The 288,358-nt window shown below is 44.9% G+C and overlaps 1 protein-coding gene across 1 annotated transcript; it reads right to left on the bottom strand.

The window, feature by feature from the left end:
* Positions 1–50,477: 50,477 nt before the first annotated feature.
* Positions 50,478–196,406, bottom strand: MGAT5B (alpha-1,6-mannosylglycoprotein 6-beta-N-acetylglucosaminyltransferase B). The gene is made up of 19 exons (XM_073683975.1): positions 196,227–196,406; positions 157,781–157,908; positions 148,020–148,132; positions 131,500–131,647; positions 127,753–127,862; positions 116,484–116,557; positions 115,397–115,564; positions 114,585–114,749; positions 114,298–114,467; positions 113,986–114,117; positions 113,503–113,636; positions 109,501–109,631; positions 108,520–108,525; positions 107,752–107,907; positions 73,275–73,421; positions 70,375–70,491; positions 59,747–59,821; positions 58,997–59,259; positions 50,478–51,810 (listed from the first exon to the last, which is right to left on the bottom strand). The coding sequence occupies exons 2-19, from the start codon at positions 157,846–157,848 to the stop codon at positions 51,612–51,614; spliced, it is 2,376 nt and encodes a 791-aa protein (XP_073540076.1). The 5' UTR covers positions 157,849–157,908; positions 196,227–196,406; the 3' UTR covers positions 50,478–51,611.
* Positions 196,407–288,358: the final 91,952 nt, after the last annotated feature.

Here is a 288,358-nt window from a genome sequence, read left to right as displayed (position 1 = left end):
TACCCGCTAGTGAGATCCAAGGTAGAGAAGAAGTTAGCAGATCTTAAAGCAGCCAATGACTCCTCTATCCTTGGTAAGGGGTACGCATCCTTGTGTGTGATACGGTTGATTTTCCGGTAATCTACACACATCCTCATGGTGTTGTCTTTCTTTTTGACTAAAACTAGTGGGGCTGCCCAGGGGCTACAGCTATCCCGGATTACCCCAGCCTCCTTCATGTCTCTAAGCATCCCCTTGGCGTGTTGGTAATGTGCAGGGGGTACGGGTCGATACCTCTCTTTTATGGGAGGATGATCTCCCGTGGGGATGCGGTGTTCTACCCCCTTGACTCGCCCGAAGTCTAACGGGTGTTTACTAAACACTCTCTCATACTCTTGAACCACCCGATAGACTCCTTGTTTCTGATGTGAGGGAGTGGAGTCAGTACCCAGATGTAGTTGCTGACACCAGTCCTCCATGTATTTCTTAGAGCCGTTACCTTCCTCCGGGTGAGATGGAGGCAAGGGTTCCACAGATTGTATAGAATTTTGATTAGTGGTATATAATTTGGCTAGCGTGGCATACCGGGGCAGGTACACTTCCCTCTCCCCGATATTTATTATGCGAACGGGCACCCTCCCATGGCGTACATTGACCACCCCCCGTGCTGTCAAAATGGTGGGCCTACTGTCTGAGTAAACTGGTTCTACCATTGCCTGGTAATCTCTACCTCTCAGACCAATAGCTGCCCGGCACCAAATCATCATTTCACTTTTTGGGGGCATGGCAATAGGAAAAGGGTCACACATTCTTACGCTACCAATCTCACCGCCGGAGAGTTCCACTTGTTGCCGTTGCATCAGTGCCCGGATCTCTTTCTGGAGCACCCGCTGCTCGCCGGAGCTGGCGTTCTTGGCAACCTGCTGTAAAAGGAAAATCACCTCTGCAAGACAATTTTCAATTACGTTAGTTCCTAGAGTTATTTTTGGGTGACTCTCATGTTTATCAATATCTACAATGATCAGTCCCTGTGCGGCCAGTTCGACTCTACCGATTTTGAGGGTCACCTCTTTAAATCCGATCTGTGGCACGGGCTGGCCATTGCTGGCGATGATACTCAAGTCGTCGTCAGGGTAGCGGGTAATATCCGAGTCATTCCAGTACTGCTTGAAGAGCACGTACGGGATGGTGGTGACCTGTGACCCGGTATCCAGTAGGGCACTCATGGGAATGCCATCCAGTACCACAGGCAAGACTGGACGTCCTCCCACATATCTGTCGCGCCAGTTCGATGGGCCTGGTGATCTTTTTCCTGGGGGTTGGCCCTCTACCCCAGGTTGTGCCCGTTTAAAGAACAGTACCTTGCCATATGTCCGGGTTGATTGCAGCGGCGGCAGATGGGTCGTCCGTCCTCACTGTATCGGTCACTGGGTCTTCCTCTGGCCGGTGGGGTCCTCCTTGGTCGACGCCACGGGATGTCCTCCGGTCCGGATGCCAGCTGGATCTTCCCTGGGGTGGAAACCTGTAAAGACTGCACAGTTCGGGTTAGCGCAGCAACGCTCTTAGCTAGCTCTTGGACCTGATGGTGTAGGTCTGGAGCCGGGTCATTGTCCAAAGCCTGCGCATCAGCTCCCACAGGCCCTGCTGACAAGGGCGCCGCCTCCTGGTAGTAAGTGGTAGTGGGGCGTCTGTGGGTCACAACGCCACCTGGTGCCGGTTCTCGGAGCACCCGGATGGCTCTGTCCTTGAACTGTGCAAAGTCCAGATGGGGATCCTGTAAGGCCATTGCCCGCAACTGGGTTCGGTGGGCATTGCAATATAAACCCTCTATAAATTGTTCAGTCAACAGCCTGTCCTCGTTTCCCACCCCATCAGGGTCGGTCTGCTTTATGGCCCTCAGGGCCTCTTGTAGGTTTAGTGCATAGTCCCTTATACTCTCATGCGCTCGCTGCTTGCACCCGTAGAATCTAAGCTTAATCTCGGCTGAGGTGCGGGTATCAAAGGTGTCCTTCAGCCGGGTTAGTATCCCTGCGACAGTCTTCCTCCCAGGTGGCCAGGATTTTACTTCCCTTTTGGCTGCCCCGGTTAGTTGGGCCACCAGGATGCTCACTTTTTGCTCTTCTGTGAGGGGGTACACCTGGAAGAGGCTATCCAGCTTTTCTCTAAAGTCATGCAGGGTATGTGACTCCCCTGAGTACTGGGGTAGCCAAGCTGCTCCCGGGATATAGGGCATGGTGAAGGGCATAACTGCAGCAGCGGTAGCGCTGGCGGGGGTTGAGGCAGTGAAGCTCTCCTCCGTATCCGACATCTTCCTCCCCCCTAGTGGACCGTGGCCTACCTTGCGATGATCCTCTTCCGTAGGCCGCGGCTCCGCAGTGAATCGTCAGGGTTGAGGACCTTCCGTCGCGCTCCTGTGACGTCGGCGTCTGCTGGGCTCCTTCCAGGACCTTACGCAACGTCCGGACGTGAGGCGGGGCTTCAGTTCTCGCGCGCTTTCGGAGTCCACGCCCCTCTTCTTCCCGCGCGGCGTCCTCAAGATGGCGTCCAATGGCGGGAAAACTCCACGGATGGCGGGAAGAAGGTCGAAGATGGCGCCGGATGGCGGGAAACTTCACCGATGGCGGGAAGAAGGCTGAAGATGGCGCCGGATGGCGGGAATCTTCACCACTGGTAAGTTTGAAAAGTCTCTTTTTCAGGCACGCAGTACCCGGTGGTTGCGGGCACGAAATCCTGCCGACTACGCCAAAGTTGACGCGCCCCTGGGCCTGTGTCGCGCTGCGTGAGCTTACCCGGAGCCGGATCTGTTGAGGGTTGTAGTCTCGTGGCGGTGACCCGGTCCGTGCCCAGGGAGTCAAACTGGACGGCAGTCTGTTAGCGGTAAATGGTTGATGACTACGCCACCCGTTGAGTGCAGCCAGGGGGCTGCTGCTGCAGGGCAGACCGCTGAGGCCGATGGTGGGATTGTGCAGCGTGATAGTATAACCCCCAACGGGAGGGGTATGGCCTCAGGGCAGCCGACGTGGATGATGGGGGTAGCAGGAACCACTCAGAGACGGTACGGTGTAGTTCAGGGTCTTTACTGGTAACAACGACAGACCCTCCCGGAGTACTTGCTAGCAAACGGGGCCTGGTCAGTCTTTGAGCAGATGGGATCTCCCCTGGCCAGGCGTAGTTGTAGGCCTCCCAAACTGACTGTACTCTTCTGGCTACCTTGCTAGAAGCTGATGTAAGTAGCCCACGTCCCTGAGTGTACCGTGTGGTGCTCACCCGTATGGCCGGTGACTCGGGGCCTTCTAATGGCTTCCGCTCCACGATGGCGGTGCTGGTCCCACGCGTGTGACCGTGCCTTCGGGCTTCTGGGCCAGAGGACCTGAAATCCCCTGCCCGACGGATTCTGCTGCTGGGTAGGAGTTAGTCCCCACAGCCTCGGACTCCGGGTCCGGTAAAGAATCTTCTTAGTCAGGGCGAGCTCTGTAGCTGCCAGCCCCTGACTCCTTGTAACTCTGCTGTTTCCTATGCTGCTTCTCTTCTCCACTTTCCTTGTCTCTCTCTCCCTGCCTCAGCCCCGGGTTTATACAGGGGAAGTTCTTCCCCACCCAAGACTGGGCAGGAGGTGTGGCATGCACAGGATCCCTGACCAAAGGACCTCCCACCTGCTCTCAGACATAATATCTCTATCACTGTGGCAACCAGACCCCTGGGGTGTCACATGTGCGCTATACCTTGTTAATTTCAAGCCAATTTTCGCACAAATATACAGATAGCTTGGGAGTAGGGAATAGTTGTGATTGCAGTCCTTTTAAGGACTAGGTTACAGCATTTCCTACGACTTTTATCAGGGAGGTCTGTGCTCTTAAATAGATAGGTTGTGGGAGTAAAGACTAATTGTAATTGGAGTCCTTTTCACGACTAGGTTACATGAGTTCCTATCAGTTTTTGCCAGGCAGGTCTGTGCCAGTGCTGTGCAAGTTTTTTTCACAGCATTTGGCTGAATCTAGCAAAGCTAATCCTTTTTGGCCTATTGCAGAGTGTGTTAGTCAGTGGAGTAGCCTATCTGTGTTGCAAGATATAACACCTGTGTATAGAATACCAATTTTTTTACTGCACCTATTAGTCCATCTATACTGACCTCCATCAGGTTGCAAACTGAATATAATTTTTTTCTGCATCTAGCTCTGAAAAAATATTTGGGCTTCTAGCAGTGTGTGGGACTTGGTCTATTAGTCCATCTATACTGACCTCCATCAGGTTGCAAATTAAAAATAATTTTTTTCTTCATTTAGCTCTGAAAAAATATTTGGGCTTCTAGCAATGTGTGGGACTTGTTCTATTAGTCCTTCTATACTGACCTCCAGCAGGTTGCAAATTGAATATAATTTTTTTCTGCATCTAGCTCTGAAAAAATAGTTGGGCTTCTAGCGGTGTGTGGGACTTGGTCTATTAGTCCATCTATACTGACCTCCATCAGGTTGCAAATTAAAAATAATTTTTTTCTGCATCTAGCTCTGAAAAAATATTTGGGCTTCTAGCAGTGTGTGGGACTTGGTCTATTAGTCCATCTATACTGACTTCCATCAGGTTGCAAATTAAAAATAATTTTTTTCTGCATCTAGCTCTGAAAAAATATTTGGGCTTCTAGCGGTGTGTGGGACTTGGTCTATTAGTCCATCTATACTGACCTCCATCAGGTTGCAAATTAAAAATAATTTTTTTCTGCATCTAGCTCTGAAAAAATATTTGGGCTTCTAGCAGTGTGTGGGACTTGGTCTATTAGTCCATCTATACTGACCTCCATCAGGTTGCAAATTAAAAATAATTTTTTTCTTCATTTAGCTCTGAAAAAATATTTGGGCTTCTAGCAGTGTGTGGGACTTGTTCTATTAGTCCTTCTATACTGACCTCCAGCAGGTTGCAAATTGAATATAATTTTTTTCTGCATCTAGCTCTGAAAAAATAGTTGGGCTTCTAGCGGTGTGTGGGACTTGGTCTATTAGTCCATCTATACTGACCTCCATCAGGTTGCAAATTAAAAATAATTTTTTTCTGCATCTAGCTCTGAAAAAATATTTGGGCTTCTAGCAGTGTGTGGGACTTGGTCTATTAGTCCATCTATACTGACCTCCATCAGGTTGCAAATTAAAAATTATTTTTATCTGCATCTACAGTACCTCTGAAAAAATATTTGGGCTTCTAGCTGTGTGTGGGACTATTTGTATTAGTCCATCTATACTGACCTCCATCAGGTTGCAAACTGAATATATTTTTTTCTGCATCTACCTCTGAAAAAATATTTGGCCTTCTAGTAGTGTGTCGGACTTTCTCTATTAGTCCATCTATACTGACCTCCATCAGGTTGCAAATTAAAACTAATTTTTATCTGCATCTACAGTACCTCTGAAAAAATATTTGGGCTTCTAGCTGTGTGTGGGACTATTTGTATTAGTCCATCTATACTGACCTCCATCAGGTTGCAAATTCAAAATAATTTTTTTCTGCATCTAACCCAGCCAATAGTTTTGGCCTAATACCACAGTTTGGCCACTCAGCTCTGCTCGGTTACCATCCATTGTTTTTTTGTGCAAACAACTCCAGAGTTGTGAATTAGTTAACCACCAAAATGAGTGGAAAAAGGCCTGCTGCTGGTGGAAAGGGGAATAGGCGTGTTGGGAAGGGGAAAAAAGGTTGTGTCCGTGGGGTAGGTGTTAAAGCAACAGTAACATCTGCAGAAGAAAGACCATCTTCCAGCCAAACTAAAATGTCTACTTCTTTTAGCGGACAATGTGATAAGATCCCTTTCTTACGGCCACGCCAATCGCTACAAATTCCAGATGAGGCACAAAAACAGCAGGTGCTTCAACGGATATCAAGTGCTCCTTTAAGTGGGCTCTCCTCCACATCAACTTCAACATCACAAATACTCCAGTCCTCAAAGGTGTCACCCAAATCGCACTTGCTTCCTCACAGCTCCCAAATCTCCAGCTGCCCGTCTGAGTATGAGGTAGAACAGATGGTTGAGTCTGCAGAGCTGTTTACTCATACTATAGCCTGGGAATCAGAGGTCGACTCCAGCGCTTCTGTGAATCCAGACGAGGAAATGATCTGCACTGATGCTCAGAATCTTTATGAGTCGGATCCAGGACCAGACGCAGAAGGTTCTGACCATAATGTAGACCCTCATTCCCAAACTGTAACTCCTGTTGGTGGAGACAATGAGGAAGACGATGATAAGACTCAAATACCTGATTGGAGCGACAACTTTAGTTTTTTGTCAGGGCAGGAACAGGTTGGCTCTGAGGACGACGGGTGTGATAACGCACAGGGTGATGATGATGAGGTCGGAGATCCCACTTACTGTCAACCCACAGTCAGCCAAGAGATGAGGTCAGCAGAGGAGGTGGAGGAAGATGCTAGTGACGACGAGGTCAGGTTGCGCCTTCCTGGACAGAGACGTAGTACTGGAAGCACGTCAACAACTGCATCCTCAAACACAACTCTGCCTCTCACCACAAGTCGTGGTGGCTCTTCAGGTCGCATGGGTGCTAAGCCTTGCATAGCCTGGGCATTTTTTCAGATCGATAAAGATGACCCAACTCGTGTTATCTGTAGCATTTGTCAGCAAAAGCTAAGTAGAGGCCAAAAAATACATAGTTTGAGTACTTCATGCATGAACCGGCACATGGACATGAAGCATAAGTTGCAGTGGGAAGCTCAGTGTGCTACAATGCGGCCTAGCCGGCCGGGCCAATCACCGTCTGCCATATCTTGTTCATCCGCGGCCTCTTCATCCTCTGTGACTGGGGGGACAGCAGTCACACCTGTTTTGGGGCGCAGACCTGCCACCTCTTTACCCGCAACAGCCAGCGTGATTGGCAGGTCATCATTTTCTTTGGAGGTGGTAACACCAGCTGGTGTTGAGCGCTGTCCAACATCGATAGCACCACCTTTGGATCAAGGCAACCTAACATGTCCGCCTGCATCTTCCTCACAGACCGGCAGTTTGCCTGGGACACCCTTATCAACCCCGTCTAAGCACAATAGCCAGCCCTCGGTCCCTCAGATGTAGACAAGTAAAAGACCATTTCCTCCTAGCCATGAGAAAGCTAAGAGGTTGAATTTCACCATCTGCAAGCTCTTGGCTACAGAAATGCTGCCTTTCCGCCTGGTGGACACAGAGGATTTTCGAGACCTTATGTCCGTCGCAGTGCCCCAGTACCAGATGCCCAGTCGGCACTACTTCTCAAAGAAAGGTGTGCCTGCGCTCCACCAGTATGTCGCACACAACATCACCGCTTCTTTGAGAAACTCTGTGTGTGACAGGGTGCATTTCACCACAGACACTTGGACGAGTAGGCATGGACAGGGGCGTTACATGTCGCTGACTGGGCACTGGGTAACTATGGTGACAGCAGGACAAGGGGCTGCTGTCCAAGTCTTGCCGTCCCCACGAGTTGTGCGTCAATCCTCTTTATGTCAAAGTTCCTCCACTGCTTCTGCCTCCTCAACCTCCTCTCGGTCTTCCACCTGCACCCAAAGCCTGTCTGGTCATGCCACAAGCTTTCTAACTGCGCAGAAGGGATCCTGCACACCTCCTTACTATGCTGGCAGTAGGGCTCAACGTCATCAGGCGGTTTTTACATTGAAATGTCTGGGAAATGTGAGTCACACAGCTGAGGAGTTGTGGTCAGCTCTGGAGAACCAATTTCATGAATGGTTGTCTCCACTGGACCTGAAACCAGGGAAGGCCGTGTGCGACAATGCTGCAAACCTGGGTGCGGCCCTTCGCCGGGGCAATGTCACACACGTGCCTTGTATGGCTCACGTGTTGAACCTGGTTGTCCAGCAATTTTTAGCCCACTATCCCAGACTAGATGGCCTTCTGCAGAGGGCACGGTCGCTGTGTGCTCACTTCCGCCGTTCGCATCCCGCAGCTCAGCGACTTACATCTCTACAGAAGTCGTTGGGCCTGCCACTTCACCGGCTAAAATGCGATGTGCCTACCCGGTGGAATTCAACTCTGCACATGTTGCAGCGACTGTGGTAGCACCGACAAGCCCTGGTGCAATACGTTCTGACGTATAGCCTGGGCCAACGAGATTCAGAGGTGGGGCAAATCACGCTGGAGGAGTGGTCTCAGATCAGGGACCTATGCACCCTTCTGCACAGTTTTGAAATGGCGACGAAGATGTTTAGTGCTGACGATGCCATTATCAGCATGACTATTCCAGTGATTTACATGCTGGAGCACATGTTAAACAGAATTCGGAGTCAGGTGGTGGCACAAGAGGAGGTGGAGGAAGTAGAGGAGGAGGAGTTGTATGCGGAAGGGCTAACATCTGCAAGGTCCAGACGGTCGGCAGCACCAAGGCGGCAGGCATGTGAGGGTGGGGGAGATGGTTTTACCAGGGCGCATGGTAGCAGCCAAACTAGTGAGGAAGGTGCAGGAGCCCAGGAAGAAGTGGAGGACGAACTGATGGAAGACTCATCAGATGAGGGAGACCTTGATCACATTTCTGTTGTGCGAGGTTGGGGGGAGAGGACAGAGGAAGGAAGCATGATTGTTACCTCGCCACCAACACAACAGGGACTTGGTGCTCCTGGATGCGCAACACACATGAGTGCCTTCTTGCTGCACTACCTGCAACATGACCCTCGAATTGTGAGAATTAGAAATAATCCTGACTACTGGGTTGCCACACTGTTAGATCCCCGGTACAAAAGTAAATTTGCAGAAATTATTCCTGCCATAGAAAGGGATGCACGCATGCAGGAGTATCAGCAGAGACTGTTGCAGAATCTTACATGTGCTTTTCCACAAAATACCAGTGGTGCACGTAGTGAATCTCACAGTTCCAACTTGCCAACCGTGGGACCGTCAAGTGTTCAGCACTCAAACCGTAACAGAACCACAGTATCTGCTGGTAACATCAATTTTGCGGAATCATTTCACCACTTTTTTAGCCCATCCTTTGCAAGGCCACAGGAGACAAGAAGTCTGACACATAGTCAACGCCTAGAGACGATGGTACAGGAGTATCTCCAAGTAAACATTGAAGCCACGACTGTGTCACTGGACCCTTGCTCTTTTTGGGCTTCCAATCTGGATAAATGGCCGGAGCTAGCCACTTACGCCTTGGAGATCTTGTCATGCCCCGCAGCCAGCGTTCTGTCTGAACGTGTGTTCAGCGCTGCTGGTGGTGTGCTGACAGATAAGCGCACGCGGCTCTCCACTGATAATGTAGACAGACTCACGTTCATAAAGATGAACAAATCATGGATCCGAAACGACTTTTCTACCCCTGTGTCATCCTGGGGAGAGTAAAAGCTTGATGATTGGTTAAAATCACCCTACCAACCGTTTTAAGCTTTCAAATTACTAATCATGTTTATCTGTATCTTGACTGGAAAATAATTTGGGCTTTGTAGCAGTGTGCAGCACTGATCCTATTAGGCCATCTATACTAAAGCTTCACCAGATTTAAAATTAAAAATAATTTTTAGCTGCATCTAGCCCGGAAAATAATTTTGGGGCTCCGAGATGCGCAAGACACATAAGTGCCTTCTTGCTGCACTACCTGCAGCATGACCCTCATATTGTCAGAATTCGAAGTAATCATGACTACTGGGTTGCCACACTCTTAGATCCCCCAAACTTTTCGATCAACCTTTTCATTTTAATAAAGACCAAAAAAATGGTCATTTTTGAAATTATAAGCATTAGCAGGTTGTTAGAAACTGAAATCAAACAGTTTTCAACTCAAAACTTTATTCTAGGTGATGTTACATTTTCACATAGGACCCCTTGTTCGAAAGGAGCTTCTGAACTCTCTCGTCCATTGAATTTGTCAGGTTTTGGATGGTTTCTGCTTCAATTGTTTTGCATGAGGACAGAATACCCTCCCAGAGCTGTTGCTTAGATGTGACCTGCCTCCCGCCATCATAGACACTCCTTTTAATGATGCTCCAAAGGTTCTGAATGGGGTAGAGGTCAGGGGAGCATGGGGGTCACACCATAAGTTTGTCCCCTTTTATGCCCATATCAGCCAGAGATGCAGATGTTTTATGTGCAGCATGAGATGGTGCATTATCATGCAGAAAAATGATCTTGCTGTGAAATACACGGTTCTTCTTCTTGAACCATGGCAGGAAGTGCTGTTTGAGAAAATCCACATACATTATGGAGTTCATCTTTAGCGCCTTCAGGGATCCTAAAGGGGCCGACAATCTCTCTCCCCATGATTCCAGCCCAAAACATTACTCCACCTCCTCCTTGTTGGCGCTGTAGCCGTGTTTGCGTGGGGTGTCCATCAACCAGCCATCCTCCACTCCATCCATCTGGACCATCGAGCGCTGCACGGCACTCATCCGTGAACAAAACTGTTTTGAAATCAGTCTTCATGTAATGTTTGGCCCACTGGAGCCGTTTCTGCTTGTGTGAAGTGGATAGAGGAGGTCGACAGGATGGCGTATGCACAGCTGCAAACCTCTGAAGGACCCTGCATCTTGTTGTTCGGGGGACGTTGGAGGCACAAGCAGCTTCAAAAACTTGTCTGCTGCTATGACAAGGCTTTTTGGCCGCTGCTCTTTCAACCTGACGTAATTGCCTGTAGGAAAGAGTCCTCAATTTTCCCTTATCAGCACGTACACGTGTGTACTGTGAATCAGCTACATACTTCTTGATTGCCAAGACACTTCATCCTGATCATCGCACAATGTTGATTGTAGTCATGCCTTGACCTAAACACTCCACAATTTGTTGCTTCTCAGCAGCCGACACATCCTTTTTCTTTCCCATTTTGGCAGAAAATGTAGGCTGCTTAATAATGTGAGAGAGCCTTCTTAAGTAGTCTTGCCTTTCATTGGACACACCTGCCAAACTAATTAGCACAGGTGTCTGCAATTGCTTACAGTGATATAAAGAGCCCTGACACACATCACCATCAATGAGTTTAACTGACAAACAAACAAATTCTTCCCTTATCACTCCTAAACACTTTTTGCATAATAATTTGGAACGCAGTGTACATGTGCTTTTCCACAAAACACCAGCGGTTCACGTAGTGAATCTTACAGTTCTAACTTGCCAACCGTGGTCTGTATGGAGTTGTTCAATAAAGGGCCCAAAATTAAGATAACATAGATGGGAGAGGTCTCTATGAATAGGAATTCCTAAGTATTTGATACCCTGTGAGGGACAGGCAAAGGGAAAGTTGGACTGGATGGAATCCTATATGGATTTGGGGAGGGAGACATCGAGGGCCTCAGACTTCGCTGCATTGATTTTAAAATTTGACCATGTAACAAAGTGATCTATTTCAGCCATAACAGCAGGGATGGATATATGTGATTGAGTGATATATACTAGGACATCATCAGCAAATAGAGAGCACTTGTACTCGGTGCCTCCCACCTCAATCCACCTAATATTGGGGTTATGGCGAATTGATGAGAGCAGGTGCTCCGTCACTAGGATGTATAAGAGAGGGGACAGAGGACATCCCTGCCTTGTCCCATTGGTGATTGTGAAAGGTGATGAAAATGTTCTGACACACCCCCTGGGCCTTGGGACACCCGGAGCCGGACCCTTTTTGGTGGATGCTGGTGGTTGTAGTCTTCGTGGCGGCGACCCGGTTCCGTGGCTCAGGGCGGTCAAACCAGTGGCGGAACTATTTATGTGGTTTTGATGTTTAAATGTCCGACTACGCCACCCGTGGATTGCGGTCAGAGTGAACCGCTGCTACAGGGCAGACCGCTGAGGCTGGTGTTGTGGGTGCAGCAGAGCGTAGCATAACTCCCCACGGGAGGAGTATAGCCTCAGGGCAGTGTATGCGGAGGATGGGGGTGATGGTGCAGGGCAGCAGTAGTAACGACACGGAGTCAGTGATGCAGTCCAGGGCCTTTACTCACAGTTCTTATTATCCAGACCACGTCTGCAGGTAACGGCTGCCCACGTCGTACTGTTCTCACCAGGTGAGGGGCTCAGACAACTCCCAGATAACTTTGGAGCACTTCACAGGACCCCCTTTGTGTGTCCTTTGTCTGGCCTTTCTTACCAACACTTCTGTCCGGCTGCCTCGGGCCTCCTCTTGGTAAACTTGCGCCAGTTTCCCTGACCCTATGTGGTGCCTTCCTAGCGGGTGTAGCGAGGGGCTGCGCCACATAAAATGTCAGAGCCTCCGGTTTCTAGCTTAGGGTCGTTTCCTGCCTCCACTAGTTCGGGGACCGGTCTCCCCCTTTGGCCTGACCCCTCCACGCAGGTGGATTCGGGCGTGCGGTGGCGACTCGCCCGTCCGCACCCCTGGGATCCCTTCATTCCTCGTTCCTGGAGCCTTCTCCGCTCCTCTTCCTTCCTTCTCCCTCTTCCAGGCCTGGGCCTCTGTTACTAGGCCCGCCTCCGGAGCAGAGCTCATGCAGAGCCCCTGCTCCCTGCCACTTCTGCTCAGACTTCTCTGCACTGAACTAAGATGGTGCCCACCTTTTATACTCCCTTCTCAATGCACCCAGGAACTGCTTCCTCCCTGCTCCTGCACTACAGGGTTCCCCTTCCTCAGTGTTCCCTCCCCCCACTCCAGCCAGGGACAGGGACTGTCATGCCCATCTCAGGGGCATATTGGTCACCCTGCCCCACGGCAATGTGGTGTAATGCATGCAGGTGTCGGGTCCTGATCCACACTCCATCCTTACCTGAGAGTGAGATATCACACCTCTGGGTGAGGTGCAATACGTCTGTAGCAACCGAGCCCTCAGGGTGCTACAGTTCCATTTATCTTCAGCCTAGGTGACGTATTGCGATACAGGGCCGTGATTTTGGCTATAAAAGGGTCCCCTAGACCCCTACCTCAAGCTTTTTAAGAGAATCATATATGGCGTGCCAGGAGACTCTATGGAATGCTTTCTCAGCATCCAACGAGAGTATCTAATTACAAATTTTTAACTGCATCTAGCCCAGGAAATACTTTGTGCCTAGTAGCAGTGTCTGCTAGTGAGCGGATTATCCCGGCTGTTAAGCAAGCTGCACCACCTGTAGTTTAGACACTTAATTTTTTCAAAGGAAATGCTTCGGGACCATGGGATACTTAGTGAAGAGCATCAGGAGGCACCCCAAGGCATAGGGGCTGGGACTGGCAGTAGGATGCCTTGCGGTGGACAGCCGAGCTCGATCCTTATAAAAGCTTTTTAACTGCAGCAGCTTTAGTGGACGCTACTGGAGCTGGAATTACCGCGGCTGCTGGCATGAGACTTGCCCTCCAATAGATCCTTGTAAATGGATTTAAAGTGTATTCATTCAAATTAGAGAGACAATTTAAATTAAAAAGCTTAGAGCTGCCTCCACCACAGGGGGGCTCGCTCGACCCACCAGCGGACAGGCACCAGTATTGGGAGAGGGGGGCTGGCCGTCAGGGTTCACCGCGGCTCTGGCACAAACCCGGCGACACGGAGGTGGCACGGGCAGGAGCGGACTGGCCGTGTCGGCTTCTCACTTTTTGGATTTTAGAAGGGCATGACATGCCTATATCTGTGTCTCCCCCTCCTTTTACTCCTCCACCTCTTTTATTTTCGCATGACTATATGTACTTGTCACTTTTCCATGTGTTAGTTATGTCTTCTGAGCAGTTTGTCAGCTTTTGGACACCTTTGAAGGTGTTTTCTATGTGTTTCTATGTGTTTTTGTTTGCCTGCCATTGGTTTTAACGGTGTTCGAAGGTGTTCGACGAACAGTTCGACGAACAGTTCGGCGAACACACGGGTGTTCGACGAACCGAACCGAACTCGAACACTACGGGGGTGGCTCAACACTAGTTTCTACCACTACCACTGATGACAGAAAGCCACAAATCTCTTGCAAGTCCAATGTCTTCTATAGCTATACTGTACTGCTGCTGCCAAGGCTGTCAGTGCTGGCTCTACACAGCCAGACATCTTCTTACTTGTCCCATTACATTATATACTGTTTCTGCCACTTAGACTGCCACTGCTGATAGAAAGCCATACACATCTCCTGCTTGTCCATTGAGCTATACTGTACTGCTGCTGGGAACCCTACCTTGCACAGAGTAAATGAACCTGAAACTACTTCAAAATAAATATTTTTGTGCGCTTTTGTAAGAAGCCATTGCTTCTTCATTTTCAAAACAATACAACTGTTTGTTCTTCCATAAAAAGAGATGCTTTCTACACCTTTTTAAAAAGCCATTACTTTTTTATTTCCCAAGCAGCAAATCTTTTGCTGATCCTAAATTATAGATCTTTTTGAACAGCTTGTTAAAAAAGCCATTACTTCATCTTTTTCCAAAAGGCAAACCTGTTGCTGCTCTCAAAAAAGGGATAATTTTTGAAAGGCTTGTTAGAAAGTTATAGCTTAATTTATTAAGCAATAAACCTGTTGCTACTCCCCAAACAAGTATACATTTTGGACAACAGTTTTCTAAAAATCTTAAAGCTATGGCTTCTTCCATATACAGCGCCTTTGTATAAACACTGGCCTGGCAGTTATCTGCCCCAAAAATACATAATTTTTTAACCATTTACATTTTAAGAAGCATAACAAGTCTGGCAGTATAGTTTATTATTAATTAGCCTTTTGGTTACCATCAGTTATCATTCATTTAACCACAGTCATGCAGTATTTGTTGAGGTCACTTTGACATCACTAATGCTGTGTTTGCGTTAAAGAGCTTGAAAGGGGTTCAATATAGTCCTAGGAGACCTTTGCAGTATTGCAATTTGTGGAGAATTGTTTTGCTGGGAATCAAATTTTTGGGAAAAATTCAACGAAGCTGGCAAATTTCAATTTTAAAAGAATTGCTCATCTCTACTGATGTGTAATGGTACAATGAATGCTAACATGCTTATTAAAATGCTCATAACTTATCATAGCTTGTACAGTAAAGTCCTCTTGGTGCACATATAAACAAACTTTGGCCCATAGCTTCTTAAGATGGCGGTAGTTGAATGCTCTACTGCACAGATGCTGAAAATGTACAGACATTGGACTGGGCAGTTTATTATATCTATGAGCTAATGTGTTAAGGCTGAAAGAATTTATGAACATTGTTAAGGCTCACCTGGGAGATTCTGTAAGCTGTAGGTCATGGTGAGTAACACAGATCAGAAGAGATAGTGAAGTGAAGGTAGTCTTGCTGGGCGTCATGTGGATCATTGAGAGCTAGCACAATGAGGTATTCTGGACAAAGGGAGAAGGTAGCAGCAGATAAAGCTGAATCAGGTGAGCTGATATCCATGGAAACAGTAGATGTATAGGCAATCTGGTAACTTGCTTGCAGAGATCCAGTTATACACAGAAATAGTAAATGTAAAGGCAATCTGGTAACTTGCTTGCCAAGATATGGTTACTTGTAGGTATAGTAGTTATATAGACAATCAGAAAACGTATGACTGTGATGCAGTTACTTACAGGAACAGAAAAGCTGAGGCAGTGGTGTAGAAGGACAGTGAATTAGCCTTTTGCATTCCAATAATATGTCTGTGACAGAGCTGCTTGCTGCACTGGAAGTGGGCCCCCTTTCATCATGGGCCCCTGTACAGCTGCATAGATTGCACCAATGATATGTCCGCACATGGCTGAGAATATGAGCAGCGTAGGAACAGTATAGATGAATAATAATTAGATACCCTGCATGGCGTGACAAAGCTTTTAACAGCATCAGTAAAAGTAGAGATGAGTTCGTTACCAGGTACCTACTTGAGTTGAGAGTGCAATAGCATCAGGATTCATAGGACTGCTAGGAAATAGTTGCAGATCTTGGAAACAGACAGAATTTGCTGGGGAGAGAATTACATACCTGACAAGAGCTGAGTGAAGTCAATAATGTGGCAAACTCCTGTGAAGCACAGGGCAGCTGAAAAATATATGTTTCCTGAATTCTCAGGTAGCAGCCATCTGCCATAGTCAGCCTTAAAAGGCATAGGGGGATCATATTAGAGGTGTTTGATGATTCACTAAAGTAAACTGGCTCTGGCTAGTATAGAGGGAGCCCGCCATAGGAGAACAGAGCAAGGCTCAGTGTTGGAGCAACAACACACATCATTTAGAGGTGCCCATCAAGGAACATTAAAGAAGATTATTTGACATCTACCGTATTTTTAAGACCATAAGACGCACTTTTTTTCCCCAAAATTTGGAAGTAAAATGGGGGGTGCGTCTTATGGTCCGAACGGTACTTTACCGGTGATGGTGGAGCGGGGATCGCAGGCTCCTCCGGCGGCTGCAGAGGTGAGATGCGGCTGGAGCCGGGGCCTGTACCTGTGCTGGTGTCAGGCGGTGAGGCAGAGGAGCCGGGGCCTGTGCCGGGCGGTGAGGCAGAGGAGCCGGGGCCTGTGCTGGGCGGTGAGACAGAGTTGCCGGGGACTCTGCTGTGCAGTGAGTGGTTTCCGGCGATGCGGCAGAGCAGCGTGTGTGGCTTCCGGTGGCCGTGGCCATCCTCCAGAGGTCGAGATCCAGCGACCATTTTCCTGTAGATCACAGCCTCAGGAAGATGGCCACGGCCAACGGAAGCTGCACACGCTACTCTGCCGCATCGCCGGAAACCACTCATAACCCGACAGAGGCCCCGGCTCCTCTGCCTCACTGCCGGATGCCACTCACAGCCTGGCACAGGTCCCGGCCCGGCTCCTCTGCTTCACTGCCGGACGCCGCTCACAGGTCCAGGCCCCAGGCAAGTCCACAGGTCAGTCCACAGGCCCCAGACCCCAGGTCAGTCCACAGGCCCCAGACCCCAGGTCAGTCCACAGGCCCCAGACCCCAGGTCAGTCCACAGGCCCCAGACCCCAGGCCAGTCCACAGGCCCCAACTAGACACCGGCATCTCACCTCTTCTGCTGCCGCTGGGTTCCTCAGGCAGGGAACGGAGGGACCTGCGATCCTGCTCCACCATCACCGCAACTCACAGCTGCTGGAGCACCGGCTTCATGTATCCAGGGTCCGCAGCATTCCTCCACTTCCGCCGGGCCGGTTTCCTGAAGGACCCTGCCTCCTGCTCCACCACCCCTCAGGTAAGATACCTAATCAGACTATAAGACGGACTCCATCTTATAAAAAATATTTTTTTCCAATTTTCCACCCCAAAATTTGGGGTGCGTCTTATGGTACGGTGCGTCTTATAGTCCGAAAAATACGGTAAATATTTTTCAGGTAAATAAAGATTTCCCTCATAGAGATTCCTTATGCCATGGGTACCCTACTTATCACTGAGCATATGTAGTATAGCATCAAACAAAATGATCTATAAGATTAATTGAGAACTGGAGCACTGCTGATATTGTAGAGTATGAAAAACTTGATGCCCTGATGAGTCAAGAAGTGATATTAACAAACAAGAGCCTAGCAGTTATCCAAGCCCTGCCACCTAATGTGAGATTTCACACAACTCATCATAAAAAAAAATCAGCAAGATTTAGACAAATTTGCGAAGAGACAAATTTGCAGCGCCAGAGACAAGTTAATTTTACCTTGTTATATTGATCTCTTAGAAAATCAGTGTAGTCAACACCATGAACATAACATGACAGAAGAAAATATAATGTAACAAGAAACAACCCAACCTAATAGAGACAAAATGATTATATGGCAAAAATACACGTTTCCAGATTATTTAACCAATAAATTAAATTGGGGCAAATTCACAAAAATGATGTTCATGGTTTGCATAAATTCATGTATTTTTACTCATTCATAGGCAGATTTGAAAAAGCGTTGTGCAAAGACTAGAGGTGATTGAATCTGCCAAGATTGAAATTTGACAAATCTCATGGATTTTACCAGGAAATTCCATACACAGCTAAATTATTCTCCATGAATTGAATGTTCCTTATTATGGCCTGGCGCCTTTCAAGAACTCATAACATAATAATTGTAAAACTAAAAAAAAAAAATATTCATCTCACAGCTTATCTCTCGTGTCACCCATGAAGCTTACTGTCTTTAGCATCTTCTTTCAAAACTGCCGGGCGCTGAAACTCTGGACCTCTTCACGTTAGGCCGTTAGGCCAGGACGTCTGGCTACAACCAGGCCCGTGACTTCCTTGCGCATGTGTGTTGTAAGGTCGTGATGTCAAGTCCTGCGCCGTGACCTTACATAGCATATGCGTTGGGACGTCCTGGGCCTGGTCACATCGTAAGGTCACGACATTGTGACTTTACAACGCCCCTGTGCAGGTATGTCCTGTGCCATGTCAAGGCTGGAGGTCACAGCCTGGTGTTAAGAGGCCCGGGGGTTTCAGCAAGAAGAGGCAATGAGGACCGGAAGAGGGACAGTGACCATTGGGGGTGTCTGGAGAGATGAGCAGTGTGGTATTAATTTTAGTTTTTTTTAACATTTTGCTGACCCTTTGTAGTTCAGCAAAATGGCTGGGAAATGGCAGTTATATTGCTGAATTTGCGCAGAGTGAATTACAAAAAATCCAAATTCTTTAGAATATGGATTTTTGTAAAATTGGAGTAGAATTCAATCCCATTCAAATAAATTTGCCCATCTCTAGGAAAGACTCAATAAGGACATTGAATTTATTAACGTTTGGCCCTAAAGAATTTGTGTAAAGGAATGACAGATATTAGCATAACAAAATTGTCCAAAAATGTATCATGCTACCTCTGCAATATTGCTAAATTTGACCTAATATGTGTTATTTTTACAGGCTATATGGCTACTTGGGGCTCCATGAAGGGGGAAGGAATGGTCCTGGATTGTATCATAATATAGTAAGTGACCATTTTCCTTGGTATGAGGTTCCTACTGTAGGGATGGTACTCACTCAGGTGCGTTGAGAGGCAAACAGAAGGCAGGTTCCTTTAAATGTCCACAGTGGTTTATTAACTTCATAAACCGGCAAAAGTAAAAAGTGCAAATAAACAGCCTTTAGGCAAAACAAAGGAGAACAGTACTTTGTACAAAGTCTCTGGTACACTGAACCTGTGGTCACACAGGCTGGTGAGCATACAGGACACAGCTCAATCTGGAAACAGCACACTGGAGGCCTTCTCCCTCTAAACACAGACCATGTGCCAAAAAACAGCCTCCATTTTATAGGCTGTTAACCACACCCAGAGGCGAGGTATGTGGGTTGCTAGACCCATCCATCTCTCCTAGCAACCCATACCCCGGCTCCCAGCTGCACCAATTAATCCTCTTAGTGCATGCGTGTACTAGAGAAAATACACTGGGTTACATGGCAGAGACCAGCCATATCTGGGATACATACCTCCCATCGATTACAAGACCATTAGCCACCTTACATACCTCCCCCCTCTGCCTAAAGCTGTGGGGCTTGGCACCTTCTACCACTAGACAGGGGATTCTGGAGAGGGCATCAGCATTACCTTGTAGCTTACCTGCTCTATGTTCTACATGAATGTTGAAATCATGTAGGGCTAAAAACCAGCGGGTGACCCTGGCATTTTTCCCCTTTGTTTCACTCATCCATCTGAGTGGGGCATGGTCGAACACCAATCTAAATTTTCGACCTAGCAGATAGTACCGCAACGTGTCCACCACCCACTTTATGGCCAAGCACTCCTCTATGACCGCATAATTTTTCTCGCAGGAGGACAGCTTCCTACTCAGGTAGAGGACAGGGTGCTCCTCCCCATGTATCTCCTGGGAAAGGACTGCTCCCAAACAGACATCTGAAGTATTTGTCTGGAGTATAAACTCTTTCTTGAAGTCAGGGGCAACCAGGACCAGTTGCCTACACAGAGCCACTTTCATCTCTTGAAAGGCCGTCTCCGCCTCTGCAGTCCACTTGGCCATGGCAGATTTTTTCCCCTTAACAAGGTCAGTCAGGGGTGCGGCCATCATGGCGAAGTTTGGGATGAACCTCCTGTAGTATCCCATGATCCACAGGAAGGCTCTAACATGTTTTTTTGACAGGGGTCTCGGCCAGGTTTGGATTGCCTCAACTTTACTGATTTGGGGTTTGATCTCGCCTCTATCAACCACAAACTGAGGTATCTGGCCTCTTCTTTACCCATGGCACATTTCTTCGGGTTTATTGAAAACCCCGCCTTCCTTAGTGCATCAAACACCGCCTGGATCTTTTCCAGATGACTCTCCCAGTCTGGGCTGAATATAACAATATCGTCCAGGTGTGCTGCAGGGTATTTCTTATGGAGCGCCAGGATTCGATACATGGCTCTCTGGAAGGTGGCAGGGGCCCCCTGCAGTCCAAACGACATTCGGCCATACTGGAATCATCCGTCCGTGTAGAAAACACAGTCTTCTCCTTGGCTCCCTGTGCCATAGGGATCTGGCAGTAACCCTCCGTTAAATCTAAAGTGGTTATGTACTTTGCTGACCCAAGTCACTTTATCAGCTCATCGACACGTGGCATGGGATATGCATCAAACTTGAAGACTTCATTCAACTTCCGATAGTGGTTGCAGAATCTCCATTCACCATCGGGCTTTGGGACCAAGACAATCGGTCTCAACCAACCGCTCTTGGATTCTTCAATGACACCAAATTTCAGCATACGAGCCACCTCTTTGGAGATTACCTCTCGTCGGGCCTCAGGTATCCTATAGGGCTTCATGTTCACCCGCACATGTGGCTCCGTCAGAACCTTGTATGACAGTTGTGCAGCCCGGCAATTCCGAGAACAAATCCCTGTTCTTGTGCAGCAACTCCAGACACTGCTGCTTTTGGTCCTTTGTGAGCGTTTCCGCTATTGCGACTCCTCCAATGTCACCTTCTGGCTTGCCCAGCAAGCATGGAGCTTCCACAGCCTCTCTGTCTTACCATGGCTTGATGAGGTTGATGTTGTATATCTGGTACGGCTTACATCATCCAGGTTGATGAGTCTTGTAGTTCACCTCCCCAACTTTTTCCACCACCTCATACGGCTCTTGCCATTTGGCCAAGGACTTACTCTCCACTGTAGGTATTGGTACGAGGACTCGGTCTCCCGGAATTAATTGCCTCACCCTGGCTGCCTGGCTGTAGACCCTGGCCTGAGCTTCTTGTGCCTGGAGGAGATGTTCCTTTATGATGGGCATCTGTAGCACCCTGAGGACTCGGCTGCTACAGGGGTATTGCACCTCGACCCAGAGGTGTGGTATTCCACTCCCGGGTAAGGATGGAGTGTGGGACTGAGCTCAGTAGGCTGCATGCACTACATACATCCCATTTCCGGGGGACAGAACTACGGTACTCCCACCAAGTAAATGTGCAGGTACGACAGCGTCTGTCCCTGGCTGGAGTGGGAGGGGGGTGGAACATCCCAGTAGTGTAGGGGCAGATAGGGGGAGTACTCTGGTTAAAGCTAGGAGCTCATTGGGTGCTGGTCACCTGGGCTCACACATAGAGGGAGTATATATGGTGGGCACCATCTTAGGACAGAGAGAGCTGAGAGAGTCTTTAGGAAGAGTTCAGCCAGGAGGGCTGACAGGGAGCTGTGGCTCCGGCTGGGCCCAGCTCCAGAGCCAAGTCTGCAGAGGAGAGAGGAGAAAGAAAGGCCCAGAGTGGAAGACCAGAGGGAACCCTAAGAACCCAGAATCAGACCAAAAAGGGGTGAAGGGTTGGCGGACACGGGTACCGGAACCCGAACTGGTGGAGGCCACTTATTCTCAGCCAGGAACCGGAGGTCGTGGTCAAGATTTGCCACGACCCTCACCAAATCCACCAGAAAGGCACACCAAGTATAGGGTCAGGGAACCCAGAGGAGGTTTGACCACCAAGAGACCCGAGGGAGCCGGCCAAAGGTGGATCCCTGGTGGGAACGGCCAGAGACAGAGAGAGAGAAGGGAGCTCAGGACCACGCTCCGGAACTGCCTGGGGGTTAGCCGAGTCCAGGACCTGGTGGACGCAGCACGGCTCGGGTGGTCACTCAAGGCCAGAGTGACTGAGAGAACACCCGTGAGTAAAAACCCTGAAACTGCATCTCCTGACTCTGACTCTTCTTACTGCACCGTCACAACCCCCATCATCATCACCTGCTGCCTTGAGGCCATACCCCTCCCGTTGGGGGTTATAACATCATCGCTGCACCCATACCACCGGCCTCAGCGGACTGTTCTGCAGCGGCGGCTGCAAAGCCGCACTCAACGGGTGGCGTAGTCGACATCCAAGTTAACATCTACTGCCATAGACTGCCACTTAGTTTGACACCCTGGGCACGGACCGGGTCACCGCCACGAGACTACAACCCTCAACAGATCCGGCTCCGGGTAAGCTCCCGCGTGCGCAACGCAGCGCGACACAGGCCCAGGGGCGCGTCAGCTTTTGGCGTAGTCGGCAGGATAACGTGCCCGCAACCACCGGGTACTGCGTGCCTGAAGAAAAGTTCATATTTACCGTAAAAAGAAGTCTCCCGCCAATTCCGGAGGGTCCCCACCATCGGACGCCATCTCGGATCATTTCCCGCCGTTTGCCCGCCATCTGCAGTCTTTTCCCGCCATCCACAGAGTTTCCCGCCATTGGGAAGCGGTTCCCGCCATCTGAGAAGATTTCCCGCCCTGGCAGAGCGGACGCCATTATGGGCGTGCCAGAGGGTGGCAAGAGGCCACCTCCCATCGTGGGCCAGGACCAAGAATGGCGCCAAAAACGAAGACCGCCCCCACCAGCAGAGACTGCAATGATTGAGATGTCCATCAGCGTGGGGGGTCTGCCCCTGGAACTGACAATCACCAAGTTGCCCCAGGACCGCCCTCAATGGGGGCGGATACAGAACAAAACAGAGAAGATGGGTGCAGCCTGGAGGAGTCTGGAGAAGCCGTACCCGGAGATGGAGGGAGAGTCAGGCAGCACCGACCCTGTGGTCAGGAGCCTGTTGCAAGCTACCACTCCACAAGACCTGGTGGAGATCCTGGCACAGCTCCCCCAAGACCGGGAGCGTGCACAGACCGCGCTGGAGGGCCTCGCACGGAGGATGGCCCAGGTGCAGCGAGAAACGCTGACGGAGTGGAGCAGGGAGATGGCCCAGCAGGCTGGAACCCGCCAGCGAAGCACACCACCCTCAACGAGGAGCACGCCTGCCCCTGAAGAGGATGCAGAAGGGACGGAGGCCGGAGACGACGACGCAGAGGGAGCTGAAGAGACGGAGGCAAGTAAAGGGGACGTCACTACCCTAAGCCCGTCCACCGTAAGCCTACCCCTGCTCCCCGTCGCAGAGCCCGAAATCCCACCGATCGTGCCCGTTGCCGCACCGCTACCGCTCCAGACTAGGCCTCAAGCAGGAGCCGCGGCCACGCCTCTTGTGACGTCACGCGCCTCAACCCTGAGCGCGGCCAAGCAGGAGACGCCACCGGCCTGGTCGCAGGGCCGAGTACCCCCGGGCGCCGCAGTACCAACAGCGCCCTCTGCCTGGCCACCGGCCTGGTCGCAAAGTCAAGTACACCCGGGCGCCGCCGTCTTCACGGTGCCCTTCACCTTCAGGGTGCCCCAGGCCTGGTCGCAAGGCCTGGTGAACCCGGGCGCCGCTACCACCACCGCGCCCTCAACCTCCACAGTGCCGCACCTGGGTGAAGACTTGTTAGCCCAGCATATTTGCCCGGATGGGCAGCCCTTTGAGTGGTCACCGGAGTACTACCATCCCCGACTCCGGAAAGAAAGACCCCTGGATGAGCCCCTGATCCCGGCTCCAGCGCCCACCAAGATCACCCCACTCTCGTTGGAGGAAGCGCGGTTTGCGTGGGACCCCACTGGAGGAGACCTCATCGGGTTCACTCAAGAGACCCGGGCGGCCGCAGCCCAGCGAGCAGAGTGCTGCCGGCAGCAATTAGAGGTTTTCGACCGGGAACGACGAGAGAGGCGGGTCCGCGAGGAGCAGCTGCAAGTGCAAAGTGCAGAACAGAAGAGCCGGACCCGACGGAACCCCCGTGCAGCCCACGGTCCCCGTGCCACCGGGACTGTAATTAAATTTCAACTGCAGCATGGTTGGGGCTTCATCCGGGATCACCGCACCCCCGGCGACGTCTTCGTGACCCGCAGGGATGTCGAGTCCCACCTGCCGGAGGGACACAGAGGTCGTGACCTATACCTGGGTGATGAGGTCACCTTTACCCGGCACCAATGTGCCAAAGGACCCTATGCCCTTCATGTACACCGGTTGACGGAGGAAGAGCTGAGGTGTCAGGAGGAGCAAGAGGACCCGGACGGGTCTAAAGAATACAGGGAGGAAGCATCAGGAGGACGCCGTTATTAGAGTACGGTAAAAAAGAACTGTACATAGTTACCCGTAAGGGTATAAGAACTGCTGCTAATTTAAATATGTTCCCCGTTGGGACAAGTGTGAACTTAAACCCGTGTGTCCCCTATCCCTTAACAGGCTGAGGACTGTGAACAGCCATTCCTTTTCCCCACTGGCCGAGGACTGAGAGCGGCCACCTCCCCTTGTATATAGTTGCGCTTTCTAAGGCGCCCCCTACTGGTTTTATAGGAAACTGTTGTTCTTGAACTAACTGTTGCACTTCTACCTGGTCACAAGCGCACAGTGGCCAGTAACTCAAAGAACATTATTATGAAAGAGTTTTATATGAAAGAAAAAGTTTATCTTGTTTAAATCTGATAATGTTTAATGTTTGATATGTTCTTGTATGTTTTGAAAAAAAAAAAAAAAAATTGTATGTTTTTGGATATTTTATTCTTTTACAGCCCGAGGACGTGCTGTGATTTACCAGGGGGGAATGTAGCACCCTGAGGACTCGGCTGCTACAGGGGTATTGCACCTCGACCCAGAGGTGTGGTATTCCACTCCCGGGTAAGGATGGAGTGTGGGACTGAGCTCAGTAGGCTGCATGCACTACATACATCCCATTTCCGGGGGACAGAACTACGGTACTCCCACCAAGTAAATGTGCAGGTACGACAGCGTCTGTCCCTGGCTGGAGTGGGAGGGGGGTGGAACATCCCAGTAGTGTAGGGGCAGATAGGGGGAGTACTCTGGGTAAAGCTAGGAGCTCATTGGGTGCTGGTCACCTGGGCTCACACATAGAGGGAGTATATATGGTGGGCACCATCTTAGGACAGAGAGAGCTGAGAGAGTCTTTAGGAAGAGTTCAGCCAGGAGGGCTGACAGGGAGCTGTGGCTCCGGCTGGGCCCAGCTCCAGAGCCAAGTCTGCAGAGGAGAGAGGAGAAAGAAAGGCCCAGAGTGGAAGACCAGAGGGAACCCTAAGAACCCAGAATCAGACCAAAAAGGGGTGAAGGGTTGGCGGACACGGGTACCGGAACCCGAACTGGTGGAGGCCACTTATCCTCAGCCAGGAACCGGAGGTCGTGGTCAAGATTTGCCACGACCCTCACCAAATCCACCAGAAAGGCACACCAAGTATAGGGTCAGGGAACCCAGAGGAGGTTTGACCACCAAGAGACCCGAGGGAGCCGGCCAAAGGTGGATCCCTGGTGGGAACGGCCAGAGACAGAGAGAGAGAAGGGAGCTCAGGACCACGCTCCGGAACTGCCTGGGGGTTAGCCGAGTCCAGGACCTGGTGGACGCAGCACGGCTCGGGTGGTCACTCAAGGCCAGAGTGACTGAGAGAACACCCATGAGTAAAAACCCTGAAACTGCATCTCCTGACTCTGACTCTTCTTACTGCACCGTCACAACCCCCATCATCATCACCTGCTGCCTTGAGGCCATACCCCTCCCGTTGGGGGTTATAACATCATCGCTGCACCCATACCACCGGCCTCAGCGGACTGTTCTGCAGCGGCGGCTGCAAAGCCGCACTCAACGGGTGGCGTAGTCGACATCCAAGTTAACATCTACTGCCATAGACTGCCACTTAGTTTGACACCCTGGGCACGGACCGGGTCACCGCCACGAGACTACAACCCTCAACAGATCCGGCTCCGGGTAAGCTCCCGCGTGCGCAACGCAGCGCGACACAGGCCCAGGGGCGCGTCACATCACCTTCGCAATCCTCTCCTGCATCAGAGTGATGTGCTCGATAACGCTCCTGTAGGGCATGACCTCAGCTTCCCAGGTTTCCTTGGCTATATCCAGGAGACCTTGCGGATGTCGGCCATAGAGCAGTTTGAATGGCGAGAGCCCCATAGATGACTGTGGAACCTCTCGGATGGAGAACAACAGATACGGTAGGAGACAGTCCCAGTCTCTACCATCCTGTTCTATGGCCTTCCTCAGCATACTCTTCAACATTTTATTAAATCTCTCCACCAGGCCATCTGTCTGAGGATGGTACACTGAAGTTCTCAGTTGGGAGATTTGCAGGACCTTGCATAACTCCCTCATCACCTTACTCATAAAAGGTGTTCTCTGGTCGGTAAGGATCTCCTTTGGTAAACCTGTCCGGGAGAAAACATGGACCAATTTGCGGGCTATACTCTTTGCGAATGAGTTTCTCAGGGGAATTGCTTCCGGATAACGTGTGACATAGTCCGGGATGACCAAGATATATTGATGCCCATGAGCAGATTTAACCAGGGAAACGACCAAGTCCATAGCAATTCTCTCGAACGGCACTTTAATAATGGGCAGTGGCACGAGGGGACTTTGAAAGTGAGAGGTGGGGGCGGTTAGCTGACATGTAGGGCAGGACCTGCAATACTTTAGTATTTCCAGGTGACACCCAGGGCAGTAGAACCTTTGCATAATCCGTTCCTACGTTTTTTTCAACCCTAGATGTCCCCCCAAGATATGCGAATGGGCCATGTCCAACATCTTCTGTCTATAGGGGCCTGGCACTATTAACTGCTTCACACACTCCTCCCTCACTTTCGTGACGTGGTACAATAACTCTCCACTCATCATAAAATGGGGAAACCTTGTGACAGCCCCCGGCTCCTGAGCAACCCCATTTATGACAGTGACATTATTAAAAGTTTCCTTCAGAGTTAGATCCCTATATTGTGCAGACCCAAAATTTTCACTGGTCACCCCTAACTCTGGAATGTCAGGCTCAGGGGACACTACCTCTTCATCCCCCACAAGAACACAATAAGGAAACCCGTCTGACTCTGCGTGTGGTGCTACCTCTTCAGGGTTACCTGGCTTCTCAACCACGCCAGCGAACCCTGAACCCTTCCCCCACAGATCCCAAAAATAAACAAAAGTCTCGGCCTATAATGATAGGGTGCAACAAGTCCTGAACGACGCCGACCTCGTGGGACTCGGTACCGTGGGCTGTTTCAATGTCCACTCTAGCCATCCGGATAGTCTTTTGCATCACCATGAATGCACCATACACCGACTTTTTTCCCCGGGATCAGTTGGAGGGGAAGAGTGGCCCTCACAACAGTCACCAGACTCCCGGAGTCTAGCAGTGCTGTTACCTGCCACCCGTTCACTTTCACAGGACAGGCTTGTGGACCCTCGCTGGGTGGACAGTTCACACTGCAGGCCATCTACGCATAATAAGAACAACGGCGTCCTATGCTGCAGTCCATCTGTTCGGGGGTCAGGGCACAACGGGCAGCTATATGACCTGGCCGTGGCACCTCCAGCAAAAAACATCACTCGTAGGGACCTTGGGCACCACCTCCCCCGCCCCTTTGGACTTTGGACGTCCCACCCCTTTTTGGGCCTCAGCCTCCTGCTGGGACCCCCAGTATGGAGTGGGCTGGCTTCCCAAAGAACCTTTGACCCCCTGGTATCTCTCTACCAGTCCAATCAGTTCATCTGCATTCCGGGGATCACTCTGGGCAACCCAAGTTTGTATGGGCCTCGGTAGAGAGTGCACAAACCGGTCCATCACCACCCGCTCTACCATGTGCGCAGGCATGGAGGACTCCGGCTACAGCAACTTCTGGACCACGGTCAAACATTTGGGAGCGAGGTGGTTTGTCCCGTTGATACGCCCAGCGGTGAACCTGCTGCGCCCTGATAGTCATTGTCACCCCCAAGCGTGTGAGGATCTCAGACTTTAGCTTGACATACTCTTTGGCGTCCTGGAAGGTTAAGTCATAGTACGCCTTCTGGGGCTCTCCCATCAAGTATGGCACCAGTACCTCTGCCCACTGGTCTGGTGGGAGTTTCTCCCTCTCGGCGACCCTTTCAAACACGGTCAGGAAGGCCTCAACATTATCCACCGGGGTCATTTTCTGCAAAGCCCGTCTTACCACCTTCTGGACGTGGGAGTCATCAGCCAGACTTGGGGTTGGGGCGCTCGTCCTGCCCTGGATGGCGATTGCCAAAAGCTGCATCTGCTGCCGTTGTTCCTGCTGGTGCTGCTGGATCTGCTGTAACAACAACCTGTTGGTCTCCTGCTGCTGCAAGTGGACCAAGTGTTACAGCAGGTCCTCCATCTTGTCTGGCGATGCTTGCTGGCTTGCGACAGACTTGACTCAGGACATGCAGTCCTCCCTGTATCAGTCACACGTCTCTGCTGGGAACGCTGCTCGCACGTCTAACACCAATTGTAGGGATGGTACTTACTCAGGTGTGTTGAGAGGCAAAAAGAAATCAGGTTCCTTTAAAAGTCCACAGCGGTTTATTAACTTCATAAACCGGCAAAAGTAAAAAGTGCAAATAACCAGCCTTTAGAGCAGGCAAAACAAAGGAGAACAGTACTTTGTACAAAGTCTCTAGTGCACCGAACCTCTGGTCACACAGCTCAGTCTGGAAACAACACACTGGAGGCCTTCTCCCTCCAAACACAGACCATGTGCCAAACAACAGCCTCTATTTTACAACAGGCTCCCAGCTGCACCAATTAATCCTCTTAGTGCATGCCTGCACTAGAGAAAATACATCGGGTTGCATTCCAGAGACCAGCTATCTCTGGGATACATACAGTGGGGAAAAAAGTATTTAGTCAGCCACCAATTGTGCAAGTTCTCCCACTTAAAAAGATGAGAGAGGTCTGTAATTGACATCATAGGTAGACCTCAACTATGAGAGACAAAATGAGAAAACAAATCCTGAAAATCACATTGTCTGATTTGGGAAGAATTTTTTTTCAAATTTTGGTGGAAAACAAGTATTTGGTCAATTACAAACAAGCAAGAGTTCTGGCTCTCACAGACCTGTAACTTCTTCTTTAAGAGGCTCCTCTGTCCTCCACTCATTATCTGTAGTACTGGCACCTGTTTGAACTTGTTATCAGTATAAAAGACACGTGTCCGCAACCTCAAACGCTCACACTCCAAACTCCACTATGGTGAAGACCAAAAAGCTGTCGAAGGACACCAGAAACAAAATTGCAGCCCTGCACCAGGCTGGGAAGACTGAATGTGTAATAGGCCAGCAGCTTGATGTGAAGAAATCAACTGTGGGAGCAATAATTAGAAAATGGAAGACATACAAGACCATTGATAATCTCCCTCAATCTGGGGTTCCACACAAGATCTCTCCCTATGGGGTCAAAATGATCTCAAGAACGGTGAGAAAAAATCCCAGAACCACACAGGGGGACCTAGTGAATAACCTGCAAAGAGCTGGGACCAACGTTACACAGGCTACTATCAGTAACACACTACGCCGCCAGGGACTCAGATCCTGCAGTGCCAGACGTGTCCCCCTGCTTAAGCTATTACATGTCCGGGCTCATCTGAAGTTTGCTAGAGAACATTTGTATGATCCAGAAGAGTATTTGGAGAATGTCATATGGTCAGATGAAACCAAAGTAGAACTGTTTGGTAGAAACTCAACTCGTCGTGTTTGGAGGAGAAAGAATGCTGAGTTGCATCAAAAGAACACCATGCCTACTGTGAAGCATGGGGGTGGCAACATCATCCTTTGGGGCTGTTTCTCTGACAAGGGACCAGGACGACTGATCTGTGTACATGAAAGAATTAATGGGGCCATGTATTGTGAGATTTTGAGTGCAAACCTCCTTCCATCAGCAAGGGCATTGAAGATGAAATGTGGCTGGGTCTTTCAGCATGACAATAATCCCAAGCACACCGCCAGGGCAACGAAGGAGTGGCTTCGTAAGAAGCATTTCAAGGCCCTGGAGTGGTCTAGCCAGTCTCCAGATATAAACCCTATAGAAAACCTTTGGAGGCAGTTGAAAGTCTGTAGTGCCCAGCGACAGCCCCAAAACATCACTGCTCTAGAGGAGATCTGCATGGAGGAATGGGCCAACATACCAACAACAGTGTGTGCCAACCTTGTGAAGACTTACAGAAAACGTTTGACCTCTGTCATTGCTAACAAAGGATATATAACAAAGTATCGAGATGAATTTTTGGAATTGACCAAATACTTATTTTAGACCAAAACTTGAAAAAAAATTCTTTCCAAATCAGACAATGTGATTTTCAGGATTTGTTTTCACATTTTGTCTCTCATAGTTGAGGTCTACCTATGATTTCAGTTACAGGCCTCTCTCATCTTTTTAAGTGGGAGAACTTGTACAATTGGTGGCTGACTAAATACTTTTTTCCCCAAAAATGCATTATACCAATGATCAGAGTAATATAAATTTAAGTCCCATGGAGGGACTAAGTAAAAAAGATTAAAAAAAAGTAAAAAAAAAATGTAAAAATATCTGATGATTTAAAAAAAATCATAAAATAAATAAACAAAAAAAATCAAAAAATATTAAACCATTAAATAGGTATAGTTATGTAAAAAAATGAAACAAAAAAAATACACATATTTGGTATTGCCGTGTCAGGAACGACCTGACTTATAAAACTGTCACACTATTTAACCCCTTCAGTGAACCCCGTAAAATAAAAAAATGTGGCAAAAAAACAATGCTTTTTCATCATGCCACAAAAAAGAGTGGATTAAAACGTGATCAAAAAGTCGAATGTAAGTAAACTTGGTATCACTGAAAATGTCATCTTGTCCCGCAAAATAGAAGCGGAAAAATAAAAAAAGTATAGGTCTCAGAATATAGCGATGAATGTATAAAAAAATAATAAATCGTACTGATCCAAAGAATAAAGCTGCCTTGTCAATTTTACCATGTGGTGAATGACATAAAAAAAACACCAACAAGCAATTTCTGAATTGCTATCTTTTGTTCATTCTGCCTCCTAAAAATAAGAATAGAAAGTGATCAAAAAATGTTATGTGATTGAAAATTATACCATTAAAATGTCAACTTGTCCCGCAAAAAACAAGCCCTCACATTACTCTGTCGGCTGAAATATGGAAAAATTATTGCTCTCAAATATGGTGATGCAAAAAAATGTTTTTGAAAAAAAAGCGTCTTTTAGTGTGTGATAGCAGCCAAACACAAAAAATCTATATAAATCTGGTATCACTGTAATCAAACTGACACAAAGAATAAAGTCGTCTAATCAATTATACCGCATGAGGAACGGCGTAAAAAAAATAAATAAATAAAAGCAATTCATGGCCTGCTGTTGATTTGTTTTTTTCTGCCTCCTAAAGATCACAGTAAGGCTCGGCTCACATTTATCCTGTGCTCTACAATGAGCGCTTATACCCGCGTTTCCTTGTAAATCTCTGAAATACGTGATTCAGATAGAACCCTCGGAGGAAGATTCCCTATAATGAGGCAGATGGAGACACTGTGGATGCTGTCTGCCCTATGATCCGGCAGTGTCCGTCTTTTTTTTTCTAACTGACCCCTCTACCATCTATCTTTTAACTCCACTACTCCACCTAGGATCCCTCCTCAATAAACAGACAGTCCACCTTTTGGATTAATTTGGTGAAATCGGCCTTTATTATAGCAAATATTACAATACTAAATAACTGAAGGTAAGGAGGTTCTTGGAGCTCCCGCAAAATGATATAAATATTCGTCATGGTGATCAGGAGCAGTTCTCTCACTTATAGGGGTGGGTTCTGCTGTTCCGGCACCTCAAGGGCTCTTCCAGCGGGTCATGGTGCTCGCAAACCATAACAAAAAATCTGCACTACAATATGGCGCTCCTTCCCTTCATAGCTTTCCACTGTGTATGAAAGGTATTTTCCAATTACATGTAGGGTATTGGCGCACTCAGGAGAAATTGCACAAAAAACTGTAAGGTCCATTTTATTGGTAAAAATGTAATTATTCGTTCTTCACCGCCCAATGGTATACAATGCTGTGTGGCACATATGGTATCAACATGCTCACTGCATCCCTAGATGAATTCATTTGGGGATGTAGTTTGTAAAATAGGGTCACTTATGGAGGGGTTCTGCTTTTCTGGCACAATAAGGGCTCTGCCAATGAGACATGGCACCCTTAAACCATTCCAGCAAAATCTGAACTCCAATATGGCGCTTCTTCTATTCTGAGTTTTGTACTGTACCTCAAAAGTAGTTTTTGACCATTTATGGGGTATTGGCGTACTCAGGAGGAATTGCGTAACAAATTGTGTGGTCCATTTTCTATTATCCCTTTTGAAAATTGAAAAATTGGGGCCAAAGCAACAATTTAGTGGGAAAAATGGTAATTTTTTTGGCATGTCAGGGGCTCTTCAAATGTGATACGGCATCCGCAATCTATTCCAGCCAAAATTGAGCTCCAGAATTCATTTGGCGCTCATTTCCTTTCGAGCCCTGACGTGCACCCAAACACTAGTTTTCCGCCACATGTGGGGTATTGGAGAAATTTCACAACAAATTGTACTGTCCATTTTCTCCTATTACACTTCTGAAAATGAAAATATTAGGGCAAAACCAATATTTTTGGGGGTAAAATAAATTTTTTAATTTTCATGGCTCAATGTTATAAAATTCTGTGAAGTTGAGTGAGTTCAAGGTGCTCACCACACCTCTAGATAAGTTTCTTTTGGGGAGTAGTTTCCAAAATGGGAACATTTGTAGGGGTTTTCCACTGTTTTGGCTCATCAGGGGTTGTGCAAATGCAACATAGCGTCTGTTATCTTTCCAGTCAATTTTGCACTCCAAAAGTCAATTGGTGCTCCTTCCCTTCCAAGCCCTGCTGTGTGCCCAAACAGTAGTTTTCCACCACATTGTTATGACTGGTAAATCACATTCACATGGGTAGCATACAAACCATGGGGACAAATACCTGAACCTGACAGATCCCTGTTCAGACTAGAAAAAGCCTTCCTCTGACCCTTGTCTGACCCTGCCTGACCACGGAAGTTGGCACTCTAAATTAAGGCAATGGCGCCCCCACTCGACGGCAACTTACCCTGAATGTCCTTAGCAGCTCCTAGGATGGAGAGTAGCAGTTCCCTAAGGAATAAAGGAAGCACACACGAAACAGCTTCAACCAACATAAACTACTGCAAAGTGAATGAATCCAACAAAGACTATCACCAGCAGGAAACACCAGCAGGGGAAGGTATATAAAGCTGCACATGAAAGGTGATAGGACAAACAGATAAAATGAAAAACACCTGTTACCCAAAACTGACAAAAACAAAGATAACAGAACTAAAACACACAAAGAAAAGGTGGATCTGCTGTGGCTCAGCAGAAAGAGATGCCGACCACAGGATCAAGGGTTTGGTATCCAGATGCACGACACACATATGGGGTACCGGTGTACTCAGGAAAAATTGCACAAATTATACTGTCTGTTTTCTCTGGTTACCCTTGTGAAAATTAAAAATTTGGGGCAAAATCAACAGTTTTGCAGGAAAAATGTATTTTTGCATTTTCACAGCTTAACATTATAAAATTCTGTGAAGCACCTGTGGGTTCAAAGTACTCACATACATCTAGCCCCTTAGTGACCAATAGACATCTTTTTACTGACCTGCGATATAAAAGGCTAGTGTTCCCCTACAGGTGACAATCCTGTAACTGTCACCTGTACACTATAGCTGACAACTTGCTGCATCAGCCAAGATCAGTGTTGGCACCGACCATGGACGTTTAACCCCTTAGATTCTGCTGTCAATAGTGACTACAGAATCTAAATATTTAACAGAGTGTGGGGGCTCCCTCTTTAACCTCATCGGCACCCTCAAATCTTGATTGTGTGGTCCTGATGTTTGCCATGCCAGGTAACGGCCAAATAACGGCCTTAGACTCTGCCGGGTATAGCGGCCTGCACAGAAGTTATCAAAATTTAGGTGGTAAAAATAAACTTTTACATTCTTGTCATGTCACTTTCCATTACTTCCTGAAAAGAACCAGAAGGGTTAATGAACTACCTGAAAGCAATTTTAAATACATTGAGGGATGCAGTATTTAAAATGGTATCACTTTTTTTGTGGTTTCCAGCATATAGGACCCCCAAATTCACTTCAAAACTGAACAGGTCCCTATAAAAAAAAATTTTTTTCCTTGAAAAAATGAAAAATTACTGCTACATTTTTAAACCTTCTACAATGCTAACATAATAAAACAACACTTTACAAATGGTGCTGCTGTAAAGCAGACATGAGGGAAATGTTATTTATTAATGTTTTTGTGTGGTATGACTATTAGGATTAAAGGGATAGTCATTCAAAGTTTGAAAATTGCAATTTTTAAAACATTTTTGTCAAATTTCAGATATTTTTATAAATAAACACAAAACATATCAACCTAAATTTACCATTATTATAAGGTATCATGTGTCACAAAAAAAGTCTCAAAATCAATGGGAGTTATTACTACATAAAGTGACGCTGGTCAGATTTAAAAAAATTGGTCTGGTCACTAAGGGGCTAGATAAGTTCCTTGAGAGGTGCAGTTTTCAAATGGGGTCAATTGTGGAGGGTTTCCACTGTTTAGGCACATCAGGGGCTCCGCACACATGACATAGTGTCCGCTATCAATTCCAGTCAATTTTGCCTTCCAAGAGTCAAATGATGTTCCTTCTCTTCAGAGCTCTGCCGTGGCCCCAAAAGTAGTTTTCTACCACATATGAGGTATAAGCGTACTCAGGAGAAATTTCACAACAAATTGTAGGGTTTATTTTCTCCTGTTAACCTTGTGAAAATGCAAAATTTGGAGCTAAATCAACATTTTTGTGGGAAAAAGTAAAATATTCATTTTTTCCTTCCACATTGCTTTATTTCCTGTGAAGCACCTGAAGGGTCAATAAACTTCTTGAATTTGGTTTTGAGCACCTTGAGGGGTGCAGTTTTGAAAATGGTGTCACTTTTGGGTATTTTCTATCATATAGGCCCATGGGGCAATGTCCCATCTTTTTAGGCATGCACAAAAGTGTGGTCCACCATACATATATTCATTTAGTCATAGATCATCTGAGAGGAGCTCAGAGGAAGGAATAAGTGCTATAAACTGAGAATGAGCCCACTGATGGATTCTCAGTTAACTCCTATGTAGCAATAGACAAAGCAGCACAGAGACTATAAAGTGATAACTGTACTACATTATTATACAACCCATCTGAAAAAAATATTTTAGCCAAAAATACATTCATTTATGTTACACAAAAATGCCCTTGAATGTGTCTGTGTCCTTTAATAACCCAATTGCTAAAATTATTTTAGCCAAAAATGCATACATTTAAATAAAAGTAAACTTTAAACCCCTTCCCAACATCTGCGGTATATGTACAGTGTAAGTCGGGATGCAGGAACATGGAGCAGGCTCATGAGCTGAGCCCACTCTGTACCCCGCAGCGGCTGGCTGTTATACCAGCATGTGCCTGTCATAGGAATGGAAACTGAGCTTTGATTGCTCCTGTTAACCTCATAGATGCTGCTATCAATCTCTGACAGCTGAACATATTGTGTACTGTCTGGGTGTGCACTGTTCCATGCGCTCATCACCCCCATCCCACCCAGAAGGACACAATTGCAGGGTGCTGATGGGTTGTCATGGTAGCTGTGAGTTAAAAAAAAGTACACATTTAAAAAATGTTTTTTAAAAATATAAAAGGTTTAAAGAAAAAACCCTGAAAATTCGAATCACCTCTCTTTTTATTATTTGATGAAAAAATTATGTGTCTCATAAAATGGCGATACAAATTTCAGATTTTCTTTTAGCCATTAAAATAATTTAAAAAAACCTTGGCAAGTTTGGTATTGCCATATACATATACAAAATCATGATGCAGGGTAATTTTTACCACAGAATGATTGCTGTATAAATAGAACCCACTTTTTTGGCAAATTCATGACACTTGAATTTTTTTTTCCCATTTTTCAATACATTGAATTGTAAAATGAATGGTGTCATTCAAAACTATTCCAGCAAAAAAGAGTAATCGTTCATGATCACTGTGAAGAATATGGGGGATATAATTGAATGCCAATCGAATGTATCATATCCGGTCTAGGATTATAGACCTTCTTCAAAAGTGTCATAGGTTACAGGTGGTCCAGCATCAAAAGCTCCAAGTGGAAAAACTCACACCCCCACAGCCTAACTGGGAACAAGGCCTTTCTGGTAGGATAAACCCCTGCTGGGAGCCCAAGCTGCTTAACTGCTTCGAAGAATCTCCTCAGATGGATGGGAGCCATCATTTCATAAGGAGTTATGGATTTATCGTATGTCCTAGCCGTATACCGGTTACATTTTCGAGATCTCGGGAACAGGACGAATGCACACCAGGGTCTCGACCCATTCTGGCACTCCGGGATGGGGAGATACGTAGAACAGCTAGTAGAAGCCAAGTAGAGAAGCCTTGATGGTCTCCAAGCACAACGGGGGCCTGGCAGGGTCCGATGGCACCAAAACCAATTCCCTATGACCTTCCATTGAGAAGTTATGATCCATCATAGGTTTTGGAGTTTCAGCTACCAGACCCAAGGGGAGGGAAGCTAGGACCGTCCCAGGGGTGGGAATTGGAGTGACCGACCATGGATTTAATTGCTCGTGTGAGACTGTGGAGCACTGTTTTCTTCTAAGGGAAGTCACGCCGTCATATCGTGTTGGAAGAAATCGAAAATGGCTTGCATCACACACCCCTCATGTGGCTGTGCAGCACCAAGTCCTAATATTCACCTGATAACTGACTTTTATATCATCTGCTTATACTTATAATACTACCACCTGTATTTGCATATCTGACTATTGTACATGTATATCCACTATGTATATAGTGTTTTGTCTAGTGTGCCCTTAAGATAATTAAATATCCAATTTCACCTTGGGCTGCTCTTTTACACATATCCCTGTTCTTGGTTTAACATTACATGCCACCAGGGCTGGTTTCTAGCACGATATAATCTTGTTAATGGACTGGGTGTATATCTAACAAGGAATTGGTGGCAGTCCTACTGAGCTGGCAAGGCTCTTTTTCACTGGTGCTAGTGAAAGGTGTCTCCAAGCCTGCCAGGGTTGTGAGCGAGTTTGCCATGCCAGCGATCGCGTAGGCCACCCTCTCTCACTCCCCATGCCTCCCTATGCCTGTGTGGACAAGGGGTGTCTGTGTAAAACTGTGCCAAGCTGACATTATGTATCCCCAGGGGGTGCAGAACGTCACGTCGGTAAAAGTGGGGAGACTGTACCTCTTGACCCCCGATGTATTGTGACATAAGGGGGGCTGTTAGGTGCAGTTCTTCACAATCACTGCTGCTCCATTCATCCTTATGGGAGTGACGAAGGCCAGCTGAGCACATCAGTTGACTATTTCCGGCAGTCCCGTTAAGAATGAATAGACCCCCAGTGCATATGATTAACCACCGCTCCATTCACATGGGACTCTATTCAAAGCACCTGTTTGGGATTGGTCAGGTACCCAGCGGTTGGACCCCAATGATCGCGAAGTAATCCCCTACCCCTTGAATAATGGATAACTTTCAATCCTGAGAATACACCTTTAAGCTTAGTTTATATAGAACAAAACCAAACAATTACGTTAACAGATTATAGACATATTTCATTACTTAATAACAAGCTTTGAAAAAAGAAATTAATAGTGTCACAGTTTTACTGAAAATCAATTTATCACTTGCGGGCATATATTATTAGACACTGTAATGTCTTACCTTACTTGGGGCTGTGGTAGACGCATATAATATTTATTGATGTTTCACCTGTCTTAAACCTCAAGGACAAGAATTTTTGTAATCCACAGAGTAGCAACATATATCAAACTCTGACTCATGCTGATGTTCTGTACCTTGATCATTATTTCATAAAGAGACAAGTTCTGCTTCGTTAAATAGAGGAACAGTAGACAGAGATCTGTAGGGACACAACTCATGTGTTCAGCTACTATGCAGAGTGATTCATTTAATACCAGATCCAAGTAATGCAAACAACTCATATTCTCCAAATTTTCACAATGTTTGACTATTTCATACTGGAGTATCAACTAGTGTTGAGCCACCCCCGTAGTGTTCGGGTTCGGTTCGGTTCGTCGAACACCGGGATGTTCGAGGAACTGTTCGTCGAACTGTTCGTCGAACACCTTAGAACACCGTCGAACACCGTTAAAACCAATGGCAGGCAAACAAAAACACATAGAAACACATAGAAAACACCTGCAAAGGTGTCCAAAAGCTGACAAACTGCTCAGAAGACACTCTCTTTAAAAAAGCCGGCCGGCAAATTCAGCAGCGGCATACACCGGTACCCGACAATTTAGACAAGAAGGAATAGAGCATCACACATAGATTAGATAGATAGAAACATGTCAGTCACACATATAAGAAGCACAGTGACAGTGTTGGTTACTGCACTTGTCATTTAGTGTAAAGGATTTATTAAAAAAAATATTAGTGTTTTCATGCACCGTCTCTTTAAAAAAGCCGGCCGGCAATTCAGCATCTGTACCCGACAATTTATAACAGACAGAATAGAGCTTCACACATAGATTAGATAGATAGAAACATGTCAGTCACATATATAATAAGTACAGTGATAGTGTTGCTTACTGTACTTGTCATTTAGTGTAAAGGATTTATTTAAAAAAATAATAGTGTTTTCATGCACTGTCTCTTTAAAAAAGCCGGCCGGCAATTCAGCAGCGGTACCCGACAATTTAGAACAGAAAGATAGAGCATCACACATAGATTAGATAGATAGAAACATGTCAGTCACATATATATGAAGTACAGTGATAGTGTTGGTTACTGTACTTGTCATTTAGTATTAAAATAAAGGATTTATTATTAAAAAAATTGGCGTGGGGTTCCCCTTAATTTTAGGCTCTAGCGGAGGTTAAGCAGACGGCTGGGGCAGATGTTTGAAGCCTGGGAAGGGGGTAATACCCACGGAGCTTCCCAGGCTACTAATATCAGCCCCCAGCTGAATACATAGCCTTTACTAGCTATTAAAATGGGGGACCCCCCCAAAAAAATGACGTGGGGTCCCCCCTAATTTAATAGCTAGCAAAGGCTAGGCAGACAGCTGGGGGCTGATATTAATAGCCCAGGAAGGGAGCCATGAATATTGGCCCCCTCCCAGGCTAGAAACACCAGCCGTCAGCCGCCCCAGAAATGGCGCATTCATAGGATGCGCCAATTCTGGCACTTAGCCTCGCTCTTCCACGCTGCCCTGGTGCGGTGGCAGGGGGTAATAGGGTTGGGGTTGATGTCAGCTTATAATGCCAGCTGACATCAAGCCCAGGTTAGTAATGGAGAGGCGTCTATAAGACACCCCCATTACTAACCCCATAGTCAAAGTTAAAAAAAACACAAACACCCAGAATAAAGTCCTTTAATTGAAATAAAGACACAATCCTTTATTGTTCTAAATTAAACCATACTTACCATCACGCCCATTCCAGCTGAAGCCAACGATCTCCTGCAATAAAAGAAAAATAATAAAGCAACCTCATCCTTACCTTTCCATGGTTCCCACGACAGCTTCAGCTCTGCTACATCGAGATGACAGGCTGGACCGCAGCAGAACGCTGCCATCCAGCCTGTCATCCCGCAGACACTGAGAAGCGCAGGCTTGCTTGCGCTGCTCAGCGTCTCTCTGTGACGGCATCCAGATGAGCCGAGTTCATGTCCAATGAACTCGGCTCACCTCATGCACGTCACTGACAGCGTGGGAAAATTCTCATGCTGAAGCGCTGATTGCAGGAGAATTTTCCCACGCTGTCAGTGACGTGCAGGAGGTGAGCTGAGTTCATTGGACATGAGCTCACCTCATGCACATCACTGACAGCGTGGGAGAATTCTCCTGCACTCAGCACTTCAGCGTGAGAATTTTCCCACGCTGTCAGTGACGTGCATGAGGTGAGCCGAGTTCATTGGACATGACCTCGGCTCATCTGGATGCCGTCACAGCGAGACAGTGAGGAGCGCAAGCATGCCTGCGCTTCTCAGTGTCTGCGGGATGACAGACTGGATGGCAGCGTTCTGCTGCGGTCCAGCCAGTCATCTCGATGTAGCAGAGCTGAAGCTGTCGTGGGAACCATGGAAAGGTAAGGATGAGGTTGGTTTATTATTTTTCTTTTATTGCAGGAGATCGTTGGCTTCAGCTGGAATGGGTGTGATGGTAAGTATGGTTTAATTTAGAACAATAAAGAATTGTGTCTTTATTTCAATTAAAGGACTTTATTCTGGGTGTTGTGTTTTTTTTAAATACTTTACTAGAAATTCATGGCGGTCATGTCTAATACTGGCGTGACCCCATGAATTTTGGGCTTGGGGCCAGCTGATAATACCAAGCTGGCCCTAACCCCTTTATTACCCAGTGAGCCACTGCACCAGGGCCCTGGATGAGTTGGGTACAGCGCCAGAAGATGGCGCTTCTATGAACGCGCCATTTTCCGGGGTGGCTGCGGACTGCAATTTGTAGCGGGGGGGGGCCCAGAAAGCTTGGGCCTCCCTGCGCTGCAGATTCCAGCCCCCAGCTGCCTAGTTGTACCTGGCTGGACACAAAAATAGGGCGAAGCCCCACGTACTTTTTTTTTAATTATTTCATGAAATTCATGAAATAATTAAGAAAAAAAGGCCTTCCCTATATTGTTGTGTCCGGCCAGGTACAAATAGGCAGCTGGTGGTTGGGGGCAGCCCGTTCCTGCCTGCTGTACCTGGCTGGACACAAATATAGTGCGAAGCCCCACTTCAATTTTTTTTAATTATTTCATGAAATTCATGAAATAATTAAGAAAAAAAGGGCTTCCCTATATTGTTGTGTCCGGCCAGGTACAAATAGGCAGCTGGTGGATGGGGGCAGCCCGTTCCTGCCTGCTGTACCTGGCTGGACACAAATATAGTGCGAAGCCCCACTTCAATTTTTTTAAATTATTTCAGGAAATTCATGAAATAATTTAAAAAAAATTGACGTGGGGCTTCGCACTATATTTGTGTCCAGCCAGGTACAGCAGGCAGGAACGGGCTGCCCCCAACCACCAGCTGCCTATTTGTACCTGGCCGGACACAACAATATAGGGAAGCCCTTTTTTTCTTAATTATTTCATGAAATAATTTAAAGAAAATTGACGTGGGGCTTCGCCCTGTTTTTGTGTCCAGCCAGGTACAACTAGGCAGCTGGGGGCTGGAATCCGCAGCGCAGGGAGGCCCAAGCTTTCTGGGCCACCCCCGCTGCAAATTGCAGTCCGCAGCCACCCCGGAAAATGGCGCGTTCATAGAAGCGCCATCTTCTGGCGCTGTACCCAACTCATCCAGGGCCCTGATGCGGTGGCTCACTGGGTAATAAAGGGGTTAGGGCCAGCTTGGCATTATCAGCTGGCCCTAAGCCCGAAATTCATGGGGTCACGCCAATATTAGACATGACCACCATGAATTTCTAGTAAAGTATTTAAAAAAAACACAACACCCAGAAAAAAGTCCTTTAATTGAAATAAACACACAATTCTTTATTGTTCTAAATTAAACCATACTTACCATCACGCCCATTCCAGCTGAAGCCAACGATCTCCTGAAATAAAAGAAAAATAATAAAGCAACATCATCCTTACCTTTCCATGGTTCCCATAACAGCTTCAGCTCTGCTACATCGAGATGACAGGCTGGACCGCTGCAGAACGCTGCCATCCAGCCTGTCATCCCGCAGACACTGAGAAGCGCAGGCTTGCTTGCGCTCCACAGTGTCTCTCTGTGAGGGCATCCAGATGAGCCGAGTTAATGTCCAATGAACTCGGCTCACCTCATGCACGTCACTGACAGCGTGGGAAAATTCTCCTGCACTCAGCGCTTCAGCGTGGGAGAATTCTCACACTGAAGCGCTGAGTGCAGGAGAATTCTCCCACGCTGTCAGTGACGTGAAGGAGGTGAGCTGAGTTCATTGGACATGAGCTCACCTTATGCACGTCACTGACAGCGTGGGAAAATTCTCCTGCACTCAGCGCTTCAGCGGGAGAATTCTCACGCTGAAGCGCTGAGTGCAGGAGAATTCTCCCACGCTGTCAGTGACGTGCAGGAGGTGAGCTGAGTTCATTGGACATGAGCTCACCTTATGCACGTCACTGACAGCGTGGGAGAATTCTCCTGCACTCACCGCTTCAGCTTGAGAATTTTCCCACGCTGTCAGTGACGTGCATGAGGTGAGCCGAGTTCATTGGACATGAACTCGGCTCATCTGGATGTCGTCACAGAGAGACGCTGAGCAGCGCAAGCAAGCCTGCGCTTCTCAGTGTCTGCGGGATGAGAGGCTGGATGGCAGCGTTCTGCTGCGGTCCAGCCTGTCATCTCGATGTAGCAGAGTTGAAGCTGTCGTGGGAACCATGGAAAGGTAAGGATGAGGTTGCTTTATTATTTTTCTTTTATTGCAGGAGATCGTTGGCTTCAGCTGGAATGGGCGTGACGGTAAGTATGGTTTAATTTAGAACAATAAAGGATTGTGTCTTTATTTCAATTAAAGGACTTTATTCTGGGTGTTTGTGCTTTTTTTAACTTTGACTATGGGGTTAGTAATGGGGGTGTCTTATAGACGCCTCTCCATTACTAACCTGGGCTTGATGTCAGCTGGCATTATAAGCTGACATCAACCCCAACCCTATTACCCCCTGCCACCGCACCAGGGCAGCGTGGAAGAGCGAGGCTAAGTGCCAGAATTGGCGCATCCTATGAATGCGCCATTTCTGGGGCGGCTGACGGCTGGTGTTTCTAGCCTGGGAGGGGGCCAATATTCATGGCTCCCTTCCTGGGCTATTAATATCAGCCCCCAGCTGTCTGCCTAGCCTTTGCTAGCTATTAAATTAGGGGGGACCCCACGTCATTTTTTTGGGGGGGTCCCCCATTTTAATAGCTAGTAAAGGCTATGTATTCAGCTGGGGGCTGATATTAGTAGCCTGGGAAGCTCCGTGGGTATTACCCCCTTCCCAGGCTTCAAACATCTGCCCCAGCCGTCTGCTTAACCTCCGCTAGAGCCTAAAATTAAGGGGAACCCCACGCCAATTTTTTTAATAATAAATCCTTTATTTTAATACTAAATGACAAGTACAGTAACCAACACTATCACTGTACTTCATATATATGTGACTGACATGTTTCTATCTATCTAATCTATGTGTGAAGCTCTATTCTGTCTGTTATAATTGTCGGGTACCGCTGCTGAATTGCCGGCCGGCTTTTTTAAAGAGACGGTGCATGAAAACACTATTATTTTTTTTGATAAATCCTTTACGCTAAATGACAAGTACAGTAAGCAACACTGTCACTGTACTTCGTATATATGTGGCTGACATGTTTCTATCTATCTAATCTATGTATGATGCTCTATTCTGTCTGTTATAAATTGTCGGGTACCGCTGCTGAATTGCCGGCCGGCTTTTTTAAAGAGACAGTGCATGAAAACACTATTATTTTTTTAAATAAATCCTTTACACTAAATGACAAGTACAGTAATCAACACTGTCACTGCACTTCTTATATATGTGAATGACATGTTTCTATCTATCTAATCTATGTGTGATTCTCTATTCCTTCTATTCTAAATTGTCGGTACCGCTGCTGAATTGCCGGCCGGCTTTTTTAAAGAGACGGTGCATGAAAACACTATTATTTTTTTTGATAAATCCTTTACGCTAAATGACAAGTACAGTAAGCAGCACTTTCACTGTACTTCGTATATATGTGGCTGACATGTTTATATCTATCTAATCTATGTGTGAAGCTCTATTCTTTCGGTTCTAAATTGTCGGGTACCGGTGTATGCCGCTGCTGAATTGCCGGCTTTTCATGTTTCACTGTTGGCACTGTTCCCATCGATTTGGGCAATCACTGTAATGCCACAACCACCATGGCTGTGGCATTACAGTGAGTGGCAGACAATCCCTGCATGATTGGTGCTCTAAATAGCGCCAGACATGCAGGACACGCTTTTGGTGCACGAACAGTTATCGAACATAACCTCGAACAGCCGAATTTTTTGCAAATCGTTCGGGTTCGTCGAACAACTCGAACACCGCCCAAAACAGCTCGAATTTGAGATTGGCGAACAGTTCTAGTCGAACACCGCTCATCTCTAGTATCAACCAGACAATCCAAAATTCTAAGTGGTTAAAATTGATCTATTAATGGGAACTTGACAGCTAATACATGCTGCTCGATCCACAGGCAGCATGTAGCAGACACTGGTTGTGTGATTACAGTCAGGTATGTTTGACGCTGAAATGCTGCAGTGTTTCAGTAAAACATAATTTAAAAGCCGCTGGGTCCCCGGCTGCTTCTCTGTGCCCGATGCCAATGACTGACAGCTCTCTCCTTATATATGCATGCAGAGAGACCTTGTCACTAGTGTTGCATGAACTTGCACGGATAAAGCGTTATCCAAGCAAACCCGAGTCCTAACCGAGTATCTTCGGCATGCTCGCAAAATATGTTCGCTGTCAAACAGTCATGAAACATGCAGCTACGGCGACGTGAACATATTTTATGAGCACGCTGAAGGTACTGGATTAAGACTTTAGCGTGCTCGGAATATCCAAGCACTTTCGCACAACACTATTTGTCACTCAAAGGGAGCAGGCGGAGAGAAGGCACTAGGTACCTGCCTTTCCGTCTAATCCACCAAGCGGCTTGGTGTTCAGTGGCTTTTAAACTATGTTTCACTCTGAAAAGCCTCAGTGTTTCTGAGTCAAACATACCTTGCTGAGTTCATACAGCCAGTGTCTGATACATGTTGCCTGTGGATTCAGTAGCATATATCAGCTGTTAGGTTCCCGTTACTAGGTCATTTTTACTACTTACAAATAATATTGTTACATCATAGAATCATAGAATGGTAGAGTTGGAAGGGACCTTCTGGGTCATCTGGTCCAACCCCCTGCTCAAAGCAGGATTCACTAAATCATCCCAGACAGATATCTGTCCAGCCTCTGTTTGAAGATGTCCATTGAAGGGGAACTCACCACCTCTCGGAGCAGCCTGTTCCACTCATTGATCGCCCTCACAACCTGGAATTTTACCGTTTTTTTTATAGGGGTTGCATCAGTTCATGTAAAGAACATACCTACAACTGTGAATATTTGGCTTTTTCTTGTGAAGCAAACAACAAATAGGACAAAATAACTGAAAACTTCAGTGTGCATAACTATTCACCCCCCTAAATCCAGTACTTTGTAGAGCAGAGCTCCTTTTGTGACAATCACAGCTGCAAATCGCTTTGGATAAGTCTCTATTAGCTTTCCATATCTTGCCACTGGGTTTTTTGCCCATGTCTCAAGGCAAAACTGCTCCAGCTCCTTCAAGTTAGATGGTTTCCTCTGGTGAACAGCAATCTTCAAGTCTGACCACAGATTTTCAATCTGATTAAGGTCTGGGCTTGCTTTGACTTGGCCACTCCAAAACATTTACACGTTGCCCCTTAAACCACTTGAGTGTTGCTTTAGCAGTATGCTTTGGGTCATTGTCTTGTGGGAAGGTGAACCTCTGTCCCAGTCTCAAATCACTGACAGACTGGAACAGGTTTTGCTCAAAAATATCCCTGTATTTCGCACCATCCATCTTCCCCTAGACTCCAACCATTTTCCCTGTCCCTGCTGTCGAAAAACATCCCAACAGCATGATGCTGCCACCACCATGTTTCACTGTAGGGATAGTGTTCTTGGGGTGATGAGCTGTGTTGGATTTCGCCAACACAGTATAAGTCGACCCGCGTATAAGCCGAGGTACCTAATTTTACAAAGAAAAACCTGGGAAAACTAATTGACTCGAGTATAAGCCTAGGGTGGGAAATGCAGCAGCCAGCTACTGGTAAATTTCCCCAACCTGGTACGCATTGCTCCCTCATTCCCAATCCTGTTATGCATGGCCCCCTCATCCCCAATACTCATATGTATAGCCCCCTCATCCCAATCCTGGCATGCATGGCCCCCTCATCCCCAATCCTGGTATGCATGGCACCCTCATCTCCAATCCTGATATGTAAGGCGCCTTCATCTCCAATGCTGGTATCCATGGCGCCCTCATCTCCAATTCTGGTATGTATGGCACCCCTCATCCCCAATCCTGGTATGCATGGCCTCCTCAACCCCCAATCCTGGTATGTATGGCCCCCTCATCCCCAATGCTGGTATGCATGGCCCCCTCATCCCCCAATTCTAGTATGCATGGCCTCTTCATCCCCCAATTCTTTTATGCATGGCCCCCTCATCCCCCAATTCTGGTATGCATGGCCCCCTCATCCCCAATCCTGGTATGCATGGCACCCTCATCTCCAATCCTGATATGTAAGGCGCCTTCATCTCCAATCCTGGTATGCATGGCACCCTCATCTCCAATCCTGGTATGTATGGCACCCCTCATTCCCAATCCTGGTATGCATGGCCTCCTCAACCCCCAATCCTGGTATGTATGGCCCCCTCATCCCCAATGCTGGTATGCATGGCCCCCTCATCCCCCAATTCTGGTATGCATGGCCTCCTCATCCCCCAATTCTGGTATGCATGGCCCCCTCTTCCCCCAATTCTGGTATGCATGGCCTCCTCATCCCCCAATTCTGGTATGCATGGCCCCCTCATCCCCCAATCCTGGAATGTATGGCCTCTTCATCCCCCAATTCTGGTATGCATGGTCCCCTCATCCCCCAATCCGAGTATGCATGGCCCTCTCATCCCCCAATCCTAGTATGCATGGTCCCCTCCTCCCCTAATCCTTGTATGTATGGCCCCCTCATCCCCCAGTCCTAGTATGCATGGCCCCCTCATCTCCAATCCTGGTATGTATGGCACCCCCTCATCCCCAATCCTGGTATGCATGGCCTCCTCAACCCCCAATCCTGGTATGTATGGCCCCCTCATCCCCAATGCTGGTATGTATGGCCCCCTCATCCCCCAATTCTGGTATGCATGGCCCCCTCATCCCCCAATTCTGGTATGCATGGCCTCCTCATCCCCCAATCCTGGTATGCATGGCACCCTCATCTCCAATCCTGATATGTATGGCGCCTTCATCTCCAATCCTGGTATGCATGGCACCCTCATCTCCAATCCTGGTATGTATGGCACCCCTCATCCCCAGTCCTGGTATGCATGGCCTCCTCATCCCCCAATCCTGGTATGTATGGCCCCCTCATCCCCAATGCTGGTATGCATGGCCCCCTCATCGCCCAATTCTGGTATGCATGGCCTCCTCATCCCCCAATTCTGGTATGCATGGCCCCCTCATCCCCCAATTCTGGTATGCATGGCCTCCTCATCCCCCAATTCTGGTATTCATGGCCCCCTCTTCCCCCAATTCTGGTATGCATGGCACCCTCATCCCCCAATTCTGGTATGCATGGCCCCCTCATCCCCCAATCCTGGAATGTATGGCCTCTTCATCCCCCAATTCTGGTATGCATGGTCCCCTCATCCCCCAATCCGAGTATGCATGGCCCTCTCATCCCCCAATCCTAGTATGCATGGTCCCCTCCTCCCCTAATCCTTGTAAGTATGGCCCCCTCATCCCCCAGTCCTAGTATGCATGGCCCCCTCATCTCCAATCCTGGTATGTATGGCACCCCCTCATCCCCAATCCTGGTATGCATGGCCTCCTCAACCCCCAATCCTGGTATGTATGGCCCCCTCATCCCCAATGCTGGTATGTATGGCCCCCTCATCCCCCAATTCTGGTATGCATGGCCCCCTCATCCCCCAATTCTGGTATGCATGGCCTCCTCATCCCCCAATCCTGGTATGCATGGCACCCTCATCTCCAATCCTGATATGTATGGCGCCTTCATCTCCAATCCTGGTATGCATGGCACCCTCATCTCCAATCCTGGTATGTATGGCACCCCTCATCCCCAGTCCTGGTATGCATGGCCTCCTCATCCCCCAATCCTGGTATGTATGGCCCCCTCATCCCCAATGCTGGTATGCATGGCCCCCTCATCGCCCAATTCTGGTATGCATGGCCTCCTCATCCCCCAATTCTGGTATGCATGGCCCCCTCATACCCCAATCCTGGTATGTATGGCCTCTTCATCCCCCAATCCTGGTATGCATGGTCCCCTCATCTCCCAATTGTTAGAACCCTCCTGTTAGTTTTTTCTATCTTGTATTTTGCGGTCACGTGACCATCTGCCTATATATTCCAGCTCCGCACTTCTGGCTTTGCTGGACTTCAGTGTTGTTTCACTGTTTTGCTAGCCTGGTGCTTCGGTGCCTTTCTCTGTCAGTTTGCTTGGTCCTCATGGACTTCTAGTACTTTTTGTCAGTTTGTCTTTTGTGTTCTACAACAATTTCTGTTTGGGAGGTGTCCCATTTTTGTCCCTGTCCTTGGTTCTTTTAGGGTCCCCTTCCTTGATTCTGTGGGTCTTCGTTCAGACTGGCCGAGGATGGAGGCAGCTCTGTTCGCTGGGAGCGGGCAGCCCTCTACATCGTAGGGATTCAGCTTAGTCTTACTGTAGGGACAGCTTTCCCCTATCTTTCCTTAGTTCTTGTTGCAGATCATAACACCAATCCTAGTATGCATGGCCCTCTCATCCCCCAATCCTAGTATGCATGGCCCCCTCCTCCCCTAATCCTTGTATGTATGGCCCCCTCATCCCCCAGTCCTAGTATGCATGGACCCCTCATCACCCAATCCTGGTATGTATGGCCTCCTCATCCCCCAATCCTGGTATGCATGGCCCCCTCATCCCCCAATTCTGGTATGCATGGCCCCCTCATCCCCCAATCCTGGTTTGTATGGCCTCCTTCATCCGCAATCCTGGCATGCATGACCTCCTCATCCCCCAATCCTGGTATGCATGGCCCCCTCATCCCCCAATTCTGGTATGCATGGCCCCATCATCCCCCAATCCTGGTATGCATGGTCCCCTCATCCCCAATCCTGGTATGCATGGCACCCTCATCTCCAATCCTGGTATGTATGGCACCCCTCATCCCCAATCCTGGTATGCATGTCCCCCTCATCCCCCAATTCTGGTATGCATAGCCCCCTCTTCCCCCAATTCTGGTATGCATGGCCTCCTCATCCCCCAATTCTGGTATGCATGGCCCCCTCATGCCCCAATCCTGGTATGTATAGCCTCTTCATCCCCCAATCCTGGTATGTATGGTCCCCACATCCCCCAATCCTAGTATGCATGGCCTCCTCATCCCCCAATCCTGATATGTATGGCCTCCTTATCCCCCAATCCTGGTATGTATGGCCCACTCATCCCCCAATCCTGGTATGCATGGCCCCCTCATCCCCCAATCCTAGTATGCATGGCCCTCTCATCCCCCAATCCTAGTATGCATGGCCCCCTCCTCCCCTAATCCTGGTATGTATGGCCCCCTCATCCACCAATCCTAGTATGCATGGCCCCCTCACCCCCCAATCCTGATATGTATGGCCCCCTCATCCCCCAATCCTGGTATACATGGCCCCCCCATCGCTGCACACAAAAAATAAACACTTATACTCACCTTCCTTCCTCACCTCTGCTCCAGCGCTGCATTTTGTTCTGCTGCAGCAGCTCATGTCAGCACCTGAGCAGCACATGGCGTCACAGGCATGCGCTCTCAGACGCTGATGTGAGCTGCCGGCATATTCACTCCTCTCCATGCCAAGACTATGGGCGTGGAGAGGAGTGAATATGTATTCTCTTTACTAGCTGGCACTGTCAGCAGGAGCCGCGGCTCAGCGCTCCTCTGTGCCCGCTACTAAAGAGAATGAATATTCCCTTTTCTCCATGCCCATGGGAGAGGAGAATAGGGAATATTCATTTCCCTTTAGCAGCAGGCATATGTGGTAGCTGCAGCAGCCGGCTACTGCGTCGCCGCAACCCCTGCTCCAACCCCCCCTCACTATCCACCAAAAGAATTTCTATATACTCGGGGCCTGTTCAAAAAATGTGCTGAAAAACTCGGCTTATACTCGAGTATATACGGTACTTTATAACACCAGCTTGAAAAATGTTTTTAAAATCCGAAATGTTGCCCTACTGAATTGTATGTTCAGTAAATGCACTCAATATTTGACTGGGGCTCCTTTTGTATCAATTACTGCACCAATGTGGCGTGGAATGGAGGCGATCAGCCTGTGGCACTGCTGAGGTGTTATGGAAGCCCAGGTTACTTTGATAGCAGCCTTCAGCTCGTCTGCATTGTTGGGTCTGGTGTCTCTTATCTTCCTCTTGACAAGGTCAGACGAGTTTGCTGACCAATCAAGCACAGTGATACTGTTGTTTTTAAACCAGGTATTGGTACTTTTGGCAGTGTGGTCTGGTGCCAAGTCCTGCTGGAGAATTAAATTTCCATCTCCAAAAAGCTTGTCGGCATAGGGAGGCATGAAATGACCTTTTGTGGCTTACCCTCCTTGTGGAGTGTGTCAATGACTGCCTTCTGGACATCTCTCAAGTCAGCAGTCTTCCCCATGATTGTAGAGCCTACTGAAACAGACTAAGGGACCTTTTTAAACGCTTAGAAAGCCTTTGCAGGTGGTTTTTATTAATTATTCTAATTTACTGAGATAAAGACTTTTGTGTTTTCATTGGCTGTAATCCATAATCAGCACATTAACAAAAATAAACACTTGAAATAGATCACTCTGTTTGTAATGACTCTATATAATATATGAGTTTCACTTTTTGTATTGAAGAACTGACATAAATAAAATTGTTGATGATATTTTAATTTTGTGAGAAGCACCTGTATGTTGTATTTTAAAAACAGGGTTTTATTAATTGTCTTTTTTTGTTGCATTCTTGGTGGGGGCGATGAACTATAAGATGGTAATGTGCAATGAGACCAAGTTTGATACATATGAGCCCCATTAAATAAGCTTCGCTTGTTGTCCATCTTTAATCTCCAATCAAGTAACATCAATTCTGTTTCACCAATTCAGTCTTTGTTAACATAAATATTTAAAATAGAGAAATCCTATTGCTCACGCGAATCCTTTTCACAAATTCCAGTTTAATTGGAAGTATCAGCTTTAGAAAAAAAGTGCATATATCTCTACCCCATTGCCCATTCCTGCCACTGTGGCTTAAAATACATTACTTTCATGAACTTCACATTTGTTCCAAATGATTTATTAATTTAAATCCCCAAACATTTGATAGTATTTTTGTTCTCTCTTTATCTTGTAAAAAAATCATATTGTCACATTGTTAATGTTCAGAAATGGAAGTGATGTCCCTTCTAGAAGTCATTGGGTTGGCACTGGCTGTACCATGCTACCTGGCACCGAGACCATATTAATTATGTGTAGTTCCAAAATATTGCAGTTCGAGCATGCCCTCTATGCTTGATCCTCTCTTGACACCTTTCATCTCAGTTCCAACTGGTTGGTCATTGTTGTTGTCTTGTTTTATCTTCATTGTGCTTTACTTATAAAAATGTAGTCAACTCTTGATCAAAAACCATAAGAGGACATGGAGATAATTACGTGGCTCCAAGAAGTATTACACTTGTTGTGTGAGTGTATATTATGCTCACTATTGCTTTATGCTGCAGCATAAAACTTTGGGCAGAGATTCCAGTCTGTATACTCAATTATAAAGGTACAGTAGGACCTCTACATGCAGCAGTCAGTATGATCAGTAGTTGGAAGTTTAATGGAGACAGTTATCACTTTAATGGACAACCAATGGAATCACGAGCAGTGCTTGCACAGAGCAATCTGTCCACGACGGTAGTCTCTACATGGGCACAGCCTCCGGAACTTTGTGCTTTGTCCTGAACAGCTAAAGAGTAGTGGCTCCCTCTGAAGATAGCATTCCCGGACAGAAGGTGACACGGCTGGGTACAAGTGGCTCATAACAGATTCTGTGCTCTCACACTGGGCTCCAAGCCTTTGATGACAAGATGACATGAGATTATACATATGATATGCACACATAGTATATCAAACAAAAGTATCTGTGAATCTACCAATGGCATCTAATCTGCCACACACATTACATAGAAATAAGCCAAAATGATTGCCTGAAAAGTTTACAAAATGTGATATGTATCACATTCCAAGTGATTAGATTGTTTCCATTGTAAGAGAAAGTGGTCATTTAGTACATTAAAATGGAGTGTTCAACCTGACATGTCTTTGGGGAGATTGGTTGTAAAAACAATCTGTTGTAGTCCAATATGGCAAACAATCACATAATAAATCTGGACTATCTGGGGGCAGATATGTAAATATAGATATTTTAAAGAACACCTTTCACATCACCACCCATGAAATCACAGTTTTGGGTATCAGAAAAAAAAGATAAATCTTAGTACTGTGTTAGCCAGTAGATAGAAAAATATTAAGGTTTAAGAGTCCTCAGTGGTTGATACATTTTAATGGCTAACTGAAAAGATGGTAACAAACTGCAAGCTTTCGAGACTAATCAGGTCTATTCATCTATGCCTGATGAAAAGACTTGAGTAGTCTCGAAAGCTTGCAATTTGTTACCATCATTTCAATTAGCCATTAAAATGTATCAACCACTGAGGACTCTCAAATCTTAATATTTTTCAGTTCTGGGTATTAGCATTATTCTTTTCAATGGGGTGATTCCAACACAGTCTGATGCTGTCAGCACTGATTGGAGAGTACTAGACTGGCCGAATCATACTGTCCATACTGGCAGACCATGCATGGAGTTAAAGCCCAGATTCAAGTGCCATAAATTTATGGCGCTTGGTCATTAATGAGTTAAACATCCTCCACCCTCTTTGTGAGGCTACAATAAGTAGTGGAAGCAACACAATCTCATGTTACCACCTGGTCAATGAACAAGACTAACGAGACTAATTTTCCCAACTGCCCTTTGAAAAATTAAGACGCTCTTACACAACCATGGATACAAAAACGTGCATTAAATAATTCTATAACTGGACTAGTGGAATTGGGACATAATGTTACCATTGTACAAAGCATTATTACACCCTCATCAGAAATATGCATTTTGGTTCTGGGCACCAGTTCATAGAAAAGTAAAATCCCTAAGCCCTACTCTCAGGAGAAGAAAAAACAAAATATCCGAAAGAGATAAACCTTCTTTACATCAGAGCTGTGAATTTTTGGAACAGTCTACTTCAGGAGCTGGTAATAGCAGGAGCAGTTTATGGCTTCAAAAAAGGCTTAGATCATAAGAAAGAACAAAATAATATTTATACTTATGTAAATGTAGAGAATTTTTGTCAGAATGTTGATCCAATCTGATCGCCACTTGGGATCAGGAGTTTAGCTTTTCTTTTTTAAAGTCGATTTTTTTCATGCCTTATGGATTTTTTACTTTTTTTTGGATCAATATTGGGAAACAAATTTCTGCAGTTCTACCTACACCCCCTCTCTTCTAGCATGTCATCTTATATTCCGTGCTTGAACTTGATAAGCATGTACGGTATGTTTTTTCTACTAAGTAACAATGTACCAATTAGTTTTAGTAAAATGTCTCATGGCTTCTGTAGTTAATTTTGTTGATTCTTTGACCATTTTATACCATGACTTACAATTAAGTCTTTTAGTTGAGTATTTTCTATTTTTTCTTCTATTCACAAAAATAATCTGCTAAACAGACTTTATTGTCAATCATTATATGTTCCTAAGGTCTGCCAGTTGCAAAGTCTATTTTTCCTCTTTGTAATCTACTATAAGGGCTGAATGTTTTCACTATGAGTTCCCCAAGCACACAATATTTTCTGGGAACTGAGAGGCTCTAAGATGTTCTTCTTGTCCTTTTAAGATTGTTTCTGACATATTTTGAGCACACAAACACAGAGGTAATGTTTTGGGATTTAGCAGATATAGAGATTACATCTTCTTTCATAATTTCAGTGTTTTGTACCTGTCTAAGATCTATATTAAAAACAGTTTCTGAGAAAAGCGCAACATTTGACAGTAGATGAACTTTATTATAAGACTTTTCTTAAATAAATATCATTAGTGTTAAGAATACCTGCCATGGAGACAATCGTCCTCCGGTTTCCAGACTGCTCCGCTGGTCTGTCCGCGCTAGTGACGGAGCTTTCGCGCACTGGGTGGTGCGACTACACACAGTGGTGCCTCCTGTGTGGAAGTGGTGAGCCAGTGGTGGGAATGTGCGCACCCTGCTGTACAGGTGAGCATGGAGTGGCTCCCTGGACATGGCCGGGAGGAGTCCATCACCTGATTATTATCCGTTGATTGGGCTGGCTGCGTAAGGCCTGCTTCTAATTCAATTCAGTGCTATTTATTCAGTTCCCTTGCGTAGTGGTATGGTGAGTGCTTCCTGGTTGGGTTCTGGTTACTTCTCAATAGTTGCTAATGGATTTTATTGGTTATTCTTTATTAGCTTATGTCCCAGGGTTTCCCTTTGGTTTACAATTGGGTTTTATGCTGCTAGCTTTGGATTTACTCTTGTAGCTGACTCTACATCATCCGCGTCACCAGACGCCAGCTATACTACTACAGCAGTCTGGGAAGTGCTCTGTAAAGCCCCTCTCCCATTCGGCAGTGGATGAAAAATATCCCGGCACTTAAGGACTTGCCTAGCAGTGGTGGCTTGCGCAAAGTGCAACTGTGACTGCGCTGGTCCGATGAGAGTCGCTACAGAGTAGTTATTCCTGTGGATAACATAATAAACAGCCTTTAAAAAATATAAAAAATGGACCTGGTCAAGCAGCTTGCTGACCAATTGCAAGTTCTCGTGGAAATGTTCCAAGATCTGGCTAATAACGTGGGTCAGCCTAGTCAAACCATTGCTCATGGAGTCCTGACGGCGCAGCAGTTTTCTGATTCTATTTGTACCATAGCAGGCACCCCTGTAGAACCTAAAGTTCCCCTTCCTGATCTTTTTGGGGGGAATAGTAAGCAATTTACTAATTTTAAGAGGAGTTGTAAACTCTATTTTCTATTCCGTCCAGTATCCTCTGGGGATGAAAAAACTCAGGTTGGCCTCATAATTTCTCTCCTCAGAGGGGTCCCTCAGTCATGGGTCTTTTCATTACCACCAGACTCGCTCACTCCTTCATTGGTTAATGATTTTTTTGAGGCCATGGGGAAAATATATGATGAACCAGACCGTGCAGCTTTAGTCCAAACTCAGGGCTCCATACCAGGCAGACCTCACTGTGGAGGATTATTGCTCAACTTTCGGAGATGGTCTATAGAAACGGGGTGGAATGATGCCTCTCTCCACAGTACATTCCTGACTGGTTTGAATGATCACAGGTTAAAGTTATGCTGGTCCATCACTCTCCCCAGGGTCTCTTGAAGCTGCCATGGTTTTAGCGGTCCGTCTGGACAGGAGAAGACGAGAACGGCTTTGGGAAAAATTATCCTCTGGATGGGATCTACCCCCTCTCTCTGTATTCCCAGACTTGCCTAGTAGTGGTGGCTTGAGCAAAGTGCGACTTCGCTTTTGCTGGTCCAATGCGAGTTGCTACAGAGTGGTTATTCCTGTGCATAACAATTAGATAATTAGATGATTTCTCTCAGTATTATAGAAATGCATATTTTAGTTTTACTTTACCATAGAGAGCTCAAAATCGAATGAGATTCTCTTCTCTGGGAGGTTCCAACTGTGAAGGAGAGAGCTGAAGATATATAGCATCTGAATGGTAAATTGAGATTGGTGCTTAGATCTACAGGATTTAGGGTGGATTCAACAGTTCACCTGTTTGGTCATTTTGTCAAGTCGTTAGTTCATTGAACACAATGGGAGAATCAATTAACTTATTTTTCTCATTTTTTAGTCTAACCAAATACACAAATATAGTGAGTCAATTCACCAATGCATCACAATGTGCATTGAATCAGTGAAACATAAATCATGGAAAAAAGTACCTCACCTTTAAATAAGAGCCTAAGCTTTACTTCACACTGAATATTGTTATATAGCAGACAGGTAGTAAGATGTCTCTGTGTATTTTGCAGACCAACTAAAGGAAGAGGACAAAGCTGCTTATAAAGGGTAAATCTGTTAAAAGGATGGCACAGCTGCTTGTAAATGCTTAATGTGAGTCTCTTTCTACATACTATACTTACTTCTTCTATCATTCCACTCCTGCTGCTCCACAATACACAGAAATCCATCTTACATTGCAACATAAACTACATTCAGCATGAAGTAAGATACTCTCCCGTGTTTACATTCTGGACTTAATTATTCTTCCCACCACATAATGCCATTTCTCAACTCAGAAGCCGTCAAATTGTGAGACAAAGGAGAATCAGACTTGAGCTGCCTTTAGTCTCTTTCTCGTAAAAAGAATGTATCATCCTTAAATGAATTATTGTTTAAATCAGGTTTTTGTGCTTTTTATAAAAAATTGTGGCAATAGGTTTTTCTGTCATCTCTACCTGCATTAAAAAATAAGGAAGAATTACAATGACAGGTAACCTGTATAAACCAATGATAACACAGGATCCACCATTCACAATAGACAATGTTACAAATAACTCTGGCTTCCTCCCTTGACCTTTGCATATGCTCATCACATTTTTCAATACAAAAGATAGGGTCTGAGTTAGCCTATTGCTGCTCAAATACATGTGGATTTCCTAAAATAACAAGAAGTATGAGTCTAAAATAGCCTGGGTGGCAAATGTGAACATTGCACCAAATCACTATTTATATAAAAAAATATAGTGTGACAAAAGTCAAAAGTAAATACACAAAATAAAACTAGATTTAACACAAAAAAAGAATTTAAAACAATAAAACATTTTTTTGATGATACATTCCTTTTAAATGCCTAGGGTTTTTAAATGTGCTAGTTTATTAATGTACAATGGAAATATTTGAGAAAGATTAATATTTGGCCTTCTTTTACTTTATGAGGTTTCTTGGGAGGTGATAAGTCTTTAAAAGTGGTGTATTTTGCCCCAATTTAATTAAGGGAATTATTGTAAAACAGCACATCCCTGAATTAGTAACTGTTTTAAATTTTGGATTGTCCATTTGTTCCATAAAACAAAGTCAAAAGCAAACAATTCTTGATTAAAGATAATTGATATTTAAAAACAAAGAACAAAGACAAGATGGTTGATCATATTTCTTTTATAAAAGTAAATCTTTCACCAGGTTTTGCTCCCCTATTGTCTGATTTTCTTTAAGCAATAAGGCATATTATCAATACTGATTGCTATAGGAAACTACTCCAGATTAATTTTTCACCTGTTTTGATAAATCTTTCCAAACGTGTTTTTTTTCTATCAAGTCTATGAATTCTTAAGAATAACTTTTTATTCTAAAGAATGATGCACTTTTTTTTTGCTCACGTCATCTCTATTTACTCACTCTGTTGATGCCAATTCTACTGCCTTCACCTTGACTGAAGAAACATTTCCTATGACAGTGTGATCCACAATTAGTTCCTGCTTCTATGACCTAGATGTACAGATCTCAAATGGGCTGTTCCCTATGGGATACTTTGAGAATGCAAGAAAAATGAGGACTTTTTCTTTAAAGCCAATTGTTACATCCAAGTAAACTTCAAATAACATGTCTTCACATAAGAGTAGGTTTTCTTTCATCCTCCTCTTTGGAGATGTAAAAAAATAATGATAAAAAATCTTTTCCAGATCAGTAGAACCTACGTTCTGTATGAAACGTAACAATCGGCTTTGAGTCATACAGAGATCTTTCTGCAGTGCGGACGTCTTTGAGCTTTAGATGCCGCTGTGTCTAACCCGTTGTGCCATACTGTTCCATCTCTTCTATACAAACACTCTAACTTATGAGACATTAGTAGAATTGTGCACAGATCCAAAAACATCACAGTCAAGTTTTCTTTATGTACAAGAAACTCTTAACTCTCACTTTGGAAATATCTTGTTTCGAAACATTCCTAGAATATACCCAAAATTAGCTATAATTTCAGGGGGCACTTTTGTTCTCATCAGGCATATTAAAAAAGATTAGGTAGGTAGCATTAGACTTATATAGTCATGGAAACTTACTTCAAAGCTGAGTAGTAAGACTAATGTGAACTTTTCAGATAAAGACATAAATCATTTAGTAAGTGTCATATAGACATTAGGGAACAGTTATCTTCAAGAAAAGACGATTTATAGTATAAAGTTGGACAAATGCAAAATATATCGGTCATATACCAGAAAGGTTTCTTCCGCAACTCTGGAAAGTAAAAAAAAAAAAGTACTTTTTTTTTCAATAATGGGTGAGATTACCATCTTCCAGACACTGGTGCCATGAACAAAATGATCTGACTGGTCAAGATCCAGCCTTACCAGCCTAAAAGAAGACAATTATTTTCCACACATGAAATTGATGGCAGATTTCAAGGATTTTCCCAGAAACTGCCCACATTACACATCCCTTAATGTATGATAATTTTCTAGCAATGTAGAGGAAAGGTAGTTGCCCCATAATTCTTTTTTTTGTGATGATGTTGGTATGAAAAAAAGGTTCTAGAGGAATCAAGTATGTCAAATTGTAAGGTTAGAAGAGAAACAATAGGTGCGTTGTCTGTGCTCCTGAAGGAGATCCGAAAGAATGGTCCAGGATACAAAGTAGACTTGATTCGGTTTTATCATCAGCGCATTTCGAAGTCTCCAGACCTCTTCATCAAGATATAACTACATACAAAAGGGTAATTATATCCTGATGAAGAGGTCTGAAGACTTCAAAATGCGTTTATAGTAACAACACATCAAGTCTACTTTGTATCCTGGACCACTCTTTGGGATCTCCATCAGCAGCGCAGACAACCTAGCTATTGTTTCTCTTCTAGCATTTCAATGTTTTTTTAAACTGTGGGAATGTAGTAGCTGGCAAATTTAAGCTTGATCCTTGTGTGATACACAACTTTACCAGGTGCGCAATTCCCTTTTGTCCTTTATCATCGGATAAGACCCTACTGTGTTTTTGCTCCCCAGGTTTTTCCTAAATTGTAAGGCTAAATAATTCATTAGTGAAACTTGAAGGGGAATGGATTGAAGCAGAACAAAACATCCAGAATTTGATGGCAATTTAGGTGGAAAATGTAAGCTAAAACTCATTTATTCATGGTTAGTAGACGTGATATGACATAGGACTGTTGTATACTTACTGTTCCAGAACATTTTGTCTGTTGATGATGCTGAAGAACGTGGGCTCACATACCAAGTCATGATCCCAGCATGAGCTTGTGCAGGACTCTCCTTCTGCAGATAACCATACTTGCATAGCCGTGACAGGGGGCCACATGGATGGAGGAGGTTCGCTCGGTGACCAGACCAGGTGGGTATGATTGATGAGAACCAAGGAGGAGGGAAGATGAACCTGGGATGTATTAAGAAGAATAGGCAAGGGCAAAGGAGGAGAGCAAAACTCCTGGATGTGATTCATATTGGATATATAAAAATTAAAAAATAAGTGATTAAAAAAAAATAAAGGGAAAGCGGCAAAAATGTGAAAAAATAGAAGAAAAAAGTATTTAGAAGATATAGGATCACAGAATAACAGAATGTTATCATGAGGAAATGGAGGATAATGAAGGATGGAAAAGGAAACAGAGACAGAAAAGGAATTTAAAGCACATTCAGCTCCATTATGCTCTGATAGGCATTATCTGTAATGAACATTTCCAGCAAATTGGAGTATGCTAATACGTGTGGTCTGCAGACAGCCATCAAACTGTCGGATTTTCATTGATTTAACAATTTAGTGTTGTAGTATGGCGCACAGTTCACTGAGGGTCACCACTGGAGCAGAATACATTCACCAAGTATTTAATAGGAGTAAAGGAAGCTTTGCCTGTTTTCTGGATTGTTGAAGGGATGTAATAACAAGACCCTATATCTGCTGATTGGCAACTTACTTGGTGCTGGATGTAGGCATGGAGTCTCTGCAGCATCCCTTCGCTTGTAAACTCATAGGGTAGGTACGGTTCAATCTATGGAAAGGGCAATGAACAGATTTGTTATAGGTTATGCCTTGTAGACAAAGCTGACTACATCACACTCTCTGGCTATAAAATCCATTACTGTTTGTTAACAAGGGAGCATGACTCATAGGAGACTCACTGCATCTCTTAATAGCAGACATTTAACATCATGCTATGTGAGTTCTGACAAAATTGTGTACATGTATGTATGTCCTACAGCAGAAAACATATTCACCAAATATGCTAAAGGACCGAGTTGTTTCTACATAGCGACATTACTACAGCAACACAAGGCTAGCCCCCATTCACCAGGGGTAATAAACAGAGAATATTAGGGTTCTGCTTCCATGACTGCAGCTTTTCTCTCCTCATCACATTGTCTAATGAGTTCCCTTGGGCCTCGTCCCTGAGCTCAGTGATATACTATTATTCTTCTGCACAGAACCTTCCAGATAATGAGACCTCTTTCTCGGCTTCTCAGGAATATTGGCTGTTAAACCACTCGCAACTGACACCTCTACGGCTCAATGACCTCAAATTGAAGCATTAGCCAGACCTCAAACCCCCACCCCTCCGTCCCTTCTGTCCTCCCTCCAGCCAGTTACAGATCTATTTTTGCCAAAGGGAATGCATTAAAAATCTATCTAATCTGTCTATCTATCTGTCTATCTATCATTATCATGCTAAGAATATCAGAACCATGGGCCAGGCCACAGAAAGAGGAAAGGGAACCCAGCAGCTTGTTGTAGGAACGGGTTTGGTGAAATTCATGCACCAAGAGGAGCACCATTACTATGTGGGGCCTAAAGGAGGCACTATTAATGTTTGTTGGCACTGTTATGCTCTTGTATTGTGAAATATTGGTAGTAAAGGTCTTGGTATATTGTATTTTTGCATTAACTGCATTACTAATAATAAACTATTTGTTTCCTATATAGTAACGATTTAATTAACTAAATTATTTAGGGGTGTATATATAAAAGTTGTCTTATAGCTACATTGTCTTTGTTAACAAGCTGTTGGCGAAGGCTAAGGTGCTAAATTTGCCATAGGGGCAATGAACTTCAGCTACATCTATGTCTATTTCTATTATCAAGACATGTCATTTCAAGTCCAGTTTTAGATTATCAATAATGTATCTGTAGTGCCGGCGTCCCTGCCCTCTGCTAGGCAGGGACGCTGTTCCCCTCACCGCTCTGCTCCGTGCCCGGCGTCCCTCTCCCGCTCTGCTGGCAGCGCGCGCTCCTTCCCGGCCACTGTGCTTAGGGCGCGCGCGCGCGCCCTCCCTCTTAAAGGGGCCACGCGCGCCGTCCTAAGGAGTCCCCGGCCAATGGCCGGAGGACTTTACCATATATAAGGCACCTCCTCCAAAATGGAGGTGCCCGAGCAATGTTGTTGCACCGTTCTACTCTGCTTCAGCCCTCAGGTCCCGTTGCCAGTTACCTGCCAGTTACCTGCCAGATTCCTGCCAGCTTGCTGTCCTAATCCTGCCTGATTTCCTGTTACCTGCCTGCCTGCCTGAGGTCCGACGGTCTGCCTTACAACTCCGGTCAGTCTGTCTAAGGACCAACTTGCCCGCTCACCTGGGAGCGCACATCAGCTACCTGCCTGCTTGCCTGAGGTCCGACGGTCTGCCTTACAACTCCGGTCAGTCTGTCTATGGACCAGCTTGCCCGCTCACCTGGGAGCGCTTCTCCGCTACCTGCCTGCTTGCCTGCCCGGAGGCTCCGCTGTCACGTGCTGTGACCACCAGCTATTCCAGACTCTTGCCCGCTCACCTGGGAGCGCTTCTCCGCTACCTGCCTGCTTGCCTACCTGGAGGCTCCGCCGTCACGTGCTGTGACCACCTGCTATTCCAGAGACTCTCGCTTGCTCACCTGGGAGCACACATCCTCCATCTGCCTTGCTAGCCTACCTGGAGGTTCAGCCATCACAGGTCGTACCTACCCCTTACCTAGAGACTGCCCCGGTCACTTGCCGTGACCTCCAGCCCGTTCTTCCAGAGACTGCCCCGGTCACTTGCCGTGACCTCCAGCCCGTTCTTCCAGAGACTGCCCTGATCACTTGCCGTGACCTCCTGCCCGTACACCCAGAGACTGTCCCGGTCACCTGCTGTGACTGCCTGCCTGGTCGCCACCCGCTCCCTTACAAGGACCGCTCCCTTGTATAGTAGCCCAGAGGTTCCGCCTCCCAGACCCGTTACAGTTTGCTCGGGCCATGGAACCCGGTGGCACCCAAGCTCCCTCGCTCTCGGACCTGTGTCATGAACTGTCCCGTCAAAGGTCCCAACAGGAGTCCATCCTGGGTCACCTGCGGAATGTCAATACTCGCCTGGACACTCTGACTGTTCCACCAACAACCTCCGCCAGTGCCATGTCTCGCAATCCGGCAGCTCCGCTGTCCACTAACACCATGATATCCTACCCCGGACCTCGGCTTTCTGCACCTCCTCGCTTCGGAGGCGACTCAGCCCAGGCTCGGGGCTTCATAAATCAGTGCACCCTGCACTTTGAACTATTGTCCCACCAGTTTAACTCCGACCGAGCCAAAATTGCATTCATCATGTCCCATCTCACCGGGGAGGCCCTGGCCTGGCTAAATCCTCTATGGGAGAGAGGAGGCCCCCTGGTGTCCAACTTGCCTGCTTTTCTCACGGCTTTCCGGAAAGTCTTCGACGAACCCGGACGGAAGACCTCATCCGCATCATCGTTGCTACGCCTCCGTCAGGAAAGTCTCACCGTGGGCCAATATGCCATACGGTTCCGTACCCTTGCCTCGGAGCTGGCCTGGGATAACGACGCTCTGGTTTCCGTCTTCTGGGAGGGTCTGTCCGGCCGTATTAAAGATGAGCTTGCCGGTCGGGACATTCCTACCACTCTCGATGACTTAATAACTCTTGCCACCCGGATTGACCTACGGTTCCAGGAGCGTGCCAGAGAGGTCACCCGTGAGAGGTTACCACGTCTAGCTCCTACTTTTCAGAAACCCGTCACTCCTTCTGTCTCTAACCAGGTACACCCTCCTAAGCCTATGCAGGTCGACCAGACCAAGATGGTCAAGACCCGTCAGGACTTACGCCGTGCCGAGGGGACCTGCTTCTACTGTGGCAGTAAGGAGCACCGGATCCGTGCCTGCCCGGAGAGGTCGGGAAACGCCTGTGTCTAGGTTCGCTCAGAGAGGTCCACCTAGACAAGAATAAATCCTCTCCATCCCTGCTGTTGTCAGTTTCAATCGTCTACGGGGAGAACCGTTATTTCGAACTAGCCCAACTGGACTCTGGAGCAGCCGGGAATCTTATTTCACAGTCCCTGGTAGAGAAATACCGCATCCCCACCAAACCTCTGGCTGTACCCTTGTCTGTTGCTGCCGTGGATGGGGGGCTCTTACCACGCCCCATCCAACTCATCACCGAATCCATTACTCTGCAGGTGGGAATGCTGCATTCTGAAAGTATCTCCTTCCATGTTCTGCCTGGACTCTCTCACGCCCTCTTGCTAGGCCTACCTTGGCTCCAGAAACATGCACCCGTTCTTGACTGGCAGACCGGAGAAGTCCTTCGCTGGGGACAGGGCTGCCATAAGACCTGTCTGGTTCCCGTTCATCCCGTCCGTCCTTCTCCTACCCCAGCTAATCTACCTGGACTTCCGATTCCTTATTGGTCTTATGCTGATGTCTTTAATAAAAAGGAGGCAGAGACACTACCCCCTCATAGACCATACGACTGCCCTATCGACCTGTTACCTGGTACTTCTCCTCCCCGTGGGCGTATTTATCCATTATCCGCTGCTGAGACCTGGTCGATGTCCGAATATATTGAGGAGAATCTGGCCAGGGGATTCATCCGGAAATCTACCTCCCCGGTGGGAGCAGGCTTCTTTTTCGTCAAAAAGAAGGACGGCTCTCTCCGTCCCTGTATAGACTATAGAGGCCTTAACCAGATCACGGTGAAGAATAAGTACCCCCTTCCGCTCATTCCGGAGTTATTTCATCGTCTGAGGGGGGCTAGAATCTTCACCAAACTGGACCTCCGTGGGGCGTACAACCTGGTTCGTATCCGTCAGGGGGATGAATGGAAGACGGCATTCAACACCCGGGACGGCCACTATGAATATCTGGTAATGCCCTTTGGCCTCTGTAACGCTCCTGCCGTCTTTCAAGAGTTGGTCAATGACATCTTCCGGGACCTTCTCTACTCCTGCGTAGTGGTGTACCTGGACGACATCTTGCTCTTCTCTCCGGATCTCCAGACTCACCGGAGGGATGTTCGTCAGGTCCTGCTCAGGCTCAGGCAGAACCATCTCTACGCTAAATATGAGAAGTGCCTCTTTGAGCAGACCTCGCTTCCGTTTCTGGGCTACATTATCTCTCAGACCGGCCTACAAATGGATCCTGAGAAACTGTCTGCCATCGAGAAATGGCCCCGACCAGAGGGGTTGAAGGCTATTCAACGGTTCCTGGGCTTCGCCAACTATTACCGCCTCTTCATCCCGTACTTCTCTTCCCGGACTGCCCCAATTTCCGCGCTCACCCGTAAGGGTACTAATCCCAAAGAGTGGCCGCCCGAAGCAGAGGAGGCCTTTCTTTCCCTAAAACAGGCCTTCTCTTCCGCCCCGGTGCTGCATCGCCCGGACGGCAACAAGCAGTTCTTCCTGGAAGTTGACGCCTCCTCCTCTGGAGCCGGAGCGGTACTTACTCAAAAATCATCTTCCGGGAGAATGGTAACTTGTGGCTTCTTCTCCAAACTCTTCTCCTCTTCTGAGCGCAACTATTCCATAGGAGACCGAGAGTTATTGGCCATCAAGCTGGCGTTGGAGGAGTGGCGTTACCTACTCGAGGGGGCTCTTCATCCGGTAATAATTTACACTGACCACAAGAACTTGGCTTACCTCCAGCATGCCCAGAGACTTAACCCGCGCCAAGCCCGGTGGTCCTTGTTTTTTGCTCGCTTTGATTTTGTTCTTCATTTTCGCCCGGCTGACAAAAACGTCAAAGCAGACGCCTTGTCCCGATCCTTTCTGGTGTCCGATCTCGAGGAAGAACCTAAACATATCATCGATCCCGCCAGAGTAATGCAGGTGGCTCCCATGAGTCTAAATCGTCTCTCTCCCGGTAAGACGTTTGTTTCAGTACCTGATCGGGAGAAGATCCTACACTGGGGCCATTCGTCTAAACTAGCTGGCCACGCCGGTCAGAAAAAGACCCTCCAGCTTATTGCCCGGCACTATTGGTGGCCTACCTTGCACAAGGACATAATAGACTTTGTTTCTGCCTGTGTGTCCTGCGCCCGCAACAAAGTCCCGAGACATCTGCCAGCCGGACGCCTCCTTCCGCTTCCTGTACCTGCTGCCCCCTGGCAGCATATAGCAATGGACTTTATAACTGATCTCCCCGTCTCTGCCGGTTGTACGGTCATTTGGGTGGTCGCTGACCGCTTTTCCAAGATGGCTCACTTTATTCCCCTGCCAGGCCTTCCGTCTGCACCCGAGCTGGCTAAAGACTTTATCCGCCACATCTTCCGTCTTCATGGCCTGCCCCTCCACATCGTGTCGGATCGTGGGGTACAGTTCACCTCACGTTTCTGGAGAGCCACTTGTAAACTACTAGACGTCACCCTGGATTTCTCTTCCGCTTACCACCCACAGTCCAATGGTCAAGTGGAGCGGATCAATCAGAACCTGACCAGTTACCTCCGGCACTTCGTTAATGCCCACCATTCTGACTGGGTGGATCTCCTACCATGGGCCGAGTTCTCTTATAATAATCACGAGAGCGAATCCTCCTCCAAATCCCCGTTTTTTGTAGTCTTTGGTCAGCATCCTCGGATTCCTTTTCCTGTCTCCACCTCTGTGGACAACCCGGCTGCGGAATCTCTCGTTAGCAAATTTTCCTCCATATGGGAGAGTACCCGGTCCGCACTCCTTCTGTCATCCGAGCGTATGAAAAGACACGCTGACAAAAAACGCCTGGATCCTCCACAATTTCGTCCAGGAGATAAAGTCTGGCTCTCATCTAAATATGTTCGACTCAAGATACCTTCTTACAAGTTAGGGCCTCGGTTCATCGGTCCTCTGGAGGTCATCAGTCAGATCAACCCGGTGGCCTATAAATTGAAACTCCCGGCCAACTTACGGATCCCTAACTCCTTCCATGTATCTCTCCTCAAACCCGTGGTGCTTAACTCTTTTTCCAAGTCTACAGGTACGCCTCCTGCTCCGGTTTCTGCTGAGGACGAGTTTGAGGTAGAGAACATTCTTGCCACCAAAAGGGTAAGAGGAAAGACCTTTTTTCTGGTAGATTGGAAGGGGTTTGGTCCTGAGGAGAGAACGTGGGAGCCCCGGGAGAACATCCATGCCCCTTTCATCCTAGCTAAATTTCTATCTGGCCTAAAAAAGGGGGGGCCTAAAGGGGGGGGTACTGTAGTGCCGGCGTCCCTGCCCTCTGCTAGGCAGGGACGCTGTTCCCCTCACCGCTCTGCTCCGTGCCCGGCGTCCCTCTCCCGCTCTGCTGGCAGCGCGCGCTCCTTCCCGGCCACGGTGCTTAGGGCGCGCGCGCGCGCCCTCCCTCCCTCTTAAAGGGGCCGCGCGCGCCGTCCTAAGGAGTCCCCGGCCAATGGCCGGAGGACTTTACCATATATAAGGCACCTCCTCCAAAATGGAGGTGCCCGAGCAATGTTGTTGCACCGTTCTACTCTGCTTCAGCCCTCAGGTCCCGTTGCCAGTTACCTGCCAGTTACCTGCCAGATTCCTGCCAGCTTGCTGTCCTAATCCTGCCTGATTTCCTGTTACCTGCCTGCCTGCCTGAGGTCCGACGGTCTGCCTTACAACTCCGGTCAGTCTGTCTAAGGACCAACTTTCCCGCTCACCTGGGAGCGCACATCAGCTACCTGCCTGCTTGCCTGAGGTCCGACGGTCTGCCTTACAACTCCGGTCAGTCTGTCTATGGACCAGCTTGCCCGCTCACCTGGGAGCGCTTCTCCGCTACCTGCCTGCTTGCCTGCCCGGAGGCTCCGCTGTCACGTGCTGTGACCACCAGCTATTCCAGACTCTTGCCCGCTCACCTGGGAGCGCTTCTCCGCTACCTGCCTGCTTGCCTACCTGGAGGCTCCGCCGTCACGTGCTGTGACCACCTGCTATTCCAGAGACTCTCGCTTGCTCACCTGGGAGCACACATCCTCCATCTGCCTTGCTAGCCTACCTGGAGGTTCAGCCATCACAGGTCGTACCTACCCCTTACCTAGAGACTGCCCCAGTCACTTGCCGTGACCTCCAGCCCGTTCTTCCAGAGACTGCCCCGGTCACTTGCCGTGACCTCCAGCCCGTTCTTCCAGAGACTGCCCTGATCACTTGCCGTGACCTCCTGCCCGTACACCCAGAGACTGTCCCGGTCACCTGCTGTGATTGCCTGCCTGGTTGCCACCCGCTCCCTTACAAGGACCGCTCCCTTGTATAGTAGCCCAGAGGTTCCGCCTCCCAGACCCGTTACAGTATCATGTTACTGTCTGGTCAAAGCTTGAAGGGTTATTCCTATGTTCATAAATGGGTATTATTTGATAGTATGATGCGCCCCCTGGGCCGTGGGGTACTCGGTAGCCGGACCGGTCGGTGCTGGGGATGTCACGATGGCAGTGACGCGGTCCGTGACCCAGGGCAGTCAATTAAAGGGAAAGTAATAATAATAATAATAATAATCTTTATTTTTTATATAGTGCCAACATATTCCGCAGTGTTTTACATACATTATCAAAGTAAAAGGGGAATAAAGTTTTTAGAGATAATGTTCGTGACGCCACCTGTGGTATGCGGCTATATGGGGCCGCCGCTGCGGTGCAGATCCACTGAGCTGATGGTGACGCAGCAGAGTTGGTTCAGCTCTCCACAGGCAGAGCTAAGCACCGGGGCAGTGTCGTGCAGGGCTGAGGGCGCAGGTAATGAACAGACAACACATTAATGGCGGTTTCCTCTTAGCTTTACTTGCAGTTTGTCAGAGCAGACTGGGGCATGGGTACTAGCTGGTAGTGGAGGTCCGGGCGGCCTGGAAGCAAGTTGGGGGATCCACCTCGCCAGGTGGAGTTGTAGGCCTTCCCTCTAAGCTAATCTCTTTGGCCCTGCTGCTTGAAGCTATGCTGCGGCCCTCGTCCCTGAGTAAAAACATCTTTTTCCTCACCAGTATGGCAGGCAGCTCGGGCCTTCCTCAAGTGTCGCTCCCACGTGGTGGTGCTGGGCTCTATGGTGCTGCTGTGCCGTCGGGCGTCTGGTGGGGCCAGGAGACCTGCAGTCTCCTGCCCTCCGGATTTAGTTGCTGGGCCTTCAGTGCCCCACAACCACGGACTCCGGTGTCCGGTTCTTCTGCACTTCTCTCCTCTGGGGTGAGCTTGTACACAGCTTCCTTCCCCAGGACCTTCCTCGTCGCTGCCTGACTCCAACTCCCGTCAACTCACTCTTACTAACCCCGCCTCCAGATTCCAGTTGTTAAGGGGAGGAGCTCCCCTTTCTGGTCTGGAGCCAGGAAAGTGTTTTTTTTGGGTATACCTTTTTAGGGGACCCCTCCTTGCTTCCAGGCATGGCATCACCCCTTGTGAGGAAGGCAATGCCACTGTGGCAACCAGACTCCTGGGGTGCCACAATAGCACTTGTAAGTAAAAGAGATTTTGCAACTGTGGCGCCCCTGAGGGTTTAGTCACCACAGGGGTACTGCACCTCAGAACGAGGAGTGGTATCTCCTCTTCCAGATAAGGATGGAGTACCTCACAGGACCCCAACCACACACTCAACACTACACCACTCCAGTTCTATAGGGGGCCTAAAGCACCATAGTGCTGCCCCGGGCCTGAATGGAGGCGTTGGGGGGAACGAAAGTTAGGGGGAACCATGTAGTGAGTGAGGGTGGAGGAAGCACTTTACTTTAGCACCTAATTAGAATCATATATAACTGGAGGCCATTTTAAGAACCGGGTCTTTGGTCGTGAGTCTTTGGGACGGCAGGTCAGCACAAGGCTGCAGCCACCTCAGGGTCCACGGTTCCCGGTCTCAGGCCTCGAGACGGGGGATTGGGGCAGAGTTATAACCGGCTCTGTCCCCGGTCAGAGTCCAACCAAGAAGGCCCAGGAGGGGATCAGAGGAGATAGGCTCCACTGGCGAAAGGATCTCAGGGGGTGCGGACGGAGCGGAGTCACCACCTGCATACCTTAATTCTGGCCCAGCCAGAGAGACCCTGCCGCAAAAGGGGGTACCGGTCCCCAATTATCGGACTTTGCACTTCACGTCTCTGTCGAAAAGTCCGGAGATTTATGTGGATCCCAGGGGGATACGGACAGAGCGGAGTCGCCACCTGTATGCCCTAATCTGAGTTTATCCAGAGGGACCCGGCCTTACGCCACGTTCTCACCACAAGTCACCAAAAAGGGCACCCAGTCGGTCCGGGAACTACACGTTGCCCACAAGGGACATCGCAGTACCCGTACAGGACTCAGTGGGGGACACAAGGCGGGAGAAGTACAACAGGAGAGGAACACTTGAGAGCGGGGGTCCTGTCAAGCGCTCCTGAACTACCTGGAGTGTGCTGAACCCCACCCTGGCGGCCGCAGCTCGCCGTGTGACAGCAGAGAGAAGCTCTGAGCTGAGAAAACGATACCGTGAGTAAAGACTTGGATGACTTCAACTACTGCCTCTGTCTGTTCTTTCCTCCGCGGCTCTGCACCCGCCAGCGCTCTATTCTGCATCCCTCTCTACACTGCCCTGAGGCCCCGCTCCACCTGTGGGGAGCAGCAACAACTAAGCTGCCTGAACACCGGCCTCAGAGGACTATCGCAACGCTGGTGATCCTCCTCAGACACCACGGGTGGCGTCACGAACTTTCCCCTTTCCCATACACCTTTTCCCCCTTCCTTTGCTTTTAAGAGTGACCCCAGGGTACGGCCACCGCGACATCCCCAAAAACCAACAGCAAGGCCCGGGCGCCGAGTCGTTTCCCCATCCCCTGGGCGCGTCACAACTTACTGTCTATTAAAATTTTCAGCCATTCTACAGAAATGTTAACACTTTTCTTTTGTTTACAGCTTGTTGTCTTGGAGACTGACCACTGCTACTACACATCAGAACATGAACAGCACTTACAATTTCAAAATGAAAAAAGCTTGTAAGAACTGTTTTGAAATTGGCCAGGGTCTCTGGAGTTTTTTATTACCTCCTATTCTCGGACTGCTTCAGTGCAATTCTTACAACAGCAGCGGTGGTCAGTTTCCTAGACAATAAGTTGTACACACAAGAAAAGTATTAATATCTAAAATATAGCTGTAAAGTTTAAGAAGCAGTAAATTGCAAAAGTGCTTGTTTTTACTAGCAATATCCAATCATATCCATCTATGATGATAGGAGTAACCCTTTAAATTATCAACAAATGTATCATGTTATAAACATATCCAGTCTTAGATCACCTTAATGGAAAAGTTATTGCTGATAGCAACTAATCAGATTCTATCTTTGCCAGTGAAGGTAATTTTTGTGACTTGACCGGCTGCATGCATAGCTGCTCCATTTTGTGCCAGCTCTGTTTCCTTAAAATACCTTGCTCCTCATGATGGCTTTGATAGCTGCCTCAAACTCCTTTGTGTCATTGTAATCCACTGTTATGACATGAGGCCTCCCAATGGTCATCTCCATGTATGGGTGCTGAGATGAGACCTGCGGAGGAACATGAAGAAAGATTTTCAAAGAAACAAATGATGGTTGATCTGAAAGAACAGTGAGAGTACACATACAGCTTTTACTTAAAAGAAAGCCACATTCTGGCACAATGGATGGGTTACTAAAGACTGTAGTCAAATGACCTAAATAAGAGAAACAATAACATGGGAGTACTTACATTAACAAAAGAGGTTGCTACTAGGCCCATTGTCGTAAAGGGAATCTGACAGCAGGATTTTAACACCCCCCCAAACTGTTCATATGGGCATGTAGCTCTTGCAAAGACAAGCTCATCCATATCTCTAACTAACCAGTCTGTTCTTTCGATTCTGAGAAATCGGTATGCAAATGAGGTTGAAGTGCTTTTGGTGCGTGGAAGCACTTCCCAAGATTCTGCTCTCCCCAGCTGTATCTGTATTCCATGCCCAGCTTGACTGAAAGTTCCTTTGCTTTCTGTCACAAATTCACATACTGTATATACACATGCAGTAAATATACAGTGCTGGCCAAAAGTATTGGCACCCCTGCAATTCTGTCAGATAATACTCAGTTTCTTCCTGAAAATTATTGCAATCACAAATTCTTTGGTATTATTCTCTTCATTTAATTTGTCTTCAATGAAAAAACACAAAAAGAATTGTCCTAAAGCCAAATTGGATATAATTCCACACGAAACCTAAAAAAGGGGGTGGACAAAAGTATTGGCACCCTTTGAAAAATCATGTGATGCTTCTCTAATTCGTGTGATTAACAGCACCTGTAACTTACCTGTGACACCTAACAGGTGTTGGAAATAACTAAATCACACTTGCAGCCAGTTAACATGGATTAAAGTTGACTCAACCTCTGTCCTGTGTCCTTGTGTGTACCACATTGAGCATGGAGAAAAGAAAGAAGACCAAAGAACTGTCTGAGGACTTGAGAAACCAAACTGTGAGGAAGCATGAGCAATCTCAAGGCTACAAGTCCATCTCCAAAGACCTGAATGTTCCTGTGTCTTCCGTGCGCAGTGTCATCAAGAAGTTTAAAGCCCATGGCACTGTGGCTAACCTCCCTACATGTGGACGGAAAAGAAAAATTGACAAGAGATTTCAACGCAAGATTGTGCGGATGGTGGATAAAGAACCTCGACTAACATCCAAACAAGTTCAAGCTGCCCTGCAGTCCAAGGGTACAACAGTGTCAACCCGTACTATCCGTCGACGTCTGAATGAAAAGGGACTGTATGGTAGGATACCCAGGAAGACCCCACTTCTTACCCCGAGACATAAAAAAGCCAGGCTGGAGTTTGCCAAAACTTACTTGAGAAAGCCTAAAACGTTTTGGAAGAATGTTCTCTGGACAGATGAGACAAAAGTAGAGCTTTTTGGCAAAAAGCATCAACATAGAGTGTACAGGAAAAAAAAAGAGGCATTCAAAGAAAAGAACACGGTCCCTACAGTCAAACATGGCGGAGGTTCCCTGATGTTTTGGGGTTGCTTTGCTGCCTCTGGCACTGGACTGCTTGACCGTGTGCATGGCATTATGAAGTCTGAAGACTACCAACAAATTTTGCAGCATAATGTAGGGCCCAGTGTGAGAAAGCTGGGTCTCCCTCAGAGGTCATGGGTCTTCCAGCAGGACAATGACCCAAAACACACTTCCAAAAGCACTATAAAATGGTTTGAGAGAAAGCACTGGAGACTTCTAAGGTGGCCAGCAATGAGTCCAGACCTGAATCCCATAGAGCACCTGTGGAGAGATCTCAAAATGGCAGTTTGGAGAAGGCACCCTTCAAATATCAGGGACCTGGAGCAGTTTGCCAAAGAAGAATGGTCTACAATTCCAGCAGAGCATTGTAAGAAACTCATTGATGGTTACTGGAAGTGGTTGTTCGCAGTTCTTTTGGCTAAAGGTTGTGCAACCAAGTATTAGGCTAAGGGTGTCAATACTTTTGTCCGGCCCTTTTTTGGAGTTTTGTGTGAAATGATCAATGATTTGATTTTTGCTTCATTCTCTTGTGTTTTTTCCTTGCAAGCAAATTAAATGAAGAGAATAATACCAAAGAATTTGTGATTGCAATCATTTTCAGGAAGAAACTGAGTATTATCTGACAGAATTGCAGGGGTGCCAATACTTTTGGCCAGCACTGTACATGCTGTATATATACACATGGCGTACACACACAAAGATAATATATATTATATATATATATATATATATATATATGTATATATATATATATATGTATATATATATATATATATATATATATATATATATATATATATATATATATATATCCCAGCCAATTCTTGGCCATTTATTGGCTGTTGACAAGAGTTATGGTCATTGGGTGGAGAAACTAGAACACTGTACATTTTACTTCATGGGTTAATAATATGTTTCATGATTCCCCACATTCCTTCTTGACAACTTCAGCCTCTTTGGTTTTTCATTTTTCCCAACTCACTGACTCCAATATTAGTAAGTATACATCTGTGTGAATCCGGCTCATTCCCTGACAGTTACTGACTGACACCTCCATTCATCAGAACTCAGTGGGAAATCTTGTCTAATTAATGGAGGTAATTATAATTTTTGTCAGGTGGCTATGATTAATTCCCTAGGCCTGCTGTGCAAAACACAATTTTCAACTTGTGGTTAAATCAATACAAAATCTTCTACTGTATGCCATGGTAATCTTGTAAAATGCCCTATCAGATCACATGGACTGATTGCTGAAGTATTAGTCATTTTTAGATCATGACCAATCTTAATTAAATGTCACGGCCTCCTACCTCTCTGGATGTTGGTTTACCACGGAAAAACTCATGGTTCAGGGAACTGTGTGGTGGATTAAAACGAGGTTGCAGAAACACACAACCATTAGCAACTGCTTCCAAGGGAGCTGGACCTTCATAGGGGAAACCAAAACCTATAAACAACTGAAATACAAAAATACCCAAAAATAAGTCATTAGTGAGGAGATACAGAGTAATCATAAACTACATCTAATTATATAACGGACCCCAATGTGCTGTGCGTGTAGAGAGATACTTTGTGAGCTTGCCCCTTACTCATGTCAGAAATTCTCAACATTCTCCTAAAGTATTTAGAATAAGATCGTTCCTACAAGATTGTTTCCTCAAATGTGAGGAGATATAAGGAGACCATTCCAGAATAGGAACATGAACTGATATTTTACAAGTGCACAGTACTAGGAAGGCTAGTATCTTTTATTTGCCAACTGGTGAAGTTGACAAATCCTCATAGAAAGTTCTTGTGATTATATCTGTCAGTTTCGATTGGTCAGTTTTCCATCGCACACATACATGGGCCATTTTTATCAGAAATGTTTTTGGAATTTTGTAGAAAACGTATATATCTCTAGGAAACTAGGTTCAAAACCAGGTCCTCAGTGCTAGAAGGCAGCAGAAATAACCAGTGATATTCATACTGTGGAAAAAAGAAAAATAGAGGAGCCACATCAGGCTGTTGTCCTATCTTTTGTCCTCCACCCTAAACACTAATTGTTCATTCCGTGATATATCTTGTAGATTGTGAGCCCTAGCAGACAGGATCCTCTCTCCTCCTGTACCAGCCGGTGAACTTGTATTGTTCAAGATTTTTGTACTTGTTTTTTATTATGTATACCCCTTTCACATGTAAAGCGCCATGGAATAAATGGCGCTATAATAATAAATAATAATAATATCTCGCTACAGTACACTAACCAAATAAGATCTATTTTTCTTGTTTTGATTATTCAATATCCAGTGCTTACAGAAAACTATCAAAATATATCCCCTCCGGGAAGACCGATTGTGTCCGGGGGTTGGGAATTTTTTGGAAAGAGTTTGTAAGTACATTGACTCCGTCCTGAAGCCCTTGGTTGAAAATTTACCATCATATATTCGTGATACAGCTGACTTTTTGCAAAAGATTAATCTCCTACATATTGATGAGGGGACATGCTTGGTAACATGTGACATTGAGTTGCTGTGCACGAATATTCGCCACCAAGATGGACTACGGGAGGTGTCATACTACTTGACAATGACAAGGATGACCGTGGGGGAGATCGACTTTGTTTTCAAGCTTTTGGAATTTGCACTTAAGCATTATTTTTTCTTTTTTGGCAGGTCCTTCTACCTCCAGCTCCAGGGAACATCTATGGGGGCGCCATTTGTGCCATCCTATGCTAATCTGTTCTTGGGGCTGTGGGAGAGGGACCTGTTCCTGTCAGATCCTGACCCATCAATGGACTGCGTCCTTTTTTGGGCGCTATGCATCGATGATGTATTCATGATCTGGCAGGGTAATAATGATGAGTTGAAGCAATTCTTCATGAGATTGAATGAGAACGAACTCAATCTTCACCTGACATATAACACAGGAGGGGACACAGTGAGTTTTTTGGATGTGACGGTGAGGCGTGATCCATTGGATATGTTACAAACAGATTTGCTTCAGAAAGAGACTTCAGTGAACTACTTGCTTCACGCCTCATAGTCACACCCATACCATGTGATTAAGTCTGTTTAGATAGGGCAGTTTCTGTGGATTAATAGGGTCTGCTTATCGGACGACGACTTTGAAAAAAGAGCGGTGGAGCTGAAGGACCAGTTTTAGGACCACGGACCACGGTTATAGTAACTGGTCAATAAAACATGCCTATGATAGGGCAAAAAATTCTAAATGCCATGACTTGATGTACAAACCAAAAGGAACACCAATTGAAACAAAGGTCTGCATGATCACAGAATACCACTCACAGTGGAGCCGAATGATGGAATGTATGGATAAATATTGGCCAATTTTATTAAGACTTTGAGACAGTATCTCCCAGAGAGATCTAGTGCTACAGCGAGGCGGGGGAGTTGCTTACGCAATATTTGGGTACGCAGTCACCATGAGGTTAAAAATGAAAGGACATTGCCCTTTGGACAGGTGAGAAGAAATAAATGGGGATGTTCACCTTGTGGTGGCTGTGTGGCCTGTCCTAATATCGAACGGGCCACACAATTCCATTCCTCAGATGGCTCCAAAGAATATGTGATTACTAAGACAATCACATGTTCTACACAGGCAGTGGTGTACTGCGCCACCTGCCCCTGCCCCAAGATATACATGGGCTTGACCATTTGGGCTTTCAAAGTTAGGGTCCGTGAACATATATGGGATATCTTGGGAGCAGGAGAGGTGGAAGATGTAGAGAAATTGCGGACCATACCCAGACATTTTCAGGAAGTGCCACAATTGTGACCCTAAGGGTCTGAGAGTGAAAGGCATTGACTGTATCATGCGGGGTATTCATGGTGGCCCAGTGACTTGTATGCTCGCTCAATTAGAGAATAAGTGGATCGGGACCTTGCAATCCATGTGTCCCCAAGGGCTAAATGAAAACTTGAGTTTCGCTTCATTCCTCTAAACTGTCCTCATCTAATTTTTAACCACACTTATTTATCCTTGTTTTTTATACTGTTTTTTTATTTTTTTCAGTCCATATATTTGCCTACCTGTGTCTTGATCATGTCATCGTGGAGTGTTTGGTGTGGATAAGGATACGGATGGGATGGAGGAGGATGGTTCGCGCTACCCAACCTCATGCTCCGCTAGGACTTGTTGATCTTCCGTCGGGGGCAACCACACTAAGAATGGAATCATATCAGCCCCTATGTGTAAATTAGATCTATATTTTTGTGGTTGTCACAATTATATTTATATATATATATATATATATATATATAGATATAGATATAGATATAGATATAGATATATATACAGTACAGACCAAAAGTTTGGACACACCTTCTCATTTAAAGATTTTTCTGTATTTTCATGACTTGAAAATTGTACATTCACACTGAAGGCATCAAAACTATGAATTAACACATGTGGAATTATATACTGAACAAAAAAGTGTGAAACAACTGAAAATATGTCTTATATTCTAGGTTCTTCAAAGTAGCCACCTTTTGTTTTGATGACTGCTTTGTACACTCTTGGCATTCTCTTGATGAGCTTCAAGAGGTAGTCACCGGAAATGGTTTTCACTTCACAGGTGTGCCCTGTCAGGTTTAATAAGTGGGATTTATTGCCTTATAAATGGGGTTGGGACCATCAGTTGTGTTGTGCAGAAGTCTGGTGGATACACAGCTGATAGTCCTACTGAATAGACTGTTAGAATTTGTATTATGGCAAGAAAAAAGCAGCTAAGTAAAGAAAAACGAGTGGCCATCATTACTTTAAGAAATGAAGGTCAGTCAGTGCGAAAAATTGGGAAAACTTTGAAAGCGTCCCCAAGTGCAGTTGCAAAAACCATCAAGCGCTACAAAGAAACTGGCTTACATGAGGACTGCCCAGGGAAAGGAAGACCAAGAGTCGCCTCTGCTTCTGAGGATAAGTTTATCCGAGTCACCAGCCTCAGAAATCGCAGGTTAACAGCAGCTCAGATTAGAGACCAGGTCAATGCCACACAGACTTCTAGCAGCAGACACATCTCTTCAACAACTGTTAAGAGGAGACTTTGTGCAGCAGGCCTTAATGGTAAAATAGCTGCTAGGAAACCACTGCTAAGGACAGGCAACAAGCAGAAGAGACTTGTTTGGGCTAAAGAACACAAGGAATGGACATTAGACCAGTGGAAATCTGTGCTTTGGTCTGATGAGTCCAAATTTGAGATCTTTGGTTCCAACCACTGTGTCTTTGTACGACGCAGAAAAGGTGAACGGATTGGCTCTACATGCCTGCTTCCCACCGTGAAGCATGAAGGAGGAGGTGAGATGGTGTGGGGGTGCTTTGCTGGTGACACTGTTGGCGATTTATTCAAAATTGAAGGCATACTGAACCAGCATGGCTACCACAGCATCTTGCAGCGGCATGCTGTTCCATCCGGTTTGCGTTTAGTTGGACCATCATTTATTTTTCAACAGGACAATGACCCCAAACACACCTCCAGGCTGTGTGTAAGGGCTATTTGACCAAGAAGGAGAGTGATGGGGTGCTGCGCCAGATGACCTGACCTCCACAGTCACCAGACCTGAACCCAAATTGAGATGGTTTGGGGAGAGCTGGACCGCAGAGTGAAGGCAAAAGGGCCAACAAGTGCTAAGCATCTCTGGGAACTCTTTCAAGATTGTTGAAGACCATTTCTGGTGACTACCTCTTGAAGCTCATCAAGAGAATGCCAAGAGTGTGCAAAGCAGTCATCAAAGCAAAAGGTGGCTACTTTGAAGAACCTAGAATATAAGACATATTTTCAGTTGTTTCACACTTTTTTGTTAAGTATATAATTCCACATGTGTTAATTCATAGTTTTGATGCCTTCAGTGTGAATGTACAATTTTCATAGTCAGGAAAATACAGAAAAATCATTAAATGAGAAGGTGTGTCCAAACTTTTGGTCTGTACTGTATATGTGTATTGAACTTTTGCACTATCCATGTGGATTCCAGGCATTTGTGGTTAGTCCCGTATGTAGATTCAAATATGCTGTGTGAGTGGATGTGTTTAACAAAATATATCTCTATACAAAGGAATAGAGTTGGACTATTGTTTAAATCAGATTTTTGTGTTACGTGAATTTTTAGTTTCAAAAGATTTTACCATTATGTAAAGCATCAAAAAGAAGGCTTCGTTCAATTAACATTGTAAGATCTCCACATAGGGGGCGTAACCAGATGTACATTTAAAGAACAATAAAGAAATAAAAGTATCAACATATGAGGAGGGGGACAGAGATTACAATGATATGCATATGAGAAAACGGTTTTGCACACATTCTCTATAGAACTACCTTGATGTCCATTGAGCAGTAACTTTTTCAGTAGGAAGATATTAATGAAACTATGGAGAAAGGGAGATGGCTCGCCTAAGGTCTGTATCAATCTGAAACACTGGATCCCAAATATTATAAAACTGTATGAGTTTGTGTCATATGTATTTTTGAAAAAATATATAGATTTTTTCTTATCATGATTTTTATTAAAAAAAAATAATTAGTAATCTTTCAATTTTCACAGTGGCCACTGGGGTATTTTTCATTCACTCTTACTGTCCTTTTAAATAGAGTTTTCAGTAGGCTCCTAATCAGCAGAGAGAGGACTACAATGACAGTTAACACCTCTTTACACAGCTGATATCACAGGACCCTCCCATCACAATAGGCGATGTCACACCTGACCCTGCTCCCCCTCCCTTCACAATGATCTTTGCTCACCTTCATTAGATGATTCAGTACAATACATAGGGTCTGAGACTGTTAATTGTGGCCAAATGCACACATTGTTTCCTGAAACTAAAAGAAGGAAGAGGCTAAAAATGTCCCAGAGTGTAAATTATAAGTTTCTATTTTTTATTTTAACACAGATTGTGATATGGAATAAAATTGCAAAAATTAAAAAAAAATACATCTAACAGAAAACCTGATTTAAACAATAGGTCATTTTCTGATCATTGCTTTCCTTTAGGCCTCTTTCACATGTCCTGATATTTCCGGCCACTGGAAAAACCAGTACCGGAGATATCCGTGTCCGTGTGTCCTTGTGTGGCAACCATGTGCCGCATCAGAATCACACTTACCTGAGAATCAGCGGTACACTCTGCGCTGTTCCCCGGTATCGGGTGCTGAAGGAAACTCTCATGATTGTCCCCTGCTTGCGCTGATATCAGCGTGAGCAAGTGACAATGTAGAGAGTAGTATTCTGCTCCCGCTGTCTGCAACAAGTGTAAAAATAAGAATAAAATAAAAAACACATTATACTCACCTTTACATCTAATTCTCTGAAGCCATTGTCCCCTGTAAACAAACCAAAAATATTCCTCACCTGTCTGAAGTTGAAATAATCCAGTGTCCCATGCTGTTAACCATCTGTGCGACATTTTTTCATCAGCATGCGCGGTGGCTTGAGGCAACTGCACACACTGAGGAGCAGAGGAGAATAACTCAATGCAGCAAGCGGGCCCCTGAACTGTTAGGGTCGGTTTACACCATCCGACTGGCGGCTTGATACAACCGCAGATCGGTAAACTTTAACCAATCAACGGTTGTTTAAATGTCTTTTTACACAAACAGACCAAAGTAAAAGATGCACACTGAATGATCTTTACTAGATTGCACAGTGTGCATGGGCTACCATGGTTCTCGGCAACGAGTCCTGTTTACACAGGATGATGCGCTGCCGAGAAAGATGACCTTTTATTCTACATAAAAGATCATTTCACCCGATGAGCAAGTATTCTGCTCATTCATTAGATGATTGGCAATCTGTATTCACGGAAAGATAATCTGGAAAAATTTGATTTTAACAACAATTGTTTGCAGTGTAAATGCCCCCTTAGTGATTGAGTCATCCTTTATAAGCAGTGCAATATTCTGATGACATAGGTTTTTTTTCGTCCCTATTGGGAGTTTTACACAGGGATAGTGTTACAATAGTGTGTGTCATTACTCCTACACAGACCAACCGGCGACATTATACAACTGCCAATCAGAACACTTTTACTGATTGTCAGTCGTTTGAATGCCAGTTTACACAGGTAGACCAAAGTAAACCATGCACACTGAGCGATCTATACTAGATTGCTCACTGTGTATAGTCTGCCTTAGTTCTTGGCAGTGAAAGTCTTGTTTACACAGGATAAAAGATCACTTCACCCAATGATCGAGCATTTTGCTTGTATCGACAGATTGTTTACACAGCCAGATAATAGTGAAATGAGCATTTTTAAGAACTTGTTCGTGATAATCTTGTGCTGTAAGTGTCCATTTAGTTGCTGTTTGATTGTGATTTTATCACAGTATCCTACAGGTTTTATCATGATAATGTCACAATAGGCTTTGTATTCTTCCAAAGTAATGTTATGATACTTAGTGTCTTTATATCTAGGCTACTTTCCATTGATGTCACAGGGGCTTAGTCTGTGGTCTTTTGTAATGACGGCCTAATAGTGTTTATTTTTATCCCAAGTCTTAAATTCTATTGAAATTATGACATTATTATAACCAGTGTTCTCATTTTTAGGTGTGCTGACGTCCCAAAACCATGTGTCTAAATTTATTCTCTAGTAATGATGTCATAGGATCGGTTTTATTTCTAGCACATTAGTGTATATTTTTTTTTATCCGAGGCTACTATTATGATGTAAGATAGGCTTCATTTATATGCTGTGTTTCATTGTGATATTTTTTATTATTCCCGGGCTGTGTTCTGCTGTGACGATGTCACAACGGCCTGTGTCTGCATTTAGAATCTATAAGGTTGGGCACTAAGCTTCCAGCTAATGTGTAGGATTTCCAGATTTTTTAAGAATGATGATCATGACCCCTCTCCGATTCATTTATCCGGCCCTAGGCATCTTAATAAACTCGATAATGCTGATGCTACAGAAAATATATCAATTATTATATAATTACACATGGGTTATATGCATCCCATATGTTATACCACCAGATAAAGGCTCTTATGTTATGTATTTATATCATGGCAAAGCTCCAATTTCTTCCATATGATTTTAATACTGCTTAATCATGTAAACAAATGATCAATGTTCTTGTAAGAGAGAATCAGTTGCTTTGAGAGTTTTTTTACTGGATGAATATAGGGAAAGAGTCTCTCGACTTGTTATAAAAATAACCTCTTGGAATAATTCTGTCTGCATGTATTAATCCTGAAGAAAGATAAACCGCAGTCATCACATATTCAGTCAGTGGAAGGCGGCCAGCTGTTTTTATCGAGTAAATCTCACGTGTACATCCTTAGGAGTGTTATCTAAGAGACAAAGGGTTTTTTTCCCGCACTACCAAATGGCAGCTAAAAAAAAAAAATCAGCTTGTCTATGTCCATGTAACAAATTATCTATAAAGACTGGAATCTTGTTTTCATGCTCTACATCTGTAAAAGGATTTTCCACTGTATTTAAAGGGTCTGTACACTTTCGCATACAGTTTTTATTATTGCTTTAATTCATCTAAAATGAAAAAAGAAGCCGCTGTGCGCCAGTCTTAATTGAAAATCTCCTGCAGTTTTGGTTACGCAGCGTCCATGTAGGCCTATTTGTCTTCATAGTTACAGACTAGAAGCTGACCTTGGTCCTAGTCAGCATTTTATGGGGCAGATGGAAGCGAACAACATATGGGCACAGGGTTTGTTTCTAGGGTGTAATCATGTAAGGCAAATAGGTCTATATAGGATAGAAATTGTGTATTTAGCTCTGCATTTACTCCCATTATTGGTCATATTTATCCTAAATAGCTGTGTTATGTATACCTGGGCTATAGCATTTTACAGAAATTTAGATTTACACTATGTGTCCACATTTGTTGGTTACATAGCATTTATGCAATGCACTTTGCATTTACTCCCATTATTGGTCACATTTATCCTACATAGCTGTGTTATTTATACCTATGCTATAGCATTTTACATTATTTTGGATTTATGGGTCCATGTTTGTGGGTTACATAGCATTTATGCAATGCACTTTGCATTTACTCCCATTAGTGGTCACATTCATCCTGTATATCTGTGTTATTTATGCACGTACTATAGCAATTTACATTTTGGATTTATGGGTCTATGTTTGCTGGTTGCATAGCAATTATTACTTATTCATTATTTTGATGTTAATATTATTTTATAGTACATACATATATGGTGACTTGTTGGTTGATGGTTATATGTACACACTTTGTATACATTGACCAGATAACCTTTTTGTAGACACCAATCATATAATAGTTGAGATACACTCCATTGGTCCCCCATATCCTTACTAATTTTATATTATCCTCCTTGTTGTTGTATGGGTATTTTCTTGCCCTGAGTATTTTTCACCTTTTCTATATATGTTTTTTTGTGATGTATTATATTATAATAAGGCATTTTTGAATAGTTTACTTACATTTGCATTATTCTTTTGTTTTTGTAGGTTTTTGTATTTTTATTACCGTGCAATTGTTGTTTTGATTACGAGGATATGTTGCAGGTTGATATACTATATAATAAGCGTATACTATATAGAATCAAATAGGAAACTTTTATTAAAGTCTATTTGCATATTTGTTTCATTTTTTTCATTTCAGTCACACTGGTGCAAACCCCAAATCAGGCTGTGGAAGAAAAGGTAGTGAGCACTGTCGCACCCCAACCGATCAGACATTAATGACCTAAAGGTGCAATCTCACAAAATTAGAATATCATTCAAAAGTTAACTTCAGTTCTTTAATACAAAAAGTGAAACTCCAATATTATATAGAGTCATTACAAACAGAGTGATCTATTTCAAGTGTTTATTTCTGTTAATGTTGATGATTATGGTTTACAGTCAATGAAAACTCAAAAGTCATTATCTCAGTAAATTAAAATAATTAACAAAAAACACCTGCAAAGGCTTCCCAAGCATTTAAAAAGGTCCGTTAGTCTGTTTCAGTAGGCTCCACAATCATGGGGAAGACTGCTGACTTGATAGATGTCCAGAAGGCAGTCATTGACACACTCCACAAGGTCCCAGAGTTCCAATTTTCATTTGGAAATCAAGATCCCAGAGTCTGGAGGAAGAGTGGAGAGGCCACAATCCAAGCTGCTTGAGGTCTAGTGTGAAGTTTCCACAATCAGTGATGGTTTGAGGAGCCATGTCATCTGCTGGTGTAGGTCCACTGTGTTTTATCAAGACCAAAGTCAGCGCAGCCGTCTACCAGGAAATTTTAGAGCACTTCATGCTTCCCTCTGCTGACAAGCTTTTTGGAGATGGAAATTTCATTCTCCAGCAGGACTTGGCACCTGTCCACACTGCCAAAAGTACCAATACCTGGTTTAAAAACAACAGTATCACTGTGCTTGATTGGCCAGCAAACTCGCCTGACCTTAACCCCATAGAGAATCTATGGAGTATTGTCAAGAAGAAGATGAGACACCAGACCCAACAATGCAGACGATCTGAAGGCTGCTATCAAAGCAACCAAGGCTTCCATAAAACCTCAGCAGTGCCACAGGCTGATCGCCTTCATGCCACGCCGCATTGATGCAGTAATTGATGCAAAAGGAGCCCCGACCAAGTATTGAGTGCATTTACTGAACATACATTTCAGTAGGCCAACATTTTGGATTTTAAAAACATTTTTCAAGCTGTTGTTATGAAGTATTCTAATTTACTGAGATAATGACTTTTTAGTTTTCATTGGCTGTAAGCCATAATCATCAACATTAACAAAAATAAACACTTGAAATAGAACACTGTTTGTAATGACTCTATATAATATATGAGTTTCACTTTCTGTATTGAAGAACTGAAATAAATTAACTTTTTGATGATATTCTAATTTAGTGAGAGGCACATGTATCTTGAGGACAGCCCATCAATGTCACAGTCCTGGACAATCCCTGTAAAGGAGCGATGCAAAGCGCCAGAATTGGCGCATCTCATGTAATGCTCCACCTCTGGGGCGGCTGCAGGCTGGTATTTTTAGGCTGGGAAGGGCCCAATAACCAGGGACCTGCCCAGCTTGATAATATCAGCTCTCAGCTTTCTGCTTTACCTTGGCTGGTGTGAAAACACAGTTTTTCTTCTTAATTATGTCAGACATACATGCCATAGGTCAGGAACCATACACCTTTATTGTTATGTTGACTTTTGAACTTGTGTTCTTCTTTGGTTGTTCAACACAGACTATTGCTTGTATTAACCTGAATGCTTATCACTTGAGGTGATATTGGTAGTTGATGAATGGTTGCTATTCACATCTTATATCAGCTCCTACAACGTATCGTCTGCCAGTTTTGCAATACAGGGACTCTGATCAATGGATTGCTAGATAAGTTAAATACCATTGTAGGATGTTTGCCAGTCAATCTTGGGGAATGAGCTGTGGATACTCGAGCCCTATGGAATAATATCATCCCTAATCCTTGACGTGTGAATGTGTGCTTGAAAGGACAATTGTGAACTATTTAAGGGACAAGGCCTCTGTAGAAGGCAGACTTTACAAAGAGAATGAGAGCGACTCTTCAGTACAGTAGTTTGGTAGCATGGCTCCATCCAGAGAGACACATATTTCGATTCTACAGGATGGAAGGATACAGATCTGCTCCATTGATCATCATAGAAACCATGGAGACATTAAGAGAAAATCCAGGTTGGAACAATCAGGTCACCTGGCCACATATCTCTCTGCTCGATTCCCGGCGGGCCAGCGGAAGGGTGAGACTGTGTAATTTTGCACCATCTTGGATATTTGCCGGGAAGGACTGTTCTATATGTTTATTGTCTGGTGGTTCAACAGAATATTGCCACACTGTTTTACACTCACCCTGTTTGTCTAAGTAGTATTATGCCCATGTAAGACCCCGGGTCTTCACAGCTGGTTATCAAAAATAGGAGGGACGTCTTTTTCTTAATTATTTATTTATTAGGCTAAACCAGCCTAAACACCTTTTAGTGCCACATAAAAGGCACTAAAGAGTGCAAGTTTAATAATATGCAGGGGGCTTGTGAAATTATATATGTGCAGGATATCTATCTATTCTATCTATCTAATATCTATTTATTATCTATTATATATCGAATATCTTTCTTTCTATCTTTCTTTCATCTATCTACAGTGGTATGAAAAAGTGTTTGCTCCCTTTCTAATTTCTTATTCTTTTGCATGTTTGTCACACTTAAATGTTTCAGATCAGAAAACAAATTAAAATATTAGACAAACAGAACACAAGTAAACCCAAAATGTTGTTTTTAAATGAAGGTCTTTATTATTAAGGGAAAAAGAAATCCAAACCTACAGGGCCCTGTGTGAAAAAGTGATCCCCTTCTCCCTTAAAGCATAAATTAACTGTGCTTTATCACATCTTTAGGAAGCGGAGTTAATAATAATAATCTTTTTATTTATATAGCACCAACATATTCTGCAGTGCTTTACAATTCAGACAATTTACAGATATTATGGGCACTGTCCCCATTGGGCCTCACAATTTACATTCCCTATCAGTATGTCTTTGGAGTGTGGGAGGAAACAGGAGAACCCAGAGGAAACCCATGCAAACACGGGGAGAACATTAAAACTCCTTGCAGATTTTGTCTTTGGTGGGATTTGAACCCAGGACCCCAGGGCTGCAAGGCTGCAGTGCTAACCACTGATCCACCATGCTGCCCATTGAGGCACTGTGCTGCCCATTCAAGTTCCCTAGCCATACACAGGCCTAATTACTGCCACACCTGTTCTCAATAAAGAAATCACTTAAATAGGACATGCCTGACAAAGTGAAGTAGACCAAAAGATCCTCAAAAGCTAGACATCATGCTGTAATCCAAAGAAATTTAAGAACAATTGAGAAACAAAGTAATTGAGATCTATCAGTCTGGAAAAGGTTATAAAGCCATTTATAAAGCTTTGGGACTCCAGCGAACCACAGTGAGAGCCATTATCCACAAATGGCGAAAACATGGAACAGTGGTGAACCTTCCCAGGAGTGACTGGCCATCAAAATTACCCCAAGAGCTCAGCGACGACTCATCCAAGAGGTCACAAATGACCCCACAACAACATCCAAAGAGCTGCATTCTTCACTTGCTTCAGTTAAGGCAGTGTTCATGACTCACCATAAGAAAGAGACTTGGCATAAGAAAGAGACTTGGCAAAAATGGCATGCATGGCAGAGTTTCAGGATAAAAACCACTGCTGAGCACAAAAAACATAAAGGTTCATCTCAGTGTTGCCATAAAACATCTTGATGATCGCCAAGACTTTCACCAAGACTGACAAGACAAAAGTTGAACTTTTTGGAAGGTGTATGTCCCATTATATCTGGATTAGAAGTAACACAGCATTTTGGAAAAGTAACATCATACCAACAGTAAAATACGGTGGTGGTAGTGTGATGGTCTAGGGCTGTTTTGCTGCTTCAGAACCTGGAAGCTGTGGTAAATGGAACCATGAATTCTGCTGTCTACCAAAAAATCCTGAAGGAGAATGTCTGGCCATCTGTTCATAACCTCAAGCTAAAGTGCACTTGGGTTATGCAGCAGGACAATGATCCAAAAGACACCAGAAAGTCCACCTCTCAATGGCTTAATAAAAACAAAATTAAGACTTTGGAGAGGTCTAGTCAAATTCCTAACCCTAAACCGATTGAGATGTTGTGGCATGACCTTAAAAAGACGGTTCATGCTCGGAAACTCGGAAACCGTCCAATGTGGCATAATTACAACAATTTTGCATTTTTTGATGAGTGGGCCAAAATTCCTCCAAAGCATTGTGAAAGACTCATTGCCAGTTATCGCAAATGCTTGATTGCAGTTGTTGCTGCTAAGGGTGGCCCAACCACTTATTAGATTTAGGGGTAATCACTTTTTCACACAGGGCCCTGTAGGTTTGGATTTCTTTTTCCCTTAATAATAAAGACCTTCATTTAAAAACTGCATTTTGTGTTTACTTGTGTTATCTTTGCCTAACATTTACATTTTCTTTGTGATCTGAAAGATTTAAGTGTGACAAACATGCAAAATAAGAAATCTGGAAGGGGGCAAACACTTTTTTACACCACTATTTACATCTGTATAGAAGATTGCTTTATTCATTTTGTAAACTAGCTTTAAGTTACACAGAGCATTATAGTATGTAAAAGATGATGTTAAAACCGCATTGCATACGCATGTCATAAGGATGTCATATGGATGCTAGGCGAGAAAATAATCGCGCACTCGCGACAAAAGTTCAACCATTCCACTCGTTCAACTTTTCTGGAGCGCAGTCAGACCGATTTTTTATACGCGAATGTGAGCGAGGCCTTACATTTTGTTTAAGTCAGGATTCTCCTTTACAAATTCACAGTTAACTCATTCTGCAGTCTGGTACATACAGTGATACAAAGAGACTGTAAAAGGTAAACGGTTCCTAAAAAATATTATTATTAGCCAAACATGCATACATTTAAGTGAATAAAATTTACATCCACGGTGTCCATATCCTCGAAGTCAGCATTCTTCTACAGAACTGATATATTGCTGTGTATACACTACCTGCATTATTTAACAGTACCATGTAACAAATCAGATAATGATGCCTCATTACATCATGATAGGAAATCTGATAACTGATACCTAAACTATTCTCTATGTTAACTATTCTTGCAGACAAGTAGTGCACTCTTCACTGAACAATAGAAACCTGACGCTTTAAGTGTAATAGAAACCAGCCGATCACATAATAAAAACAAAATGAGATTTAATGATTATATTACTACATGCACAAGCCAGAAAAATGCTACCACTGTGGTTTAAACTATTACCAGTGTAAAACATAATATAATTTAAGTACATGTATATATATGTATATTTAGGCATTGTATCTCCCTAAATATGGGTTGATAAGAATATTCAGCAAATCTATAATCAATTTTGCTTTAGAGCCCATGTACCTTTCACATTGTAAATTATAGTTAGGCCACGACCCCACTATCAGTATTCGGTCAGTACTTTTTCTCAGGAGTGGGATCCAAAACCAGGAGTGGGTGATAAATGCAGAATTGGTGACTTGTTTCTATTATACCTTTTCTCTGATTGTTCCTCACCTGGTTTTGGCTCCTGCTCCTGAGAAAAAATACTGACCGAATACTAACCAAATACTGATAGTGGGGCCGTGGCCTTAAAGGGGTTGTCAAGGAGTAAATTTATCCCATAGGGTTTCAGCTATAGGAAATAAAAAAACAGAACTGAAATGTCACTGCAAAAGCGAGTCAAGAAAGACCGGGTGGTGGTGGTGAGACATCTCTAGACCTAGGGAGGGTGGTTATAGCTCTGTTTGTTATTTTCTACAACTGGAAACCGATTGGACAAAAAAATATAATCCCAAACATCTCCTTTAATAGTTAACAATCAGCATTTGCCATATGGCACTGCCTATGTTATGGTGAAGTACCCACCCTCCCAATGCCAACTCAGAGAGCTGAACTCATTTACTGGCCATCCCTATTCACCATTGCATTGCAGATATTAAACATACCAATACAATGCTAAATAATATAATTCTAACTTTCCTCTGCCGCTCTGTAAAAGTATAAAATATTAACATCATGGAACATAACCAGCCTGGCATAAAACTTAACATTTATGAAATAACTTCATACTTAATAGAACAAATCTAAAAGGAAAAAAGAAATTACAATCCAGACTTGCTAAATCAGCAGATACATGAGAGAAAAATTACCATAGCACAGTTTTGTTATCCCACATAAAATATTCAAATAGGAAAAAATATTTGCAATTTATGTTAAATTACAGTTCACAACTATGTATACCAGTATAACATAAAATATACACAATTACATTAAAACAAAATAATTCATGTTTTGTTCTCTGCATAGTCTTCCTAAATGTGATTTGCTATATTGTGTTTTATTTAGGTTAAAGTAATTTTGCAGATCTTTTTTATATTTTGTGCAGGATAAGGATTGATCAAAAGTTTGTGGTGGTACATTTTGTAGAGTTGGGTTGCAACTGACTACTCTAAGTTCCCCTCCCAGCACCCGCTTGGCAAACAGCCTACTTTGTTGGGTTGAGGCCTGCCAGGTATTTTAGCTGCAACAGCTGCAAGGGAAATATAGTACTGTATTACTTGCTGACCATTTACATGAATGGCAATCTATTTCATACAACCCAAATTACATTGTGTAAAATGTAAAGGAAACAAGAATACAATGACTTATAAATCTCTTATAAGCGTATTTTTTTCACAACAGAACATGGAACACAGATCATAAGGTGAATATTAGACATTTTTTAATTTCATTAAAAAAAAATGGATGGAAGCAACATCTCAAAAAAGTTGGGACCAGTTCCCTGTCTACAATTGTGTAGTATCTCCGCTTCTTTTGAACAGACCTGTACTGCACATCTCCTATCAATGTGTAGTGGCAGCTGCTGGGTACTGTAGATCTGCTCCTGTTATCTTGAATAGGAGCTGATCTACAGTACTCTACAGTGCCTGCTACATTGAATGGAGCTGTGCAGTGCAGCTACATTCAACATTTACATCTGGCTGCTGCTGGTGCTTCTAGCAGCTGATCTACGGGGGTGCTTGATTTTGGACTCCCAACCGTTTAATACAGATGACCTATGTCATGTTTTTTTGGCGCTTCCTACATCTGCAAGTTGCAACTGGTCCACCACTCTGAAAATATGCATAAGCCTATAAAATAATTGGCTTCATGACTTAATGGACATCTATAATGATGTGTCGGATTTGTCAGTCATCACACAGTGAACAACATAAAAAGCTTAAAGAGCAACTGTATAAAAAATAAATTTTATTTAAAAAATCAATAGTATATGTGAAAAGAAGAAGCTTTGTAATATATCTTGTCATAAAAATCTGCTTCTTTCTCCTCCAGGGCGATCATTTGTTTTCAAAATTCTCAATTTACAGGTAAAATCCGTATTCAGTGAAGACAGAGTTTTACATTATTGAGATAGAATCTTATCAGTAGTAGCTGTCATCTCCTATCTTGATGGAAGAGAGAAAGAAGAGAGAGAAGCTCTGCCTCTAGCTTCCCTATCCTCCCCTCCCCTGTACATAGAATCTCAGCAGTAGCAACTGCATCTATCATTCTAATGTAAAAATTTGTCTACACTGAATACAGATTTTACCCGGGAATTGAGAATTTTGAAAATTAATGATCAGTTCAAGGGGAGGAAGGAGCAAATTTCTCTGCTAAGATATATTAGAAAATTTCTTATTTTCATCTGTATTACTGATTTATGAAATAAAAATTAAAATGACAGTTACTCTTTAACCCCTTCCCGACATGCACCATATATACAAGGCACTGCGGGAGCTGCGTTCCTGCAAACTGCCATATATATACTGCAATCATGCGGGCGCCGACACGATCGAGTGTAGGTGTCAGCTCTATATGAGAGCTGAAACCCTGCAACAACGCCCACGATCGGTGCTAGTGTGGCACCCCAGGGGTCTGGTTTCCACAGTAATAGCAATATTACGTCTGAGAGCAGGTGGGAGGTCTCCTGGTCAGGAATCCTATGCATGCCACACCTCCTGCCCAGTCCTGGGAGGGGAAGAACTTCCCCTATATAAAACTAGGGCTGAGGCAGGGTTAGAGGAGAAGAAGAAGAGGAGTCCCAGATGTAGACATAGTCTAGTCTGGAGAGGAGCGGCTATAGGAAAGAAAGATCAGGAGCTCAGTGGGAGCAGTGCTAAAAGGAGTCAGGGGCTGGAAGCTGTAGAGCTCACCCTGATTGAAGAGTTCTGACCGGACCCGGAGTCCGAGGCTGTGGGGACTAATCCTTACCCAGCAGCAGAAACCGCCCGGCAGGGGATTTCAGGTCCTCTGGCCAAGAAACCCGAAGGCACGGTCACACGCAAGGGACCAGCACCGCCGTCGTGGAGCGGAAGCTACCAGAAGGCCCCGAGTCACCGGCCATACGGGTGAGCACCACACGGTACACTCAGGGACGTGGGCTACTTTTATCAGCCTCTAGCAAGGTAGCCAGAAGAGTACGATTAGTTGGGGAGGCCTACAACTCCACCTGGCCAGGGGAGATTCCATCTGCTCACGGACTGACCAGGCCCCGATCGCTAGCCAGTACTCCGGGAGGGTCTACCTTTGCCACCAGTAAAGACCCTGAACTACACCGCACCGTCTCTGAGTGTTTCATCATCCACATCCGCTGCCCTGAGGCCATACCCCTCCCGTTGGGGGTTATACCATCCCCGCTGCACAACCGTATCACCGGCCTCAGCGGTCTGTCCTGCAGCGGCGGTCTCATGACCGCATTCAACGGGTGGCGTAGTCGAACATTCTAACATCTACTGCTAAATACTGCCGCTCAGTTTGACTCCCTGGGCACGGACCGGGTCACCGCCACGAAACTACTACCCCTCTCAGATCCGGCTCCGGGTAGGCCCCCGCGTGCGCAACGCTACTCAGCACAGGCCCAGGGGCGCGTCAACTTTGGCGTAGTCGGCAGGATTTCGTGCCCGCAACCACCGGGTACTGCGTGCCTGAAAAAGAGACTTTTAAACTTACCTGTGGTGAAGATTCCCGCCATCCGACGCCATCTTCTACCTTCTTCCCGCCATCCGTGGAGTTTTCCCGCCGTTGGACGCCATCTTCTGCCTTCTTCCCGCCATCCGTGGAGTTTTCCCGCCGTTGGACGCCATCTTGAAGGCGCCGCGCGGGAAGAAGAGGGGCGTGGACTCCGAAAAGCCCGTGAGAACTGAAGCCCCGCCTCACGTCCGGACGTTGCGTAAGGTCCTGGAAGGAGCCCAGCAGACGCCGACGTCATAGGAGCGCGACGGAAGGTCCTCGACCCTGACGATCCACTGCGGAGCCGCGGCCTACGGAAGAGGATCATCGCAAGGTAGGCCACGGTCCACTAGGGGGGAGGAAGATGTCGGATACGGAGGAGAGCTTCACTGCCGCAGCCACCGCCAGCGCCACCGCTGCTGCGGTCATGCCTTTCACTATGCCCTATATCCCGGGGGCAGCCTGGCTACCCCAGTACTCAGGGGAGTCACATACCCTGAATGACTTTAGAGAAAAGCTGGATAGCCTCTTCCAGGTGTACCCCCTCACAGAAGAGCAAAAAGTGAGCATCCTGGTGGCCCAACTAACCGGGGCAGCCCAAAGGGAGGTAAAGTCCTGGCCACCTGGGAGGAGGACTGTCGAAGGGATATTAACCCGGCTGAAGGACACCTTTGATACCCGCACCTCAGCTGAGATTAAGCTTAGATTCTACGGGTGCAAACAGCGAGCACATGAGAATATAAGGAACTATGCACTAAACCTACAAGAGGCCCTGAGAGCCATTAAGCAGACCGACCCTGACGGCGTGGGAAACGAGGACAGGCTGTTGACCGAACAATTTATAGAGGGACTATATTGCAATGCCCACCGAACCCAGTTGCGGGCAATGGCCTTACAGGATCCTCATCTGGACTTTGCACAGTTCAAGGACAGAGCCATCCGGGTGCTCCGAGAACCGGCACCGGGTGGCGTTGTGACATACAGGCGCGCTACTACCGATTACCACCAGGAGGCGGCGCCCTTGTCGGCAGGGCCTGTGGGAGCTGATGCGCAGGCTTTGAACAATGACCCGGCTCCAGACCTGCACCATCAGGTCCAAGAGCTAGCTAAAAGCGTAGCTGCGCTAACCCGAACTGTGCAGTCTTTACAGGTTGCTGCTCCAGGGAAGATCCAGCTGGCATCCGGACCGGAGGACATCCCGTGGCGTCGACCAAGGAGGACCCCACCGGCCAGAGGAAGACCCAGCGACCGATACAACGAGGACGGACAACCCATCTGCCGCCGCTGCAATCAACCCGGACATATGGCAAGGTACTGTCCTTTAAACTGGCACAACCTGGGGTAGAGGGCCAACCCCCAGGCATAAGATCATCAGGCCCATCGAACTGGCGTGACAAATATGTGGGAGGACGTCCAGTCTTGCCTGTGGTACTGGATGGCATTCCTATGAGTGCCCTACTTGACACCGGGTCACAGGTCACCACCATCCCGTACGTGCTCTTCAAGCAGTACTGGAATGACTCGGATATAACCCGCTACCCTGACGACGACTTGAGTATCATCGCCAGCAATGGTCAACCCGTGCCACAGATCGGATTCAAAGAGATGACCATTAAAATCGGTAGAGTCGAACTGGCAGCACAGGGACTGATCATTGTAGACATTGACAAGCGCGAGAGTCACCCAAAGATAACGCTAGGAACTAATGTGATTGAAAATTGTCTTGCAGAGGTGATTTTCATTTTACAGCAGGTTGCCAAGAACGCCAGCTCCGGCCAGCAGCGAGTGCTCCAAAAAGAGATCCGGGCACTGATGCGACGGCAACAGGTGGAACTCTCCGGTGGTGAGATTGGAAGCGTGAGAATGTGTGACCCTTTCCCTATTGCCATGCCCCCAAAAAGTGAAATGATGATTTGGTGCCGGGCAGCTATTGGTCTAAGAGGTAGAGACTACCAAGCAATGGTAGAACCCGTCTACTCAGACAGTAGGCCCACGATTTTGACAGCACGGGGGGTGGTTGATGTACGCCATGGGAGGGTGCCCGTTCGCATAATAAACATCGGGAAAAGGGAAGTGTACCTGCCCCGGTATGCTACGCTAGCCAAATTGTATACCATCAATCAAAATTCTGTACAGTCCGTGGAACCCTTGCCTCCATCTCAACCAGAGGAAGGTAACGGCTCTAAGAAAACAATAGAGGACTGGTGTCAGCAACTACATTTGGGTACTGACTCCACTCCCTCACACCAGAAACAGGGAGTCTATCGGGTGGTTCAAGAGTACGAGAGAGTGTTTAGTAAACACCCGTTAGACTTCGGGCGAGTAAAGGGGGTAGAACACCACATCCCCACGGGAGACCATCCTCCCATAAAGGAGAGATACCGACCCGTACCCCCTGCACACTACCAACACGCCAAGAGGATGCTTAGAGACATGAAGGAGGCTGGGGTAATCAGGGATAGCTGTAGCCCCTGGGCAGCTCCACTAGTCTTGGTTAAAAAGAAAGACAACACCATGAGAATGTGTGTAGATTACCGGAAAATCAACCGTATCACACACAAAGATGCGTACCCCTTACCAAGGATAGAGGAGTCTTTGGCTGCTTTAAAATCTGCTAACTTCTTCTCTACTTTGGATCTCACTAGCGGGTACTGGCAGGTTCCTGTAGCAGAGGCGGACCGGGAGAAGACCGCATTCACCACCCCGATGGGACTTAGCGAGTTTACCTGCATGCCGTTCGGACTCTGCAACGCACCAGGAACCTTCCAACGGTTGATGGAATGCTGTCTGGGACACCGAAACTTCGAGACGGTCCTATTATACCTGGACGATGTCATCGTCTACTCCAAGACCTACGAGGACCACCTTAAACACCTGGCAGAAGTGTTCGAAGCCCTGGCAAACTACGGCCTAAAGGTGAAACCCTCCAAGTGTCACCTCCTGAAACCAAGGGTGCAGTACCTGGGACACGTGGTGAGTGCTGACGGAGTGGCTCCCGACCCTGATAAGATCACCGCAATTAAGGAATGGCCAAGCCCCTCCAGCGTAAAGGAAGTGCGGCAGTTCCTCGGGTTGGTAGGCTACTACCGAAGATTCATTCCCGGTTTCACCAAAAAGGCAGCTCCTATGCAGGACCTCCTGATAGGCCAGTCCAGGAAGGCCAAGAACCAGAAGCCGCCCTTCAGATGGGAGAAGCTGGAAGAAGAGTCCTTCCACCAGCTGAAGATGGCCCTCACGGGGGATGAAATCCTGGCGTACCCGGATTACAGCCAGCCCTTTATCCTCTACACCGACGCAAGTAACATCGGGCTAGGAGCCGTACTGTCCCAGATCCAGCAGGGGAAGGAACGGGTAATTGCTTACGCCAGCCGAAAACTGCGACCCACCGAAAGAAACCCTGAGAATTACAGCTCATTCAAGTTAGAATTCCTGGCAGTGGTGTGGGCAGTCACCGAACGCTTTAAGCACTACCTCGCCTCTTCCCGGTTCACCGTGTACACGGATAACAACCCGTTGACACACCTGGATACGGCAAGACTCGGTGCCCTGGAGCAGAGGTGGATGGCCCGCCTGTCCAACTATGAGTTCACGATCAAATACCGGGCAGGACGCTCCAATACCAACGCGGATGCCCTGTCCAGAATGCCAAACCTACCGGACGTAGGGGAAGATCCAGAGGAATTGGAAGAAGTTGAACTCCCCGCGTTCCACCGTCATGGGACTATCCAGTATTCCCACCGTGTAAGGAGTAAGCAATCCGCTACGTTCAATCCCTTACCTCATTACAACTGGGCGGAAACGCAAGACAGTGACCCCGCTGTCCGACTGGTGAAGGAGATGCTGACTCAGCCAGATGCCCGCCTTGACCAAGACGCTCCGGAGGAGGCCAAGCAACTGTGGATTGAGAAGAGTCGACTGTTCCTTTACAAGGGGAAGTTGTGCCGCAGAATGGTTAACTCCCGGACGCATGAACTGATCTGGCAAGTAGTGGTGCCAAGAAGAGACGCGGCTATGGTACTGGAGGCATACCACGACGGAGCTGGGCACTTCGGGTGGAAGAAGCTGGAGTTCCTGCTGCGCGGGCGGTTCCACTGGGTAGGCATGAGGGGAACCATCGAGAGGTGGTGCAGAGACTGTGGACCGTGCCACCTAAGAAGGAAGGACCGTGCCAGCCAGAAGACTCCCTTGCAGCCCATCATCACCCGACAGCCACTGGAACTGGTAGCCCTGGACCATGTGAAACTGGCTCCAAGCAGATCTGGGTATGTCTACGCCCTCACAATCGTAGATCATTACTCCCGGTTCCTGGTGGTGGTCCCGGTCAAGGATATAATGGCTCAAACAGCAGCTAGAGCCTTCCAGCAGCACTTCTGCCGTCCACACGGATACCCAGAGCAGGTGCTGACGGACCAAGGACCTGCCTTTGAAGCGGAAGTCTTCCAGGAGTTCTGCACTCTGTATGGCTGCCGGAAGATAAGAACAACACCCTATCATCCGCAAACCAATGGACTCTGTGAGAAAATGAACCAGGTGGTGATAGACCTTCTGAAAACATTGCCCCTGGAAGAACGCAATCTGTGGCCTGAGAAACTGCCTGATCTGGTGGACCTATACAACCACATCCCGGTAGGTTCTACCAACTGTACCCCGGCTTACCTAATGAGAGCAAGACCTGGTAAGCTGCCTGTTGACCTGGATATGGGAGTCCTGACATCCGAGGACACTTCACCAGAAGCAGACTGGGACACAGAGAGGCAGCAGCAGTACCGGAAAGTACAGGAGAGCGTGGAGCGAAGTCTCTGTCAAGCTAGAGAAAGACAGGAGAAGACTTACAACCAGTATGCTCCCGCTGTTCCCCTGGTACCTGGAGAGCAGGTCTTGAAGAGGAAGAGACGGCTCCACAAGTTGGACGACCAGTGGGAGAAGGACCCGTACACCGTACTGCCCTCAAGCCATGAGAACCCGAAAGTCTGCACAATCAGTAAGGATGGAGGAGAAACCACAGCCATTGTATCCCGAGATCACCTGAAGAAGTGTCCCGAACAGCTACGGAACCCTGAAGAAGAACAAGAAGACCCTCGACCCGCAGAGGAAAGGGAAGATATGGTCAGTACTGTGCTCGGAGACTTCCCTCGGTCTTGGACTCAAGTCAATGGCGCTGTTGTGGTACCCGTCCTCACCTTCCTCCAACCAGCATCCCAAGTGCCTACGGAGAAACAGGTAGAGCTGGAAGAGCAGCCGGTCCAGGAGGCAGAAGACCCCACACAAGCAGACCAGGAGGATCAACCCTCTGCTTATAGTGAGCCTGCCGTACCCCTAGTGAGCCAAAGAGCCCGTAGACAGCTGCCCAGTTTATCTTTGACAGCTCCTACACCCCGTAGCTCAGGACCAGTCAGTCAGCTCCGTAGGTCCACTAGAGCCACTAGAGGCCAGTTGCCCGTACGTTGGAGGATCTAAGTGTTTAGACTGTTTATTTGTATTTACCTGTTTATTGTTGCCTGTAAATAATTGTGTATTTTTAGTTATTTTATAGGTGTCGTTTAGGGATTATCCGGAATCCTTTGTACATATGTTTGGAGCGTAACCCAGGAATGGACTAAAGACTGTTAAGGACTCGGGGCAGGACAGACCCCTACCTGGTTACGGCTCCCTGTTCCTTGGTGAAATGGACACCCTTGTTTTCTTCAAAAACTGCACCCGGTTGCGGACACGCCGTGACCATCCTAATGTGTTTTTCTTTATTATGCTGTTTCTGTTTATACTTGTTATGTTTACAAAAATATGTTTAGTCCCGGAGTACTAAATTTTACTAGGGGGGAATGTGGTCTCCTGGTCAGGAATCCTATGCATGCCACACCTCCTGCCCAGTCCTGGGAGGGGAAGAACTTCCCCTATATAAAACTAGGGCTGAGGCAGGGTTAGAGGAGAAGAAGAAGAAGAGGAGTCCCAGATGTAGACATAGTCTAGTCTGGAGAGGAGCGGCTATAGGAAAGAAAGATCAGGAGCTCAGTGGGAGCAGTGCTAAAAGGAGTCAGGGGCTGGAAGCTGTAGAGCTCGCCCTGATTGAAGAGTTCTGACCGGACCCGGAGTCCGAGGCTGTGGGGACTAATCCTTACCCAGCAGCAGAAACCGCCCGGCAGGGGATTTCAGGTCCTCTGGCCAAGAAACCCGAAGGCACGGTCACACGCAAGGGACCAGCACCGCCGTCGTGGAGCGGAAGCTACCAGAAGGCCCCGAGTCACCGGCCATATGGGTGAGCACCACACGGTACACTCAGGGACGTGGGCTACTTTTATCAGCCTCTAGCAAGGTAGCCGGAAGAGTACGATTAGTTGGGGAGGCCTACAACTCCACCTGGCCAGGGGAGATTCCATCTGCTCACGGACTGACCAGGCCCCGATCGCTAGCCAGTACTCCGGGAGGGTCTACCTTTGCCACCAGTAAAGACCCTGAACTACACCGCACCGTCTCTGAGTGTTTCATCATCCACGTCCGCTGCCCTGAGGCCATACCCCTCCCGTTGGGGGTTATACCATCCCCGCTGCACAACCGTATCACCGGCCTCAGCGGTCTGTCCTGCAGCGGCGGTCTCATGACCGCATTCAACGGGTGGCGTAGTCGAACATTCTAACATCTACTGCTAAATACTGCCGCTCAGTTTGACTCCCTGGGCACGGACCGGGTCACCGCCACGAAACTACTACCCCTCTCAGATCCGGCTCCGGGTAGGCCCCCGCGTGCGCAACGCTACTCAGCACAGGCCCAGGGGCGCGTCACTAGCACCGATCGCAGGCGTTTAACCCCTCTGATGCCGCTGTCAATAGTGACAGCTACATAGAGGAGCATCGCAGAGGGAGTGAACTCCCTCTCTGCTCTCATCAGCACAACGTGATTGAGATCATGTTTTGCTGATGGTCTCCATGGTGACCTCGGGTCCCAAGATGGCCGCGGGGTCCTCTAGGGTCCTTCAGAGAAGGTGGCCTGTGAGCTCCTCCTCAGAGCAGGAGCTGACATGCCTCCTTCCTTCCAGTAAGATGCCGATTTAAGTATTAGATCAGTGATCAGGGCAGGGAAAGTTGATGTCCCATCCTGGGAAAAGGTAAAAAGTTAAAAACAAATTGAATAAAAATTACAAAAATATAAAACAAAAAAAAAAATCACAAAATAAAGAATAAAAAAATGAAAAAATATTAATCCAATAAATACATTTACTTGCGTAAAAAAAAAAAAAAAAAAAGTACACATATTTGGTATTACCATGTCTGTAATGATCCGACCTAGAAAACTGTCCCACTAATTAACCCCTTCAGTGAACACCGTAAAAAAATAAATGAAAAATAAGGCAAAAAACGATGCTTTATCATCATACCTCTGAACAAAAAGTGTAATAAACGCGATCAAAAAGACGAATGCAAATAAAAATGGTACCACTGAAAACGTCATCTTGTCCCGCAAAAAAACAAGCCACTATACAGCTCTGTCAGCGGAAAAATAAAAAAATTACAGCTCTCAGAATAAAGCGATGCAAAAATAATTATTTTTTCTATAAAATAGTTTTTATTGTGTAAAAGCGCCAAAACATAAAAAAACTATATAAATGTGGTATCACTGTAATCGTACTGACCTGAAGAATAAAGCTGCCTAATCACTTTTACCACATGTAGAAAGGCATAAAAAAAAAGAAAACAATTCCTGAATTGCTAGTTTTTGTTTATAATATGGAGATGCAAAAACTTGTTTTTACAATAAAAGTGTCTTTACATCCGCTTGTCCCTGGCAGGAAAACGCATGTACAATCCGCATGCGTTTTTTCTGCCATGGAGATGCAGAAACGCTTAGGAAAAATCCGGAGCATTTCTGCATTGTGGGCACATAGCCTTAGTGTTTTACTACACGCGGAATGGCATAAAGAAAAAAAAAAAACAATTCCTGAATTGCTGTTTTTTGTTCATTCTGTCTCCCAAAAATCGGAATAGAAAGCAATCAAAAAATGTAATATGCCCAAAAATGGTACCAATAAAAACGTCAACTCGTCCCGCACAAAACAAGCGCTCACATGACTCTGTTGGACAAAATATAGAAAAATTCTAGCTATCAAATTTGTTTTTACAATAAAAGGCGTTTTTCAGTGTGTTATAGCAGCTAAAAATAACAACTCAATATAAATCTGGTATCGCTGTAATCGCAACGACTCGAATAATAAAGTTGTCTAATCACTTAAACCGCACGAGGAACAGCATAAAAAATAAATAAAACCAATTCTTCACCTGCTGTTGATTTCTTCATTCAGCCTCCCAAAGATCGCAGTATGGTTCGGCGCACATTTAATCTGCGCTCTACGCTGAGCACTTACACCGGGGTTTCCGTGAAAATCTCTGAAATACGTGATTCAGATGGAACCCCCCGCGGAAGATTCCCTATAATGAGGCAAATAGAGGCACTGTGGACTCGTCTGGCCTATGGTCTGGCGGTGTCCGTCTTTTTAGGTGTGCATAAAAACGCAGTCCACCATAGTTTTGTAGACCTTTGAAAAGAAGGACACTGCTGAACAGAGGCCAGATAGAGTCCAGAGTAACTCTGCTGCCTCATTATAGTGAATGGATCCCTCAGGGGTTTCATCTGAAACATGACGTAACTCAGAGATTTAGATGGAAACCCCGATGTAAGGCTATGTGCCCACTATGCTGAAATGCTGCATATTTTTCCGCTTCTCCCTGGCAGGAAAAATGTATGCGGATTTTACATGCGTTTTTCCTGCCAGGTAGAAGCGTCTTTGCATGCATTTCTGCATGCGGGTTATCAAGCGCTTTTCCAAGCGATTTTAGCATCACTAGGAAAAGTGCTTGACAACTTGGTCACACTATATAAATCCATGCAACCAGCATGGATTTATATAGTGTGACCATGTAATAGTTAAAAAAAAAAGAATAAAAATGGTAAAAAAGAAAAAATAAAGATTATACTTACCTTCCCATGTTCCCCGGTATTTTCTCCGCTCCGTCTGGTCTGTTGTATGGGTCGTGGTGGTGTGAAAGGACCTGCAATGACGTCATTGAGTCATGTGACAGGTCACGCAACCGCCGACGTCGGTTCCAAAATGAGGTCACTTGAGAGGGGATTGCTATGGCAGTACTGTATAGCCACATAAGTGCTATTTCTACATTCAGCAGAAATTGTGGGACAAATGTTGGTGCCATTTTTACCCATTTCTCAGTGTGAAAATGAAAAATCTGGGGCTAAAACTAAATTTTGGTGGTAAAAATGTAATTATTTTTTATTCACTGCCCAATGGTATAAAATGCTGTGACACACCTGTGATGTCAATATGATCACGGCACCCCTAGATAAATTCATTGAAAGGTGTAGTTTGTAAAATGAGATCACTTATATGGGGTTCTGCTGTTCTCGCACCTCAGAGGCTCTCCTAGTGGGTCATGGCAACCTCAAACCAGTCCAGCAAAATCTGAACTCCAATATGACACTTCTTCCCTTCTGAGCCTTGCACTGTGCCTCAAAAGTAGTTTTTGACCACATATGGGGTATCGGCGTACTCAGGAGAAATTGTACAACAAATTTTGGGTTCCATTTTCTCCAGCTATCCTTGTGTAAATAAAAAAAAATTGGGGCTAAAACAACATTTTTGTGGAAAAAATGTATTTTTTTCATTTTCACAGATCAACATTGTAAAATTCAGTGAAACACCTTTTGGATTCAAGGTGCTCACTACACATCTAAATAAATTCCTCAAGGGGTCTACTTTACAAAATGGGGTCATTTTGTGGGGGTTTTCACTCTTTAGGCACATCTGGGGCTCTGATATTGCGTCCACTAAAGATTCCATAAAATTTTGCATTCAAAAAGTCAAATGGCGCTGCTTCCCTTTTAAGCCCTGCCGTGCGCCCAAACAGTAGTTTTGCTCCACATATTGGGTATGGGCGAACTCAGGAGAAATTGCTCAACAAATAGTATGGTGCATTTTCTCCTGTTACCCTTGTGAAAATAAAAAAATTGGGACTAAAAGAACATTTTTGTGAAAAAAGTTAAATGTTAATTTTTCTTTCCACATTCCAAAAATTCCTGTGAAGTACCTGAAGGGTTAATAAACTTCTTGAATGTGGTTTTGAGCGCACATTGAGGGGTGTAGTTTTTAGAATGGTGTCACTTTTGGGTATTTTCTGTCATATAGGCTCCTCAAAGTCACTTCAAATGTGATGTGGTCCCTAAAAAAAATAGTTTTGTAAATTTTGTTGTAAAAATGAGAAATCGCTGGTCAACTTTTAACCCTTCTAATTTCCTAACAAAAAAAAAATATGTTTCAAAAATTGAGCAGATGTAAAGTAGACATGTGGGAAATCTTATTTATTAACTATTTTGTGTGACATATCTCTCTGATTTAAGGGCAAAAAAATTAAAAGTTTGAAAATTGCAACATTTTCAACATTTTCGCCAAATTTCTGATTTTTTTCAACGCAAATCATATCAAAGAAATTATACCACTATTATAAAGCACAATGTCATGAGAACGTAATCTCATAGTCGTGGGATCCCTTGAAGCATTCCAGAGTTGTTACCTGACACTGGTCAGAAGTGAAAAAATTGGTCTGGTCAAGAAGGTGAAAACAGGTTGGGGGGTGATGGGGTTAAACAAAAAAAAGATAGCAAAGCATCTAATATCTATGGCTATGTATACCAGGTAGGACTAGGTACATAACTAATACCACAAATGGAGGTCATTATTAAATTATGTGGTGGCCCAGATATAGGAAAGGTCATTTCCAATTGGGATGGGCAGTAACAATGTTCACAAACACAATGACCTGAAGTTCATTCTGTATCAGAATGTGTACATTTACTATAAAGTGACCTGGCTCATTAATCAGAAGTAATGAGGCACTGATTTGTCAGAATAATGGAGAGTATAAGCATATAATTTAATTCTGAATACATCCTCCACAAACGAATCTATCAACATTAATGTCAATGTGTCATTAGGTCCAAGGAAATAATTGCTTGATTGTCCCTTGTGTACGTATTGTGTAAATGGCCTCTGTCTCTAAAAACCTATAGATCAGAGAAGCTCTTCCATCAATTTCTGTGGCTATGTTGATACACAGAATGCGCCAGCTTTCGTGCATGGCACTGGGGCATTTTAGCTTTAAAGCGAGTCTGTCGCCTGTCTGTTTTTAATACTTTCTTTTACTTCCCATTAAATAATAATTCTGTAGGACTTTAGCTAGCCAAAGACACGATGGGATCTGGCAGATCCTTAGACGAGGGGAAAACCTTGATCTTACAGGGTAGATTTTTATGAGTTCAATCTTTTTATTTTCCTCCTTTAAGGCTCATTCAGATGTCCGATTTTTGCATTCGAGTGATATCCGTATGCGAAATGGACCAGAATAGTACATGCTGTGACATAACAACCATACTGGCTATGAGTTAGTGTGCTCTCCATGTGCGATCTGGGGCACATACAGTACCACACAGATTGAATATATGTTCATCTGAACAATCCTTAGTTAATAACAGGCAGCGGTGTACTGTCTGTCTTTTTGTGGTCCCATTCACTTCACTTCACTTCACTTCGAGTTTGGTATTGAAATCAAACCAATAATCCACAAAAAAGTTGGACGTGTGAAAACTCCCATAGACTAAGATGGGTTTATGTTCTATCTGAAAAAATACACATTAGTCCTCCCAGGTTTATGTGTATATGTGTGCTTGCTGTCAGTAAATAGAGATATTTTTCTTTACATCCAAAGATCTAGTTTTGCTCACAGCTGAGTTTGTTACAATTGTATCTAATCTAGGCATTCATTTGCAAGCTAAACCGTCCAAACTGCAGCTTAATACACTCTACCTACATTTGGTGCATTTTATCAAACTATTAGGGCTGAACATATGTTATTATTGAGTTGTCCATCTCTTTGGCTGTCACCTGTACAGGCTTTGAGACTCCAAGTGCAAATAAGCATGTTTTCAGCCACTCTAAGCAAACAGAAATCTTAAATGAGTAAAGAAATGAAACACAGAGAAAATGAGAATGTTCCATAAATTCTTTCAAATAGAATAATGAATTTCTTTAAAGGTAATCTGTCACCAGATTTTTGCTACCCTTTATGAGAGGAGAACAATACAAGAGTATTGCTGTCATTTTGATAAAATCACTGTTTTATCTGAATGCTGAGTTCTGTATAACCCCTCCCCTACTACTGATTGACCACGTACAGGTTATACAGAAAGCTGCCAATCAGTGGTGGGGGCGGGGTAATACAGAGCCCATGAATATGATGGACTACTAGTCAGCAGGTCTACTAGTCCTCTAGTGATAATCTCCTGCTAATAAATCAGTGATTTTATCAAAACTAAGAAATAAGTATTAAACATGTCACCAATTTTCTGAGTAATTATATTTCTAAAGGTGCTATTTACATGAAATCCTCACCAGTTGTTGGTAACGACCAATCCAATCCACACAGGCAAAGAAATCAAACCATAGATGTCCATAAATTAAGTTATGTGTAATAATGAGAAATGACACAGGGAAAAAGTATTGAACACATGAAGAAAGAGAGGTGCAAAAAGGCATGGAAAATCACGACAACCAAATGAAATCTATTGGTAATTAGAAAGCAATCCTGCCACTTAGTGAAAAATAATATCAGCTGGTTCAACTGATGGCATATAAAAGGTGTCTCATTACCAAGGTGCCATACAAGAAACATCTCATGATGGGTAAAACCAATGAGCTGTCTCAAAACCTTTGCAACTTTATTGTTGCAAAACATGCTAATGGCATTGGTTACAGACGAATTTCTAAACAACTGAAGGTTCCAGTGAGCACTGTTGGGGTCATAATCCATAAATGGAAAGAACATAATTTCACCATAATCTGACCACGACAAGATGTTCCCTGCAGGGTTTCAGACAGAGGAGTGAAAAGACGTATCAATAGAGTTTTCCAAGAGCCGAGGACCACCTGAGGAGAGCTACAGAAAGACCTGGAATCAGCAAGTACAATTGTTTCAAAGAGCACTATAAGTAACTCACTCAACCTCATTTCCTGCATGCACGCTCATCACGCAAGACTTCATTGGAGAGCAAAAAGCATGTTCAAGGGCATTTAATGTTTGCTCAACAACAGTTAGAAAAGCCTGTAAAATACTGGGAGAATATTGTCTGGTCACATGAGAACAAAATTTAATTCTTTGGATAACATAATACATACCATGTTTGGAGGCCAAAAGTCACTGCATATCACCCCAAAAACACCATACCAACACTGAAGTATGGAAGTGTGAACGTCATGGTGTGGGGCTGTTTTTTAGCATAAATATTACACGCACGCTGCCTAAGTTCAGATAGGGGCGAGACCGGTTACATGAATTTGTTGGAATCCTGGGGGAACCGTTACTCAGGGCGACCATAGGCTGCAGCTTCTCTTAGGCACACGATAGATTGAGTTGCTGACCAGACACATCTGACAAGAGTCTTCATAAAAGGTAGAACAGTAACATTTAATGAGGCACGGCCAGTGCAATGCAAATGTCTCTTTCAGCAACAGGCTCCAGTAATAATAGTACAGTCTACTTTGCAGCACAGCAGTAAACAGTCTATTATCCGGTAGCACAGTACAGTTTTAATGCATATGTGGCAGCCCAGGGGTCCGGCTGCCACAGTGGCATTGCCTCCCTCACAAGGGGTGATGCTATGCCTGGAAGCAAGGAGGGGTCCCCTAATCAGGTTCACTAGCGTACAACACTTTCCTGGCTTCAGACCAGAAAGGGGAGCTCCTCCCATTGACAACTGGAATCTGGAGGCGGGGTTAGTAAGAGTTGGTAGAGAGGAGTTGAAGACAGGACAGCGACGATGAAGGATCAGGGGAGTGGAGCTGTGAGTCAGCTCACGCCAGAGGGAAGCGCAGAAGAACCGGACACCAGAGTCCGAGGTTGTGGGGCACTGAAGGCCCAGCAGCAGAAACCGGAGGGCCGGAGACTGCAAGTCTCCTGGCCCCATCAGACGCCAGGAGGCTCAGCAGCACCATAGGGCCCAGCACCGCCACATGGGAGCGACACTCCAAGAAGGCCCAAGCTGCCTGCCATACGGGTGAGGAACAGACGTTTTACTCAGGGACGAGGGCCCCAGCATAGCTACAAGCAGCAGGGCCAAAGAGATTAGCGCAGAGGGAAGGCCTACAACTTTACCTGGTGAGGTGGGTCTCCAACTTGCTTCCAGGCCGACCGGACCTCTACTACCAACTAGTACCCGTGCCCCGGTCTGCTTCACAACCGCAAGTAAAGATAAGAGGAAACCGCCATTAAGTTCTGGATTGTTCATTATCTGCGCCATCACCTCATTACACCGCACCAACCACATCTACCCTATAGTATCACTATATCCTGCCCTGGAGCTAAGCTCTGCCTGTGGAGAGCTGAACCAACTCTGCTGCGTCACCATCAGCTCCAGAGGAGCTGCACCGCAGCGGCGGCTCCATATAGCCGCATAACACAGGTGGCGTCACGAACAATATATATAAAAACTTTATTCTTCTTTTACTAATCCCCTTTTATTGACTGCCCTGGGTCACGTACCGGGTCACCGCGACCGTGACACCCCCAGCACCGACAGGCCCGGCTACTGAGTACCCCACGGCCCAAGTTGCGTGTCACATACACAACCACAGGCTTTTCCTTCACAAGGACTCAATAATACACAGCATTCTTTTTCATGCATGGAGATGGAGTGAGGAAAGGGTTTGATAAGGGAGATGATCTCTATGACAGGCTTCCTTACAGTCCTTATCTTCCTGGCCAATAATACTCCACACTGTTAGCTCAGGGAGTCTAACTGACCTTTGTTTAACTTCCCTCCTGACCTGAATTCTGTTCCCTTGCCTTCTGTGAGATACAGATCATAAGCCACCTTTCTCTTCGGCTCCGGCCAGACAGTAAACAACTTCCCCACAATCCCCCTGGGACTCTGCTAAAACACTCCCCCTCTCCTGTGACTGTGTTAACTCCTCTAGTTGCTGGATGCTTTTAAAGCAACAGCACTACTTCTGCATGTCACATAAGGCACTGGCAAACTTCATATAACTGAAGGAAGGATGAATGGAAAAATGTATCAAAACATTCTTGATAAAAATCTGCTGGCATCTCTCAGGACAATGAAGATGAAACAAGGGTGGAAATTTCAGCAAGACAATGATCCCAAATACACAGCCAAAGAAACTATCAATTGGTTTCAGAGAAAGAAAATAAAGCTGTTAAAATGGTCCAGCCAGTCACCTGACCTGAATCCAATAGAAAATTTATGGAAGGAATTAAAGCCCAGAGTTCATAGAAGGAGCCCACGGAACCTTCTGGATTTCAAGATTGTTTGTGTGGAAGAATGCACCAAAATATCACCTGAGCAATGCATGCGACTAGTTTCCCCATACAGGAGATGTCTTGAAGCTGTAATTACCAACAAAGGCTTTTGTGCGATGTATTAAATACATTTCAGTAAGCGTGTTCTTCAATACTTTTTCCCTGTGTGATTTCTCATTATTACACATAACTTAAGTTATGGACATCTATGGTTTGATTTCTTTGCCAGTGTGGATTGGATGGGTTGTTACCGACATCTGGTGAGAATTTCATGTCAACAGCACCTTTAGAAATATATTTACTTAGAAAAATACTTATTTAACCAGCTGTATTTATGGCTCCTGACAGATTTTGTTTACTGCTCTAATACAGTGTCAAGAAATAATGTTTGCCCTTTTCCTAGGTTAACTACGATCTAGTTGGTCATTGACAACTTTTTTACTTAACAGATAATCATTGATTGGCAAATTTTATACAAGCATTATAAGGACGTATATGTGCATCAATCCTACAGGTGCAAATCCCGACCCAACCGCAGGTCTGATGACTCCAACGGACAGAATCATAGATCCCTTCAATGCTAACAGATCTGGTCATTAGACCTATGGCCATGCAACAATGTGTCCATATCACAACTGAGTGAAACTGGCCAAAAGTTGTAGGTTATGTTTAAGCCCCTTATCTGTGTCTAATGTTAAATCTTATGGAAAGGTCTAACACAATCAGGATAGGAGCAAATACTTCTATCAGGTACTGTGACTGTGGTAGACTTGTGTTCAGACTTTACAATTAGACACCACCATCCAAGTTCACTGCTAAAGCTGTAAACTAATAGGACTGTCAATCCCTTACAACACATCTCTCACCTTGGCCTTCTTCAGGAGCTGCTGGAGATCCTGCTGTGGCAGCAAACCATGGTTTTTAACAAAGGCAGGAACTTCAGGGGGTCTCTGGGTCTCGAAATAAACAGTCCCATGCACTTCCATGTGCTTGTGTAGTACTGCCAGAAACTTTTCTTTACCCTACAATCATAGGATGTCACATTAACCAGAGTCAGCAAATACAACAAGAGCAAATACTAAGAAATAAACAAACCAATCCCTGTTTGTCACGCGATACCTCTCTGGTATGGAATAAGAAATATAAAGAAAGGACTTTTATTTCTTCTTGCACATCCATTTCTAGCTTTGGATTAAAAAAACAACTGCTAAAAAATGTTCACATTTTTTCGGATGTGAAGGAAGTTTTGAATCTAGGATAACTTTCCAAAAAATATTCTATAGATATAAACTCTTTTTCTATAACAATTATCCATAGTGAAGCCCCTCCAGATTTTCTATTGAATATTTTTATATACAGGCTTTTATATACAGGCTATATACAGGCTGCTGGGACCTCCACCCATGTTACATTTCCTTATGGTATGACGATTCATTATACTATCTTAATGACACCTTTAGAAGCCTTTCCTGATCACTTTCTATCTGCTGCTCCATATGGAGAATAAGGCAATGTATTTAATTTTTGCTGTTTTGTCAGTTTAGTTACCAACCCAATGATCTAGATGTCAACATTTCAATTTAATATGGATAAGTGATTATGCGAGAGGGATGTAGATACGTATAAGCACATACCTGCAACTGTACCATGTCATCAGGGAAGAATTCATAGGAAAAAGAGAAAAAGGAGTAAGTAACCTACAAAACTAGCAATTTTGGGGGAAAAAATGGAGAAGACAGATTTGATGGAAATGCTAGCATGGGTCAAGAACAGTTTTCTCAGATCTCATATTGAGCATGTGTAGTAATGCGTAAAATGAAGTTAAAGCATAGAATTGCTTTGAATATACATGGGATGAGGATGACACATTATCTGTAGACTTACATTTAAAGAGAATCTGTCACCAGGGTTTTGCTATCTGAGAGCAGCATGATGTGTTGGCAGAGTAATTTACTTGGCTGCTTGCATCAGCTTTGAAAGACAATCAGTGTTTTATCAGCAGGAGATTATCACTGGACGACTAATAAACCTGCTGCCCTGTAGTCCTCCATATTCATGAGCTCTGTATAACCCCCCCACCACCACCACCACCACCACTATTTAGCAGCTTTCTATGTACACTGTGCATATGCTGAAAGCTGCCAATCAGTGGTGTGCGCAGGATTATACAGAGCTCAGCATTCAGAGAGATCAGGTAGATCTGCAGCAGAGAAAACTGTGGTTTTATCAAAACTGCAACAATTAGCCCAGCAAGTGACACATCATTGGAATCAGGGTCTTTGTCCCTGGATTATGCTGATCTCAGATGGGCTAGCAAAACCCGGTGACAGATTCCCTTTAAAAGCAAAGCCCTAACCAAAGTTTTTGACATTGTGGAAGCCGTGCATTCACTGTTACCATTCGCACATTTTTTCAGGGACTAACTTTGGAGTAATAGCATTGGGAAAGTTGGGCATTAACTTTAAAGGGGTTAAACTGAATGTTTAGATAATCCTAATTACAAATTATGCTTACATTATGATACATACATTTTAGGAGTCTAATATACAAACACCAGAGAAGCAGATATGTATGGAAAAATATGTGTAAGGGTGTTGGGACAGAAAATAGTTTACCTTCCACATAGCAGCTTCCTTTCCATACACCACAGCCATGTTTCTGACCTTGTTCTGAGCCACCTGTTGGCGCTCAGTTTCATTCAGTTCATCAGTTACAAATCCCATAAAGGAATTATCCTGCGTGTGAGCTGTAGAACAATGACACAGAGCTAAAAATGGCTACAAGAAGCCTCACTAGCTAAACTGCGTATAGGAAGCTATAGGGGACACAGTCACGCAAATAGATGCATGGAAATGCTATCCAATACAAGTAATCGAGCAGTGCAGCAATGGAGGTGCAGGAACGCAGCAAATACAGAGGGTAAGCAGACTCAGCAAAATGGACGTGCAGTAACACAGGGTGCCACAAATGCAGGAACAGTGCCAATAGCTCCATGCCGGAGTGCCATGATCATCTGATTCCATGATTGAATCATCAGCTGTAGAAGAGCACTGTAGGCACATAACACCCTAACTATATACGTATATGTGCCCTAAATTACCTATCGAGCAGTGGAACTATTGCTGCAACAGTCATAGTGATTGATACATCAAGGTCTATCGAACTGGTAAGTAAAATGCCTAAAGCAAATTTTACCACTTCACACAAATTCCTACATGCTTTGCCGTGATCATGCATAGACCTATAGGAGGAGCAATGTTGATAATATAGAATCTGAAGCATATTTGTCCCTGCATAGTTTTATACACTGCCGGCAATCCTACTGCTTGTACCTCTGCTGCAAGAATGAGCAGCATACAGTGCAGTGTGTTGATACGGCCATCTTGAGCTTTATAACACAAAGTCCTGTTGTATTAGTAAGTATGTTATGTTGCATAAAGCCTGGCTCCAGACAGATGTAGTGGACCACTATTGCTATAAATCAAAGGCTGGTGTTGCTAGCTCTTTTTGTAACCCCTTGAAAATAAAAGGTTATCCTAAAAGGATATTCCTAAAATTCTCTTTCCAAACTTACAGAACTGTCATAAACTCTTTATAGTGCTCATTCCAGTATCTCCAGTTTGTACAGTAGACATGGAGTGTGGCATAATACTAATGGTTATACACTGGCTAATTGCTATTAGCATATAAAGATGTCTGGTGGGGAGAGCTTACTTCCCTGCTATTAGGGCAGGAACATACATGGAGACTGAGTCACAGCAGTGAAAAGGCTAGAAATGATTTTCTGATAGATCACTCAAAATTGATTGCAAATGCACATTTTTATTAGAGGGAATCTGTCAGTAGGATCAATCCTCCTAAGCCGTGTATATGGGCATTCAAGTCATAGGAAGCTGAAAAAAGTGATACCTTGACATCTGTGATCTGATTTCTTATTCCAGAGAAATCGACATTGTATTACTATGTATATCAGCTGTTCAGATTTATGGGCCGGACACTGATCTGCATAAGAATCTGCCTCCAGAGCTTATTTTAAATGACAGGGGGCGTTACCAATACCAGACACGTACCTATTACAGGACAGTAGAACTGAACTTTGTTTCCTTACAAACACATTTGCTGCAGCTCTAACAGCTCTGCTGTATTGCAACACTGGTTATCTATGAGCTGGAAGCTGAATCTGAGAGGAAGCTGCAGATGTGTCAGGTATAATCACACACAGCTCTGCAGTGAGATCAGGAGAGCAAAGAGCGGCCATTACACATCACACTGGTAACGCCCTCTTATCAATCATCATAATCTCTAGAGGCAGATTCTCAGGGAGATCAGTGTCCTGCCAATAGATCTTAACAGCTCAGTTACATAGAAGAAATTGTAGATTTCTCTGAAATATGACATCAGATCACAGATATCAGGGTAACGTTTTATTCAGCTTCCTATGACCAACATGCCCAAAACCAGGAGTGGGTGATTTATGCAGAATTGGTGACTTGTTTCTATTATACCTTTTCTCTGATTGTTCCTAACCTGGTTTTGGCTCCCACTCCTGAGAAAAAATACTGATAGTGGGGTCGTGACCTTAGAGGGATGATCCTACTAACGATGCCCTTTAAAGAAGCACTTCTTGTAAAATTTTATTCACGAATCCTTTCTAAATATGCATGTGATGTAGTGTAGGTGCATTTAAATACTTGCTGATCAATGTCTTCCCCTGTTTCCAGCATCTCTCTGTCGCTCTGGGCCTCTTCTGGGTCACATTACTTCAAATCTGACTGGCTGGTTCACACAGAGGTTTTATGTGTGGACCAGAAGTTGCTTTCACAATGTAAGCTGTTCTGAGGCTCCATAGTCTAACATTGGTGGAAGTAGCATTGCCCTACACAGTAGTCCCGGTGTGAGCCGGCAAAGAAGTGGAGTGCTCATGCAGCCCAGAAAAGGACCAGAGCAATGCTGGAAATCAGGGAAAACGTCAATCGGTAAGTACTTATTGCTCCTACTCTACATGACATATATATTTATCAAGGATTAGGGGATAATGATTTGTCTGAAGAATAAACTTGCAAAAAGATCATCCATCAACAATAAGCAATCAATTAACAACCAATTTAAAATAATCCAGTAGAAAATTACATTGCTTGCCATGTTTTTGGCTTTATGGCATTTGCTGTGTATGTTCTTATCCGTAATCAGAGAGTAGAGCAGCACCCCATCTGGTGTACTTGCCACAACCATGGATTACATCCAAAAATTGGCATAATTGCCATTGTAAACTACTTTTCCCATATAGGTATTCCTACATATCTTCTTTTTGGGAAGATGTTAAACCCTATAATATACTTACATACACTATTTGACTCAAAACTTCCAAAAATATACTGTGCAGCTCAGCAAATCCTAATTATGCTTTGCCCACATTAACATTTGGTATAACTTACTTAACTCATATCATTAAAGAAGCAGTCCCATGAAAATTAATATCCTCTTAATATATGGTAGTCATCATATTATATAGCACTGTGTACCTACAATTGCTCCTTTTGACCTTCTACCCAGCTAATTGTTCTCTTTTCCATAAGGTCTATGACATCACATGATTAAAAACTGACTAGCTGAATCCTTCTAAGCTCTATGTAGAAACAGGAGGTCAATTTTCTCTGTATAAGTCTTAAGTCACTGGAAAGGTCCCTAGCAGGGGAGGTGGGAGCAGCTGGGTCAGGAGTTGGAAAATGGAATGATAAAATGCAGGGAAGAGAGACTTTCTGTTTCTACATAGAGCAGAGAAAAGAGAAGAATTAGCTGGGTAGAAAGGCAAAATGAACAATTGTAAGTACACAGTGCTATATAATATGATGACTGCAATATATTAAGAGGATAAAAACTTTGGTGGGAGTGTTTCTTTAAGGTCATACGATTCCTTATTAGCCACTCTTAAAACTACATTTTGTTGTAAACACTTTATGCAACCAGATTTGCCAATAAATGAATGTGCTATTTCATAAATCACACCTCTACCACGCACTTCCCTGTCCTGCAATTACTCCAAATGAGCTTCACCTTAAATGCCATTTAACACTAATATAGAGCAGAACACTAGATAATGTAAATGCTTTCTTCCAATTGCTGTCAGTTCTAATAATGAAAAACAATGCTTGTGCCTAATAAAGTTAAGATAAATGAACTCCACGGGGCATAGATGGCGGCTCACTCACACGAAGAGAAGAACAAAGGGGAAGTTTCATTAAAAGGTAATTTATTTTTTTGTAAATTGATTGCCCTTATTGTAATACCCATTTACAATATTAATTGTTATATGATGTTCTGCATAGACATCTTGTATTATATATCTGCAGGTATCAGATGATTTTGGGGTTTGGCAGAATGTCTGGTACCCTCTGTAGCTATCGCAATAACTATATTAGACAACAGTGAAGGAAACTGTCAATGTAAGTAAATGATGGGGCAACTTATATCAAGTGATACTTCCCCTTTATTTACTAGGTGATGACAGCATTTTGGGATATTTTTTTATACCATATATATGAAATCACGTAGCATGCTTTGCAAGATGTCAGATCACTTCAGTTGAAACCCCCCCAGAATTCTCTTCCCAAACTCACGGAACATTGTCATGAACTGTTTGGGGTGCAGGTTCCAGTATCCCCAGTTTGTGCGGTAGCCGTGGAGTGTGGCATACTCTTCATGGTTATACGCTGGCTCTGTCCCAAATGTGTCCACCACACGCAGACGGCACCTGCAGGAGGGGGGTGTTCATGGTGTGGACCCTCTGTAAGGGGCCAAATGTCGGTGTGGGGTGCAGGGATCTATTTATTTATGTGGTGTCAATATACATTAAAGCACAATAGGAAACTATGGGTCACCACAGTTTTGAGCATATTTGCTGGAGGAACTCTGGGGCAAGTCAAAAGTCAAAGTAAATCATCAAGTAGTCAAAATGATGCCACAAGAGGTCATATATCTCTATTTTATGTCAAGATGTCAGTAGGAGGTCCATGGTTAAAAAAGCCTGGAAGCCCCAGATATAGTTGCAAACTTTATTACATATCTGGGTCCATGGCCTCTAATTAAACTCATCTTCTCACCTGTACTTCCTGAAGGACAGTCCCATGTGCTGCTTCATCTGCTGCATGCCATGGTAGTCTGTGTAGATGAGATCAAAACTTAGAGGTTCTGTTAGTGGACAATTTCCTCTTCCAGGAGGGACACCTAAGTAACTACAAGGAAGAAAACGTCAGAAGAGAGGAGTGTCTTCAATATGGTCAAGAAAAGTCAAAAAAAAAAAACCGAATCAGCATCAATAACAAATTAACTCCGAATCGTCCAGCAAGACAGCAAGCTGGGAGCTCAATTCATATCTGGAGAAACTGACAGCACAGCACCATTGCTATCCTCACCTTTGCAACTCCTTCACAGACACTGTTATTTTAAGACTGTGACCCAACACGTACAGAGCTGCAAGAACATCTGCCCACTGCACCATCTCCCCCAGCGGTCCACCTTTCAGCACTCTAGGACTGAAAACATCACCGGACTCCTCTGTCAAAAATCCAATATGGACTAGAATCTAACAAGATATCATAGAAAAAGTGCTTAACGGATCATTGGGTTAAATAAAAAAACAGTAAATGTGTAGACGTGAAACTAGATTAAATGGGGTAAATAGAATTTAAAGTTTTCATACTTGTTTCTGCTCATGTGGTGTATCTTGAATCTTGGCCTCTAACTTCCTAGCAGCCAGAAGCCATTGAGCCTCAAGCCTCCTTAGTCTTTTTTTCATGAAGATGAGAGATTCTTTACCGGTTCCCATTGGGTCAAGGAGAGAAGAGAGTTCTGTGCGAAAGGCCGCCTGGGACAAGAATAGCCCATGAGCATTCAGGGGTATATTATGTAAGCATTACACAGACGTTTGGGGGGAAAAAAACTTTCAGATAAGAGTTATTGTCTTGGTGGCTTGGCCAGTTACGGCACAAGGCAAACTTGGGAAAAGAATTCTCTCCATTTGCTAGTCTGAAAATCACAAATGAATCATGTTTCTGTCAGCTGAGTTTACAGCACTATCAGAAAAGAGCTACAACTGCGTTGTAGTAATGTGTTTGTAATGAGACAAAGCTCACCTCTGTTGTAGTATGTTAGTTCTTATCACACATAGTTCTAAAGTGAGAACAGGAGAGCAGACTATTAGTCATTACATGTCTCACATTAGTAACGCCTCCTTTTATTTAAGATAAGCTCTGGAGGCAGATTCTCATGCAGATCAGTGTCTGGTCTGTAGATCTTAAAAGTTCATTTACATATTAAGAAAAAATGTGGATATCTCTGGAATAAAACATCGGATCACAGATATTGAGGTATCATTTTATTAAACTTTCTATGACTTACATGCCCATATATATGGATTAGGAGAGTTAATCCCAATTTCCCTTTATATAAAGTCACACAACTTTAAGGTATATACCAATTGTATTTGGGAAATCGACAGTTTTCTATTCACACCTGTTTTTTAGGGTGGGGTTTGAAAAATGGACTGATAGATTGATTTCTCCATGGTAGAACTGGACAGAACCATTCCACCTCACTGAGGTACACCAAAAACGAACACTCTGTACCATCCACTCCATAGAACGCGTAACATGGATCTGATGTCCATCGTGATCGCATCCACTGAAATGACAAAGGGTTGTTAACAGATGGATAATACCAACTTCAAGATGATGTGCTTGACAGTAAAAATGAGTAATTATTAACTGCTTTTGGATCGGCAATAGGCTATAAACATCCAGGTGGTCTGCATTCTACTTTGCAGTGACATTCTAAACATTACTGTACAGTAGAGCAGCTGCATAACATCATGCGGCTATGGTTTCAAATGGCTGTCAGACTGTCCATTTATCAATTGATTGCTGTTTGTATAGAGGGAGCAGGAGCTGCTGGGTCCTAGGAGACTAAGTAAGCTCTGATATGCAGCCAGGAGGCCAAATTTCCCCAATAACTGGGGCTAATATACCATCCCCAGTTACATGGGAAGTCAGATTAAAAAAAAAGTATTTAAATGTTCAAATGCCCCCCAAAAGTTTTTTATGACCCTATAGGGGGCAGAATGTGTGAGTTCAACAAATAAATAAATAAAAAAGCCAAGGCCAATCCAAATTGAGGTAACTAACTAGCTTAGCCTCTGCCAAAAAATATAACAAACAAAAACATTATATAGGGTATAACAAATTTTAAAATGTATTTTAGTGGTCATTTGTGGTCATAAAAAATGTGAAAACACACTTATTTACGCTATTTTCTACCAATATCTCCTGATATCAGCAAAAAAAAAAGAATATGAAAATGTAAAATTTAATCCCCGCTCATCACTAAAAAAAAATGCAAAAAGTATTTAAATATCCAAACAAGAAAAAAAATTACAACTCTTTAAACTGCATGTACGGAATAAAAACAAAAAAAAATGAAAATGTGCCTGGTCAAGAATGGAGGTAAATGGCCTATCTTGACCTGGTTAAATATGACGGCTCAGAAATAAAGGTGATTTATTTCTAACATTGTTATTAATGACAAGCATGTTTAATACACTTACCTCCACTTTTCCAGAGCAGTCTGGGAATCGGGGGTCCCTCGGGATTTCACACATATCCCTCTGACCTTCAATTACTAAAGTATATATTAAGAACTCAACAAGTCAAAGAAAATAATAAGCTAGTACAGCAAAATAGTCACAAAATAAATGGCAAAGAAGCAACAATGACCCCACTTCAAGAAGACAAGCTAACAGACAGGTACATCACTAAAGTACAAGACATATTACTGTAGAACAGTGACCTCGAAACTAAGGCTCTGCAGCTGTCGTGAGACAAGACATGCTGGGAGTTGTGCTGTGCAACGCTCGAGAGTCATAGTTCATAGACTACTGCTATGAAAAGATTCTTCTAGACTACGCTATCATCACGCTATCATCCCTCTCAGCCGGCCTGCCTCCTTCCCTTTTATAAACTACAGGTTACAGATTTTAGTGAATATTAGTGTAGTACAAGACGGGAATCAAGCATTTTGAAGGCATTTTTTTTAAAAGAGAACCTGACAGTTGATACATGTTGCCCGTTCCACGGGCGGCATGTATCAGGCATTGGCTGCATGATTTCAGCCGGGAATGTTTGACTCTGAAATGCGTCTGTGTTTCAGAGAAAGACATAGTTTAATAGCTGCTGGGGACCAAGTCGCACAAAAGACTAGTCGGACAGGCAAGTCGCCAGCGGATTCTCCCCTTCCGTTGCCCTGGAGTGACTAATCTCTGCCTCTGTGAGTGTATAGGGAGAGACCTATCACTCAAGGAAGAGAGCTTTAGTAAATTGGGTGAATATTATAAACACTTTTTGGCATGCCTAATTTTCTAGACACTAAAACATGACTAAAATCCGTAATAAGTGTGGCACATAGCATTAATTCTGGCTCAATTTGACACAAAATTCTACTGCATTAGTTAGAAATTCTTTGTAGTAGCCAACAGAAAAGAAAAGCAAGGAGTAAATATGGCAAATCTTTAGTTTAAATTATCAGCCGATAGAGGCGCTTTTATTAGTCATATCCCATTCATAGGAAAAGTGGGATGTTTAATGTTGCAAAGGGGGACAAAGAATCACCCCCCATAGTGCACATGGGAGCACATTATGGGTAAGGCTATCCCTACTATTATGTTACATGATTAAGCTTACATTCCATGTGCTTTTATAGAATGACTATAACAAATTTTATTTTTTTTACCATTATTATTGTCATACATGTTCAGTCATTGCCAAACGTTTTGAGACTTACACGAATTTTGGTATTCACAAAGTTTGCTGCTTCAATATTTTTGGATCTTTTAGTCAGACATTTCTATGGTTTCTGAAGTACGATATTTCATAGTTTTTTAAACTTTTATTGACTAATACATCAAGGTTTATGCAAAGACTCAATATGTATAGTGTTGACCCTTAGTTTTCAAGACTTCCGCAATTTGTCCTGGCATGTTTGTCCACAAACCTTTTTTAGGATTGACCAAAGGTTCGCAATGGGATTGAGAAATGGTAATTTTCCTGATCATGTATGCAAAATGTCAATGTTTTGTTCACCGAGCCATTTAGTTATCACTTTTGACTTGTGACATGTTGCTCCATCATGCAGGAAAAAGCATCACCAAATTGCTCCTGGATCGTTGGGAGAAGTTCTGCTTGGAGGATGTTTAGATAGCGTTCTTTATTTATGGCAGTGTTCATGGGCAGACCTACCGCCGGTGCAACTGCACCCGGGCCCAAAGGTGCAGGGGGGACCTTGCCGGACAGCTAATGATGAGGGCTCCGGGGGGCCCATGGCCAGATTGCCCTCATCATATGCGGAGGGGAGGGAGCGATCCCTGCAGCTCCGCTGCTGACAGGAGGACTATGGCAACAGAGCTGCAGGGATCCGTCCTCACCTCTGCTTCCTGCCCAGCGCTTCCTCCCTGACACAGGCCCGCGCTGCTTGATGACATCATCATGCAGCGCGGGCCTGTGTCAGGGAGAAAGTTACTGGAGATGATGAGGATGCAGCAGGGGAGCGGGCTGAGAGGTAAGTTGTGTGTTTGTTTTTTTATACTGAAACGCAGGGAGAGGAACAGGAGAATGAGAGGAGGTGAGGGAGAGCAATGATGGGGCTGGGGTGAGCAATGATGGGGCTGGGGTGAGCAATGACAGGGCTGGGGTGAGCAATGACAGGGCTCGGGTGAGCAATGACTGGGCTGGGGTGAGCAATGACGGGGCTGGGGTGAGCAATGACGGGGCTGGGGTGAACAATGATGGGGCTGGGGAGAGCAATGATGAGGTTGGAGAGAGCAATGATGGGACTGGGGAGAGCAATGACGGGGCTGGGGAGAGCAATGATGGGGCTGGGGAGAGAAATGAGGGGGCTGGGGAGAGCAATGACGGGACTGGGGAGAGCAAAGACAGGGCTGGGGTGAGCAATGATAGAGCTGGGGTGAGCAATGATTGGGGAGAGCAATGATGAGGCTGGGAGAGAGCAAAGATGGGGCTAAGGAGAGCAATGATGGGGCTGGGAAGAGCAATGGTGGGGCTGGGAAGAGCAATGATGGGGCTGCGGAGATCAATGATGGGGCTGGGGAGGGCAATGATGGGGCTGAGAAGAGAAATGGTGGGGATGGGGAGAGCAATGGCGAGGATGGTGGGGATGGGGAGTGAAATAATGGGGATGGTGGGGCTGGGGAGGGCAATGATAGCGCTGGGGAGAGCAATGATGGGGCTGGGGAGAGCAATGATGGGGCTGGGGAGAGCAATGATGGGGCTGGGGAGAGCAATGATGGGGATGGGAGAGCAATGATGGGGAGAGCAATGATGGGGCTGGGGAGATCAATGATGGGGATGGTGGGGATGGGGAGAGCAATGATGGGTGTGCTGGGAGAGAGCAATGATGGGGGTGCTAGCAGAGAGCAATGATGGGGTGCTGGGAGAGAGCAATGATGGGGTGCTGGGATAGAGCAATGATAATGGTGCTGGTAGAAAGCATTGATTGGGTTTCACTTTGCTTGTACTGTAAAGCCTTGTATATTTTCTGTGTGCACATATCCTTACAGTTAATTGGGAAGAGTCACAGAGACTGAATAATTTATATTATTGGCCGGTGGAGATTATAGTTAATGGGAGGCACAGTGCTGCTTATCACTTTATATTTTGATTACGAAGTGGATAATAGTATATTAATGGTGGGGTACATAACTCTAATCAGAGGACGCAGTGTGTGGGGAGACACATGTATGTATACAATATATGTGACCTTGTTATTTTCTAGGCTGGAGATCATCATGACAAGACGAGACGTGGCTGGGAGATGTCGACATGGAGGTCTGACCAGATGGAGATGAAGCAGCAGAAATCGTCTCTGATCAGATGAGACGTCAGCGGTAAGTGCCTGGATGTAAATATTATTCCGTATCTGCACTGTGTGACTTGGAGTTATAATGTTATCTGTAAAATCCCTTAGGGTGCATTATCACATTTGTGTGAAATGTCCGTGTGCTGGCAGATTTTTTAATCGGGTGGTCCACAGACTCGTAGAGTTTTCTAGATTTTTGTCAGTCACAGGGCCCTCTTTTATTACATAGTCGACTCTTGTTAGATATAAAATGACTGCTGATGGGTCAGCATCTGACCAGAAGACCAGTCCAACAGCTCCTCCATTAGAAAAGAAGCTTTCCCTTGCTCCATCAGCCGTTATAGCATTATATATCTAACAAGAGAGGATGGTATGTAATAAAGACATGGGGCTATAAATAATCCAATATGTAAGGGATGCTGCTGTACATAACAAGAGAGGTCACTGTGTAATAAGGGACGGCAATATACATAATAAAGGAGGCTATGTAAGAGGTATATATGTTTGTTTGGCTATATATATCTAGCACCCTGAGGACTCGGCTGCTACAGGGGTATTGCACCTCGACCCAGAGGTGTGGTATTCAACTCCCGGGTAAAGATGGAGTGTGGGACTGAGCTCAGTAGGCTGCATGCACTACATACATCCCATTTCCGGGGGACAGAACTACGGTACTCCCACCAAGTATATGTGCAGGTACGACAGCGTCTGTCCCTGGCTGGAGTGGGAGGGGGGGTGGAACATCCCAGTAGTGTAGGGGCAGATAGGGGGAGTACTCTGGGTAAAGCTAGGAGCTCATTGGGTGCTAGTCACCTGGGCTCACACATAGAGGGAGTATATAAGGTGGGCACCATCTTAGATCAGGGTTCAGTTCAGGCAGGAGGAGAAGAGGAGAAGAGCTCAGCCAGGAGGGCTGACAGGGAGCTGTGGCTCCGGCTGGGCCCAGCTCCAGAGCTAAGCCTGCAGAGGAGAGAGGAGAAAGAAGGACCCAGAGAGAAAGACAGAGGGAACCCCAAGAACCCAGAAACAGACCAAAAAGGGTGAAGGGTTGGCGGACACGGGTACCGGAACCCGAACTGGTGGAGGCCACTTATCCTCAGCCAGGAACCGGAGGTCGTGGTCAAGATTTGCCACGACCCTCACCAAATCCACCAGAAAGGCACACCAAGCATAGGGTCAGGGAACCCAGAGGAGGTTTGACCACTAAGAGACCCGAGGGAGCCGGCCAAAGGTGGATCCCTGGTGGGAATGGCCAGAGACAGAGAGAGAGAAGGGAGCTCAGGACCACGCTCCAGAACTGCCTGGGGGTTAGCCGAGTCCAGGACCTGGTGGACGCAGCATGGCTCGGGTGGTCACTCAAGGCCAGAGTGACCAAAAGAACACCAGTAAGTAAAAACCCTGAACTGCATCTCCTGACTCTGAGTCTTCTTTCTGCATCATCACAACCCCCATCATCCACACCTGCTGCCCTGAGGCCATACCCCTCCCGTTGGGGGTTATACCATCACTGCTGCACATATACCACCGGCCTCAGCGGACTGCTCTGCAGCGGCGGCGTCAAAGCCGCACTCAACGGGTGGCGTAGTCGACAATCAAGTTAACATCTACTGCCATAGACTGCCACTTAGTTTGACACCCTGGGCACGGACCGGGTCACCGCCACAAGGACTACTACCCCCATCGAGATCCGGCTCCGGGTATCCCCTTTCCCCACTGGCCCAGGGGGCGCGTCAACTTTTGGCGTAGTCGGCAGGATAACGTGCCCGCAACCACCGGGTACTGCGTGCCTGAAGAAAAGTTTATCTGTACCGTAAAAAGAAGTCTCCCGCCAATTCCGGAGGGTCCCCGCCATCGGACGCCATCACGGGTCGTTTCCCGCCGGTTGCCCGCCATCTGCAGCTTTTTCCCGCCATCCACAGAGTTTCCCGCCACTGGGAGACGATTCCCGCCATCTGGGAAGATTTCCCGCCCTGGCAGAGCGGACGCCATTATGGGCGTGCCAGAGGGTGGCAAGAGGCCACCTCCCATCGTGGGCCAGGACCAAGAATGGCGCCAAAAACGAAGACCGCCCCCACCAGCAGAGACTGCAATGATTGAGATGTCCATCAGCGTGGGGGTCTGCCCCTGGAACTGACAATCACCAAGTTGCCCCAGGACCGCCCTCAATGGGGGCGGATACAGAACAAAACAGAGAAGATGGGTGCAGCCTGGAGGAGTATGGAGAGGTCGCACCCGGAGATGGAGGGAGAGTCAGGCAGCACCGACCCTGTGGTCAGGAGCCTGTTGCAAGTCACCACCCCACAAGACCTGGTGGAGATCCTGGCACAGCTCCCCCGAGACCGGGAGCGTGCACAGACCGCGCTGGAGGGCCTCGCACGGAGGATGGCCCAGGTGCAGCGAGAAACGCTGACGGAATGGAGCAGGGAGATGGCCCAGCAGGCTGGAACCCGCCAGCGAAGCACACCACCCGCAACGAGGAGCACGCCTGCCCCTGAAGAGGATGCAGAAGGGACGGAGGCCGGAGATGACGCCGCAGAGGGAGCTGAAGAGACGGAGGCAAGTAAAGGGGACGTCACTACCCCAAGCCCAGCCACCGTAAGCCTACCCCCGCTCCCCGTCGCAGAGCCCGAAATCCCACCGATCGTGCCCGTTGCCGCACCGCTACCGCTCCAGACTAGGCCCCAAGCAGGAGTCGCGACCACGCCCCTTGTGACGTCACGCGCCTCAACCCTGAGCGCGGCCAAGCAGGAGAGGCCACCGGCCTGGTCGCAGGGCCGAGTGCCCCCGGGCGCCGCAGTACCAACAGCGCCCTCTACTGAGCCACCGGCCTGGTCGCAAAGTCAAGTACCCCCGGGCGCCGCCGTCTTCACGGTGCCCTTTACCTTCAGGGTACCCCAAGCCTGGTCGCAAGGCCTAGTGATCCCGGGTGCCGCTGCCACCACCGCGCCCTCAACCTCCACAGTGCCGCACCTGGGTGAAGACTTGGTAACCCAGCATATTTGCCCGGATGGGCAGCCTTTTGAGTGGCCACCGGAGTACTACCATCCCCGACTCCGGAAGGAAAGGCCCCTGGATGAGCCCCTGATCCCGGCTCCGGCGCCCGCCAAGATCACCCCACTCTCGCTGGAGGAAGCGCAGTTTGAGTGGGACCCCACTGGAGGAGACCTCATCGGGTTCACGCAAGAGGACCCGGACGGGTCTGAAGAATACAGGGAGGAAGCATCAGGAGGACGCCGTTATTAGAGTACGGTAAAAAAAGAACTGTACATAGTTATCCGTAAGGGTATAAGAACTGCTGCTAGTTAAAATATAGTCCCCGTTGGGACCAGCGAACTGTTACCCGTGTGTCCCTATCCCTTACCAGGCTGAGGACTGTGAGCAGCCATTCCCCTATTCCCCACTGGCCGAGGACTGAGAGCGGCCACCTCCCCTTGTATATAGTTGCGCTTTCTAAGGCGCCCCCTACTGGTTTTATAGGAAACTGTTGTTCTTGAACTGACTGTTGCACTTTTACCTGGTCACAAGTGCCCAGTGGCCAGAAGCTCAAGAATATTTATATGAAGAAGTTTTATTGCTAGAGATTGATAATGTTTAATGTTTTATATGTTCTTGTATGTTTTGAAAAAAATTGTATGTTTTTGGATATTTTATTCTTTTACAGCCCGAGGACGTGCTGTGATTTACCAGGGGGGGATGTAGCACCCTGAGGACTCGGCTGCTACAGGGGTATTGCACCTCGACCCAGAGGTGTGGTATTCCACTCCCGGGTAAAGATGGAGTGTGGGACTGAGCTCAGTAGGCTGCATGCACTACATACATCCCATTTCCGGGGAACAGAACTACGGTACTCCCACCAAGTATATGTGCAGGTACGACAGCGTCTGTCCCTGGCTGGAGTGGGAGGGGGGGTGGAACATCCCAGTAGTGTAGGGGCAGATAGGGGGAGTACTCTGGGTAAAGCTAGGAGCTCATTGGGTGCTAGTCACCTGGGCTCACACATAGAGGGAGTATATAAGGTGGGCACCATCTTAGATCAGGGTTCAGTTCAGGCAGGAGGAGAAGAGGAGAAGAGCTCAGCCAGGAGGGCTGACAGGGAGCTGTGGCTCCGGCTGGGCCCAGCTCCAGAGCTAAGCCTGCAGAGGAGAGAGGAGAAAGAAGGACCCAGAGAGAAAGACAGAGGGAACCCCAAGAACCCAGAAACAGACCAAAAAGGGTGAAGGGTTGGCGGACACGGGTACCGGAACCCGAACTGGTGGAGGCCACTTATCCTCAGCCAGGAACCGGAGGTCGTGGTCAAGATTTGCCACGACCCTCACCAAATCCACCAGAAAGGCACACCAAGCATAGGGTCAGGGAACCCAGAGGAGGTTTGACCACTAAGAGACCCGAGGGAGCCGGCCAAAGGTGGATCCCTGGTGGGAATGGCCAGAGACAGAGAGAGAGAAGGGAGCTCAGGACCACGCTCCAGAACTGCCTGGGGGTTAGCCGAGTCCAGGACCTGGTGGACGCAGCATGGCTCGGGTGGTCACTCAAGGCCAGAGTGACCAAAAGAACACCAGTAAGTAAAAACCCTGAACTGCATCTCCTGACTCTGAGTCTTCTTTCTGCATCATCACAACCCCCATCATCCACACCTGCTGCCCTGAGGCCGTACCCCTCCCGTTGGGGGTTATACCATCACTGCTGCACATATACCACCGGCCTCAGCGGACTGCTCTGCAGCGGCGGCGTCGAAGCCGCACTCAACGGGTGGCGTAGTCGACAATCAAGCTAACATCTACTGCCATAGACTGCCACTTAGTTTGACACCCTGGGCACGGACCGGGTCACCGCCACAAGGACTACTACCCCCATCGAGATCCGGCTCCGGGTATCCCCTTTCCCCACTGGCCCAGGGGGCGCGTCATATACATCTGTAGCTTTGTCGCCATAAAAGGTGGGGGGCCCAGACACATTTCTTGCACAGGGGCCCCAAGCAGTCAGTGTCCGCCACTGGCAGTGTTGTTAGGTAAAATTGGGAGTGAGCCCGCTATCCTGGATGAAAAGCAACCCCATACATGAATGGTCTCAGGATGCGTAACTGTTGATCTGACACATGATTCATGTGCTCACCTTTACTTCTGAAGAGGGCTTCATTGAAAAAATAACTTTACCCCAGTCCTCTGGAGTCCTATCCATGTACTTACTGCAGAATGTCAGTCTGTTCTTGATGGGGTTTTTTGGAGAAAAGTGTTTTTTTGCCGCTCTTACTGACCCCCTGCAAACTTCCAAAAGCATTTGCCTCATTGTGCATGCACTGATATCTGCTACTATTCTTGAGCAAGGTCTCCGCTGGTGTTGAACAAATCCTGTAACTGAGTCTTCTTTAGGAGAAGCCCTCCCCCTTGCTAGACTTTTTTGGGCGTCTTGAAACTTCACAGCAATTAAACCTCTATCTTTGGAGTTCTTAATGATCTGACAAATGATTGATTTAGGGGCAATATTACACGCAACAACATCCTTGCCTATAAAGCCCTTTTGATGCAAAGCAATGATGACTGCATTTGTTTCCTAACCATGATTAACAGAAGAAGAGAATGATTTCTAGATCCAGCAACATTTTTAAGCAACGAGACTGCTATTATAATTCAATCAGCATGACAGAGAGGTATCAACTGGCTTGTCCTTGTTAATGCTTTCTCCTGAGCTAATGTAAAGATCACTGAAATTATGTAATTAGGTCATTTTGCGGCAGGGCTGAAATTCAGTGGAAATTGGATTTTTCTGACTAGGTTAATGTTCATGTCAATGAATGACTTTGCAATTCATCTGATGACTCTGTATAAGGCTATGTGCCCACGATGCAGAAATGAAGCAGAAAATTTCTGCAGCATTTCTGCATCTCCCTGGCAGAAAAAACGCATGCAGATTGTACATGCGTTTTTCCTGCAGAATACATGCGGATTCACATGCGTATCCACATGCGTTAACGCATGTGTTTCCGCATGTGGACTGACAAGCACTTTCCAGGCAATAGCATCACTTGGAAAGTGCTTGACAACTAGGTCACACTGTATAAATCCATGCAAACGGCATGGATTTATATAGTGTGACCGTAAAAATAAAAAAATAAGCTATACTTACCTCCGATGCTGTCGCACTCCTTCCTGGTTCCTTCCTGGCTTGCCGGCATCTCGCGAGACAGCCTGCGGTCACATGACCGCGACGTCATCTCAGGTCCTGGAAGGAGAAGCGCTGCAGGGGCCGCCGGACAGGTGAATATAAACTTTATTTATTATTTTATTCTTTTTTTTTACAGGTACAATGGTACCCAGGTCTGGATGAGAGTCTCCTCTCCTCCAGAACTGGGTACCATCCGCACATTGAACCGCATATAATCCGCTTGTACAAATGTACAGACACGGATTCTATGAGTCTCAATGTAAGTCAATGGCGGCGCTTCCGCAAAATTAATGAACATGTTGCGGATTTATGAGCGCTGCAGAAACGCTGCGGAAAAATCCACAGCATGTGCATTGACATTGTGGAATGCCATTGGGGACCATGGGGTGCGGATTACCATGCGTAAATTCCGCAGCATAAACGCATGAAAAACGCATCGTGTGCATGCAGCCTTACAATCTGAAATTCATGCAAATTGCCAATATAAAACTGAAGCAACAAACTTGGCAAAAACCAAAATTTTCAAAACATTTGGCAACGACTGTTCTAGTTGCCCAATCGCTACTACCATGGTCATCTCTGTGTTGTCTAACTGAATAACAGTTTGTCTTTTTTGCCATTGTTTAACGCATATTAAATGCATATTCAGGAAATTGGACCCCTAATTGAAGGTATGTTCGTAAAGGTACTTTAATAGTTATTAAATGTAAACCTTTCTTGCAGTATTTAGTTTTCAAATTGTAGAAAAATCTAGCTCTAAAGTTTTAATTGCAAATATAGTGGGCAGACAGTACTCTTTCTACTTTGAATTCTTTCTCCTTATTTCCCAGCCCGCCATCTTTGAAAAAACTGAAAATTCAGAGATGGATTTCTCAACAATTTCCAAACTAAATATTACAAGAAAGGTTCAATTTAATTGTTTTCCTATCAGCTGATACATGCTACCCAATCCACGGGCAACAGGTATCAGATATTGGCTGTATGAACTCAGCCAGGTATGCTTGACTCTGAAACGCTGGGGCGCTCCAGATAAAAATATTATTTAATAGCTGCAGGGGACCGATCTGCACTGTAGACTAGTCAGACAGGTGGCTTCCCGGCCGCTCCTCCCGCCTACTAACCTGGATTGACAGGTCTCTGCCTATACACATACATAGGCAGAGACATGTCAATTCAGGGCAGCGGGCAGGGAGGAGACCCCCAGTGCTCCCCTGTCCTACTAGTCTACAGTGCAGCTCGGTTCCTGGTGGCCACTAAAGTATGTTTTTCTCTGAAAAGCCGCAGCGTTTCAGAGTCAAACATACCTGGCTGAGTTCATACAGCCAATATCTGATACATGTCGCCCGTGGGTTTGTCAGCATGTATCAGTTCACAGGTTCACTTTATATAAAAGTGAGTAAAAAAATAAGTATTAAAGGGCCTTTACAAACATGCCTTTAGTTAGGAGTCTAATTTCCTAATGACAGGTTCTCTTTAATATGTATTAATAAGCAGTAGATTGATTTTTATTAGCATATTAACGTCTTGATTTTTTTTTGTTGGTTATAATATTTGTTGGAGTGTCTAATAGTGATTTTCCATAATATTGTTTGAGAGGCACATACCTATATGAATGCGTAGCTCACAGTGTAATTATGTACCATGGAAGCTATATTTGTATGAACCATGGCTTGTAGTGCATTTTATATTGCACTATTACATTTGGACCCATAAAAAGTGACTTCATACTTTATCAGTTCAGTTCGGAGACACATACAACTGGTATGGCGGGCACTCCTCCTCACCTTTTCCTCTCAGGATGCTGTTCCGCAAGATCTGATCAACTTTGACTGCGATGTCAGACACATTCTGAGCAATTGCCTGAATCTTCTCCATCAGACCCACTGAGTGCACACTGCAAGACACATACACACATTGCCCATGACAGGCGGTCATATTATTTTATTATCTGTCAGTTATTTTCTCATAATGATTTGGTTGGAAACGTGTCTAATATTTCTGTTCAAAATTATAAGCAAAAGTCCTTAAAATCTAATGTTGTCTGACGACAATTCATAGTAAATCCATAATGTTTATGGGTGTCGGGTTAGATAATTGAGCCAGGAATATGCAGTTAGATCATAATGTAAAATCAGGATTTAGCAATTACATATCCGGCCAAATCAGATGTGACTTGTCTAATCAGATCTATATTTCAATAATGAAAGTCATGTCACATATTCCAGGCCCAGTAATACAACATGAAGTACATAGCTCTATGCTGGCAGTAGAGTAACTTATTGGTTATTATTTATTGCAGTGGAAAATCAAATGAGCGGACAAAGTGGCTAAATTATGTAGGGAGCCAAATTACAATGAAAGGTGGCTACTGCACCAACTCTTGCGGCAAGAACTATTTGAACTTCTGCCCTGCCCCAACATTGAGGGCCAGATGCTTTTTCCAGAGGTCCACTTGTAGACATGAGCTTTTTGTGCTTAACTGAAAATTCTCCACTAGGGCTTGTAATTTTAGGAAATTTTCACACCCTGTGTCATACACTCTGCGGAGCAAATCTACTAAGAAAGTCCACAAAAGATCCCTCAAAAGTTGTGCAGACCTTGCTGCAGATTTCTCTGCAAAGTGGCCTTGTCTTTTCATTAAAAAAAGAAGACACCACCGCTGGTGATTCCTTTGGTCCATGGGACACCTAGTCACATAGTGATAATCTCCAGCTGATAAAACATTGATTTTATTGAAACTACAGCAAGCAGCCTAATAAGTGACACATAACTTTTTAAGAATATAATACCAGTAGAGTGGATTAGATTTTTTTAATTTTATCACCACACTGCTCTTATTTTTAGGCCAAAAAATTACTTGCTTTGCAGATTTTTTTTAGTCTGCAGTATGTTAATTTTGCCTTTTAATTGATGATATTTCACATACACACGCATTTTACTTAAACCTGCTGCAAAAAAATGCAATACAGTTTGTTGCGGATCCACTGCATGCCTGCAGCAAAATCTGCAAGAGAGGAATTAAAATATATACAGTACTGACTAAAAGTTTGGACACACCTTCTCATTTAAAGATTTTTCTGTATTTTCAAGACTATGAAAATTGTACATTCACACTGAAGGCTTCAAAACTATAAATTAACACATGTGGAATTATATACTTAACAAAAAAGTGTGAAACAACTGAAAATATGTCTTATATTCTAGGTTCTTCAAAGTAGCCACCTTTTGCTTTGATGACTGCTTTGCACACTCTTGGCATTCTCTTGATGAGCTTCAAGAAGTAGTCACCGGAAATGGTCTTCCAACAATCTTGAAGGAGTTCCCAGAGATGCTTAGCACTTGTTGGCCCTTTTGCCTTCACTCTGCGGTCCAGCTCACCCCAAACCATCTCGATTGGGTTCAGGTCTGGTGACTGTGGAGGCCAGGTCATCTGGCGTAGCACCCCATCACTCAACTTCTTGGTCAAATAGCCCTTACACAGCCTGGAGGTGTGTTTGGGGTCATTGTCCTGTTGAAAAATAAATGATGGTCCAACTAAACGCAAACCGGATGGATTAGCATGCCGCTGCAAGATGCTGTGGTAGCCATGCTGGTTCAGTATGCCTTCAATTTTGAATAAATCCCCAACAGTGTCACCAGCAAAGCACCCCCACACCATCACACCTCCCCCTCCATGCTTCACGGTGGGAACCAGGCATGTAGAGTCCATCCGTTCACCTTTTCTACGTCGCAGAAAGACACGGTGGTTGGAACCAAAGATCACAAATTTGGACTCATCAGACCAAAGCACAGATTTCCACTGGTCTAATATCCATTCCTTGTGTTCTTTAGCCCAAACAAGTCTCTTATGCTTGTTGCCTGTCCTTAGCAGTGGTTTCCTAGCAGTTATTTTACCATGAAGACCTGCTGCACAAAGCCTCCTCTTAACAGTTGTTGAAGAGATGTGTCTGCTGCTAGAACTCTGTGTGGCATTGACCTGGTCTCTAATCTGAGCTGCTGTTAACCTGCGATTTCTGAGGTTGGTGACTCGGATAAACTTATCCTCAGAAGCAGAGGTGACTCTTGGTCTTCCTTTCCTGGGGCGATCCTCATGTGAACCAGTTTCTTTGTAGCGCTTGGTGGTTTTTGCAACTGCACTTGGGGACACTTTCAAAGTTTGCCCAATTTTTCGGACTGACTAACCTTCATTTCTTAAAGTAATGATGGCCACTCGTTTTTCTTTACTTAGCTGCTTTTTTCTTGCCATAATACAAATTCTATGAGTCTATTCAGTAGGACTATCAGCTGTGTATCCACCTGACTTCTGCACAACACAACTGATGGTCCCAACCTCATTTATAAGGCAAGAAATCCCACTTATTAAACCTGACAGGGCACACCTGTGAAGTGAAAACTATTTCCGGTGACTACCTCTTGAAGCTCATCAAGAGAATGCCAAGAGTGTGCAAAGCAGTCATCAAAGCAAAAGGTGGCTACTTTGAAGAACCTAGAATATAAGACATATTTTCAGTTGTTTCACACTTTTTGGTTAAGTATATAATTCCACATGTGTTAATTCATAGTTTTGATGCCTTCAGTGTGAATGTGCAATTTGCAAAGTCATGAAAATACAGAAAAATCTTTAAATGAGAAGGTGTGTCCAAACTTTTGGTCTGTACTGTATATATACTGTATATAAAAATGTAAAAAGAAGATATTCACCCCTGCTATTGATTTCTCTGGTCTTAACAGTTCTTCCATGCCGATCTCATGGCATCTGGACCTCCTGTGGTGACATCCTGTGTCAAGTGACAATCAGAGGCTGTAGAACAACATGGAACATCACCATAGGAGACCAGGATGTACTGGCCTCCATGGAAGTTCTGGTAGCCTCCAAGTCAATTGCTCTATATAACCTCACCACTGATTAGTAGATTTCAGTCAATGTACAGTGTACACAGAAAGCTGCCAATCAGTGGTGTGGAAGGGGTTATATAGGGCTCAGCATTCTGAGCTCTGCTAGATCTGCAGCTGATAAAACAGTGATTGTATCAAAATGAAAGAATGCAGCCCAGCAAGTGACACATCACTGGAATCAGGGTCTCAGCCCCTACATCAAACTGCTCTCATATTACAAAGCTAAAACCTGCTGACAGATTCCCTTTACGGTATTTCAATCATAAGTTTTTTAGATAATACATTAAACTTTTGCCTCCTTGGAGTTTACATTCAACCAGGTCGTACATCAATTCAATATTGAGTTAGGTTATCCTTGCGGCACCCAGCATGCTTTGCTGCTATGCTATAAAATAAAATATACTAGAGCTGGCAAAGAACTGTCAGGAATATTTCAGAAGCAACGAGCACAAACCTTGACATGATGTCATATTCTGTTCCCAGACTTCTGTAGAGAACTGACAATTTCTCATCAAAATGATCATCCTCCTCCTCCTTCCCTTCACAGACATGGTGTGATCGGTTATACTGCATGACTTGGTAGAGCTTGTGCTGATTTAATCCAGGCAGAATTGAAGAAGAGACTAGTAGCCTACCTGTCCAAAGTGAAGTGTCCGGGTTCCTCTGTCCTTCGAGATTCACTGATATTTTCCAATCTGGCTAGGATGTCCATCCTCCTTACCAGGGTCTCCAGTATCTCATTCATTCTGCGAAGAGCTCCTCGAGATTCTCCTAGTCCTAGTACTGAAAATAAAGTGACTCATTTACTTTACTGGACTTGTGCTGAAGTTTCAAGTTGTTTCATTTTCACCAGTGTGTCCAAAAATACTACAAAAGCCAAATCTGAAGCAGTTAGTAAAGCGGAGATTGTGATAGTAAAGAATTGGATTAATGCAATACAAAGAGTCCTACAGTTTATTGTGCTACTAACACTTCGTTAGTGAATCACAACCACGAAATATCTGTCTAGTGTTTCAGCAGAATTAGAAATAAAATGCAGCCAGTAATACAACCTAACTAATACCGGAGCCCTGGCTTTACTTAAAGCATTAAGGGGAGAACAGAAAGGTTACATTTTGTATGGTCACTTTGGATTGGTGTGCTTGTAAAATGGTAGCTGTCTGCTTGATAAAAATATATACGTATATACTGTAGCTGAATGAGTGGTCACATTCGTATCAACTAAAATTACATTTCCCAGCATCACAATATTTCTCTTCAGTGCTGCATACCCCTCTCTCCCTCTCCTGTGTACTCCTCACTAGCCCCATCTTTCTAAGTTTTTATCAAGCTAAATAATTCACCTTATGCTCCTGTGCACTCTATTCTCCACTACAGTACATTGCCTGACTGATTCTGTCTTCTGCCATATGCATCAGTATAGCTGCCTGTTTTTTTCTTAGCTAGTTTCCTTTAGAACTCAGCTCTCCTGTGCTCCTCCATGACGAAGCTTGTAATTACTAGGCAGTGCAGAGCTGAGCTGTGTTTGTTGCCTGCTGCTGAAAGACCAGTGATGTGAAACTGCAAATAATGCTCCATTGATGCATATTGCAGCAGAGAATTATCTTCTGCCTTATGCATCAACAGAGCAGTATTTGCAGTTCTACATCACTGATCTCTCTGAGCTCTAAGAGAAAGCAGCTAACATTTATATAAAAGCACACAGACAGCTATACTTTTGTAGATGGCAAAAGATAAAATTGGCCAGGTGGGTTAATGTACAGGAGCAGACAGTGCACAGAGACAGAGTATATTGTAGACGTAGAATACATTCTGTCAATGCTGGAGGCAGAGCAGAGCTACGCCGGCTGAGAGAGACTTCAATGTGCATGACTGACAAGGAGCACTGGAATTACAGCAGGACGGTTCCAATGGCAACAAGAGGATAAATAGAGTTTGGAGGGGATCCTTAGAGGGGTTATATGTTCAAAATGGAGCCAATTTAAAAATGAGTTATATTGGCACAAATTAATAAATATATGTGTACTTTATTATATAACCACATTGTGATTTTGGGAACAACCTTTTAATCAAGATCTGTAGTAAGGGCTTTGATAAACTCCACGTGTTCAGGGATAATTCTGGAATCCTGTGGAGCGTGGTATAATTTTTTTCAGTTAGATTCTGAATTTGAGAGGAGAACACTCTTAAAGCCTTTGCATAAAATCATATGGATCTACAGTAGGAACCTGATGGACTTATTGCAGCTGAGCCACAATACATGAGCTCTAATAGTTGGTCTACTTTGGAACAGTTGAAAACACAAGAAGAATAGACCATGGTGAGTACATCGCCTGCCAATGTCAAGTTCTATCAAATGACATTATGTAGAGATAACCAGTGATATCAACACTATTGTAAGGAGAACAAATCATGTCTTCCACACTGCTTTCTTCTAAACTCTCAAGGGAGAATTAACCATGTGACTTTTTGTTTAGGCTACAGAGACTCATTATATGGCTGCACAGCTACATATTTAATGACTCTGTGAGGTAATTAGCATACCAGGCAGTACACAAAGAAGAACAGTGTGCGTTCTCACTTGTAAGATCTAGAAATCTGCAATCTATGACATTTTTCACACTTGTGACTCATACCGGGCACTGGGTGCACAGGTACAACCCCTGGCAAAAATTATGGAATCACCGGGCTCGGAGGATGTTCATTTAGTTGTTTAATGTTGTTGAAAAAAAGCAGATCACAGACATGGCACAAAACTAAAGTCATTTCAAATGGCAACTTTATGGCTTTAAGAAACACTAAAAGAAATCAAGATTAAAAATGTGGTACTCAGTAAGGGTAATTTTTTCCAGACCAAGCAGAGGGAAAAAATTATGGAATCACTCAATTCTGAGGAAATTGCCAAAATTCCACCAGACGACGACAGAACAATGAAGTATATTTAAAAGTGGATTCTATTTGTCAACGCGTTTCAAAACATACAATTCTTCATCAGGACCAACCACTATACTGCAGTATAGTAATTTGTACTGATGAAGAAGTGTTGCATGCTTTCGAAACGCATTGACAAATAAAAACAGCTTTTAAATATACTTCATTGTTCTCTCATCTTTTCATTTATCCACACAGTTGAAGATTGACCCATGCATGCAGACAGGCAAATCTCTGTAGGACACTTGTTTCATCAAGTCAGTGTATTCTTTCCTTAGAACTGAGCTATGCTTCAGCTCTGAGATAATTTTTCCTCCAAGAAGTGCAATAAGAATCTTCCTAATGTGAAGGCTGTCAGCTCCCCTTCCTTTATTGGTCCCTTCTAAACCCCGCAGTCAGGGGGAGAAAACTCTTCCTCCTGCAATCTGCCTTCATCTTCTCACTCTCAAGACTCAATTCTTACTACCATAGGATTTAGCTCCTCCCATTCTCATGTGACTCTTACAGCTGCAGCCATTGGCTGACCACCCAGGGGAGTTTGTTCCAGCTTTTTCCAGAAGCTACTGCATAACAAGCACAGCTGGGTCACATGAACAAACCTCCATGCGGAAAATGAAACCTTTTTGTGCTACCTGTCACTCACAATGTGTTACAACATACAGTTTGCATAGAAATCACAGCATTTGCATGGAACACACTATACATCCGGTATCCCATGAACATGGCCACTTTGTGGGACACCATAAAAGAACATGAAGAGAAAATAAGTAAAGTATTGGATTTGTGCTGATATATGAGCTAAGGAAGACATCAGCACAGTGGAGACACACAGACCTCCCATCCAGCCTATATTACTGTGAGAAAAAATCCCATAAAAGAAGAATCTAAAACTTGGAGCAGATTGCAAATGGCAGGTCTGAAAATGAATGAAGATTACAGACTGAAACTTATTTTTATTGACTAAAGTGTCCACAGCCTTTAAGAACTAAAAAATCTCCCGGCGGTGGTGGACCCTTGCAACTATCGCAACCAAACTGTAATAGTGGCAATTGTTGCTTTCTACTTTTTGGGAAAAACTTATCCAAATGTCTCTATTTAAGGCCACGTGCACACATTGAGTATTTGGTGAGTTTTTTACATCTGTATTTGGAAGCCAAAACCAGGTGAGGAACAATCAGAGGAAAAGTATAATAGAAACAAGTCACCACTTCTGTATTTGTCACCCACCCAATGGTGGTCTGTTTCTAGGCTAGTGCATCGATCCTCTGAATTATTCCCCACCTAACCTAACCACAATGGGCTTGATTGATATCTGTTCAGTGTAGCTGATAACTGCGATAAAGTGGTGCTAAACAGACATAAATCAATCATCATGGGGGTGGCGGTAGGTGGGAAATAATGTGAAGGGTCAGATCACTTGCGCAAATCACCCTCAGCGCACTTACAGCCTCATTTAAATAAAGATTCAAAGTTAATTTTCTAAGCAATGGCATATCCATGGAGGTATGTCTGATATTGTTTGATCTTTTCCAAGCCTATTCAGTAGTGTAATTAGTTTCGTGACCCTAAGGGTCTGTTCACATGCTGCGTTTTTGCCACGTTTTTTTCTGTGATTTTTCAATGGTAAAACGCTGCACTGTAGGGGACGTTCACACATTGAGTTTTTACAGCATTTTACAGTACCAGCAAAGTGAATAGTAGTTTTGAAAACTATTGCACATGCTGCTAATTTTTCCCTTGCAGATTTGAACCTTCAAGGTGTTCTTTCAAATCTGCAGCATGTCAATTCTTTCAGAGTTTTTGCAATGTTTTTCACCCGTTCAAATGAATGAGGAAAAAACAAAAGTAAAAAAGCATCAAAAATGTGCATATCTCTCAGTGTTTTACCTGCCAACACTCTGGTTTTTGGTTGAAAAAAATCTGCTGACAATACACAACGTGTGCACATACCCTATGGTTACGTTCCCACAATGAGTTTTTGATGCTGCATATTTTTGCTGCATCTTACAATTCCAGGAAAGTAGATGGGATTTATAGAAATCTTATCCCCACTGAGCTCTCTTTATTTTTTTTTCACTCAGCATAAACTGACCTGCGGTGCGTGTTTCAAATCTGCAACATGTCAGTTTCTCTTGTGGGTACGGAGTTTTCTGTATGGATTTTTCCCATAGATTTGTAATAGATGCGGAATATCCGCTCATAAAAAAACACGTATGCAATTTTAGTGCATTTACGCTGCAGAAATGAACTAAAAGGCATGTAATTCGCTCATCAAAAAAAGTTTTGTCCAAGCCAAACACCGGAAAGTATCTAAAACAAGGCAGCTTTATTTAAAACATGACACACCAAAGAGAAACATGCGAGAATCAGAGCACAGGTCCTTAGAAGACGCAGAACTTAATTTCTTCATCTTCTCCATTGTCTGAGTCCACGGATGTCAGACTGCACTCTGATAACATCCGAGTGCAGTACGATGTCTTTTATGCGACCCACAGACTTGAATGGGCGTGCGTGATCCAAATTGCAGAGCCACTCACAGCATGCCTTAATAAATACGCAAATCTGCACTGCCCCATAGTATAACATTGGTCTGAGTGCTATCCGATAAGACATCAGATAGGACTCGTTTGAGTCATACGCTTATCTGAGTGAGCCCTTAGGCTGTGTGAGTTTTTGGTGAGTTTTTGACGCTGCATATTCTCCCTAAGTTGAAATTGCAGGGTCTTACAGTCCAGAAAAGTGGATGGGATTGTTAGAAATATCATACCCACTGTGTGCTATTCTATTGATAAAATCTGCACATAAAACTCAGTGTACGTGCAAAAGAAATTGACATTGTTGCGGATTTGAAACACGCACCGCAGGTCAGTTTACGCTGAGTAGAAAAGTCGCTCAGTGGGCATGAGATCTTTATAAATCCCATCCACTTTCCTGGAACTGTAAGACACTGAATTTTTTACCCAAAAGGCCCCATTCACATGTCTGTGTTTCAGGTACATGTGGCATCCGTTTTTTTTCATGGGTACCACATGACATGTACCCATTATAATCTTTGGTGCTGCACACATGTCCGTTTTTTACCAGCAGCATGGATGACAAGGGCCAGTACAAGTCTATGGGTCCGTGTAAAACACGTACAGCATACGGGTGGTATCCATGTGTCATCCATGTCCTGTACGTGTTTAACATTGCAAAGTATAGGAGAAGCTTTGGAATTTAATTTTTTAAAGCCATACTGAAAAACAACGGATGGCACACTCATGACACACTGAGCCAAAACACTGATAACATCAGTACCATCAGTACCATTTTTCCGCTTCCGGTATTATACGGTAACCCTTACAGGGCTTTACAGGATTACAAAACCTAATTTCTGTCCTACAGACACATGCAGCAGAATACAGATGCTTCATGTAGCAGCCTGTATTTTGTAAAGAGTGCTCACAATGTGATCTTGGAAAGTAAAGTCCCTCTACAAGCTGTTAATTGCCAGAGCTCTGCCTGCCCCGTAGCACTTGTATTCTTCTAGCAGAACTTGCAGGAAAGTTGGTTTAATAGGATTTAGGGTTGGTTCACACGCGCCTACAGACCAAAAGTTTGGACACACCTTCTCATTTAAAGATTTTTTTCTGTATTTTCATGACTATGAAAATTGTACATTCACACTGAAGGCATCAAAACTATGAATTAACACATGTGGAATTATATACTTAACAAAAAAGTGTGAAACAACTGAAAATATGTCTTATATTCTAGGTTCTTCAAAGTAGCCACCTTTTGCTTTGATGACTGCTTTGCACACTCTTGGCATTCTCTTGGTGAGCTTCAAGAGGTAGTCACCGGGAATGGTTTTCACTTCACAGGTGTGCCCTGTCAGGTTTAATAAGTGGGATTTCTTGCCTTATAAATGGGGTTGGGACCAGCAGTTGTGTTGTTCAGAAGTCAGGTGGATATGACTCACCCCCTGGGCCGTGTGTGCACGTGTGTGGGTTACCCGGAGCCAGTGGCCGTCTGTTTTATGTTTTAGGTTAATGTCCGACTACGCCACCCGTGGATTGCGGTCAGGGTGTACCGCCGCTGCGAGGCAAACCGCTGAGGCTGGTGTGGTGTGCGCAGCAGAGGATGGGACAACTCCCCAAGGGAGGAGTATAGCCTCAGGGCAGTGAGTGTGGATGATGGGAGTGATGGTGCACGAGTGAAGCAGGAACGACTCAGAGTCTTTGCAGTGCAGTTCAGGGTCTTTACTGATGATGATAAGGTAGACCCTTCCGGGACTACTGGCTAGCATAAGGGGCCCGGTCAGTCTGTGAACAAACAGGAGTTCCCCTGGCCAGGTGGAGTTGTAGGCCTCCCCGTCTATCTGCACTCTTCCTGGCTACCTTGCTGTAAGCGAGTGGAAGTAGCCCACATCCCTGAGTATACCGTGTGGTGCTCACCCGTATGGCTGGTGACTTGGACCCTCTGGTAGCTTCCGCTCCTCGCTGGCGGTACCGGTCCCTTGTGCGTGACTGAGCCTCCGGGCTTCCTAGGGCCAGAGGACCTGAAATCCCCTGCCGGCTGGTTTCTGCTGCTGGATATAGAAGTCCTCACAGCCTCGGACTCCTGAGTCCGGTTCTTAGCGTCTTCAGCCAGGACGAGCAATATCTGCTTCCAGTCCCTGGCACTCAGCTCCTGCTCCTACAGAGCTCCTAGCTGTTGCTTTCCCTGTGTCTGGAACTTCACTCTCCCTCTCTGGAGCTTGCCTACTCTAACCCCGCCCCAGATCCAGTTTATATAGGGCAGATTCCTCCCCTATCTGGTCTGAGACAGGAGGTGTTGCATGTTCAAGGGCTCCTGACCAGGGAACCTCCCACTTGCTCTCAGACGTGATATTTCTATCACTGTGGCAACCAGACCCCTGGGGTGCCACAGATACACAGCTGATAGTCCTACTGAATAGACTGTTAGAATTTGTATTATGGCAAGAAAAAAGCAACTAAGTAAAGAAAAACGACGAGTGGCCATCATTACTTTAAGAAATGAAGGTCAGTCAGTGCGAAAAATTGGGAAAACTTTGAAAGTGTCCCCAAGTGCAGTTGCAAAAACCATCAAGCGCTACAAAGAAACTGGCTCACATGAGGACCGCCCCAGGAAAGGAAGACCAAGAGTCACCTCTGCTTCTGAGGATAAGTTTATCCGAGTCACCAGCCTCAGAAATCGCAGGTTAACAGCAGCTCAGATTAGTGACCAGGTCAATGCCACACAGAGTTCTAGCAGCAGACACATCTCTTCAGCAACTGTTAAGAGGAGACTTTGTGCAGCAGGCCTTCATGGTAAAATAGCTGCTAGGAAACCACTGCTAAGGACAGGCAACAAGCAGAAGAGACTTGTTTGGGCTAAAGAACACAAGGAATGGACATTAGACCAGTGGAAATCTGTGCTTTGGTCTGATGAGTCCAAATTTGAGATCTTTGGTTCCAACCACCGTGTCTTTGTGCGACACAGAAAAGGTGAACGGATGGACTCTACATGCCTGGTTCCCACCGTGAAGCATGGAGGAGGTGTGATGGTGTGGGGGTGCTTTGCTGGTGACACTGTTGGCGATTTATTCAAAATTGAAGGCATACTGAACCAGCATGGCTACCACAGCATCTTGCAGCGGCATGCTATTCCATCCGGTTTGCGTTTAGTTGGACCATCATTTATTTTTCAACAGGACAATGACCCCAAACACACCTCCAAGCTGTGAAAGGGTTATTTGACCAAGACGGAGAGTGATGGGGTGCTACGCCAGATGACCTGGCCTCCACAGTCATCAGACCTGAACCCAATTGAGATGGTTTGGGGTGAGCTGGACAGCAGAGTGAAGGCAAAAAGGGCCAACAAGTGCTAAGCATCTCTGGGAACTCCTTCAAGATTGTTGGAAGACTATTTCCGGTGACTACCTCTTGAAGCTCATCAAGAGAATGCCAAGAGTGTGCAAAGCAGTCATCAAAGCAAAAGGTGGCTACTTTGAAGAACCTAGAATATAAGACATATTTTCAGTTGTTTCACACTTTTTTGTTAAGTATATAATTCCACATGTGTTAATTCATAGTTTTGATGCCTTCAGTGTGAATGTACAATTTTCATAGTCAAGAAAATACAGAAAAATCTTTAAATGAGAAGGTGTGTCCAAACTTTTGGTCTGTACTGTATCTGTAAAAATAGGATTCTATACTGTGGCTCTGCATGTCATCCCATTTTATGTGCACACCTATAGACTTCAATGGGGGAGTCTCATCCAATTTCTGGAAGAAACTAGTGCATGCTGCGCTTTTTTTTTTTCACATGCAGATTCGGTAAGTGAAAAAAATCTTTCATCTGCACTGCCCCATTGAATAACATTGGCCTGAGTGCAATCAGTTTATTCTCACTTGGACCAAAAATACATCTGGGTGAATGAATCTTTTTAATCAGCATTGCTAACATTTGTAAGGGAACAATGACCATATTAACATTAGACAGTGTTTTATAATGTGATTCTCAGGAAAGTTGGCACCACCTAGTATTAATTTAACCAAATATATAAGCATCTTTCAGAATGTAATAATTTCCAGAGAGGTTAGTTATACTTATGTAATCCATGCCATGGACTATCCTATAGTTTACAGTGGCTCTGGCTGCAGGACAAAAGGGAAATGACACATAAAGGACCAAATTGGCTAAGCTGCAGCGACTCCCCATGCACTTTCCCTTGTCTGAAGACCCATTCATTTGAATAATCCATAAGTGCTTGCTTTTTCTAGTAAACTCTGTTAGTTGTATGCATAGTGACACAGTGACGGAGGACGTCGGGGATGTTGGGGACACAGAACCCATTCTTCGTCTGCAGGGTGACACGGTGACACAGCCAGCACTCATACATTAAACATAGAGCTGTATGTATAATTATTACTCTCAGCTTGGATTGCGCTGCAGGTTTTCTTGCGCTCTCCTCATCACTCCTCATCCCTAGGGACTCTGTCGTTCCTCATGAGTTGGGGGAGGGAGAAATTGCTGTAGGGGTTTATAAAGTTGTCTTTGATTCCAATTCTCAACAGCTCCCAGAAGAGTTTAAGCTGCTGTGGCAATATCCCCTTCCTTCCCCGCAGCCCGAAGATTTCATTATCTGAGCAGCAGAGTATGAGAATGGAAATGTGTGCACAGCAAAGCTACTACAGTAGATGGGCATTTCGTTGTCCTTTGTTTTACCACTATGTACAATAACTATGGGTATTATAGTTATATTTTATGCCCAGGAATATACCAAAATTGCATAATTTTCCCCACTATCCCTTCTACTTACTGATGTAATTCTGCTTTCCAAGGCTATGTTCACATATTTCCGCTGTGGATTTGGTCCGCAACCTTTGAATGAGGTTGTGAAAATTCACTTGTAGTATACTGTAAATTTCTGCTAATTTGGATTTTGGAATCTGCAGTGAGAACTGAATGTGTCAACATCTCCTATGAATGTTCATGTAAATGTGTTTTCCTCTATATCTATATATATACAGCCCATGGGCTCCAATGGGAAGCCAGTGCTAGAGCCCCCTGATCCGTCACTTGCCATTTGTAATACTTCTGTCCTACTATGTGGCAGAGAAGCGTTGGCCAATGCACCCTTTGTATGTACTGTACATCATTGCACATACATGTTAGAGAGGGCTGCAAATACTAAAATAGGCCGTACAAGATAATGGAAATACAATCCAGTCTGAGCTCACAGTCATTTATGACTGTGACTTCTAGATTCTAGTATTGTAACTACCATTGCTTCGATACTTTGGCCATTAGCTGCATGGCCAGCACAAAAAGTCAGATGTATGGGACCATTACTATCTGTATAGTAATACCACCCATCTCTGTATAGTAATACCACCCATCAATCCTGTAGTCAAGGTCTGCATTTTATTTTGTTGCCTACAAATATTGTTTCAATTTTTGGGGTGATAGGGATTAGCGCAGTAATTGCTCGTTGACTGAAGATGACGCAAACATAGAAATACTACAATTCTATCAGCATGCTGCCACTATTTTAGGCAGGATCTCCTAATGGATTTATACAGCTAGTAAAAAAAGGAAATGTACAAATCTGTATGCAGAGGGCTCCCCCTAGTGGATGCTGTAGAAATTCAGAATTTCACTGGGGATGGCAATAGATTTGGAGCAGTGCTATGGGGTTCTAGAAATTATAGTTACGCCTCCAGTGTTTTGTTCATCTTTATACGTAGTACTGGATTCTGGTTTGTCGCACAAACTGAATAATGTAGATTTCTTTCATGCACAAAAAGTACCACATTTGTTTTCAGCTGACATTTGTATCGTTCTAAAGGAATTTGCAGTTAATGTCCGGGAGGGCCACATCATTAACAACAAAAATAGCCCAAATCAATTTAACCCTCAGGTATTAGTATAAATTTACTAGGATTGAAGGAATTGAAATATGCAAGTGAACCTACAGCGTCCCATGGGCTTCTGACTCAGCACAGGTTTTTCGGCAGATCAAGAGCAGTTTGCCCTACTCCGATATTTATTCAGGCTATTTCTACAGTGACTGCTGGCCTCAACTTATGAACATATGGCACTGCCATAAAAATGGAATAGATGGACTATTTCTTCATTTATTACAGAAGCAAATGTAATGCTGATTAACATTACATATCCCTATATTTTACACTTTCAGGTCTTCAATGTTTAAAGTACAATCTCACCTTAACCCCTTTACCACCTTGGGTTTTTCCGCTTTTGCGTTTTCATTTTTTGCTCCCCTTTTTCCCAGAGCTATAACTTTTTTATTTTTCAGTCAATATGACCATGTAAGGCCTTGCTTTTTGCTGGACAAGTTGTACTTTTGAACAACGGTTTTACCATATCGTGTACTGGAAAAGGGGGAAAAAAAAGCAAAGTGGGGTGAAATTGCAAAAAAAAGTGCGATCCCACAATTGTTGTTTGGCTTTTTTTTTTACCATGTTCACTAAATGCTAAAACTGACTTGCCATTATGATTCTCCAGGTCATTACGAGTTCGTAGATACCAAACATGTATAGGTTTTTTTTTATTTAAGTGGTGAAAAAAAATGCAAAGAAAAAAATTAAAAAATCATTATTTTCAGAAACCCGTAGAGTCTCGATTTTTTGGGATCTGAGGCCGGGTGAGGGCTTATTTTTTGTGCGCCGAGCTGACGTTTTTATTGATACCATATTGGGGTATATACAATCTTTTGATCACCTGTTATTGCATTTTATTGCAATGTTGTGACGACCAAAAAACGTAATTCTGGTGTTTTGATTTTTTTCTTGTTACGCCGTTTACCGATCGGATTAATTATTTTTTTATATTGATAGATCGGGCGATTCTGAATGCGGCAATACCGAATATGTGTAATTTTTTTTTTTTATTATTGTTTTATTTTGAATGGGGCAAAAGGGAGGTGATTTGAACTTTTATAGCTTTTACATTTTTTTTCTATTTTTAAAAACATTGTTTTTTTCACTGGCTTCAATAGTCTCCATGGGAGACTAGAAGCTGCAATCATCCAATCGCTGTGTGCAGCAAAAATGCTCACTTGCCATGAGCGCCGACCGCTGGGCGGCGCTCATAGGAACCCTGCAATGACAACTGCAGGGGTCTCCTTCAGACTCCGGGTTGTCATGCCAACCCATCAGTGACCCGCGGTCATGTGACACGTGCAACAATGGGTGGGATTAGTGACGCACTTCTAGCACGTGCATGTTAAATGCAGCTGTCAGAGTTTGACAGCGGTGTTTAACATGTTAACAGCCGCGGTTGGATCACGATTCCACCCGCGGCTGTTAGGGGCACATGACAGCTGTGCAGATCAGCTGTCATGTGCCTGAAAACATGTGGGCTCAGGGCTGGAGTCCACATGGTGTGCAGGGATACGACCTTGGACATACTCATACGTCTAAGGTCGTAAATGGTTAAAGGGGCATTCCGATTGCAACAAATAAAGCATATTTAAAGGGAATCTGTCTGCAGGTTTTTGCTATCTCATCTGAGAGCAGCATAATGTAGGCAAAGAGAAGCTGAATCCAATGACGTATCACTTAGTTTACTGGGTACAGCCGTTCTGACACAATCAGCGTTTTCAGATTTAGAATGAATCAGAGCTGAGAAAGCTAGCCCCGCCCACACCAGGCCCTGTATATACATTGTCTATAGTCAGTGAGGTGCCTATCACAGGAGGGGGCGAGTCAGACCAGGAGGCTAGCACTGCTCTAGTCCAGCAATGATAAGCACCTGGTGCTAAAACAATCATTGCAAGTTATCAACAGCAAGGAGCTTGATAAGAGAGACATTGCTGAAATCTGTGTATTAACCCCTACAGCATGTTGTCTTCAGATTACATAGCAAAAACCTGCTGACAGGTTATATTAATGTATAATATAAAGTTTCAGTTTCTGACATACCTTCTTTATCATCTCATGGTTTTAAGGTTTCTACTTCTAGGCATTAAATTGGAAGCTTCATTGGATACTTCCAGAGGAATAGCGTCTGGTCTGATCATGTGATTCACACAGGTAGACAGATCATTACTTGTGAGTGCTGTAAGTGTAGAGAGCTGTATATATCACATTACCAGGACAAACCTCCATCCTGTGGATGTAAACAGTAAAGATTCCAATTCAATGACTACAATCTGTTTGGAAGTGACGGTCAGTCTTTTGATATCTGAATATACAGGTTCTCTCACTGAGCACTCCACCCATCAGCGTCTGGTGGTTTTACTCATAGCAGGATCCTACCTACCCATAGCCCATGGGAGGAATCACATTAGGATAGGTCCCAGCAGAGACAATCGCCTTACCGTGGCTACAGGGCATACATGAATTGGCCAATTTATGTGCTAAGTCTTTTCAATTTTTCCTATTTTCTAGAGCAGTAATGCAATTCAAATGTCATATATTTCATGTTTCCATGCTATAGCCCTACAGAGTGCTACTTTATTTTTTAGTTATACTGTATATGGAGATGGCTACTCTTAGTAAGCACCTGTACACACCTGTTTTCTGTTTCGAAGTGACGATCAGTCTTTGGATATTAATTTTCAGGTACTGTCCAGGAATTTCGGGATGGTTGGCAGCCCTGGGAAAAACTAGAGGAGGCTATGGAGTTTGTGGCCCATGTGCAGGGAACCTGGTCTGAACCTAGATGACTTAGCTACAGTATTTAAAAGCATAGCTATGAGTCTCAATATTTCTCCGAACTCATAGACTCCCATCATTAATGTCATTAATGTAATCTTATGAGCATGCTAAGGTGATTTTTGTTTAGGGGTAGTGTGGTACTGCCATTGTAAATCTGGGAGCAAATTCTTCTGGGTGCTTTAGTGGTAGTGCTAGATGATAAAAATACATTAGGGACAATGGAGTATCTGATCATAAGGACTTTTAAGGCACTGACACCCCCACCTCATAATGCACTCCTGAACCCCACCGGGGGAACAAGGTGAAACTCAACCAGACCAGTGTGAAGGACCACTCCAGTTATTCTTTTGCACATCAATGTAGGTTCTTATTCTGGATTCCATTTACGCTGTGTTCAGATGTATCTTTTGGTCTAACCAATATTGTTTATATAACTTACACTAGAGTTTTTGATTAAAAGTTATGTTGGAATGTGACATTGTTTTCTGCTTGCCTACACTATGGAAATGTTACACTGCTATGAGCTATGTAGCTTGAAAATAAATGTAAACCATAGAGATAGATGTATGCCTCACCCGCGTGTCTGCCCTTTCACTATCATATAGATATTTGCATTACACAGAGAAAAATACTGCCTTATTTAAGTTACTAGCATTAATTGCTTTAAATGATAGATACTAAAAAAATAAAAGACTTACATATTGTTGCAGACTCAAGTGGTGTGTGATCCTAATGCCCCAACGCACGTTTCACTCTTTGCTTCATCAGGGGGCATACATCTATCTCTATGATTTACATTTCTTTTCAAGCTACATAGCTCATAGCAGTGTAACATTTAACTATGTTGATGTACCATGTGGTCCTGCATTGCATTTCTCAGGTGAATATATATGTTTAACTATTTATCTTAAATAAATGTATTCATTTTAAGACAATATGTGCATCTATTTTTTCTTCGGGCAGTATATATAGTTCTGGTGTGTCTTTAGTAATTAAGCTGTAAGTACATGCTCTATATGTTGGTAGTTACTATGGAAATGGTAGCCACAAGGGTGTAACTACAGGGGATTAAGGAGCATGTGCCCCATATGCTGGGTTCTGGGCAGGCCTCCAACAAGCTATGAGGACCTAGCTAGGAAATTTACAAAAAAAAACATAACTATGACACTGGTTAGTCCTCCCAAAATATGAACACCCATTAATGTCACCTCTGAACACTTGATCCTTTGAAACTCTCCCAGTGGTCACAAATTTTCTATTTCAGCCTGCGCCCACATTCAGTGTTTTTTGTCCGTGCAATTGCAAACATTTTAAAATAATCACCAGAGACCTTGAGTTAAATATTTTCTCCCAGATCCACTCTCCATTGTGTGTCCATCAGTAAATAATTGCGTAACGTCATCCAAAAATATTCCTCATCCTTTTAGTTTTTTCTTTCCTGTTGCATATCCCATGCTAGATTCTCCCACTGCTATGTTATTACGTACGTCTGATGTTTGTCTGCACATACACATTTCCAATCACTTCCCACAGCCGGAAAATTGCTGTAATTTGGCTGCTCAATTTTTCAAAGAAAAATTAACTTTCAGATATTTGCCCTAAGATTAAAATCACATTTTATACCAGCAACGTCCTAGTGGGATTGACAATGCAATTTCATGGTCACAAATTTTTATGATTGCTTTTTATGACACATGCAGAAAAAATAGTTATGCTGGTTCAGTTTCTTGATGGCACTGTTAAGATACATATAGTAAATATTCTCAGTGATCAATACAACCCAATACACACATGCAGACTCACAAAGGCATATAGTTATACACACTAACACATTGTATATATACCCTATAATACTGAAATTGCAATACCAAGAAGGAAATTCAGAGAAACCGAGACACCAAAACCGCAGGTTCTTGATAAAAAGCTTGAACTTCATTCCATATTATTTAAAACAGGAAGACAAAACAGGCAACGTTTTGGCCATAATTGGCCTTTCTCAAGCCTAAAGAGAAAAAGCTGTATGTTGTAGGCTTGAGAAAGGTCAATTATGGCCAAAACGTTGCCTGTTTTGTCTTCCTGTTTTAAATAATATGGAATAAAGTTCAAACTTTTTATCAAGAACCTGCGGTTTTGGTGCATCGGCATCTCTGAATTTTCTACGTTGTTTTTGGACCTGGTGAGAGGCCCTGCCGAGCTAAGCACAAGTTTGGTCAATGGTGCATATGAATCTACTATTGGACCAAGAAGGAAAAGTTGTGACGTTGTGGAAATTACAGGACATGTATAGACATGTTGCGTATATGAAAATAGTGAAAAAAATGAAATGAAAATTTTCAAAACATCTTGATTTATTCAGGATCGAGTATAAGTGCCAAGCACAGAAATCCCCACACTTATGCACCTTGGATCAATGAGGTTATTAATGGTTGTCTGAACAACATTGGCAACTTATTGGCTGCAGAGATCACAAGGTATAACAATGTCATGAGAGCTGGGGCCAACATCGCTGGAATGGTGTCGGTGCAGGAGGTGAGTATATTTTATTTTTATTTTACAATAGGGTCTACTTATTTTAAAAAGGGGTTGTCTAGGTAATGGACCACCCTTTTAAGTTCAATGTATACTAGTATACAATAAAGCTCCCATGCCCTCTCTAGTGCTGAAGTTGGAAAGTTTATAATTTAAAAGGGTTGTCAAAAAATAAAAAGTTATCAACTGTCCAGAGGAAAGGGTCTGACTACTTGGACTGTGAAAGAAGTGCAGGTGGCAAATATTCGCTACAGCTCCAATCGTTGACTAACGAACATAACGCAGGGCACTTGGCTCCATTAGTGCCATAGAGTATATATTAAGCCAAAGAAAGCATATGCGACCTATGCTCCAATCACAATGAAGACTCGAGGACCTCTGTTCTCGTAATTAGTAATCCCAGTTATCCAATCCCCCATAACTGTCCAATGGATGAAGTCTTGCTTTATTTGACAATATTATATAACATTACTAACTAGATCTATATTTGGATCCCAGTAACATGTTTTTTGTAAAGGGCTAACCTTCTGTTCTGATAGTAAATGGAGAATCTGCTAGCCGCTTGGCTGAAAACTGTCCACCGAGTGAGGTCATCAGGAAGCAAAGAGTAAAAAATCCGATCCCCAGGACGAAAATCCTACAGGCAAAGGATAAGAGATTATTTATGAAACATATCATGACATTTACCAGAAAATCCATTTTATCAGATTTCCAATGCAAAGACTAACATATCTCATATATGTCCAATCAGTTTGCTTTAACATCCTAAATTTTGTGTTGACTAAAGATAAAACGGACAGTGAAAGTTAAATACAGATTTAAACTATATATACACTAGGTATATGCTATTTGCACTTTATATCGATCTCTTTCGAAAATTATCATTTTATACACTATCCTTGTCACAAATTAGGGAATTAATTATTGTTGAATCAAAGAGTAATTGTAAATAGTACATTCTCTAAATTGTACATTCTCTAAATTGGATATAGTCAGCAATAGGGGGTGGGGTCTTGGTCAGTGTCAGGACCAATTTTTAAATCTCAATAATAACCTTTTGGATAGGATTAAGAGTAAAGTGTTAGTCTTTGCTGGTGACAAAAACTTTATAGGATAATATCAACAGATCTAGACTGTATAATATTACAGACCTATCTGGATAAGATGTCTGCATGGACAAACACTTGGCAGATGAGGTTTAATGTTGATAAATGTAGAGTAAGGCACCTAGTACAGAGTAATCCTAGTACTGCATTTACGTTAAATGGGAGTATACTCGGGACTACAGAAAAGGAGAAGGACTTGGGCATTCTGGATACAGGTAAGCTGAGCAGCAGTACTCAATGTCAGGCAGGAGCTCCAAAAGCAAACATGATTTTTGGGAGTATACAGTCCTGCTCATCGTTATTGGCACCCCTTCATGTTTTTCATAGACTGTACAATATCTTCAAAAATAAATGGAAATGTACAAAAGTTATATCCCCAGGAATTTTTAATTAGTGGTCCAAAGCAATCCAACAATAAAACATTGTTTTTCAACTTCCATGTTGCAATTTCAAAGTAGAAACAGAATAAACAGCATGTGCAGCAATAAAGGCACCCCTAATTAATACTTGGTTGCACACCCTTTGGCATTGCTGATAGTGTCCAAACGTTTTTTTGTAGCCATCTATAAGCTTCTTCCACTTCTCAGCTGGAAATTTCTCCTGCTTTTCCTTTGCAGTTTGTTCAAGCTCTTGAATGTTCTTTTTCCCAATGGCAGATTTCAGCTCACCCCAAAGACTTTTGTTACAGGTCCAGGTGGTGGAACCTCTGTGCTTCGGTGCAAGGAGGGACCAGAGGGGCGTGACTAAGTGCCCACTCGGACCGACCCAGGTCACACAGCGGGTTAGTCGACTCCGTGAACCAGGGAGGGACCGGGCAGGTGAACCAGGTGCCACTCTGGGACCGACGTTGTGTGAGAGCAGGTGACTCCCACGGGTCAGATCACAGGAGCTGACCGGTACAGCAGATGAGCACGGCAGGAAGGCTGGCGGGTGGTCCGAGTCGGTAAGCAGGCGGGTACGGTGGATAGCCAGACAGGGGCTCTGGGTAGGCAAGCTGGTGGGCACAGCAGGTTACTTGGCAGGTGCTCCGGGTTGGCAAGCTGGCGTGCACGGCAGGTAACTGGCAGGTGCTCCAGGTAGGCAGGCTGGCGGGCACGGCAGGTAACTGGCAAGTGCTCCAGGTAAGCAGGCTGATGGGCACGGCTGAAGACAGACTGATGGGCTGGACTGACAGGCAGACTGGTGGGCAGGACTGACAGGCAGTGGGACCTGAGGGCTGAGGAAAGTGTTAGCACACAAACAACAACCTTGCACAGGCACCTCCAGGTTTTGGAGGAGGTGCCTTATAAAGGGGAAGTCCTCCGGCCGTTGGCCGGGGACTCTTTAAGATGGCGCGTGTGGCCCCTTTAAGAGGGAGGGAGCGCGAGCCCTAAGCATAGTGCCCGGGAAGCTGAACGCAGTGCGAGCCACAGCAGCAGCAGGAGGCAGAGACGCCGATGCTACAACTTTCAATGGGATTGAGGTCATTTTAAAACAGTCCATTTTTTATTTTTCAACCATTCCTGTGTACTTTTGGATGTGTGCTTTGGGTCATTGCCTTGCTGGAGCACCATGATCTTCGACTCAAATCAAGTTTTCTTAGACTGGGTAGGACATTTCACTCTATAATCTCTTGATAATTCTCTGATTTCATGATCTCTGTGATACGGTCAAGGCCTCCAGTACCAGACGCAGCAATGCAACCCCACAGCATTATGGATCCTCCACCATGCTTGACTGTTGGTAAGGTGTTCTTTTACTTATAAGCTTCATTGCGGCATCTGTAAACAAACTGTTGCTTAGCATTGCCAAAAAGCTCTATTTTTGTTTCCTCTGTCCACAAAACATTTTCTCAGAAGGATTGTGGCTTGTCAAGGTACTCTTTGGCAAAGATCAGTCATTCCTTTTTATGTCTTTTCTTCAGCTATGGTTTCTTCTTTGGCCTTAGCCCATAAAGCTCTGCTCGGTTTAGTGTGCAGCATACTCTACTTGTTGAAACCATCCAGACTGTTCCAGGTTGGCATTCAGGTCTTTGGATGTTTGATATGGTGTTTTTTCCACCATTCGGACCAACCTACGAAGACATCTCTTATCAATTTTATTCTTTCCCTCATATCCAGGAAGGTTCTTGATAATTCCATGCTTGGCAAACTTCTTAATAACAATGCGCACTGTTGAAATTGGGCTACCAAGGTCTTTGGAGATGGCCTTATACCCTTTGGAAGTCTAGTGCTTGCTAATAATAGCAGTTCTGATGTCCTCAGACAGCTCCTTTGCCTTAATCATTGTGACAAAGGATAAGGGTCTACCATGTGACTTTTTAAAACACTGAAGTCATCATTAATTGGCTAATTCATGTCGCATGGGCACCGACAATTAATCACAGGAGAGTCTCTTGTGATTTACCACAGGCAAGTCAAAATGTGTTTCCATACTAAATTAATGTAAAGGGTGCAAATACCAGTGTCACAGCAAGCTTTAGGATTTTCTATTTTTCCCTCCCATTATTTTTAATTTTAAATTATTGTTTATCATTTGCACTTTTGTATATAACACGAGTGCTCTACACAAAAAAACTTTTTCACTTAATTCATTTTTATCAGGTGATATTCAACATTATGTACTTAAAGTTCATGGGTGCCAATAATAATGAGCAGGACTGTAAAAAGAGGGATAATAACTTGTGATCACAATGTGTTATCATTACTAGTGTTGAGCAAGCATGCTCGACACTGCTTGGTACTCGCCCGAGCATCTCACTACTCGGGATGTTTGGCAAACACCGAGCATTTCCGGGTTACTCGGGCGGGAGCTCGGGTCTCCGCCCGCCCTGCACGTTTGGCGCTCTTTACAGAGACAATGAACATGCAGGGATTGTCAGCCAGTCACTGTAATGCCACAGCCATGTTGTTTGCGGGCATTACAGTGATTGGCTGGCCGCACAGCGTCACCTCGAGTATTTAAAACTGGGCGCCGCCATCTTGGACACAGTCGCCCGGGATCAGACAGTGTAGGGTCGGTGCTGCTGAGTTAGGGAGAGATATACAGTGTGAAATAGTTAGTGTAGGGTCTCTAAAGCCTGCCAAACAAACAAACAGTCCTTCTCAGGACTAATATCCATCCCAGACATCAGGCAGGCAGGCAGGCTGTATAGGAGACGCAGTGGTTATACCAGCAAACCCTGCACTACAGTCCTGTGTGCTCCTGCTGGTCAAATTGCTAGACTTATCCCCTGGTCTCAGGGGCCAGGAAAAGTCCATTTTTTTTCATCTAAATCCTGTATTTATTTATTTTTCCTCAGTCAGACTGTACAAATACGCGTCTTATTAACCTTTTGGTCTCCCCCCCCCCCCCCCAAAAAAAAAAAAAAATTGAGTGTGTCTGTGACTGTTCAGACACCAATATATCTGTTTAAAAGAGTCTGGTGTAGGCCAGAGAACTAGAACTTTGGTTTTGCAGTTCCACGGTTCAAATCTCTGTATTATCCAACTTTTGGCCATTTTTCCGTAAAAAAAAAACAGTAATAGTGTCTCGCTGACTGTTCAGACACAAATAGATCTGTTTAAAAGATTCTGGTGTAGGCCAGAGAAATAGAACTGTGGTTTTCCTCTTCCACGGTTCTAATCTACTTTTTATTACCCTTTTCCATTGATAGTGCGAGTGTAAGCTATTTTACTTCCTTTACAATGGGCAAGGCGCGTGGCAAGGGACATGGAACTGGACGTTCTGGTGATGGTGCGTGTACAGGACGGGGCCGTGGCCAAGGTGAAAATGTGCCACAACCAACAGCCACATCTTCTCGCTCCCACTTCTTGACCGAATTACTAGGGAAGCACACTACAACACCAGTATTGCGAACTGATCAGTGTGAACAGGTTATTAATTGGATAGCAGATAATACTTCCAGTTACCTTGGCACCACCACCTCCGGTCTGTCTTCCACACGGTCAAGTTTTAGTAGCCGTGAGTCTCGACCGCATACTCATCCTCACCCTGATGCTCCTTCCTCCCACCATGCCGAGTGTCGTCAGACAGCAACTGATCCCACACTTGGACACTCTGAAGAGTTGTTCATGTTCACTGGTCAATTTCCATATTTGTGCCCCTCGCCTGCTCCGCTTGAAGTGGTGGAAGAGGAGATCCCATGTAGCGATGCCCAAATATTTCAACAGCCACGGCCAGAGGAAGTCGACGCTGGCAATTTGTCACAAGAGGTGGACGATGACGAAGCACAATTGCCACGAAGTGAGGAGGAGGATCGTGGTGCGCAAGTGGAAGAGGAGGAGGTGGTGGATGATCTAGTAGCTGGCCCAACGTGGCAGGAGGACACGCAGAGCAAGGCCAGCAGCACACAGGGGGAGGGAGGCCAAGTACCCTAACAGGCAGTAAGAAGCAGTGTGGTGGCCGCACACAGAAGGCGGGCAACAGTTCCCCGTAACACCAGCACGAGAGACGTTGCCAGTACAACCGGTAGGTCTTCCAGAGTCTGGAATTTTTTTAAAGACTCTGCTGATAACCCCAAAAAGGCCACTTGTACCACCTGCCATGCCAGCATCAGCAGGGGTGACCAAACTACCAGCCTGATCACCACCAGCATGATCAGGCACATGGCAGCAAAGCACCCAACTTTGTGGGGCGAACCCCAGGGTCCACGACCAGTGTCAGCGGGTGTCACCACTGCTTCTTCCGCTCTTGTGCATGTAAGAGAACCCCCTGTTGTGCGTGCAAGGCAATCCCCTGTCCATACTGCATGCAAAGATGCCCCCTCCTCTCAGTCTTCACTTGTTATGGCAGTTTCTCAAGAAACAGCATCAACGCCCACGTCCCACCGCAGCGTTCAATTGTCCATATCCCAGACCTTTGAACGAAAGTGCAAATTCGCAGCCAACGCCCCACAGGCCACAGTCCAAAATTTGCACATTTCATGACTGCTTGCGTTGGAAATGCTGCCTTTTAGGCTGGTAGAGACGGAATCCTTAAGCAACCTTATGGCGGTGGCCATCCCTCGGAACTCGGTCCCCAGCCGACACTATTTTGCCTGGTGTGCCATCCCCGCACTACACAAGCACGTGTCCCAAAACATCTGCCGTGCCCTCAACAACGCAGTTACTGGGAGAGTCCACCTGACAACGGACACGTGGACAAGTGCTTCTGGCCAGGGACGGTACATCTCCCTGACGGCACACTGGGTAAACATAGTGGAAGCCGGGACCCAGTTGGACCTTGGGACGGAACACATCCTCCCCACACCAAGGATTGCGGGCCCTATGTCAGTCAGAGTTGCCCCCACAGTGTACAGCTCCTGCGCATCATCCTCCTCCTCATGTTCAGCCTCCATCTCAGATATCACCACATCAGTTACAAGCTGGAAGCACAGCAAAACTGCCTCAGCCAAGCGGCAACAGGCTGTGCTGAAACTCAAAAGCTTAGGTGATAAACCTCACACTGCTCGTGAGTTGTAGACAGCTGTGAAAGAGCAGGCAGATCTGTGGCTGAGACCGCTGAACCTACATCCAGGCATGGTCGTGTGTGACAATGGCCGTAACCTGGTGGCGGCTCTGAGGCGAGGCGAGATCACACACGTACCATGTCTGGCTCATGTGCTTAACCTCGTGGTTCAGCGGTTTCTTAAATCGTACCCCGAGTTACCAGATCTGTTCGTCAAAGTACGCCGCCTGTCAGCTCATTTTTGGAAGTCGGCTACAGCTTCCACCGGCCTTGCTGTGTTGCAGCAGCGTTTGCAGCTTCCGGCACACCGACTGGTGTGTGATGTCCCCACATGTTGGAACTCTACCCTCCACATGTTGCAAAGGATTTGTGAGCTGAATAGAGCAGTTGTGGAGTACCAGCTGCACCAAGGCCGTCAATATTCTGGTCAGACTCCACACATAAGACCTCAGGAGTGGACCTGGATGTCTGACATATGTACCATCTTGACAAACTTTGAGGAGTCCACCAAGATGGTGAGTGGCGATGACGCCATCATTATCGTCAGCATCCCACTTGTCTGTCTTTTGCAACGCTCTCTGCAGAGAATTAAAGAGGAGGCATTGCAGCCAGAGTATGATGAGTTGGATCAAGAAGCCGTAATGGGCGATTACACACAGCCCAGCCTCATCTCATCCCAATGTGCATTGGGGGACAATGAGGGAGAGGAGGAGGAGGAAGAACAGGAGCTGGTATCATGCACTGTAGACGGTAGTACCTGTGCAACTGTCATACCGTCGGTTCAGCGTGGGTGGCCTGAGGACAGGGGGGAGGAGGAGGAGGAGGAGAGCATGATCACTCGTCATCTTGGTGAGGACACGGAAGTCTTGTCCGTTACCAGTCTGGCACGCATGGCTGACTTTATGTTACGCTGCCTTAACCGTAACCCTCGCGTTGTCAAAATGTTGGGTGACAGTCATTACTGGTTGGTGACACTTTTAGACCCCCGCTACAAGAAGAACTTTCACTCTCTTATTCCTGAGGTGGAGAGGTCTACATAAATGTGGCAGTACCAGAAGGCCCTTGCTGCAGAACTGTTAAAAAAATTCCCATCTGAACACGCTAACAGCAGAGGTCACAGTTCATTGACCAACCAAGGCGTACAGGCGAGAGAGGCGCAATTCCAATCCAGCAGAGGCAGGGCAACACTGTCAACATTCTGGGACAGTTTTCTGAGACCCGCCCAGCTTACAGGCCCTGAGGCGAGGGTACTTTCACAAGGAGTGGAAAGTTTCAAAAGATGGTGAGGGAGTACCTTGCCGACCGTACCAGCATCCTGTGCTTTTTAATTATTGGGTATCCAAGCAGGACACTTGGAATGAAATCGCTCTGTACGCCTTGGAGGTCCTGGCCTGCCCTGCCGCTAGCGTGTTATCGGAGCGTGTTTTTAGTGCCGCTGGGGGAATTATAACTGTTTCAAGGGGCATTGCAGTTCCTCATAATTTTTGGAAAGCCTTCCATTCACTGCTTAGGCCAACAGTGTACAGGAGACCCAGTTGCTATAAATGGAAAAAACAGTTTAGTTAAGGCCCTCTGACCTCCATGTCACATCCAAGGGGCATTGGAGTGCCTCGAAATTTTTGGTAGGCATTGCACTCACTGTATGCCTTATAACTGTGTAGCCAAACAGCTCCTTTTGGTACAGAAACATATCCTACAAGACATGTGTGGTTGACTGGCCTGATATTGATGTGAATGGTCCCTGTACCTCCTGCTCTTTCTCCTTTGCCACCACCTCATCCATCATTTATCACCTGAAGCTTTGTTTTAACGGGAGTCATAGAACTGGGATAGTAGCAGGAAAAAATCCAGCAATCCTCGGAGGAGGTAGGATATGCGCCAAAACGCTGACCACCTCAGGCCTAGCCGCTACTACATACATGCGCTTGCATTCCAAGGAACAGAAAGCTAAGGAGATGGATGGCCTCATGATCATGAATAATTTACTCGTTGTGTAGGAGGCCGACCACTGCTGCTGTCTAGCTTCTGAACTTTGTGTTGAAGCCTGATTGACCCAGGACCCGCAATCCTCTATGTCTGGAGGACGTGTTGCATCCAAGTGTCCAACTGTGTCCCGACTTCCTCAATATTAACCCAGTGTGACGGCATCAGTCAGATGGACCATCCCTGGCCACATTCACTTGTCCACGTGTTTGTGGTTAGGCTGTCCTTCAAATAGGGGCGCCTGGGGACCGTTTATGGACACCTGGCCGCCCCCTGGCGGCTGGGGACCAAGCGTGGACACCCAGCCGCCGGGCGGCTGGTTACTGAGTATGGATACCAGGCCACCGACGCAGCCATGACGTGGTGGCCAAATTCCGCCTCCACATGCCTAAAAGGCCCAATTTCAAGTGCAAGCAAGCAAGCAGTATGGTATTGCAGCCTGGGGGTGGGTGGGTGGCAGGCTGCATACTTGCGGTTGCATTGCAAGGAATGGGGGAGGTACAATTGAACACTGCCCTGGGACTAGGACTTGCACGGGGATAGTTGCAAGTCTGCATCTTCTGATGCGGCAGGGATCACTTCTCATGGGAACACTTTTAGGCAGTGACCTGGGTGTCAGAGATGCTTCCAGGGGTCTTCCCCATGCTGTTCCCATGTCTTTTCATTACTGTATGCATGTGTCACACAGCAAATGGGCAGATAAGGTTGTAAAATATTAAAATAACATTTCCCGGTGAATGCATTTGTCACAGTTGAAAGCAATACAAAAGTGCAACAACGCATAAAAAATGCAACTTGTGAACATAGCTCAAGGTGTGGAGGAGTATTTTTGTTTTTGGTTATTTATTTTACCATATACACAAGTCTTTACCCTGGAAAGGATGTTCCTTAACATATTTCACAGGAAAGCACTTTCAGTTTCATTTTTGAACGTTTTATTGTGAGTCCGTAAAAGTGGCTTAATACCTCTGACCACGTTGTTGACAGCAGTGACATGGGGGTCAGAAATGCTTCCTGGGGCGATCCCCATGCTGTCCCCATGTCATTTGAGCACTGTCACTATCGTTTTGGGCACTTTTTAGGCTTTCTACAGACTGCCGGGGGTGCCGCCGCAAAAATGCTCGGGTCTCCCATAGACTAACATTGGGCTCGTTGCTCGGGTCGAGCACCCGAGTATCACGGTGAGCTCGGCCTGAGCTTCGAGCACCCGAGCATTTTAGTGCTCGCTCAACAGTAATTAGGCCACATCTTGAGTATGGGATCCAGTTTTGGGCTTCACCTTTTCAAGAGGATTTTGGAAAGCTAGTCGGTTCAAAGGCAGACAACTAGATTAACATGGGCTGGAAGGCCTCTCCTATAATGAGAGGTTAGAAAACCTTATGCATAGGATGATGGGATAACTTGCTGATAGTTGGGGGTCCAAACATTGCGCCCCCAAGTGATCTTGAGATTGGAGCATCCTGAATGAAGCAGAGGTGTGCATACTCTTCCAGTCCAGTCATTGTCTATGGAACTTCCAGATAAAAGGCTCACAGCGATGGGTCTGCCAGCAATTAGCAAGTTATCCCTTTTCTCATAGATAGGGGATAATTAGATTTTATTTTTTGGGAACAGCACTTTAATAAATCCTCACTAGATACAAATTTGCGATTGCATTTTGTTTTGCTGGTTTGTAAACTGTTATACATTGCAATAATATAAAATAAGGTACTGGTCTACATTTGGCTTTATATTTCAACACCAATTTTAAACTTTTAGAATATTCTTACCTGAACGGCCTGAGTGTCAGAAAACATCTTCGCACCAAAACCTTTCCATCAGAGTTGACAGACAGCATACTTGTAACCAAATGTTAAACTCCAGAAGAAGTCACTCCAGAATCGTCCAGCGCTCAATCCTAAGACCAAATATCCACACTATTATGAATAAAGAATATACTAATATTTGTTATTACTATATATAGCTGTAATACAATAAACTCTACATATCCTGGCATTTATCGACAATGTGAGTATTTTTTACTGTATTGCGAAGACTAAAGGTATTGTCATGTACTAATAGATATGTGAAAAATATAATTTTTTATTTGAATAAAAATAAAGCAAGATTATTACATCGGGTCAAACAAATGTTGGGAGAGGTCCCTGGACCAGACTCTTATCAATGAACAGCATTATTAGCAAACAAGAAGGTAAGGAATTGACCCAAGAGTCATAAAAAACAACTAGAAGTGAAAAACAAACACCAAGCAAGGTGGCAAGACTCAGCACCAAGCAAGGTGGCAAGACTCAGCACCAAGCAAGTTGGAAAGATCCAGCACCAAGCAAGGTGGAAAGAGCCAGCACCAAGCAATGTGGCAAGACCCAGCACCAAGCAAGGTGGCAAGACCCAGCACCAAGCAAGGTGGCAAGACCCAGCACCAAGCAAGGTGGCAAGACCCAGCGCCAAGCAAGGTGGCAAGACCCAGCACCAAGCAAGGTGGCAAGACCCAGCGCCAAGCAAGGTGGAAAGAGCCAGCACAAAGCAAGGTGGGTGGCAAGACCCAGCACCAAGCAAGGTGGCAAGACCCAGCACTAAGCAAAGTGTCAAGATCCAGCACTAAGCAAAGTGTAGAGACCCAGAACCAAACAAGACGGCAAGACCCAGCACCAAGCAAGGCAGCAAGACCCAGTAACAAATAAATGCAAGGTATCTGCAGTCTGCATATTATTTCTGCTGCATTACATTACTGTTCAGGATGCAGTTTATTGGGTAATGTTATTTGTACATTGCCTGACTGTGAATGTGTAGCGCCCCGAGGGCTCGGCCGCTACAGGGGTATTGCACCTCTGCCAGAGGTGTGATATTCCACTCCCAGGTAAGGATGGAGTGTGGACCAGGGCTCAGTTAGCTGCATACAGTACACTCACCCCATTTCCGAGGGACAGTTCAACGGTGCTCCCATTAGACAGAAATGCAGGCACGACAGACCATGTCCCTGGCTGGAGTGGGGAGGGGGGAGGAATACCTAGTGGTGTAGGAGCAGATAGGGGTTGGTTTCTGAGCATAGGAAGGAGCTCATTGGTTGCTGGTCACCTGAGCTCACACACTAGGGAAGGGTATATAAGGTGGGCACCATCTTAGTTCTGGGAGTAGAAGAAGTCAGTTCAGTCAGAGAAGAAGCAGAGTGGAGATGTGACAGGGAGCTGTGGCTCAGCCTCGGCCCAGCTCCATGAGTCTGGCTTAGAGTGAAGGCCGGAGTAGAAGAAAGGAACAGAAAGGAACAGAAAGGAACAGCAAGGAACAGAAACAGAAAGAGAAGTATCCAAAGTGTGGAAAGGCTCAGAAACAAGAAGGTGGAAGGGACCCTAAGAACCCATGAGAATACAGGGTGAAGGGTCAGGCAGATTAAGGGTACCGGATCCCAAGTTGGTGGAGGAGAAACAACCCTCAGCCAAAGACCGGAGGTCGTGATCATTTATTGGTGCGACACCTCATCAAACCTGCTAGGAAGGCACCATATAGGACAGCGGGGAACGGGGCCCACGTTTACCCGCGCAGATCCACGGCAGCTGGACAAAAGTGGGTCACTGGTGAGGCAGGCCAGAGAAAGGATAAAAGGGGGTCCTGAGCCAGACTCCTGAATTGCCTGGGAGTTGACCGAGCCCCACACCTGGTGGACGCAGCACGGCTCGGGCGGTCACTACTGGTGCCGAAGTGACCCGGAGCACATGAACTGTGAGTAAAAGACATTGGACTGCAGTACGTTGTCTGTGTACTTTCTTGCTCCTCCAGCACTACCGGTACTGGGACTCCCTGCACCATCCCCCCCACCATCCATTGCACTGCCCTGGGGCTACACTCTTCCCGTGGGGAGTTATCCAATCTCAGCTGCACACACCATCAGCCTCAGGGGATTACCTTGCAGCGGCGGTTCATAATAACCGCGATCGACGGGTGGCGTAATCGGACATTATCAACAGCACATAGCAGACTACCATTGGTCTGACCACCCTGAGCCACGGAACCGGGTTGCCACCACTACCCCCATCGTTTCCCTATCGCCCGGCTCCGAGTGCCCCACGGCCCAGGGGGCGAGTCAAATGTATTCACTATATACTTCTGCCTAAACGTACCTGGGTGTAAATCAGAAGTGTATTTAGACTGAAGCAAGACTAGAGCAGTAAGAGAAGGGAGCTGGAAAGGTTTTAGTGTAGTAATAATACAAAATTAAAGACAGCTTATAGTGTGCAAACAGTGATATAACCTAATGTCAACTGAGGAAATCATCTTCGAAAGCTTCAGTCCTACCTCATTCTCTTATTATGATAGTCCCACTTAGTTTTTGGATGTTGAGGTAGACCTTTGTGCCTAGCCTGGTGCCGCTAGAGATCACTGTGTCTACATCGATCTTTTATACTGCACATACGATTATCAGATTTGATGGCAGGGGAGAAAGAATAATGCAAGAAGTAAAGAATAAAGAGCGACTGTACAATGGCTTAATCATCCTAACCTCCGACGTAGACATTGCAGGATGTACAGAGTAGACTGTTTTCTCAATTATCCTTCTGGTTCGCCTGGTTATGTCCATTTATTTCTCTCCGCTACAACGGGGAATCATATGTGGTCAGCATGTGCACAACCCAGACAACACAGTTACCAATGTAAGTAAATGTTCTAATGCAGGATGGACTGAAGGTTGGTGTGTAGAAATTGCATCACTGTCTGTTTGACAGTGATCATTTTAAAGAAGTTATCCAGTACTTTAAATTATTACCCCCCCCCCCCAATGTATCCCCCTAAGGCCCCTAAGAATTTTCTTTAAATACCTTATGTTGCCGTTTCTGCCTGTGAGCAGCGCTATCCTTGGCCGCTCACAGGCATCACGTGACCCCGCGCTGACGTCACGACAACTGAGGCGTGACTCAGCTGCTGGGTTGTGGGCGGGGTTACCCCCCCTCCTGCGTCACACCTGGCATCCACCGCAAGCTTTTCCAATGAATGGGGACAGGCAGAGCGCGGTGGATGCCAGGTGTGATGCGGGGGGGTAACCCCGCCCACAGCCTGGCATCCACCATGGAATGCAGAATACAGAGAGCCCCGGCTGCTGCCAGCACCTGTCGTGACATCAGCGGATGTCAGAGCTGGCTGTATCTGGGGGTCACGTGATGCCTGTGAGCGGCCAGTGATAGCGCTGCTCACAGGCAGCATCTGTAATTACAAAAATCCTTAGGGGCCCCGGGGGATACATTGGGGGGGGGTAATATAAAGTACTGGAAAACCCCATTAATTGTGTCAAATGGCACATAGCTTGCACGGAGAGACACATGGATACAGTGACCTAAGCTATATGTGATCACAACTGGTACATGAATTAGTAAATTTGTCTGAGCACAGCTTTAGACAGTCTGAAGGATAATGGCTAGGTACTCTGTTGCCGATGATATAGGCCCTTAGGGATTAGACATGGTGCAAATTGATTCATCATCTCTATTGTGGATCTATACAGTTAATCAAAGTCCACTGTTGGACACAGGCCGAAAAAGGCCTCTGTGCAAGAACAGTATAAGGGTCCTTTACAGTCAAAAAGCTCATTACAGTGCAAAATTCCACCTGCTTTGGAGGAGGAAATGGTCCCCTTACCTTTTGGGCCCCTGTGCGACTGCACAGATTGAACCAATGATATGAAATGGTGCAAATGGATCCGCACGACCCGAACCATCAGCCACGTCAGTAATCTGTGACTGCTGAACGGGAGCCCTGAGAAGCACTTCCTACCTCTTGTATACGCAGCTGATATTTTGATTAGTTATCCTAGCGCCATGTTACATTTGTCACGCTGCAACGATGACAATACTCCATGTCAGCTAATGAAAGGAAGAGCCGCAGATGCCATCAGGTAGCAGGCGGCTCTCAGGGCTCCTGTCCAATGGCCACAAATACTGACTTGGCCACTGTACCGGGTCCTGCGAATTGATTCACACCACCTCTAATAGAGATAATATCGTTGTTTCATAACAGATATGACATAAGTTATAAGTTACTCATTATAGTTGTCTAATAAAGAAATAAGTCCTTAAAATGAATCTCCACCAGTTAGCAACACGGCCTGATCTGATTAGTTTCTTAATACATTTTTCTATTAATATATCTTTTTAGGAGTTGTGGTTATATTTTGCTGATACAGAGCACCAAATTCCCTACATATACATAAATTTAAATGATAACATTCTGGCTTCTTGTATCCACCACTAGATGGGGCACAGGAGCTAAAAAGGTATTATGCTATTACTGTGTTTATGACTTGGTTGAACCTCTTTAACCATGAACGTTCCATTACAACTTCTAAAATGCATAAAATTGCAAAAACAATTTATTTCCTAAAAAGCCATTCTGTTCTCAAGAACAGAAGAATTTTTCATTTTATAGTTTACTGCTCATTGCCTAGGTTACTGACCACCTCTTCAGTCTGACAGAGGTGGCCAATTTCCTAGTCAAGGATCACATCACTTACAAGCTCTTTGCTATAGAGCTTGCAAGCGCTGCTCTGAACCTTGAACCAGCCAGTGCCCCTGCGCTCCTCAAAAGCTGCTCCAGCTTACAGAAATCATACAGTTTGGACCAGAGACTCAGCATGCTCCTAGTCCAAACTGTCAACCATCGGGAGCAGACTGCGAACAGGGAGCTGAAGGGCAGGGGAGGGCTTCGCTCCTGAAAACACATAATGCAAAAGCCTCTTTAACCCCTTTACCCCCCAGGGTGGCTTGCACGTTAATGACCAGGCCAATTTTTACAATTCTGAACCCTGTCACTTTATGAGGTAATTACTCTGGAACGGATCCCACTGATTCTGAGAATGTTTTTCCGTGACATATTGTACTTCATGATTGTGGTAAAATTTCTTCAATATCACTTGCGTTTATTTGTGAAAAAATCGGAAATTTGGCGAAAATGTTGAAAATTTCACAACTTTCAAAATTTTAATTTTTATGCCCTTAAATCAGAGAGATATGTCACACAAAATAGTTAATAAATAACATTTCCCACATGTCTACTTTACATCAGCACAATTTTGGAACCCCAATTTTTTTTTATTAGGGAGCTATAAGGGTTAAAAGTTGACCAGCGATTTCTCATTTTTCCAACAAAATTTACAAAACCATTTTTTTAGGGACCACATCACATTTGAAGTGACTATTAGGGGCCTTTATGGCAGAAAATACCCAAAAGTGACACCATTCTAAAAACTGCACCCCTCAAGGTGCTCAAAACCACATTCAAGAAGTTTATTAACCCTTCAGGTGCTTCACAGGAATTTTTGGAATGTGGAAGAAAAAATGAATATTTAACTTTTTTCACAAAAATGTTACTTTAGACCCAAATTTTTATTTTCGCAGGCGTAACAGGAAAAAATGGACCCCAAAATTTGTTGTTCAATTTCCCCTGAGCATGCAGATACCCCATATGTGGGGAAAAAACACTGTTTGGGTGCATGGCAGGGTTCGGAAGGGAAGGCGCGCCATTTGACTTTTTGAATGTAAAATTTGCTTGAATAATTAGCGGACTCCATGTTGCATTTGAAGAGCCCCTGATGTGCCTAAACAGTGGAAACCCCCCACAAGTGACACCATTTTGGAAACTAGAGCCCTCAGGGAACTTCTCTAAATGTGTGGTGAGCACCTTGAACCCCAAGGTGCTTCACAGAAGTTTACAAAATTGAGCTGTAAAAATAAAATTTTCACATTTTTCCCACAAAAATGTTTTTCAGCCTCCAATTTTGCATTTTCATACGGGTAACAGGAGAAATTACACCATATCATTTGTTGTGCCATTTTTCCTGAGTAAACCACTGTTTGAGCGCACAGCAGGGTTCGGAAGGGAAGGAGCGCCATTTGACTTTTTGATTGTAAAATTTGCTTGAATAATTAGCGGACGCCATGTTGCGTTTGGGGAGCCCCTGATGTGCCTAAACAGTGGAAACCCCCCACAAGTGACACCATTTTGGAAACTAGACTGCTCAGGGAACTTATGTAGATGTGTGGTGAGCACCTTGAACCCCCAAGTGCTTCACAGAAGTTTATAACATGAAGCCGTGAAAATAAAAAAATCAAACTTTTTCCACAAAAATTATGTTTTAGCCCCAATTTTTTTGTTTTCACAAGGGTAAGAGGAGAAAATGGACCCCAAAAACTTTTGTGCAATTTCTCCTGAGTACGCCGATACCCCATATGTGGGGAAAATACAGTATTTGGGCGCACGGCAAGATTCAGAAGGGAACGAGCACTGTGTGACTTTTTGAACGCAAAATTGGCTGGAATTGAGAGCGGACGCCATGTCACGTTTGGAGAGTCCCTGATGTGCCTAAATAGTGGAAACCCCCCACAAGTGACCCCATTTTGGAAACTACACCCCTCAAGGATTTTATCAAGGGGTATAGTGAACATTTTGAACCCAGGGGTACGACACAGAAATTGATAACATTAGGTCATCATATTGAATAAGTTGTCATTAGTCTTAAGCTCAAGTGCTCGCTATCTGAGTTTGCATCGAGTACTCAAGTATGCACCATGTACCGCGGCTGCTTGAGTGACATGCTCGAGGCCCCGCCCGCATGTTTCACGGTTATTAGATACCCAAAAAAAACATACGGGGATCACTTGTGCATGGCAGGCAATCCCCATGAGTTTTTTTGGGCCGCAAAGCATATGGGGTGGAGACTCGAGCTTGTCACTCGAGCACCCGCGATACTTGGTACATACCCGAGCACCCGATGCAAACTCAAGTAATGAGCACTTGCGCTCAACACTAGTTGCCATATCATCATTTTTTTTTTTTACTTTTGAAAAAATCTCAACCCTAGCACAACACTAACCCTAACACAACCCTAACCCTAACCCTAGCACAACCCTAACCCTAGCACAACCCTAACCCTAGCCCAACCCTAACCCTAGCACAGCCCTAACCCTAGCACAACCCTAACCCTAGCACAATCCTAACCCTAGCACAACCCTAACCCTAGCCATAGCACAACTCTAACCCTAACCCTAGCACAACCCTAACCATAGAGTTTATTTTTTACGCCGTTCCTCGTGCGGCATAAGTGATTAGATGACTTTATTCTTCGGGTCTGAGCGATTGCAGCGATACCAGATTTATATCGGGTTTTTATGATTGACAGCACGTCACACACTAAAAGACGCATTTTTTGCAAAGACTAGTTTTTGCATCGCCATATTTTGAGAGCTATAATTTTTCCATATTTCGGCTGACAGAGTCATGTGATGGCTTGTTTTTTGCGGGACAAGTTGACGTTTTTATTGGTACCATTTTTAGGCACGTGACTTTTTTTATCGCTTTCTATTCCAATTTATGGGAGGCAGAATAAACAAAAACCAACAATTCCGGAAATGTTTTTTTGGGATTTTTTTATGCCGTTCCGCGTGTGGTGAAATTGATAATGCAGTGTTATTCAGTCAGTGCATTTACAGCGGTACCACATTCATATAATTTTTTATGTTTTGTCGCTTTTACACAATAAAAATTATTTTATAGAAAAAAGAATTGTTTTTGCATCGCTTTATTCTGAGAGCTATAACTTTTAGATTTTTCGGCTGATGGAGCTGTGTGGCAGCTTGTTTTTTGCGGAACAAGATGACGTTTTCAGTGGTACCATTTTTATCTACATGAGTTTTTTTGATCGCGTTTTATTCCATTTTTTTGTTTGTCGGTATGATGATAAAGCATCGTTTTTTGCTTCTGCGTTTTATTTATTTTTTTACCGTGTTTTCTAAAGGGGTTAAATAATGGGACAGTTTTATAGGTCAGGTCGTTCCGGACGTGGCGATACCAAATATGTGTACTTTTATTATTTTGTTGTTTTTTTTGTTTCATAATAATATTTATTGATGGGTACATTATATTTTTATTTTTGGGGGGGTTATTTTTTTCATTTTTTTTTATATTTTTACATTTTTTTTATTTTTTCACTTTCTGATTCTTTTTTAACTTTTACACTATGTCCCACTATGGGACTTTCACTTTTAACTTTCAGATCGCCTGTATAGCACAGAAGTGCAGCACCATCCCTGTGCTATACAGGCTGTCACAGCTGCACAGGGAGAAGTTACTTTGGTTATGCACTGCGCATGGCCAAAGTAACTTCCTGCCTCCTCATGACCCGGCTGTTGTCATGACGACATCGGGTCGTCATGACAACACCCAGGATCTGATTCAGATCGCAGCATTGCAGGGGTTAATGTGCCAGGAGCGGTGCGGTACTGCTCCCTGCACATAGCACCGGGTGTCAGCTGTAACAATCAGCTGACACCCGGCGGTGATCGTCCCGCACCGCTTGTGTTCGGGCGCGATCGCCGCTCGTGTAATAGTATGTAGCTGGCCCTGTAGGCCCAGGGCGCAGCTACGTACTATTACTGACAATGTCGTAAAGGGGTGATATATCTCGTAAATACAGGTGCACTTAGGCAATATTTTATTTAAATCCAGCTCTATAATGTCTTATGCATCTATAATATGTACAATAAAGCAGCTTAGGTGTATGTCTGCTAATATATTAATTATTGTACCTATTAAAGGGAATATGTAACAAAGTTTTTGCCATCTAAAATGAGAGCAGCATAATGTAGAAGCAGAGACTCTGATTCCAGTGATGTGTCACTTACTCGGCTGCTTGATGTAGTTTTTATAAAAGCGCAGTTCTATCAGCAGGAGATTATCACTAGAGGACTAGTAAACCTGCTGACATGTAATCCTCCATATTCATGAGCTCTGTATAACCCCGCCCCCACCACTGATTGGCAGCTTTCTACCTATGCACAGTGCACACAGTGTTATTCAGAGCTCTGCATTCAGAGGACTGCTATATCTGCAGCAGATTAAAAAGTAATTTTATCAAAACTGCAACTAGCAGCCCAGCAAGCAACACATCACTGCAATCAGATGCCCCTACATCATGCTGCTCTCAGATGGAGATGCAAAACTTGGTGACAAATTCCTTTTAACATCTTCAACATTTTGGAGAAAAGTCAGACAAAAGAAAAATATCAGTCGTTATGGAAACACAGTTGCTCTTATTGTACGCTGTAGTACACATTCCTGTTACTTGGGTCATGACAGCGTTCTATATTCAAGGTATGAGGTTAATATGTTCAATCCCTGACTGCTGAACATCAGACACCATATCCTGCAGGTGAGTATTTAATACACTACAAAAGAGAGCAATGATTGCCATTTTATGCTTTAGATGTAAAGGCTCCTGTTTAACCTGACAGTGCACGTTCATGCATAAACTGGATGCATATCATTTCTGCCAAGTGTGATAACTTCCTTATATATAGATACCTCATGCCTCGGCTTGTCTTTTAGACAGCACCACACAACTTTGTTAAATGGGGCTTGCTGATTTAGATCACGTTCACACGTTCAGTATTTGGTCAGTTTTTGACATCAGTATTTGTAAACCAAAACCAGGAGTGGGTGATAAATCCAGAAGTGGTGACGTGTTTCTATTATACTTTTCCTCTGATTGTTCCATTCCTGGTTTTGGCTTACAAATACTGAGGTGAAAAACTCACCAAATACTCAATGTGTGAACATGGCCTTACTTATACATTTCCAGGAGGAACAAAGAGGAATGAAGAACGGTGGGCATCAGGCCCACAGACCTACAACTGGATTGCCTGTTATAAGAATTTGCATTGTGACAATTCCAATTACTTCTATAGCATTGTCTATTAAAAATATTAAAAATAAAATGAATTTGTGTAATATTTGATCATTAGTTTACATTTAGCTCCACCAGGTTCAAAGCTCGTACTCCGCCACTAATTTAAGAATAATAGTCAAGTTGTCTTTAATATAATGGTGCAGTCTGTTGTATCACTGGTGGACAGACAAAAAAGGGCCCCTGTGTAAGAACAATATAAGGGCCCTTTGCAGTCCAATTTCTTATCATAATACATAATTCCACTAGCTTTGGAGGTAAAAAGGGGCCCCTACCTACTGGGCCCCTGTGCGACTGCACAGGTTGCACCAATGATATGTCCGCACCTGTGTTGTATGAAAGGTGAAGTCCTAGAAATGATTGTAGACTCGAATTCTGTGCATCACACAAGCAGCACCAACTTCTAGCCAAGCATAACTAAAATGTACAATGTTGTATTATACTGTATATATTACAAAAATAACGACATTTGGGGGGTGGGTTCTACACTCACAAAAAGTACTTATATACCATAGTTCATAAACTGAAAAATGTTGATGCCTTTTTGAAGTGTGATCAGAAAATAACATGTAGTTTAAATCACGTTTTTATTATTTTTATTATGAATTTATTTTTAAACAAGTTGTCTCCCTATTTTCTTTTACTGAATTATTCAGATAAAAATCTTTAAATAATTACATTGGAGCAGTCATTATAGACTAATGATTTCTGTATTCTGTAGCTCTGCTTTGCTGTATAGATTGGGACTAGAATGAACAGTCATCTCATTATTAGAGGATGGGTACTGTTGGCCTAGATAAGGCAGGATAGTAAGGCTATGTGCCCACAATGCAGAAAGGCTGCATATTTTTTACGCTTCTCCCTGGCAGGAAAAACGCATGCGGATTTTACATGCGTTTTTACAGCCAGGTAGAAGCGTTTGTGAAGCGTTCTTCACATGCATTTCTGCATGCGGGTTATCAAGCGCTTTTCCAAGCGATTTTAGCATCACTTGGAAAAGTGCTTGACAACTTGTTCACACTATATAAATCCATGCAACCGGCATGGATTTATAGTAGTGTGACCAAATTAGTTAAAAAAAAAAGAATAAAATGGTTAAAAATAAAAAAATAAAATAAAGTTTATACTCACATTCCAGTGTCCTCCCGGTGTTCTCTCTGCCGCGTCCGGTGTGTTGAGCAGCTCGCGGTGGTGTGAAGGACCTTCGCTGACGTCATTGAGCCATGTGATGGGTCACATGACTCAGTGACGTCATGGCAGGTCCTTCACAACAGCGGGAGCATTGCAATAGACCGGACGGAGCAGACAAAACACCGGGAGGACATCAGAAGGGGAGTATAAACTTTATTTTTTATTTTAAATTCTTTTTTTTACAGTTTCTATGGTACCCAGGTCTGGATGAGAGTCTCCTATCCTCCAGACTTGGGTACCATCCCACATAGAAACGCATAATATCCGTGTGTACAAATGTACTGACACGGATATTATGCATTTCATTGCAAGTCAATGGCGACGATTACGCTGCGTGTCCGCAAAATTAATGGACATGCTGCGGGTTTTTGAGCACAGCATGAACGCTGCGGAAAAATCCGCAGCATGGGCACAGAACTTGCGGAATCCCCTTGGGGACCATGGGGGGCGGATTACTAAGCATTTCCCAAGTGTTTATGCTGCGGAAACTCCGCAGCATATACGCTTGCAAAATGCTATGTGGGCACATACCCTAACACTACATACTATATACCCAATTAAAGGGATTGTCATCTTTCAGAAAATATTGTGCCTCCGGCGAAGATTAGTATTAAAGCACAAACCGCGCTTTACTCACCGTATCCTGGTCAACTGGTGACTTGCTGCTGCTCCTAATGTCTGACATTGGCTGCGGTGCTGACATCACGTCAACCACACGGTAGTCAATCAGTGAGCTCAGAGGCTCTGAGAGGGGAGTTCTGTCTACATTGGCAGAATTACTGAGCTCACTGATTGTCTGCCACACTGTCGACATTACTCCAGCACCCCAGCCAATGATAGCCATTGGGAGCAGCAGCTGAAACTCAACTAATGGACCCAGGGACAGCGAGTTTAGAGTGATTTGTTTTTTATACCAAATTGGGTCCAATATTTCCTGAAAGGGGACAAGCCTTTTAAAGCAATGGCACTCCCTGGTCTCTGGGTGAGTGGGTTCTACTACATTACTTCCTTTAGACGGTAACAGACTATGATATTTCTATTTAGTTCTATTCATTTCAGCTGCTTTATAGAGAACCTGTCTTCAGGTTTCCCCCTTATAAGTGGCTCCTTCTGTGTTGTTCAACCTATAAAGATGTTTTATAAATGTGTGCTGATTTCAGCCTTGAAGTCAGAAATACCTTATAACGTGCACATTTGACTTCTCCTGCCCCCTATGCAAATGACACCAAGTAGTCTGATAAGTTTATGCAGACCATTCTCTGTGCCTGCTGTTAGGCCCAAAATTCAGTCCCTTTGCCTCTGATTGATATGGATTATGTTCTCTACTGCATACTCACCAACCTGTTTCCCAATATCATTGTTGAGCTGAACGCCCCCAGAGGAAGCAGTGTGAAACATGTGTCGGGGTGGAGGGACACTGGACTGGCCCTGCACAAACAATTACCTGCAACTTATTCATAACAAGGTACCACATTAGTCCCTAAAACTATTATGGTTCCATATATGACGTCTATATGTTGGACATTAACTAGTATATCTATTTGAATATTCTGGGGAGTAGAATACATATTTGCTTTATTTTTACTCTATTATGTTGTAATTTTCGTATATTCAATAAATATTATTTTAAGGATTTCTCAAGTCCACTCCTTATATTCTGGGCGTTATATATAACTATTGACCTGGACTTTAGCTTTCAGTTAATTTTTCTGCTTAAAAAGGACAGTGCAAAGTACGCATGCGTGAGGATTCTGCTTATCAATAAGACACGTTGGTGTGGAAGACATAGATGATCTCATCATCAGTGGCAAAGGGGCTGCATACTGAGACTAATAGCAGGTGCTGTCCTCGAGAAACCTGGTGGCAACCTTTTAGAAGGGAACTTTATATAGATTTTACAGCTTCAAAGGGAACCTGACATAAACAGGTAGTAATAGTGTATCTCCAATATGATTGCCCTCAGCGAAGTTTTTAACAATGAAAAATAATAAGGTACAGCATTTAAAGAGGATCTTTCAATAAATTTTTTATTGAAACTGAGTACCACTCAGTTTTTTCTTTTTTTCTGTCCCCATTCGTTCCTAAGTTAGGCTGTGTGCCCACTGTGCGTTTTTTAAGCGTTTCTGAAGCGGCAATTCCGCTGCAGAAACGCTTAAATGCTTGGTAGGAGGCCTGCCATGTTCCCCAATGATAATCCGCATGTGCTGTGCACATGCTGCGGAAATTTCCGCTGCGGATTATCATTGCGGAAAAATACGCAGCAATACTAATTATTTTGCGGAAGCGCGGCGTTTTCGCCGCCATTGACTTGCATTGGAACGCATGGAATCCGCATCACTGTGTGGCGCCCTGCTGCGCACTGGTGCCACAGAACCCAGAAGGGTGCATGGATGGACTTCTCCACAAGAGGCCCTCACACATTCACACACCTCCACCCTACCACCTCAGACCAGAAGAGGGAGCCCGTTAGGGACATATATAGGGAGGGTGAAGCCAGGCAGCTGAGTTTAGTGTTCAATGCTCAGTGAGTTAGTGAGCAGTCAGACACAGAGAGTCTGAGAGCGTGCTGACGCTCAGAGAGCAGCGAAGAGGCAGCACGCAGGCTGCCGTGCTTAGGCGAGCCAAGGCCTACAGCACAAGTGAAAGCCTAGTGAGGGCCTGAGTGTGGCCGAAGGCGAGAGGAGAAGGAAGAAGTAGCGAGGGGGCAGAGAAGCATAAAAGGCTCACCCCGATATGTATACCGGACACCGAGTCTGCGCCTACAGGGACCCTTAATGCCCAGTAGGAACCACCGGAACCCCTGGAGGACTACAGGTCCCAGGTTCACCAAACGCTGACTACAGTACCAGGGCTAGGAGTCACGGAGGCCCCAGCGTCCAGGGAGAGTGATCTCCAAAAGAGAAGGCCCTACCACCAGGTCAGCAGGTGCAAGAGAGAGACAGTAACCAAGTTAGGCCTAGCTCCAGGCACGTCAGAAGCTTAGAGAGTAAAGCCACGGATCAGGAGGCCCTATACCCGCTCACTGGGGAGAGTCCAAAAGTGCACCCTTTGCCCGGAGTACCCTGGACCGTGCCTGCAGCATCATCAGTAAAGGTACTGAAGCTTACCCCCGTGTGAGTGTCCGTCTTTCCTCCGGGACTGTCCTGCCGTCTCTCCCCTGCACCACCATTTATTCCTACACTGCCCTGGAGCTTGCGCTACCTGTGGAGAGCCACACCACCCCTGCTGCCGTAATACCAGCTCCAGAGGACTGCTTCGCAGCGGCGGCTCCCTTTAGCCGCAATCCACAGGTGGCGTCACGAACACTTGTAATCCCCTATAAATCTATCCCCCTTTTTACTGACCGCCCTGGGTCACGGACCGGGCCAGCTGCCGTTATATCCCCCAACAAGCAACCAGAGGCCCGGCTGCCGAGTACCCCACGGCCCAGGGGGCGCGTCAACTGCATCTGCAGATGCGGAATCCATGCATTTCAATGTGCGGATGGTACCCGGGTCTGGAGGAGAGGAGACTCTCCTCCAGACCCGGGTACTATAGTACCTGTAAAAGAAAGAATAAAATAAAAAATATACATTATACTTACCTTCTGATGGCCCCCGGTGTCCTTGTCTCAGCTTGCCAGCAGCTCGCAGTGGACTCAAGGACCTGCGGTGACGTCATTTAGTCATGTGACGGGTCAAGCGACCGCTGACATCAGCAGATCCTTTAGTCTACCGCGAGCTGCCGGCAAGCCAAGACAAGGACACGGGGGGCCATCAGAAGGTAAGTATAATATTTATATTTTATTTTTTACCATTCTTTTGGTCACACTATATAAATCCATGCCGGTTGCATGGATTTATATAGTGTGACCAAGTTGTCAAGCACTTTCCATTGGAAAGCGCTTGACAACCCACATGCGGAAATGCATGTGAACAACGCTTCACTTCTGCTTGTCCCTGGCAGGAAAAACGCATGTACAATCCGCATGTACAATCTACATGCGTTTTTTCTGCCAGGGAGATGCAGAAACGCTCAGGAAAAAATCCGGAGCATTTCAGCATCGTAGGCCCATAGCCTTATGGCTCCCAGTCATAGAAATTCAAATCTTCCCTTTAACTAACCTGGCATATACCACAGAACTTCAATGTGAGCATTTGCTTTTTCTCCTCAATGACGCTGGCCAATCAAAACACAGACGTAGAGGAGAAAAAGCAAACACCCACAGAGAAGGTCGCAGATGAAGCCTGGTTCAAGGTGTTCTCACTGCACAGTCACTGTGCCCTTCTTGCTATTGGCATGTCGGAGCACAGGAAAGCAGCAATGCTGGACAGCCGAAGTGCCAAACTAATGCTGCTCTCCTGTGCTCTGGCACTTCAGCACTGCTGTTTCCACTGCTTCTGGCCTGTGCTTCAACACTCTAATATCAGGAAGGGAATTGGTGATTGCAGAGTTCTCAGTATATTCACATGAGACAAATCTCATCCCAGGAGAACACATTGAACCAGGATGCAGCTGTTACATTCTCTGTGGGTGTTTGCATTTTCCCTGCTATGAAGCATTTGTGTTTTGATTGGCCAGTGTCATAGAGGAGAAAAACCAAATGCCCACAGAGAAGTACTGAGGTATCCACCCAGTTAGTTACTTTGTTACCAAGGGGTGTCATTTTGTAATGGAGGGACAGAGAAAACAAGATAAAACTGTTTAATCAGAATCACTGGAGCAGCACCAAATGGAGGAGGCACTCAGCTTAACCACTTAACCCTGCATCAGGCGCATTACTGGCTCACCAGATACGCACAGATTAGAAAGTCGCCTATGATATCTACTATCTCAATTTCAGGGCTCTAAAAGTAATCAGTGAACTTCATATGGATGTATTAAAAGAGAGTATACGAAATCAAATTCAAAAAACTAATTTAATAACCATAAAAGTAATAAAACAAAAAGTACCCAAATTTCACAACCACTGCCAAGTAGCCGCCAGTTTTCAGGACATAACTATTACTAAACATTAAAATTAGGTAAAAAATGTAATGGTAAGACACTTAGATGCTACTGGAGTCATATTCACTAAGATTCAGACATTAAAAGTTCAGCAGTAAAAAACATTGCAAAGAGAAAAGCAAGGTTGGCAGATCATATTATCATATTACATCATATCAGAGATCATTATTATGTATTCAGGCGCAATGTGCCTGAGAGGCCATATCTAAGAGAACCTTCTTATTGATTAGAAAACCCTACTTATTTCTATGAAATATCCACAAATTTTGCATTATTCATTTATAAAACAAGCAAAATAAACAATTGTGATGAGAAAAAAACAGAAAGTACGAACCTTCAGGTGCAATGAGCCTGAGAGGCCATGGAGGTTATACCTGCTCTCCGCAAGGACAGCAGTAAAACTGAGTGTGAGAGTTTCAAGCAGCACCTAAAGATAGGAAGGTACTGGGAGGGGCGGGATCCCCTGCTACCTTGGAGAGGAGGACGAAACAAAAATGTCTGAGCTGTGCCTGTCAGCTGTGAGCTGTGCCTGCCTAACGCAGGGTTAACAAATAACCCAGTCACTTTGTAAGTTAATGACCGAGAGTCATTTTTAAAATCTGAAAGCGTCAGTTTATGAGGTGACAACTCTGGAACTCTTCAACATATCCCAGCGATTCCGAGATTGTTTTTTCGTGACATATTGTACTTCATTTTAATGGTAAATTTTGGTCCATATGATTTGTGTTTATTTACGAAAATATCAAAAATTTTCAAACTTTGACTTTTTTTGCCTTTAAAGGGAACCTGTGCCCCCAGAACCACCAGCAGTTGGGTCTGCATATGTGAACACCCTGTCTAACAGTCCCTGTATTACATTACACAAATAAACAGATCTTTAGAAAAATAATTTCTAAAGTCCGTTTGTGATATGTAAATTATCCCTGTGGGCGTGATAACATAACTTACAAGCGCCAGCATCATTGTTAGCGCTATATTTACCTCGCGCATGCGCACGGCTTCTTCCCCTCTCGTCATTGATCCCCTGAAGTCGAGTATAACCGTGCCGGCTTCAGAGAGGCGCAGTGTGCATGATTGGACGATATCTGTGGTTTAGGCACACTGGGGCTGAGGAGGATCAAGAGGAGGGGGCATTTGGATTTGGGAGAACAGATTTCGCTGAATTTCTTTTGGTGGGAGCCACGTCACTTTTCCAGAGCCTTTGTGCTACAAGAAATGTGGACCGTATATATTTATGTTAACAGATGACGAACCTGAGTGAAGAATTATTTTTTGTAGGTTGAGTAGAAGCTTTTATTGGTGGCATTTTGGCATACAGAACATTTTGAATCACATTTATCCTGTGCTCTATGTTGAGCACTTACATCAGGGTTTCCATCTATATCTACAAAATATTTGATTCGGATAAAACCCCCTAGGGATCCATTCACTAATGAGGCAGCATAGTTACTCTGGACAAAACTATGGTTGACTGCACTTTTATTCACACCTAAAAAGACAGGCACCCCCGGATCATAGGCCAGGCAGAGTCCAGGGTATCTCCATCTGCCTCATTATATCATTATAGGGAATCTTCCACCGGGGGTTCCGTCTGAATCATGTATTTCAGAGATATACATGGAAACCCCGGTTTAAACGCTGAGAGCAGAACGCAAGATAAATATGAGCCGAGCATTACTCCGATCTTTGGGAGGCAGAATTAACAAATCAATAGTAGGTCAAGAATTGGTTTTATTTCTTTTTTATGCTATTCCTTGGGCGGTATAAGTGATTAGATGACTTTATTCTTCAGGTCAGTGCGATTACAGCGATACTAGATTGGTGTTTTTTGTTTGCCAGCTGTCATACACTAAAAATTCTTTTTTTGCATCGCCATATTTTGAGAGCTATAATTTTTCCATATTTCTGTAGACAGAGTCATGTGGGGGCTTTTTTTTTTTGAGGGAAGAGTTGATATTTTTATTGGTACTATTTTCGGGCATATAACATTTTTTGATCGCTTTCTATTCCGATTTTAGGGAGGCAGAATGAACAAAAGCCAGCAAATGAGAGATAGTTTTCTTTTCTTTTTTATGCCATTCACCGTGTGGTAAACTTGATAAGGTAGTTTTATTCTTCGGATCAGCGATGCCACATTTATATAATTTTTTTACATATTGTCGCTTCTACACTATAAAACATTTTTTATAGAAAAAAATATTGTTTTCGCATCGGTATCTTCTGAGAGCTATAACTTTTTTATTTTTCCACTGATGGAGCTGTATGGCAATTTGTTTTTTATGGGTCAAGATGGTGTTTTTAGCGATACCAATATTTACATTGGTCTTTTTGATTGCTGTTTATTCCACTTTTTGTTCTGTGGTATGATAAAAAACATAGTTTTTTTTACTCTTTTTTTAACAGCGTTCATTGTAGGGGTTAACTAGTGTGACAGTTTTATAGATCGGGTCGTTCTGGATGCGGCGATACTAAATATGTGTACTTTTTATTGTTCATTTTTTGTTTTTAGTATGTGTATTTATTAGTGTAATATTTTTTGTTCTTTGTTTTGTGGGGTTTTTTTAAATATTTTTTTCAATCATCTTCTTAACTGTTTTTTACTTAGTCCCTCTCTTGGACATTAGCTTTTATTACTCTGATCACTTGTCTCATGCATTGCAATACAGATGTACTTCAATGCATGAGACTTATGATATTATATAGGCAGATGGCCTGTTAGACCCTGCCTATGCCTTGGTCTCACCAGCCACTGAACCTGGCACACCTGGAGGTGCCATGACAATCATCGGCTGCCCGTAATTTCATCATGGGAGTGCCAATGGGGGTGAGAGAGGGAGCACACTTCATCTTACAACCTTCCAAATGCCGCGATCGCTATCGATCGCAGCATCTGGAGGGTTAATCAGCCAGAGGCGGTACAGGCACCGGCCTTGGAAGTTACCGCAGGAGCTTGGCTATCATCTGCGCTGAGCTCCCGGCGGTGATTGCGCGCGGAAATGCTGATCTTTCATGATGAAATAGGTCCGTGCATCTCTGGCTATGCCGCTCAACAGTCAGTGACAGTTGTCGGCATGGAACTGTCACTGTGTGTTTTCACACAATGACAGTTTAAACGCATGACATACATAGCACGTCAGGATGTGGGAACAGACACCCGCTCGTGACGTATTATGTACGTCATTGGTCATTAAGGGATTAATTAACGAGGACTTTTCACAAATGTTAGCATTATAAATTGTACATTCTTACATATAGTAGAAGGAATGTAGATGAAAATGTTTTTGTTTTTTTTCTCCACTTCATTGTGTAGATACAAGATATATAATTATTATGCCAATTTTCTTATCATTCAACTGAGCATTTAATTTCTTTCAGCTTTATGGCCATGTAATTTAAACCCATTATGACTCTGTCCAAACTTAAAAAGGCAGCGTCATAGGGATGAAAAAGTAGACGCCCACAGTTCTGACCAAAATGGAACATCCATACAGAAAGACAGAATTGTGCCAGCGTGGTCATGTCAGACTTCATCAGTCTCACGTGACTGCGCTGTTAATTCCTCCCTAACTGCACTAACAGTAATACTTACTTGAAGTAGGTCTATTGTCTTCAGGTGTATCCACGATGCTCCTCATTCTGATGTTGCTGGCCACTTCCTCTAAAGGCGATTTAATAACAGGAAGTTCAAGGGTGGAGGCATTGTCAGCACGATCGCTCAAGACTTCATGTGCCTCATGTGATTTTGCGTAATCACGACTCCCTTCCCGCACTCTATTATTTAAGCACCTGGGAGAGGAGGCATACAGCAAAATCAAAATAGGGAGCTTCACAAGAGCAGCTGAGGACAGTAGACCTATTATGGGTATTACTGTTAGTGCCATTAGGGAGGAATTGCTAGCGTGATCAGACCAATGAAGTCTCACGTCACCATGCTGGCACAATCCTGACCTTCTCTATGAGCATTCCATTTCGGTCAGAGCTGTGGGTGTCTACTTTTTCATCCCTATGACGCTGCATTATTATGATTGTGGCAAAAAATCCCAAAGGCATCTTGCTTAATGGCACACGTGTCCGTAAAAATGGTCGTGCGCCACTAGCAGCACAAAACTCCAAGAAACATAAGGAATACCAAAAATAAGGAGTTTTTTACAACAAGTAAGAAAATTTGTAAAGACTTTATTAACAAGTACAAATCAACAATACATTTAAAATAGATATGAGCAGGAGAAAAATGGAAATAATAGCAGCATGGAGCCACAAAAATCAGGGGGGGGTATCGTATGTCACATAATGTAAAGACTAACTGGATCGTCAAACTTAAGTTACATATAGTGCTTGAACCTTAAGTATGGCCTGCTAATAATGAAGCAGTGTTACAACTATATATCAGCCATAATGGCAATGTAGAAACGGCATATAGCCCAAGTTACTATCTACAAAAGGACAATCCAGCGTAAAGTAACATAGCTTACCCTGTGTGCATATGGCGACAAAGAGTCTAGGATATACCGCTTCCCGACGCGCGTTTCGCGTAGAGTATGGACGGCTTTCTCAAGGGAAGGTGGAAAGATGTGGTGAGAGGACCTTAAAATACCCGGGTGAGCGGTCACGTGGTGCACCACGTGACCGGAACCCTACCAATAACATAGTATGTGTGGCGCGTGCGCACGGAGCAGATCAGGTCCCGCAACAGCAGCACTGCGGTCACATCCGGGAGTGCGCAGAAAAGGCTGCGCAGTCACGGGAGGGAAAACGCCGGGCGCCGAAGCTAGGGACATGACCGTGCCGAGGACACGCGTTCAATATGCCAAAGAGGGTAAATATTAAAATTTGATGGAGATATCAATGCCGAAAAAAACAAACCAAAGCAAAATAAACATACAATAATTTATCATTAAATAAAGTATAACAAACATGTAACCAAAGAAAATAATAAAAAACTACAGAATATAGTTTGATGAGTTGAGGCATATCTCTAAAGAAAGGATGGGCAACCTAGGCAAATATAAACAGAAAAACAAACAACACATGTTAATAATCAGAAACCATACCACAAAAGTTAAAAAAATTAATAATAAAAAATTGCTGTAAACACAACACCACGGAGTATCAAAAGGAGACGCCGAAAATAAGGACTATGAATATAATAAAAGAGGAGAATGCACGTGGTCAATCACAAGAATGGGGCAAAACTCAAGGTTTCATTCACACCCCTAGGGGCCATCGTGTCCAGTGTGACAATCCATTTCATTTCACGTTGGGCCAGAATGCGTTTAATATTACCACCCCTTGCCCCAAAGATGAATAATATCAATGCCACGAATAGAAAGTGATGCGGGATTAGAATCATGAAACTGATGGAAATGATGGGGAAGAGTTTTTAACTCAGAGGGGTCCGTCACTAACCTGGCCGCAGCAATGTCCTTTACGTGTTCCCTAACTTTGACTCTGAGTTACCTAGATGAGAGACCGACATAAATGAGTGGACAATCACAGGTGGCATAATAGATAACATTAGTGGAACTGCAGGAGATATGATGTTTAATCTGGTACAGTTTATCTCCAGCTGCAGAGTCAAAAGTTCGGGTGCGCAAGACATTGGTGCAGGCCAGGCAATGGCCACAAGGGAAACAACCCAGTGTTGGTTGAAATGAAGTCTTGTTAGTTGGTATATAATGACTCTTGACAATCAAATCACTGAGATTTCTTGCTCTCCTGGATGTCATAGATGGAAAATCGCCAATGGACCCCGCAAGAGAGGGTTCAGTAAGAAGTATAGGCCAATGTTTTTTAAGAATTGCCCGCATATCATTCCACTTTGTATTATAGGTGGAAATGAATCGTGTTTGATCTTCCGCTGACTTAATTTGCTTAAGGCCATAAAGGAGTTGAGAACGAGGGGTTGCTTTAGCTCTATTATACCCCTTTTTAATTGAGCGTTTACTATAGCCACGTTGGAGAAACCTCGTTTTGAGAGACTTTGCCTGATCTTCAAAGCACTGAGAGGAGGAGCAGATCCGCCTAACCATCAGGAACTGTCCAACCGGGACAGCCCTGATTGTTGCGGGGTTATGTGCAGAGGAGGCATGAATCAACAAATTAATGGCTGTTGACTTCCTGAAGACGTCAGTCCTGATGGAGAAATCACTGTCAACCTCCAGGCTGATGTCGAGGAAGTCAATTCTGGTCGCATCCGCTTTGTAGGTTAGGCGGATGTTTAAATGATTATTGTTAATCTCTCCCATAAACTTCTCGAGCTGCCCAGGTGTACCCCTCCACAAAAACAAGATATCGTCTATATATCTATGCCAGCACAGCACATGGGAAGCGGCCCACGCGCTCTCATCACCAAAAAGGGATCTCTCCCAGGCCCCCAGGAAGAGATTGGCGTACGAGGGCGGGCAAGCCGCACCCATAGCCGTGCCGCACTGCTGGAGGTAAAATTGATCTTTAAAAATAAAAAAATTATGAGTCAAAATAAACCGCAGCAGCTTGAGAATAAACCCGCAAAGGTGGCTGTCCAGGTTCGAGGCCCCGAGAAAAAGGCGGACCGCCTCCAACCCATCTGCGTGGGCTATGCACGTGTAAAGGGTTTCTATATCAGCTGTAACTAAAAGAGTGTCAGAGTCCACAAAGACGCCGTCAAACCGGGTCAGGACGTCCGTCGTGTCCTTGATGTATGACGGGAGAGTCTCGACGAGAGGCTTAAGCTAGAATAGGTTTGCAGAGACTCTCAATCCCGGACACGATCGGACGCCCCGGTGGGTTGACGGCGTCCTTGTGGATCTTGGGCAATAAATAAAATGTGGACATTTTTGGGAATCGTACTGTAAGTCCATCCAAGACCTTTTTAGTAATAATATCAGCCTCAAAAGTCCTACCTAGGATACATTGGAGTTCGGCCGAGAAGGAGGACATTGGATTATGTGTTAGCTTGGTATAAGTATTTTTATCGCGTAGCTGGCGTAATGCCTCTTTTTCATAAAGAGCGCATGGCCATACCACCATATTTTTTTCGGCATTGATATCTCCATTAAATTTTAATATTTACCCTCTTTGGCATATTGAGCGTGTGCCCTTGGCGCGGTCACGTCCCTAGCTTCGGCGCCCGGCGTTTTCCCTTCCGTGACTGCACAGCCTTTTCTGCGCACTCCCGGATGAGACCGCCGTGCTGCTGTTGCGGGACCTGATCTGCTCCGTGCGCACGCGTCACACATACTATGTCATTGGTGGGGTTCCGGTCACGTGGTGCACCACGTGACCGCTCACCCGGGTATTTTAAGGTCCTCTCACCACATCTTTCCACCTTCCCTTGAGAAAGCCATCTATACTCTACGCGAAACGCGCGTCGGGAAGCGGTATATCCTAGACTCTTTGTCGCCATATGCACACAGGGTAAGCTATGTTACTTTTTACTCATAACGCTGGATTGTCCTTTCGTAGATAGTAACTTGGGCTATATGCCTTTTCTACATTGCCATTGTGGCCGATATATAGTTGTAACACTGCTTCATTATTAACAGGCCATACTTAAGGTTCAAGCACTATATGTAACTTAAGTTTGACGATCCAGTTAATCTTTACATTATGTGACATACGATACCCACCCTGATTTTTGTGGCTCCATTGCTGCTATTCTTTCCATTTTTCTCCTGCTCATATCTATTTTAAATGTATTGTTGATTTGTACTTGTTAATAAAGTCTTTACAAATTTTCTTACTTGTTGTAAAAAACTCCTTATTTTTTGGTATTCATTATTATGATTGTGTAATGGGGAGCAGGGTGGTAGTCGGTGGCAAGTGGCATGCAGTTTCAGTGTTGGGATCTTCACCCTGGCCCGTTACAGACAATGGGGACTCTGAGAATCCCTGGGTGTGTGTGTGTGCTGTAGTGATTCTGTGGAGGGAGCCTCCATACTCACTTCTGACCCGCCGTCACGGGTGTTGACTCTTTCAGCCTTCAGAAGGAGGAGACCAGACTGTTTGATAAAAAACAAGTCCATTTTACTTGTCAAACAATCAGCCTACAAAGGATAGCAGGAATTACACTTACTCACTTCTGCAACAAACAGAGGCACGTTCTTGGCGGTTACTGGTGACGGCACAATACTTGTGGCAAATGTTACAATTCACAGTTCAGGCAGAGGACCTCCATATTACTAATGCAGCGCCACCTGGGGAAATGTGTTTCGCTGTGGAACTGCACTCAGACCAATCTTTCCTTGGGAACAGAAGTAAGGGAGCTTCTCCCACTATCTTCTTTGTATTCGTGCCCAGACCTCGCTGTCTCCGTCCATCTGACTGCAGCTCTCGGGCCTATCCAGCACTAGGGCCGTTCCCACCACCTCTCTTAGAAAGGTTCCTCAAACGTCTCTTCCTCACTGTAGGTCTCCCAACTTGCCTATTTCTGGGAGAACACTGTCACATTGTAGTTTTGCTGAGAACATTTACTTCCTTTTACACTGACTCCCACACATACCCTTCTGTTGTCGTTGTCCTTGTGTCCTCCTGACACGTCTCCACTCTTCACTGTCACTGAACAACTAAAACTGCCTGCAATCAGGAAGTGACTCCTTTCTTCACTAAACCTGCTCCTCCCACACTGGAGTAGCTCCTAAACCCCTTAACTCTTTCCTAACTTATAATTGCATACTCTGTGTGCTATAGTGCCCACCTCTGCACTACTCTTCTATTAATCTAATAGTCTACCCACACTAACCTATATTGATCCTATGAGTAATCCATCAAACATTAAATCATATGAATGCTCATATATAAACATAGAACACAGCATTATGGATGAGGCGCATGACCATCCCGGTCACCCTCTTACATTCCTCCCTCCTAAAACATGGTCGTCCCGACCATGACAACACCTGTAAAAAGAAACACCAATGCACATTTAAAACATTCAACACATATGTTTATATTAAAATGCACGATAGATTAATTCACTTTAATCACTTCTTCTTGCTGGTCAACCTTGACCTCGGTCCCACTCGGTTGGGACCCTGGAACACAGAATTGAAGTTCCTTTGAATATGGGTCCGTCTGATCCCGGTCCCCTTGCTCCTGGGACCCACAAAAAAAATGTCCATCACAGGCCTGGTGGCCAATAAATCCTGCTCCGACAGTCCTGGAGCAGTGACCCGGCACAATCCTCGGGTTGTCCTGACAGTTTCTCCCCCCTCCCTCCTTTTTGCTGAGTACGGTCCTTTTAAGAACCATATACTGCTCAATAGCTTCTATACAAGAGCACAGTCCATGGAGCAGTTGCACACAGTCTTTCAGTGTGGGAGATTTAACCCTCTCAGGGTTCAGTCCCATAATCCAGCAGGGGACTGCACAAACGCGTGCAACAGAACTTGGAGAGGGGGAAACACACAAACATAAAGTCATCTTCTGGCCGTCCGGCCAGCACCATTTCTTCCTGGAGCTATCAGGGCTGCTTGCACTTTAAGAGACGAAGAACAGTCTCTATTGGTGACCACATCCTTGACCACCTCCGGTCGTCACAGGGCTGAACAGGGGCTCCTGCCCCTACGAACGCAGAACAGTTACTTTTGCATGTTTCACGGTGCAACTAGCACAACTTGGGTGGCGGTTCACACACCACCCGTTTAGTCAGCGGCCTCCGCATAGTGGCTGTAGTTAACCACCCCATTGTCCTTGAATATTAGGACTGTCTGTCCCGATGATCCTGTAGAAGATGAGGAGCCTCCATTCTCTCTCTTGGTCCTCTCGCGTATGGCTGGACTAGGTGCTGGGCCAGCCACCTCTGTAGGGGTACTTGTTGCGGGGGCAGCAGCCGCCGCTCCCGCTGGTTCCTGCCGCGCTGGGGCCATAGACAGGGTCTGCAGCAGCTGAGTAACAGACTCGGATATTTGCAAGGACATCTCACTGGGGTCTGGTTCCTGATCTGCAGGCACCACAATCAACTCCTGCACAACGGCCGTGGTTTCCGGCCGCACAGGACGGTTTGGGGCCTGCTACTGCTCTGCCACAGGCAATATGGCGACGGCCACTGAATACAGGCCTCAGGGCCCATACTCCTTAACGAATGCCACTCGACTGCGCCATAGCAAGGGGCCGTGGCTGCGAACAGATCCAGCATTCACATATACTTTCTCGCCGGTATCGGTCTCGTGAATGAATCTATAGCTGCGGGAAAGCTCATATTATCTAACTAGGCCATGCGTAATGCGGCCGGACATGGCTCCTTCCCCCAGGCTCTAGAGCTCTTCACGAATGCGACGCTCCTGCTTCCTCTTTTCGGCGATTCCTCCTCCTCTCTGGGGGTTCTCACCGCTTCCTGGTAGGTAGGGGGCGATGGGCTAGGGGCAGGAACCGGATCAAGACTCACCGCCGCCATGGTCACCGGAGCTGGCTCTCCATCATCCGCAGGCACCGCCGCTGCCATTGTTCCTCCAGCCACCCAGATTGGTTCCACCACTTCTTCTGCCTTCTGGCGCGTCATCACGGGAGCCTCCACAGCTTCTGCCAGCGGCACGATATCCCTCCGCGGATGTGCATACGGGGGCCAGCCTGGTATGAGTAAAATGCCATCCTCCATCAGGTACTTGTGTGGGTCGCAGACTCCCCAGTGGCTGCCTAGTCGCTTCTCCACCTCCTGGCGCTGCCTGCGCCGCTCCCAGTCCATGCGCCCAAGGCCACCGCGATGTGACATGGTCTCAGGCTGTTGCTGCTTCACCGTCTCCTTCAGCAATGGCGCAGCACTGCTTAGCGCAAAGGGTCCTCCTTCCAGTCTTCGCCCGTCCGTGGGTGGAGCCGCCTCCACCAATTCCTCCCACTCTGTTTCTGGGATCTTCAATGGTGGGAGGGGTTTCTTCTTTCTTCGCCGCGCCCAACACAGGCGGGCACCATTCACAGAGGGCCGCAGTCTCAGCCCGGCCCGGTGTCCATGCCATAGTTTTTCGCGCCTTTTTTCACTCAGGACGTCCATGATGGGCGACGCTATCGCCAGCCTCCGAGCCATCATCCGCCATCTTGAGATCGCCATTTTCGTCCACCATCTTGGTTTGCACGTTTTCCAATTCTTTCTGTTTTATCTGTTTATCTTCAGGCGCCTCATCTGCGCCAGGGGCACTTTTCTTGCGGTCCTTATCTGGCATCTTCTCTCTCTTGCCACAGTACCTGTTCACCCTGCTGTTTGGATGCGAGGACTTCGCATCCTGCCGACTATGCCAAATGTAGCGAGGAGCAGGGTGGTAGTCGGTGGCGAGTTCCATGTCAGTTTCAGTGTTTGGATCTTCACCCTGACCCGTTATAGACAATGGGGACTCTGAGAATCACTGTGTGTGTGTGTGCTGTGGTGATTCTGTGGAGGGAGCCTCCATACTCACTACTGACCTGCCGTCCCGGATATTGACTCTTTCAGCATTCATAAGCAGACGACACAACAGTTTGTTAAAAACCAAGTCCATTTTACTTGTCAAACAATCAGCATACAAAGGAAAGCAGGAATTACACTTATTCACTTCTGCAACAAACAGAGGCACGTTCTTGGCGGTTACTGGCGATGGCACAATACTTGTGGCAAATGTTACAATTCACAGTTCAGGCAGAGGACCTCCATATTACTAATGCAGCGCCTCCCGGGTCGATGTGTTTCGCCGTGGAACTGCACTCAGACCAATCTTTCCTCCGGAACAGAAGTAAGGGAGCTTCTCCCACTATCTTCTTCCTTTGCGTACCCATATCTCGCTGTCTCCGTCCATCTGACTGCAGCTCTCGGGCCTATCCAGCACTAGGGCTGTTCCCACCACCTCTCTTAGAAAGGTTCCTCAAACGTCTCTTCCTCACTGTAGGTCCCCCAACTTGCCTATGTCTGGGAGAACACTGTCGCACTGTAGTTTTGCTGAGAACACTTGCTTCCTTTGACACTGACTCCCACACACACCCTTCTGTTGTACTTGTCCTTACCGTTGTACTCTTCACTGTCACTGAACAACTAAAACTGCCTGCAATCAGGAAGTGACTCCTTTCTTCACTAAACCTGCTCCTCCCACACTGGAGCAGCTCCTAAACCCCTTAACTCTTTCCTAACTTATAACTGCATTCTCTGTGTGCTATAGTGCCCACCTCTGCACTACTCTTCTATTAATCTAATAGTCTACCCGCACTAACCTATAATGACCTTATAAGTAACCCATCAGACATTAGATCATATGAATGCTCATAAATAAATATAGAACACAGCATTATGTGCATTAAGAGGGAAGAGGCGCATGACTGTCCCGGTCACCCTGTTACAATTAGACAGCGTCATATTGGGTTTAAAGTGCCTGTCCACAGAGTTGAAGAAAATGAATCACCCAGTTGAACAATAGGAAACCAGAAATTTCAGTATCCTGTATTACCACAATGGAGTGGAGAGAAAAAAAATTGTGCAGCTATGTAGTTTATAATGTTAAAATTGTGGATGCTCCTCTTTAAACACATTCATTAACATACAAATATAAACATGAGAAATACCCTTTAAGGTTAGTGTAATGGTAATACTGTTGAAAGTGCTTCTCTGGTACAACAGGCAAATGGTCATAACACAAATTTATTGTCCTCACTGGATATAAGACCAACCACACATGGCTTAGCAACAGGAAATGATCTTGATCTTCATTTTTGCTGCTTATAAATAATATGTGCCCCCAAACAACAGCTAAATGGCCATAATACAGATTTATTATAGACAACCAAGTATACCTTGGCAGAAGATGCTACTACTAGCAATAAACAATATAAAGACATTTAAAGTCACCATGATACAAGGTGGTATTATAAAGAGTTAACTGCATAATGTTAAAATCTACAGATACATGGGATAATACATATTTTTAATATTAGCTGAATTATTATACAAATTATTGTATATATATATGTACATACTTATCACTACATCTCCTTGACATGAGCTAAAAATGTTCTAACACATTCTGTATAAAAATAGGTGTTCAGTAAACACAATGTCATATAGATCAGGGCCGGCTCCAGGCTTTCGTTGGCCCCGGGGGCGAAAGAGTCTCAGTGGGCGCCTTTAACACATACCACGATTCATAATGCACACATACGGCAGAGAAATATAGGTATACAACACAGGGACTAGGCTGTCCCCTCATCCTTCAAATATGCAAACAGGCACGCACACACACAGTAGGCAGACATGCATGCACGCACACAGTAGGCAGACATGCACGCACACACAGTAGGCAGACATGCACGCACACACAGTAGGCAGACATGCATGCACACAGTACGCAGACAAGTATGCCCACATGGTACGCTGAAATGCACACACACACAGTATGCAGACATGCACGCACACAGTACGCAGACAAGTATGCCCACAGGGTACGCTGACATGCACACACACACAGTAGGCAGACATGCACGCACAAGCACAGTAGGCAGACATGCACGCACACACACAGTACGCAGACATGCACATGCACACAGTACGCAGAAATGCACAAGTACACAGTACACAGACATGCACGCAAACAGTATGCAGACAAGCACGCACACACAGTACGCAGACATGCACATGCACACAGTACGCAGACATGCATGCACACAGTATGCAGACAAGCACGCACACACAGTACAGAGACATGCGCACACACAGTACGCAGACATGCACGCACACAGTACACAGACATGTGCACACATGCAGACATGCACACACATACACACATGCACATGGTACATAGCTATGCACACATACAATACGCAGACACGCACATACACAAAAACATACACATACAGACATACATACATATTTGAACACAAATTCTTAAAAACACATATAAAAGGGACATAAATACATATACACAGTCATACACACTGACATGCACAGATATTCACATCATTCACAGACACACACATTAGAAATATTTTTAATATGGGGATTGGGGAAACTGGCGAAAAGCCTGCTCACCAGTCCCCGGCCTGTGTCCCGTCCAGCTCCTCTGGCATGTGGCTGTCCAGGGCCACCGGCGTGTGTTTTCTGTCACAGACATGGCCCGGGACTATCAGTGGGGCCCACATGCTGTTAGGGCCCGAGCCGCTGTCCCGGCATCTGTGCAGGACCTCTGGAGCTGCTTGATTGCCGTCACTTTACCAGACATGGCCGCGTGCAGTGCTCTGTGCGGCTGTGTCTGCTAGTAATGACGTGGCAGGGGCGACACACAAGCACAGTTAAAGGCGCAGTGTCGCCCCTGCCGTGTTATTGCTACCAGACACAGCCGCACAGCACACTGTGCGCGGCCATGTCTGGTAAAGTGACGGCACTCAAACAGCACCTACGGTCCTGCACAGATGCTGGGGGAGCGGCCCGGTCCCTGGATTAGGTGGGTCCCTCTGATGGTCCAGGGCCCCAGCACTTGCCCGGGTGCGCAGGGTGCTGAGGCCGGCCCTGATATAGAGGCACCATGTGGTAGCACATGAAGTGCCTACAGCTGCATAATAGAGAACCAAAGGGACTTTGACTGTCACAGGAAAGGCTCTGTGCACATGACATGACTGTGCTTATTGTTATATTAGCATAAGACTTGAGAATGGGTTCATTATTGTTGCACTGGTGTAAAACCAGTAGTGGGTAATGTAATTGACGCACCACCTGGGCCATATTCTTTAGTGGGAATATCCGGAGCCGGATCAGATGGGGGTTGTAGTCTTCCGAGCGGCTGTGACCCGGTCCGTGCCCAGGGTGTCAAACTCAGTTGTATGTGGCAGTCCTACAGATGTTATTAAGTTCTTTATTGTCGACTACGCCACCCGTTGTATTGCGGTCACTATGGCCGCCGCTGCAGCAGGGTCCGCTGAGGCTGATGGTATAGGTGCAGCTTGTGATGGTATAACCCCCAACGGGTGGGGTATAGCCTCAGGGGGTCAGGTGCAGAGGATGGGGGTTGTGGTGGTGCAGCGTAGATGTTAAAGGAAGACAGAGTCGGGTTATGCAGTTTAGGGTATTTACTCACTGCTGATGTTCCGGTCACTCCAGCTTCAAGTGACCTCCCGAGCCGTGCTGCATCCACCAGGTCCTGGATCCAGCCAACCCCCAAGCGAGTCCGGAGCGTGACCCTGAGCTCTCCTTCTGTCCTTTCTCTGGCCGTCCCCACTAGTGATCCACCCAGGTCCAGCTCCCTCGGGCCTTCTGTTGGGAGACCCTTGGCCTTGGGTTCCCTGACCCTCCACGTGGTATGCCTTCGTGGTGGATGTGGTGGGTGGCCGTGGCAGACGCTGCCCACGGCCTCCGGTCTCTGGCTGGGGTGTGTTTTTGCCCCCACCAGCTTGGGTTCCGGTACCCTGATGCCGACTCTTCACCCGTGGATTGGATTTGGGGTCTTAGAGTCCTTTCTTCTGTTTCCCCCTCTGGGTCTCTCTTTCTTTCTCCTCTCTCACTCTGGCTCAGGCTGCTCTGCTCCTCTTCCTCTGCTCTGCTCTGACAGACTGACTGACCCTGTTCTCTGATGGTGCCCACCTTATATACACCCTCTATGTGTGAGCTCAGGTGACCAGCACCCAATGAGCTCCTATCTTTACCCAGGCTGCTCCCCCTATCTGCCCCTACACTACTTGGGATGTACCACCCCCCTCCCACTCCAGCCAGGAACAGACTCGGTCGTACCTGCACATTTCTAAGTGGGAGTACCGTCGGTCTGCTCCTCGGAAATGGGATGTGTGTAGTGCATGCAGCCTACCGAGCTCAGTTCCACACTCCATCCTTACCCGGGAGTGGAATATCACACCTCTGGGTTGAGGTGCAATACCCCTGTAGCAGCTGAATCCTCAGGGTGCTACATAATCATATAGGCAGTTTGGTGCTTCCTGCACTTGAGGCAGTTCAGGTACCTATAGCTGTCAAAATGCCTATACCACAATCTTCCACTAGTAAAGATTGCTATAATCTCACACTATATAAAGAGTCTGTATAAGAGTCTGCTCTTCCTCACTGGTAGGGAGCCTCACCCTGTGGCTCCTCCTCTTCCGTCTCTTGCAAAGTCTCTTCTTCCTTGTTAGGCTCACTGGTGAGATAGATCCATTAAGCTGCAGGTCAGAGTGAACATACAGACTGAGGATGATGGTACAGTTGTGAGGCCCTGGACACTAGGCTATTCTGGATGGCAGGCAAGCAAGTAAGCAGAGCATGACGCACCTGAAGTCATGGAGCCAGGAGTATAGACAAACAAATGAGAGCAGATGAAGGGTTAGACAGAAGGTCCGAACCAGGACATTGATGGAGGTTGAAGGAATTTGCAGAGATGATTGCAGCGTAATGTCAACAGTTTCTAAATAACAGTTAGAAAGGCTTACAGCAGATGATGGTTAATCAGCAGATCTGTGGATAAGTAGACACAAGTCGCAGAAACACAGGAATTTGCAGAGACGATTGCAGCTGAAAGAACTGAATTATGGCAAATTCCAAGACTAACTGTAACTGAACACAACACTGACTAAATACACAGGTGACGCGCCCCCTGGGCCATGTTGTTAGGGATACCCGGAGCCGGATCAGATGGGGGTTGTAGTCTCCGAGTGGCTGTGACCCGGTCCGTGCCCAGGGTGTCAAGCTCAGTGTGTGGCAGTCTTGATAGATGTTATTGGTGTTCTTTAGTGTCGACTACGCCACCCGTTGATTTGCGGTCAAAAGGCCGCCGCTGCAGCAGGGTCCGCTGAGGCTGTTGGTATGTGTGCAGCTTTGGTAGTATAACCCCCAACGGGAGGGGTATAGCCTCAGGGGGTCAGATGTAGAGGATGGTGGTTGTGAAGGTGCAGGATGAATCAGCAAGAAGACTCAGAGTCGGGCTGTGCAGTTCAGGGGTTTTTACTTACGGGTGTTCTTATGGTCACTCTGGCCTGAAGCGACCACCCGAGCCGTGCTGCGTCCACCAGGTCCTGGACTCGGCTAACCCCCAGGCAGTTCTGGAGCGTGGTCCTGAGCTCCTGTCTGACTTTCCCTCTCTTCTGGCCGTTCTCACCAGGGATCCACCTATGTCCGGCTCCCTCGGGTCTCTTGGTGGGTACACCTCCTCTGGGTTCCCTGACCCTATACTTGGTCTGCCTTCCTGGTGGATTTGGTGAGGGTCGTGGCAGATCCTGCCCACGACCTCCGGTCTCTGGCTAAGGTGTGCTTTTCTCTCTGCCAGCTTGGGATCCGGTACCCTAGGTGCCAACCCTTCACCCTGTTGTTTGTATTCTGGGGTCTTGGGGTTCCTGCTTGTTTTCTCTGGGTCCTTCTGACTCCTCTCTCTCTCTTGGCCTTGGAGCTGGGCCCAGCCGGAACCACAACTCCCTGTCAGCCCTTCTGGCTGAGCTTCTCTGCTCTGCTCCTCTAACTAAACTCTGACAGACTGACGTCTCACAGACTGACCCTGTCCTAAGATGGTGCCCACCTTATATACTCCCTCTATGTGTGAGCTCAGGTGACCAGCACCCAATGAGCTCCTAGCATTACCCAGACTGCTCCCCCTATCTGCCCCTACACTACTGGGATGTTCCACCCCCCTCCCACTCCAGCCAGGAACAGACACTGTCGTACCTGCACATTTCTCTAGTGGGAGTACCATCGGTCTGTTCCCCGGAAATGGGATGTGTGTAGTGCATGCAGCTAACTGAGCTCAGTTCCACACTCCATCCTTACCCGGGAGTGGAATATCACACCTCTGGGTTGAGGTGCAATACCCCTGTAGCAGCCGAATCCTCAGGGTGCTACACAGGCACCACATGTATTTCTAAGTCGACCTTAAAAAGCCATGAATGATAATGAAAGTAAGGTACACCAAGCAGCTTGTGAAACCTGACATGGAGCACATCAAAGGGCAGCAACCATAAGGGAAGGAAGCGGAGCCCAACCCTGGAGTCAAGACAGGTGCGGAACATTTCTCTATGGCAGGCAGCTTCCTCCTGTGCCTCCTAATTCTCCTGTCTGTTCCATCTTTTGAAAAGTTTCCTCTTCTCTTTGGCAGGCAGCCTCCTACTGCAACTCTTTCGTCTACCCTCTGGCTCTTGTCTGCACACTGCAGTATCTTCCAGTGTACAATTATCTGTACTATGTTGTGCTGAGACTAATAGCACTTCAAGGAACAAGTTTGGAAATATACATTACCAGGTTACAAAGTGACATGTAGTCCTTTTGTGTTTCAGTATGGAATTATTTATTTTAGGTTATGCTGAAACATGTAGTGCTTGAGTGTTCAAAGTGTATAATTATCCATTACTATGTCACGCTATGACTTGCACTACCTCAGTGTTTTAACATATAATACACTAACGGTATGGTCACACCGAATCTTGTTCTGGAAGTCAAGAACGTCCGTTTCTCAAGAAGAAAGCACTTCAAGAACCACTCGATTTCATTTCCGTTTTGTAAACCTAAAAGTGGCTTTATTTAGCCTTTTTTTTTGTTTCCTGAGTGTTTTTTCAAAGTTTTATTTTACCGGTTTTTCAGTGATTTCTGGACATTTTTTGACTGCCATTTTATGATTTTTTTAAATCTATTAAACAATTAAAAATACACTAAGAAAATTTGCAAAAAGACATGCAGGTATCTTACGTCGCTAATGCACTTGGAATCTTTGAAAGTTTGAAGTGTTTAAATGACGTTCACAAGCCTGAACACATGAACAGCAAGTCATTGTCCCATACACATTAATAGAACTACTATTTTGATCATTTTGTTAGCACATTTTCTGCCATTTTTTTGGCAGACCTGCTAAAAAATGGCAGTAAAAGATGCAATTTGAACACATTCTTAGGTTGTGATGTGATTTTTAGTACTTTATTGTTGAGAATTTTGATAATGAATGATCAGTTCTGGCTGGGAAAGAAGCAGATTTCTCTGATAAAATATATTACAGAGTTGCTTATTTTCACATGTACTATGAAATAAAAATTAAAACGATGGTTACTCGTTAAGGTTTCCTGAGTCTTCAAGGTTTTCAATCACTTTGGTCTTTCCCCACCTTTTAAATTTTTGAAGAATATTTGTCATTCCATATGAGAAGTTTTGTACTATTGAGTGTAGATGCTTAATTACAAATGGTGCCAGATTTACTTATTAACAGCTTAATGCTACATAAAGGGTTTGTACTAAGTTTGGAAGTTATTTCCTGTGAATAAGATTGGAGATAACTTTGTGATCACTGGCGATCCAACTACTAAGACCCCCACCACCGATCCCGAGAACAGGGCTTTCAAACGTTACTTCTGAATGGAACAGAGGTCGAGCATGTGCACCTCTTCAGCATTCTCAATGAGAGTGTGGGAGGCAGCTGACAGCTGCTTTCTGTTATCTCCGGTGGTCCCACAGAGAATGAATAGCGTGGAGGTGCGCATGTTTGATGGTCATTCAGTTCAGACATGGCTCTTCAGAATACCATTCTCAGGATCATAGGGGTCCTAGCGATTGGACCCTCACCGATCAAGAAGTTATCCCCTATTCTATAAGGGATAACTTCCAAGCTTGGTTCAAACCCTTTAACTCATTTGCAGGTGAACCCAATGATGGTCTTCAAACTTGGCAAAAAACCTTTAAGGTTGTTATAGTCCAAGTATGCTTGAGTATTTACAAGATAACTAATGCTTTCCTTCAGATCAGATGGGGTCTGCATGCAAATTCCTAGGCTTTCCTAGGGAAATTATATAGCTTTGTGTCTAAATAAATAACCTAGCAAAGGCTGAAATGCTTGAATGTTCCCCCAATAGCGGCCAGCATCTAGTGTCCCACCACCCTTTCCTTTGTTGGCTTACATGTAAATCTCCTAAACCCTATTAGGTTACTTCATTACTCTACAGAGTCAGGCAAAGAAGCTCATACCAGCCAAACAGAAACCCATCTGTAGACAATACTGTTTGGGGTTCTTTGTCCCTCATCAGTGCAAAGCAGGTTACTAGGTGGCTGAATTAGATGTCTGAATCGCAGCTCAGGGGAAATGTTGGCTCTCACTGTTCCACGGCTTTTACCCCTCACTGCTTTGTACTGATAAGGGCCAAAAAACCCAAACAGGTCTCCCTACATATGGGTCTCTGGTTTGACTGTTATGAACTACTTGTCACATGTGTTTCTTATAGAAAATAAATCTCCATACTAACCTGGGTATCTTCAGTGAAAGTATTCCCGATAATGATATAATAACAATAATTCAGTAATGATAAAAGAAAGCAATAATGATATAGTACAAAAATATTTCTATTTATTCCACATACACATGGAATCTCTGACCTAAACATAGAACCTAACCGCCTGTTCCTCAGTCCCTACGGGGACTCCTATAAGCAAGATTCAGAGAGTTAGATATCACAAAATCTCAATCCAAAAACAAATCTATAGTTTATGTCTTTAATCTTCCTTAAAGTCTCAAAAGTGAACCACTGCCCCCATATTTGGCTTCAGGTTTAGTTTCCTACGTAGAACAAGACGGATCAAACACAATCTACAAAAATCTAGAGCGACCCCGACTTCAAAGTAAATGGCTGTCTGGGGTCAGGTCTATTGCTGGCCATACATGCTACAGTCATGGAGATGGTCTCACTCCATGTATAGTCGCCAGGGCTGATAGCAAAATCTAAAAGCCATTTTAGGATCCTATAAACTTATAATGTTACATTGGTCTGGAATAATGGAGATTGCTCATAGTCCATCAATAATCTGATGAGAAGCTCAGAAACAAAACTTTCAAGTAACTGAACCATGTTTGAACAGCTTAACAACACCTGAAGCTACAGTCAGGTGGAATCACACGCTCCACAGATTCCTACGGCGGGTTAATAACAGCATCCATTAACTGCAATGTTAAATAAGGCTGTCTTGTTGTTAATATCACATCATCTGTAGACATATCTCCCCAGTAATCATTGGGAACTGTCTGTTCCCACATCTCCTGCTATTCCCTTTGTATTGGGAGCATCATTCAGAAAAGGATTGCACTAAGTGTTTTGCTTTGTATTTAATTTAAAAAGGACGTATTGTCTGATGGAGAAAAGTCTATGGCCCTTGATATTATGCAGACTGATGCACAGGCTGCAAAGGAGTACAGATTTCATCTTTACAACATATTAGCATTGCATAATCCTCTACTGGACTATATATGGTATTTACATAAGAATAAATATATATATATAATATATATATATAGGCAAAGAGACTATGCAAAGGTTTATACATAAGAAGGATCCATACATAATGATGATACACTGTCATGTATTAAGTATACATACAGTATATTAGCATATACAATAACAAGTCCTTATATAAAAGTACCAACCTCCTTCACGAATACAAAATGTATCGCTGTAAGCATTCTCCATAGCAATACTCCTATACTAATATATTAATAAAATGCCAAGAGTATTATTATTATACACATTTATATAGCACCACCATATCCTCAGTACTGTACAGAGATTACCATCCCTCACATATAACATAGAGAATATGTGTACACATAGGGCACAGGAACATAAGTACATTATTAGTACTATATTGTTACATCTAGTTCACCTTAACTTGACACTGTACACCAGAGGACACCTTGCAGATGCTCACAAAATATAATGTAACACACATATTTATATATTATACCTTTGTCCAAACAAATAAAAAAAATACAAAATATTTGATATAGCAGTTATGTATAGATATATCCATAAATAGTGTTTAACTCCTTACAGTGACATATCTGGTGCGGCGTTACATGAAATGTAGGGCCAGTGTAATGAATGTATAGTTACCATGTATCTCACCTATGTGAAGTCACTCCTATCTCCAGAATGGGTGATGACACATGGCTCTCACATATGGGCACTGGGGTGGTAGCATGTCTTATGCCAGTTACAATTGAATTGTTACACTTTACAGGAATATAAAATATGTCTTAAATATCTAAGCATCCGATTCTATGCATATTTACAATGGATTTGTGAAATTTAGTAATAAAAGAGCATTGGTAGACAGTTGGTGCCAGGACATGGCACATTATGCATCTACCATCTTGAAGCGTATATAGCTTTAAAATGAGCAGACAAAAATACCCCCTTTAATACCCAGAATAATGCCAACACCTTAAGCTCTTGCAATGTATCTCTCATCAGCATCAGTCCTTCCACATTTAGCCCAATGCTCACATCCAGATCTAAGAGTAGAGAGTAATATTCCCACTATATCACCCTTATGCACATAGAACACACTGAGCCAGGGGTTCCCAGCCTTCACTTGCATACAAAGCATCAAGTGATCCCTCATGCATCTAGTATAGCTGCCCAATACACATAGGTAACCCAAAACTCAGAAGAGCCCATACCCTGAGTGCTTGGTAGAACTCAGCAGCAGCAGAGGTAACTGTGTGGCAGACTATTCCAGGGTGGCAGAGGATGCTCCATGCTCCATCTCTTCTCCACAGACCTGTCTGTACCTTCTTACCCGGCCATGCACTGCGCTCTGCCAGCTGAGTGTGGGGGCTGCATTGTTTTCAGCAGGCTGGAATACACCTATTACATTTCCGCCATCTGCTGGCTAAAATTTGGTACTGCAAGCTCTCTATCCAGCTACTGTAGGAGACCAGAAATATTTAACCCTCTCCAGACCATAGAACTGGTTATTTGTCATTTTGCCAAAACTATTTTTTTTATACAAATGATAGATTTTTGTTCAAGAAGAGATAATATATGGTACAAGACACATTTTAATAGATCAAGAGAATTATATAACCACTAGGCAATTGCTTCTGAAGGTCTGAGAAATATTTTTAATAATCAATATAGCATTGTGATTGTGTCATCTTTTTGGTGATTTTTTTTTTCAAACACTTGTAGCAAAAATCGATGCCATATATAATTCTCACCATGATAAAAAGATGGGGTGAAGTCATAACATCTGACCGCCAGGACAAAGAAAATCAGTTAATACATATATTCGTTATTTTGTATGTATGAAATGGATATATATATATATATATATATATATATATATATAATCAGCCCAATTTTTTCATACATTTGAAGTATGACCCTGAGTGTAGGCAGTAGATGAAGGCAACTGTATACCTTTAATGTATGTCTGCCATTCACTCCCACTGTAAAAATAGTATAGCACCGGGAATTCCTCTTTTTTAGGCATCCAATTGTGTTGACGAGCTTAGGTGACTAATATAATGTATACCATCATTTACTGGTATATTAAAAATGGCACTCTCTTGGCATCCATTTGGACAGGTAGTCTGCGGGCACATTAGCGGATACATTGTGAGCATATGTTGGTTACAAGCAGAGTTATACACTACCAGCTGATACAATTTCTGGGGCGTAAAGTGCACAATATATTCCTCACATCCAGACATTTCCATAATCTGTCAATGTGATTACATCTTTCCCTTTCCTTGTATATATTTACAGCTCACAGACAAATCAGGGGCTTCTGGGTCTAAATAATATGTCACCTCTGCTGTGAAGCATAAGGTGTGAAGGGGAGGTGAGGTCTAATACTTATCATCCATAAACTCACATTCATAGTCTTTTTCTCCAGTTTCCGCGCTGACGCCAGCACTGTGGTTGAGGAATAGGGTGGAGAGAGATAAATTTAGACGGATCTGTACAGCACAATGTCTATATGTACCCTGGGTGCAGATGTACTAGATCTGAGCACATCCCTCTGTTCCTTTACATTAAACAGGGAGGATAGGGCTATTGATCTCGATTATGTCTACTCCTATTGATGAACTAATATCATTGGAGGTGCAGTGCTTCAGTATTATCACTTCTAATCACACCGTGTAATGTGTGTCTTATCCCGCTGGATTGTGCTCTATGGATTAAAGCTGGCCATGCACGTGACGATCATCTCAGGAGAAAAACAGCAGCTAACAAAAAGAAAGAAAAAATATTCGTCTTTAAAGTAAATGTCTATTTATTATAATCATGTAATTTGTAGGTTCAACATCCTGCACTAATTCATTTTTTTCATACATCTTTATAGTCATCACAGCTCCAAATCTCCTATACAGAGTTAGTAAATAAATGATAAAATTCTGGCTACGTGCAGTCACCACTAGAGGGAGCTCATTACTGAATGAATGAGTTCAATGTCTACATCAAATGCAACAAGCTACCATGCTACCGCTAGAAGGCAAAGCAAGCTGTTTGGATATAAAACTTTAATAATTTATTAATAGAGGCTAAAAGGGTTCAAGTACATTAAAAACATTGCATCAAGGCAAAAACCGACGCATTTCAGACACAGAATTGTTCTACAAATAAGGGCATCTTCATCTCAAGCCAAGCAGGGGCTTTTAATTTCCATGCCGAGGATCTTCACAGCCAATTAATGGGAGCTGGTCAATCATGTACTTTGTGCTCCCTCTAGTGGTGCTTGCAGGCGGTCAGAATTTTATCATTTAATTCTATAGCTAAGCAGAAAATTTGGTACTTGGAAAAATGAGCTTAAACCATAGTATAATACATTTAATTACTATAACATTTTAGAACTATTTAAATTGTAAGTGCGAAAATGTACTTTAAAGCATACTTGTCCTTTCACACAAACCCTATAGAATACCATAGTCTTGCTATCCTCCTCTACCACAAGTTAAAACTGCTGATGGCACATATGCAATTCAAATATGTGCAAGAACTGTCCCAGTTTACAGACTTAACAACTTGCTATCAACTCTTCTTTAAAGAACTGTTCTTTTTATCAACAAACTGCCAGCACTATAGGTGCTGGAACTTACTTTCACTTACATTCTTAAAAGTCTTTCATCGACTATTATCCTATGATTCGCCTGCCCTAAACTGAAAAGCCGTCTCTCTGCAATGCTTGTATTCAGTTTGACGTACAGGAGAGAAGGAGCAGAGAGAAAAAGATCCATCCCCACTCCCTGTAATCCTTGGTGTCTCTGCTGACAGAAACAGATTACATTTGACAGCAGGTAGTGGACAGAAACTTAGAAGGGAATTACCTAGCGGCCAGTACTTTCGAATGATTTTTCGGGGGGGACAGATCAATTCTAAGTGACTTACAGATTACCATTTTATTACATTATTTATCAAATGAGATCAAGTTGTCAGAAAGTACAGTGCTGACCATTTATAGCGTAAGTATTAAGATTAGATGTTACTCAATCCCTGAGGGTTTCTTCCACTAGGACCCCCACCAATCCTGAGAATTGAGCCATCTGAATGGAGTGAGGCCGAGCATGCGCACCTCCTCTCCATTCATTCTCAATGGGACTGCCAGGAATAACTGAACACTGCACCCAGCTACCTCTGGCAGTCCCATTGCATGCTCGGCCTCACTCCATTCAGACGGGTCTCTTCAGAGCCATGTTTTCAGGATTGGTGTTTGTCCCAGCAGTTGAAATACCCAACGATCGGGAAGTTATCCCCTATTCTATGGATATGGGGGTAACATCTAATCTGGGTCCATACCCTATAATTGTATGGGTAACGTCTGATAACTATTGTATGAAAAAGTCAGGACAGACATTATCTGGTCAGGAGGACACAAATATCTGTCCATACAGATACAAGGTTATATTGCTGTCCCCGTTTAAGTAATGATTTTACTTACCTGTTGATAACAAAATTCCAAACCCAGCAGTAGACATGATGATATAAGGAAACCTAATGTCTCCATCACTTCACTCACAAGAGTCCACCACATGCAAGGCTTCCATAGTAGGCAGGTAATGTTCTGTTATTTCAAAGCAATTCCTTAAAATATGTGCATATCACAAAGCAGAGTAACAGTGCCAACCTCATTTGCTCTCATCCCCTAACAGATGCTTGCTCTTTCCCCAGGCAAAGCCAGTTTATTTGCACAGTTATGTCTTACCAAGAGAAAACATATGTACGATGTCCAGCCTGTGTACATCCTCTTTACATTAAGTACATGAGGTCCTCTACCTAATATTAACCTAGCTCTTCTGCATGGTGGAGCGCCTACTGTACGGTATGGTAATATATGTGGACTGTGTCACAGTTTTCTTATATGAATAAGTCTCCAATTGCTTTAAGATGTGCCCTTGTTTTTCCTATATACATTGTAGGAGTTCTACATGCTTACTCTTGATGGGAGGATAGGAGTATTGTGGTTTTCCTGATGAAGAAGTTGGTTCAACTTCAAAACGCGTTGAGAAGTGATTGGCCCATGGAATCTAAAAACACTTTCATGTAAGTACATCATATCTCCCACCGGGACCTGAGGGGCTTCCCTCCAAAAGGGGCTTTAGGCATGTTTTGATGCAGAAGGATTAAGCTGGAGTATCTGGTGTCACTACTAGTGTTGAGCCACCTCCGTAGTGTTCGAGTTCGGTTCGGTTCGTCGAACACCCGTGTGTTCGCCGAACTGTTCGTCGAACACCTTCGAACACCGTTAAAACCAATGGCAGGCAAACAAAAACACATAGAAACACATAGAAAACACCTTCAAAGGTGTCCAAAAGCTGACAAACTGCTCAGAAGACACAACTAACACATGGAAAAGTGACAAGTACATATAGTCATGCGAAAATAAAAGAGGTGGAGGAGTAAAAGGAGGGGGAGACACAGATATAGGCATGTCATGCCCTTCTAAAATCCAAAAAGTGAGAAGCCGACACGGCCAGTTCGTTCCTGCCCGTGCCACCTCCGTGTCGCCGGGTTTGTGCCAGAGCCGCGGTGGACCCTGACGGCCAGCCCCCCTCTCCCAATACTGGTGCCTGTCCGCTGGTGGGTCGAGCTCCCCCGCAGTGGGGGGGGGGTAACATCTGCAGAAGAAAGACCATCTTCCAGCCAAGCTAAGATGTCGACTTCTTTTCGTGGACAATGTGATACGATCCCTTTCTTACGGACACGCCCATCGCTACAAATTCCAGATGAGGCACAAAAACAGCAGGTGCTTCAGCGGATATCAAGTGCTCCTTCAAGTGGGCTCTCCTCCACCTCAATTTCAACATCACAAATATTCCAGTCCTCAGAGGTGTCACCCCAATCGCACTTGCTTCCTCACAGCTCCCAAGTCTCCAGCTGCCCGTCTGAGTATGGGGTAACACAGATGGTTGAGTCTGCAGAGCTGTTTACTCATACTATAGCCTGGGAAACGTAAGACTGCTCCAGAGCTTCTGTTAATCCAGACGAGGAAATGATCTGCACTGATGCCCAGAATCTTTATAAGTCGGATCCAGGACCAGATGAAGAAGGTTCTGAGCATAATGTAGACCCTCGTTCCCAAACTGTCACTGCTGTTGGTGGAGACAATGATGAAGACGATGATGAGACTCAAATACCTGATTGGAGCGACAACTTGACTTTTCGGTCAGGGCAGGAAGAGGTTGGCTTTGAGGACGACGGGTGTGATAACACACAGGGTGATGATGACGAGGTTGGAGATCCCACTTACTGTCAACCCACAGTCAGCCAGTCGATGAGGTCAACGGAGGAGGTGGAGGAGGATGTGACTAGCCCAGGGGATGGGGATGACTCAGTACCCGGGCCTTTGCCTGGCCTTGGGGATGTCGCGGTGGTCGGCTCCCTGGCCCGTACCCTGGGGTCACTCTTTAAAAGAGTGGATAATTGTTAATTTTATAAGAGTTTGTGACGCCACCTGTGGTATCTGGTGAGAAGCACCAGCGCTGCAGCAGTCCACTGAGACCCGTGATAAGGCTGCTCGATGGTATAGCTCCCCACAGGTGGAGCTAGGTCTCAGGGCAGCGTATGCAGGGGGAATGCAGGACAGGCGAGACCCAGCTGGGTCAGAGCAAGAACGGGAACGGACACGGAAGTCACTTCAGTACCTTTTACTGGAGGAAATTCAGGCACATCCCGGAGCACTGTAGGGTGAAGGGTGAATATCAGGATCCTCCCCAATGAGCGGGTGTAGGGCCTCCTGTTTCTTGCCTCTGCGTAGTAAGTTTCTGACCTGCCTGGAGCTAGGCCTAACTTTGTCTCTGTCCTGCGCTGGCTGACCTTGTGGTAGGGCCTTCTCTTGGAGTTCACGCTCCCACTATGCGGGGCCTAAGCGTCTCCTGGCTCTGTTACGTATCAGCACCTTAGCCATCCTGGGACTTGTAGTTCTCCAGGGATTCCGGTTATGCCTTACTGAATCTAGTTAGCAGGAGCCTCGTGCTCCACTGCTGAACTATTAACTGAGTTCTCTAGACTAGACTGAGCTCCACTGCAGACTGACCTCTCTTAGGCTTCTCTACTGCAGGAACTCTTCAGAGGAACTGAACTGCCTAGCTCCACCTTCCCTATTTATATCCCTAACGGGCTCCCTCTGCTGGTCTGAGGTGGAAGGTGGAGATGTGTGAATGTTTATGGGGGCCTCTTGTGGAGGATTCCATCAATACACTCTTCTAGGATATGTGATACCAAGCACAGCGGGGCATCACAGATGCTATTGACGACGAGGTTAGGTTGCGCCTTCCTGGACACAGATGGAGTACTGGAAGCACGTCAACAACTGCATCCTCAACCACAACTCTGCCTCTGACCACAAGTCGTAGCGGCTCTTCAGGTCGCATGGGCTCTAAGCCTTGCATAGCCTGGGCATTTATTCAGAATGATAAGGATGACCCAACTCGTGTTATCTGTAATATTTGTAACCAAAACATAAGTAGAGGCCAAAAAATCCATAGTTTGAGTACTTCATGCATGAACCGGCACATGGATATGAAGCATAAGTTGCAGTAGGAAGCTCACTGTGCTACAATGCGGCCTAGCAGGCTGGGCCAACCACCGTCTGCCCCATCTTGTGCATCCGCGGCCTCTTCATCCTCTGTGACTGGGGGGACAGCAGTCACACATGTTTTTGGACGCAGACCTGCCACCTCTTTACCTGTAACAGCCAGCGTGATTGACAGGTCATCAGTTCATTGGGAAGTGGAAACACCTGCTGGTGTTGAGCGCTCTCTGACATCGAGAGCACCAGCTTTGGATCAAGGCAATCTAACATGTCCGCCTGCATCTTCCTCACAGACCGGCAGTATGCCGGGGACATCCTACTCAACCCCGTCTAAGCACAACAGCCAGCCCTCGGTCCCTCAGATGTGGAAAAGTAAAAGACCATTTCCTCCTAGCCATGAGAAAGCTAAGAGGTTGAATTTCACCATCTGCAAGCTCTTGGCTACAGAAATGCTGCCTTTCCGCCTGGAGGACACAGTGGATTTTCGAGACCTTATGTCCGTCTCAGTGCCCCAGTACCAGATGCTCAGTCGGCACTACTTCTCAAAGAAAGGTATGCCTGCGCTCCACCAGCATGTCGCACACAACATCACCGCTTCTTTGAGAAACTCTGTGTGTGACAGGGTACATTTCACCACAGACACTTGGACGAGTAGGCATGGACAGGGGCGTTACATGTCGCTGACTGGGCACTGGGTAACTATGGTGACAGCAGGACAAGGGGCTGCTGTCCAAGTCTTACCGTCCCCACGAGTTGTGCGTCAATCCTCTTTATCTCGAAGTTCCTCCACTGCTTCTGCCTCCTCAACCTCCTCTCGGTCCTCCACCTGCACCCAAAGCCTGTCTGGTAATGCCACCTGCATTCTAACTGCGCAGAAGGAATCCTGCACATCTCCTTACTATGCTGGCAGCAGGGCTCAAGGCATCAGTGTTTACTTTGAAATGTCTGGGAAATGTGAGTCACACAGCTGAGGAGTTGTGGTCAGCTCTGGAGACCCAGTTTCATGAATGGTTGTCTCCACTGGACCTGCAACCAGGGAAGGCCGTGTGCGACAATGCTGCATCGCCGGGGCAATGTCACACACGTGCCTTGTATGGCTCACGTGTTGAACCTGGTTTTCCATAAATTGTTAGCCCACTATCCCGGACTAGATGGCCTTCTGCAGGGGGCACGGTCGCTGTGTGCTCACTTCCGCCGTTCGCATCCTGCAGCTCAATGACTTACATCTCTACAGAAGTCGTTGGGCCTGCCAGTTCACCGGCTGAAATGCAATGTGCCGACACGGTGGAATTCAACTCTGACCATGTTGCAGCGACTGTGGCAGCACCGACAAGCCCTGGTGCAATACGTTCTGACATATAGCCTGGGCCAACGAGATCCAGAGGTGGGGCAAATCACGCTGCAGGAGTGGTCTCAGATCAGGGACCTATGAAGTTGACGCGCCCCCTGGGCCGTGGGGTACCCTGAGCCGGGCCGGTAGACGCTGGGGGTTGTAGTCACTGTGGCGGTGACCCTGTCCGTGATCCAGGGCGTTCAATCCAAGGGTAATTTGTATATATGGGTTTTATAATGTCCGACTACGCCACCTCTGGAGTGGGGCAAAAGGGGTCGCCGCTGCGGAACAGTCCTCTGAAGCTGGTGGTTTTGCAGCAATGGTATTATTACTCAGCACAGGAAGAGTGTAGCTTGAGGGCAGTGTGGGTGGATGATGGTGGTTGTAGTGCAGGGAGTCAGTAATGAACACAGAGTCCGTGTGATGCAGTCCCAAGATCTTTACTCACAGTTGTTGCAGTCCAGATTACAGGTACCAGAGCAATCTCACCCGTCGTGCTGTGCGTACTCAGTGAGGGGCTCAGTCCACCCCCAGATAGCTCCGGAGTACTTAGCAGGACCCCCTTCTGTGTGTCCTTTCTCTGGCCTTCTACCTGCACCTCACACCCAGTGACACTTCTATCCGGTATCCTCGGGCCTTGGCGGGCGACTTGTGTTCCGTCCCCTGGGTCCTATGTGGCTACCTTCTTAGTGAGACTGGTGTGGACTTTTACCTGCAGTACATGAAATGCTGCAGCCTCCGGTTTCTAGTTGAGCCTTGCTGTTTCTCCGCTAGTTGAGGGACCGGTTCCCCTTATCTGGTCTGACCCCTCTACCTCCTGGTAGCAGCAGGAGTACGGGTGGCCTTCTGCACGGCCCATAGCCCTAGGGTCCCTTCGGTTCCTGGAGCCTTCCTGCTCCCACTCCTCTCTTCTCTCCTTCAGTCCTGGGCCTCCCAGGCTAGGCCCGCCTCTGGAGCAGAGCTCATGCCGAGCCTCTGCTCCTGTCACTTTTCCTCCTCTGACTGGCTTGCTCTTTCTAAGATAGCTTCCTATTTATACTCTCCCTGTCATGTGCTCCGCTAAGCTGCTCCCCTAAGCACCCACTACATAGGACCCTTCCACCAGCTAGGGACCTGGGACTGTGCTCTCCCTTAGGAGCAATCTTGCCCTACCCCCACTGCGGGTATGTGTTGGATGCAGGTGTTAGGGTCCCGAGCCATATGCCTTCCTTACCTGAGGGTGAGATACCACACCTCTGGGTGAGATGCAGTAACTCTGTGGCGACTGAACCCTCAGGGGAGCCACACACCCTTCTGCACAGTTTTGAAATGGCGACGAAGATGTTTAGTGCTGACGACGATGCCATTATCAGCATGACTATTCCGGTGATTTACATGCTGGAGCACACACTAAACAGAATTCAGAGTCAGGTGGTGGGACAAGAGGAGGTGGAGGAAGTAGAGGAGGAGTCGTATGCGGAAGGGATAACATCTCCAAGGTCCAGACGGTTGGCAGCACCAAGGCAGCAGGCATGGGAGGGTGGGGGAGAGGGATTAACCAGGGCGCATGGTAGCAGCCAAACTGTTGAGGAAGGTGCAGGAGCCGAGGAAGAAGTGGAGGACGAACTGGCGATGGGCATGGAAGACTCATCAGATGAGGGAGACCTTGATCACATTTCTGTTGTGCGAGGTTGAGGGTAGAGGGCAGAGGAAGGAAGCATGATTCTTACCTCGCTACCAACACAACAAGGACTTGGTCCTCCTGGATGCGCAAGACTCATGAGTGCCTTCTTGCTGCACTACCTGCAACATGACCCTCAGATTGTCAGAATTCGAAGTAATCCCGACTACTGGGTTGCCACACTCTTAGATCCCCGGTACAAAAGTAAATTTGCCGAAATAATTCCTGCCATAAAAAGGGATTGACGCATGCAGGAGTATCTGCAGACGCTGTTGCAGAATCTTACATGTGCTTTTCCACAAAACACCAGTGGTGCACGTAGTGAATCTCACAGTTCTAACTTGCCAACCGTGGGACTGTCGAGTCTTCATCACTCAAACCGTAACAGTAACACAGTATCTGCTGGTAACAGCAATTTTGTGGAATCGTTTCACCACTTTTTTAGACCATCCTTTGCAAGGCCACAGGAGACAAGAAGTCTGACACATAGTCAACGCCTAGAGAGGATGGTGCAAGAGTATCTCCAAGTGAACATCGAAGCCATGACTGTGTCACTGGACCCTTGCTCATTTTGGTATTCCAATCTGGAAAAATGGCCGGAGCTCGCCACTCACGCCTTGGAGATCTTGTCATGCCCTGCAGCCAGTGTTCTCTCTGAACGTGTGTTCAGCGCTGCTGGTGGTGTGCTGACAGATAAGCGCACGCGTCTGTCCACTGAGAATGTAGACAGACTCACGTTCATAAAGATGAACAAATCATGGATTCGCAAGGACTTTTCTACCCCTGTGTTATCCTTGGGAGACTCAAACCTTGAGGATTTGGTAAAATCACCTCACCAACCGTTTTAAGCAACTGTCCGGCAATTGATGCCACTTAACCCTAGAACGCATGACCATAAAAATCTACACTTTCATATACCTGGGGCCTTTTAGGCTCGTGTGCAAATAACATGGAATAACTCAAACTCAAATGACAAACAACTATATACATGAAGAATACCTAGAGTTTCAAAATTCTAACTAAAGTAATCTTGCAGAAAATAGAAAACAATTAACAGGGCGGGCCTGCGAGGCCCCAGGTATGCGTTCTAGGGTTAAGTGGTGTCTGTGCCACAATTTTGGGAAAAAATGGAGACTCTTTTTGGAGTCCCCTTGCTGTGTCTTACGTGACGTTGGCATCGTCAATTCCAGGTGGGTTGGGTTGCTCCCCCCCCTTTTTAACTGTAAGAAACTAGATACACTATGGCTTGGGGTAACACAGATGGTTGAGTCTGAAGAGCTCAGAGGTCTGCTCCAAATCTTCAGTGTCTGCTAGTCAGCGTAGAATTTTTAACTGCATCTAGCCTAGGCAATACTTTGGGCGTAGTAGCCCAGTTGCGAAGCAAGCTGCACCGCCTGTGTATCTAATAAGAATTTTTAAATGCATCTAGCCTAGGCAGACTGTGGGGACCCCCAACCAAACCCAGACGCTCAGCCCCCCTACCGCCCCCCTTTCCTTGACAATACAATAATGTAACTCTTACAACTGGATGGGTGAGGATCGGTCACAGCTTTATTAACTCTTTATACTCATTCCATTAGAAAGGCATTTTATTTCTAAAATAATTCAGCTTGTTGCAGCATGCCCTGGGTCTCCACTCCGGCAAGTTGGCCAACAAGTGTAACTCTCCAACATGTCCTTTCTATTTCCAGGCCACGGAGGATCCTGCGTACTCGTATGCAGGACTCTGACCCCCACCCATCACTCTTAACGCTTGTTCCACTCCGTCCTGTAGTCCTGACAGGAATATGTCCAGTTCAATATTCATTAAGTGATCAACGTCGGGCCGTATGAGGCCTGCTTTATCTCCTTCCAGTTGTCGGTGTCGTACCACTACACCGCCTCTGTCTCTTCTAAATTTTACCATCCGAATATTTATTACCCGCCTTGTCCGTTCGATGGCCGTGATGTCTCGCGCACCTTGCCATACCGCTATCGGCACAATCTCTGACCATACTATCGCTAGTTTTGTGAAAAATTCTCTGAAGCGCTCAGTGTCTAGTTTCATTATTGCCATTAGTTATGCGCTGTTATGATGACCTAGGTTGTTTCCCCCGGCCTGTATAACTAAGATGACCGGACATCTTGCCTCTCTCCCTACCTTGATTACCTCCATTAGTACCTGTGGCCATAGCAGGCCTCTAATACCTCTCTAGTTGAAATATGTGTTATGAAACTCTAATTTCCTCCCGCCTGGGCAGACTTTCGCCCTTTTTTCTGCCCAATACATATACGAGTGGCCTATCACCCACACTGTTGGCTTAGCGTCACCTGTAAAAGAAACAAACCACGTTAGGATAACAAGTCCGGTCTTATGTATCTTGCCAAACACGTGGATCGCCATCTCCCTATCCTCTGAACTTCCGTTTCTGACAGTCCTGCTCTTGCTGCTTCCGTGGCCGCGCCTATGCGGAATGAGTGTGTCCCGTAATCTTTGGGGTGGTTCCCTGCCGATGTTATGCATTTATTAAATATAGCTTGGAACTGGTATCTTGATAATGGCATTCCATCAATGTGTGATAGGAAGAAATTACTTTGTGATCTGATGGTTAGATATGTTTTTACTATTGTTACCCAACTCAGTGTACCGTTTGTGGGTTGAAGAAGTACCCAAGTGCCCCTGCCTGCTGGAACCGTTTTCGATTTGTGTATGCGTAGACGTATTGCATTATTGGCTATGACTACGTCCTGGTGTAATAAGCCTCCACTGGTGGTAATTTTGGATTGAGGGACTAATTCGCTTATGCATAGCGCCCCGAAGAAGGCGATCACAAATGCAGTAGACAGTAGTGTTGCTTCAAATTGTGAGTGTCATGTTAATGGTGTTAGGGATATGATGTGAGAAATCAGTTTTAGTGACACGGGACGGGACGTCTACACTCCTGACTTGGCTGACCCCTTTTCCACCCTTTTATGGATTGTCTGATGATGAACCTTTGTCACATCTCCCCAATTCAGTAGTTGGAAGTGAAATGCTACTCCGGTCAGACACCGCTGCGCTGACGCCCCTGATATGCCCCTCATAATTAGCTGGTGGAGAAATTCTATGGTGACTTGTGATCTGGCTTGTTCACATTGGTCAACCCGTCTGCCTGCTACTAGTCGTGTCCACTCTTCCCATGCCTTACCGTATGCTTGCCACGTCGACGGGGCAACTGACGCTCTGATTAATGGCATCAACTATTCGCCACTAGATCCCAGGGAAGGTGGGCAACTGTTGCCCGATGGGTGGGCGTTGTGGAAGAGCTCTGTGAAAATCTGCCAATTGAATTGTTATAAAGCGTTAGCAGCAGCTTTAGACCCCTCAGCATAGTGGCTAGCGCGGACCCATACATTGTGTTTTAGGCACAGGAATGCTAGCCTGGGTAGTAGGCCTAGCACTGGGGGAGACGAAGATGCCATCTTATTAATGCAGTGCGCTAGGCTGGTGTTTTTTGTTATGAAGCGTATATTTTTGTAAGCCAGGCGCGCGCCCCATATTTCTATTGCTACCACTATTGGGAAGAAAAATTATTTTCAGGGCTAGATGCAGCTAAAAATTATTATTAATTTAAAAGCTGGTGGAGCTTGGTATAGATGGACTAATACAATGAGACCCACACACTGCTAGAAGGCCAAATATTTTTTCAGAGCTAGATGCAGATAAAAATTATTTTTCATTTGCAACCTGATGGAGGTCAGTATAGATGGACTAATAGACCAAGTCCCACACACTGCTAGAAGTCCAAATATTTTTTCAGAGCTAGATGCAGATAAAAATTATTTTTAATTTGCAACCTGATGGAGGTCAGTATAGATGGAGTAATAGAGAAAGTCCCACACACTGCTAGAAGGCCAAATATTTTTTCAGAGCTAGATGCAGACAAAAAATTATTTTGAATTTGCAACCTGATGGAGGTCAGTATAGATGGACTAATAGAGAAAGTCCCACACACTGCTAGAAGGCCAAATATTTTTTCAGAGCTGGATGCAGATAAAAATTATTTTTAATTTGCAACCTGATGGAGGTCAGTATAGATGGACTAATAGAGAAAGTCCCACACACTGCTAGAAGGCCAAATATTTTTTCAGAGCTGGATGCAGATAAAAATTATTTTTAATTTGCAACCTGATGGAGGTCAGTATAGATGGACTAATAGAGAAAGTCTCACACACTGCTAGAAGGCCAAATATTTTTTCAGAGCTAGATGCAGAAAAAAATTATATTCAGTTTGCAACCTGATGGAGGTCAGTATAGATGGACTAATAGACCAAGTCCCACACACAGCTAGAAGTCCAAATATTTTTTCAGAGCTAGATGCAGATAAAAATTATTTTTAATTTGCAACCTGATGGAGGTCAGTATAGATGGAGTAATAGAGAAAGTCCCACACACTGCTAGAAGGCCAAATATTTTTTCAGAGCTAGATGCAGAAAAAAAATATATTCAGTTTGCAACCTGATGGAGGTCAGTATAGATGGACTAATAGAACAAGTCCCACACACAGCTAGAAGCCCAAATATTTTTTCAGAGGTAGATGCAGATAAAAATTATTTTTAATTTGCAACATGATGGAGGTCAGTATAGATGGACTAATAGAGAAAGTCCCACACACTGCTAAAAGCCCAAATATTTTTTCAGAGCTAGATGCAGAAAAAAAATTATTTTCAGTTTGCAACCTGATGGAGGTCAGTATAGATGGACTAATAGAACAAGTCCCACACACAGCTAGAAGCCCAAATATTTTTTCAGAGGTAGATGCAGAAAAAAATTCTATTCAGTTTGCAACCTGATGGAGGTCTGTATAGATGGACTAATAGAACAAGTCCCACACACAGCTAGAAGCCCAATATTTTTTCAGAGGTAGATGCAGAAAAAAAATATATTCAGTTTGCAACCTGATGGAGGTCAGTATAGATGGACTAATAGACCAAGTCCCACACACAGCTAGAAGTCCAAATATTTTTTCAGAGCTAGATGCAGATAAAAATTATTTTTAATTTGCAACCTGATGGAGGTCAGTATAGATGGAGTAATAGAGAAAGTCCCACACACTGCTAGAAGGCCAAATATTTTTTCAGCGCTAGATGCAGACAAAAAATTATTTTGAATTTGCAACCTGATGGAGGTCAGTATAGATGGACTAATAGAGAAAGTCCCACACACTGCTAGAAGGCCTAATATTTTTTCAGAGCTGGATGCAGATAAAAATTATTTTTAATTTGCAACCTGATGGAGGTCAGTATAGATGGACTAATAGAGAAAGTCCCACACACTGCTAGAAGGCCAAATATTTTTTCAGAGCTGGATGCAGATAAAAATTATTTTTAATTTTCAACCTGATGGAGGTCAGTATAGATGGACTAATAGAGAAAGTCCCACACACTGCTAGAAGGCCAAATATTTTTTCAGAGCTAGATGCAGAAAAAAATTATATTCAGTTTGCAACCTGATGGAGGTCAGTATAGATGGACTAATAGACCAAGTCCCACACACAGCTAGAAGTCCAAATATTTTTTCAGAGCTAGATGCAGATAAAAATTATTTTTAATTTGCAACCTGATGGAGGTCAGTATAGATGGAGTAATAGAGAAAGTCCCACACACTGCTAGAAGGCCAAATATTTTTTCAGAGCTAGATGCAGACAAAAAATTATTTTGAATTTGCAACCTGATGGAGGTTAGTATAGATGGACTAATAGAGAAAGTCCCACACACTGCTAGAAGGCCAAATATTTTTTCAGAGCTGGATGCAGATAAAAATTATTTTTAATTTGCAACCTGATGGAGGTCAGTATAGATGGACTAATAGAGAAAGTCCCACACACTGCTAGAAGGCCAAATATTTTTTCAGAGCTGGATGCAGATAAAAATTATTTTTAATTTGCAACCTGATGGAGGTCAGTATAGATGGACTAATAGAGAAAGTCCCACACACTGCTAGAAGGCCAAATATTTTTTCAGAGCTAGATGCAGACAAAAAATTATTTTCAGTTTGCAACCTGATGGAGGTCAGTATAGATGGACTAATAGAGAAAGTCCCACACACTGCTAGAAGGCCAAATATTTTTTCAGAGCTGGATGCAGATAAAAAATATTTTTAATTTGCAACCTGATGGAGGTCAGTATAGATGGACTAATAGAGAAAGTCCCACACACTGCTAGAAGCCCAAATATTTTTTCAGAGCTAGATGCAGACAAAAAATTATTTTCAGTTTGCAACCTGATGGAGGTCAGTATAGATGCACTAATAGAACAAGTCCCACACACAGCTAGAAGCCCAAATATTTTTTCAGAGGTAGATGCAGAAAAAAATTATATTCAGTTTGCAACCTGATGGAGGTCTGTATAGCTGGATTAATAGAACAAGTCCCACACACAGCTAGAAGCCCAATATTTTTTCAGAGGTAGATGCAGAAAAAAAATTATTTTTAATTTGCAACCTGATGGAGGTCAGTATAGATGGACTAATAGAGAAAGTCCCACACACAGCTAGAAGCCCAAATATTTTTTCAGAGGTAGATGCAGAAATAAATTATATTCAGTTTGCAACCTGATGGAGGTCTGTATAGATGGATTAATAGAACAAGTCCCACACACTGCTAGAAGGCCAAATATTTTTTCAGAGCTAGATGCAGAAAAAAATTATATTCAGTTTGCAACCTGATGGAGGTCAGTATAGATGGACTAATAGAACAAGTCCCACACACAGCTAGAAGCCCAAATATTTTTTCAGAGGTAGATGCAGATAAAAATTATTTTTAATTTGCAACCTGATGGAGGTCAGTATAGATGGACTAATAGAATGATGCTATGCCCAAAAGATTTTACTTCACTAGGTGCAGTAAAAAAATTGATATTCTATACACAGGTGGTATATCTTGCAACACAGATAGGCTACTCCACTGACTAACACACTCTGCAATAGGCCAAAAAGGATTAGCTTTGCTAGATTCAGCCAAATGCTGTGAAAAAAACTTGCACAGCACTGGCACAGACCTGCCTGGCAAAAACTGATAGGAACTGATGTAACCTAGTCCTGAAAAGGACTCCAATTGCAATTAGTCTTTACTCCCACAATCTATCTATTTAAGAGCACAGACCTGCCTGATAAAAGTCGTAGGAAATGCTGTAACCTAGTCCTTAAAAGGACTGCAATCACAACTCTTCCCTACTCCCAAGCTATCTGTATATTTGTGCGAAAATTGGCTTGAAATTAACAAGGTATAGCGCACACAGCAACAGCGGTGCCGTCTAACACGCAGCTGCAGCAGTGAGAAAATGGTGGCGACGGGGAAAATGGCTTGGTCTTATAGGGCAAGGACATGTGACATACACTGCCAATGACACATGCCCTTGCTTGTGTGAAAAAAGCACTTCGCTCCGTGTGTGCGCTGCTGATAGGCTGACAGATTGCACCTCCCCACTGTAAATGCGGGAAAGAGAAAAAAAAATGGAGATCTTCATTATTCCTGCAGAGATCCATCCCCTGCCCCTCCCCCCACCCCGCTGTACACTCAAACTGCGTATTAACATTAATTTTCATCATTACTGAGGAAAAATCCAGTTATGATTTTGGTGCACGAACAGTTATCGAACATAACCTCGAACAGCCGAATTTTTCTCAAATCGTTCGTGTTCGCCGAACGGCTCGAACACCGCCCAAAACAGCTCGAATTTGAGATGGGCGAACAGTTCGAGTAGAACAACGCTCATCTCTAGTCACTACAGTATTATGAGGGAGCTGTCGCAGGTATGAAGGTCACGTAGCCTGGACAATTAATGCTAAGAAGGATTAGTGGTAAGAGAGACCCCCATCTTAATTTGTGCTGGTCTTAAGGGGGCAGTGCCAAATTTACAAATTACTGCATTATGCACCAATTAGGAAAACCACCCCTGTCGTTCCATGCCATACTGTTGGTTTTCAGCTTATAGACTAAAGTGTTGTACCCATTGTGGAATATATACATTTAAAAAAGAAGCAAAATAAAGTGTTTAGCATGTTGCATGAGGTGTTTGCACCTCATTTGCCCACCTACCCCACAATTGCAGGACCATGCTAAATGGTTACCACTTACTAAATTATACACTCCCCAAAGGAGAGAAGAAGAATGTAATGGGGTGTTGTCAGTGGACAGTTGGAAGCACTTAACAGGACTCCAATTGACATGCTGTCTAGCAGATCCCAGGCCAACCCTAGCCTTCACCCTTTAACATATGCGCTGGGATCTAGAGTTATACAGGGGCCCATGGGTTGAGTCTACTGAGTGGCTTTGGCTTCTTGCCAGTGGACCAGACTGGCAGAGGATGGTTAGAAAGCTGGGTCAATACCAAGAGATCAGGGTCAGGAACAAAATTGTCAGACATTAGTATAGACAAAACATGAGCTGAGGTCAGAAACAGGAATCAAATTAATAAGCAAGAGCAGTCCAATGATGTGAGCCAGGGATAGGGTAAACCTTATGCCTGTCATCTCCCTGCCGTATGCTGAGAGTTTAAGTAGGGTGTGGTGCTGTCCCAGTGGCCACAACAGGGAGTTGATTACACCAGCTGCAAAACTCCCATACTGCCAGAACTTCTGGTCATGATGTGTCCTCCATCACCAGTACCACCCACAGAATGAATATGGTGATGCCTGGTGATAAAATCAGACATTGCAGGAGCAGATCCAGAGAACTCTCCTTCATAATGTGAGTACTTGACCTTGTGGGAATAACTCCAGTCACACATGTGAGCAGTTTATGCCATTTTTTTCTGTTTAGGTTTTAGACTTGACAATGACACTCTGATTACTTTGCTCCAGCAGGCTTGGTGGTTTCCTTCCTTCACTGGTCAACACTAAGTTGGCTTAAAGAGGTTGTCCACCTTAAACAATCCATTTTAAATTACAACATGTAAGCTGTGCCTAGGGGGTCCTGCTGCTGGGATTCCAAGTGATCAGTTGTGATCTGTGAGGAACTCAACACCATGTATTCAATTACATAACAGTGCCACCAAACAAAAAATGAAGTGTTACACAGTTTTTGTTGAAATCAATGAGCTATCGATATTCGATATATTGCTTGGACATGATAGCTCCTTCAGAGTGATGGATGCTCTCTGTAGCCACCTGGTAAAAATTTTACACAACTGGAAATTAATAAAAGGTCAATCTTAAATGATTAAATTGATAGTCTAATGTAATTGTGGATAAGTTTGACAGTAATTGTAATGACTCACAGTTTGCTATGGTATAGAAAAGAGTAAGAGGTAACATCTGTACAGAGAGAAATCTATACTGCAAGCTTGAAGCAAAGGCGGGTGAAGAGTAGACATCTTGCCTCAGTTGACTAGTTTCATATTGAACATAACAACTGTAGAACAGATATTAATGATCCAAAAAGTGTTGCTGTACAATTGATCTATCAGGCCTTAAGGAGGTGTAATGATAATTGTACCACTCTGCCAGCACGATATGGAGAGTGAGCCTGAAATACATTACAATTCAAAGGTGTAATCTAGATTCAGAAAAAGACAAATTCATCTCTTGCTACCTCTATAGGAGATGCACAGCACCCTGTACCTCACTATAACATGTATAAAGTATTACGAGCCCTGACGTTGTATCATTTGAATACTTTGGTGAGCTATGCTATAATGTAGATAGGGATATTATTATTATTTTTTATTATTATTATTATTATTATTAATAGCCTTATTCGGGATAAAGCTGTATTTTTGTGGGACGTATTTTTCATTGGCATCATTTTAGACTACATACAACTTGGAAGTATAATGGGAAAAAAAATTTTGCCATTGCTTTTTGCATTCTGAGTTTATATTATTCACTGTGCGGCATAAAGAACATGTTACCTTTATTCTATGAGACGATAATATTAAGACAAAGTCACCTATGTATAGAATTTTTAAGTTTTACTACTTCTGACCAATAATATATTTCATGGAAAAAATTGTTTTCGCGCCATTCCAATAGCCGTAACTTTTTATTCCATTAAATATTGACTAGCTTTTATTATTTCTTTGGAGGGAGGAATGAAAAAAAAAAAGTGATCTCACTTTTTTACAAGTCAAGTTTTTGTCAGCAGGTTTTTACTATGTAATCTGAGAGCAGCATGATGTAGGGGCAGAGAGTCTGATTCCAGCGATGTGTCACTCACTGGACTGCTTGGTGCAGTTTTGGTAGAATCCCTGTTTTCTCCCCTGTAGATGTAGCAGTGCTATGAATACTGAGCTGCTTATAACCCCTCCCACACTACTGATTGGCAGATTCCTGTGTACACTGTACATTGTCAACAAGCTGCCAATCAGTGGTGGAGGTGGGGTTACACAGATTAGCTGAACTGACTTGCATGGGACACCTAGTCCAGAAGTGATAATCTCCTGCTGACAATCTCATTGTATTGAAACTACAGCAGGCTGCTTATCGCTTATCTTGACATATGTGACACATTCATGGAATCAGGCTCTCTGTCCTTACATTATGCTGCTTTCAGATTACATAGCAAAACCTGCTGATATATTTCCTTTAAATAATGTGTTAACTTTCCTTTACAGACATTTATTGATTCATTATGTGTATTTTTTGACATTTACAAAAAAAAACCCTTTTTCTGAATTTTGTTCCTGGAGCAATGATGAGGGAACAGAGGGAGCCTCTTTCCTCTGTATTACCACCTAGATGCTGCTGTCACTATTGACTTTGACCTCTGTGGGGTTAAACAGGCAGGAGATATCTCCAATCCTGGAAGTTGTTGCAACATGTTGACTGTATATTACAGTGAGCAGCTGATGATCATGGCGCATGCAAAGCACCTGTGCTCACTCCATCCACTGGGAATGACATTATGTCTTTTTGTGGTCAGAAGAACGCTACTAGGACAGAATAGTGCACCCATTTATGGGGTGGGATGGAATAAATTAGGGGGTCGTCACTAGTGATGAGCGAGCACTAAAATGCTCGGGTGCTCGAAGCTCGGGTCGAGCACATTGGAATACTCGGGTGCTCAAACCAAGCAACGAGCCCAATGTAAGTCTATGGGAAACTCGAGAATTTTTCTGGCGGTCCCCCCCGGCGGTCTGCAGAAGGTCAAAAATTGCCCAAATCGATGGAAACAGTGCTCTATTAAACGTCAGGCAGGCAGAATATATAGGCAGGCAGGCAGGGTATATAGGAGGGTGCATGAAAAACATAGCAGGGCACTTGGAACATACTAGTGCCCTCCGATTTTCATGCACCCCTCTCTTTAAAAAAGCCGGCCAGCAATTCATCAGTGGCATACACCGGTACCCGACAATTTAGAACAGAAAGAATAGAGCATCACACATAGATTAGATAGATAGAAACATGTCAGTCACATATATAATAAGTACAGTGACAGTGTTGGTTACTGTACTTGTTATTTAGTGTTAAAATAAAGGATTTATTAAAAAAAAATAATAGTGTTTTTGTCTCTTTAAAAAAGCCGGCCGGCAATTCATCAGCGGCATACACCGGTACCCGACAATTTAGAACAGAAAGAATAGAGCATCACACATAGATTAGATAGATAGAAACATGCCAGTCACATATATAATAAGTACAGTGACAGTGTTGGTTACTGTACTTGTTATTTAGTGTTAAAATAAAGGATTTATTAAAAAAAAATAATAGTGTTTTTGTCTCTTTAAAAAAGCCGGCCGGCAATTCATCAGCGGCATACACCGGTACCCGACAATTTAGAACAGAAAGAATAGAGCATCACAAATAGATTAGATAGATAGAAACATGTCAGTCACATACACTAGCGTTCAAAAGTTTGGGGTCATTTAGAAATTTCATTATTTTTGAAAGAAAAGCACATTTTTTTCAATGAAGCTAACATTAAATGAATCAGAAATACACTCTATACATTGTTAATGTGGTAAATGACTATTCTAGTTGCAAACATCTTGTTTTTATTGCAATATCTACATAGGTGTATAGAGGCCCATTTCCAACAACCACCACTGCAGTGTTTTAATAGTACATTGTGTTTGCTAACTGTGTAAGAAGGCTAATGGATGTTTAGAAAACCCTTGCACAAGTATGTTAGCCCAGCTGAAAATGGTTTGGCTGATTTGAGAAGCTATAAAATTGACCTTCCTTTGAGCTAGTTGAGAATCTGGAGCATTACATTTGTTTATTCAATGAAACTCTCAAAATGGCTAGAAAAAGAGAACTTTCATGTGAAACTCAACAGTCTATTCTTGTTCTTAGAAATGAAGGCTATTCCATGCGAGAAGTTGCCAAGAAACTGAAGATTTCCTACAACTGTGTGTACTACTCCCTTCAGAGGAGAGCACAAACAGGCTCTAACCAGAGTAGAAAGAGAAGTGGAAGGTCCCGCTGCACAACTGAGCAACAAGACAAGTACATTAGAGTCTCTAGTTTGAGAAATCGACGCCTCACAGCTCCTCCACTGGCAGCTTCATTAAATAGTACACACAAAACGCCAGTGTCAACGTCTACAGTGAAGAGGCGACTCCAGGATGCTGGCCTTCAGGGCAAAGTGGCAAAGAAAAAGCCATATCTGAGACTGGCTAAGAAAAGGAAAAGATTAATATGGGCAAAAGAACACAGACATTGGACAGAGGAAGATTGGAAAAAAGTTTTATGGACAGCCGAATCAAAGTTTGAGATGTTTGGATCACACAGAAGAACATTTGTGAGACGCAGAACAACTGAAAAGATGTTGGAAGAGTGCCTGACGCCATCTGTCAAGCATGGTGGAGGTAATGTGATTGTCTGGGGTTGCTTTGGTGCTTGTAAAGTGGGAGATTTGTACAAGGTAAATGGGATTTTGAATACGGAAGGCTATCGCTCGATTTTGCAACGCCATGCCGTACCCTGTGGACAGCGCTTGATTGGAGCCAATTTCATCCTACAACAGGACAATGACCCAAAGCACACCTCCAAATTATGCATGAATTATTTAGGGAAGAAGCAGGCAACGGGTATTCTATCTGTAATGTAGTGGCCAGCGCAGTCACCAGATCTCAACCCCATTGAGCTGTTGTGGGAGCAGCTTGACCATATGGTACGCAAAAAGTGCCCATCAAGCCAATCCAACTTGTGGGAGGGGCTTCAGGAAGCAGTGTCTCTGAAGGATGGCATGCTGGATGGCAGCGTTCTGCTACCATCCAGCCTGCCATCTCAATGCCGTCCCAGCGTGGGAGAATTCTCCTGCTCAAGCGGTGACGTCATTTGCCGGCACCGCATGCGCAGGAGAATTCTCCCACGCTGTCAGTGACGTGCATGAGGTGAGCTGAGTTCATTGGACATGAACTCGGCTCATCTGGATGCCGTCACAGCCAGACACTGAGGAGCTTCACTGAGGAGCTTCTCAGTGTCTGCGGCATGGCAAGCTGGATGGCAGCGTTCTGCTGCGATCCAGCCTGTCATGTCAATGTAGCAGAGCTGAAGCCGTCCTGGGAACCATGGAAAGGTAAGGATGAGGTTGGTTTATTATTTTATTTTTATTGCAGGAGATCTCTGGCTTCAGCTGGAATGGGCGTGACGTTAAGTAGAGTTTAATTTAAAACATTAAAGAATTGTGTCTTTATTTCAATTAAAGGACTTTATTCTGGGTGTTTGTGGTTTTTTTTTAACTTTCACTATGTTGTTAGTAATGGGGGTGTCTTATAGATGCCTCTTCATTACTAACCTGGGCTTGATGTCAGCTGGCATTATAAGCTGACATCAACCCCAACCCTATTACCCCACTTCCACCGCTACAGGGCAGTGGGAAGAGCGTAGCTAAGTGCCAGAATTGGCGCATCCTATGGATGTGCCATTTCTGGGGCGGCTGACAGCTGGTGTTTCTAGCCTGGGAGGGGGCCAATATTCATGGCACCCTTCCTGGGCTATTAATATCAGCCCCCAGCTGTCTGCCTAGCCTTTGCTAGCTAGTAAAATAGGGGGGACCCCATGTCATTTTTTTTTTGGGTCCCCCATTTTAATAGCTAGTAAAGGCTAGGTATTCAGCTGGGGGCTGATATTAGTAGCCTGGGAAGCTCCGTGGGTATTACCCCCTTCCCAGGCTTCAAACATCTGCCCCAGCCATCTGCTTAACCTCCGCTAGAGACTAAAATTACGGGGAACCCCACGCCAATTTTTTTTTTAATAAATCCTTTATTTTAACACTAAATAACAAGTACAGTAACCAACACTGTCACTGTACTTATTATATATGTGACTGACATGTTTCTATCTATCTAATCTGTGTGTGATGCTCTATTCTTTCTGTTCTAAATTGTCGGGTACCGATATCTAACGCTGAGGAATTGCCGGCCGGCTTTTTTAAAGAGACGGGTGCATGAAAACACTTATTTTTTTTTTAGTAAATCCTTTATTTTAACACTAAATAACAAGTACAGTAACCAACACTGTCACTGTACTTAATATATATCTAATCTATGTGTGATGCTCTATTCTTTCTGTTCTAAATTGTCGGGTACCGGTGTATGCCGCTGATAAATTGCCGACTTTTCATGTTTCACTGTGAGCACTGTTCCCATTGATTTGGGCTATCACTGTAATGCCACAACCACCATGGCTGTGACATTACAGTGAGTGGCAGACAATCCCTGCATGATTGGTGCTCTAAATAGCGCCAAACATGCAGGATGGAGACCCGAGCTCCCGCCCGAGCATCTCGAAAGTACTCGGCGAGTACTGAGATGCTCGGGCGAGTACCGAGCAGTGGCGAGCATGCTTGCTCATCACTAGTCGTCACATTTTCAGGGTCCTCAACTTTTAGCCATAGTAGAGAGTAGTCAACAAGTATGTTTCTTATTCTGGTCCCCGAATGCCTGTGCACTACAAGGACTGACTTTTCATTTTCTGGGCACTGTATATTACTTCCTTTCACTTATGGTGGAGCTGCAGAAATATTCAGTTCTTGCTGCAAGGTGCATCCACAGGATATAGCTGATCACTAGGGTACGAAAGAGAGGCAGACAAATTCATAGAGGATCGTCTTAACGAAATGGACTTATACAAAATGGGAGACCTCTTTTCAATGATTGATAAGTGTTTAGTGCTTTTAAAGATTACCAAAAATATTCACACTGCCCTGGTTGAGCATCCAGTCTGGTCCTCCTTGGAAGTATTTACTTTTGCTCCCAGCATTCTTGGTCCAGCATTCTGGGCATCGCTTGGCCTTACTAGGTCCTGAAATCTTGCATGAGGCATGTGACTAGGGTGCAGAAGTGAAGGGTGCCCTGGTCCAGCTGCCACGAAGAACCAGAGTGGACACCGAACCAAAGCAGTGCTAATCTTTTTGCTCAACTCTACGATTCAGTGCAACAGAGAAATAATCCTTTCAAAATAAATCTTCCCAGTGATGTCACATTTTACCCTATTTTGTGCATTTTGATTACTATATTTTTCTTTGAGCTGAGTGTTCTTTAGCCTCAGCAAATGACATGCCATTTTGGTCTTTCATAGTTCATTATCTATTAAGAACACTTCTTATTTAGTCTTATGCAAGTTAGTAGACAGTGAAATTGTATTGGAAACCTAACCTTGAAAATCTCATTGTCCAATGTATTTCAATTCACTCTTGCAGTTTAACAATATCCATTTGTTGATTGCATCACTCTGCCGGCGAGGATGGAGTAAGAGGTGGCCATCTCCCTCAGAAGGTCTCTTACCATGTCCAGAAAGCAATCAAGATAATATTTTTTTAGTTTTTTTTCCATGTATAATAATTTTCCTTGTTTCTGTATATTTGTAAAGGTCTCTTGAGAAATCTTTTGAACTTTTCCTCCTTTCAATAGACCAATAAGCTTTCACTTGTCATTCTCATTTCTTGCCTAAGCCCGAATAACAAGGAGTAGGTTACTCTGCACATGCACAATGCATACCTCGTCTACCTGTGTCTACGCTGTAATCTTGCCACATATATAGGTTAAAAAGAAAATTAAAATACTGTTATGCGTAGTGTAGGGCCTAATTGAGCGGTAAAGTACAATGGAATTCAAAGAATACAAAAGAGATAATCCATGTGTTGTGGTGTGCCTTCTGCCTAGCACACAGGCTTACTAGGCCTCTTAACAAAAACATTTTTGCACACAGCAACCAATCAGAGCTCAGCTTTCATTTCATAAACTGCTCTGGTAAAATAAAAGCTGCATTGTGATTGGTTGCTTTGTGTAAGGGCTCATTCAGACGTCCGTTTTTTGCGTATGATTTCTATCCGTGTCTTTTATGGATTGCACTTTTACCTATTATAGTCTATGGGGTTGTTCACACGTCCCATTTTTTAGGGGGTTATCCACGCAAAGTCTTGGAGACGTGTCTGATGTTGATCTGAGTGTCAGATCAAAATTGGCAATGCAAGTTTAACAAAAGTCTATGCAAGTCTATCCTTCTGCTGTCCAATTTTCTGTGACTGATAGGAAAAACTTGAGAAAGCACCTATTTTTCATTCGAGAAAATCTGACCAAAGCCTAATGGTAAAAACTGACCCACTGACCCAACACTGAAGAAAGTCTGATCAAAAACATGCATGAAACTCCGACCGATTTTCTCGTAAGAGAAAAATCCCTGATGTCTGAATGAGCCCTAAGAAAGACTGTTTTTCAATAAACAGTTTTGATGTCTTCTAATGTGTGTCAAGTTTGCTCGAAGTGTTCCTTTAAACTGAGATAAATGGCCCCAATCTTTTAGTGAAGTTGAAAGATGACAACATGCGGCAAAGGCCGTATCAGATAATGATCTTATAGATGTTGATAGTCTCATTATTGCTTGTCAGCTTTGTTTTCAGGCCATACATTTTGCAGTATTGATCCAATTGCTTTGAGCTCATGTGGCCAACGCTAAGGATTTACTCATGATACATTTTGATAAGCACGTAAACATCCTTTCTGTCGACTATTGCCTTCTTGACTATGAAAGCAGCATTCCTATTTACAGCACTCTGAAGGGCTTATTGTTATGGAAAACAGCCGTGTTGTAAAGAGCAGGAATCCATTTCTCTATCATGTTTGAGGCAAGGGCTGACATTAGTCTATTATGAGTGATTCTTTTAATTTAGTCCTTCTCCCTCGCTGTAGAAATTGTGCTTCTGCATTATGGGACAGACATAGAGTTTTAACACAAGTGGCTTAGCATTGTTCAGATATTCATCTACTCCATCCTGTAAAAACTTCTGCCAAGAGAAGTAACTCCAATAGCCATGGAAATATAAGTACATTAATCTCAGTAGGATGCCTGTGTTCAATATCGGTTTACACCGTGTGAGTATATGAGAATATATTAAGGAATAGCAATTCCCGAAACGTGTAATATTATAATAAGAATTCTTTGTGACTCCTGAGCTTTGTAGCCTACAAGATTGTGAGCAATTTCATATTTCCAACCTTTGCTTTGGAAATTCAGCTGCTTATAGTCAACCACATTTCAGAGACTCATGCTTTTGCTGAAATCATAATCTTTAACGCTATATTGCTAAACACAGAGTCTGGACCACTATAGGACGTTGTACTTTCTTTAGATGCAATTCTTCAAATGATCACCATTTAGGGAACCTATCATGTGAAAATGACTTATTATTTAAATCAGGTTTTTGTGTCCAATGTATATTTATTTAAATTTTTGCCAATGTTTTTTTTTAATATCACAAAAATAAAAAATAGAAATCTTCCAATTTTCAGACAGGCCAATAAATATCTGTTTTAGACTTTAATTAGACTTTAAAGGGGTTGTCCGGGCTTTCTGTATAATTTGTGAGTGTATCTAGGTTTCAGAATACTGGCAGTTTGTAATATACTCCCCATCAGCATTCTGCATGGTTTTCTAGATAGCACACCTAGTCATGTGAGCAGCTCTCTCCTGATTGAGGAGGAGCTGCTCACTCCCTGACTAAGACTTTCCTGGCTGACAGACTAGTGGTGATGTCACAAACACACCACCCCAGTCTCTGCCAGACCCTCACCCTGCCTCCTGCTCCAGCCTCTGTGCAGCTCACAGTGCCAGGCAGCAGGGAAATGACTCAGCTGATTGGACTAACCAGGAAGGAAAAGGGTTCTACATAGGTGAGTATAATGTGCTGTTTGCATCCATCCCTCCCTCCATTCATCCCTCTCTCCTTCATGGATCCATCCCTCATCCATCCATCCATCCCTCCCTCATCCAACCCTCCCTCATTCATCCATCAATCCCTCTCTCATCCATCCATCCCTCATCCATCCCTCTCTCATCCACCCATCCCTCCCTTGTCCATCCACCCCTCCCTCGTCCATCCAGCCCTCCCTCATCCATCACTATAGACTGAGGTATTGCAGCAGCTGAAGTGTATTATGTGGTATATATGTATACACATCACTATAGACTGAGGTTCTGCAGCAGCTGAAGTGTATTATGTGGTATATATGTAGATATACACACACATACTTACTCTTGCACACAGACATCACTATAGATTTCACAGTACTTATATGTCAAAGGTGATGTGGAGATATGTGAAGCTCTGTCACCACTGTGGATGTGGAATGCAGTGATTGTGCTGATTTCCACAGGTGAGGAGACTGCTCTGTTTTTTCCACTACTTGAGTGAGTGTGCAGTGGACGGGCAGAGGGCAGTGCTGGACACAGAGGCCTGGCTGTGCCACCTCTGACTGTGAGGTTTGATAATACAGCACAGGGAGCTGTCAAGTTTGGTAAAGCTACAGATAAATAAAGAGGGTGAAGGGAATGAAGTGAAATTCAGGAGGAACGAAAGGCAGAAACAAAAATCTAAATTTATAGGGGTGTTGTATGATACAATACAGCACAGATAAGATTAAAAAAATTGCATTTCATGGTCGGACAACTTCTTTAACTTCCTGTTGTTCCAGGAAACAACACATGAACAGACTCTGACTCTATCTTTTGTATTGAAGCATCTAATGAGAGTGTGTAAAAGTAATTGTGAGAATGGTCAGCTGTGACATTGTCTATTGTGGTTGATTTATACCCTGTTATCAGCTGTGTATAGAGGTGTTACCTTCCATTGTAATCCTGTCTCTACTGATAAGGAGTCTGCTGAAAATTCTTCCTGAAAGGACAGGAAGTAAGAGTGTAAAAAAAAAGCCACAGTGGCCAGTGTGAAAATTAGAAAATTGCGAGATTACTTTTTTTTTAACCCCTTAAGTCAAAAGTCATGTCTCTGCCTTTGATGCGGGCTCCGACGCTGAGCCCACCTCTTTCCCTGCACATGACAGTTGATCTGATCAGCTGATATGTGCCTCTAAAAGCTGCGGGTAGATCCGCGATAAACCCGCGGCTATTAGCCAGTTAAATGCCGCTATCAATCACTGATAGCAGCATTTAACATGCGCTGACCACAAGTCCCGCCCATTGTTGCCCCTATCGCGGGATTGCAGGACGCCGATAGGTTGTCATTAGAGCCGGGGTTCTGCAGTATACCTCCGTGCCTGTCATTGTCAATCTCCGGCCCGTGGCCGGCATTCATAGGAGATCATGATTTCTGCTACACATAGCAGTGCTGAAGCTCTGCTATGTGTAGCACAGGCGATCGGATTATCACAACTTCAAGTCTCCTAAGGGGACTATTGAAGCCAGTAAAAGTTTAAAAAAAAAAGTTTTAAAAAATATTTAAAAAAAACACAAATGTTCAAATCACCCCTCTTTTGCCCCATTGAAAATAAAACAATTAAAAATTAAAAGAATAATAAAAAAATACACATATTTGGTATTGCTGCATTCAGAAATGTCCGATCTATCAAAATATAAAGTAAATTAATCAGATCTTTAAACGGCATAACGAGAGAAAAAATGGAAACGCCAGAATTAAGTTTTTTGGCTGTTCTGGTCAGTTTTAGCATTTAGTGAACATGGTAAATAAAAAACCAATTGTGGAATTGCATTTTTTTTGCAATTTCACCGCACTTGTATTTTGTTTCCCATTTTCCAGTACGCTATATTGTAAAATCAATGATATCATTCAAAACTACAACTCGTTCTGCTAAATACAAGCCCTCATATGGCTACATTGACGAAATCAAAAAGTTATGGCTTTGGGAAGAAGGGGATCAAAAAACGAAAACGTAAAAACAGAAAATCACAAGGTCATGAAGGGGTTAAATAAAGATTTTGATATGAAAAGCAATATTTCAAATCTATATTCTGACTTATAAATCAGAATATAACTCACTCCCAGCGCTAAATTTAGAATATAGACCTCTAAATAGTATGTGCCAGTTAATATGCCAGTTATTATATCAATGTCTTAAGTGGCAAATGGGCCTTTCGCCTCAGTCACCTGAGCCTACCTTTGCAACCCTTTAGCTACATCCCTAGCCTTAACTTCATATTGCACACACGGAATCCCTAAAGGAAGATGTTACGGACCCATACGCACTCTGTCCCTACGTAAACCATTGTATTCTGCATATAAGCATACTATGACATGCTCAATCACATCGGTGGCACATGGATATATATTGTGAGACCATATCAGGCTGTGGATGCACAGTATAACACAAGGCTAAGTCACTTAATATTTTTCCATTTTAAAGAGGTTGTCCACTACTTTTACATTGCTGAGCTATTCTTAGGATAGGTCATCAGTATCTGATTAGCCGGGGTAGAGCACCCGGCAGCCCCGCCGATCAGCTGTGATCGGTGGCGAAGGCCATCTTCTGGAAGTACTTACTTGCAGAGCTGGGCATCTTCTGATAGTGGCCGCTGCAGGGTACTACACATCCGCCTCCTATTGATTTGAATAGGAGGCGGATGTGCAGTACCAAGCCTTGGCCACTAGCAGAAGATAGAGCAGCTCGGAGTCGGCAAGTGAGTAATCCCAGCTGGTGCCCGCCGCCGTCTCCGATGACAGCTGATCGGTGGGGGTTCCGGGTGTTGGACACCGGCCGATCAGACATTGATGACCAATTCTAAGGATAGGTCATCAATGTAAAAGTAGTGGACAACCTCTTTAATACTAATTTTACATGTTACACACAAACACACTGTATATCATATACACACTGCATGCTACATACAATGCATGTTACACACACATTCACATTGCCCGTTTCACACACACACAAACACACTACGTACTACACACATTGCATATTACACACACAGGCATGGAAAGTGTAGCAGACATACTAGGCTCCCTTCTCTTCAGTCCCTCCAAACTTCCTCAGGGTGAAAGACCTTTGGTCATGTGACGATGATATCATCAAAAATCCTTCTATACTTCTAATGTTAGAAACGTCACTGCCGATAATGTAGCCTTATCAGTACAGGTTCTTACTTGTAAAGGCTGAGGTCTAAGGGGTAATGTTTCTCCTTGTGGAGAGTGACATACCGACTCTGGCATGGCTATGGACATCTTTTTCATAGAAAAAATGATATTTACATATACTAGTAGTTACTAAGGCTATGGGCCCACGATGCGTTTTTTAAGCGTTTTTGCAGCTGCAATTCCGCTGCAGAAACGCTTAAAAAACGCTTGGTAGAAGGTCTGCCATGTTCCCCAATGATAATCCGCATGTGCTGTGCACATGCTGCGGAAACTTCCACTGCGGATTATCATTGCGGAAAAAAACGCAGCACTACCAATTATTTTGTGGAAGCGCTGCGTTTTCGCCGCCATTGACTTGCATTGGAACGCATGGAATCCGCATCACTGTATATGTAGATGCGCATTCCACGCATTCCAATGTGCAGATGGTGCCCGGGTGTGGAGGAGAGGAGACTCTCCTCCGGACACGGGTACCATAGAACCTGTAAAAAAAAGAATAAAATAAAAAATAAACATTATTTTTACCTTCTGATGGCCCCCGGTGTGCTTGTCTTCGCTTGCCGGCAGATCGCGGTGGACTAAAGGACCTGCACTGACGTCATTTAGTAATGTGACAGCAGGTCCTCAGCGAGCTGCCGGCAAGCCAGGACGGAGCGAAGCAAGAATCCCGGGGCCATCAGAAGGTAAGTATAGATTTATTTTTTTATTTTTTACCATTCTTTACGGTCACACTATATAAATCCATGCCGTATGCATGGATTTATATAGTGTGACCAAGTTGTCAAGCACTTTCCAAGTGATGCTAAAATCGCTTGGAAAGTGCTTGACAGCCCGCATGCGGAAATGCAAGTGAGAAACGCTTCACTTCCGCTTGTCCCTGGCAGGAAAACGCATGTACAATCCGTATATACAATCCTCATGCGTTTTTTTCTGCCAGGGAGATGCAGAAATGCTCAGGAAAAAATCCGGAGCATTTCTGCATCGTGGGCACATAGCCTAAAGATGAGTTAATCTTTTGAAATTTGAACAAAGCCAAGAGAAGGGTGCTGTCAGATCTATGTCAGAAGCAGCGGAATAGCCAGCAATGTGAAGGAGATAGGCAGGCACTAGAACAGCAAATTGGAATACAATTTTTAATAAAAACTTGCTTCATTTTGCTTTTAGGAAGCAAATGAACAATAAAATAAACAGTAAAAACAAATATCAGAAAGCTCATAGTTTTAACATACAGTATACTGTCACATTGCAGAGTACTTCAGATAATAGGGCCAATGCAACAGTTTTACATATTACTTGTGAGATAGGCATTTTGCCCCTAGTAGGTTACATATGCCATCATCACCAATGGAGCATTTTCATTTAACATCATTAAACCCTATCTAAATTATCTCTAAATCACATAAAAAGCAAGAATAAGATTAAGGCTTTTAATGCTCCTAGAATCAGGAATTAGCAGAAGTAAATAACAATGTAATGAGAAATCCATATGGCTACGCTCCACTATGCCGCTATTTTTTCTGCTTTCTTTAGTTGCTATGCCACAGAAGTCAATGTTCAAAAATATTCACGCATAACTATGAACTTCCTATATGCACTAGTTATAGGTGCTGAGCAACCAAGACAAAAAAGACGAATCCTATATAATTGTCATTCATATTTTAAAAGGAGATTATCATGTATTAGTCTGCAATCCTGTTCTATAGATACTGAACACTACATACCAGTAGAATAACTACTGGGGGGGCAGAGGGTGCAGTTGCCCTGCGCTCAGAGGGACCTACCCGGACCTACACTACCCTTAGCTGTATTGGCGTGCGCAGCACGCTGATATTATTAAGCCCTGCGGTAGTTCAGGGAGACACGATCTCCCTGCATTATCACCCTCCATTCTGTAGAAAGCAGGTCGCTTTAAGCCTGTAGTCTATAGAACGGTTGAGGCGCTGACGCACGCACAGGACTTCAAAATCCCAGTGCGGTGACATCACTGTGCTGCGCCGGGACTCAGACATCATGTGATGGCACTGACAGCATGTTGGTCCATCCTGGCCTTGCAGGTAGAGCTCATCAGGATCCTGGAATAGGTGATTTTTTTTATTTTATAAAACTTGTGGGGACATCAAACAGTATGGGGCCCTGAAACAGTGGGAGACCTCATACATTATAGGAACTACTGCGAGGGCCCTTATGGGGGCCAGTGTAGTGTGGGCTCATTATACAGTTTGGAGGCTAATGTGGGGGCCTTTTTACAGTTTGGGGGCTAATCTGGGGGCCATTATACTGCATGAGAGCAAATGCAGAGGCTACTATACAGTTTGGTGGCTAATGTGGGGCCATAATACAGTTTGGGAGCAAATGCTGGGGCGACTATACAGCATAGGAGCAAACTCAGGGGCTGTTATATAGTTTGGGGGCAAATGCGGGGACATTTGTAGAGTGTGGAGGGCTGTGTGGGGTCCATTATATAGTTTGGGGGCAAATGTGAGGGCCATTATACGCTTTGGGGGCTAATGTGGGAGCCATTATACAGTTTGGGGGCTAATGTGGTGGCTTTTATACATTTTAGGGGCTAATGCAGGAGCCATTGTATAGTTTGGGGGATAATGTAAGGGCCATTATACAGTTTGGGGGCTAATATGGAGACCATTATACATTTTGGGTGCTAATGTGATGGCCATAATACAGTTTTGGGACAAATGTGTTGGCCATCATACAGTCTGGGGGCTAATATGGGAGCCATTATACAGTTTGGGGCCTACCGTGGAGGCAATCATACAGTGTGGGGACTACTGTGGCATGCACTAATACATTGTAGGGGGCTCTTATACATTGTGGGGACATCTGTGGAGAGCCATACTACAGCGTGGGCACTAATGTGGTGGCCATTATACAGTTTGGGGCCTACTGTGGGGGCTATTATACAGTGTGGGAGCTAATACAGGGGCCATTATACAGTTTGAGGGCTAGTGTGGGGACTACTGTGGAGGTATGTGTGGAGGCCATTATACATTGTGTGTTCTTCTGTGGGGGCCATTATACAGTGTCAGGGTTTCTGTGTTGGGGGGGTCATTATACTATACTGTGGGAGGAGCAGTGGAGACATTATACTATGTATAGAGGAGCTGTGGGAGTATCATACTGTGCATAGTGGAATTGTGGGCTCACCATACTGTGTATAGTGGAGCTGTGGGGATATCATACTCTGTATAAGGGAGCTGTAGACTCACCATAGTGTGTATAAAGGAGTTGTACATTGGAGGACTCAGTGGACATTATTAAATGTTAAATGGGCACATAAGAAGCATTATTGTTATAGGGGCACTCAGAGTATTGTGGCCATCAAAGGTGAAAAATATGGACACTGTTTTCTGGGGCATTTGCACAGGGCATTAATATTTTCTAGGGGGTCATTTTATTATCTAGAGGGCACAAAGGGGGCATTATTACTATGTAGGGGGCACAGTGGTGGGCATTACTATGTGGGGCACTAAGAGGAGCACTGTTATTGTGCCAAATAGCAGGTGCAGTAATAGGGACACAAACGGCAGCAGCAGCTCAGTATTGGGGTATCAGCAGGATGAGACTTTTGTGCAGGTTGGAAATAGATGGGGATGGTGCTGTAAATGTGAAATGTCAAATGTGTCTTTACTGTAATCTCTGCAGACTAGTCATGGTTGGAAGAAGTTGTCATGTTGAACTGGCCAGATGGAAAAAACAGGAAAAATGAACTACATCAGAAAGAACATCATCTGTAAGTTACTGTATATATCTGTACTGTAATCACTGTATGTTCTGCAGGACTGGTATCTACCACTATATGGTCACCATATTGCGGCAATATAGGTGTTGGTCTTTATGTAAAGATTTGTTTTCATTAACAGCTGGTCATCTGCTGTAGAGGAATAGAAAACAAGAAACCCCCGGAGCACTAAGCAGAGGAGGGGATAACTTTGAGAGGAGTGGACCTTTAACTCCTGCAGCTTTGTTTTTATAACTGTATAGACTTTAAACAAGAGTGATTCTGCTTTCAGAGGAAATAGCACAGCATGTCTGTGCCTGGTGTCTTATTGGGAGGAGGGTGGGGCTTACATAGAAGAGGTAACTCTGGGTCTTATCACTCTCTCTTTCTCTCACTGGAAGAATTGGAAGAAACATCACCCGCCCTCCCACTCTGTTATAATCACTGTCCTACATCGCTTTATTTAACTATTACTTGTGTGATGAATGATTTATGGTATTTGTTTAATTAACCATTGTATATCATGTACCACGTCCAATTTTATCATGATTATAAACAATTAACATTAACATTAACCTTCTAAGCCCAAGGGAAGGGCAATCCTTCAGCCATGGTTCCCTAGAGGTTTCCTTCACATGTTTTTTTTCCTCTCCTGAGCGCGGTAGGATGACTGTTTGTCAGAGGTTTGCCAAGTTTAGTCTCATTGATGCTTTTTCAGGGACATCTACTTTATAGGTTTATCAAAGTGAAATAGATGTTTAATTTATAAAAAAAAAACAGATTGCTAAAAGTGTCATATGTGGCTTGGAATTTACACTAGTGGCAAAAATTGAGGCAACACCTGCAGTTTTTCACCATCACCAATATTTAATGAAAGTTTTCACTGACATACTTACTTGGACACACGCCCTTTTATGCGATATGTATTCTATGTTTGTTTATAGTAACCTGGGTGTGATTTAAGACCGATATTGTGCGATTAAAAGGCGTTTTTTATATTTTAAAGCCAGTTTGTCATCAAAAGGTAAGCAATTACATGTTTTTATTCTGTTATGCTGTCTCTGAATTTTATGATATAATATTGACACGCATTTGCTTAACTTTTATTTCACGTGCAGCATTAAAGGGGTTTTCCCACGATCAAAAGTTAATTTTAAAAATTGTCTGTGTCTGACCGTGTACAGAACATACCACAGCTGCAGGGGAGGAAGCAAAAGACAATACAACTGCTGTTGACATCAACAAGGAGCTTGTCAACACTGGAGTGACAGTGTCCGATCGGACGGTACAACGACGATTGGAAAACACGGGGTTAAGAGCCAGAATACCACGTAAAAACGCCTCACAGCGTCAGAAACGTCTGCAGTGGGCCAAAGAACATTCTAAATGGACCATTGAACAATGGAGAAATGCTTTATGGAGCCATGAGACACGTATATCCATCTTTGGCAGTGACAGTGTCCGCTACATTCAACGATGACCTGGAGAGGATGGCTTGCCAGAGTGTTCAGTACCCACCATGAATCATCCTCTGAGTGTTATGGTAGGGGGTTGCATGTCCAGAGATGGAGTTGGTAGGCTGCAGGTAATTGAAGGAACAGTTAATGCTGAAAAGTACATCAAGAAAGTCCTTCAGCCTAAACTCATTCCTTTGGCACATGATGTATTTGGTGAAGGGACATCGTTTATTTTTCAGCAAGATGGAGCCCCATGCCATACAGCTAAACAATGTCTCTCTTGGTTCAAGGACAAAAATGTCCAGCTATTGAATTGGCCAGGAAACAGCCCAGATCTCAATCCTATTGAGAATCTCTGGGCTCAGCTCAAAAGAGCGTTGTCAAAACAGCGGGCTTCAAACAAGCAGGAACTCATTGCAGCCATCATCAAATCATGGTTTCATATCATCACACCATTTGATTTACGCAAACTGGTAGATAGCATGCCAAGTAGATGCCAGGCAGTTATCAAGGCCAAGGGCTATACAACTAAGTATTAACATTTTAGTATTAGATATGAAAATAGGACAAATAAATGGCTTTTCTCCCACAGTGACAATGGTGTCCAGTTTATTGACGAACAAATTTCCTGCTAATATTGTGTTTCTATATGAGATTTTGTTATTTCTACTTAAAAACTTTACTGTGAAATCAAAAACATTCATGAAATTTGGATTTGTATTGGCAAAATGCTAAAAATTCATAAATCTTGAGGGTGTTGCCTCAATTTTGGCCACTAGTGTATAACCAGTCACAACTTTGTGGTTTAGGAGTCAGGTGAAAGTTGCAGACAAGTTAACATAGTTTGTAAAGCCGAATAAAGACTTGCGTCCATCAAGTTCGACCTGTTAGTTCTGTAATTGCTAAAGTTGATCCAGAGGAGGGCAAAACCCCCAAATGATTTGGCCAATCTTCACCTGAGGAAAAATTCCCTCCCGACTCTGAAACTAGCAGTCAGAATAAATCCCTGTATCAACCTATTATTTTATTTTATTTTTAAGTATACGCTGAAATCTGCCTGGTATCTAGAAATGCATCCAGTCCCCGCTTGAACTGGTGTAGTGAATCTGACATTACCGTCTCCTCACTCAGTGAATTCCATATTCTCACTGCTCTTACCGTAAAGAACCCCTTCCTATGCTGGTGCTGAAACCTTTTCTCTTCCAGTCTTAGTGAATGCCCTCTTGTTACCGTAATATTCCTCCTTTTGAACAAATCCCTGGCAAGGTCTCTATACTGTCCCCTAACATATTTGTACACATTTATTATGTCCCCCCTCAACCTTCTCTTTTCCAGGCTGAATAATCCTAGTTTTGCCAACCTCTCTGGGTATTGCAGTCCCTCCATTCCCCTTATTAATTTTGTTGCCCTTCTTTGTACCTTTTCAAGCTCATTTATATCCTTTCTATATATTGGGGCCCATAACTGAGCACAGTATTCCAAGTGTGGTCTGACCAGTGCTTTGTACAGTGGAAGAACAATGTTCTCATCCTTTGCAGCTATACCTCTTCTGATACATCCCATTACCCTGTTTGCCCTTACAGCAGCGGCCTGACTTTGGGCACTCCAATTTAGTTTGCTATCAGTCAAGATGCCCAAGTCCTTCTCCATCTCTGAATTCCCCAATGATTTCCCATTCAGTGAGTACTGGTGACTTCCATTTTTCCTTCCCATATGTATGACCTTACATTTCTCCTCGTTAAACCTCATTTGCCATTTAATGCTCCACATACCCAGCTTATCCAAATCCCTCTGTAGGTCTGCACTGTCCTCTATTGTATTAATTGTTTTACATAACTTTGTGTCATCTGCAAATATTGATATTTTACTATTTATCCCGTTGACTATGTCGTTAATAAAGATATTAAATAACATTGGGCCTAGTACAGACCCCTGTGGTACCCCACTAGTGACGCTTACCCAATCTGAGTATATTCCATTTATAACCACCCTCTGCCTTCTATCCTTTAGCCAGTTAGCTACCCACTTGCAGACATTTTCCCCCAGCCCCATCATTCTCATTTTGTATACCAACCTATTATGTGGCACGCTATCGAACGCTTTTGAGAAGTCGAGATACACGACATCCACTGGTTCCTCCTGATGTACTCGAGAGCTAACCTCCTCGTAGAAGTCAATCAGGTTTGTTTGGCAGGAGCGATTCCTCATGAATCCATGTTGGTTCGGGATTAAAAGATTATTAGCATCAAGATGCTCCGTAATTGCCTCTTTAATGAAGCTTTCAAATATTTTGCCCACAACGGACGTCAGACTCACCGGCCGATAGTTTCCGGCGTCACTTTTCGCTTCCTTTTTGAATATTGGCACTACATTCGCCTGTCGCCAATCAAGTGGCACAGACCCAGTCTCAACAGAGTCCTTAAATATAAGATATAACGGTCTGTCTATCACATTACTTAGTTCCCTTAGTACCCATGGGTGTATGCCATCAGGTCCTGATGATTTGTTTATTTTAATGTTACTGAGGCGTTTCTGTACCCCAGCTTGGGTTAGATTAGTCATACTTAGTGGAGGATTAAGCTTGTCACTTCTCATTTCTCCTGTTAGTTCGATTTCCTTTGTGAAAGTTGTCGAAAAAAAATTATTTAATAGATTAGCTTTATCCTCATCTTTCTCTATGATTTTGCCTTCCTCACTTTTTATCGGTCCAATATTATCCGATTTAATCCTTTTACTATTTATATACGTAAAGAACAGTTTGGGATTTGATCTGCTTTCCCTAGCAATACGTCTCTCTGTTTCCTCCTTCGCTATTTTTATTTGTTTTTTACAGGTTCTCGTTTTTTCCTTGTAACACATTAGTGCCTCCTTACTGTTTTCCTGTTTTAATCTCTTGAATGCCTCTTTTTTGCTATTTAACGCCCCTTTTACGTTCTTGTTCAACCATATTGGTTTCCTCTTATTTCTGGCCCTTTTATTCCCATACGGTATATACCTCTCGCACTGAGTATTCAGAATTCTTTTGAAGGTTTCCCATTTACTATTCGTATTCCTTTGATTAAGAACTTTGTCCCAGTCAATAAGTTGAAGGCTTTCTTTCAGCTGATCAAACTTCGCCCTCCTAAAGTTTAATGTTTTTGTTGTTCCCTTATTGATAACCCTACTGAAGGGCATTTTGAAGTCGATAATATTATGGTCGCTATTACCTAGGTGCCCCCCTATCTGTACCTCAGTTATTCTATCAGGCCTATTAGTCAATATTAAGTCCAACACGGCCTTCCCTCTCGTTGGTTCCTGCACTAGTTGGGAGAGATAATTATCCTTAATATTTGTCAAGAACCTTTTTCCTTTCTGAGATCTACAGGTTTCTGTTTCCCAGTCAATATCCGGGTAGTTGAAATTCCCCATTACAATCACTTCATTATGTTTTGCTACTTTGTCTATTTGTCCTAATAGCAGATTCTCATTCTCCTCTGTTATATTGGGTGGCTTATAGCAGACCCCTAGTAATATTTTATTATTATTTTTTGCCCCCTCTATCTCTACCCACATGGACTCGACCCCCTCTTCTCCCTCTCCTATATCTTCCCTTAGTCTGGGTTTTAGACATGACTTTACATATAAGCAGACTCCTCCGCCTTTCCCCTGTTTCCGGTCCCTTCTAAATAAACTATAATCTAATAAATTTACTGCCCAGTCGTAGCTATCGTCTAGCCAAGTCTCTGTTATACCTACGATGTCATACCTCTCCTCCGATATAAGCGCCCGCAGCTCATCCGCCTTATTGGTCAGGCTTCTTGCGTTGGTCAGCATGCAAGATAAAACTTTGGGGTTATTTAGCATCCTTTTCTTCTCTAACGATCTAACTGTACTATCCCCACCCCCTTCAGTCTAGATCACGTGAAGTCATTATCGGTCTTTACTCCTCTTTGGTCAGACCTCATCTGGAATACTGTGTACAGTTTTGGGCACCACATTTTAAAAAAGACATAGACAAACTGGAGCAAGTTCAGAGAAGAGCGACCAGAATGGTGACTGGTCTGCAAACCATGTCCTATGAGGAACGGTTGCAGGATTTGGGAATGTTTAGCTTGCAAAAAAGAAGACTGAGAGGAGACTTAATAGCTGTCTACAAATATGTCAAGGGCTGTCACATTGTAGAAGGATCATCTTTATTCTCATTTGCACAAGGAAAGACTAGAAGCAATGGGATGAAACTAAATGGGAGGAGATACAGATTAGATATTAGAAAAAACTTTTTGACAGTTAGGGTGATTAATGAGTGGAACAGGCTGCCACGAGAGGTGGTGAGTTCCCCTTCAATGGACGTCTTCAAACAGAGGCTGGACAGACATCTGTCTGAGATGATCTAGTGAATCCTGCTTTGAGCAGGGGGTTGGACCAGATGACCCAGGAGGTCCCTTCCAACTCTACCATTCTATGATTCTATGATTCTATGATTCTCTCCACTCTCATTATATTCACTTCTCCCCTTCCCCCTTGCTTGCCTCACATCCCACCTATTTCCTTGGTCCCCCCCCCCCCCCGTCTCTAGTTTAAAAACTCCTCCAACCTATTAGCCATCTTCTTCCCCAGCACCGCTGCACCCTCCCCATTGAGGTGCAGCCCGTCCCTCATATTAACTAATAGATGATGTAAAACCTCATGGTGGTAAAGAGGCTCGGCTTTGGTGGCCAGCCTGAAGGATGTCGCATTGGTAACGTCAATCAAGGACGGGCACAGTGGTTAAGCACAGGAGTGAGAATAATAGGGTCATTGGTGCCCTGAAAGTTTACTGGCTCTGCTTGAATGGCAAGCCCGTGCGTGCTGCCCCTTTATGGCTGTCTGTCCTGGTGCTGTATGTCAGACAGCTGGTAATATCACAGTACTTGTGAATCCCAATGTACTAGCACTTCACCTGACTTTTGCTGTGATTGTTTTAATCCTGTGATTTAAATAAAAATGTGTCCATTTTGACAACCAAAGTAATGTGTTTTGCATATTTATTCCAGTGTCTAGGTTTTTCCCATATCCAAAAGTCATGCTGTTATTTTCTAGAAACTTAATCATTCTTGCCATGGGTTGTGACTGGTATTGCAGCTCCATCCCAATGACTTAAAAGATACTAAGATGCAATATCAGGCACAATGCATGGACAAGAGTGGCACTGTTCTCTGAAGAAAGTCATGTTTCCTAATCTTTAAGGTTAAAGGGAATCTGTCAGCAGGTTTTTGCTATATAATCAGAGGACAGCATGAGGTAGGGGTTAAAACACTTAATTTAACAATGTGTCATTTATCAGGCTGTGTGCTGTTGTGTACTTACAATGAAGGTATTATTACTAGGACATTATCATTGCTCAGACCAGCTGTCTTGAGCCAAGTCTTCCGAGAATGCCCCTCCTGTGATAAGCAGCTCACTGTCAATAGACAATGTACATACAGAACCTGATGTGGGCGGGGTTAGCTTGCTCAGCTCTGATGCATTCTACATCTAAGAACTATGTCACAACTGCTGCACCCAGTAAACTAAATGATACGTTGTTGAAATCAGGGTCGCTTTTCCTACATTATGCTGCTCTCAAATAAGGTAGCAAAACCTGGTGACAGATTCTCTTTAAAGTGGTTTTCCCATTAAAAACATTAATGGCATGATAATTTGAGAGCTTGAATGTAGCAAATTATCTCTAATCTGTCCTCAATGTGACTTTATCTGGGTTGCATTTTCAAAAGTTCAAAGGTATTGCAATTAATCAATGCAATTGTACCATTTATTACACAGACCCAAAGGAAATGATATACCATACTTAAAGAGTAACTAAACCTGTATTGTTTTATTGTACTTGAGTGCCTTTTTAATTGTAAGTAGATCACTGGGGGGCCAGGTCCTGAAACCCTTGCCGATCGTTCAAAATAAAACCACAAGAAGTGCTCAGCTAGGGCGACAGAAGCACACATCTGCTGCCTGAGCGCACACCCATAGCCGAGTACGGATACAATGGAAAGCATAGGCTCCGTAACCTATGACTTCTATTCAATCCCTACCCCACTCTGTGTGCGTGTTCAGGCAAGGGCAGTGCGCTTCTGTTGCCCTAGCTGAGCGTGTCTCAGGGTTTTTTTTTCAGCGATCAGCAGGGTTTCAGGACCAGGATTCCCACAGACCTGCTTGCAAGTAAAAGGGTACTCAAATATAAAAAAGAAAGTGTTAGTTACCCTTTAAACAGAAAAAATTAGAAACTCTGCAGTTTTAATTCCCGTATCTATCTATGAACAAAAAATAAGCTGACCTGCACCTCATTGTAGAATAAAGCAAGTGTGAACAGGTGCAAGATGCTATGACTGCATACTATACAAAACAAAAGAATACAGCAGCTCTCTGTAAGCTATAAGATGTATGCAAACATTGAATGTATGAAATTTGGACTGCATTACTGCTATATAGAATATACTTCTAAAATGAAGGTACTTAGCACACAAAGTGGCCAATTCATGACAACCTTCAGGTACGCCTTGTCACGGCTGGGGGGCTCTCATGAATTGGCCCCTTTGTGTGCTAAGTGCCTTCATTTTAGAAGTATATTCTATATAGCAGTAATGCAGTTCAAATATATATCTCAGTGTTTACAGGAGCTGCTGTATGCTTTTGTATCTATCTTCCATTCTCCACAATTTCCCAGTGCTCTCATTCAAATTTTTAGAATATAGATTTACCGACGTCCTTGTCAGATAACCACAATTGTATTAAAACCTACTTCTCATTCAAAATCAGTCCTGACAGGGGTTAATAGAATTTAAAGCCAGGAGTGGGTGCTCACTCTCCTGTGGAGGGCACCTTGCCAAGCTTCATATTCATTTGGTTGTAAGATGTGGGGAGTAAACAGCTCAGTCTCCATGGAAACGTGATCGCCCCCAGAGGCTAGAACTGCACAGGGTTTCTGCCAACTTGCTCCCTACAGTGCTGTGCTTGCACCTTACTGTTTCGCTCAGCACCCTTGGCTATTTCTGTTCTCTTCCCTTCCCCCACAGTTCTGTTATGCCACCTGTACTGGAATCTTATTAGTCTCGCCCCCATTAAAGACATAGGCTAATGAACAGTTTGCACAGCTAAGGATGATTGTATAAGTATCGTGGTTATTATAGATCCATAAGAAAAGCTGAAATGTTGCAAATCACCCAGAAAACCGCGTTCAGGGTCACTATGTTATGACTGGTGCTGTCCACTTTCAGACCTCGCGCATTGCACGACATAGTATTTGCTTGCAAACATTCCTACTAGCACTAAGGACTGGGATTACTTCAGACACCTGATCAGTAAAGGTAATGGGCTTCTGTTCTCCATTCAGATCTTTAATATGCTACTAAATTGCAATATGTAAAACCTGCCTTAGAGACTCAGTAATTGCCATTACACAACACAGAAGCTGCGTATAGTATATGCACAGTGGCTTGCCAAAGTATTCACCCCCTTGGCATTTTTTGTATTTTGCAGCCTCACAACCTGGAATTTGACTGTTTTTTTGAGAGTTTGCATCAGTTCACGTAAAGAACATACCTACAACTGTGAATATTTGGTTTTCTATTTTTCTGAAGCAAACAACAAATAGGACAAAATAACTGAAAACTTCAGTGTGCATAACTATTCACCCCTAAAGTGAGTACTTTGTAGAGCCTTCTTTTGCAGCAATAACAGCTGCAAGTCGCTTTGGATAAGTATATATAAGCTTTCCGCATCTTGCCACTGGAATTTTTGCCCATTACTCAAGGCAAAACTTTTCCTACTCCTTCAAGTTAGATGGTTTACTCTGGTGAACAGCAATCTTCAAGTCTGACCACAGATTCTCAATTGGATTAAGATCTGGGCTTTGACTAGGCCACTCCAGAATATTTACACATTTCTCCTTAAACCACTGACGTGCAGCTTTAGCAGTATGCTTTGGGTCATTATCTTGTTAGAAGGTGAACCTCCATCCCAGTCTCAAATCACTAAAAGACTGAAACAAGTTTTGCTCAACAATTTCCCTCTATTTCGCACCATGCATCTTCCCCTCAATTCTGACCATTTTTTCTGTCCCTGCTGCCGAAAAACATCCCAATAGCATGATGCTGCCACCATCATGTTTCACTGTGGGGATGGCGTTCTTAGGGTGATGAGCTGTGGTGGTTTGGCGCCAGATATAGTATTTACCTTGATAACCAAAAAGTTACATTTTGATCTCTCCTGACCACAGCACCTTCCTCCATACATTTTAGGAGTCTCCCACATGTATTTTGGCCAGCTCAAAACAAGCCCTACATTTTTTGTGTGTAAGTAAAGGGTTTTTTCTAGCCACTCTTCCATAAAGGCTACCTCTATGGAGTGTACAGCTTATTGTGGTCATATGGACAGATACTCCAGTCTCTGCTTGGGAACTCTGCAGGTCCTTCAGGGTTACATTTAGTCTCTGTGCTGCCTCTCTAATGAATGCCCTCCTGGCTCAGGCTGAGAGTTTTGGTAGACGGCCCTCTTTTGGCAAGTTTGTTATCCTACAATGTTCTTTCTATTTGATGATAATGGATTTGATGGTGCTCCGGGGGATTATCAAAGATTGGGATATATTTTTATAACCCTACCCTGACTGTTACTTCTCAACAACTTTGTCCCTGACTTGATTGGAGATCTCCTTGGTCTTCATGGTGTTTGGTTAGTGGTGCTTCTTGCTTAATAGTGTTGCAGTCTCTGTGGCCTTTCAGAAAAAGTGTATATATTCTGATAGACCATGTGACACTTGTCACACAGATGCACACAGGTGGACTTCCTTTCACTAAGCAAGTGACTTATGAAGGTAATTGCTTACACCAGAAATTTATAGGGGTTTTATAGCAAAAGGGGCGAATACATATACACATACCAATTTTTAGTTATTTGACCACATAAATTAAATTTTTGCCTATATTTTTATCTGAGTAAGCATACTATGTGAGTGGCTGTGGGGCCCCTCATATTGAGTAGGGCATTGTGGCTCTCATAATGAGTGGGGGCATCATACTTTGTGTGGGGAGGACTATGCAAATATCACACTATAAGGGGTACTTTAGAGGCATAATGCTGTGGGGGTATTATACTGTGTTGGTGGCACTCTGGGGATATTATACTTTGCTGGATGCACTGTGAAGTCATCACATATTACACTGTACATGTGAGATGAAACTGTGGGGAGTCACTGTGGAGATACTGTAATGCCGGCGTCCCTGCACGGTTCCTCTCCCTCCCCCTGGCAGGGACACTGACATGCTCACCCCCACTGCAGCGGCTCCTGCTCCGGCTCCCACCACGGCTTCCGGGTTCCAAAACCTGCGCATGTCGCACAGGTCTCTTGGCAACATGTTTAGAGCGTGTTCACATGCTCCCCACATCTAAAAGGGGCAGTGTGTGCACTCAGGAAATGTCCCCAGCCTATAGCTGGGAGGCATTAAATATTTAAGGCATCTTCCCCTGTAGGGGGGTGCCTGAGCAACTTAATTATCTAGTGAGCATTAGCCCACTAGTCCGTTTTTAGGTCCCTGTGTTACTGTACCCGTCTTGCGACCCGGTAACAGAATCTGTCCTGTGTTCCCATACCCGTCTTGCGACCCTGTACCAGAGTCTGTCCTGTGACCCGTCCTGCCTGCTATTCCGAGTCCAACTGCATTCCTGACCCTCAGGGTCAGCTGCTGCCGTACCAGGGACTGCTCAGGAGTGGTACCTGGCAGCTACCTGCAGCTCAAGCCTAACCTGCTGAAGACCAGGTAGCTGCTTAGTTGAGTCCCTCAGATGACAATAGCGGAAACTCTTTGTAGATTCCGTAGGCTCGCCCCCTATGGTATCAGGTATCTGGCAGTCACATAAAACATGATAAATACAATTTAATAACAATGAACAGTAGACCCCAGTTTGAAAATGTACAGAAATAGTTTTTCTAATGTGAATGTGCTTTATCCTTAATACACACAGCAGCTCAGCTTTATATTTTGCATGACACAGAGACCTGCAGAGTTGCACAAGAAAAAAAAACACTATGATTTACATTCCAGAGAAAGTCAGCTAATTCCATTATTGAAGAATCTTTAAGAAAAGCTGAGGTTTGTTCTAAAGTGATGCGCAAGTCATTTCATCTAAGGGTAAAACACCAAAGAGAAATTGGATTGCCAGTATTGTGTCAGCACGGAGCTCATATCATTAATGAAAACGCTGGCCAGGGGGTCATTGGGCCTCTCAATGATAACGCAGTATGGAAAGACTTCTCATAGAGGTTGTTATATGTCGCCTATTGAAGGGTCCTACAAATTTGAAATTCAATGGAGTGAGCTGGGATGTTTGATAGGATTTCAAGGTCTAAAGTCCACAAATCACTAAAATATACCAAAATAAATTATATTTATATATAGACTAAAAAAGTGAAGCCCGTAGAATGTTATAATATCTAACATGTTTTCATAGAAAATGCCCCCAAAATGGTTTCCCTATAAGCACTGTAAGTAAAATAGGGGTACTGTTTGTACTCTCTGAAGACACTGCAGACCTAGTCACATGCCACCGGTCAACAAATTATTGCCCCAACTTGAGTATGAGTGATTATGCCAAATGGGCTCCTCCATTTGGCCTCCCAATTTTAACGATATATGTGTCCTTAGATTTCAGATATAGTTAAATGTAATAGTGAATATGGAAGAACAGTATTCTGCTTGGGGAAAAGGGACACCATACTGTTGGGAAATTATACTGTGTTGGGATATACTGTTTTGGTTCATCATAATGTGCAAGGGGCACTGTGTTGGGAGACATGAGGTGTTGGGGGGTATTGTGTAATCACAATGTGTGGGTGGGGGCATCAAAATGTATGAGGGGCACTATAAGGACATCATACTGTTCATATGGTGGTACCCGGGTGCAAATTGTGTGGGGGAATTCACTATTGGTGTGCTATACTGTGTTGGACGTGCATCATGCTATGTTGAGGGGTATTATCAGTGAATCATACTGCGTAAGGAGGCATAGTACTATATGTGGGTCATTACATAAAAGGGTTATCATTGTGGATTAGAATGCTAAGGGCATTCAGGGGGTTCACTATTTTGGTGTGTGTGCCGCAAAACGTCTCTCTTCCTTTTCTTGGAATGTATGGTCTTTTGTAATTACAACTGCGCAGTATGATTCATTTGATAAAAAAAAATATTTTTTTATTTGGGAGTGAGCCCAGTTTGGACTTTGGCTCTTTTGCTGTGGGGCCCCATGATTTCTATGTATACCACTGTCTGTTGTTAGGTGTCAGTCTGTGGCTGGATTTGAAATGGGTCCAGGACCTTCTGTGGTCTCTCATTTCAGTCCAGCTGGGGCTGATGCTGCTCAGCATCATCTTCAGCCCCAACACCTAGCTGGTCCACGAGATGTACAGATTGTCTCCCGTGTATTGGTACCTAGCAATGTTAAGCATTGGTTGCAGAGGGAGACAGGGTGCTTGGAATCTAAGTCCAGGATTCGTTGCACTGAGCATGCCCGTGACCTGGCGGATCGTGATTGGTGGTTTGGCACCCACCTGACCTGGTGACCTGGCACCACCTGATTGGTCCACGGGTGGCGTCACCAATGGCGCGTCGGTGGGCAGGGCTTAGTCTTTAAAAGGCCCGCCCACAAACATGGCGGCACGCTCTGATCATTTGAGCAAGCGATGCTGTTGTGTGGACAACTGTGTTCCACATGCTACCTAGCTGTTCTCTCCGTGACCTGCCGATGCCAGAGTTCGCTCGGCTAATTAGCACAGGTCGCTTAGGCAGGTTAGCTCCATAGAGGCAGGTAGCTTCGTCTAGCAGCCTGGCTCAGCCAAAGGGGTCACCTATCACTCCGAGCAGCCTGCAGACGTCCTGTTCACGGCTAACGCTTGTCAGCCACGTGGAGTTGAACCCTTCAGTCCGGTAGCACGCTGGCTGGAGGCACGTGTACCCGTTGGCGTAGTCACACACGCATCCTAGCGCCGCTACGGTAGTCCCTGTGCTGTAATAGGACTATAGATAGTTTTTCTCTGCCTATCTCTCGTGCAGCTAACGGAGATAGTGCGAATTGCTATACCCGTTCCAGTGTGCAGAAACACGGAAGGGTTTTACATTTAAGTTGGTTGCTTCCCTTTCCACCCGGAAAGTGTTCGGCAGCAGTCCACCATGTTGCATCGCGGACCCCGGGGTCGGTTGCATTCCATTATATTAAAGTTGTCTGCAACTGCCCTCTTAAGATCCGTAACCATTGCGGCCATTTACTGGCCTCAGTGCAATACAGCACAAGACGGTCAAAGCCCTGTGCAGCCAAGGTAAACAGACCAGTATGAAGAAATAAGGAATCATTGCAGGAACTGTTGGGATGAAATGTGTTATTACCTTATTTTAGCTGGATTATTGCCTGGATGCAGTTTTTTTAATTAACTTGACAACCCCCTTAAGAGGTTTTTATATCTCAGAGATTTATGGCATATTCTATCTCAAGGGTACTCTGGCCCCTAATCTGCCAGACAAGTCGGTATCATCTAGATGTAGATTGAACGGAAACATTGCTGTGCATTTGTGCTGCTCTTTTCATTCAGGACTATGGATACACAAATAGTCAAGCAAGAACCTGGCAGAATAGAAATGAGAAGAAGGTTGTTCTTTCAAACATTTATGGCATTTTGTGCATATACTGTAACTAACTGAGAACATCCCTTTGCATACCAAACTACTGCTTTATTTTTACCATGCTTACAACAAAATTTCCAACTTAACATCTAGATTTTATAGTATGTCAGTAAGTTACAACTCCAATTTCTTAAATATATTTTTCTAAATTTTACATTTAATAGGCAACTTCTAGGTGATGCTCACAATAAATACTGATTGGGTAGGAGGGATATGGAAATTTTGACCATGTTGTTGTGACTGTTTCCACTCTAGGAAACCATTAAAGGGGTATTCTCAAGTTATTAAATTGCTTTAGTTAATTAGACAGCATGAAATTCAGCATGTATGCAATTGATTCCTTTTTTTCTATTTGCTATCAATCTACAGTAATGAGAGTTTTTTCTTTCATAGTGTGCATCTGTTATCAATAAAGCATGGCCACAAGTGCCTGTCCAGATCCTGGCCAACAGTGTGTAGTAGTTACATTTAGTAGAGGGGTTAACTCCTTACATACCAGCCACCACTTTCAAGCCCACTGATTTCTACACAGCAGTTAGCTGCTCACCTGCCTACCCTCCCTCTCAGCAACTGACAAGCTGCTGTTACAAATCTTGCAAAATCACCAGCTCCCACCATCAGAAGTTTTCAGAAGCAAGTCTCCTAATCACAGCTCTCACTTTCTTGAGCTGTATACTTGTTCAAATTCCCTGTTATCTCTGTATGTAAATGCAGTGTTAACAGTGTAGACACAGAACAAGCCAAACCACTGATAGCTGAATGTGTTACATCAGGACTTGTGCTGAACTTTATACAATCCTGCTCATCATTATTGGCACCCATGAAGTTTAAGTAAATAATGTGGAATATTTCTTGAAAAAAAATAATCAAGTGAGCACTTGTGTTAAATACAAAAGAGCAAATGATAAACAATAATTAAAAAAAATAATAATGGGAGGGAAAAATATGAAAAACCTAAAGCTTGCTGTGTCACTGGTATTGGCACCCTTTACATTAATTTAGTATGGAAACACATTTTGACTCGCCTGTGGTAAATCACAAAAAAACAGATTCACCTGTGATTAATTGTTGATGCCCATGTGACATTAAATAGCCAATGAATGATGACTTCACTGTTTTAAAAAGCCTCATAGTAGGTCCTGTTCCTTTGTCACAATGGTGAAGACAAAAAACTGTCTGAGGACATCAGAACTGCTATTATTAGCAAACACAAGACTTCCAAAGGATATAAGGCCATCTCTAAAGACCTTGGTATCCTAGTTTCAACAGTGCGCAATGTTATTAAGAAGTTTGCCAAGCATGGAACTGTCAAGAACCTCCCTGGACGTGGGGGATAGAGGAAAATTTACAAGATATGTCTTCGAGGGTTGGTGTAAATGGTGGAAAAAACACATCAAACATCCAAAGACCTGAAGGCCTACCTGAAACAGCCAGGGGTCATGGTTTCACCAATTACCATACGCCACACACTAAAACAAGCAGAGCTTTATGGGCAAAGGCCAAGGAAGAAACCATTGCTGAAGAAAAGACATAAAAAAGAACGACTGATATTTGCCAATGAGTACCTTGACAAACCGCAATCCTTCTGGGAAAATGTTCTCTGGACAGATGAAACAACAATATAGCTTTTCCAATGCAAAGCAACAGTTTGTTTACAGACGGCGCAATGAAGCTTATAAGGAAAAGAACACCTTACCAACAGTTAAGCATGGTGGCGGATCCATAATGCTGTGAGGTTGCTTTGCTGCGTCTGGTACTGGAGGCCTAGACCGTATCACAAGAATCATGAAATTAGAAAATTATCAAGACATTTTAGAGCAAAATGTCATACCCAGTGTAAGAAAACCTGATTTGAGCTAAAGATCATTGGTCCTTCAGCAAGGCAATGACCCAAAGCACACATCCAAAAGTGCACAGAAATGGTTGGAAAAGAAGAAATGGACTGTTTTAAAATGGTCAAGAATGAGTCCTGACATCAATCCCACTGAAAATCTTTGGGGTGAGCTGAAATCTGCCATTGGGTAAAAGAACCCTGCAAACATTCAAGAGCTTAAACAAACTGCAAAGGAAGAGTGGGAGAAAATTCCAGCTGAGAAGTGGAAGAAGCTTATAGATGGCTACAAGAAACGTTAGGATGTTGTCAGCAATGCCAAAGGGTGTGCAACCAAGTATTAATTAAGGGTTCTTTCATTGCTGCACATGCTGTTTATTCAGTTTTTTCTTTGAAATTGCAACATGGAAGTTGAAAAACAATGTTTTATTGTTGTATTACTTTGGACCACTAATTAAAAAATCCTGAGGATATAACTTTGGTACATTTCCATTTATTTCTGAAGATATTGTACAGTCTATGAAAAAAATGAAGGGGCGCCAATAATAGTGAGCAGCACTATAGTTTTACTAATAGTACAGCTCTGCAACTCACCAGAACTGTGACTCAAGGAGGAGAGCCTAATCTGAAATAATCCAGTGTAGCGCCGGCGTCCCTGCCCTCTGCTAGGCAGGGACGCTGTTCCCCTCACCCCTCTGCTCCGAGCCCGGCGTCCTCCTCCCGCTCTGCTGGCAGCGCGCGCTCCTTCCCGGTCACTGTGCTTAGGGCGCGCGCGCGCTCCCTCCCTCTTAAAGGGGCCGCGCGCGCCGTCCTAAGGAGTCCCCGGCCAATGGCCGGAGGACTTCACCATATATAAGGCACCTCCTCCAAAATGGAGGTGCCCGAGCAATGTTGTTGCACTGTTCACTACTCTGCTTCAGCCCTCAGGTCCCGTTGCCAGTTACCTGCCAGATTCCTGCCAGTTTGCTGTCTGATATTCTGCTTACCTGCCTGCTTGCCTAAGGTCCGACGGTCTGCCTACCGACTCCTGTCAGTCTGTCTAAGGACCAGCTTGCCCGCTCACCTGGGAGCGCTCCTCTGCTACCTGCCTGCTAGCCTGAGGTCCGACGGTCTGCCCTCCAACTCCTGTCAGTCTGTCTATGGACCAGCTTGCCCGCTCACCTGGGAGCGCACATCTGCTACCTGCCTGCTAGCCTACCTGGAGGCTCCGCCGTCACGTGCTGTGACCACCTGCCATTCCAGAGACTCCTGCCCGCTCATCTGGGAGCGCACACCAGTTACCTGCCTGCTAGCCTACCTGGAGGCTCCGCCGTCACGTGCTGTGACCACCTGCCATTCCAGAGACTCCTGCCCGCTCACCTGGGATCGCACACCTGTTACCTGCCTGCTAGCCTACCTGGAGGCTCCGCCGTCACGTGCTGTGACCATCTGCCATTCCAGAGACTCTCGCTTGTGACGCGCCCCCTGGGCCATGTTGTTAGGGATACCCGGAGCCGGATCAGATGAGGGTTGTAGTCTCCGAGTGGCTGTGACCCGGTCCGTGCCCAGGGTGTCAAACTCAGTGTGCGGCAGTCCTGGTAGTTGTTTCTGTGTCGACTACGCCACCCGTTGATTTGCGGTCAAAAGGCCGCCGCTGCAGGATGGTCCGCTGAGGCTGGTGGTGTGTGTGCAGCTGTGGTAGTATAACCCCCAACGGGAGGGGTATAGCCTCAGGGGGTCAGACGTGGAGGATGGTGGTTGTGAAGGTGCAGCAAGGAGACTCAGAGGCATAAAATGCAGTTCCAGGGTTTTACTTACTGGTGTTGCTCGGGTCACTGTGTACAGCAGTGACCACCCAAGCCGTGCTGCATCCACCAGGTGCGGGACTCGGTCAACTCCCGGGCAATTCCGGAGCGTGGTCCTGAGCTCCTTTCTGACTCTCCCTTCCTCTGGCCGTTCCCACCAGGGATCCACTTTTGGCCGGCTCCCTCGGGTCTCTTGGTGGTCAAGCCTCCTCTGGGCTCCCTGACCCTATGCTTGGTATGCCTTTCTAGTGGATTTGGTGAGGGTCGTGGCAGATCCTGCCCACGACCTCCGGTTCCTGGCTAAGGTGTGCTGTAGCCTCCGCCAGCTTGGGATCCGGTACCCTTTTGCCGACCCTTCACCCTTTTGTCCTTATTCTGGGATCTTGGGGTCCCCTCTCGTCCTGCGCCTCTGGGTCTCTCTTCCTTCTCCTCTGCTCTGCTTCTCAGGCTCTCAGACAGACTGTCTGACTGACTCACAGGCTGACTGACTGACTGACCCTGATCTAAGATGGTGCCCACCTTATATACTCCCTCTATGTGTGAGCTCAGGTGACCAGCACCCAATGAGCTCCTAGCTTTACCCAGGCTGCTCCCCCTATCTGCCCCTACACTACTGGGATGTTCCACCCCCCTCCCACTCCAGCCAGGGACAGACGCTGTCGTACCTGCACATATACTGGTGGGAGTACCGTTGTTCTGTCCCCCGGAAATGGGATGTATGTAGTGCATGCAGCCTACTAGCTCAGTTCCACACTCCATCCTTACCCGGGAGTGGAATACCACACCTCTGGGTTGAGGTGCAATACCCCTGTAGCAGCCGAATCCTCAGGGTGCTACATTCCCCCCTGGTAAATCACAGCACGTCCTCGGGCTGTAAAAGAATAAACATCCAAAAACATACAATTTTTTTTTTTCAAAACATAAACATATAAAACATTATATATATCATAAAACTTTTCATATTAAACATTCTTGTTCCTCCGGCCACAGTGCAAATTGTGACCGGGTAAGTGCCACAGTCTCTTCTGGAAGAAAAACAGTTTCCTATAAAACCAGTAGGGGGCGCTTTAAGAAGCGCAACTATGTACAAAAAGGGGAAGGTATGGCCGCTCTCAGTCCTCGGCCAATGGGGATGAGGAATGGCTGTTCACAGTCCTCAGCCTGTTGGGGGATAGGGACACACGGGTACAGTTCACTGGTCCCAACGGGGACTATATTTTAAACTATTAACTGTTCTTGTACCCTGATGGGTAACTATTTTACAGTTTCACGATACCGTACTCTAATGACGGCGTCCTCCTGTTCCTTCTCGCGGGCAAACTTCAGACCCGTCCGGGTCCTCTTGCTCCTCCTCACACCGCAGCTCCTCCTCCGTCAGCCGGTGTACATGAAGGGCGAACGGTCCTTTGGCACATTTGTGCCGGGTGAATGTGACCTCGTCCCCTACATATAGGTCACGTCCTCTGTGTCCCTCCGGCAGATGACTTTCAACATCTCTGCGGGTAACAAAGACGTCGCCGAGGGTCTGATGATCCCTGATGAAACCCCAACCGTGCTGCAGTTGGAATTTAATCACAGTCCCGGTGGCACGGGGACAATGAGCTGCACGGGGGTTCCTCCGGGTCCGGCTCTTCTGTTCAGCGCTCTGTATTTGCAGCCGCTGCTCACGGACCCGCCTCTCTCTCCTTTCCCTGTCAAAGACCTCCAGCTGCTGCCGGCAGCACTCTGCACGCTCAGCTGCGGCCGCCCGTGTTTCTTGGGTGAACCCCATGAGGTCTCCTCCAGTGGGGTCCCACTCAAACTGCGCCTCCTCCAACGAGAGCGGGGTGATCTTGGCGGGCGCCGGAGCCGGGATCAGGGGCTCATCCAGGGGTCTTTCTTTCCGGAGTCGGGGATGGTGGTACTCCGGTGGCCACACAAAGGGCTGCCCATCCGGGCAAGTGTGCTGGGCAAACAAGTCTTCACCCAGGTGTGGCGCTGTGGATGTTGAGGGCGCGGAGGTGGTAGCGGCGCCCAGGTTTACCAGGCCTTGCGACCAGGCTTGGGGCACCCTGAAGGTGAAGGGCACCGTGAAGACGGCGGCGCCCGGGTGTTCCTGGCCTTGCGACCAGGCCGGTGGCTCCGCAGAGGTAGAGGGCGCTGTTGGTACTGCGGCGCCCGGGGGCACTCGGCCTTGCGACCAGGCCGGTGGCGTCTCCTGCTTGGCCGCGCTCTGGATTGAGGCGCGTGACGTAGCAGGGGGCGTGGCCGCGGCTCCGGCCGCTTGAGGCCTAGCTTGGAGCGATGACGCAGCGGATACGGGAACGGTGAGTGGGGCTTCGGGCTCTGCGACGGGGAGCTGGGGCAGGTTTGCGGCTTCTGGGCACGGGATGCTGTCGTCCCCATTACCTGCCTTCATCTCTTCGGCTCCCTCCGCGGCGTCATCTCCGGCCGTCGTCCCTCCTTCGCCGTCCTCAGAGGTGGATTTGCTCCTCGCTGCGGGTGGCATGCTTCGCTGGCGGGCTCCAGCCTGCTGGGCCATCTCTCTGCTCCACTCCGCCAGTGTTTCCTGCTGCACCTGGGCCATCCTCCGTGCGAGGCCCTCCAGCGCGGTCTGTGCACGCTCCCGATCTCCGGGGAGCTGCGCCAGGATCTCCAGCAGGCCTTCTGGAGTGGCGACCTGCAACAGGCTCCTGACCACTGGGTCGGTGCTGCCTGACTCTCCCTCCATCTCCGGGTGTGTTCTCTCTGGACTCCCCTCCAGACTCCTCCAAGCTGCTCCCATCTTCTCTCTTTTGTTCTGTCTACGCCCATACCGAGGGCGGTCCTGGGGCAACTTTATGATTGCCAGTTCCAGGGGCAGTTCTCTCACGCTGATGGACATATCAATCATCACAGTCTCTGCTGGTGGGGGCGGTTTCCACTTTTGGCGCCATTTTCGGTCCTGGCCCACGATGGGAGGTGGCCTCTTGCCATCCTTTGGCACGCCCATAATGGCGTCCGCTCTGCCAAGGCGGGAAATCTTTTCTGATGGCGGGAATCGCTTCCCAGTGGCGGGAAACTCTGTGGATGGCGGGAAAAGACTGCAGATGACAGGCAAATGGCGGGAACTGATCCGAGATGGCGTCCGATGGCGGGGACCCTCTGGAATTGGCGGGAGACTTCTTTTTGAGGTAAATGCGAACTTTTCTTCAGGCACGCAGTACCCGGTGGTTGCGGGCACGTGATCCTGCCGACTACGCCAAAGTTGACGCGCCCCCTGGGCCATGTTGTTAGGGATACCCGGAGCCGGATCAGATGAGGGTTGTAGTCTCCGAGTGGCTGTGACCCGGTCCGTGCCCAGGGTGTCAAACTCAGTGTGCGGCAGTCCTGGTAGTTGTTGTTTCTGTGTCGACTACGCCACCCGTTGATTTGCGGTCAAAAGGCCGCCGCTGCAGGATGGTCCGCTGAGGCTGGTGCTGTGTGTGCAGCTGTGGTAGTATAACCCCCAACGGGAGGGGTATAGCCTCAGGGGGTCAGACGTGGAGGATGGTGGTTGTGAAGGTGCAGCAAGGAGACTCAGAGGCATAAAATGCAGTTCCAGGGTTTTACTTACTGGTGTTGCTCGGGTCACTGTGTATAGCAGTGACCACCCAAGCCGTGCTGCGTCCACCAGGTGCGGGACTCGGTCAACTCCCGGGCAATTCCGGAGCGTGGTCCTGAGCTCCTTTCTGACTCTCCCTTCCTCTGGCCGTTCCCACCAGGGATCCACTTTTGGCCGGCTCCCTCGGGTCTCTTGGTGGTCAAGCCTCCTCTGGGCTCCCTGACCCTATGCTTGGTATGCCTTTCTAGTGGATTTGGTGAGGGTCGTGGCAGATCCTGCCCACGACCTCCGGTTCCTGGCTAAGGTGTGCTGTAGCCTCCGCCAGCTTGGGATCCGGTACCCTTTTGCCGACCCTTCACCCTTTTGTCCTTATTCTGGGATCTTGGGGTCCCCTCTCGTCCTGCGCCTCTGGGTCTCACTTCCTTCTCCTCTGCTCTGCTTCTCAGGCTCTCAGACAGACTGTCTGACTGACTCACAGGCTGACTGACTGACTGACCCTGATCTAAGATGGTGCCCACCTTATATACTCCCTCTATGTGTGAGCTCAGGTGACCAGCACCCAATGAGCTCCTAGCTTTACCCAGGCTGCTCCCCCTATCTGCCCCTACACTACTGGGATGTTCCACCCCCCTCCCACTCCAGCCAGGGACAGACGCTGTCGTACCTGCACATATACTGGTGGGAGTACCGTTGTTCTGTCCCCCGGAAATGGGATGTATGTAGTGCATGCAGCCTACTAGCTCAGTTCCACACTCCATCCTTACCCGGGAGTGGAATACCACACCTCTGGGTTGAGGTGCAATACCCCTGTAGCAGCCGAATCCTCAGGGTGCTACACTTGCTCACCTGGGAGCACACATCAACCATCTGCCTGCAAGCCTACCTGGAGTCTCTGCCATCACAGGTCGTACCTACCCTTTACCCAGAGACTGCCCCGGTCACTTGCCGTGACCTCCTGCCCGTTCATCCAGAGACTGCCCCGGTCACTTGCCGTGACCTCCTGCCCGTTCATCCAGAGACTGCCCCGGTCACTTGCCGTGACCTCCAGCCCGTTCACTCAGAGACTGTCCCGGTCACCTGCTGTGACTGCCTGCCCGTCTTCCCTGGTCGCCACCCGCTCCCTTACAAGGACCGCCCCCTTGTATAGTAGCTCAGAGGTTCCGCCTCCCAGACCCGTTACATCCAGGAAGTAATCAGACTGGAAAGCGTGTGATGCATTACACACTGCAACATCTGCAGAATCTTTTCTTACAAAGGAAGCACTGTATGTCTATCAATCAATGGGTAGTAAAGAAGATAGAACTTTCTGCAAAAGTGATCTGTCAAAGACTATTCTGCGTGAATAAATTAGCAGCACCTATTGGGTGCACTTTAACAACAGGCCTCTATGCAAGAAGTGTGTCTGGGCCACTCTACTTTTATGACAACAAAGCTACAGGTTATATGTAGGTTGTACCTATACAATGGGTATAGACAGTCTACACACTAAAATGGCAGGTTTTTGTTACGTTAAAAAAAATCAGACCAAGAAGAATAATATCAGAACTTTTTCAGACCTTCTTGTCAACATCTTCTAGCCACAGCTTGTCTTGCTACAATGATCATCACGGTCCTGAAAATAACAAGGTCACTTATACTAGATACATCTTCAGATTTTCATCTTCAATAAAAACAATCCCCTCCAAATACAAATATCTACCCCAAGTCATTATACTGTAGATCTCTGTCATGTATCCTCTTTCCCACCTCCAAATTTATTACCAGTCCCTGTTCTGTAACCTCTCTCCCACGCCCCAATTCATTATCAGTCCCTGTCCTGTGTCCTCTCTCCCTAGTTCATTACAAATCCATGTCCTGTATCCTCTCATCCACCCCCCCCCAATTCATTATAAGTTTCTGTCCTGTATCCTCTCTCCCCAATTCATTTTAAGTTCCTGTCCTGTGTCTTCTCTCCCATCCCTAATTTAATGAGTCATTGTATTGTGTTCTCTCGCCCTCCCTCCTCCCCAATTCAATATGAGACCTTGTATTGTGCTCGCTTCACCTTACTCCAATTCATTATAAGTCCCTGTCCTTTGTCCTCTCTCCCATCTCCCAATTCATTATAAATACCTGTCTTGTGTCCTCTCTTCCCCCACCCTCCTCAATTCCTTATGAGTTCCTGTATTGTGTTCTCTCTACCTTGCTGCAATTCATTATAAGTCACTGTCCTGTGTCCTTTCTCTCAACCCCAACTCATTATAACTCCCTATATTATGTCCTCTCTCCCCCCCCACCCTAAAGTCCTCTCTATAAGTCATATTGTGTCACTTCTCCCTCCACCCTCTCCAATTCATTATGAGTCCTAGTATTGTGTCCTCCCTTTCTCCTACTTTATCATGCTCTCCTCCACTGTATTAAAGAAATAAAGAATCACTTACCTCTCCAGATGATCCCCCACAGTATTGCTTCTCCCCTCTTCTGGCCAAGTATGTGCTAATTCTGGCCATGAGTCCCTGATGCATTGGGACCAGGTGATAGGTCAGATTGTCCTCATTATAATACATCTCTGGTCATCTGGCATGGGCCCCCTCCTCCAGCTCTGGGCCCATGTGCAACTGAATTGGCTGCACCACCGGTATGTCTGCCCCTGATATCTATTTAACTGAACCTCTAATAATAATAATTTTTATTTATATAGCGCCAACAAATCCCGCAGCACTTTACAATTAGGCAGGGACCTGTACAGACAATAAATTCAATAAAATTTAAGACAGTTTAAACAGTTACATTAGGAGTGAGGTCCCTGCTCGCAAGCTTACATTCTACAAGGAAATTGGGGTGGGCACAATAGATGAAAAGTGCTAGTTATTTCAGGTCTGATAATTATAATAAATAGGGATTTTCATATAAAGCTGCATGATCCAGTCATCAGCCTGTATGTTTAAGTGGAATACTCAAGTACCGAGTGCAGTTATCTTGTGCATGGAGGGTGTGGAGACAGATGAAGAGTAGGGAACAGATTCTGAATGATATTTAGAAGGAGGGAACAGGGGAAAGTTAATTTACTAAGTAGTTAAGGTGGTAGGCTTGTTTAACCCCTTAACAACATCTGACGTACTAATACGCGTCTGTGCCCTGGGACTTAAGAGCCAGACCCGTATTAGTACGTCATGGCGATCGCGCGCGCACACAGGCTGTGCGGGCGCGATCGCCGCCGGGTGTCAGCTGATTGTCACAGCTGACACCCGATACTATGTGCAGGGAGCGGTCCTGCACCGCTCCCAGCACATTAACCCCCGCGATGCTGCGATCAAAGTCGATCGCAGCATTGCCGGGGCAAGGGGAGGTGATCGCAGATACTCACCTCCTCTTCCGGCTTCCAGCGCTGTCTGCAAAGGCTTCCCGGGTGTTGCCATGACGACCCGATGTCGTCATGACAACATCCGGGTCACCAGACAGCAGGAAGATTGTTTGGACATGTGCAGTGCATCTCCAAACAATCTTCTCCCTGTCCGGCGCTGACAGCCTGCATGGCACAGGGATGGTGCTGCATTCCTGTGCGATGCAGGCGATCAGAGAAAAAAAAGTGAAAGTCCCAGAGTGGGACAAAGTAATAAACTATATAAGCTTCCAGAAAGTGAAAAAAATTAAAAAAAAATAGCAAAAATATAAAAAAAAAATAAAAAAAATAATCCACCAAAAATAAAAATATAATGTACCCATCAATAAATATTATTATAAAAAAAAAAACAATAAAAGTACACATATTTGGTATCGCCGCGTCCGGAACAACCTGACCTATAAAACTGTCACACTAGTTAACCCCTTCAGTGAACACGGTAAAAAAAAAAAAAAAAAAACGAAGCAAAAAGCAATGCTTTATCACCATACCGCCAAACAAAAAATGGAATAACACGCGATCAAAAAGACAAATATAAATAAAAATGGTACCGCTGAGAACATCATCTTGTCCCGCAAAAAACAAGCCACCATACAGCTCCATCATCCGAAAAATAAAAAAGTTATAGCTCTCAGAATAAAGCGATGCTAAAAAATATTTTTTTCTATAAAATTGCTTTTATTATGTAAAAGTGCAAAACATAGAAAAACGATATAAATGTGGTACCGCTGTAAACGTACTGACCCGAAGAATAAAGCTGCCTTATCAATTTTACCACACGCGGAGCAGAATAAAAAAAAACAAAAAAAACAATTCCTGAATTGTTGGTTTTTGTTTATTCTGCCTCCCAAAAATCGGAATAGAAAGCGATCAAAAAATGTCACGTGCCTGAAAATGGCACCAATAACAACGTCAAGTCATCCCGCAAAAAGCGAGCCGTCACATGACTGTCTGCCAAAATCTGGAAAAATTATAGCTCTCAAAATATGGCGATGCAAAAACTAGATTTTACAAAAAATGCGTCTTTTAGTGTGTGACAGCTGTCAGTCATAAAAACCCCATATGATTCTAGTATTGCTGTAATCACACCGACCCGAAGAATAAAGTCGTCTAATCACTTATAAAGCATGAGGAACGGCGTAAAAAATAAACTCTTGGGTTAGGATTGGGCTAGGGTTAGGGCTGGGTTTGGGGCTAGGGTTGTGCTAGGGCTAGGATTGTGCTAGGGCTAGGATTGTGCTAGGGTTAGGGTTGTGCTACGGTTAGGGTTGTGCTAGGGTTAGGGCTGGGGTTGGGGTTAGGGTTGGGGTTAGGGTTATGATGGGGTTGGGATTTTTTTCAAAAGTAAGAAAAAAAGATGACGATATGGCGACTAGTGTTGAGCGCAAGTGCTCGCTACTTGAGTTTGCATCGGGTGCTCTGGTATGCATTGAGTATCGTGGGTATTTGAGTGACATGCTCGAGTCTCTGCCCAGTATGCTTCGCGGCCAAAAAAACTTTACGGGGATTGCCTGCCATGCACGAGCGATCCCCACATGTTTTTTTTTGGGTGTCTAATAACCGTGAAACATGCGGAGCAGGGACTTGAGCATATCACTCGAGCACACGCTGTACATGGTGCATACCTGAGTACCCGATGCAAACTCAAGTAGCGAGCACTTACGCTCAAGACTAATGACAACTTATTCAATATGATGACCTAATGTAAACAAATTCTGTGTCGTACCTCTGGGTTCAAAATGTTCACTATACACCTTAATAAAATCCTTGGGGGGTATAGTTTCCAAAATGGGGTCACTTGTGGGGGAGCTCCACTGTTTAGGCACATCACGGGCTCTCCAAACGCGACATGGTGTCCGCTAACAAATTGAATGAAAAATCGTCTCAAATTGTTAGCGGACGCCATGTTGCGTTTGGAGAGCCTCTGCGTGCCCAAACATTGGAGCTCCCCCACAAGTGACCCCATTTTGGAAACTAGACCCCCCAAGGCACCTATCTAGATGCGTAGTGAGCACTTGGAACCCCCAGGTGCTTCACAAATTGATTCATAAAAATGAAAAAGTGTTTTTTTTTTCACTTTTTCATTTTTACGAATCAATTTGTGAAGCACCTGGGGGTTCCAAGTGCTCACTATGCATCTAGATAGGTGCCTTGGGGGGTCTAGTTTCCAAAATGGGGTCACTTGTGGGGGAGCTCCAATGTTTGGGCACACAGGGACTCTTCAAATGCAACATGGTGTCCGCTAACAAATTGTCGGCTCAAATTGTTAGCGGACACCATGTTGCGTTTTGGAAACTAGACCCCCCAAGGCACCTATCTAGATGCATAGTGAGCACTTGGAACCCCCAGGTGCTTCATAAATTGATTCGTAAAAATGAAAAAGTGAAAAAAAAAACACTTTTTCATTTTTACGAATTAATTTGTGAAGCACCTGGGGGTTCCAAGTGCTCACTATGCATCTAGATAGGTGCCTTGGGGGGTCTAGTTTCCAAAATGGGGTCACTTGTGGGGGATCTCCAATGTTTGGGCACACAGGGGCTCTCCAAACACAACATGGCGTCCGCTAATTATTCAAGCAAATTTTACAATCAAAAAGTCAAATGGCGCTCCTTCCCTTCCAAGCCCTGCCGTGCGCCCAAACAGTGTTTTTTCCCCAAATATTGGGTATCTGCGTGCCCAGGGGAAATTGCACAACAAATTTTGGGGTCCATTTTTTCTTGTTACCCCTGTGAAAATAAAAAAAATTGGGTCTAAATTAACATTTTTGTGAAAAAAGTTAAATGTTCATTTTTTTCTTCCACATTCAAAAAATTCCTGTGAATCACCTGAAGGGTTAATAAAGTTCTTGAATGTGGTTTTGAGCACCTTGAGGGGTGCAGTTTTTAGAATGGTGTCACTTTTGGGTATTTTCTGTCATAAAGACCTCTCAAAGTGACTTCAAATGTGATGTGGTCCCTAAAAAAATGGTTTTGGAAATTTTGTTGGAGAAATGAGAAATCGCTTGTCAACTTTTAACCCTTATAGCTCCCTAACAAAAAAAAAAATTGGTTCCAAATAAACGCAAGTGATATCGAAGAAATTTTACCACAATCATGAAGTACAATATGTCACGAAAAAGCAATCTCAGAATCAGGGGGATCCGTTGAAGCGTTCCAGAGTAATTACCTCATAAAGTGACAGTGGTCAGAATTGTAAAAATTGGCCTGGTCATTAACGTGCAAACCACCCTTGGGGCTTAAGGGGTTAAAGAGATGGGTTTTTAAAGCGCGCTTGAAGACATGGGGGCTAGGCATCAGTCGGATTGCCTGGGGTAGTGCATTCCAGAGAACTGGCGCAGCACGAGAGAAGTCTTGGAGACGGAGGTGCGAGGTTCGGATTATGGGGATGTTAGTCTTAGGTCATTTGTAGAATGGAGGGCACGTGTAGGGCGATAGACAGAGATGAGAGAGGAGATATAAGGCGGTGCAGAACTGTGGAGAGCTTTGTGGGTGAGAGCGATGAGTTTATATTGGACCCTGAGGCGGATGGGCAACCAGTGTAATGACTGGCACAAGATGGAGGCATCGGTGAAGCGGCTGGACAGAAATACGACCCTGGCTGCCGCATTCAGGACGGATAGGAGAGGAGAAAGTTTGGTAAGAGGGAGACCGATCAGAAGAGAGTTGCAGTAGTCCAGACGAGAGTGAATAAGAGCAACAGTAAGAGTTTTAGCAGTTTCAAAGGTGAGTAAAGGTCGGATTCTGGAGATGTTTTTAAGATGCAGGTGACAGGAGCGAGTGAGTGATCGGATATGGGGGGTAAAGGAAAGGTTAGTGTCGAATATGACCCCAAGGCAGCGGGCGTGCTGCTTGGGAGTTATGGTTGAACCATCCAAGGTAATTTCGATGTTAGGTAGAGTTGGGTTAGTAGAAGGGAGAAACACAAGAAGTTCAGTTTTAGAGAGATTCAGTTTAAGATAAAGGGATGACATGATGTTAGAGACAGCAGACAGACAATCCTTGGTATTTTGTATTAGAGTAGGGGTGATGTCAGGTGAAGAGGTCTATAGTTGGGTGTCGTCAGCATAGAGATGATACTGGAACCCAAATCTGCTGATTGTTTGTCCAATAGGGGCAGTGTATAGAGAGAAGAAGAGGGGGCCTAGGACTGAGCCCTGCGGAACTCCGATAGTAAGGGGACGAGGAGAGGAAGAGGAGCTGGCAACTGATACAGTGAAGGAGCGGTCAGAGAGGTAGGAGGAGAACCAGGAGAGAACGGTTTCCTTGAGGCCTATAGAGCGGAGCATAGTGAGGAGGAGCTGGTGATCCACAGTGTCAAATGCGGCGGAGAGATCCAGGAGAAACAGCAGGGAGCAGTGACCTTTGGATTTGGCTGTTAGTAGATTATTAGAGACTTTAATGAGGGCAGTTTCAGTGGAGTGTAAGGAGCGGAAACCAGATTGTAGAGGGTCGAGGAGAGAGTTATCTGAGAGATAGCGGATTAGACTGGAGTGAACCAAGCGTTCCAGGAGTTTAGAGATGAAAGGAAGGTTAGAGACAGGTCTGTAGTTAGTAGTGCAGTTCTGGTCCAGGGATGGCTTTTTAAGTAAAGGGGTTATGATGGCATGTTTAAATGAGGAGGGAAAGATACCTGAAGAAAGAGAGAGGTTAAATATTTTACTTAGGTGAGTGGTGACCACCGGTGAGAGAGACTGCAGGAGATGTGAAGGAATGGGGTCACTGTTGCAGGTTGTAGGTCGAGAAGAAATGAGGAGCTGGGTAACTTCTTCTTCTGTAACAGGCTCAAAGACGGCTAGTGAGCTTGAAGTGCGGCAGGGGAGGGGATCCAGGCACTGAGGAGATTGGGCTGAGATGTCCTGATGGATGTGGTTGATTTTTTCTTGGAAATAAGTGACCAGATCCTCCCCACTGAGGTTGGTGGTGGGGGTCTGTGCTTTAGGGCTCAGGAGGAAGTTTAAGGTTTCAAAAAGTCATTTTGAATTGTTGGACAGTGAAGTGATGAGAGTGGTGAAGTAGGATTGTTTGGCCAGATGAAGGGCAGAGTTAAAGGTTTTGAGCATGAGTGGATGAAGTCCTCTGCTAAAAGAGATTTTCTCCACTGCCGCTCAGCACACCTTGAGCAACGCTGAAGAAAGCATGTTTGCATTGTGTGCCAGGGCTGCCATTGTCTGTGTCGGGTCTTTCTGCGTGTAGAAGGTGCTGCTTCATCTAGGGCATTCTTCAGTGTATTATTGTAGTGTGACAATGCTAAGTCTGGACAGGAGAGGAAGGAGATGGGGGCTAAAGATGTGTGGAGATTGCCCATAAGCTGCTGGGTATTAATGGTACGTGTATTCCTATAAGTGTGGTAAGTGGGGATGTCCCGGGTGAGGAGATGGTTCTTGACAGAGAAGGAAAGAAGGTTGTGGTCCGAGAGCAGGAGAGGGGAGTTAGTAAAGTCATGCAGCGAGCAGAGACGGGAGAAAACCAGGTCCAGAGTATTCCCGTCTTCATGCGTAGGAGAATTAGTAAATTGTGAGAGGCCGAATGAGGAGGTTAGAGAAAGTAGATGAGAGGCAGATTGGGAGAGGGGAACATTGATGGGGATATTAAATTCTCCCATGATGATGGTGGGGATGTCACAGGTTTAGAAAGTGAGGAAGCCAGGTGGCAAAGTGATCCAGGAACTGGCAGGGGGAGCCTGGAGGGCGATACACAACCGCCACTCGCAGGGAGAAGGGTTTGAAGAGTCTGACAGTGTACACTTCAAAGGAAGGAAACATAAGTGAGGGAACTGGGGGGATGACCTGGAAAGCACATTGTGGTGAAAGGAGCAAACCAACACCTCCACCCTGTCTATTCTCAGGTCTGGCGGTATGTGAAAATTCAGCCCACCAAATGAGAGAGCAGCAGCTGCGGTGGTGTCTGACTGCTGGATTCAGGTTTCTGTAATAGCCAGAAGGTTAAGGGAATTAGAGAGGAAAAAATTGTGAATGTAAGTTACTTTGTTACACACAGACCGTGCGTTCCAGAGAGCACAATGGAAAGCGATAGGAGAGTGCATGCACTGAATGTTAATAAGATTAGCAGGGTTTCTATATGCAGCTGGAGGAGAGTGGTATATGCTAGTGGAGGGAGGCCCAGGGTTGGGGGAGATGTCGTCAGGGATTAGGAGGAGAAAAAAGAGAAAGAGCAGATGGTGCAATGATTTGTATGAACAGTTTGAGTGCTGTATGGAGGTAGTGGATGGTTTGGAGTGGGTGAGAAATGTCAGTAGAGCCTTAGAGTTATACTTGGGAGAAGGAAGGGGTGGATATGGAGAGAGTGCACAGAATGTGTTAAAGGGCGGACGAGATGTGAGAAAGCAGAAATTAAAACAAGTAAGAAGCAGATTGCTATGACCAATGCATAGTGCAATACAACTGACCAAGAAGCAACATGTTTGTATGATTATCTTATACACCTTACCTGTCTCCTGCCCTGTCTAACTGCCGTTGTATAACTGCTTATTAAAAGCACTTTAAGCTATTGCACTTAAAGTCTGTTGCACGCGTGACCCAGCACGCGTGTTATCCTGAGCTAGAGCCTGAACCTCTCTATAATCATGAACAGACATCAGATTCAGAATGTGACATCTATACAAATATTATTCACCATGATATACATTATATAAATGTAACATTTTTATTGATGTATTATATATTTACTGTGCTGCCTTAAGTATATGTATGTGTAAGATAATCATACAAACATGTTGCTTCTTGGTCAGTTGTATTGCACTATGCATTGGTCATAGCAATCTGCTTCTTACTTGTTTTATATATATATATATATATACAGTATATATTGTGACAAAGTCACTGGCAAGGTACTGGAGGTGAGATATGTAGCACTGAGATTGTTAGCTCCAGTATATAAAACATAAGAAAAATGTTCCAGCACATGAAGTGATGAGGGGTTAATCATCCATTTTAAGTGCTAGGGTGATTAAACACCTGTAGAGAGGGAGGAGTTCAGAGGATTCTGTAAATTCCCAGCCTTTTAGAGTATTCAGTGTGGGGTGGGTCTGGAGGCACAAGCTCTGCAGCTGTTTTGTCATGTTAAGGAAAGCTAAACCTTGGGTTGTTTGTTCCCGAAGCGGTGGTTACCCGCAGCAACAAGGACTGTGCCATATGTTATGTTTTTCCTGTTAAGCCGGGAAGGTCATATTTGTTTTGCTAAAGTTGCTGTGGTTTATTCAACGCTCTTAATAAACCACAGAAGATTTAAAGAGACCGTGTTCCTGTGTCTACCGCTATTCACAACCGAGTGAGCCGATCTACCACAATATATCTATATACTGTGTATGTGTATATATATATATATATATATATATATATATATATATATATATATATATATTTAGCAATAACATGCAATGGCATATTAATAAATATATTATTTTATCCTGGAATTGCTGGTGATGCTTCTTACTATCAGTCATTATATTTTACTAACCTATTGTAACTTGGATATTTGATTGACTGTGACAGAGGAATCACAGTAAAATTAGTGAGGTCAGCTGAAGAGGCCAGGGTTGAGAGAATATATGACTGGAATACTCCAGGAGCTGCATTAATATGCATTAAAGCAAACATCGCACAGGGAAGAATTTCGCATTGACAATGCCTGAGCATGATAGCAAGCATCTGAATGCCACCAGATAGAGGGGAAACTCTTTATTGACAGTAGTTTTGAGGAGAACATTACTTCCATCCAGTCTATGAAATTCTATAGTATATAACATTCAGTCCAGGAGATAAGCACATCAGTCCCCACAGTCACTTCTCAATCCTGCTCTAACATACAGGAGTTGCTTTATGAGCAGAACTATGAGGAGCTGTCCATGGCCAGAGTGGTGCTGAATGAAACATGCTGAATTTACCTTGTTGAGAGCAGACATTAGATAGGAATGTTAAATCTTGGTAAATGCCACATTCATACTTTAACTCATTCATGGGTTAAGCGTAAATTAGCAGTTGTGCAAACACTGTTGAACATGTTCACAGCTTCAGTCTTGACAATTATGTAGTCATGCAATATACAGTGAATATACAAGGTTTCCACACCCCTGTTAAAATGCCAAGCTTTTGCAATGTAAAAAAATCATCTAAATAAGACTCATTTTAGAACTATTTCCACCTTTAATGTCAATCATAATCTGTACAATTCAATTTAAAAACAAACTGAAAACTTTTTGGGTGGAAAATGAATAGTAAAGAACTAAAATAATGTGGTTGCATAAATATGCACACCCTTAACTAATATTTTGTTGAAGTACCCTTTGAATTTATGACAGCATTCAGTCTCTTTGGGTAGGAATCTATCTGTATGGCACATCTAGAATTTAAATCTTTTCCTCCTCTCTTCCTTCCAGTAGATCTCCATATCAGTCTGCTTGCAATGGCATATCCTGTGTATAGCGCCCTCTTCAGGTCAAACCACATTTATGCAATTGGATTCAGCCCAACCTATGTGGAATCTCCAAAATTAAGGAAATCCCCTAAACGAACAATATATAAAACCTGATAGAATTTTCCAATTGGGACACCAACAGTAATACAAGTACTGTACCCAAAAAGGAAAAAAAAGAGAAAATAGTGCAAAGAAATGTATAACAATTGAACAGATAAAGTTTATTAATAAATATATACAAATAAATACATAGTGGTAGGGAGACGTCAGACAAAAAGATAAACATTGGAGAAAAAAGATGGTAATAATGATCTGTACTTTGACACAAAAACACTGATGCAATAAGCAAGAAAACCCCTCTCTATCCCCCTTTGTGATGATCAAATGTTTATGAATCATATAAGAAACATATAAATATACTTGATATAGAAAACAATGGCAAAGAATAAGTATGCAGAATTACAAGCTAAATTCTAATAATACGCTCAACAGAAATGCATAATGGCCTTACATAAGAACAAATTCCATGGCAATGTAAGCTTGAATAATAGGAACAGACTTATGCATATGACACACTTATACCAAGGACGCAGACTGCATGCGATAATAGGAACAATATATAAAGCAAATACCTTGAGACATAGTATGTCAGTCAGAGATACAAGAGAGAATAAGGGGCGCGTAGGCACCTCAACGCGCGTTTCACCAACACTGGGCTTTGTCAGGAGGCGTGGACAAGATAAAATGTGAGCACTGTTTAAATATAAAATATTCACCTGCATTTAGCAAATTGGCACTCACCTCTGCCTGGTGCCCGAGTCCCAGTGAAGCCACAACAGGCACACACCGAGAATGATGGACGGGACGATGAACAAACACCAAGCAAATACAAACAAATTGCATGACCAGGGGGAGTCAAATGGCACATGCGAGGGGTGCGACTGTGCTGTTTAAACGAGAACAAGGTGAGTAAGCCAATCTATATTACAACAAAAAATACAGTATATTGATAATAAGTGCAATGATACAAATAAGTAGAACTCGAAAGTGAAGAATAATTATAATCAACACAATATGAAACATAAGCCAAAATAAAACAATATAAATGTGTCAAAGTGACAATAATGTAATTTGTCATAATACAAAAATAAAAATAATAAGAAAAAGCAAAAATTACATACTGCCACAAAAATTAAGCTTACAGAATAAAATATTGTCAGATCATGGTGCAACCAATATGGTGCTTGCAAATTAAAATGGTGTCGAATCCATGACTGCAAAGCAGACAGTGCTCCCACTTCATGCACTTATGCACAGAATCACTTCTTACTCACCCTGTTCTCCTCGTTAATATATTCTCTATATGGTTTGTTATGCCAGAAGCATATAATTCCTTTTCAGGGAAAAGCTTTGGGATATTCACTTGTTCAATGTTTACCTTTAGTAGCAGGGAAGTCCTGTTACACTATTATAATAGAAGACACAAAAGACATAGGCCCATATTCAATATTCAACCGGGTATTTTCTCGATGGACTTGTTGTGGGGACGTGGTGGAGTCAGATGCTCCTGATTTATGACGAGGAGCGTCTAACCAGTGGTATGTGCCTATCTCTCTCCATCCCATTCCAGCCCTGCCCTTTTTGGCAGAGCGGGGAGAAACTGGTTTATAACTGACAAAAACAACTCAAAATTTTTGCGCAACTCTGAGTTGTGCCAAAATTTTGCTACTTTTGAAAGTAATTTATATCAGAATTCTGGTGAAATTGCTTTGATGAATGGGGCCTATATTGCATAATATATGAATATTACATGTCAAAGGCTTTTTAATGTCACCCAAGGTTTAGTATCACATAATAATTATACCATCATTTAAAGGTCAGTTCACCTTTGCAACATATTTTCTATTGCTCCATTACATCTAAACCAGATAAGAATGCAACTTTATAATTAGCCTTGATTGAAAATTAGTGATGGGCGAGTACTAAAATGCTCGGGTGCTCGTTGCTCGCGTCGAGCACATTGGAATATTCGGGTGCTCGACCCGAGCAACGAGCCCAATGTAAGTCTATGGGAGACTCGAGCATTTTTCAGGCTCCCTCCGGCTGTCTGCAGAGGGCCTAAAAATTACCCAAATCGATGGGAACAGTGCTCAAATGGCATGGGAACAGCATGGGGAAGACCCCTGGAAGCATTTCTGACTCCTAGGTCACTTCTGTCTACAACGTTGTCAGAGGTATTATGCCACTTTTACGGACTCACAATAAAACATACAAAAACGAAACCAAAATGGATTTTCCTGTGAAATATTTTAAGGAACATCCTTTCCAGGATAATGACTTGTATATAAGGCAAAATAAATAACCAAAAACAAAAATACTCCCCCACACTTTGGGCTATGTTCACACGTAGCGTTTTTGATACGTTTTTGCACTTTTGCATTGCTTTCAACTGTGACAAATGCATTCACGGGGAAATGTCATTTTAACATTTTACAACCTTATCTGGCCAAGTGGTGTGTGACACATCATCAGACACATCCTGTTTCATTTATGAAGGTGGGACTCTGAAAGTCACAAAGCCTATTTTTATAGGGCTATCAGGCGATCTTTGCTATTCTTAAAGGGTCAGCAGTCGGCCCTCTCTATTCTTAGCCATCAGCCGGCTATGCTTTGTTGTTCCCATTACTAAAGATTGGGTCTCCTATACTGTTATTGCGTATGCAGTGAGTGGCAGGTCTGCCCAAAATTTGGACACACCGCAATACCCCTTTGAAAATTTGGTGGCACCCCAATACCCCTTTGAAGAGACTTAGAAGAGGGCCTCCTAAAAACAATGTTCCCATTAGTAGGAAGGGGGTCTCCCATACTGTTTGCCTATGCAGTGAATGCAAGGACTGCCAAAAATTTGGATCTACTCCAATACGCCTTGGAAGAGACGTAGAGGAGGGCCTCCTGAAAAAAAATGTTCCCATTATTAGGAAGTGGGTCTCCCATAGTGTTGGCCTATGCAGTGAATCCAAGGGCTGAAAAAAAATTGGGAGGCATGCCAATGCCCCTTGGAAGAGATGAAGAGGGCCTCATGAAAAAATGTTCCCATTATTAGGAAGTAGGTCTCGCACAGTGTTGGCCTATGCAGTGAATGCAAGGGCTGAAAAAAAAAATTGGGAGGCACTCCAGTGCCCCTTGGAAGAGACGTAGAGGGCCTCATGAAAAAACGTTCCCATTATTAGGAAGTGGGTCTCCCATAGTGTTGGCCTATGCAATGAATGCAAGGGCTGCCAAAAATTTGGAGGCACTCCAATACCCCTTGGAAGAGACGTAGAGGGCCTCATGAAAAAATGTTCCCATTATTACAAAGTGGGTCTCCCGTAGTGTTGGCCTATGCAGTGAATGCAAGGGTTGAAAAAAAATGGGAGGCACTCCAATGCCCCTTGGAAGAGACATAGAGGGCCTCATGAAAATTTTGTCCCATTATTAGGAAGTAGGTTTCCCATAGTGTTGGTCTAGGCAGTGAATGCAAGGGCTGTCAAAAATTGGGAATCACTCCAATGCCCCTTGGAAGAGACGTGGAGGATGGTCTCATAAAAAAATGTTCCCGTTAGAAAGGAGCGGGTCTCCTATACTTGTAATGCCCATGCACTAAGTGTATGGGCTGACAAACATTTAACCCTGGGGGTATACATGAACATATTGTATACAAATTTTTTTTACGGGCATCATAAAGACCCTTTAAAAAAATTATGTGGGTGTTGCATCACGGATCACGGTCACACTGGTGATATGGTGGTGGAGGATGAGGATGAGGAGAAGGAGGAGGACAAGAGCAAATAGCCAAAATCAGGAAGTGTATACCCTTGTGTGGGTGTGAAAAGGTGCATGGGAATATACCTCCCAAGAAAAGACACTGGATTTGAGTTTATGTTACGCTGCTATCATTCGGTGGTGTTGAGAAGTCTGGCCTAATCCAGCCCTTGTTCATTTTTATAACAGTCAGCCTGTCAGCATTTTCAGTTGACAGGCAGATGCGCTTATCAGTTATAATTCCACCAGCGACACTAAAAACCCCCTCTGATAAAACACTAGCGACAGGGCAGGCCAGGACCTCCAAGGTGTACAGAGCCTGTTCATTCCACGTATCCAGCTTGGATACTCAATAATTATAAGGCACAGAGGAATCACGGAGGATGTTGGTACGGTCGGCAAGGTACTCCGATGGGAGGGGCTGAGAAAATTCTCCCAGAACTTTGACAGTGTTCCCCTGCCTCTGCTGGATTGGAGTTGTGTCTCTCTTGCCTGTACTCCTTGGTTGTCCAACGAACTGTGACCTCTGCTGCCAGCGTTTTCAGATGGGAATTTTTTTAATAGTTCCACAACAAGGGCCTTCTGGTACTGCCCCATTTTTGTAGACCTGCCCGCCTCAGGAATAAGAGATATAAAGTTATCCTTGTAGCGTGGGTCTAGAGGTGTCACCAACTAGTAATGACTGTCACCCAAAATTTTGAGAACGAGAGGGTCATGGGAAAGGCAGCATAACATAAACTCAGCCATGCATGCCAGACTGCAAACAGGCAAGACTTCCATGTCCTCACCAAGAGGACGAGTGACCATGCTCTCCTCCTCCTCTCTGTCCTCAGGCCATCCACGCTGAACAGACGGTATGCCAGTTGTGCAGGTAATACCATCTATGGCGCATGAAACTAGCTCCTGTCCTTCCTCCTCCTCCTCCTCTTCCTCATTGTCACTCAATCCACGTTGGGATGAGATGAGGCTGGGCTGTGTGTAATCACCCTGCATGGTTCCTTGCTCCATCGCATCGTGCTCCGCCTGCAATGCATCCTCTTTGATTGTGAGCAGAGAGCGTTTCAGAAGACAGAGAAGCGGGATGGTGACGCTAATTATGGCGTCATCGCCGCTCACTATCTTGGTGGAGTCCTCAAAGTTTTGGAGGATGGTACATATGTCTGACATCCATGTCCACTCCTGAGGTTTTATGTGTGGAGTCTGAACTGAATATCGATGGCCTTGTTGATACTGGTACTCAACAACCACCTTCTTCTGCTCACAAATCCTTCCCAACATCTGCAGTGTAGAGTTCCAACATGTGGGGACATCACACACCAGTCTGTGAGCTGGAAGCTGCAAATGCTGCTGAAACACGGCAAAGGGGGGCGAAAGCTGTAGGTGACTTTCTAAAATGGGCACACAGGCAGCGTACTTTGTCAAGCAGATCCGGCAGCTCTGGGTAGGATTTGAGAAACCGCTGAACCACGAGGTTAAGCACATGCTCTAGGCATGGTACATGTGTGAGCTCGCCTCGCCTCAGAGCCACCACCAGGTTCCAGCCATTGTCACACACGACCATGCCTGGCTGTAGGTTCAGCGGTTTGAGCCACAGATCAGCCTTCTCTTTCAGAGCTGTCCACAACTCTTCAGCATTGTGCGGTTTGTCACCTAAGCATATTAACTTCAGCACAGCCTGTTGCTGCTTGGCCGAGACAGTGCTGCAGTGCTTCCAGCTTGTGACTGATGTGGTCATTTCGGAGATGGAGGCTGAAGAAGAGGAGGAGGATGAGGTGCAGGAGCTGTAGACTGTGGGGGCAACCCTGATTGACCTAGGGCCTGCAACCCTTGGCGTCGAGAGGACGTGTTCCGTCCCAAGGTCCGACTGGGTCCCGGCTTCCACTATGTTAACCCAATGTGCCATTAGCGAGATGTACCATCCCTACCCACAAGCACTTGTCCACGTGTCGGTGGTTAGGTGGACTTTCCCGGTAACTGCGTTGTTGAGGGCACGGCTAATGTTTTGGGACACGTGCTTGTGGAATGCGGGGACGGCACCCCAGGAGACATAGTGTCGGCTGGTGACCGAGTACCAAGGGACGGCCGTCGCCATCAGGTTGCGGAATGCTTCCGTCTCCACCAGCCTAAAAGGCAACATTTTGCGAAATGTGAGAATATAGTCTTGTGGCATGTGGGGCGTTGGCTGCGTATTTGCACTTGCGTTCCAAGGACTGGGGTATGGACAGCTGAACGCTGTGCTGGGACAAGGACGTGGACGTGCTTCCTGATGCTGCTACTTGAGAGTGCAACGACAGATGCAGGGCAGGAGGCATCTTTGCATGCACCATGTACAGGGGATTGGCTTGCATGCACAACAGCGGAAGAAGCAGTGGTGCCACCCGCAGACACTGTTCCTGGACCCTGGGGTTCGGCCCACAAAGTCTGGTGCTTTGCTGCCATGTGCCTGATCATGCTGGTGGTGATCAGGCTGGTAGTTTTACCACCCCTGCTGAAACTCACCTGGCAGGTGGTACAAATGGCCTTTTTGGGGCTATTGACAGAGTCTTTAAAAAACAACCAGACTCAGGAAGACCAAACAGTTGTACTGGCAACTTCCTTTGTGTTGGTGTTATGGGGAATGGTTGCCCGCCTTCTGTCTGCGGCCACCACACTGCTTATTCCTGCCTTTTTGGGTGCTCTGCCTCTCTCCCCCTGTGTGCTGCTTTCCTCGCTCTGCATGTCCTCCTGCCAGGTTGGGTCAGTTACTATATCATCCACCACCTCGTCTTCCACTTCCGCACCCTGGTCTTCCACCGTCGCCATCGTGTGACCGTGGCTGCTCAAATATTTGGGCATTGCTGCATGCAATCTCCTCTTGCCCTGCATCAAGTGGACCGGGCGAGAGGCCTGAATCTATAAACGGAAAAGTGAATAGCTCTTCGGGGTGTCCAAGTGTGGGATTAGTTGTCTATGGGCACTCTACATGGTGGGAAGAAGGAGGTTCAGGGTGAGGAATATGCGATCCCGACTCACGGCTGCTGAGACTTGACGGTGTGGAAGACAGGGTGGTGGTGGTGGTGGTCGCTAAGCTACTGGAAGAATTATCTGCTATCCAACCAATAATCTTTTCACACTGCTCTGTGTTCAATAGTGGTGTTCTGCGGTCCCCTATTAATTGGGACAGGAAGGGCGAGCGAGAAGATGTGGGTGTTTGTTGTGGCACAATTTCAGCTTGCCCACGGCCTCGGCCTTTGCATGCACTATCACCATCATGTCCAGTTCCCCATCCCTTGCCACGTCACTTGCCCATTTTAAATGGAGGAAAATATCTTCCACGCTCACTACAAATGACTGAATTTGGAGCGAACTTATATGTGATCCGTGTTACGGAGAAAGCACAGTTTTAAATACCTGGCCTGTAGGTAACTATTTTAAACGGCATACTGGTGTCAATTGCTTCACTGACACACTGAGACTAATTTTTAAAGGAGGCCAGAAATGTCAGTATTTTCAGCACAATTACATGTTTTAAATAGCTGGATATTTAGCGCTGTAATGTGGAAAGGACCTGGCTGTATTCTGCAGTGCCAACAAGCAAATGGCGCAGAAAAACGATGTTCTCTGGATTGCATTTTAAGCAAATAATGAGGATTAAGATCCAAAAAAAAATTATTCCTGGCCCTTGAGACCTGGGCCTATTTCTAGAAATATCTAACAGCAGCAGCAGACAAAACTAGAATGGAGCCTCTTGTCCTATGTGCACTGCAGTCTGCTATATACCCTGCCTGCCTATATATACTGCCTGCCTGATATCTCTGCAGATGGATTAGTCCTCAGAAGGACTGTTAGTTGAGATGGATATGTGTCTCTAATATAGTTTGGTACACCTACACTAACTAGAAACAAGCAAATCTCTCCCTAGCTCAGCAGCAGCCCTCCCTACATTGTCTGATTCCGGAATGACTGTGACGAGCATGGCAGCACCAGGTCTGATATAGACCTGATGATGCTGTGCAGCCAGCCAATCACTGTAATGCCACAACCAACATGGCTACGGCATTACAGTGTGTGGCAGACAACCCCTGCATGTTCATTTGCTCTATAAAGAGCACCAAACATGCTGGGAGGGGACCCGAGCTCCCGCCGAGCATCTCGAGCAGTGAGATGCTCGGGCGAGCACCGAGCAGTAGCGAGCATGCTCGCTCATCACTATTGATAACAAATAACCTACTGTTTGGTGTCTGCAGTTCCTTTGCAGAACTATTGTTCTCTATGGTCACAGACTACAGTGTAGTGAGGTTTTGCAGTTGTACTCTCTTTCATCTGTTGCCCAGATCTTTTAACTTAATACGTGTGTTAGCAAGAAGTAAAGAATAGATGCAGGGAACTATGAATACTTTTGCAATTTATTTTAAGCTTCCATTGTTTCTGTTCAGGAATATTCCAAACCTAGCTGAGATAGAGTCATGGCTCAAAGTGTTGGCACCCTTGAAATTGTTCCAGGAAATGAAATAATTTTCCCAGAAAGTTATTGCAATTACACATGTTTTGTTATACACATGCTTATTTCCTTTGTGTGCATTAGAACAACACAAAACACTGAGATAAAAAGGCAAATTGGACATCATTTTACACAAAACCCCAAAAATGGTCCGAACGAAATTGTTAACACCGTCAACTTAATATTTGGTTTCACTCCCTTTGGAATAAATAACGGAAATCAATCGCTTCCTATAACCATCAACAAGCTTCTTACACCTCTCTGGAATTTTGGACCACTCTTCTTTTGCAAACTACTCCAGGTCTCTCATATTTGAAGGGAGTCTTCTATCAACAGCAATTTTAACATCTCTCTACAGGTGTTCAATGGGATTTAGATGCAGACTCAATGCTGGCTACTTCAGAACTCTCCAGCGCCTTGTTTTCGTCCATTTCTGGGTGCTTCTTGAAGTGTGTGTGGGGTCATTGTCCTGCGGGAAGATCAATGACTTAGGACGCAAACCCAGATTTTTGACACTGGGCACTACATTGCGACCCAAAATCCTTTGTTAATTTTCAGATTTCCTTGTACATAATTAAGACACCCAGTGCCAAAGGCAGCAAAACAACCCAAAAACATCTTTGGACCTCCACCATATTTGACTGTAGGTACTGTGTTCTTTTCTTTGTAGGCCTCATGACATTTTTGGTAAACAGTAGAATTATTTGCTTTACCAAAAAGCTCTATCTTGGTTTCATCTGTCCACAATATGCTTTCCCAGAAGGATTTTGGCTTACTCATGTACATTTTGAATATCACTGATGGGTATATTTATCCCTCAATTATTAGGACTCCCTTTCAGTGAGTCATGTACATTTTGTCAAACTGCAGTCTAGCTTTTTTATGTCTCTGTGTAAGAAGAGTGGTCTTCCTGGGTCTCCTGCTATAGCATTTCATTTCATTCAAATGTCGATGGATAGTTTGCGCTGACACTGATGCACCCTGAGCCTGCAGCTTGAAGTTATTTGGAACTTGATTGGGGCTGCTTATCCAGCATCCAGAGTATCCTGTGTTGCAACCTTTCATCAACTTTTCTCTGCCGCCCATGTCCAAGGAGATTAGCTACAGTGCCATGGGTTGTAAACTTCTTGATTATGTTGGACAAAGAAACATAAAGATCTCTGGAGATGGACTTGTAACCTTGAGATTGTTTATATTGTTCAAACATTTTGGTTCTCAAGTTCTCAGACAGTTCTTTTCTCCTCTTTCTGTTCTCCATGCTTAGTGAAGCACACCCAGACACACAATGCAAAGATTGATTCAACTTCTCCCTTTTTATTTGGTTTCAGGTGTGATTTTCATATTGCCCACATCCGTTACCTGCCCCAGTTGAGTTTGAATGAGCATTGCATGCTTGAAAGTTGTTTCCCCGCAATTCTGGAAAGAAAGGTGCCAACAATTTTGTCTGGCCCATTTTGGGGGTTTTATGTGAAACGATGTCCAATTTGCCTTTTTTTTCTTTGTTTTTTTTTTGTGTTGCTCCACTACACACAAGGGAAATAAACATGTGTATAACAAAACATGACTATTTGCAATAATTTTCTGGGAGAAAAACTTCATTTTCTGGAACAATTTCAAGGGTGCCAACACTTTTGGCTATGACTACAACTCTTTTTGTGTTAATTGTCCAAAGGATGCCCTGGGAGACCAGGCGCTGATGTTGCTGGATTGATCTCGGCACCGAAGGTAAATATAGGTTGGTTTTATTTTATACTGGGAAATATAGCAAATGGGAAGGGGTTGTCTGAGTAGTGGACAATCCTTTTAAGACAAGTGAGTACAGAATCAAGAGAATACAGCTAGGATTTCTAAACAATAATGCACGAGCCAGTCATCCTGCCAGCATATGTGCCAACTTACACAAAAAAAGTTATTATGTTTTGTTGGATAGAGAGAAGTTAAGGCATAAGGGAATGGAATGAAGCAGTGTTTGCTAAAAGTATCAGAGATATGATAAAGTATAGGAAAGAGATTCAATGAGAGTAGAAATAAAATGGATTAGCTGTAATGCCGGACAGAAACCATGTATGAGGTTATGTTCACATGCAGCATTTTTTTTTTTTTGCTGTGCTTTTTTCTGCAGAAAAGATGCTGTATTTTACAGTACTAGCCAAAGCTATCAGATTTCAGAAATCTCATAAACTCATTTTTTTCCTCTGTCTTATTTTGAGAACTGCAGCATTTTTTAAATTTGCAGCATGTCGATTCTTTCAGCATTTTTCTACTGTATTTGCAGGTTAGGCTGCGTTTTTGCAGCATTTTTTGCTGTGCTTTTTGTGAATTAAACTAACTTTATTAAACATGTACAGTAGATAAATATGTAGTCCACACCCAAACACAACACAACAAAAAAAGCAGCAAAATTTGTGATTTGAACAAAGCCTAAGGCTGTGTGCCCACGATGCGTTTTTTAAGCGTTTCCGCAGCGGCAAAAACACTGCAGAAGCGCTTAAAAAACGCATGGTAGAAGGCCTGCCATGTTCCCCAATGATAATCCGCATGTGCTGTGCACATGCTGCGGACATTTCCGCTGCGGATTATCATTGCGGGAAAAAACGCAGCACACCAATTATTTTGCGCAAGTGCTGCGTTTTCGCCGCCATTGACTTGCATTAGATCGCATGGATTACGCATCACTGTATATGTAGATGCGCATTCCATGCGTTCTAATGTGCGGATGGTGCCCAGGTGTGAAGGACAGGAGACTGTCCTCCGGACCCTGGTACCATAGAAACTGTAAAAAAAAAGAATAAAATAAAAAATAAATATATACTTACCTTCTGGCGGCCCCCGATGCGCTCCTCCTTGCTTGCCGGCAGTTCGCGATGGACTGAAGGACCTGCGCTGACATCATAGTCATGTGACGGGTCACGCGACGCTGACGTCGGCAGGTCCTTCAGTCTACCGCTGCCGGCAGCCTGGACGGAGGGAATCAAGACTGCGGGGGCCATCGGAAGGTAAGTATAGATATTATTTTTTATTTTTAACCATTCTTTAAGGTCACACTATATAAATCCATGCCGTTTGCATGGATTTATATAGTGTGACCAAGTTGACAAGCACTTTCCAAGTGATGCTAAAATCGCTTGGAAAGCGCTTGTCAATCCGCAAGAATGCTTCACTTCCGCTTGTCCCTGGCAGGAAAACGCATGTACAATCCACATGTACAATCCGCATGCGTTTTTTTCTGCCAGGGAGATGCAGAAACGCTCAGGAAAAAATCCTGAGCATTTCTGCATCGTGGGCACATAGCCTAAAAGTGACATTGTTCCTTGAAAAAAATTAGACCTTTATTCTAATCCTATTCAGCCTCCTTTATAAGGATCCTTGAGGTAAATATGCCTTTCATTCATTCATTCCACTCTCTGCTGAGTACCAATTCTGGATCATCTTGCCATTCCTCTTTTATTACATCTAAAAATTTATGAATGAATTGACAACTGGGTATTACCAGTTTACGGTGTTTTGTCAAAGAGTCTTAGGCCGTATTCAGACATCAGTATTTTGGTCAGTATTTCTTCAGTATTTGTAAACTAAAATCAGGAGTGTCTCCAAAACAAAGAAGAGCCATGAATCTTCTATTATACTTTTTTTCTATGTAGGATCAACTACTGATTTTGGTTTAAAACTTTTGATGCAAAATATTGACCAAATACTGATGTGTGAATAAGGCCTTACGCTGCATTTACACTGAAAGGTTATCATTAACGAGTGCTCTTTAGAATGGCTGCTTCACAATATTCTTTCAGTGTAAGCAGGCTGCTGATCACCCAATGAACTAGCGAAACGCTTGTTCATAAGAAGAATTATCTTTTGTGCAACGCAAAGGTTCATCTTTCTCGTCAATGCATTGTTCTGTATAAAGAGGACTCGCTCTGCCGAGAACAGTGACAGCCTATGCACAATGAGCAATTCCCTAAAGGTCATTCAATGCACATCATTTATTGTCGTATGTCTATGTAAAGGTGTATGAATAGGCCAGAGGCATATCTAGGGGGGATCAGCCGGGGCATGTGCCCCAGGCGCAGCTGGCAGGGTGGCGCAGCCGGCAGGGTGGCGCAACCGGGCCGCCTAATGCGGCGGTCAGATGTGTCTCCCCCGGTGGCTGCATTCTGCCGCCCCCCACACTGGGATTTGGCTGTTCTCTGAGCCGGCTGTCAAACTGACATCCGGCTCACAGACGCTGCAGCGTGCCGGCTCCCAGTGATCAATTGTACTCGCGTCTTCTAGACGCAAGTACAATTGAAGCTCTGACCTCCGGGTCAGAGCGACGCCAGCAGCGTGATCAGGTCATGCTGATGTCACTTGCTGGCACCCAGCGAGAAGAACATCGGTGGAAAGTGCTCCATGCTGGAGCTGAAGACACTGAAGATTAAATGTAACTGGAGCCTGGTGGATATTTAATGTTGGGGAGTTTACTGTGTGCAGGGGGGATATTTATGGGGTGGGGGGTAAATACACTGTGGGGGGGGTATTTACTGTGTGGAAAAGGGTATTTACTGTGTGGGAGGGGAGTATTTACTGTGCGGAGTATTTACTGTGTGGGGAGATTTAGTGTAACGGGACTGGGGGTATTTACTGTGTGGGGGGTATTTACTGTGTGGGAGGGGGGTATTTACTGTGTGGTATGGGGGTATTTACTCTGCGTGAGGTATTTACTGTGTGGGGGAGATTTATTGTAACGGGATTGGTGGGGTATTTACTGTGGGTGGGAGAGTATTTACTGTATGGGGGTATTTACTGTTTGGGGATGATTTAGTGTAATGGAGCTGGGGGAGATTTACTGTGTGGGGTGGAGATTTATTGCAATGGGGCTTTGGGAGATTTACTGTGTGGGGGAGATTTTGTGTAACGGGGCTGGAGGAGATTTACTTGTGTGGGAGGGAGATTTAGTGTAACGGGGTTGGGGATGATTTGAGGACACAAGTTTGGGGAGCAAGGAAGGGACCATTGTAGACACAATATGGGGAGCAGGAGAAATTTGAAGACACAATATGAGGAGCAAGGGATGAGATGGGGGCATGTATGGGGGTTCAGTGTAAACACAGTATGGTGAGTGGGGGGATGGGTGCAGAAACAGTATGGGGAGTTGAGGGGATGTGTGAGGAGGCAGTACAGAAAGTGGGAGGGGGAAATGTGTGAGGAGACTATTGAAGGGAATAGTGTGAGGAGATAGTATGGGGGGAGAAAAATGTGAGTGGGCACAGAATAGAGACTGAGTAGTGTGTGTGTGTTGGGTGATAGTATGGGGGGACAGAGTAAGGCACAACCAGGAGGGGACAGTATGTAAAGGAGGGGGAGTGTGGTGAGGGGCCACAGTATAGATGCTGAGCCCTATAGGGGGGATACAGTGTGAGAGAGCAATGTGAGGAGGGGGCCCAGTATGGAAAGGAGAGAGCAGTGTGGAGAGCATGTACCATAAGAGGGACAGTGTGGGGGTCATATTTTGTGCAGAGAATATAGTGAGGGGCAATTATTTATTCAGGGGCACAGCGTAGGGCAGATATTTTTATTCAGGAGCATTATAATGACACTGCTATGTTTAAGGGCATCATGTGGGGATGTGCTGCAGAAGACCGGAGAAGATGGAAGTCTACAGAGATGGAGGTGTGGATGTGAAAACTCATCATGGTGTCTGGACAAGATGAAGAAGAAAAAAAAGAGAATGACTCCAGAGACAACATCATCTATCAGGTACCTGGATGTAAATGTTTTTTGTGACACTAATTCTCATATTTTTATTTATGTTAGAAGCATTAAAAGGGTTGCCCAACTTTTTGATGAGTCTGCAGTCATTCTATATGTGAATTCTCACAGTGCGCACTGCACGCTGCGAGGATTCTCTCGTTCCAGCGATTTGCATACATTGGGTCATGTGCTGACTAGACATGTGTGGCCTCACTCAATGAAATTTAATTGAGTGAGGCCTCAAAAGTCTAGTCGGAATGTGGCCTGAAGTATACAAATCGCATACTTGTGCAAGGGAGAATCCTAAAAGTGTGCAGTGCATGCGCTGTGAGAATTCAGAAGAATTCAAATCTGGACAAGCCCTTTAATTATAAAATGAAGCCCTGTAGCCAATCCTAACAGCGTGTAATATACTCACTGTCAGGATTCAGCTCTGCTTGCTGGTTCCATCAGTCATCACATGGCCACTTCACTCATATGCGATTTTCATACATACGGTCATTTGACAATGAGCTTCTCCTCCTGATTCTCTCAGTTTTTCACTGAACATTTAGAGAATCAGGGAGAGCAGCTCGTCGGCACGTGACTAAGTGTGCAAATTGCATACGTGCTGGAGGAGGGGGGCACCAAACTGAACTCTTGCCAGAAAACCTAGATACACCTCTGGAATAGGCAGTCATTTAGTGCCACTGGTCGGTCCATGTAAAGGGACCCTTAGGCCACACTCACACATTCAGTATTTGGTCAGTATTTCACATCAGTATAATAGAAACATGTCACCACTTCTGCACTTTTCATCCACTCCTGGTTTTGGCTTACAAAAACTGAGGGAAAATACTGCCCAAATACTGAATGTGTGAACATGGTCTTGTACTAATAGTACTGATTGGGCAGCGTCCAAATGTGTAGAGTCATACTCTCAACTTATTGTAACACCCATTGTCAATTTATTTTTAAGTTTCCAGGACAAACAACTGAGCACAATGCAATTTTTCAGAAAAAATACTCCAGAATTCAGAATATTTTTTTTAATGGGAAAGGCAAGTATTTACTAAAACAGACATATGAGTGGAGGCTCACAATTCCTTCATGAGTATTTTTCAAAAAGAGAGAATCCACAGCATATTTACTACCCAGGGAGACAGTAGATTTTAGGGGGTGCTGCTTGAAAAGTCTAGGAATGCTGCTCGAATTTCAATGGAAAATGATTGTTATTTTCAGAAGCCAGTCTTGTCAATGAGCATCTCTGGTCCAATCTGTGTAGCTGCAGGAGCACTAAGCAGCACTGATTGTATTACAGCCAGTAATTGACATGACCTTCTTCTAAACCACTGCATCTATGTCCTTTAAAGAATACATGTAAGTGGCTTCAGCTCCACCAAAGTATCAAGACAAGAGCACTTTACTATCTACTTACCATTTTGGAGAAAAGCAGGTAGATCTTACACTTCAGTCACATGCATACAAATGAAGTATACATCAAAGTATACATATGTTTGTCTCTATGGGTAGATCACAGTATATTTGTGACTTTTACTTATATACAAACTTGTCCTATTGTCACAGTCAATTAACATGGTGTGAAAATAGCCCTGGTAACTGCTATAAATGTGCCATATGCTTCATTTAACTTTTTTTTTTCTTGATTAGATAAGGTGTAAATGTTACTGGCAAACTATTAGAATCAATAGGTTCCATGTATTGAGAAGACCTCACAGTAAAAATAAATTCCAAGGAGAGAGAGCAGATTGTGAAGATTTATGACGCGCCCCCAGGGCCGTGGGGTACTCGGCAGCCAGGCCTCTGGTTGCTGGGGGATATCACAGTGGCGGTGACCCGGTCCGTGACCCAGGGCGGTCAGTAAAAAGGGGGGGACTTTCTATTTATATGGGGTTTTTGGAATAGTGTTCGTGACGCTACCTGTGGATTGCGGCTAAAGGGAGCCGCCGCTTCGGAGCAGTCTTCTGGAGCTGGTGTTACAGCAGCAGGGATGGCGTGGCTCTCCACAGGTAGAGCTAGCTCCAGGGCAGTGTAGAACATGACGGTTGCGCTGGGCGTTGTAGTGCAGGGAGGGAATGATGGCGCAGATTAAAGAATGGACGGAGGCAGTGCGGTGCAGTCATCCGAGTTTTTACTCACAGTTCTTATGACAGTTCCACTGGTGCACTGTACGGGTGCTAGCCTCCCACGTCGCGCTGCGTTCACCAGGCCGGGATTCAGCACTTCCTCAGGCAGATTAGGAACACCTGACGGAACCCCCACTTTCTTGTGTTCCAAGCTAGACCGTCTTCACGCTGGGTCTTTCTCCCTCCTGCCCTGCGCTTCCCACTCTCAATCCCGCTGGGGTGCTCTGAAGTCCCTCCTGTCTTGTTGGAGTTCCCGGACCTGCTTGACCCTCACGGGGATTAGAATGAGGCTTCGACAACTGACTATATAAGCCAGAAGCCTGCGGTTTTCCCAGCCGAGACTTGGAGTAACACGGCTGGACCAGGGGCCGGTCCCCTTCTTGCGGCCTACGATCCCTCTGTCTTCTGACAGATTCGGGGCATATGGGTGACGTCTTGCACTCGCCGTACCCCCTAGGATCCCTTCTTTAGATCAGAGCCTACTCCTCTGCTCCCCTCCTGGGCCTCTAGGACTGGGCCCTACTTGTGGAGCAGAGCTCCTAAAGAGACTCTGCTCCCAGACTGACTAACACTCTCCTCTGAACTAACCTGCCACCCTAAGATGGCCTCCCTTTATATATCTCACTCTATAGTGCTCCTCTAAACTGCTTCCTCCACCCACACCCACTACTGGTTCCCCCTACCTTTGGGTTCCCCCCACTCCAACCAGGGATTGGGCTCAGCAGCTACGCACATGCATGTTGCCCTTCCAGCCGGCCTGGGGTAGTGTAGTGTTGGATGCAGGTGTTGGGGTTTCGGGCAGCACTCCCTCCTTACCTGAGAGAAGGAAATACCACACTTCTGGGTGAGGTGCAGTACCTCTGTGGCGACTGAACCCTCAGGGGCGCCACACTTACACACATTGCACCTAATCGTACAGGAATTGCCAGCTCTGTCTATACAAGAGTACAAAAGGTTAATGAGCTATATAGCAAGTGTCCACTTGGAAATAAGATCAAGAGCTTGCAATAGTTCTCCAATTTTATTTCCCCTAGAACCAATGCCATAAAGAAGGATCCAATGGAGCATTTTTTTATTCGTAATGCTGGTTTCACACATCTGACATTCAAGGTGCAAGTACTGACATCAATGTTCAGTCAGGCCGCAGGTCTGATGGCCGGAACTCATCCACCTAATAAATGCCTGTGAGGCTGCTGAGTTCCTATCAGGAGACCCTTGGCTGATCCTGACATTGCAGTCCGTACCCAGACCATGAATGTCAGACTTGTGAAACCAGCCTAACAAAGAAGAAATTCTACTGAATGAAAACTATGTATATTTCTAAGTGAAAGAGGGCATACACAAGTATGGTAGGGCTCCACAGAATCCATAATACCATGAGGTTATATGGAGTTGTAATAAATCCATGTGTGTCAAGCCTTAGTCACTTTAGCCAGTGGCAAAGCATTCCAGATTAATGGTACAGCACAGGAGAAAACTTGGAGACACAAGTGAAGAGATATAAGTATGTGAAGCATTAAAAAGACCTTTATAGAGAAGAAAAGCTGTCACTAGAAGGCCAGACTTCTTGCCCATAATGGCAGTTTTGACGTTGCTACCTATCTTCAAGCTCCGGTAACCAACCACAGTAATGATTAACAGAGGAAAGAGGCATTGGTATAACCAGTAGAAAGAATAGATTTGCCCTTTAAGTTTGAGTTTGATTAGTGGAATACGAGTAATAGGTTATGGTCATGACAGAGGTAAATAATCAGGAAGGGTACATTTATTTCTAGTACTAGTATGTTTTACATCTTTCTCCGATATTTGGTTTTGAAGATTTTCCTTTGCAAATAAATTTTTAACTGACCATTTCATTTTTTCCCTTTGTCTCTCATTATATTCATTGCACATTACCATCTATTTATACAATGATGGATTTTTTTTACCAGATATATATTTATCTCTCATTATTTCTTCACATTTTCTTATGTCACATTTCCCCTTTCAATTATTAGGGAGATGGTAAAAGGAATATGACATATGCAGAGATGTGAATAAACAGTAATGAGTAGATAGCTGTAACTAGCTGTCATTTACATATGTTTGAGAGAAGATCATTTACGTAATGCTCAGTGCTGTAGATGGGATTAACATTTAACAGCAGCAGGCACTGCATGATCTTAATATCACTACTTGGGTAGGAACTACATTGCTGAAACAAGAAATTCCTGCATTGTAAATCTAAACCCCTACAGCTTGTAAAACCTTATAGCCAGTTTATATAGAGTGGATATAAAAGTCTACACACCTCTGTTAAAATGCCAGATTTTTGTCATGTAAACAAATCATACCAAGAAAAATAATTTCAGATTTTTTTCCACCTTTAAGTAGTAACACTGGGAACACAGTCATCAAGCAGTAGCGTAAAATTAGCACAATACTGACATTAGCTAGAACTGGATGTCCCTCAAAAATTGCTGAAATCGCAAGAAGAAAATTCGTCATGGAGGAGGCCAAGAAGCCTACAGCAACATTGAAGGAACTTCAGGAATTTTGGCAAGTACTAGTTGTATACTGCATGTTCCAACAATCTTCTTTATTCTTCATATGTCTGACCTGGGGGGTAGGTTGGCAAAAATGAAGCCTTTTCTTGCAAAGAAAAACATCCAAGTATGGCTATGTTTTGCCAAAACTTACATCAAATCTGAAAAAAAGAATGTGGAAAAATGTGTTATAGTCTGAGAAGACCAAGATTGAACTTTTTGGGCATAATTGCAAAAGGTATATCATATTTTTCGGACTATAAGACGCACTTTTTTCCTCCAAAATTTTGGAGGAAAGTGGGGGGTGCGTCTTATAGTCCGAATGTATGTATGTATATGGTGTATATATCGTGGCTGTGGGTGGGGTGGGGGAGCGGCAGTGGCGGTAGAGCTCCTGCCGCCTACACTGTGCCAGCTACTAAGGAATATGAATATTCACTGCTCCCCACACCCATGGGCATGTGGAGCACTGAATATTCATATTCTTTATTAGCCGGCACACTGTACCGCAGCGAGGCTCCTGCAGCAGCTGGCGGTCAGTGTGCCCGCTATTAAAGTCCATGAATATTCACTACATCCCATGGGAGTGGGTTTTAGAGAATATTCTTGGACTTTAATAGTGGGCATGCTGACTGCCGGCAGCTGCAGGAGCCACGCTGCGGTACAGTGAGCGCGCTATTAGAGAATCAATGGTCACTGCTCCCCACGCACACAGTCCGGGCGTGGGGAGCAGTGACTCTGCCAGCACAGCATCTCACAGTGTGAGGATGCAGCATGGCGTCAACGCCATGCTCGGCTCACACTGAGAACAAAGCTGGCTGCAGAGGAGGACACAGCGCTGGAACACAGGGAAGAAAGGTGAGTAGAACTAGTGTTTATTTTTTTGTGTGCAGCATGGGATGGGGGGGTGCCAAGCATACCAGGAAGAAGGATGAGGGGGACCATACATACCAGGAAGAGGGGGACCATACATACCAAGAAGAAGGATAAGGGGAACCATACATACCAGGATGAAGGTTGAGGGGGGTAATACATACCAGGAAGAGGGATGAGGGGGACCATACATATCAGGAAGAAGGATGAGGAGGACCATACATACCAGGAAGAAGGATGAGGGGAATCATATGTGGCACCCGTGTCTATAGCACCACAAAATGCCTGCATGTGTAATATAATTCATATATATTGCCAGCAATGGTGAGGGATAAGTTCTCTGCTGTTTTCATTGCCTACATATATTGTTACTCGATCCCTTACTGGAGGATTTTGCACTTCTGCCAAATCAGTAATTTGTGCACATTCCCTTAGAGGGGAGGAGGTTCTTAGTTGTAGTTTTGTAGTGTGTGAGGGAGAAGCAGCATCATGAAGTTCACTGTGCAAGAGAGTGAAGTCTGCTCTCTGCATGTTTAAGCTGCACAAGGCAGGGTCTAGTCCCTAGAGCACAGAGACTTACAGAGTCTGTGCTAAACTGCGAGCCTGCTCGGTCTTCATAAAACGGTGAACAGTGAAGTGTTTTCCTGGGAGCTCAGCAACCGCATGGAGTCACAGAGACACTGCTGCAATAGAAAGTGAGTGTTCTGACAGGATTCATGTTGCCTGCTCACTGGAAGGGATCACAGATCCAGTAACTCTTCACCTTGGACCCCTGGGGATCCAAGGAATCGTCTAACAGAGGGAAAATTAGCAGCAGGAAGGCTACACAACCTCACAGCAGAGAAACTGAACCATCACCATGCAGGCTGGTCCAAACCCCTGTATGTGAACTGTACAGAAGCTGTTGGAGCTGTGTGCTGGATTCCAGTAAAAGGTACAAACTGGTTATCATCCTGTCTCAAGCTGATTATTTCCTGATGCACCATTCCTGCTCTATCTCCTCTAGGAGCCAGCCCTGGTTGGGAAGGGTTAATCATCTGGCACTGCTCATCACCACCAAACTCCCAGGGGCCCTCATCAGTGCCCGGCCATACCAGGCTGAACATCCCAACTGGCGTCACAAACCTTTTTATTATTTTATTAACCCCCCCCCCACAATTGATAAAGACTGGCGTGCGCCCCCGGTCGGACCATATCAGCACTCGGACCGCTATGCACTAGTACCATGACTGCAGCGGTCCTGCCGGGGCGGCACAGAGGGGAATCATACATACAAGGAAGAAGGGTGAGGGGGACCATACATACCAGGAAGAAGGATGAGGGGGACCATACATACCAGGAAGAAGGATGAGGGGGACCATACATACCAAGAAGAGGGATGAGGGGTGCCATACATACAAGGAAGAGGGTTGAGAGATGAAGGGTGCCATGCATACCAAGATGAGGGGGGCCATGCAACCAGGATGAGGGGTGCCATGCAACCAGGATGAGGGGGTCCATGCATACTTGGATGAGGGGTGCCATGCATACTAGAATGAGGGGTGCCATGCAACCAGGATGAGGGGGGCCATGCATACCAGGATGAGGAGGGCCATGCATACCAGGATGGGGATCAGGGGGTGCCATGCATACCAGGAAGGGGATGAGGGGTGCCATGCATACCAGGATGGGGATGAGGGGTGCCATGCATACCAGGATGGGGATGAGAGGTGCCATGCATACCAGGATGGTGGATTGGGGTGCCATGAATAGCAGGATGGTGGATTGGGGTGCCATGCATATCAGGATGGGGATGAGGGGTGCCATGCATACCAGGATGGTGATGGGGGCCACGTATAACAGGAAGGAAGAGCCATATATATTAGGATGGAGGATATTAACAGAATTGGGGACATTACCCCTATACCAGTGTCAGCAGCAGACCCCCTCCCCTATAACAGTGCATCATTACCACATTTTTTGCTTACATTTTTTTTCTATTTTACTGCTTTAAAACCTAGGTGCGTCTTATGGTCCAGTGCATCTTATAGTCCGAAAAATACGGTAATTGGCAAAAAGCCAATACTGCTCATCACCAAAAGAATACCATAAGCAGGGTAAAACATGGTGGAGACAGCATTATGCTCTGGGGCTGTTTTTCAGCACCTGGAACTGGGGCATTAGTCAGGGTGGAGGGTCAGGTTCTAAATATTAATTTTGCATCAAAATCTTCATACCTCTACTAAAGAGATGAAGATGAAGAGGAATTTCACATTTTAGCATGACAATGACCCTAAACATTCCTCCAAACATAACATAAGAATGGCTTTGACAGAAGAAGGTCAAAAGTTTTAGAATGGCCCAGCCAGAGCCCAGACGTGAGTCAGTTCTAAAATCTGTGGTTCGACATGAAGAGGCCTGAATACAGGAGATGCACTTTCAATCTGAGTTGGAGCTCTACAGCTAGTAAGTGAGGTCCCAGACTGCCAGTTCTAGATGTGCTGTGCTGATAGACTTCTCTCCAAGTAGATTGAGTGCTGTCATAAATACAAAGGATACTTCAAAGTATTAGTTTAAAGGTGTTCATATTTATGCAACCACATTATTTTAGTTCGTTATTTTTTTTTTCACCTTTCAGTTTATCTTTCAATTGTATTGTCTAAATTATGGGACACATTAACCGATTCCCGACCGCCCACTGTACATAAACGTCGGCGCTGCCTGGGCTCTGTGCAGCGCCGACGTTTAAAAACGGTGGGTAATCCCACAGCGCTCAGGACCCCCAGGGTCCTGCTAGCGCTGCGGTACCGGTTCAGAGCGATAGCTCTGACATGTGGCATCATGGGGACCTGATTGGATCAGGTCCCCATGATGTTAACCTGTTCCTATCTTCTAGATGCCGCGATCCATAGCGATCGCGGCATTTAAAAGATAGTGACAGCCGGTAGTCGGCGATCGGGACCCCCCACATACCTGCCAGTGGCGGGGATCCCGGTGCTGTGACCTCTGACATCATCGAGACCTGATTGGCTCAGGTCTCGATGATGTCAGCGTCACACCAGCCAATCAGAGAGATCACCAGGGAAGTTTGTTTTAGCAACAAACTTTCCCGGGCGATCTGCCTGATAAATACACTGTTTCTCCTCCGATCTCAGTGAGAGAGCAGAGGAGAAACACTGTGACAAGAGCTGCCAGCCTTGCCACAGTAAAAGTGAAAAAAATAAAATAAAAAAGAAAGTAAGAGTTAGGGTTAGTCAGTCCTGTCAGATCAGTCAGTCAGTCCTGTCAGATCAGTCAGTCAGTCCAGTCAGTCAGTCCTGTCAGATCAGTCAGTCAGTCAGTCCTGTCAGATCTGTCAGTCAGTCAGTCCTGTCAGATCTGTCAGTCAGTCAGTCCTGTCAGATCTGTCAGTCAGTCAGTCCTGTCAGATCTGTCAGTCAGTCCTGTCAGATCAGTCAGTCAGTCCTGTCAGATCTGTCAGTCAGTCAGTCCTGTCAGATCTGTCAGTCCAGTCAGTCAGTCAGTCCTGTCAGATCAGTCAGTCCAGTCAGTCAGTCAGTCCTGTCAGATCAGTCCAGTCAGTCAGTCCTGTCAGATCTGTCAGTCAGTCAGTCCTGTCAGATCAGTCAGTCCAGTCAGATCAGTCCAGTCCTGTCAGGTCAGTCAGTCCTGTCAGGTCAGTCAGTCCTGTCAGTCCAGTCCGGTCAGTCCAGTCCGGTCAGTCCAGTCCGGTCAGTTCAGTCCGGTTCCGTCCTTTCAGTCCGGTCCGTTTAGTCCGGTCCGTTCAGTCCGGTCAAAAAATATAAAAATAAAATGGCCCGTCAGAATTATACCGCAGAGGAGGTGTATGCCCTGCTGTGTTCTGACACTGATGACAGTGCAATCTCAGATGGCGATGTGGATTTTGAGGGCTTTAGTAGTGGCGACACAGAGCTCAGAAATGAGCAGTGATTCTGTTCCATCCTCAAGCCCAAGGACCAGTACAGCAATAGGGGCAAATAGCGCTACTGTAGAAACGTCTCCAAATCAGGGAACACTGCCCAGTACAAGAGCTGTCCCTGCTACTAGTGAATTGGCGCACGCCAGTGTACAAGGGGCTTTGCCACATGATCTAGTATTTCCCAGATGGGAGGCTTCGGATTCGGCTGCTCCATTCAGCCCTGATTTCAACGCCACTCCTGGTATAAATGTGGAGGTGGAAGATTTTGGACCAATTCATTTTTTTAATTTGTTTTTTACAGACAGCTTGCTAGAGCATATTGTCGTGCAAACAAATTTATATGCATCCCAATTCATAAGCCAGAATCCCCGATCTTACTATGCTAGGACAAATTTATGGACACTAACTAATGTCCCGGAAATTAAAAAATTTTTAGGACTTACATTTGCCATGGGGCTTGTTAAAAAACCGAGCATTCGATCCTACTGGTCCAACCACCCTGTTCAAGCCACCCTTATGTTTTCAGTCGTTCTGCCTAGGACCCGTTATGAAATGCTCATGCGGTTTTGGCATTTTAACGACAATAGCCAATGCCTGCCCAGAAATGCCCCAGAACATGACAGGTTATATAAAATTAGACCCATCATTGAAAATTTGTCAGAAAAATTCTTAAGCCTCTACACCCCAACACAAAATATTTCTATAGATGAGTCCCTTGTAAAATTCAAAGGAAGACTGCACCTCAAGCAATTTATCCCATCTAAAAGGGCAAGGTTTGGAATAAAGATCTATAAAATGTGCGAAAGTTCAACCGGATACACATCCGCTTTCCGCATATATGAGGGGAAAGATAGCCAGCTAAACCCACCAGGATGCCCTACTTATCTGGGGACATCTGGAAAAATTGTTTGGGAGCTGATAAGTCCATTTTTTCAAAAAGGCTACAATCTATATGTGGACAATTATTACACCAGCATACCCCTATTTAAAAGTCTGGTTGAACACAACATCGGGGCTTGTGGGACCATCCGTAAAAACCGTCAGGGTTTTCCACAACCATTGGTCAACCAAAAGTTGCAAAAGGGGCAGTCAGGGGCTGTACGCAACGGAGAGCTGCTTGCCCTGAAATATAGGGATAAGCGGGATATTTTTGTCCTCAGCTCGATCCACACAGATGC

This window comes from Phyllobates terribilis, unplaced genomic scaffold, assembly GCF_046119375.1.
Source record: "Phyllobates terribilis strain yellow unplaced genomic scaffold, ASM4611937v1 Scaffold_5__5_contigs__length_657084704, whole genome shotgun sequence".
Classification (NCBI taxonomy): Eukaryota; Metazoa; Chordata; class Amphibia; order Anura; family Dendrobatidae; genus Phyllobates; species Phyllobates terribilis.
The sequence above is the reverse complement of the archived record's forward strand: the minus strand, read 5'-3'. Positions and strand labels throughout refer to the sequence as shown.

Excerpts from the sequence above, each read along its gene's own strand:
- MGAT5B (XM_073683975.1), bottom strand. The coding sequence starts at position 157,848 with ATGCTGTCTGTCAACTCTGATGGAAAGGTTTTGGTGCGAAGATGTTTT. Across the intron at positions 109,632-113,502 it reads ACAGTTCATGACAATGTTCC|CTCACACGCAGGATAATTCC; the intron begins GTGAGTTTGGGA and ends ATTGTTCTACAG. Across the intron at positions 70,492-73,274 it reads GTAAACCAACATCCAGAGAG|GTCTCATCTCAGCACCCATA; the intron begins GTAGGAGGCCGT and ends GTTCCTCCGCAG.